General features: G+C 39.1%; 1 protein-coding gene across 2 annotated transcripts; it reads left to right on the top strand.

The window, feature by feature from the left end:
* Positions 1 to 1449: 1449 nt before the first annotated feature.
* On the top strand, positions 1450 to 182963 carry CCDC148 (coiled-coil domain containing 148). Of its 2 annotated transcripts, XM_036254893.1 has the most exons (14): positions 1450 to 1510; positions 7236 to 7357; positions 14518 to 14621; positions 17613 to 17695; positions 17901 to 18052; positions 19127 to 19222; positions 19302 to 19483; positions 42001 to 42139; positions 44867 to 45073; positions 104843 to 104983; positions 130808 to 130926; positions 176092 to 176209; positions 178643 to 178783; positions 182676 to 182963. In XM_036254893.1, exons 1-14 carry the CDS (start codon positions 1450 to 1452, stop codon positions 182820 to 182822), a joined length of 1812 nt encoding a protein of 603 aa, XP_036110786.1. In that variant the 3' UTR covers positions 182823 to 182963. The 2 variants fall into 2 exon arrangements, with proteins under 2 accessions (XP_036110786.1, XP_036110787.1); XM_036254894.1 differs by lacking the exons at positions 1450 to 1510; positions 7236 to 7357; positions 14518 to 14621; positions 17901 to 18052 and having other exon boundaries at positions 17648 to 17695.
* The last annotated feature ends 22089 nt before the right edge of the window (positions 182964 to 205052 follow it).

The following is a 205052-nucleotide window of genomic DNA, read 5'->3' as shown; positions in this document are numbered from 1 at the left end:
GGACAATCACCACGATTCTTGGTAACTTGGCAGGGTTTCCAAAAGTCAAGGACTTGTGCTGCTTTTCCTTCCACTTAAGAAGACTTAGGTTACTGCGAAGGCCACTAGACACGAGTAGTTCTGATACCACGCTTAGTTTTGGCTGCCTTCAAAAGACAGGTGCTGGTGCAAGGAAAGATGGATTATTCAAGTGCTGGCAGCCTGAGAAGATGGTGGATTCCCACCCCAAAGACCATCTTAACATCACAGTGTAGGAAGGGATTTTTATTAGGATGGAGAGGGAAAACAGAACAATCAAATTAGGGGGAAGAGGTTGAAAGTTCTCTACATGTGAGCCAGCACAGTCCATTCTGTTGATTATCTCAAAACTGGTCAAGCTGAGGTGTGGTTTTTACGGTTGAGAGTCAGCACGTCTCCCGGAACCAGAACGTCTGGTTGCTAGAGTCAGTCTCCTCCCCTGAAGCTAGTTCCTGGAACTCTCACACAAATATGCTGCTTATCCATGAGTTACATACCAGTTAACAATTCATCTTTGACAAAAAAAAAACACTTTTAACAGAAATAATATTAAAAGAATAGAGAGATGGGTTACAGTTCAACCTGGAACAAAAATTTGTGGAAAACTGGTAATGTTACTTAAAGAACCACTTGATTAATCTGATGCCCTAGAGGTGCTCAGTTTAATTTAGTAGGTTCTCAGGAAGGAGTTGCTGAGGCAGAATTTGGGGTTCTAGGTATTTATCCAGGGATCCATACCTGTGAAAGGAAGAAGGAGGAAGCAGAGTAGAAGAGATGAAAAAGTCCATTTCAATGCAGGTTCAACAAAGTCTGGGTCGACCCTGCAGGGAACTTTGGAACACATATTGCCCATCAGAGTGGCCTACATGGGGTCCAAACCCCTAGGTTTTTACATCCCTGTCTTGCTCCATCATTAGGTGTGGGCTGCCCCAGTAGTGGTATGCCTTTTGACTCTGCAGCTGAGCCCAATCCTGAAGGAGGTGACAGCTGGACATCAGGTGCTTTGTAGAGTGGATGGCGTATCCCCATGTCCACGACAAGTACAATATTGCATAATAGAAGTAAGGAGTAATTTGGCTGGCTGCGTTATTCTTTAATTTGTGTGGTTTCTTTCCTCCTAGGAACTCAAAGGAAAACATACATAATTTTTTAATCACAAAATATTTATTACTCACTGGCACAATCCAAGAGAGGGGAATTAAGAGGTTAGAGATTAGAGAGACCAAAAACAAAAAAGGCACAGAGGGAAAAAAAAAACACGAATGGAAGGAAGCTTCTAGGAGCGAGGAGAAGAAAATTTTAATAAAGCATCAAGAGTTATGGAACGCGGTCCTGGGCCTTGTTTTAAAAAACACTACACTTAATACATCCTTACACTCTTTTTAAAAATCACATTGTAAAATTTAGCTGTTTCTTGTTTCCTTGACAGATATGGAGAACGTAGATAAAAGAGACCGACCATTCACGCCAATTCAGAAAAACAGTAGCTCAGGTATTTTTTTTTACTTCTAAATATGTTTTATAATTTATTGTGGATTACATATGATATAAAATTGGAATGTTGATTTTTAAAATTTTAATCATGAAAAGCTTATTTTTGGGGTCAAGTTCCCTTACTGTGAGTGTTTAAAATTTTTTTGTTAACACTATTACAGATGTCCCCCATTTCCACCCCTCCACCCAACCTCTCCCCTACCCCAGGCCTTCACCACATTATTGTTTGTGTCCATGAGTTATGCATATATGCATGCATGTTCCTTGATTAATCTCTTCCGGTACTCCCTGCTCTCATCCCCTCTCAGATCTGTCAGTCTCTTCCATGTATCCATGCCTCTGGTCCTATTTTGTTCATCAGTTTATTTTGTTCATTAGATTCCACATATAAGTGAGATCATGTGATATTTTTCTTTGACTGGTTTATTTCACCTAGCATAATACTCTTCGGACCCCTCCATGTCATCTCAAAGGATAAGATCTTTCTATCTTACAGCTGCATAGTACTCCATTGTGTATATGTACCACCGCTTTTTTATCCATTCGTCTACTGATGGACACTTGGGCTGTTTCCAGATCTTAGCTATTGTAAATAGTGCTGTTATGAACACAGGGGTACATATATTCTTTCTGATTGGTGTTTTAGGCTTCTTAGGATATATCCTAGAAGTGGGATAACTGGGTCAAATGGCAGATTGATTTTTAATTTTTTGAGGAAACAACATAGTGTTTTCCATAGTGGCTGCACCAGTCTGCACTCCCACCAGCAGTGTACTAGAGTCCCCTTTTCTCCACACCCTCGCCAGCACTTGTTTGATGATTTGTTGATGACAGCCATTCTGACAGGTGTGAGGTGATATCTCATAGTCATTTTAATTTGAGCCTCTCTGATGAGTAGTGATGTTGAGCATTTCTTCATGTCCCTTGGCCATTTGTATATCCTGTCTGTAGAGGTGTCTATTTAGATCCTCTGCCCATTTTTTAATTGGGTTCTTTGTCTTCCTTTTGTTGAGTTGTATGAGTATTCTATATATTATGGAAATTAACCCCTTATCTGATGTATCTTTGGCAATTGGCAATTATGCTCTCCCATATAGTGGGCTTCCTTTCCATTTTGATGGTTGTTTCTTGTGCTGTGCAGAAACTTTTTAGTTTGGTGTAGTCCCATGTACTCAATTTTTTCTTTATTTCTCTTACCCTAGGCATTGTATCAGTGAAAATTTTGCTGCATGTGATGTCTGAAATTTTGTTGCCTACATTTTCTTCTTGGATTTTTATGGATCCCCAGGTCACATTTAAGTCTTTTATCCACTTTGAGTTTATTCTTATGTATAGTGTAAGTTGATGGTTTAGTTTCATTTTTTTGCATATAGCTGTCCAATTTTCCCAACACCATTTATTAAAGAGGCTGTCTTTACTCCATTGTATGCACTTGCCTCCTTTGTCAAATATTAATTGAACATAATGTCTTGGGTCCATTTCGGGGTTTTCTGTTCTGTTCCATTGGTCTATATGCCTGTTCTTGTGCCAGTACCAGGTAGTTTTGATTACAGTGGCTTTGTAGTATAACCTGAAATCTGGTATTGTAATCCCACATATTTCGTCATTCTTTTTCAAGATTGTTGTGGATATTTGGGGTCTTTTTTTGGTTCCATATAAACTTTTGGAGTATTTGTTCTAGTTCTGTGAAATATGTTGTTGGTATTTTAATGAGGATTGCATTGAATCTATAGATTACTTTGGATAGTATGGACATTTTAATGATGTTGATTCTTCCAATCCATGAACAAGGTATATGCTTCCACTTTTTTTATATCTTCCTTTATTTCTTTTTTCAATGTCCTGCAGTTTTCTGCAAACCGGCCCTTTACTTCTTTTTTCTTTATAGATTTTAGAGAGAGAGGATGGGAGAAAGAAAGAGAGAGAGAGATAGAAACATTGATAAGAGAAACATCGATTGGCCGCCTCCTGCATGCCCCCCACTGGGGATTTGACCTACAACCTGGGCTTGTGCCCTGACAGGAATTGAACTGGCGACCTCTTGGTGCATGGGTCGATGCTCAACCACTGAGTCACACCAGCCATGTGAATCGTCTGGGCCTGGGCTTTTGTTTTCTGGGATTTCTTGATTACATCTTCAATTTCCTTAGTTGTTTTTGATCTGTTCAAGTTTTCTATCTCTTCCTGGTTCAGTTTTGGGAGACTCTGTGTTTCTAGAAATCTGTCCATTTGCCTAGACTGTCCAGTTTGTTGGTGTATGATTGTTCATAGTATTCTTCAACGATCTTTGTATTTCTGTGGTGTTAGTTGTTACTGTACCCTCTATTGTTTCTGTTTTTGTTTATTTGGGTTCTCTCTGTTTCTTGGTGAGTCTGGATAAGGGTTCCATCAATCTTTTTATCTTTTCAAAGAACCAGCTTTTTGTTTCACTGATTTTTTGAATTTTTTTTTTTTTAGTCTCCATGTTGTTTATTTCTGCTCTGAACTTTACTATTTCTTTCTTTTTATTTGCTCTGGTTTTTTCTTTTTGTATACTTTCTAGTTCTTTAAGTTGTAGGGTTATATAGTAAATTAGAAATTTTTTTTTTCTTGAAATAGTCATGTAGTGCTATGAACTTAGTTTTCTCTCAGGATTGCTTTTACTGTGTCCCATAGATTTTCTATTGTTGTGTGTTCATTTTCATTGGTTTCCTGGAAGTTTTTAATTTCTTCCTTGATCTCCTTGGTAACCAATTCATTGTTTAATAACATGCTATGTATCCTCTATGGGTTTGAATGATTTTGAGTGTTTTTACTGTAATTGATTTCTAGTTTCACACCGTTGTGATCTGAGAAGACGCTTGATATGATTTCAATCTTCTTGAACTTGTAGAGAGTTTGTGTCCTAACATGTGGTCTATCTTTCAGAATGTACATTTGAGAAGAATGTGAATTCTGATGTTTTGGGGTGTAATTCTGTGTAGATATCTATTAAATCCACTTGATCTAGTGCATTAGTTAGCATCTCTGTTTCCTTGTTAAATTTTTGTCTAGAGGATCTATCCAGTGATGTCAGTGGGGTGTTGAAGGCTCCTGCTGTGATTTTATTGCTGTTGATTTCTCCTTTGAAGTCCTCCAGAAATTTTTAAATATATTTTGTTGCTCCTATATTGGGTGCATGTATGTTTACCAAGGTTATAGCCTCCTTTTGGATAGGTCCTTCCAAAATTATGTAGTGGCTTTCTTTGTCTCTAGTTATGGCCTTCATTTTGATTTTACTGGATATCAGTATTGCTACCCCAGCTTTTTTTTTCTTTCTGTTTGCCTGAAAGATTTTTTTTTATCCCTTCACTTTTAACCTATGTAATTCTTCTGTTGTGAGGTGGGTTGTACCACAGAATTTTTATCCACTCATCTACTAATGGGCACTTGGGCTGTTTCCAGATCTTAGCTATTATAAATAACACTGCTTTGAGCATAGATGTGCATATATTCTTTGTGACTGGTGTTTCAGGATTCTTAGGATACTTCCCAGAAGTGGGATCACTGGGTCAAAAGGCAATTCCATATTTATTTATTTATTTATTTATTTATTTATTTATTTATCCTCACCTGAGCATTCCTGCATTTATCTTCAGATAGAGTAGGAGAAAGAGAGGGGGAAGAGAGAGAGAGAAACATCGATGTGAGAGAGACACATCAACTGGTTGCCACCCACACAACCCCAACGGGGCCGGGGACGAACTGCAACCCAGGTATGTGCCCTTAGTGGGAACCCAACTCGGGCCTCTCTGGTCCACGGGCCGATGCTCTAACTGCTGAGCCAAACTGGCCAGGGCGGCAGTTCTATTTTTTAATTTTTTGAGGAAACTCCATACTGTTTTCCACAGTGGCTGTACCTGTCTTCATTTCCACTAGCAGTGTACTAGGGTTCCCTTTTCTCTATATCCTCACTAGCACTTGTGTGTTGATTTATTATTAATATTAATATTATTATTATTTAATCCTCACCCAAGGATATTTGTCTATTTATCTTCAGATAGAATGGGAGGGAGGGAGAGAGAGGGAGAAAGATCAATGTTAGAGGGACAAATGGACTGGTTGCCTCCCGCAGAATCCCTACCAGGGCCGGGACGAACTGCCACTGAGGTACATGCCCTTGATTGGAATTGAACACGCGACTCATTGGTCCGGGGGCAGACACTCTAACTGCTGAGCCAAATCAGCCTGGGCCTATGTTGTTTTATTGATGATAGCCATTCCTGTAGGTGTGAGGTGATACCTCATTATAGTTTTAATTTGAATCTCTCTTATAGTTAATGATGTTCAGCATTTTTTCATATGTCTATTAGCCCTCTGTATGTCCTCTTTGGAGAAGTGTCAATTTAGGCCCTTTGCCCATTTTTTAATTTAGATTTAGATTTAGATTGTCTTCCTGGTGTTGAGTTGTCTTAGTTCTTTATATATTTTGGAAATTAATCTCTTATCAGATTTATCATTGATGGGTATGTTTTCCCATACAGTAGGTTCCCTTTTCATTTTGTTGATGGTTTCTTTTGCTGAGCAGAAGCTTTCAAATTTGATGTAGTCCCATTTGTTAATTTTATTTCTTTGTTTTCCTTACCATAGGAGATATATCGGCAAAAATACTGCTACGTGAGATGTGTGAGATTTTAGTGTATCTTTTCTTCTAATATTTTTATGGTTTCGTGACTTACATTTAAGTCTTTTATCCATTTTGAGTTTACTCTTGTGTGTGGTATAAGTTAGTAGTCTAGTTTCTTTCTTTTTTTTTTTTTTCATGAACCTGTCCAATTTTCCCAACACTATTGAAGAGACCATCTTTATTCCATTGTATGCTCTTGCCTCCTTTGTCAAATAATAATTGAGTGTAATGATGTGGGTTGATTTCTGGGCTCTCTGTTCTGTTCCATTGACCCATATATCTGTTCTTGTGCCAGTACCAGGCTGTTTTGATACAACAGGTGTTTTGATAATTTTCAGCCATGCTTTCCTTCACTGTGCTTGTCCTGAAATTATCTAGAGCCTTCTTATAGTAACATGATTCATGATATACTTAACAAATCTTAATTACTTTACATGGCACATAATTCTTAAAATTGAGGCAAAAGTACATTTTTGCTTGAAATTATCAGGTTATTATTCTTTATGCTACTTAGCCTTAAAATGCCCCATATTTATGTTTCACTTTATCAAAATAGTAATATACTAAGCTAAGTATTTGGATGGAGAATGCCTGCCCAAACATTTCATATCATTTTTGTGTTATTTGCCCCATTACATTTTTTATTTTCAACCATTTAAAAAATTTAATTGAAATTTTTTTCTGTTTTTCTAAGAAATACAACTATGATTTTAAAAAATCTATTTACCTAATTCGATTTATAATAATGTGATACTTAAATATGTACAGTTGCTGTCTGACATATTTTTAAATTAAAAAATGGTCACACTTTGTATCTTGGCATTATACTTTTTAAAAAGTCTCAATATAGTAATTTAAATGAAAGTATTTCTTTTATGCCCTTTTAGAAGTAATTTTATGCAAAAAATATAGTGATAAGTATAAGTTCAAATACACTATGAATGTTATATTATTTCTTGTATTTACTTTAAAATGCTTAAAAATAAGACCTGTAGTCAGCATGCTGCTGTAACTATATGCTGATTTCAATAACATATTATTTCCTTGTCATTTTCATTTTTTTTAAAATGAAAAACAGATAATCTGGTATTCCGCATGAAAAATGAAATGAGAAGCATTAAGTATAAACCAGTAGACTATCAACAACTGCACGCATTAACTGAAGCAAAAAAATTAGCTGCTGCCTCTACAGAGCTAAAGGTTAGATGTTGTGTGTGTATGTTATAAAATTGAATTGCTATAAAGTAAAATATTTAAATGTAAATGTGAAAATAAATAACATTCTAAATAGTTTTTAGAATTTTCTAACTGTTAATAATAGTGAATAACAGCTAAAATTTATTGAATGCTCTCAGATACTGTGCTATGCAGTTTACATTCATTACTCAGTTAATGTTCAAAACAACTTAGGAGGTCTGAATTCAACTTTATTTTTAGAAAGATTGCTATTTCATTAGCTTTCAACAATTTCTAACTTAATCTGAAAAATAAAAATTGTGAGTAAATGGCAGTCATGGTTTATCATCTGATTTGAGGCTGCTTCTGCAACACCATTCAAATATGCCCTTGGGTGTTTCTGTTCTAGAATTCACTTTTTTGCCTGGATCTATGAAAAGATGAATCTGGATTAGATTTGAAAGGGGTTTATTGGCAAATGATTGTTCATGTATGGTTTAGGATTACCGTGCAATATGTTTTCCTCCTGTGTAAAATAACAGAGTACATCATAAATAGCATTACATTATAAATTGCTTGGTTGCATCAAAAATCTGGTTTGAAGCAACATATTAAGTAATTTACAAGTTTTCATTTGTAGTTAATATTTTTGTGTTACATTAGTTTTGCATGAGTTTTTATTGTTAAGATCATTTAAAAAGACAACTGTTATGAATCCAGAGCACAGTTCATACCCTATTCTAAAGCGATTTCCATCTATCCATGAGTTATATCCCCTCTAACTAAGAATATTACTTAAAAATAGAGCATTATTTGTTTGGTTCAGAAATAACTTTAAGATAATTTAATGACATCAGGACATTCAAAGAAATTTTATAGGAAAATCACCTATATAACAATTATCTTAATAAATCTATTTTCATATTTTTGATTTGTAATCCAACCCATTGTATATGTACAACATATACACATGCATACATACATAAACATATATACATATTTGATTTTTTCCATGATAAACGTAGAAACGAAACCCTGCATGGTTTTTCCTCTAACATTTTGCCACATAATCTTGATAATATTTAATTATTTTATAGTATTTATTTACCTAAGTAAATAAATATTTATTATGTGCCTCAAAGAAATAATGGTGAACCAAGTATAGCCCCTACTTTAATGGATTGTACTGTTTACAGGGAATTGTGTTTCTCAAATAAGCTCTGAAATAAAATTATATTAAGTATAAACTCCAATAAAACATACTATCTGATGTATAATAACAGGACTTGATCCCAATTGGGTGGGAAAGCTCTTCTGAGGAAGTGACAGTAGAATTGGGATATTAAGGCTAACAAAAGTAGAATTGATGAGTACTCCAAGTAGAAGAAGATGCATGTCTTATCCTATCTCAAATTTGGGATATTTTATTATATCAAATTATATGATATTAGAAATTATGCTTTAGTAAATGACTCCACGCATGGACACCTTTCACGTTTTAGAGTTTTCTACCCATAGAATAAATTCCTATGATTGGAGTATCTGAGCAAAAAAGTATGAATATTTTTTTAACTCTTTATCAAAATATTATTCTAATAAATAATATTATAATAATAATAATAATAAAACACCACAAATGTTTTCTCTATACCCTTGTCAGTATTGGAATATGTAAATGTGTACACACACGCACACTCCTAATATTGTCAATATATTTATTTTGTCCATTTTTTTTTAAAGAATAGTTTATTGATTTTTAGAGAGAGAGAGAAACATCGATGTGAGAGCGTAACATTGATCAGCTGCCTCCTGCACTGTGGATCAAGCCCGCAACCTGGGCATGTGCCCTGACTCGAAATTGAACCAGCAACCTTTCAGTGCATGGAATAATGCCTAACTTACTGAGCCACACTAACCAGGGCATTTTGTCCATTTTTTATATCTGTCTATCTATCCATCCATCCATCCATCCATCCACCCATCCACCCATCCATCCACACATCATGCACCAAAAAAATAACATTTTGTCTGCATGTGGAATGTTTGAATGTTAAAATCAGTATTTGAACAAACTGAATTTCACTTTGATAATAGAATTACTATCAAAGAATAAAAATATTTAAAAATTTTAATAGTTAATGAGGTTTTTAAAGTTTGACATTAAGTGCAGGGATAATAATTTATCCGCACTGTCAGCTGCTAGATCACCTCTCTCATCATTTTCAAACACTTTCTTTTTTACTTTACACAGTTTTCATTTTCTATTTTATCTGAATTAAGGAAGATGTATTGGGAATGTTGTTCTATATGCTTTGTGGAGTCTTCTCACTTAATTTAGAGATAGCAAGTTGACATTTTTCTTCTAATTTACTCTTGTAAGATATGGATAATTCTCAACTATGACTTTTTCTTGAAAGACTTGGGGTTTAAATGGAATTAGAGAACAGGAAATTAAATACAATTCTTAAAGTTTATTTTGTTTAATATTATTAATGCTACTGTGCCTAACAGTCTACATCATCTCTCTTATTCTTTCTTATATTATCATTTGAATTTTTATAAAATATATATTAGCTCAAGAAGACTATTTTATTCTTCCAAAAGTTGTACAGTAAACACATTCTTTTTTTCCTTTTTATTGAATTTATTGGGATGACACTGGCTAACAAAATTATACAGGTTTCAGGTGCACAATTCCACAATACATCATCTGTACACTGTATTGTGTGTTCACCACACCAAGTCAAATTTTCATCCATTACCATTTATCCCCCATACCTTCCTCCACCTCCCTCCACTCCCTCTCCCCAGCAAATATTTGCATTAACTATCAATCTATTTCTCCATTTTACTAATTAAATGTGCTTATTTTTCTGCACAAGGAATTAGCAGCTTTAACAATCATTGTTAATTATTACAGCACTTTACTCTGGCAATATTAAATGTAAACATACTTAAAAGTGAATAATAGGATGTAAACATTTAAGTAGAGTTTTGCTTCAAGTTACATCTAGAATACTTAACTATTTAAAAAATTAACAAAAATTATTATTAATTAATAATACATTCAGAAGACTTGCCTGAATTGTATTACTGGTACTATTATACTGCTTAGATGTGATGTCACCTATATAATCACTGTGTCTGTAATCATGCACAGGTTCTAGGATGCCAGATAAGACACTGATGTGGACATTGAGTGATCTAGTCTTTAAAGGCTGAGATTGAACCTGAAGCCAAATAGTAGATTCGAGCTGAAAACCGAGACCAAGTTTTAATACGTTACATGTTAACTGTTCATTCCCATATTAAGTATAAAAGAGGTCTTTACAATTATTTTTATTTGAATTGCTTTGCTTAGTAAGAATGAATATTTATTCTTGTCCAGCTCAAGTATACATTACTATTTCTTTTTAAAAGACGTTATGTTACATGAAATTGTAAGCATATGTAAATTAGAGTGAATGGTATCATTAATCTCCATGTAACTTATCCAGCTTCAACTATGATCAACTCTTTTTTTTTTTTTTTATCTTCACCCAAGGACATTTTTGCAGGTATCTTCAGATAGAGCCAGAGGGAGGAAGGGAGGAAGAGTGAGAGAGAAATATCTATGTGAGAGAGACACACCGAGTGGTTGCCATCCACACGACCCCAACTGGAGCCAGGGACAAACTGCAACCGAAGTATATGCCCCTTAGCGGGAACTGAACCTGGGACTCTCTGGTCCACGGGCTGACGCTCTAATTGCTGAGCCAAACCAGCCAGGGCAACTATCATAAACTCTTACCCATTGTTTCTTTGTTAATCTCAGCCACATTTTCTCCTTGTGACAGATTATTGTGAGGCAAATCTCAGATATCATACTATTTAACAACACATATTTTAGCATGTCTCTCTAAAAAATTAGGGGTCAGGGGACCAAATCCTCCAATAGCATTACCATTAAAAATGTTAAAAAATTTCTTAATAATTTCAAATATCCAGTCAATGTTAAATTTCCCTGATTTTCTCCATTTTTTTCTCAGTTTATTCAAATTAATATCTAAATAAGATCCATACATTACAATTTATTTTTTATTTTTTTCTCTTTTCTCCTCTTGTATTCTTGTAATTTATTTCTTGAAGAAATTTCATCGTTTGTTTTTTATAGTTTCTTACAGTCTGGATTACCTCCTGGTGGTGTCACTTAACATGTTTTTCTTGTATTTCCAGTAAATTGATAGTTATATCTAGAGACTTGATCAGATACAACTATCTGGTTTAATTTATTTTGGCAAGAATACTTATTGGTGGAATTTTTGTGCTCCAGTCTTTCGCTTACAAATAGTGCTTCAGTGAAGGAATAGCTTTGTTCATTTATCTTTATGCTTTTGCTAATACAGTTTTGAGATAGAGTTCTTTAAGTAAAGGTAAACCCATGTGAGATTTTGCTATACATCTCCAAATTCCCTTCTGGTGGTGGGGGTGGGGGCATATCATTTTGTATTTCTGTTAACAACTTAAGAGAGAGTATGTTTTCCCATAGCCTCAGAGAGTGTTTTGTTAAATATTTGCATTTTGGCCAACCTGATAGATGAGAAATTGCAACTCAGTGTATGTAGTTGGTTTTTTCTTTTGATTTATTTAACAGTTTCTATTGAGGTATAACTCACATATAATAAAGTGCACAGATCTTAAATGTACATCTCAATGAGTTTTGACAAATACATACATGTTACCAACACTTAAATAGTTCACTAGTTATTATTGTTGTTATATCTAAAGATGGACCATCTGGCTCAAAGGGCTTTCATGGCATTTCAAAGTACCTGTTCAAGTTTTATTCTCTTGGATCATCAAAATAAAGCACATAAGGAACCCTACTTTCTGATTCTTCTATGAATTTATTATTTTTGCTATTTTAAACTTATCAGCATTCTGCATAAATCATCATCCACCTTAAATATTGATTTTATGTGGCTCATTGCCCAGCGAAATGAATTGGAATAATGTAGAAATCTCTACAGTGATAAAGATACAACTTTAAAACTTTTTAGTTTTTTAAGACTTTGTCTTTTCTTCATTCTTTGCCCGAGGATAGTGGTGAAGTCAATGATGGAATTTACAAAAAAAAAAAAAAAAGAATGTTCTACAAAATATTGAAAGTATCTAGTAAAAATAGTAACTTTATTTAGACTTTTATAGTCTACTTAATTGGTCCTTCCCCAGGCCCAAAGGCAGCCGAATTGATTTTTTTAAGCTATAAAAACATGTCTACATATTTCACCAACGTGTTTTAATTTTTTTTGTACAACATGGACCAAATATGTCAAAGAAATCTAATTTTAAAACTTGTGTCTGCTGCAACAAATGTTAGAGACCATAGATCACAAACCACTGGAATGAATTTAGGTATACTTAACGCAAACACTAGAGTGTCAGGTTTTAGAAACACTGTGCACTTTATTGCTTTGGTAGATAAAATGGAGATTCTGAATGTGTTCTGGCAGTGTCCTGTTCTTACTCGAATGTACTTCTAAATTTCATGAGTGTAACACTCTTAAGACCATTTGAAGAAAAGATTTGACTTTGACTTTGTGGGTTTTTTTTTTAAGTAATGTTTGGCTTACTTTGTTTTTCCTACAGGCCTAATTTTAAATCAGTAACCAGAATAGCAGAAAGAGAAACTCAAGGTTAAAGTAATCAGCGAATGACAGCTAGAAATAGCATGCATTATAAAGTCTTTTTAGGACTTGTCTTCTGAAATTCTTATATCTTAAGTATTGATCTGTTAAAGCTTTCAGGCTACTAAGTATTCAAGCAGCAGAGAAAATATAAAATATGCCTATTTCATCAAGTTTCTAATTTGAGTAGCACTTTTGTAGATGTTTAAGAGTATTAATATGGAATACAGGGGTTCGTGTACACATGATTATCAGTAAGAGCCTAACTTGGAAATGGACACCACTTGAGGAGGTTTTTAATGAGTAGAGGGGTCTTTAATTCCGGGATTGGTTGCCAGGTGATAGAGCTGAGAAGCCAGACTGAAGCAATACAGTGATTAACACAGCAGGAAATCGTGCCATGCCTAAGTCGAAGGGACGTGTGAACCAGTCTCACCCCAAGAAATTCAATAATTATGAAGCAAGGCTGTACCACATCTCGTGAGCGGAGGTTACCCAGAGATAGTTGGAGCCATAGTAAAACTGTCAAGAGAAGATGGAGCAAATGGAGAAGATGTGGATGCTCCTAGAAGCCCCTGTGAGAGAAAAGAGGGCAGGAGTAATCCTTCGGCCTCTCCTTTCCTCCTTCCCGTCAGACTCCCACTGCCGATGTCCCCCTTTGGATGAACCCGGCAGGAAGCCCGGAGTGTTTGAGAAACACAGGCTGCTCTGTGATATGGGGCAGATCGGGGAGATGCCAGACTGGATCTTAGGGCAGGTGAGCCCGAGCCTCACGGAACTTGCCAACGGAAACCCCAAAGTGTTGATTGTATGCTACTTTTTAAAAGTCATAAAATTTGGGGGAAATTTTCAATTTACAAAACTTGGGTTTTATTGTACATCATTTTTACAGTTTAGTATCTTCAAATAAATATTTAAAAAAATATTTACAAAGTCACGGAGTTGAAAGATTAAATTGCATGTTCAAGGTCATACAGCCAGGTCGTCTATCAACTTATTTCATGACTTTTTCCCTGCTAGGTTGAAGGATCAGATAAAAACCAATTCATACACCAAGGTTCTTTGTGATTCTGATGTTTATGAGCTTTATGATCTTGACCAAGTCTTTTAACTTCTCTGAACATCAGTGTCTTTTTCTGACTAATGATGTTCAGGATGCCTGGCGGGGAAGATATGTTGAAAGGTGAGAAAATATATGAAAAAAATGTTCTGGGACTAGATGAATTAAGGTGTTATTTATTGTATGTATGGAAACTAGAATCGCTTCATCTTTCTATTTATTAATGCTTTAAAAACAGATCTTCAATTGGTCAGTTTTCCAAACCATTTTCTCTTTCACCTCCCTGCTTTTTGTTTAACATAGTACTTATTTTAAGGTGAATTGTGTTAGAAGATGCACTCAGAAGATTGAAAAAGAGTAAGTATTTCATTTAGAAAATATAGATGAAACATTTCCATTGTGGAAAACACATTTTAAGAAACATTGAAATGGCTCATCTTTTGTTCCTCTAAATCTAGATCAGAAAAGCGGCGCAGACTTCAAAGATATCCAAGGAACAAATGCTGGTCCGACAGCACAGACAGGTGTGGTGGCAGGAACACCAGCGGCTAGCTGAAGTCAGGTGAGGACGAGGGCCATCTCAGTAGTACACGGAGGAAGTACTAGGCCTCGCACTTATTGAGTTAGATGTTCTATAACTTTCCTGGTTAATTAAACTGTTATAATCAGAAGTGAAAGTTACAGTTTGAATTGAGTTAAATTAAAATAATTTCATTTCCTCAGTTTAATTTGGAATTCAGTGAATATATTAAAATGTGTTCCTTAGGGGAAAAAAAAGGTGATCTTTATCCACTAATCACTTACTCTTTTACACTCCCACTCATACTTGCAATTACTTACGTTATACTTCACACTTTGAATTATAATATTTTGTTTACCTGCTTGTCTTCCCTGTAAAGTGGTAAACAGGAAAAGCACCCCATCATATTCATCTATTTTTTTAAATGTTTTTATTGATTTTTTAAGAGAGATAGAAGCATTGATGTGAGAGAGAAACATCGATAGGCTGCCTCCTGCACGCCCCCTACTGGGTATGGAACCTGCTACCTGGGCATGTGCCCTGACCAGACCTCTTAGTCCATGGGACACCGCTCAATATGTGTTCAATAAAATTAAAATAATAATAATGATAATACTAGGGAAAGAAGGACAATTAGAATGTGGCTAGACTTGTGGAGAATTTAGGGACAACCAGAAAATTAGAAGTTTAAGCTCTATCAGGGTTTCTCAACCTTTAAAAATCTATACTCCATTTTAATTTTTTAAAAAAAGCAAAATATTCTTATGCATCATTATGAGAGACTTTATTTGAGAATCTTAGGCCTGCGGAATTACCTTGTGGACCTGCAACAACATCTAACTTTGGCGGGGGAGGGGGGGTAATAGTCTGTGATGGGTAATATGTTAAGTACTTTATTTCATTTACTCCTTACAATAACCCTGCAGAGTAGGTGTCGATGTTATCCTTATCTTACGGATGAGAATCCTGAGGTTTAGAGGATTAAAGTTATTTGCAGAAGGCAAGTCAGTTGGTTTATTTGAAGGTGGTATTAGAATATTTGCCTTGAACTCCTGTGCTCCATGTACTTAGAGTTGAGCAGCCTTTTCTTTTTTCCAACTCTGATTGGTCTAGCCTTGCTAGAAAATAAAGATTTTGCCTAACTTTAATTCTTTGAAATCTGTAGTAAGGATACTAGCCACATAAAATTTCTAAATATAGCCCTGGTTGGTTTGGCTCGGTTAGAGCATCGGCCCACGGACCAATGAGTCGAGGGTTTGATTCCAGTCAAGGGCACGTACCTCAGTTGCATGTGGGAGGCAGCCACTCAATGTGTTTCTTTCACACTGATGTTTCTCTCTCTCTCTCTCTCTCCCACTCTATCTGAACAAAAATGGAAAAATGTCCTTGGGTGAGGATAAAAAAAATTTTTTTTTCTAAATATGAAATTGTATTTTATATTATTTAATTTATAAAATTATATTTAATAATTAATGCTTTCTCAAATTGCCCTCTTGAAGACCTTGTTGTACTTTCCCAAGGTGCCTTGTGCTCTTGTTTTAGAATGACTGGCTTAGAGGTTTAGGAGGAAGTAATTTATGCTGGCCATGGGATAAAGAATTACAATTTTTATTTGAATAAGAATTATTGAATAATAAAGTTTGAAGTTTTATTTGCTCACCTTACTACTTTTACTATCATTGCTAGAAGGGATGTTTTTATAACCAAATATCTGTTAGAACTATATGTAGTCCCTTGCTCACAAGCTTAGTTTTAAAGCATCATTTTAAAATATCTCCTTAATACAGAACATATCATGGGGTTTTTACCAACAATTAAATGCTGTTTAGAAATGCATCTTTAGAGATGACACTGAGACTGATCACTATTCATACTGTGTGACTCAGGGCACCAGAGAGCTCTCTCTCGGCCCAGCTCCTGAGCTCAGCCGAGTTGTTTCTCAGCCGAGTTGTGAGACTTTCTTATCTGGCCTCTGTGAGCACTCACTTGGGACACTTTCAGGAGTGCGAAGGGGATCAAATAGCCGAGTCTAAGGTACCAAGCCGTCTGTGCTGCTGAGGTTCTTCCTTTTTGGAAGGTTAAAGCTTTGACCTTCAGCCTGCACTGGTGTCCTAATTTTCTGCAGATCTCCTGGCTGTTAGTTTCATTTATAGAACTTTCATATCCTTTCTTTCTCTGCGTTTCACAACCATGTCTATTTGCTTATTGTTTGCTTAAGTGGCTTCTGACTCTACCACTCTTTGACCCCATATTTCACTTGTTCTGCTCAAACTGGTAACTCAGTGGCTACCCTAGGAAACTCAGGAAGCTCTGGGTAATTTTTGATGTTTTGAGGAGACTGATTCCACACCTAGAACTTTGGCACCATCCTGGAAGGGCGAGGGCTTGTACTGAGATTAACTCCAGAGAGCACAAAGACACCCTTCACCAGGCGGGTTTATCTTGCAGGTGACTGCATTGCAAATGGGCATATCTAGGAAGTAGATTAATAGATCATGTAGGCAAATGGTCACACATAAACTCAAGAGGTTTTCTGTAGTCACTGGTGCCAGAGGAAAGGCCAAAGGGCACGAGGAGGCACTTACATCGGCAGATTTGAACACGAAAATTGCCTAACATTCCTTTGTCCTTCTTCAGATGTAGAGGAGGTCATATTCCCTGCAGAGTTGCAACTTGGTGACCACCTGAGACCTAGTCTGTCTCGTCAGTGATGAACACAGCAGGGTTCTCTTCTCTAGAGTTACCATTTTTAGTGTTCTTGTGTCCAACACAATTTTTATCTGTATTTCCTAATTCATATTTTGTAAAACAGAAATATTCTTCAAGATACTCTAGAGAATAGTAAATTGTGGACAGGACCAAATGTCCACTGATCATGTCTGGCAAGTACCCAAACCATGTTAGGAATTTAGTATATGGTCAGAATAAATAAACTGGTAACTAAAACCACATTAGAATTAATTTCTACTACTAGTTATTTTTTAAACTATATTTTTTTTATGGTTCTACAAATTGAGATAATGTCTATTTCAGGTGTAAAATGGAATCTGAGATAAAATCTTTTCTCAATGAAGAGAACATTGGAGATGAATGTCTTTCTGAGCTCATACAATTTGGTGAGAAAATTTTTTTTATTCTATTTGAATTTAAAGGGATGTTTTGAAGATGAAAGTGGGTCAATCACTTCATGTTCTTTTAATATCAACTGCAGTCTGTTTTTTTTCCTAAGGGATTCCAAAAATAAATCTTCACTTTAAGAATCTGTTCTTAAAAAAGACTTAAAATACTGTGTTACCTTGATTTAATTTTGTTTCACCATAGAACAAGAGTTATCAGAGCAATGGTGTCTGTATGTTAAAAATGTGATAAATCCTGTCCAGCAATTGAGAGCGGATCTGAAATACAGACAGCATGACATTACACAGTGTTCACGCTCTCCTACTGAGCTTAACTCAGTGAAAGTACTGGAAGAGGTCAGTATATCACCTTTACTTTCAATAATGTAATATTCCCGTTTGTCCCAACCACAACAGTTTGAGGTAAGGAACCAACATGGGTGTCTTGTGTACTTTAATAGGAGGTAGAGCAATTCTGTCTATTTAATATCTTAAACATCCTTGAACCTGTCCAAGCTTGTTCATTTCATCCCGGAATGTTACAGTGGCCCCTGCTTTCATTCTTGCCCCTCCCCCCAGTGCATTCTGAGATCTACCTTCAGTGCAGGGGGTCAAGTCACCCCCAGGCACATCCCCTCAGGGCTCCTTCCGGCCCGCATCAGGCCCCTCTCTGCTTCTTCAGCCTCGTCTCCTCCCTGACAGCCCTCTTCCTCCTGGACCTTGTCACGGGTCTGGACTTCTTTCTAGTCCTCCTTCCACCTGCGAGGCTCCTTCCTCCTCAAGGCCTTTGCGTAGGCCGTTTCCTCTCTCCCTCCTAGGACACTTTTTGTCCTTTATGTCTTCTCTTAAATGTCCTCTCCTCTGAGTGGCCTGTCCTGATCACCCACTTCCGATTGCCTCACCCTGTTTTTACGTGACTTGCCTCCTCCTGATACTTTCTTAGTTATTTCTCCATAGTTTATCGATGATCTCCCCTGCCTAGAGCGTAAACTCCACGATCATAGTTGCACTAGACGTAGGCTTTTAGATGATGTTTTAAATTCTCTTCTTCAGTTATCTGTAGTGTTATTATATTGCTTTCATAAATGATTTTTTAAAATATTAAAAATCCCTTGTCCATGGGGCATTAGCGGTAAGGATGCAAGGGAAGGAAAGGGTCATTGAAACAGAAAATCTAGTAAGCTCCCTGCCTTACCAGAAACAAGTCAAAGTGTGGGTGCAGAGTGGCTCAGACCTATGGTACTTCCCGGCCCAGCGTTGGTTGTGTGTCGATAAGCACACCTGGCTGTTCCATAGATCCTCAAAGCGACTTTCGCTCATCTAGTTTTTTCATCACTTATTGGCATTTGAGATTGATTCTTGTGAATTTAAATATACATATTGAATGAGTTGCAATAACTTGCATGTTACCTGTTCTACATGTTCCTGTAGGTTGACTTTGTGAAGAAACAATTAAGAGATATCTTTGAAAGACTGAGCCTAGAGCAACAGAAATTAGAAAATTATCTTTCAGGCTGGAATACTAGTGTAAGTGGGATACGGACAGTATTTGTTTATCAAGTTGTCATTTGTATCGAATAAAACAGTAATGTAATTTATTTTTCAGGTATTAGGTCATTATTCAGAAGAAAGAAGTAACCTGCTTAGTGTACTGCCCATGGAATTAGAAACTTTGGCGTGCCCATACCCTGACTTGAAATCTTCAATTTTTAATGAGTTCTATAACTTTACAGAGAAATATCAAAAGAAACTTCAAGATTTTGATCTGCAGTTAGAAGATATATACAGGTAATAAGATAAAAGTACTTGAATTATGTAGATTTTTTTCACTCAATTTTTATTTTTGTTGGAGATTGTTATACCTCTGATATATCATTTTCGTAGTTACTATGTGATTGGAATAGAGTCAATCAATAAATGTTTAGATTGACTATTTGGAAAGGATTTTTTCCCCTCCAAAATGATTTCCCTGGTTTTAAAGTTTTTTATAAGGTTGAATGAAACATGGTGAAAATACCCCTCATTGAGCTCTTTACAGGTAAGAAATAGTTTTTTCAGACATGGAATTTCAGAATCTATGAATGTTCATTTCAAGATATAAAGCTTCTCTTCAGTGGAAATTTGCAGATCAGTGGTAATTGGCTGCAATAGAAAATGTAGCAATGGAATTAGGTTATTTGTAATCCACGGTGGTTTTGTCTTATGGTGAACATAAAGTATATTTTGTAAATTTCAAAAAAACATGCTAAATTTTTTAGAAAGTGTACTTTTGGTTGTACCCTGGGAATGATAATCCTCTTCTGAATGACAAATATACTGTTAAGTGATTTAAAATTCAGTTTTGGCAGGGTCAAATTCTCCAGTGTAAATTTTATATTAGAATTCATTTCATGAACAAACTCAGAAATGCCATGTGGCTCAGATCAATAGTTTACCTCATGTAAAGTTTGGCATATAAAGTTTCTGGGGAATGTTTTGTATGGAAGTTTGCTTTTTATTCTATTTTACTGACCTCAAAATTTTCCCCAACAAACATATATTTAAAAAGAAAAAAAAAAGCTATTGAAAAGATACATTTATAATATCCTTTTACTAAGAGCTGCTGCTTTGAAATAGAAGAAAATAAATATGACAAATATTTATATTTTGTACATTTCTTAGTGAAGTGCCTGTAAGTGAAACAACTCTATATAAAATTGCTAGTGTTAAGAAATGAATAACAACAAGGAAAACCTTACATCCTACCAAGTAGAGTTCTTGCTTTAGTAGCTGCTCGGTACGAAGCCTCTAGTTACTGCTTCTGCTTGTCTCGGCTCACTCACCTGCGGCTCTCCTGACCTGAGCATCTCTTACATCTCTGTGGGGATGGTCCCATCAGATACCTTCTGGTCTCCTAAGAGCCTGACCTCTTCTGCTTCTCTTCCTTCCATTTCCCTTCCCACCTTGTAATGAAGCTGAGAAAAAAAATAATATATCATTTATATGTGTTGATCAATTAACAAATTAATTACACTTTAGTTGAAACTCACAGTAATGTATTAACTCAACCATTTAAGTCTCTAATTGTAAAATAAACTTATTTCCTCCCCCTCCCTATCCTAACCTTGTTAAGAGATTTTAGAGCTCACCAAGCAAGAGGGAGAGGGTTTATGTTTTGTTTGTGTGCTTTTTAAAAATTTTTATTTGGTGGGAGATGCATTATGCTTCTGGCTGTGAAGAGGTTAAATCTGACTCTGTCACTTTAAAGCAAGTTGGCTGCCCCATGACCTTTCTTTCCACATGGCATTTTGTCCCCTCAGCAAAAGTGGCTGAAATTGTGTGGTTTCTAGGTTAACAGCTCCTAAGGATGGAGGAGGGCCTCAGCAGCCTGCAATGCCTCCCTCCCCCTAAGAGCTACCCCCGCAGCCCACTCTCCTACCTTCCTTTTCATCGAACTCAATTTCTGCTCTTCCTTCATACAACCCTGTGTGCTCAGAAAAAAGATGAGATTCACAGCTCCATTGCTGTTACTGAAGATTAAGTAGAAAATAAGATGAATATACATCATATGCTAAGGGAAGAAGCAAGGATTAGAATAAGACAGAAAGCGGGTAGGGAGGACATTCTAAGAAGGGACTGGACTATAGACCTCTTGAACACAAAGTAACTTATGAACAACATTTGTATCCTTAGCACCTAGCATATCTGGGCACATAGTAGCTATTAAATAAGTGATTGTTCAACTGAGTCGGATTAAAGATGAAAACAATGAAGGTGAGAGTGGCAAGGCATGTTAGGGGGGCAGTAGGAGTCTACTTTGGAGGAATATAGGTTCATGAATCCTCATTTAATAGTGTGTTTGCCACATAAAAGTATACAAAATAAATTTTATAAAATTAATGATATTTTCACCCAGCCGATGTGGCTCAGTGGTTGAGCACTGACCCATGCACCAAGAGGTCACCAGTTCGATTCCCGGTCAGGGCACATGCCCAGGTTATAGGCCCAATCCCCAGTGGGGGGCATGCAGGAGACAGCCAATCTATGTTCTCTCTCACAGATGTTTCTATCTCTCTCTCCCTCTCCCTTCCTCTTTCTCTAGAAAATCAATAAAGAAAAAAAAATAGTGATGTTTTACTTGATGAATATTTATTGGCTAAACCTTAATATACAGTAATATCTGCTAAGCTCCTTTCAAGGGGGTTTAACAGACAGACTAAATATAATATGACTTTGCCTTTCAGAAGGCTTGGAATATTTAGAAGCGGTAACATATTCACATGTATCGTAATCAAATACATATTACATGCATACATCAACTAAGAGACTATTTTATAAATATGCTGTCAGTGAATGATGAAGCATCAAGAAATCTGAATGAGGTTTCAGGAGTAGCTTCACTGAGGAGAAAGAGAGTGAATGGGGTATTGTGAATAAATACAGAGGTGATGGACATCAGCAGTCTGGCTGGTGGGCAGTAAGGCGTGCAAATGCACTGTTCTAACCAGCACAATGAATTATATGTTCAACTATTATTTTAACAACTTCTGGTTTGCCCAGTATATGCCATTATTTTGATATGGCTATTTCCCCTTTTGGTTCCAGTTATTAGGCTTTGTAAGAATACACAAAGATTATCCACATGCATGTACACACCTGGATAACTGTGTACATATTTTAAACAGATGTATTGCTATGACATAAGAATGTTGAAATTTCAGGGGGGACACTTTTAAGTTATAAGTTTTCATTGGACAAAAGGCAATGGACACCATGGTTAATCCCAATATTAATTTTTATTCCCCAGTTTTGTAGCAGCTTACTGGTTTGGCTTGGAATGACTCCATCCCAGATTCAAATGTACCCCTGGTGGGATTGTGTACTACTAGTCAGTAACATTTCCCTAGGACACAGCTACTAGCTCATGGTGGTCCAAATCATGATGGTCTAAATTAGGACAAAACTCAGAACTTTTGTTAGGTACTCGTGAGGAATAATGCCTTTTCTCTTTTGTGGATGTACCAAGACAGTACATAATTGAGGTTGCTACTGGCAGCTGTTGTATGAATGAAGGAAAACACTACACAAGAGAGTCCAGAGCCCAAGTAATCAGGGGGAAACTGAGCTGGTACCGTTTGAACTGCGTGGGAAGCCAACCCTACGATGGGTTTTCAAGGGCAATTAGTTCATATTAATGGCTAAAGCCAGTGTGAGTAGGAATGTGACCAACTAAAATTTTATATAATGGTTGATTTGATTTCAACATATCCAAAACTCATGAAATAATCTATCAGTTTAATGCAATTGTGATTAAAGGCTTTTTAAAATGTACATATCCCAAAATTCATTAAGAAGATTTCGACTGTAAAATCAGCTGAAGTTTCAAAATGAAGAATAACTGAGGTTGGGGTTGGGGTTGAAAATTTCACAGCCAAATAAAAATAAATAAAATCAAAATAAATTAGAAAATTTTATATATCTGTGGACTATGTAGCCGATAAATTGAACAAAACAGAAACACAGAAAACAGAAAATATCTATAAAAATTTAATTTATTATAAAGGAAAAAATTTTAAATTTCAGGAAAGATTAGATTATTTATAAGAGCATTAAATAGCAGGAAATTGGAAAATGAGGTTAGATCTTTTTCTTATCCATGTGACTTAATAAACTCCAGGTTTATTAAAATATTAAGAAAAAAATCATAAAAGAATGAGATAAAATATAAACAAATTTTAAATAATCTTGGAGGGGGGAACTACCTTTTAAAATATGTTAGCTGTAGTGAAAATCATAAAGAAAAAGTTTAAATAAGTATGACAAACATTAAAAAAAAGAATCTAGGATGAAGGTTTCTGACAAGTTCTAAATCTTTATCAATTTTTTTAAATCCTCACCTGAGGATATTTTTCTATTTATCTTAAGATAGAGTGGGAAAGGAGGGAGAGAGAGAAAAACATCAAGGTGAGAGGGACACATTGACTGGTTGCCTCCCGTATGACCCCGACCAGGGCTGGGTACGAACCACAGCCAAGGTACGTTCCCTTGACTGGAATCAAAATTGCACCTCATTGGTCCACAGGCTGACGCTCTAACTGCTGAGCCAAACCAGCCAGGGCACAAGTTCTAAATCTTTAAAGAATTGATAGGGACTGCCAATTTCTAGTCCAGCAGAGAGGAGCTTAGAATTTGCCACTCTGCTCTAAAAATCTGAACAAGCTTAAAAATTACCAACTCTTCTTAGATATATCACAGAATAGGTCACAGGGCAAACTGCTGCCCCCCAAATTGGAGAGACAGGTCATACAGAGAATCACAATTTACCCGAGAAGAAATCCATGAGCAGAAACCTCCATGTGGGAAGATCTGATGTTTAGGTTTGGACATGATGTGTTTGAGATGCTATCACATTTCCAAGTATAGATTTTGTAAAGACAGTGAGTTATATGAGTTTGGAGTTCAGGAGAGAGATCTGAGCTGGAGATACATGTTTGTGAGTCATCAGCATGAAACTGGATGTGATCACCAAAATAGTGAGTGAAGAGATAAAGGAGAAGACTGATAACCTTGGGTCTGCCAGCATTACAATGTCAAGAAGAGGGGTAACCAGCAAAGGACACGGAGGAAAGATGTATGAGATACGTGCTGTCCCGGAAGGCAAGTGAAAAAGTGGTCAGCAGTGTGAGCTGAGTAGCGGTCATCCACTGAATAAATGTAGCTAAGTCAAATAAAATAGGGCTGATAATTGACTGTGACTCTAGGTGGTCAATGGTGACCTTTCCTATGAAGAACTGTGAACAAAGGAGTCAGATTTCAGTGAATTGGAGGAAAACCATGAGAATAGGCAACTCTTTTAAGAGAGCAAGAAAGGAGGGCCAGACTTTGTTGTTGTTGTTTTGTCTCTTGTTTTTCTTAAAATGGGACAAATACCAGTATGTTTGATGATGATGAGAAGAATGCAGCAGTGAGATTTAGTACGCAGTGGAGGAATAAGCACAGATGGTTCATCTACTGCAGTAGCTGTGGGGGCTGCAGATGCTGGGAGGTGAATAGGTGTCCTGGTGGCAGTCTCTGATCCTCTGGGTAGTAATTCTAAATACAGCTGATAAAGAAATTTATGAAAACCTCTCTACTTGTCAAAGTAGTGAAAAATTAAAAAATACTAAGATTGTTGCCCAGCCAGTGTGGCTCAGTGCATGAACGTCAACCCACGCACCAAGAGGGCATTGGTTTGATTTCTGGTCAGGCTGTGGGCCGAGTCCCCAGTGGGAGGTATGCAGGAGGCGGCCAATCAATGTTTTCTCTCGTTGATGTTTCTATCTCTCTCTCCCTTTCTCTTCCTCTCTCTCTAAAATCAATAAAGAAAAAAAAATATGCAGGTTGTTACCTATACAATGATAAAACATAAACAAAATTATTCAAGGTTAAAAATAAGGAAGAAATGGTCATTTAAAAAATATGATTGGTATATAAACTCTTTTGGAAGGCAATCTGACAATGTGTCCTAGAAAATCTTTACACATGTGAATAATCTTCATCTTTTTAGAAATAGTCTTAAAGGAAATAATTGTAGAAGTCAAGGAAATACTTGGCTTGAAGGGTTTTCAACATCATTTTCTTTCCTTCTTTAGTGATAGCAACATCTTCAAAATGCCTAGATAGCCAACAAAAAAGAAGGCTAGCTTCAACAATTATAATATATCCACACAATGAAATATTACACTGTCATTAACAATTATATCAACACATTTTAATGACACAGATCGTTGCAATAAGTTGCTATGCAATTAAAAGTCAGGTCACAAAATGGTTTGTATAACATTGATTCCCTTTTTTGCCTTTCCATCTATATGGCTACAGAAAAAAAGACTAGAAGCATATCCACCCAAATAAACAATAACAATAGGTATCTCCAGGTGATAAAATTATAAATAATTTTGGCATACATGCTTGTTCTATATTATAAAGCAAAAATACAAATTTTTAAATATCTGTTAAAGGGTGAAGAGGAAATCATTGATATTTAATTAATACCTATTACATGACATGCCAAGTACATGTGAATTTAACCCTCAATACACACCATTTAAAAAGCTCTATTTTACAGAGGAAGGAACTGCATCTCAGAGGAAGGTGAGCCATTCCCTCAAGGTTTCTGAGTTAGTAGGTAGGTGAGAAGGAATGAGTTTCTTCTACTCATCTGAATATAAAGCTTTCCCCTCACATCAAACCACTTCAAGCATGTGCATGTACCAGGATGTTGACTACTAGATCAGTGCTGTTTTAATAGAAGTATGATGTGAGTCATATATATCATTTACTTTTTAAGTAGCCAAATTGAAATATTTTTAAAGATATAGTGTATTTTAATATCTTTTATTTAACTCAGTACTTCCAAAATATTATAATTTCAACATATAATCAATATTTTAAAGTTATTAATGAGATATATTACTTTTTTTATACAAAGTCTATGAAAGCTGGTCTACACTTTAGACTTATAGCACATTTCAAGTGCTAAATATGTGGCTAGTGGCTACTATGTTGAACAGCACAGCTTTAAAGGATGTTGTGTCTTACTAAAACATATTTAAAACCAAATTTGGGCTACAGCTGAGCCTATTTCTGTATTCAGTATGTTTGTGAAACTTCAGATTCTCATAGGGTGTATTTCATTGAAGCATAAAGACAAGTTTTTTTTTTTTTTATCCTCACCTAAGGACATTTTCGCATTGATTTTCAGATACAGCAGAAGAAAGAGAGGGAGGAAGAGAGAAAGAAACATCGATGTGAGAGACACATTGACTGGCTGCCACCCACATGACCCCAACCAGGTCCGAGAACATACTGCAACTGAGGTACGCGCCTCTAGCACGGACCAAACCGGGGACTCTCTGGTCTGCAGGCCGACGCTCTAACCACTGAGCCAAACTAGCCAGGGCATAAAGACAAGTTTAATAGCTTGTTTTAGACTCAGATGAGATTATGGCTTTGATTTCCTAACATTTGGATAAATTAATCTTATAGATGAGCAGATGATATGATACTGTATATAGAGAACCCTAAAGATTCCACCAAAAAACTACTAGAACTGATAAATGAATTTGGTGAAGTAGCAGAATATAAAATAAATATCCAGAACTCAGTTGTGTTTTTATACACCAAAATGAAAACTAAGGAAAACTAAGAAAACAATCCTATTCACAACTGCTTCAACAATAAAAAAAATACCTAGGAATAAATTTAATTGAGGATGTGAAAGACCTGTACTCAGAATTATAAGACACTGAAGAAAGAAACTACAGAAGATACAAATAAGTGTAAGCATATACTGTGTTCATGGGTAGGAAAAATTAACATCTTTAAAATGTTTAAACTACTCAAAGCAATTTAAAGATTCAACACAATTCCTATCAAAATACCAACGGTGTATTTCACAAAACAAGAACAAATATTTCAAAAACTTATATGAAACCAAAAAGAACCCAAATAGCCACAGCAATCCTGAGAAAGAAGAACAAAGTTGGAGGAATCATACTACCTGATATCAAATACTACAAGGCTATAGTTATCAAAACATTATGGTACTGGCATAAAAACAGATCAATGTTTTGATCTATTTAGATCAGTAGAACAGAATAGAGAGCCCAGAAGTAAACCCACATCAATATGGTCAATTAATATTTGACAAAAGAGGCAAAAACATACAATGAGGTAAAGACCACCTATTCAATAAATGGTGTTGGGAAAATTGGATGGATACATGCAAAAAAAGGAAACTAGACCACATTCTTACACCATACACAAGAATAAACTCAAAATAGATTAAAGACTTAAATGTAAGATTCAATAACATAAAAATCCTAGAAGAAAACATAGTAAAATCTGACATTTTTCTTAGCAATATGTTTTCTGATATATCTCCTTGGTCAAGAAAAAAAATAAACAAATGAGACTACATCAAACTAAAAAGTTTTTTTTTCCAGCCAAGGAAATCATCAACAAAATGAAAATACAACCTACTGAATGGCAGAACATATTTGCCAATGATATATATATCTGATAAGGGTTTAATATCCAAAATTTATAAAGATATACAAAACTCAACATCAAAAATAAATAAATAAATAATCCAACTGAAAAATGGGCAAAGGACCTAAAGAAACACTTTTTGAAAGAGCACATACAGATGGCCAATAGACATGTGAAAAAATGCTCAATGTCACTAATCATCAGAGAAGTGCAAATTTCCACAATGAGATATCACCTCACCCCTGTCAGAATCGTTATCATCAATATATCAACAAACAACAAGCCTTGGCAAGGATGTGGAGAGAAGTGAACCCTTGTGTGCTGTTGGTGGGAATGCAGTTTGGTGCAGCCACTGTGTAAACAGTATGGAGTTAACCTTAAAAAATTAAAAATGGCCCCACGGGTGTGGCTCAGTGGTCGCGCATCAACCCATGCACCAAGAGGTCACCGGTTCGATTCCTGGTCAGGGCACATGCCCAGGTTGAGGGCCATATTCCCAGTGGTGGGCATGCAGAAGGCGGCCAATCGATGTTTTCTCTCATCCCTATTTCTCTCTCTCCCTCTCCTTTCCTCTCTCTCTAAAAAATCAATAAAGAAAAAAAATTTAAAATGGGACAGCCTTATGACCCAGCAATTCCACTTCTGGGAATATATCTAAAGAAACCCCAAACACTAATTTAAAAGAATATATGCACCCCTATGTTCATTGTAGTGTTATTTACAATATCCAAGATTTGGAAGCAGCCCAAGGGCCCATCAGTAGATGAGTGGATTAAAATACTGTGATACATTTACATGATGGAATACTACTCAGCCATAAGAAAGAAGGAACTCCTAACCTTTTGTAACAGCAGGGATGGACCTGGAGAGCATTATGCTAAGTCAAATAAGCCAATTAGAGGAAGACAAGTACCAGATGATTTCACTCATATGTGAAATCTAATGAACAAAATAAACTAATAAACAAAATAGCCTGATAGATACAAAGAACAGATTGACAGCCATCAGATTCGGGGCAGGTGGTGGTGGTGTGGTGGTTTGGAGGTCTGGGCAAAAAAGGTGAACAGATTAAGCAAAGGAAAAAGACCTCTTAGACATAGACAACAGTATGGTGATTACCAGAGGGAAAGAGGGTGGGGGAGGAAGAGGAGGGTAAAGGAGGAATAAATGGTGATGGAAGGAGACTTGAGTCTGGGTGGTGAACACACCATACAAAATACAGATGATGGATTACAGAATTGTACACCTGAAACCTATATAATTTTTTTTTTTTTCATCCTCACCCAAGGACACTTTTCCATTTTTTTGTTCAGATAGAGCGGGAGGGAGAGAGAGGAAGAGAGAGAGAGAGAGAAACCTCGATGTGAAGGGACACATCGAGTGGCTGCCACCTGCACGACCAACCAGGGCCGGGGACAAACTGCAACCGAGGTACATGCCCTTAGCGGGAACTGAACCCGGGTCTCTCTGTACCGCAGGCCGACGCTCCAACCACTGAGCCAAACTGGCCAGGGCTGAAACCTATATAATTTTCTTAACCACTGTCACCCCAATAAATTCAATAAAAAATTTAAAAAAATAAATAAAAGATTACTATAAAATGAAAAACAAATCAGCCTGGGCAGTGTGTCTCAGTGGATTGAACATCGTCCCGTGGACTGAAAGGTCCTGGTTTGATTCCTGGTCAGGGCACATGCCTGTGCTGCAGGCTCTGTCCTCAGTAGGGGGTGTGCAGGAGGCAGCCAATTGGTGTTTCTCTCTCACATAAATGTTTCTATCTCTCTCTCTCTCTAAAAAAATTTAATAAAAACATATTAAAAAAATTATATAGGTGTGACACGATTGTCTCATGCTCCATTTAGCTATGTTAGATCTGAAGCCCGTATGTAGCAAAAGCTATAGAGTGCTAACAAGGAATTTTTAAATTGTTTGATAGGCACATTAAATTTTATAATGTTGTTAATTCATGATTATTAGTCTATTATTTATTGCAACCTAAATCTGAATGCTATTTAAATTCCACAGTGATTTCAATAATTTTGTTATTCTGTATGTACATTGCCATAGCCCATAGTTTCATATTTTTTCAACTAAATTGTTTTCATTTATACACTACTTTTAGTAACTTTCAAGGTAACTATTTAATAGCCTATGGACTATTCTTTATATATGTTTTTTTTCTCTTAAAACAGAAATAATTATGTTTGTTAGAGAACATTTTTTAAAATCGAAGCAAGCAAAGAAAGTCAAGTTAATCTAGTTTTCCAACACTCAGAGATCTCGTCTGACAACATTGTATATAATTCAGACATATGCATATTGTTTATAAAAGTGAAAAAGTACTCTAGACATATCCATTATTTTTCTTCTTGATAAATCAGATCCAATATTCATTTTTTAAAAAAATATTTACTAACCTTCTATGTTTTACGTCATTGTATTAAATATTCTTTTTTAAAAAATAGGTTTTTATTGATTTTGTTGTTGTTGTTGTTGTAGAGAGAAAGGGAGAGAGAGATAGAAACATCGATGTGAGAAAGAAACATTGATCGGCCTCCTCCTATACACCTGCTACTGGGATCGAGCCTGCAACCTGGGCATGTGCCCTGACTGGGAATCAAACAGGGACCTCTCAGTCCATGGGATAATGCTCAATCCACTGAGCCACACCAGCCGGGCTTAAATATTCTTTTATAATATTTTTTATTACTTGTATGGTATTACAATATATGATTGTACCATAAAAATTCAATCCATTACCTGTTTTTTGTTTTTTTTTTTCATTACCTGGTTTTGCACAGGTATTTATCATATTTTTTATATTTGTTTAAAAACTTTGAAATGAATCACTTTGTCACTATATTTTGAGTAATCCATGATTATTCGTTGAAGATGAATTCCTAGAAATGGAATTAGTGAGTCAAAGGTATGAAAAATTCTAAAGCTTTTCAGAATGTTAAAAGTCATAAAGTAGTTATTTTCAATGATATATGTATTGAAATACAATGTACCAGTATTAAATGTTGGTGAAACCTACAAAAGTAGGGGGCCAAATACATGGCAGGGGAAGATGGATTGACTGTGGGTGGTGGGCATACAATACAATATACAGATCGTGTATCACAGAAATGCACACTTAAAACTTATATTATCTAATTAACCAATGTCACCCCAATAAATTTAATAATAAAAAAATTAAAAATAGTTTTAACTGTATTGCTTTCTAGGAAAGTAGAAACAATGTATACTTTCACCAACAGACTATCATTTGGTTCATCATTTAGGCATGTTGATGAGGGCATTGGATATTGCGCACTCATGTGTGAATAGCACCAGTGTCTTGTTCATATTCTCATTCTCTTTCTCAATATTTATCTACATAGCATAGCTGCGTGGCATCACTGTTCTTCTGTGGCATTTTTTGCCAACAGAATTGGCAAAAAATGATGAAATAGATAAAAGCCAGCATTAGAAGCCAGTACTCAAGAGGCAGTGAATGGCCTCATAATTTTATTTAAAAACATTTGATTAAACAAACACATGTTCAACTGTTGCTTGATGAATACAAGATAGACAAAAGAGGGAAAGGGGCATAATAAATAACTGACATTTTCTTTCTTTTTTTTTTTTCCTCACCCGAGGACATTTTTCCATTTTGTTGTTCAGGTAGAGTGGGGGGGGGGGGGGGGCGGGGAGAGGAACAGAGAGAGAGAGAGAGAAACATCGACGTGAAGGGACACATCGAGTGGCTGCCACCCACACAACCGACCAGGGCCGGGGACAAACTGCAACCGAGGTACGTGCCCATAGCAGGAACCGAACCCGGGTCTCTCCCGACCGCAGGCTGACGCTCTAACCGCTGAGCCAAACCGGCCAGGGCTGACATTTTCTTACTTGATGAACTCACAGGTTAAAACACTGGAGTCTTGATTTCCAGGTGTCATTTTTCTCTGAGAATATAGTCTTAGACTTTTGAAAGTTTCAGTCCCTGGGCATGTCCAGTCTCAGGTTCTACATTTCTGGTCTGGGCTGGTTGTATATCAAGGGTGGTTAATAAGGGGAGAAATGCTGAGAAATAGGAGCATTATTATTTGAACACTAATGTGTTCACTTTGTCACAGTGGTTAAATGACCCACTTAAGCAATATTCAGGGTCATTGAAACTCCCACTTTCTCTTGGCATATTCCAACAGGGTTGTCCAACCTGACCTTGGAATTTATATTTGTTGGGGTTGGGGGTAATAGTTGCAGACTATCATCTTATTTTTTGTCATGTACATTTAGTATCTTTCTCTTAAAATAAAATGCATCATTAAAAACAATTACTTTATGACTTTTGAACCAAAAGCCACATTTTGCGATGATTTAACCTACTTTGGTTTGTTGTTGGAATAAAATGTATTTTAAATTCTCTTGGCTGTGGTGGAATGCATTTTATCGAGGAAAAACTATGGGTCCGGTTTCTATAGGTTATACTACTCAAAATTGGTCTTAGAGTTTGCCTTTGCTTAATTAATAACTCAGTCTGTATATTATCTATATGTTATGCTTGTTTAAATGTACTTGTGAAAAGTATATATAAGAAGAGTGGCTATGAATTTGTAGGTCAAGTCTTTTCTGTGAGTATTACTGTAGCCTACTTTTGCCTTCTTGATATAATTGTTTCAGCAATTGTGTAATGATGCATGAGGCTACATTTCTGATACTTTGGGAGACTAAAACATCTGGGTTTTACAAAATGAAGGAGTGAGACTCATTTGTGAGAGGTTTCTGTTCTTCACTGGGTGTGAAATCAAATTAATCTTGATTAAATTAAATTGGAGAAAGTGGAAGCCTGGCAGCTTGACAGATCTGTGTCCAAGACAATGGTTATTTTTAACCTGGATAATACAAATAGAATTTGTTATTAAAATAATAAAATATGTGTAGCTATAAGCAAAGACAAAATTAAAATTTCTATGGACAGGATTGCCGATTGAGAGGAATTATAACCCGTATTTTATACTTCAAATGAATTGTTTATCACAAGTTTTTTCTACACCTTATACCTTGAAGTTCAACTGTGGGTAAATATAGCCCTTTTAAGAAACCCTATCTTTAGACTTCCGGTCAAGATGGCGGCGTAGGGAAACGCAGTATCGCGTTCTCCCACAACCACATCCAAGTTACAACAAAACTACAGAACAACCATCATCCAAAACTGCCTGAAATCAAGCTGAATGGAAGTCCTACAACTACGGAATTAAAAAAAAAAAAAAAAAAGCAGCTACATCCAGACCGGTAGGAGGGGCGGCAGCGCAAGGGGTGGCGGCTGCGGCGCGGTGGCGCATCGGGCTGGTCCCACACCCACATGTGGCAGATAAAAATCAGGAGGCTCCTGCGGCTGGGAAGGTCCTTCCTGAGGACTGAGGGGTCCCTGTCCCACACCAGGTGCCCCGCTCAGGTTTCCAGTGCCAGGAAGAGAAGTCCCCATAACTTCTGGCTGGAAAAACCAGCGGAAACTGAGGCTCAGGGAAGCTGACCTGGCTGGAGCCCCAGGCAGCTCCCTAAAGGGCTGGCCCACGGACTTATCGGACTCTCTCCCTCTAAGCTCGGAGGGGAGGCAGCTCAAGGGGCACCAGAGAAATACAGGGAAGAACCGAGCTGTTTGGCACTGGAACGAGGGCTGGAGAGGGGGCTTCCTCGGGGACAAACGTGCTGTCAGAGGCCTTTGTTCCTTTGGTGAGCCCTTCCCTGGGGCGGCAGACAGTGGCCATATCTGGGACTCCAGCAACCTGGCTCACAATGGTAGCCCCGCCCTGCTGACTCCCTGAGGCCCCGCCCCACCCAACTTTCAGGCCCACCCAAGCTGTTGCCACTTGCTTAACCATAGGATTGGCCTGTCTTGGATCCTGCTTCAGGTTTTTCCTAAATTCTTTCAAACAAGCAGCATCGGGACTCAGCGAGCCCCATACCTCTCGTTAAGTAATACACTAAAACAAACACAGGGAGGCAGCCAAAATGAGGATACAGAGAAACAGGTCCCAAATGAAAGAACAGAACAAAACCCCAAGAAAAGAACTAAGCGAAATGGAGATAAGCAACCTAACAGATGCTGAGTTCAAAATACTGCTTATAAGGATGCTCAATGAACTCAGTGAGGGCCTCAAGACCATAAAAAAGGACCAGTCAGAAATGATCGCTGCACAGTTAGAAACGAAGGAGGCTTTAACTGAAATAAAGAATAATTTACATAGCTTCAATAATAGAGTACGTAAATCCAAGGAGCAAACCATCGATTTGGAATATAAGGAAGCAAAAAACGCCCAATCAGAACAGCAAAAAGAAAAAAGAATCCAAAAAAATGAGGAAAGTGTAAGGAGCCTCTGGGACAACTTCAAGCGTGCCAACATTCGCATTTTGGGGGTGCCGGAAGGAGAAGAGAGAGAACAAGAAATCGAAAACCTGTTTGAAACAATAATGGCAGAAAACTTTCCTAACTTGGTGAAGGAAACAGACATACAAGTCCAGGAAGCACAGAGAGTCCCAAACAAGATGAACCCAAGAGGCACACACCAAGACACATCATCATCAAAATGCAAAAGGTTCAAGACAAAGAGAGAATATTAAAAGCAGCAAGAGAAAGGCAGCTAGTGACCTACAAGGGAGTTCCCATTAGGCTGTCAGCTGATTTCTCAAAAGAAACTTTGCAGGCCAGAAGGGAGTGGCAAGAAATATTCAGAGTGATGAAAACCAAGAACCTACAACCAAAATTACTCTATCCTGCAAAGCTGTCATTTAGAATCGATGGACATATAAAAACTTTCCCAGACAAGAAAAAGTTAAAGGAGTTCATCACTACCAAACCGTTATTATATGAAATGATGAAGGGTCTTTTTAAAGAAAAAGATAAAATGTATGAACAAACAAAATGGCAATGAATACATATCTATCAACAATGGAATCTACAAACAAAATGAACAGGCAGAACAGGAACATTCTCATAGATACAGAGAACATTTTGTTGGTTGCCAGTTGGGAAGGGGGGTGGGGGAATGGGTGAAAAAGGTGAAGGGATTAAGAAGCACAAATTCATTTCTAGACTAACAACCCTCAAAGGGAAAGGGGTTGGGGGGGGGGGTGGGAAGAAATAAACCAAAGAACTTATATGCATAACCAATGGACACAGACAATAGTTTGGGAAAAGGTGGGAGGGGGGCGGGAGTGGGGAGGAAGGGGTCAATGGGGGAAAAATGTGGAACATCTGTAATACATTTTACATCCAACAATAAAGATGTGGAAAAAAAATAAAATAAAATAAAATAAAAAAGAAACCCTATCTTTAAAACTGAGACTATGGAGAACTAATAATGTAAGAAATTATAATCACCATGCTCACAGATTTATGTGTATTTGCCATATTAGTGCCTATAAAAAAACATAAAATTGAACATTGTTACTATCTAAAAAAAAACAAATGGAGAAAAAGTACCATCACTCTTCTAATTCATTGTTATAATTTCTTAATGATTACTGGTAGGTTTGAGGTGATGGTATAGTGTTTTTATGTGGTAATTAAAATTTGAGAAGCATTCATGATGGTTAATTAAGTGTTTCCTTGTGCTATTCCAAAGAAGTAGAACAGTTTTATCATTCTTGCTTTGGAACCTGTCATAATGTCTATATAAAGTAACTTTATTCATTTCAACTTTATGGCAATTTAAAACGTTCTTACTCTCCAAAATTGAAAAATAAAATCGGGTAACATGGAGGCAGATTTTAGCTAAATAGAAAGATTTAAAAAGTAATTAGAGCAAATAATGTGTTTGTAGATGATCTTGTCTTTACTGATTCAGTTCATTTGAGTTTGAGTTATTTTTTAGTGTGTTTGTTTGTTTTTGTCCTAAAAATGGCCCTTGGTGTTGAACATCTATCTGTTTTCAATGAACTGAGGAGAGTTCCTGTAGATGCTGGTCTCTGTTCACATTGGGTCTGCATCTCTTTAATCTCTACAGTCTTCATTATACTCTCCTTCCAAAGCACTATTAGGATGCTACATTAAAAAAAAAAAAAAAATCACTTCTCTTTCTTTTGCTTAGCTATCAAATAGGTATCTTTAGCTGTAAGTAAGAGAATACCCAACTCAAGTGAAAGCAACTTAAACAATTCAGTGATTTCTTATCTTATTTCCCACGAAGTGCAGAGGTAGAGAAGTCCAAGTATAGTGAAGCCTGGCTTTCTGCATTCTCTTGCCCTATCTTCCTGCAGGTTAGATGGCTCCCTACCAGACAACTGTTGTTCCACACCACAATACTGAGAAGCAGAAAGAGACCCTTTCTTCCTTGTGACTTGTCTTAAGAGCTAGGAAACCATTTCCCCCAGAAGCCTTTCCACATATCATTGGCCAGAACTGGGTCTTTTGTCCATGCTTATCCCAAACACTGGCCAGAGGAACAGGAAGCTTGTGAATGAACATTTGTGAATAGCTTAAGATTAATCAAGATTCACTCCCGGGCTGGAGAAAGCGCCCCTCCCCTGAAGGGGGAGCCTACGGAGGAAAGTAGATCTTGAATAAAAGCAGGTTCTGGTGGACAAGAGAAGGAGTAGAGGCAGTATCTTCTACAGTTACCTTTCCTTGCACTTTTTATGATGAAGATAATTATTTAAAACCTAGCATATCGGGTAGTCGAGTCATTACTTTTTACTTTTAACAGGCTGTTTTAACTTGATCATGATATCTCAAAAATTCCACTAGGAATTATATTGCCTCTTAAAATTAGTGGTGGATGGTTATAGGAATAAAGAATGGTTTAGGAGTCTTGGCATCATCCCCAAAATATACATTCCACCTCCAGAAAATACACATTACAAGCAAAAATTGAACTTTCTAGGCAAACTATTCTTTTAAAAAAATTGTAAGTAAAAACAGCAAGCTTTCTATGAAAATAACAATTGCAGCTTCCAAAGAAATCACTTAGCCTTCTCTTCTGAAAGATTCTGATTCCTTAACCCTCCTGTAAGAAATTCTGGAGCCATCACTCTCAGAACCTGCCATATTTTCACTTTCCTGTCACTCCTCAGGAGCATGAGGTCCAAGGTCTGCTTTCACCCTATGGGCCACTTTGTTGTTGATTCTACAGTTCAGTGAATTATGACCATACTCCTGAGAGCTCACTGTCATCTGGCTGTCAAGTCCCACCTGCATAGCCAGACTGGGCAGAGCCTGGGGACCCTGGAGGTGAGAGCTGCTCAGTGGATATTGATCCTGTGGGAAGAAAATGTACACACCCAAACAAAACCCAAGGAGCAGATTCTGTTGGCTAGAAATGAGTCAAGCCAGGGAGCTCCCTGTAAACCAGGATGAAAATCAAAGATAGATTTATTTTTGGACAACAGACTGGGGATGGGTGATGGGTGGGTGGGAAGACAGTTTCAGGAACCAGACAGATTAGATCTGATATTTGGATGGGTCTGATCTGGAAAGACAACGATGAAAAGTAAAGTCAACATATATTTTCTAGAGGATCAGATATAATTTGCTAATTGCATCAGCTAGCTTCAGGAAGCACTAATTATCATTTGGCTGAAAAGCTCCCTTCACTCTGAGAATATGCAGAGCAACTTTCGGCCACTTTATAAACACAATGTTTGGTTTCATAGACTTGTTTTTGTTGTTAAAGTATCTGTTACCCTTATGTATTTTATTTGCCACCATGGGCTGTCACCCCCCACCCCCAAATATATCTTGATGTATGGAACCAGTCTCTAGGGAAATGGCTTAAACACGACTACTAAGAAAACTAGTAGCTACACCCTGGTTGGTTTGGCTCAGTGGTTGGAGCATCGGCCTGCAGACCAGAGTCCAGGGTCGATTTCCACTAGGGGCACGTACCAAAAAAAGAAAGAAAGAAAACTGGTAACTAAATGAACTGTAAGTCAGTTTTGAATTTTTGGAATGATTCAAATAGGTAGAAATAGGGAGACAATCAGCCTTGGTCTGGTTGAATTCTCACAGCCCAATAATCGTCCTTTTCTAAATTACCTGTTTCATCTCACATCCTGGGAAATCATGATGAAATGATGTCAGTGGACTTCAGCATTTTGAGGCAGGAGATGACGGCGGGTGGGGATTGAGTAGCAATTATCTCATACTTCTGCAGGCTGAAATTCCCTGGAGTGTTAGAAGTGCCCAATAAACCTGGAAACTGTAAAATCATAGTGTGCTATTTTAAAGATAAACATTTTACAAAACAATTTAAATTAGAAAGCTTGGATGGACAAAAGAGCGTAAATTGCAGAGATCTGCCAAAGACCATTTGTTTAAAGATACTTTAAAACTTGCAAAAGTTTAGGATAATTTTAAAGTCTCCTTTAAAATTTTCTTTAAAATGATAGTCATTTTTTTCCCAAATTCAGAAAGGAGATAAGTGATCAGAATATTTTTCAATCTGTGTAATTTAACTCATTCTTACATCATAACCACCAGCAAAGCAGTTAAGGAAGAACTTCATAAGGTAAATGCTAACCCTTGTTATTTTATATAGCTAAGCTATTTTGTATAGATTTTTCTGTATAATCGAAAGATAAAGGTTTGATTAGGAAAGATAAATGTCCAGATTTGAATTTAGAAATGCAGATATATTAAATCTGATTTTGTTTGAGAGGCTAAGTAAGAATGACTACTTTGTTATTGTGAAGAGGTTATTATGTTAGAATATTACAATCCAGAAGACTCAGTATTTATATCGTGGTGGGAGTTTTCTCCCTCACAAACAGCACCCTAATGGAGATGCATGACGGTGCCATTAGTATTGCTGATGTGAATATTTGCCTCAAGATTTAAGCCTGCGGCTGTGGAAACTGCTATAAAGACTCTAAAAATAATATTGTGAGTATTTATGTATGCTTTGTTTTAAGATGCTTTTTATTCCACATATACTGGAAAAATGACTTACAATTAATGCAATTGTGGTAATTGGAAAAAGCTGTTGAGATGAGGTTTCTGAAGTCAATAAGAAGAGCAAAATAGATGTGATCATTGTTCATGACATATTTGGTCTGAAATACTTGGTTTTAGTGTTATATTATCATTTCATACATTTAAGTGGTTTTAATGTTGTCACTAATGTGGCACCTAAATAATGCACGTAATATATAACAATGCAGTGAGTGCCACAAATTCTCCTGCTGCTATATTTATTTATAGCAACGTACACTGCTTAATGTGTGCTTTTATTTGAAAAGCATTTTTATAAATGTTTGGTATTTGCACTTTCTCTTTGAGAAAAATCTTGCACCACCATTCAGTATGAGAGATCGTCGAAGCAATTAGATTAGAAGCACTTCATTTACCAAAGGATTTAAACTATTTTTTAAAATTATGGGTAAGATTGCCTATAGATTATCTGACGTCCAGCTCAGTAGAAGCAACACTCAGACAGAGATTGTAACAAGTGATTTCTTGGGCAGTACTCTCCGAAGAAGGGTGGTAAGAGAAACAAACCAGGGGAGGGGAAATGTCTATGCAAAGAGGAGATCTCAGTGGGCAGGAGCTGCAATGTGCTCCCATAGTGCAACTCTGGAGCACAGATGGTATCACACAGGTGGTCCCATCTCAAGGTAAGTAGGCAGCCTTCTGTGCCCTCACATCAGATCATCAGTCATTGGTTGTGGATAGCCCTTGAAAGGGTGTAGGACAGTAGCCTCCTATGTGAGGTCGTTTCCAGTGGGTTCAGAGCAATTCTCCACGGAAGGAAGGTGTATCTTGGTAATGGGAATTCTAGCTAAGAAAGGTGATCTGTCATGGTTTCAACAGCATTCGTTATAGAGATGAATGACAATTTAAAAGAACAAAAAATTGTTGAACTTAGATTGTCACTTCCTGCTCCCCAGCACACATCCCCACACCCACCCTTTACTTAAAATCCCTTTGCTTATAGAAACAGTTTAAAAACATTAATGAGGACATGGACTTTAGGTCTATTCATTACTGTGACAATGGTGTGGTAATAGAGAATTTATGTGGCTAACTCTGCTATTAAAATGCATTTATGTTATCGTGAATGAAAATGAGTTCCTTGAGAGAGGATGAGAGATATTGCCCTTGAAGACCTGAAGGTGTTTTAAATGCCAAGTACACTCAGGCAAGCCTTTCTCCAGGTTCACTACCCCTATTTAAAATGCTTTATATGCGGAAGCCTTTGACTGTCTATACGTGCCTGACTGGTTCAGACAGAACAAGATGCTCAAGGGGTTCCATGAATGAACTCATTTCAAATTCTTTCTCTGCAACAGATTGTCATACTGAAGACCTATGGGGTATCCTTCTTCCTGGTTGAACACCTCTGATCCCCCATCCCCCATTGTCGAGCTGGTAGAGATTATCCTCTTTGAAAAAGAATTTGTTTTTCTTGCTGCTTACCAGAGTAATGAAATGCTTTACAGAAACTAGGTAGTCTGGGCAGTGTTGCTCAGTGGTTGAGTATCGACCCATGCACCAAGAGGTCACCGGTTTGATTCCTAGTCAGGACACATGCCCAGGTTGTGGGCTCGATCCTCAGTGGGGGGCATGCAGGAGGCGGCCATTCGATGTTCTCTCTCATCGATATTTCTCTCTCTCCCTCTCATTCTCTCTCTCTGTAAAACCAATAAAGGAAAAAAGAAAAGAAACTAGGTAAACTTGTGTGAAGACTGTGGAAATCCCATTAGTATCACTGGTTTAAAGAGGTTGTTATTGTTTTAAATTGTCAAATATTTTTCAAGGGCATAGAAGACATATGAAAAATTTTTTGAATTGTACAGATAACTTTAAAGTAGACCACCATTGACATAGTAGAAATAAACAATAGCAAATCTTCATCTTGGATCAAGGAAATATTTGTTGCTAATAATATTTCTTCTGATTGCATCTGTATTTAATTATTCCAATTTATTAAACAGGAATAATAATATGCAAATAATCTCAGAATAATAAAGAGACATTAATTCAGTTTAGAGTTCAAGCTGATATTGCAACCTTTTCACTCTGCATAGGGCTGTGCTAATAGAGTTGACTCTTGAAACAACAGGGCTTGGAACTGAGTGGGTCCACTTATATGAGGATTTTTTTTTAGTAAATACAGTCAGTACTTCCAGTCTGTGGTTTTGTATCTGCAAAATCAACCAGCCACAACTTTCCCAATTGCAGTTTCCTAACCGCAGATTCAAACAGTCAGATTAAAAATAGTGTTTTGGATCCTTGGTTGGTTGAATCTGCCAATGCAAAAAGCTGACTATGGAGTCAAAGCTATAGCTGGATTTTCAACTGTGCCAGGTAAGTGCCCTGTGTCATTCAAGGGGCAACTGTGCTTTACACAAAACACAAACCAGGTCCATGGCTAAGACTGTTTTGAAGTGAAAAGGGCATTTTGGAGCATGGTGGACATGCTATAGGTAAGATGACTTGATGAGATCCTTTTTACAAATGATTTCTCCAACGAGCCGAAATGTAATGCCATTGGTTCTTTTTACCACCAATGTCTACTCTTACCCCCAGAAAGTGAGACATTGAGAAGGTAAAGTGAAAGATAATTTTAGACGTACTTTTGAAGTCAAACCTTAAATGAAGTGCGTTCCTCAGGCCTTCATTTCCTTCATGTAGTTGCTCATTTAACTGTCTGTATTTGTATTTTCCTCCAGTCTAGAAATAGGAAATTGGTTAAATAAGCAAAATTTCTTTTTAATTTATATGTTTAATACTTTATTTCCCAGTGTTTCTAAATTTCATTTATTGGTCATTATTTTAAAAATATAGGCAAGATAGCCTGGCTAGTGTGGCTCAGTGGTTGAGCATCGACCCATGCACCAAGAGGTTGCCAGTTCAATTCCTGGTCAGGGCACATGCCCAGGTTGTGGGCCCAATCCCCAGAGTAGGGCATGTAGGAGGCGGCCAATCGATGTTCTCTCTCATCAATGTTTCTCTCTCTCTCTCTCCCTTCCTCTCTCTAAACCAATAAAGAAAAAAAAAATATATATATGTATAAGCAAGATAGAGTAAATATTTTAACAATACTATGTCTCATTGTAAAACTTCTTTGAATTATGCCTGCAACTTATGGAAAGACCAAATAAAAGATTAAAAGAACCAATTATATTAGAATTTAGAACCTTTTCAATAGCCAGCGTTTAATTTGGCTAATGTGTCAAAAAAAAAAAAAAGAATGAGAGAGACTTCATTTTATGTAATCATTATCACTTGCTAATAGCTTAAACAGTTTGAAGTCCCTCAAACCCCATGATTGCTTAACAAAATGTTGTGACACTTTTCTTGCTTCCAGAAACTTTCTACTAAGTGAAGAAGACCACTGGATTTACCAGGCTGTTTTGGGTCAGTATCCTGGAGATCTCTGTGGCAGAAGGACTCTGTGTCTAGACATGTTACAAAGATATTTCCCTCACAAATCCAGGCATGCTTTGGTGAGTCCTGGAAAGTTCAATTGTTTTCATGGTCCATCATTATTAAATAAAAAATATATATTAGCCCTGACTGGTTTGGCTCAGCAGTTAGAACGTCAGCCCACGGACCAGAGAGTCCCAGGTTTGGTTCTCACTAAGGGCACGTACTTCAGCTGCAGTTTGTCCCTGGTCCCAGTTGGGGTCGTGTGGGTGGTGACCCATCAATGTGTCTCTCTCTCACATCAAAGTTTCTCTCCCCCCTCACCCCACCACTTTATCTGAGGATAAATGCAAAAATGTCTTTAGGTGAGGATTAAAAACAAAATAAATAAAAATTTAAAATATGTATGTATACATATATTTTAAATGGTGCTCTAAAATTTAGTTTTTCCTAGATTCCAGAAAATTATAGGGTTATAGGTTGAAAGCCTCATATTTCGAGTCTGTATGGTCCTTAAGAAAGTGGGTGACCCCTCCGGCAACATTTCCTTTTCTGTGCTAACTTGCCCCAGAGATCACTGAGGCTCCCGGCGCCTCTGCTGGCATTCGAGCTCCGGGGTCTGCTTGTTCACCTGCCCAGCGCCACAGGCTCCCTCACCGCTGGCCTTGCCCAACAGTGGACCGCCGGCTCCTTCACCCAGGGCTCCACGCCTCAGTCCTTCTAGTCGTGGGCAAGCCAACGCTTGCCCTGTGGGCTGGTTCTTACCTGCACGGGCCCCATCACCACAATTCTGCTTGATCCCGCTGCAGGTGTCTGAAACACAGAGGCCTCAAATTCAGAGTCATGATTGAAATTTCCCTGAGCCTGAAAAATTATTGTTTTATTTTCTAGTTGACAAGACAAGAAAACAGAAGTTACCATGTCACTATTAGTTTTATAATAACTCACCTTAAAATATATACGTAAACAAATATGCATAGACGCTTAACTTTTAAATGGGCCATTGTTATACTTACTTTATAGATGAAGAAATTGAAGCAAAGGCCACACAGCCAGTATGACCATCATCTGTGCTCTCCCCCACCCTCCCCAAATTATTTGTTTTAATTTTGAGTTACAAAGAACAAATACATTATATATATATATATATATATATATATATATATATATATATATATTAGCTTTGGCCAGTGTGGCTCAGTTGGTTGGAGCATCGTCCTGTACACCGAAAGGTTGCAGGTTCAATTCCCAGTCAGGACATGTACCTAGGTTGTGGGTTCAGTCCCCGGTTGAGGTGCATACAAGAGGCAACCAATTAATGTTTCTCTTGCACATCAATGTTTCTCTTTCTCTGAAAAAATTTTTTAAAACATTATATAACAATTCACTTTAGAATTTTTAAAAGTCTTAATTTATTAAATTAGATCTTTCTTTTTATTCCTTGTTAAATCTAGTTGCTTCTGTGACCAGCTGTCATTTTTGTCCTTGTAGACTTTTATATTTGCCTACTATTTACATAATATTTTTACATTTACTTTTTACATAGGGTTGATTAGTATGCATTTTTGCATGGTGTATGCTTCCTTTCTTAATGTTTGACAGGTTTGAAGTATATTTTTGGGTTTTGGGAACAAAGCTAAAAAGCTTACAGAACAGATTTTGCAGCTGATGTTTGGTTTAAGTGAAGCCATAGCCTGTTTCATCATGTACCTAATTAACCATGCCTAAATTGTTATTTTAGGTTGAACCAACTTATTCCTGCTTGCTACCTTCTTTTTATTTTTTTAAGTATGTTTTTATTGATTTTTTTTGAGAGTGAGGAAGGGCGAGACGTAGAAACATTGATAGGAGAGAGAAACATGGATCAGCTGCCTCTTGCATGTCCCCTGTTGGGGATTAAACCTGAAACCCAGGCATGTGCCCTGAACAGGAATTGAACCGAGACCTCTCAGTCCATGAAACGACACTCAATCCACTGAGCCACACTGGCCAGGCATACGTTCTTTTTTTACACCATTTAGAGGTTAAATAATCTATCAGATTCAGAGGTATTGTCTATACTGGCAAAATAAAGAATTATTTACACCAGTGCTTCTCATTTCCAGGAGACACACCTTAATATAATAAGCATTTCAGAATCACCTACGGAGATTTCCCCAACTACTCAGGCTATCTCCATTCCTATTCCTCCCCTCAAGGCTGAGATCTCCCCTGGTTGGGGTTAAGGGCCAACAGGAACTTCTGGTATTGAAGTGAGAATGCCCTGTTTCTCAGGAGTGTGGCATGAGAAGGGCTAATGTCATTGCTACAGTTACTGCAAGTTCAATGATCTTCACAGCTGAATGTTTCAATAATCAAGGGCAAAGTGAGTTTTCACAATTATTGTAACAATTTTCTATGTTTATTAGCACATCAAACTGTAGCACTTAAACTAATTGTTAAAATACCAAAACTGACTTAAAGATGGAGTGTTTTTGAAAATATATAGAGAGGAAATAATATTTTCTGCTCATAGATCCAGTACCATGCAGAAGTGGAAGTTACTTTAGGGCCACCTGGTCTGGTTCCTTCCTATACAAGGAAACTATGGATGTTAAATGCCTGGTCCTCAGTCACCAGTTAGCCACAGGCTCAGCACTCTGGGACTGGAACCTGGTCCTAGTTGCTTTGTTCACTATTAAGATGTTTATCCCCAGTTTTTAAAAATCAGTTGTTATAATTCATTTTATTCTTTTTTGTAACAGTGACATAAAGCATAGAGTAACTTTTTGTATAAGTGTAATAATAACCATCCATCATCTTTTCAGGTCGAGCATGAGAAATATTGTGACCAATATCACTTTGCTAGGGAGCAGCGAAGGATCCTCATATCAAACTGGAATAAGAATAGGAGAGATTTTATACAGAAGGCTGTGCTGACACTTGCCGAGGCCTGCGCAGCTCATGAAACGGAGAGTGCACTGGCCAAGGACAGGAAACAGCAGCAGGAGTTGTGCGCGGATCTGAAAGCCAAGGTGAGATGCTTTGCAGAAGGTATTCCAGTATTTGCCTGGGTATTCATTTAAGAATCCACCTTTCCCTTTTGTTCAAAGCCAAATTAAAGTTCAAGTTCTCTAAAAAGCCTATGTTGAATAAAATTGTTAGTTCAAACCATCAACAATCAAGAGTTCCATGTGGTTCAACCTGGCGTTACTATAACAGGAGGTGCTATGGAAGTCTCGATGGGAAATGATAGCCAGCTCCGAACCAGAAACGCCGCGCAGCAGAGCGAGGTGCCACGTGAAAATGCACAGTGCAATCGCAAAGGGCATGTCTGATGCTGGTTCAGAGACGTAAGCCTCGCATTCACAATTCAGATGTTGCAGAAGGTCAACAGGAAAGAGAAACTGAAGACATGTTGGGAGAGCTGGATGGGCTGTGTGTGGGAGTGAAAGGGTGAGGAGATGGGGTTTCCTGCTTCCTCAGACCCGGCATGGGGCCTCAGGCACAGCTTGGAGAGTTTAGTGGGTTACCCCTGTGTTGGGAGCTTGAGGACTGGTGTCTGATGCTCACAGAGAAACACAGAGGAGCTGCCTCAGTAGCAGGACGGGACACAAGAGAGGCTGCTGTGTTGGGAGTGACTGGTCACCGGTGCCTGAGTGCTGGAGGCCCGTGTGGATGTGGCCTCTCTGGGAGTGTTGGCAGAGCCATTAAAACAAATCGCATTGAGGTGTAGCATGCATACAGTCAGGTGCACAAATCTTGACTGATTGATAAAGGGCATGGTGAGAGGATGGTGGCACAACAAGACATTTTATTCTCTCGATAGAAAAAAAATAAACCCTGGTAGACATTACACAGTAGCAATCAATAGCATATAAAAACAAACGTCTCTATTTTAAAACACTGGAGGAAAAATGCCTGCTCTGCATTTTTCTAAACAAAAAGATATATGTATTTTTTTGCCATTGCCTAAGCTTGGGACCTAAAAAGAATGGAAACTGCATCGAGTCTGATCTACCACAAGCTACAGAGCCAATGTATGCTTCTTTCTCCATCACGGGTGATAAGAAGCCCACACACAGGGGTCAGGGGCAAAGCATGTTCTTTTTATTTATCCTCACCCGAGGACATTTTTCCATTTTTTGTTCAGAGAGTGTGGGAAGGAGAGAGAGGAAGAGAGAGAGAGAGAGAAAAAAACCATCAACGGGAAAGGGACATGTCGAGTGGTTGCCACCCGCATGACCAACCAGGGCCGGGGACAAACCGCAACCAAGGTACGTGCCCTTAGCGGAAACTGAACCTTGGTCTCTCTGGACCGCAGGCTGACGCTCTAACCGCTGAGCAAAACCAGCCGGGCACAAGGCATGTTCTTATATACTCCTGTCCTGTTTATATTCATTGTGCACACATTATCATTAGACCTTGAGTTATATTGTAGGTGACATTTTCTTTTTATTGTATTGCATTGAGGTGAACGTACATGCAGTGAAGTACACAGAACATAAGTGTACTATTGAATGTTTTGTAAGTATATGTTACCCCATGAAAGTACCACTGAAATCAAGATACAGAACATTTCCGCCCTGGCCGGTTTGGCTCAGCGGTTAGAGCGTCGGCCTGCGGTCCGGAGAGATCCGGGTGTGGTTCCTGCTAAGGGCACGTACCTCGGTTGCAGTTTGTCCCCGGCCCTGGTTGGTCGTGCGGGTGGCAGCCGCTCGATGTGTCCCTTTCACATCGATGTTTCCCTCTCTCTCTCTTCCTCTCTCTCCCTCCCACTCTATCTGTACAAAAAATGGAAAAATGTCCTCGGGTGAGGATAAAAAAAAAAAGATACAGAACATTTCCTGTAGCTCACAAGGCTCCCATGAGTCTCTTTTTTAGTGTATACTAACCCCCACTCAACCACTATTCTAAATTCATCACCATAAGTTAGTTTTGCTTACTCATGAATTTCATATAAATCATATCATACAGTGTATACTCTTTTGTATTTCTTTTGCTCATCATATCGACAAGTTTTGTGTTTGTTTCATGTTGGAATTATTTGTTCTTCTTTATAACAGGGTAGTATTTCACTTTATTCATATACTACAATCTATATGTTCCCTTTTTAATGAAAACTTGAATTATTTCCAGGTTTTTCTATAATGGTAATGGTGTTACATACATTCTCAAACATGTCTTATGGTGGATATATGCACTCATTTCTTTTTTTAATTTAACTTTTTTTATTTTTCAATTAAATCTTAACATTCCATATTATTTTGTATTAGTTTCAGGTGTACAGCATAGAGGTTCGATAATTACATACTTTGCAACGTTTTCCCGATATTTCTAGTATCCTTTTAGCACCATACATTGTTATTACAATGTTATTGACTATATTCCTGATGCTGTGCTTTATATCCTTGTGGCTATTTTGTAACTACCAATTTGTACTTCTTAATCCCTTCATATTTTTACCCAGTCACCCAAGCCCCCTCCCTTCTGGCAACTATAAATCTTTTCTCTGTGTGTATGAGTCTGTTTCAATTTTGTATGTTCATTTATTTTGTTTTTTAGACTCTATAATAAATGAAATCATATGGTACTTGTCTTTTTCTGACTGACATATTCCACTTAGCATAACACTCTCCAGGTCCGTTCATGATGTCACAAAGGTAAGATTTTCTTCTTTTTTATGGCCGAGTAGTATTCCATTGTGTAAATGTACAACAGTTTTTTATCCACTCGTATATCAGTGAGCACTTGGGTCGCTTCCATAGCTAAATAATGCTGCAATGAACATAAAGGTGCATTGTTCTTTCAAATTAGTGTTTTGGGTTCCTTCTAATGTATACTGGAAGTGGGATTGTTGGGTCATAAGGCAGTTCTATTTAATTTTTTGAGGACCCTCTATACTGGTTTCCACAGTGGCTACACCAATCTGCATTCCCACCAACAGTGCATGAAGGTTCCATTTTCTCCACATCTTCGCCAATACTTGTTATTTGTTGATTTATTGATGATAGCCATTCTGACAGGTGTAAGGTGGTATCTCATTGTGATTTTAATTTACATTTCTCTGATAAGTGATCTTGAGCATATTTTCATATGTCCATTGGCTATCTGCTCTCTTTGGAGAAATGTCTATTCAGGTCCTTGACCCATTTTTTAATTGGAAATTGTGTGTGTGTGTGTGTGTGTGTGTGTTGAGTTATATAAGTTCTTTATAGTTTTGGATATTTACCCTTTATCAGATGTATCATTGGCAAATATGTTCTTCTAGTCAGTAAGTTGTCTTTTCATTTTGTTGATGGTTTTCTTTGCTGTGCAAAAGCCTTTTTAGTTTGAGGTACTCTCACTTGTTTATTTTTTCTTTTGTTTCCCTTGCCCAAGGAGAAATATTAGAAACATATTGCTAAGAGATGTTACTGCTTATGTTTTCTTCTAGGATTTTTATAGTATCAAGTCTTACATTTAAGTCTTTTATCTATTTTGAGTTTATTCTTGTATATGGTGTAAGAGGTGGTCTAGTTTCATTTTTTTGCATGTATCTGTCCAATTTTCTCAACACCATTTATTGAGTAGACTAAGTTTACCCCATTGTGTATTCTTGCCTCCTTTGTCAAATATTAATTGGCCATATAAATGTGGATTTATTTTGGGCTCTCTATTCTGTTCCATTGATCTAAAGATCTGTTTTTATGCCAATACCATTTGTGTTTTGATTACTATAGCCTTGTTGTAAAGTTTGATATCAGGTAGCATGATACCTCCAACTTTGTTCTTCTTTCTCAAAATTGTGAAGGCTATTCAGGGTCTTTTGTGATTCCATATACATTTTTGGAATATTTTTTCTAGTTTTGTGAAATATGCCATTGGTATTTTGATAGGAATTGTGTTGAATCTATAGATCGCTATGGGTAGCATAGACATTTTAATGATATTAATTCAACCTGTCTGTGCATGGTATATATGTCGTTTTATTTGTATTTTCTTTAGTTTCTTTCTGCGGTATCTTATAATTTTATGAGGACAGGTATTTTACATCTTGGTTAAGTTTATTCCTAGATATTTCTTTTTTTTTTTTTATGTAATTGTAAATGGGATTGTTTCCTTTTCTGATAGTTCATTATTGATATATAAAATACAATCTATTTCTGAATTTTTATTTTGTATCCTGCCACTTTACTGAGTTCATTGATTAGTTCTAGATGTTTCTGGTGGAATCTTTAGGGTTTTCTATAATACAGCATCCTGTCATCTGCAAATAATGACAGTTTTATTTCTTTGTTTCCAATTTGGGTGCTTTTTATTTCTTCTTCTTATCTGATTGCTGTGGCTAGGATTTCCATTACTATGTTGAATAAAAGTAGTAAAAGTGGACATCCCTGTCTTGTTCCAGATCTTAAGGTAAATGCTTTTAGATTTTCCCCATTGAGTATTATGTTGGCTGTGGGTTTGTCATATATGGCCTTTATTACATTGAGGTATGTTCCCTCTATTCACACTTTGCTGAGAGTTTGTCAAAAGCTTCCTCTGTATTTATTGATATAATAATATGATTTTTATTCTGCATCTTGTTTATGCGATGTATCACATTAATTGATTTGCGGATATTGTGGCAACCTTCTTCCCAGGAGTAAATCCCACTTGATCATGGAAAATAATATTTTTAATATATTACTGAATTCTGCGTGCTAATACTTTGTTGAGTATTTTTATATCTATGTTCATTAGGTGTATTGTCTTATAATTTTCTTTCTTTGTAGTATCTTTGTCTGGTTTTAGAATTAGGATAATTAGAATAATGCTGAATAATTTGTGAAATGAGCTTGTGAGTCTTCCCTTCTTTTGAATTTTTGGGAATAGTTTGAGAAGGATAAGTGTTAGTTCTTCTTTGAATGTTTGGTAAAATTCTCCTATGAAGCCATCTGGTCCAGGACTTTTGTTTGTTGGGAGTTTTTTCATTACTGCTTTGATTTCATTAGTTGTAATCAGTCTGTTTACAGATGTGAGATTTTCTGTTTCTTCTTGATTTAGCTTTGGAAGATTTTGCTTCTAGAAATTTAATTATTTGTTCCAGATTGTCCAATTTGTTGGCATGTAGTTGTTCATGATATTTTCTTATAATCCTTTATATTTCTGTGTTGTCAGTGGTTACTTCCCTTTCACTTCTGATTTTATTCATTTGGGTCCTTGTGCACTCATTTCTGTTGAATAAATTCTTAGGTGGAATTGCTGGATTATAAGACTCATGTGTGTTTATTTTTAGTCAATATTTCCAAATAGTCATTCAAAGTGCTTGCAGAAATTTGCAGCCAGTTTCAGTTGCTCCTCATCCTCACCTACATTGACATTGCTAATCTTTACTTTCAGCTGACCTGGTGGATATGTAGGAGTACCTTAGTATGGTTTCCATTTGCATTTGGAATAAAAATATTGAGTGGATTTTCATATGTATGCTGGCCATTTGGATATCCTCTTTTGTAAAATGCCGCTCAAGTCTTTTGCCCATTTTTTCTATTGGGATGTCTGTTTTGTTCTTATTCATTTGTATTCTCTTTATACTTTTTGCATGCAAGTTCTATTTCTTTTTATTTTCTCCCAGTCTGTGACTTGTTTCTTCTCTCTCTTAATGGTGTCTTTTGATGAACAGATCTTATTTTAATAAAAGTTTGTATACAATTTTTAAAATGTTTTTAAGATATGTTATATACAGTAATGTTATACTTTTAAGTGTACAGGTCTATGAGTTTTGAAAAGGGCTTGATGTCACCACCACCACAATCAAGATACAGAACTGCTCCATCACCCTTCAAAATCCTTCATGCGCCTTTGTAGTCAGCCTCTCACCTACATTCAACCCTTGGCAATGACTCTCTGTCCCCTATAGTTTTGATTATTCTAGAATGTCATATAAATGTAATCATACAGTATGTGGCTTTTCCTGAGTCTGGCTTTATTTCACTTGTCATAATGCATTTCAGATCTAGCAATGTTATTATATGTATTAATAATTTTAAAATTCCGAGGAATATTCCATGATATGGTTTGTCACCACTTAGTCATTCACAGGGTGTTTCCAGTTGTTGGCAACTAGTGTCACTTTGTTTATGGTGGGGCTAGGCCTTAGACTTTCCCTGTGAACCTGTGTCTCAGGGAGAGACTTGCCATTCCTGTTCCTTCTCTGCTGTAGAGTCTCAGTAAAGGTAATGTGCCTGGGGGAGGGAGAAGGAGCAGGGGAAAGGCACGGGGGTGCTCCCAGGAGGGAGAGTGCACAGGGTCCTCCTCCTAATGGCTTTTAAGGGTTGAGAATTTAAGGGAGGTCCCAGGGGAGGATCTCAATAGAATATTTATCAGCTTTCCAGGTGTGGCCTTTTAGGGTAGTGGTCTTCCCTGATTGGCTGGCACCTGGGCAGAGGGTCATTAGTCAATGCAGCTGGTCCTGATGTCAGTTATGGTGTTGCTTGTCTGGTTTTGCTGCTTTTCTGGGCCTGGAGCTGAAACACAACTGAGGAAAAATGTGTTTGATGCAGGTCAGAACCTTATTGCTTAATGTTTAAGGGCTGTTCTCCAGCCTCCTTGCTCATTCCCCCTTTAAAAGGGTCTAATCCGTAGGACTAGCAGCATGTCAAGGGAGAAAAGGTCAGGGGAGGGTTCGAACCACATGACCAGAGATGTGAAAGGTCAGCATGTCTAAACCAAATGACCAGCGATACGCTAGCGGGGAAAGGTAACCCTGGGGGTGAGGTCCTTGTTTTCCCAGTTTTGTTCACTACTGGGCACCTGGTTCGTTCTGCCCTGGTGACATACTATACCTGGCCCATCATCCTCACCTGCTCGTGTCTGTCTGACTGCTTACCACAAATGCACTGCGCACAGAGGTTTAGCTGCATCCTCTTCCCCACTTCTGTGGTGGCCTTGTCTTTCTCGGCCTCAGGGAGGCCAGTTCTCACATTGCCTCTCTTCTTGGAGCCATCTGTTTTCCTCTGAATCTCAGGCTCCTTGATTGCCCCATGGCCTCTGCTCTCTGATGAGTTCAAGAAAAGTTCTGATGTTACAGATTATTTCACTTTTTATTGTGGTTAATGTAGGTGCAACATTTTTCTACATCTTTAATGGAAGCTAGAATATCCTAATGAAATATTATCTATCAGTGTTTTATGTGCCCTATTTAATAACGTGCTGGCTAGTGGTATGGGGTCATTCTCAAAGGCATCCTGACTGAGATTTTTCTGTACAGCAGGGTTTCTGCCAGAGCTAAGGGGAACCCCAAAACAGTGCGGTCGAACTGCATTACATGGGAACCTGACAGGTGAAAGTGAAGGAGCCAGTCACAGGAGAATGTGTATGACCCACATCAGGGGAATTATTCCATGAACAGCTCAGCTCATAATCATGGCAACACAACTGTCAGGAGAGCGAGAGTCAGCATTAACTACCTACCAGGTTTGCTTGGGACAGTGTCAGTCACCAGGATGGTGAGGACTCTGCTGCCCTTTCCTAACCTCCCTGCTGTGGACTGATGGTCTAAGCATCTGGGGAATGAAAGGAGATCTCGTCTTCTGAACGAAGAGGGAAGAGTTCATTAATCTTGGAACTAGACCGTTTAATTTTGAATCGAGAGTGTATGTTTGTGACTTCAGGTGACTCTGGGATCCTCTGTAACCCAAGCGGGAGCCATGGGCTCTGTCACTAGTTCTCATTTGTGACAGAAACATCTGAAAACAATGCTGTGTTTTGGTTACTTCTGACACATTGTGCTGTTCAGTGTATTAGGCCTACTCTGCAGAGTGCCCCCTCCATCTCAGGCCTCCCAATAGATGCTTAATAGGTATTTTCTCACAGTGCCGTCAACGACAAATCTAAGTTGAGATGTGCAGGGGTTTCTGCAGCACACCCACCACTGAAATCAGGGGCTTGGATTCTGGAGACAATACTATATGGAGTCTCCTTGAGACCCACGGTCACAAGACAGTGAACACATCTCTGAATTTCTGGAGATGAAGCCTCCAAGGATTAAATGTGGGCAGAGAATGGAGAAATTGGAGCATAAATTAAACTGTGTTAAAATAGATTTTCTTTCCCATAGAGATGGTGTTATCGTTGGGTGTTGTGTTCCTGATAAAGGACTGAGGAGCAAGAACTTACAGCCAGGATCAAAAATCTATCCTAAAGGAAAAGAGCTAACCCTATCAATTCTAGTAGTAATTTAAAATATTAAATTATGCTCATGATTGTTTTTAACCTGGAAGAAAACCCGGAGATTTATCCCTCGCCTGCATTTTAAAAGTCTGCAAGCTGAGCGCTGAGAGATGAAGTGACTTGCCTGAGGTTCACGCCAGCTCATTTGACTTGAAATTCAATATTATCTCAGCCCTACAAAGCTTTGCATACAGGAATCTTACAGAATAATAGAAGATATTTATTATACCGTGGGCTCCAATGTGCCATAAAATAGACCCATAGAATGTGAAAAATATCACTTCATTGTATCATAAATCTGACCTTTCTAAAACTAACATGCTAGCTATAATAAACATTAATTAAACATTTAACCATAATTTTATTCTTGGTCTTGGAATTTAAAGGGGCTTGTGGGGGTTGATTTAGATTATTTGTGTCTTATGAATAGTGTTAGAAGAATTTTGAAATAATGACTTTCCTCTCTCCTTTTCCTCTCTTTCTGTTTTGGTGTTCTACCAGTTAGAGTTGCTGTAGCAAATAGAGGCTTTTAGGCTTCTCACCAGAGGTATAAGAGCAAAGTGGGGGAGTAGGACTTTCATTCTTCTCCCACAAAACCTGCTCTTTGGTCCCCTAAGCTTTCCCAGACTACCAGCACCTCCCCAGCATCCAGCCCAGACCACTTCGTTAGTTGCAGGCTTGCTTCCTTAGCAGTCATGTCCACGTATTACTGGGAACCTCATTCCAGGTCTGTCTCACAATGCCATCCTCTGCGTCCACGCTAAGTAGCCAGGTGCTGCTAAGGAAAAATCAGCTCCATCTGGACTCCCAATGCCACGTGAGAGGCCTTAGTACTCCCTGTAGTTTGCCGATTCTTCCCACTCCTCTTATGACGGTTTCAAAGGGTCACCAGTCCTTATAAAACCGTACCTAATGCCATGAACTGTTCTACCAAACCCCTAGGAGACACCCCAGCTCCTACTTTATCAATAAAAAGAAGTCATGGAGATGTGAAATCAACTCCTAATTCCTGCCTCCTCACTCTATGTCTTTCTGTCTCCTGCTCGTTTCCCACCTTCCTCCCAATGCAGGATTGATGCCTTCTACACGTTCCTGTCCAGTCCCTCCCCCTAATGTTTCAGATTCTGAACCATCTAAATACTTTAGAAACTTGGTTCTAATGATTATCCCCTTTCCTTATCTTTTTTGCCTTTTACTCTGTGGGGTATTTCTGCCCGCCTATAAACACTGTTGTTTTTCTTATCCAAATCAAATAGTCTCTTGACTCTAAGTCATCTTCTAGTTCCTAATCTCTACCCTTTTGCTTGAAATCAACCTATTGAAAGAATAATATATATTATTTTCTCCAGGATCTCTGACCCCTTTATGCTACCACAAACCCCCCTCCCAAGGTCACCATGACCTCCGTATTAACTAATTCAGTCTTTCACCCTGACCCTAGTGGATCTCTCTGCTTCATTTCTCACTTTTGATCACTCACTCTTGACATTCTTCACACTGTTAGCTTCCAAAGAATTATCCACCTACCATGTCTTGCAGTGATCATTAGTTTGCCTGGGTATTGGTCATTACTCCTAACCATAGTGTCTTCCAGGTTTCTGTCTCTGCTCTTCTCTCTCTACTTCATTAACTCTCAAACTGCCTTATGACTTTACCTACCCTTATATGATAATTACTCTGAGCTCTTTTTTCCTCTTCTCTGAACAGCTCTTTCTCTTGAACCTCATTTATCTGGCTACACACTGGTTATAATCAACTTAGAAGACTACAGATGCCTCAAACTCAGTGTCCAAAATAGAAATCTTTCTTTTCCCCTAGTAGATTTGTAATTTTTTTCTTGCAACTTACCTTAGCTTCCTTTTCTCTCTCACCCTCATAACCATGTACCAACTTTAGAACATTTTATCTCTTAACTATCTACTCCTTTCTTTCCGTCACTGGGCCCTGGAACATTGTTCCTGAGCGATTGCAACAGTTCTCTGATAGCTGTGCTCCACACCCTGCCCTTCTGAAATCTTTCCCTTAAACTGCAGGGAGAATGCTTTACCTGAAATGTGATTTGGGTTATCTCATCGCTTGATGACAGCTCCTCAGGGGCACTCTTTACTTGTAATAACGGCCGCACTTCCTGGCATGGCTTTCCAGGTCTCCAGTAGCATGGACCCCCAGCTCCCTTTCCAACCTCCTTTTTTCTTTTTTGGACACATCCCACCTCAGATTTTACAATTTGGAAATAATAAACTCATTATAATCTATTCTCCCTCTCCCTTTGTACAATATTTTCTTTCCCAACTCTGTGCCTTTGCTCCTGCTATTGTTGGTTTTGCCTAGAATACCTCTCCTTCCTTCCTTTGTCTGGCTAAGTCCCAAACATCTTTAAGATTGAGCTGAAGTACTACAAGGAGGAACCCCATCTTATACACCTTGGCATAACATACATCCCCTCCAACTCCAGTACGCCTTCACCCTCCTCTCCAAATGTCACAAATTTTTCAGTGCTTGGAACACAGTAGGTACTTAGTAGCTTTTGTTGAAATAAAGTGTATAATAAGTCTTAGGCATTCCCCTACTCTCCCCTTTTTATAATACCTCCTGATATAGTACTCTTTTCACTATCTTCTTCTTACCTTATTTATGAGGAAGCTTGCTGTAGAAACAGTATGTGGATGTGCCAAGTCATTAAGAAGTAATTTACAACAACAAAAAAGTAAATTACAAGTCCTAATTGTCAACACTGAATATGCTGAGATTTCAAATGTGGTTTTAAAAATAAAACCTGGTAACCTGAAAAGCTGAGATACATTTCAGGCACCAACAAAGTTACTAGGCACTTGTTTTCTCTTCCAGTTTATCTTGTTTTGTGCTTCTTATGCCCATCTCTAGTTGGTTGTGTGTCCTAATGAAGAAGCCACAGTAGTTAGAGAAGGTAGAAGGTACTTTTTTGAATTAATATTATCTGAACACCCTTTTTACATTTTGATAGTTTTTCATAGCATCAACTTCTTCCATAATCTCCCTTCTCCATAGATTTCACTCTCCTTGGGTGTTGGAGAATAGACTTAGACTTAGGTTTCACAAATCAGATGGAAAATTGTACTTTAATTCAAAATAGAGTTTTTTTCAGTTCAAAATCAAGTGATAATGAATAACTGATATCATGGTAAACAACTATAAAAACGGAACAAAATAATTTAAAAAATGTTTGCAGGCATTGGACAACCAGTGATGGATAATATTCTTGAAATAAGAAAAGCTTCAAAGGTGAGCCCTAATTCACTCTAGATTTCTTTCTGATATCATTTTTCCACATGAGGTGGAAATAAATATAACCCAGGCAAAAAAATTATAATCCTGATAGATGAAGAAAGCAAAGATTGGAGTTTGAGATGTAAAGGCAGCTAAGATTTGGGGTCAGGGTACCAGAGATAAAGAAACAGCAGATAAAGATCCTCTAAAATGCATAAAAAAAAATATCTGATGAGTCCTTTGAAACTTGTAAGCCCTGAATGCAAAGAGTGAGATACCAAAAGGCCAACAGAGGACAACTACTGGACTTAATTGAGATTTCAGAGGTCAGACATTTTGGGGAAGTGTAGGTATTGGTGTTCTAGCCAGCCAAGTGGGGAAATCTTGGGGAATACTCTAAACATTTAGTTGAAACTCCAGAATGGTCTTGCCTTATGGGCTGCACTAAAATAGTATGAACAAAACTGAAACAGACATAGCCTAAAAAAGTAAAAATAAAGCTTCAACGAGATCCAGAAGATTTTTTCCATCAATTTAATTGCTTTCTAAATGAAAGACTCAACACTGTTTAGAGAAAAATAATATGATCTAGAGCTCCTATGATGGATCCTTGACAATGTCCAACAGATAATAAAAGTCACCAAACATGGAAAGAAACAGGAAAAAGTGACTGATAATAAAAAAATAAAACAGATGCAGAATGATTTAGATAGTGTAGTTGAAAGACAAGAACTTAAAAATAATTATGGTTAATATATTCAAGAAAATGGAAGAAAAATGGATGAAAATAGTCAATATTTTGGTAGAGAATTACAATATATAAAAATAAATCAAATGGACATTTTAGAAATGCAAAATATAATACCTGAAATTAAGAACTCATTGGATGAGATTTAAAACCTGACTAGACATGGCAAAATACATTATTACTGAATTTGAAGACAGGTTAATAAACTGAAGCCCATGAAGAGAAAATTTTTTAAAAATGAAAAGTAGAATAGAGAACATAAGATATGAAGCATAGTAAAAAGATTGAATATGTATGTAATTAAAATCCCAGAAAGAAGTAAGAGAGAATGAGATACAGACAATATTGAAGAAATAACATCCAAGAACTTACCAAATATGATGAGCACCATCAATCTATATTTTCAAGGAGCTCAGCAAACCCCAAGATGTGTAAATACAAAGGCAGTGATACCAAGGCACGTGACTATCAAACTACTGAAACAGAAAGTAAAGAGCAGTGGAGCGATGTGAAGAGCCAGTGATGGCATAGGAATCTACTTTGCTGGTGTGGTCACGAGCAAAGGCAGCGTATTCTGGGATCAGTGGTGACGACAACAATTTCTTAATTGAGCAGAGGTAGTGTGATTTTTACCAGACCAGCTCTGAGATATGTAGTTCTGGATGTTATTCCTAGAAGTTTAATCTAAAGCTTATTTCTCTGACCCTTCCAAAGCCTTTGTGAACTTTCTAAAATCCTGTAATTAATACTTTTCTTCTTAAGCTAACTAGTGTGGGGATTATGTTGTGTGCAACTAATAGTTCTGACCCAGGTGATGCCTGGGTCCTGCCGTGCTATTCTAACATGACTGCTTGCTAACTGCAGGTTAGATGAGCAGGAGTCGGAACCAGCAATGACTCATCACTTAGCTGGTTTAAGCTAGAATCAATCCTATAAGCACACAAGACACTGTATAGGATCACCTCAAAGAAAGAAGTGACCATAAAAAGTGTACCCATCTGTCACATGACCTGAGTGACTAGATACAAGGGAAAGGATGCTTTTACCACATAACAATTTCTCAGTGTCCATAGTTGTAATTTACTTCTATTTATATTTTTGGCATCATCTCAGGTCTTTTATGTTTTTTTGTTGTTGTTTTTTTCTTGGTAATGGGAGATATAGCATGTTTCTTCTTGGACATTAATAATCCTCGGATTACATGCCTCCTTAATCAGAAAAGAAAAAAAACAACATAATTAAAAAAAACTTGGATGTCTAGTTTACCACAGAAATTGGCAAGGATTCAGTAGTTGCTGCCATTTTAGGATATTTGCTCATGAATGTCTTGCCGTTGTCAGCTGTGCCATGAGCCATCAGCATAATCGGTGATATCGAAGGATCCCTCGCATCACTGGCTTCCCTAAAGCCTCCGCAGTTGGGGACGTTGTAGAGAAGTTCTCTGTGGTTAACCATGGTTATAATATTGGCAGAATCAAGAGAGCTCTGAGGATCCATAGGCATTGATACTAGAGTGATTTTTAGTCACAGAAGCAGATGGTATTTCCTCTGTACGGCTATATTACGTTATCCATGGCTCTTGGCAGGTAGCTAATTGAAATTCCACAGGGCTTGGGGACTTGATGAATCTATCTATTAGTTCCAAGTAAAATACTGAAAATAGCCCTATTCTTTAAATGTCTGTCTTAAGAAGCATATTTGTCTGCGTTGGGGTCTATTTTATAAAGTCTAAAAAGAGGCTGTACTTTTTAATGTTCTTTATAATGAGAGCCTTATACTTCAGTGGCAAGTCATAACATTATCTCACAAGATGTTCTGAAATGAGGATACAAAGTATGGGATATATTGTATTGTATATTTATTTTATAGTGACTTTATGTGGTATAACTTCAGGCAAGCATAATTTCAAGGACTAGGTAATTTAAGAGAGGAAACCACAACTTGGAGGTGGGAAACCAGTATTTTAAAAAAATTCTTATTAAAAATAGAGACATGTTTACTAAAGTAAAAATTTTTAAGTGTGCTTCATTTAACAGAATAGAGAATCTAGAAATAGACCCATATGTCTATGGTCAGTGGATTTTCAACAAAGATACAAATTCAGTTCAATGGAGAAAGGGTAGTTTTATAAACAAATTGTGTGGGAACCATTGCATATCCAGATGCGAAAACAAATGAACTTTTCATACGTACCTTGTACCCTATATAAAAATTAACTCAAAATTGATCATTGACCTGAATGTAATACTGAAAACTAAAAACAAAAGGAAAGACAAACATAGGAAAAAATCTTTATAAACTTAGGTTGGACAAAGATTCTTAAACATGACACCAAATGCACTATCCCTAAAAGAAAGAAAATGTTAAATTGGGCTTGCTCAAAATTAAAGAATTTTTGCACATTGAAAGACACTGTGAAGACAATAAAAAGACAGGCCTTTGCAATATTTGCAAATCACATGTCTGATGAAGGACCTGTATCAGAATTTATAAAGAATTCTCAAAACTTAATAATAAGTAAACAAACAACCCAATAAAAAAAAAGAGCAAAATATTTTGACACTCACTTCATGAAAGAAAACATACGGCAAATGAGACATGAAAAGTTGCTACATATCATTAGTCATTAGAAAAATGCCAATTAAAACCACAATGGGATGTCAGTATATACCTTTAAAAAGTCAAAAAAGAAAAAAAAAATCTGGCCATGCCAAGTATTAACAAAGATGTGGGCAACTGGAATTCTCATACATTGTGGTGGGACTGCAGCATGACACAGTTACTTTGTGAAACACACAATTACACATACACTTGCCACATGACCCAGCAGTTTTACTCCTAGATATTTACTCGTTTACAATGAAGACCTATGTTTACACAAAAACCTGTAAATGAACATATATGGTGGCTTTATTATAATTGCTAAAACGGGAAGCAACCCAAATGCCCTCAACTGGGGAAGAGATAAACAAAGTATGATACTTCCATGTAATGGAATATTATTTGGCAATAAAAAGTAATGTACTACTGATACTTGTGACAACGTGGACAGATCTCAAAGGTATTATGCTAAATGAAAGATACCAGACACAAAAACCTACATACTATATGATTTCAGTTGCATGCTTTTCTTACAAAGACAAAACTGTAGGAACTGGGAAGAAGGGACTTCCTCAGCCATCAGGAAGACGTGAAGGAGAAAACCACCATTGCCCTTCAAGTTTATTTTGCAGAAATTGCACACATTTGTCCCATGTAACCTCTCGTGAACTAGCACTTACTCGTACCTTTTATACCTGGCTGCAAGCTGAACAGTGCGGTCTATTTTAGGTGGTTACTGTCCAGCCAAAATTAAGAGGTCATTTCTATGAATTAGTAAGAGGGGCAACTAAGCAGACTCTACGGCTGTGGGTTGCCAGCAAGGGATTTGGGGTACCTGCCTCCCAAGACCCTACCTCTGCTTCAGGTATTTTCACAAAGGGTTTCTGTGGCCTATTATCACTAAGGACAAACACAGGACTCTTTGAGTTCTATTGGAAGGCTGCATCTATAGTAATTTTTAGGAAAAACTTGAGGAAAAAAATGACTTGGAGGAGGTAACTATATTCCCTAGCATCGCTTAGTCCACATGGTGCCATCTACTCTTCCTCCTCTCCATTCCTCTTCTACCTGCACTCGCTTCGTGAGGACTAAGTATTGTAAAATAAATAAACAGAACTTTGCTGTTCTTATAGGTCAGAAATGGTTGCATATCAGCACTTTCATATGGTGTAACCTAGCATGTAGACAAGTAGGTGTGTTTGCTCCTTTTATATATTTATAATGGTGTATTATATTTCTCTAGAGATCTGATTTTACACATTCTGCATTAGGTAAATGTGCTCTTTCCCCCTACCGCACACTGTTCTCCCTGAGCTCACTTCTCATATTATGTTTCTTACATCTGATGTGAATGTTTGTATGTCTCCTGTTGGAGTATAAACATGTGAAGAGGAGGATATACCTGTTTTTTTCATCTTTGTATTGCTACTGCCTAACACCAGGTATGATCCATAATCCATAATAGGCACTCAGTAAGCACCAGTATTAATGTAATATACCCTTAAATAAGTCATATTTGTTTAAAACTGACTTTAATTTTTTTTAAGTGCCATAGGAAGAATCCTGTATACTCATTTATGTCCTCTGATAACCCACTCTTCTTTTAGATTGTTCACATCTGGCTCTGATAGTTTTCATAGCTTAAAAAGGGTTGTATTTTAAAATCAGTTCATGGTACAAACTCATTTAATTCTGTTCACGGCAGTCCTCATAGTTTTCACAACACCAGAGCTCATTCTGGTTCCTATATACACTTTTCTCCAGCTAGAATCTCAGAGGGCAGATCTATTTGTGTTTGGTCGTTTGCCCTTTGACCCTGGCATTGTTTGATTGGGGCACTTTAGGCAGTGAATAAGAGAATACTTGGGTAGAGACACTGATTCCTTGCTCTTAGCTCCAGATGGCACCGGAAATCTTTTGTCAAAAGAATCTCAAGTGTAGGATTGACAGGTTGTAAGTTGACGAATGAGATCATCTTTTTTTTATTTTTTATTTTGTATCCTCACCCAAGGACATTTTTGCATTTATCTTGACATAGAGCGAGAGGGAGAGAGGGAGGAAAAGAGAGAAAGAACCATCGACGTGAGAGAGACACATCGACTGGTTGCCACGCACATGACCCCACCAGGGCCGGGGACAAACTGCCCCTGGGGTACGTGCTCTTAGTGGGAACCAAACCCGGGTCTCTCTGGTCATGGGCCAACACTCTAACTGCTGAGCCAAACCAGCCAGGGTGAGGTCATCTTTTTAATGTGTCATGTATTTTCATAGAACCCTCTGGATGATAATGAAGAAATTAAATATATTTGTTATTGAAGGAAATCTCTGTTTTGATATCTATGGTATTTAAGTACATTTCTACCTAGTGAGCATTCAGTACTCTGCTTGGCACAGGCTGATTCTAACCCAGTGAATTCCCACGGGAGTCGTTTCACTGCGGACTACTTGAGAACATCCCCATTTTGTAAAAGTCTAAAACAATGTATGTCAAGTTTCTCCTATTTTTGTCTTCTTATAACAAATGTTACAGTTGGTTATGTTTTCTTGCTGGAAGTGCTTTGTTAGGGGTGAGAGAGGCAGTCTAGTGAAGGGATAAAGTTGAACAAAAAAATTAGAAAAATAATCTGTTGGTGCCTGAGGCATTTACAATAAAAAGAATCACATTTCCAGGCATGAAAGAACCATAAGAGACATGTTAAAAGTGATTCTTCTGGGCTCTGTGCCTATTTCTTTACTTTTACAAAAGATGGAATTTGTAAAAGATATGTGTTAATGGCTGAGTATGTAAAATTGGCACAAGTTGCTTGTTACTATTTACTTAGTGATTATTACAAAAATTATTTTCCTCTGTATATAGCATAACTTATTCATTTACTTAGTCACCAAGTATTTTTTTGCACCCCTGCCTAGTACCAGGCACTGTGATAGGCACTCAGAGATGGATACGATGCCAGCAGGGATCCAGATTCCAGCAGGAGACACAGGAATGCAAATATACTGTTGTTATGGAGGGCGGTCAGTGCCATGGGCGAGAGGTGTATGAAAATTATGGGAGCAGAGAAAGGTACATAGCCTACAGGAGGAGGCAGCAGTAATACGTACTGGAGAGGCAACCATTTGAACTAAATCCGAAAGGATGGTATTTGTTAGCTTAGTAAATTGAGAAGTGGGAGGACATTCCAGACCTGGGGACAGGTGAGCCAGCCTCCCACAGATCAGTGACCAACATGGCACAGTTCCAAAGCAGCTTATTGTTTCCTCTTCATAAGCTGTGGGCCAGAGAGTAACCAGAGGAGGGCTAGAGAGGCAGGTGTGTATCGGATTTGGCAGGGCCTGTGTGCAATGTTGAGGAGTTGGAGATTTAGTCAGTGTGTGGAATGAGGAGCCATTAAAGAGTTATAGTAGGAAACTGACAAGTTTTAAGATCAGTCTGATAGCTCGATAAAGATGGATTTTATGGGGACAGGGCTAGCGGGGGTTGGGGGCGTGGAGAGGGAAGTCAGGCATCTATTGCCATAGTCTGGATGAAAGATGACAGTGGTCTGAACTCGAGTTATGATAATAGAGATGGAGAGGAGGAAATAGAGGGATATTTAGAAAATTAAATAGAACGAGGTGAGGGAGAAGAAAAAGCCCAAGATGGCCAGGATTATAGCTTTCTTATAGAATGGATGGATTAATTCATGTGTTCTTTTGTTCATTCATTTATGTAATCATTCATTCATTCAACAAATATTTAGTGAGTACTGACTACATGCTGGCATTTTTCTAAATACTAGGGAGTCAAACGTAAAAAAACAAACCCTAAATCTCAATCTTTATGGTGCTTACATTCTAATGGAAGTTAGGATGATTAATAAAATAAATAAGTAAAATCTGTGATAAGTGACAAGAGAGTGATAAGTACTAGTGAGAAAAACACTGAGCAAAGAAAAGGTTACAGAGTGTGGGAGGTGCTATTGAAAATTTGGGGAAACCATGGGAGGCCTTAAGTAGAAGATGACAATTGAGTAACAACCGGAAAGAGAGGACAGAGCAAGCTGTGGATCTAGGGGAAAGGTAGCAGGCAAATCTAGGTACAGGAAACAGCAGTGCTTCAGAAACGGAAGTCAAAACAGTGTGGTTGGCCCTGGCCGGTTTGACTCAGAGGTTAGAGCGTGGGCTCGCGGACCAGAGAATTCTGGGTTCGGTTCCCTCTAAGGTTCCCGCTAAGGGCACGTACCTTGGTTGCAGTTAGTCCCCGGTCCTGGTTGGGGTCTTGTGGGTGGCAACCACTCGATGTGTCTCTCTCACATCGAGGTTTCTCTCCCCCACCCCCGCTCTATCTGATGATAAGTGCAAAAATGTCCTCGGGTGAGGATAAAACAAACAAACAAACAATAAAAGCAAAAAACCCCAGTGTGGTTGGAATGAGCAAAGAAGGACATGCTCTGACTTTGGTTTGAGAATAGACTAGAGGGGCAAGGGAAGAAGCTGACAGACCCATTCAGAGGCTTTTCCAGTTGACCGGGTGAGAGAGATGCTGTTAGGTGCTAATGCGTGGCAACCTGTGCTCCTCCCGGAGCACGCCCTGTGCAGCTCTTCCCAGCTGCCAGCTGCTTTCTTCCCCAGCTTGTTTCAGTGCCCAGCTCATCCTCCGCTCAGCTGTGCCCTGCCTCAGCTCCCTCTCCTCTGTGCCTCACCTCAGCCTCTACATTTGCATTCAAAGTCCCCCCAGATTGACCCCCCACAATGTAATCCTTCTTTGCTCCTCCTCCCCTAGACTTCTACCTCAGCTCAGCCCCCCCGCCATGTGCCTCCCTCAGCTCCTTTCAATCAGCCTGTACCCCAGGCTCTACCCCTTTCTCAGCCACTCGTTATAGCTCCACTGTACCCCCAACCCCTTACCCTCAGAATGGAATAACCAAAGTTTTGTGAGAATCATTTCTGAGGTTCTATCCCTGGATATGCATCCCTGGACAGTACACATTGATTTTGCCTGTATTTGAACTGTTGTAAATGGAATCGACTAGCACGTTATTGTATATGTGTAGCATCTTTTCCTCATGATTTCGTTGTTGTGTGCGACTGTAGGATACCACAGTTATGGATCCATTTTGTTATTGATGGACATTTGGTTTATTTGTACATCAGAGTTTTTAGGAATGTATTCCCTGGTACCATATTTTTGAGTGGCCTGTACCTATGAGTAGATTGTTGGGTCACAGAGCCTGTGTATTTACAGCTTTGCAAGGTACTACCATACTTTTTCTCAAAGAGGGTGTACCCGTTTAGAGTTACACCAGCTATGCATACAAGTTCCCATTGCTCTACATCCTTGCTAATGCTTGTGTTCTCAAATGTTTTCCTTTTAACCAATCTGATAGATGTGAACTGGTATTTAGCTGTGGTTTTCATTTGAAGTTCTCTGATTTCTAACAAAGTGGCGGGGCTTTTAGCATGTTAAAGGGCTATTTGAATTTCTTTGTAAAATTTCCTGTTCATATCTTTTGTCTAATTTTTCTATTGAATTGTCTGTCTCTTTCTGATCAATTAATTCATCCTTCTTCATTAAATGTTTTAGGTACAAGCTCCTTGTGGATTTGAAGTGTTTCAGATATGTTTTCCCTCTGCAGGTCTCATTTCCACTCTCTTGGTACCTTTTCATTAAAAAAGGTTTTTAATTTTTAAGTTATGGATTTATCAATTTTATTTTATGTTAGTTATTGCATTTGTATTTGTGTAAGAAATCTTTCCCTGCCCCACAAAGTCATAAATGTTTTTCTTTTAACTTTCTAAAAGCTTTATTATTTTACCTCTGATCTACCTGAAATTTTTTTTTTTTTAGTGCTATGAGATAAAGGTCCAGTTTCATTTTATTAAAAAAAATTTTTTTTTATCCTCACCTGAGGACATTTTTGCATTTATCTTCAGATAGAGTGGGAGAGAGAGAGGGGGGAAGAGAGAGAGAGAAACATCAATGTGAGAGAGACACATCAACCAGTTGCCACCCACACGGGGACAAACTGCAACTGAGGTGCATGCCCTTAGTGGGAACTGAACCCAGGACTCTCTGGTCCGCGGGCTGATGCTCCAACCGCTGAGCCAGAACAGCCAGGGCTACAATTTTATTTTTATCATAAGGATACTCTGTTGTTCCAGCATGGGCCAGTACTCTTCTGTCTTAGTTCCTACTGCTGTATAATGAAGTATTGATTTATGATAGAATAACTCCTCTTACTGTGTTCTTCATATATGTCTTAGTAATTCTTGGAATTTGCATTGCCATATACATTTTACTTTATTATTTTTTAAATACATCTGATAAGGGGTTAATTTCCAAGACATACACATTTTAAAACCAGTTTGCCAAGTTCTAAAAAAGAAATCTTCTTAAGGATTAAGATTGGCACAAATATATAGATACATTGTCAACAATGGGGAGCTCTACAAAATAAGAAATGTAGTGTATGTTTTAATTCATTTAATTCTTCTTTAATTTTACTTTTTGCTTATAAAGTTTTATAGTTTTTTCACAGAAATCCTATACATATTTTATTAGATTTAAGTATTGGTCTTTTTGATGCTACTAAAAATGATAATCTTTTAAAAAATTATGGCTAACATTTATTGCCTGAACATATAAAATATAATTTATATTGACTGTAAACAACTATGATATACTAATGTTACTATATTAAGTGTTATTAATTCTAATAATTTATTTCTATATTATATAGGTTATTCATGTATAGACTATTACTTTCTGTGAATGACAATTTTGATTCTTCCTTTCTGATGCTTATCTTCGTTACTTGTTTTTCTTGCCTTACTGCACTGGCTAGGACCACCAATACACCACGGAAAGAAGTGTTGATAAGGGCCATCTTTGTCTTGTTCCTGTCCTCAAAGAGAAAGTTTTCAGATTAAGGAAGTTCTCCTCTTTATCTCTATGAACATAATAAGGATAGGGTTTTACAGTCTGTTTCTGATGACTCTTGAAAAATTTATGATGCTTTTTTTCTGGTTTTAGCTCAAGCAGACTCCTGCTGGCACAGCCCTTCAAAATCCATGTTTCCTCCATGATCTTTCCAAAGTACTGCTCTCTCCCCCAGGGGGTGAATTCCCCAATGCTCACCTCTAAGTTTTTGAGAAAATTGGTGATTTTGAGTAGCTATCCAAATTCCCAAAAGAAAATACTCATTTGGTCCTTTAATTTTTTAACTATTCTGTTAGCTCTTTAAAAAGAGCTATTATTATTGCTATTTTTAAAAATCGTCTAGTTGCCTTTTAGTTGTTCAGCTGAAAGTTTGGTCTGAAATAACTAATTTGTCAAAATTGGTTTTATTTTCAAATACATTTAACTATGCTTATTTTTTTAATGAGTCAATTTAAAGAAAATATTAATTAAAATAGTAAATAAAATAAAAATTAATATTAATGTCCACAATTTATCTGTGGCTCTGGTTTATGAGGGGACACTCCAGTGATGGCAGTTTGTCAAACATTGGTGTGACGGATAGGAGCAGAGGTGCTAGTCAGATCAACCCAGTTCGTGTCTTCTCTACATCACTTATGAGCTGGTTAACCATGAACAAGCTACTTAACCCCACTGAGCCTTCATTTCCTCATTTATAAGAGGAAGTAAAATACCTGACTCACTGCATTGTAGTATGTATTAAATAAAGCCATACATACAAATCACATGACACAGTCCCTGGAATTTAGTAAACGTTTCATAAATGTTAGTTATTGTTTTCTGTATTTGTGAGTCAGAGAGAAAAATAGTAATGGCATTTTAGGTCAATTAGTCTCCTTAATTATGACAAAATATTAGCCTAATTTGGAACATTTCTTGGTAGGTGTGAACTGTTAAGTATCAAGAATGGTCATCCTTTCTTCAAAGAAGTGTAGGGTGCTTCAGAGTAGTTCTCAAATCCTGAAAAGGGCTTCTTGCCTGAAATAGTCACCCCTGCTGCAAACAGTCTTCGGGTTGTGTACTGCCCAACTCCAGTCTCTGCAATGGCTCCACCGCTTGAGTTGCGCTCTGTAGTCATTCTTTGCAGCTAATTGCAGTAGCTCTGGGAATACTCTTAATGCATTTGTAATATTAATTTGCAAATCATAATTGGACTTAATATGTCTGTTGCAATTAGTCCTAACAATTTTTGCCTTTTAAGAGAGTTTTTGCTTTCTAGTTCGTGCCCTGGCACTTTCTGTGTGGACCTGGACAAATCACTTAATGTTACCAGGCTACAGTTTCTTTGTGAGAGTTGAATTTTCAGTATTAGCTGGTCAGTTAGAAATTTGTATATAGGTTGATAATTAGCATGAAGCATCATTACCCCCCCCACCACCACCACCATTTGTCATGTTAACAAAACATACATATTCTAGAACAAATGTATGACTTTTAAAATAATGAGGCTTGCCCTGGCTGGTTTTGCTCAGTGGTTAGGGCGTCGACCCACGGACCGGAGAGACCCGGGTTCGGTTCCCGCTAAGGGCACGTACCTCGGTTGCAGTTTGTCCCCGGGCCCTGGCTGGGGTTGTGTGGGTGGCAGCCACTCGATGTGTCTCTCTCGTGTTGATGTTTCTCTCACTCTCTTCCTCCTTCTCTCCCTCCTGCTTTATCTGAAGATAAATGCAAAAATGTCCTCGGGTGAGGATAAAAAAAATAAAAATAAAATAAAATAATGAGGCTTTATCTGACCTAAGGGACCTTTTAAAAGTCTATTCCAGCACCATGATTATCTGTGTATAAATGTCCATATTGGATGCCTACTTAGTTCACAATATTTTGTATGGCTGAAAAAGTTCTCATCAGCGATCATGGAAATGCCATTTTTTGTGTGTCTGAATGGAGTGTCAGCTCACCTAATGTCATGCTTCACACTTAATCTTCAAGTTGGCTCAATGGTACAATTACGATGTTTTGAATTGAATCCCAGTAAACGTCCAGTACCTCATCCTGAGAAGACTCTTGAAAAACTTCAAGTCATATAAATCATTTATAACTAAATATCACAATTTTACATGTTATTCTTTTTATTGAACTAAATCAATTTACTTATTTGGAAAAGCTAGGCATTCTTAAAAAAAAAACACACACACACAAAAAGCTTGCCAAGAATCTATAGGTATCATGGTTATTCTTTGATTTGATTTGAAAGCAAACAGATGCTCAAGCCACACACCGCCTTGGGCGCTGACAAGTGCCTCCATGAAGAGCAGCGGGACTCCGCCTGGAGCCTTCCCTGGGAGAAACGCTCGCCATATAGGTCATCACGACTGCTGATGTGTTCCTAAAGCAATAGCAATTTCTCCAGAGATGTTTTTCAATTCAAAATTTCCCCATCAAGCCCTGGCCGGTTGGCTCAGCAGTCAGAGCGCAGACCCATGGACCAAAGGGTCTGTGCTCGATTCCAGTCAAGGTCTCTCACATTGATGTTTTTCTCTCTCTTTCTCCCCCTCCCTCCCTTCCACTCTATCTAAAACTCAATGGAAAATCATCCTTGGGTGAGGATTAACAAAGTAATAATGATCATAATAGTAATAATAATAATAATAATAAAATTTTTCCATCGAGAATCTTTTACAAAATACTTTGAATAAATAGAACCAATTGCAACTCTGACTTCCAGCTGTCACCCATGGTCTCCAAAGAATATACTTTGATTGTAAAACTAGATTGATAGGGATTTGAGAAAAAAAGTCTCCAAAAAGCCACGAAACTGTTAGGCCCCTTTGTTCACACAGGTTCCCTAGTATGAAGCCACAAAGAAATGTTAATATCAAAAAGTTCTTTCCTAATCTTTTTTGAGAAAGGAGAAACCTAATTACTACCTTAGAAGCGAATGGCGCGACTCCCACTTGTGCATACAGATGTTCTGAGTGGAAAGCGATTACACTGTCGAACTCTAAACAATGTAACAATTACAATTTCATTATCTTCCTTAATTTTTCAAAATGTGCTGACGTATATTTTTCTGTCATGAAAATTATCTCATGAGAGAGGACAAATTATGATCCCTAACTACGGATAAGGACATTGAGCCACAGGAAATTGGCCTGCCAGAGTGATGTGCATGGCATTTGATTTGGGACCAGAAGTCATTCTGCAGATTCTTAGCACGGCCCTTTCCTCAGGACTGCGGGACCACTGGCAGGGGCGGAAGAACAAAGGGAAAATGCAGCTCAGGGAAGCCAGGAAGCATTCTTTCTTCCTTCTCCTTTTCCAGGTTTCTTTCCCTCAACACTCATGCCAAAGCACAGTGAGGCGGCCTTGTTGTACCCAGCTTTGCAAGTGTTGTGTGGTTACCTAAGTACTAAGTTTATAATTCACATAAATTCATTTGACTCTGCCGGCTTGCCCCTTTCTCCTTGAACCCTTTCATCTTTGCTTCGGAGATTTCCCTCTCTCCGGTTTTTCTTCTGGTCTACGGCCACTCCTCAGACTCTCCTGGATTGCAGTAATAGTCTCCACGTGGATTCTTCCAACACTAGTCTTACAACCCCAACTCCATCGCCCAGACAGCCACCAGAAAGATCTACCTGAAACAAAACATCCTGCCCCATTACTTCCCTGTATAAAACTTGTGAATAGCTTTCCGTGGACCTTGGCAGTGGTAGTCAATGCCCTCAGACCCAATCCCTCCTATTTGCAACAAATATTCTATCGCATCTCATTTACCATCCCCAAATGAAATCCATTAAAAATACTATCAACCTAAACACGTAACTTGAAAATAAAGTCACTATCATACCCTAACAATACTGGAAAAGGGAAGTAAAATAAAATAATCTAGTATAATATGCATTCCCATGTGTAAATGTTTGGGGGTGATGCCCCCTGAAACCACAATGGTCAGATGCTGGCACCGACATGTAGAATCACAGTCTGTAATGGCTGCAGACGCAGAGGGATGCAGATGGATGCAGATGGATGCAGATGGATGCAGATGGATGCAGATGGATGCAGATGGATGTATTCATGACTTAAATCTACTAGCAGCGTTGCCATCAGTGACCTAATTTTCTAAAATAAAATTTAATGAGATAGTGTATAACTATTTCTTTATGTTTTAATGTAAACATGAATCCCCTGAAGATCTCCTTAAACTGTATGGTTAAGGCATTATGGAACTTCCTCTTCTCCTTATCTCTGTCAAAAATAAGAATTGCCAAAGAATTGGCAGTAGTTGTGCTCTTTTTCTATTTGACTTTAGTTCAAGGACACTTTCTTTCATTCATCCTTGAACTGTATTTCACCTTCCATAAATGAGAAGTGTAGAAATAGCCTTGGCTGGTTTGGCTCAGCGGTTAGAGCGTCAGCCTGCAGTCCAGAGAGACCCAGGTTCGGTTTCCGCCTAGGGCACGTACCTCGGTTGCAGTTTGTCTCTGGCCCTGGTTGGTCATGCGGGTGGCAGCCACTTGATGTGTCCCTTTTGCGTCGATGTTTCTCTCTCTCTCTCTCTCCCCCCGACTCTATCTGAACAAAAAATGGAAAAATGTCCTCGGGTGAGGATAAAAAAAAAAAGAAGTGTAGAAATGAACTACCAAATCCTTCTTCTCCATCAAGGAAACCAACCTGCATTCATGGTCCATGTATTTGCCTCTACCTCTGGCACATGTTCTGCTTGTCCCTGAGATAGTTCCAAGGCCGTTTGTAAGTCTGAAGTTGAGCTACAGCTCTTTGTTGCTTTCCACAGAAATTCCCTCTATAAGTCATCTTATGAAAATCTCGTAGAATGCTGTAATTAAACTTGTTAGGTAATTATAAACTCTGAGCTCACTTACAATTGGTCCTGATATTAACCAGCTGAGTCTCAGCCTAGACTTGTGGACTTGGATAGGAATGGGAATAGAAAAGAAGAATCAAATAAAACAAAGGGTGACTTGATATAAGTCAATTTACTGTAGGGAGGCAAAGAGGATATAAGAAGCCTGAAATGTTTAGGAGACTAGAGAAAGAAGAAGAGCAATTTACTTTTGTAACAAAATCACAAAATTTGTTTTTATTTATTTATTTATTTATTTTTAATTTTATTTTTGTTACAGATGTTTCTCCATTTTTACCCCACTGACACCCTCTTCCCCATACCCCCCTCTGTCCCCGGCTTTGTTGTCTATGTCCATCGGTTATGTGTACATGCATATAAGTTCTGTGGTTTATCTCTTCCCTCCCCCCATCACCCCCTCTTCTGAGGGTTGTCAGTCTTTGGGTCTACCCTATTCCACAGACTATGTTCATTATATTCCACAAATAAGTGAGATCATGTGATATTTGTCTTTCTCTACTTGGCTTGTTTCGCTTAGGATAATACTCTCCAGGTCCCTCCATGTCTTCTCAAAGGATAAGAGATCTTTCTTCTTTACAGCTGCATAGTACTCCATTGTGTATATGTACTACTGCTTTTTTATCCATTCGTCTACTGTTGGACACTTGGGCTGTTTCCAGATCTTAGCTATTGTAAATAGTGCTGCTATGAACACGAGGGTACATATATTCTTTCTGATTGGTGTTTCAGGCTTCTTAGGGTTTATTCCTAGAAGTGGGATCACTAGGTCAAATGGCAGTTCAATTTTTAACTTTTGAGGTAACACCATATTGTTTTCCATAGTGCCTACATTCCAACCAGCAGTGTATTAGAGTCCCTTTTTCTCCACACCCTTACCAACACTTGTTTGATGATTTGTTGATGGCGGCCATTCTGACAGGTGTGAGGTGATACCTCATCATTGTTTTAATTTGCATCTGTCTGATGATTAGTGATGCTGAGCATTTCTTCCTATGTCTCTTGGCCATTCATATGTCCTGTTTGGAGAGGTGTCTATTCAGCTCCTTTGCCCATTTTTTAATTGGGTTCTTTGTCTTCCTTTTGTTGAGTTGTATGAGTACTCTATATGTTTTGGAAATTAACCCCTTATCTGATATATCACTGGCAATTATGCTCTCCCATAGAGTGGGTGGCCTTTCCATTCTGATGGTTGCTTCCTTTGCTGTGCAGAAGCTTTTTGGTTTGATGTAGTCCCATGTGTTCATTTTTTCCTTTGTTTCTGTTGCCTTAGGTGAAAATTCTGCTGCATATGATGTTCGAAATTTTGTTGCCTACATTTTCTTCTATAATTTTTATGGATTCCCAGGTCACATTTAAGTCTTTCATCCATTTTGAATTTATTGTTGTGTATGGTGTAAGTTGATGGTCTAGTTTCATTTTTTTTGCATGTAGCTGTCCAATTTTCCCAACACCATTATTAAAGAGGCTGTCTTTATCCTTTGTCAAATATTAATTGAGCTTAATGTCTTGGGTCAATTTCTGGATTCTGTGCTCTGTTCCACTGGTCTATATGCCTGTTCTTGTGCCAGAACCAGACTGGTTTTTTTTTGTTGTTTGTTTGTTTGTTTTTATCCTCACCCGAGGATATTTTTTGATATTTTATTCAGATAGAGCGGGAGGGAGGGAGAGAGAGAGAGAGAAACATTGACGGGAAAGGGACACATCGAATGGTTGCCACCTGCACGACCCTGCCAGGGACGGGGACAAACTGCAACCGAGGTACGTGCCCTTAGTGGGAACTGAACCCGGGTCACTCCAGACCGCAGGCCAATGCTCTAATCGCTGAGCCAAACTGGCCAGGGTGAGACTGTTTTGATTACAGTAGCTTTGTGGTATAACCTGATATCTGATATTGTGATCCCACATGCTTTGTCCTTTTTCAAGATCGCTGTGGCTATTCGAGGTCTTTTTTCGGTTCCATATGAACTTTTGAAGTATTTGTTCTAGTTCTGTGAAATATATCATTGGTATTTTGATGGGGATTGCATCGAATCTATAGATTGCTTTGGGTAATATGGACTTTTAATGATGTTAATTCTTCCAACCCATGAACAAGGTATGTGCTTCCACTTTTGTATATTTTCCTCTATTTCTTTTTTCAATGTCCTGTAGTTTTCTGCAAATAGGTCCTTTACTTCTTGGTTAAGTTTATTTCTAGGTATCTTAATTTTTTTGCCACAATGGTAAATGGGATTGTTTTTACAGTTTCTCTTTCTGTGAGTTTATCATTGGTGTATAAGAATGCCATTGATTTCTTGATGATAATTTTGTATCCTATTACTTTGCCAAATTCATTTATTAAATCTAGTAGATTTTTGATGGAGTCTTTAGGGTTTCCTATGTATAATATCATCATCTGCACATAATGACAGTTGCACTTCCTCCTTTCCAATTTGGATCCCTTATTTTTTTCTTCATGTCTGATTGCAGTGGCTAATCTGCACAGTGACTTATGTGACTGGAAGTCACATAAGACTTCCAGTACTATGTGAAATAAGAGTGGCAAAAGTGGGCATCCCTGTCTTGTTCCTGTTCGTAAGGGAAATGCTTTTAGTGTGTGCCCATTGAGTATGATGTTGGCTGTAGGTCTTTCAGATATGGCCTTTATTATGTTAAGATATGATTCCTCTATTTCCACATTGCTGTGTGTTTTTTTCAGAAATGGATGCTGGATTTTGTCGAATGCTTTTCCAGCATCTATTGATATGATCATGTGGTTTTTATTCTTCATTTTGTTTATATGGTGTATCACATTTGCGAATATTGTACTAGCCTTGCATTCCTGGGATGAATCCCACTTGGTCATGGTGAATAATTTTTTTGATGTATTGCTGGATCTGATTTTCTAGTATTTTGTTCAGGATTTTGGCGTCTATGTTCATCAGGGATATTGGCCTGTAGTTTTCTTCCTTTGTAGTATCTTTTTCTGGTTTTGTCATTAGAATTATGCTGGCCTCATAAAATGAGTTTGGAAGTCTTCCTTCTTCTTGAATTTTCTGAAATAGTTTGAGGAGAATGGGTGTTAATTCTTTTTTGAATGTACGGTAAAACTCCCCCGTGAAGCCATCTGGGCCTGGGTCTTTGCTTGCTGGGAGAGTCTTGATTACCTCTTCAATTTCCTTAGTTGTTATAGGTCTGTTCAAGTTTTCTATCTCTTCCTGGTCCAGTTTTGGGAACTATGTGTTTCTAGAAATTTGTCCATTTTGCATAGATTGTCGAATTTGTTGCCATTTAATTGTTCATAGTAGTTGTTAACGATCATTTGTGTATCTGTGGTGTCAGTTGTTACGTCTCCTCTTTCATTTCTGATTTTGTGTATTTGGGTACTCTCTCTTTGTTTCTTGGTGAGTCTAGCTAAGGGTCTATTGATCTTGTTTATCTTTTCGAAAAACCAGCTCTTTGTTTCATCGATCCTTTAAATTGTTTTTTGGTCTCTCTGTCATTTATTTCTGCTCTGATCTTTACTATTTCCTTCCTCCTACTTGCTCTGGGGTTTTCTTTTTGTTTGATTTCTAATTCTTTATGTTGTGAGGTTAGATAGTCTATTTTCTTGTTTCTTGAGGTAGTCCTGTAGTGCTATGAACTTCCCTATCAGAACTGCTTTTGCTGCATCCCATAGATTTTGTTGTTGTATGTTCATTTTCATTGGATTCCAGAAAGTTTTTAATTTCTTTCTTGATTTCCTTGGTAACCCATTCATTGTTTAATAACATGCTATTTAGCCTCCCTGTGTTCAAATGTCTTTGCATGTTTTTGTTACAATTGATTTCTAGTTTCATGCCATTGTGATCTGAAAAGATTGTTGATATGATTTCAATCTTCTTGAACTTGTAGAGACTTAGTTTGTGTCCTATCATGTGGTCTATCTTTGAGAATGTCCCATGTGCACTTGAGAAGAATGTGAATTCTGTAGTTTTGGGGTGTAATTCTCTGTAGATATCTATTAAATCCATTTGGTCTAGTGCTTCATTTTGAGTCTCTGTTTCCTTGCTAATTTTTTGTCTAAATTATCTATCTAGTGAGGTCAGCAGGGTGTTGAAGTCCCCTGCTATGATTGTATTGTTGTCGATTTCTCCTTTGAAGTCCTCCAGAAGATTTTTAATATATTTTGGTGCTCCTATATTGGGTGCATATATGTTTATCAAGGTTATATCTTCCTGTTGGATAGATCCTTTCAATATTATGTAGTGGCCTTCTTTGTCTCTAGTTATGGCCTTCATTTTGAAATCTATTTTATCGAATATGAGTATTGCTACCTCAGCTTTTTTTCCCTTTCCATTTGCTTAGAAGATTTTTTTTCATCCCTTCACTTTCAACGTATGTGAGTCTTTTGTTGTGAGGTGGCTCTCTTGTAAACAACATATATATGAGTCATGCTTTCTTATCCAATCAGCTACTCTGTTTTTTTTTTTTTTATCAGAGCATTCAGTCCATTTACATTTAAGATGATTGTGATATGTACTTGTTTATTGCCATTTTTGTTTAGTGTTGTTATATTTTTCTTCCTATTTCTTCTACTCATTACAACAGTCCTTTTAACATTTCTTGCAGTGCTGGTTTGGTGCTAATATATTCCCTTAGCCTTTTTTTTTGTCTGGGAAGCTCTTTACTTGACCTTCTATTTTGAATGATAGCCTTGCTGGATAGGATAGTCTTGGATTCAGATCCTTGTTTTTCATGACCTTGATTACCTCATGCCATTCCTTTCTGGCCTGTAGTGTTTCTGTTGAGAAGTCAGCTGATAGCCATATGGGGGTTCCTTTGTAGATATCCTGTTGCTTATCTCTTGCTGCCTTCAGGATTCTCTCTGTCTTTAATTTTTGGCATTTTAATTATTACGTGTGTTGTTGTGGGCCTGTTTGGGTTCTTCTTACTTGGGGCTCTCTGTGCTTCTTGAACTTGAATGCCTTCTTCCTTCACCAAAAGGGAAGTTTTCTGTCACTATTTCTTCAAATATATTCTCTAACCCTTGCTCATTTTCTTCTTCTTCGGGGACTCCTACAATGTGAATGTTATTATGTTTCCAATTGTCCCACAGTTCTCTTAAACTGTCTTTCTGTTTTTTAATTGTTTTTCCTTTTGGTTTTCTGATTGGTTGTTGTTGTTTTTTCTACCCTGTCTTCTAATTCACTGATCAGGTCCTCAGCTTCCTCTACTCTGCTGTTCAGACCTTCTGATGTGTTCTTTGTTTCTGGTATGTCATTCTTGATTTCTTCTTGGTGGTTTTTAATTTCCAATTGGTTGATTTTAAACATTTCTGTCTTTACTCATGGTGTTGCTGTCCTTACTCATGCTGTTGAGCTTCCTCAAGATCATGGCTCTGAATTCTAGCTCTGTTAACTTGCTTAACTGCTCCACATTTATCTCATTTTTGGTAGAGGTCTCTTGTTCTTTCATTTGGCTTTTGTTTCTTTGGCTATCACAGTGGGCTTTGGAGCCTGCCCAATTTTCCCTGTGGGTGTTGGTGTCCTGCTGTTTGTGGCTCCCTCTCCTGGGTTTGGATGAGCGAGGGAGGACCCACGTTAAACACCACTGTTAAGTCTTACTTGTCTGGTTAGATTTGCCAGCCCAGGAATGTTTCAGTTATCCTCTATCATTTTTCCTGGAGGCTATCAGCAGTGGTTACTTAAAGAGCCTTGGGTTCTCAGTTGAATGAAAAACTCCCTCAGGCCTCACCATAAGGGATTTCCCGAGGTTGGGGCAGGTGCTGGTTGTTAATGAGCCTCAATTTGCATTTCAATGACCCACCTGGGCAGGGTTGAATCTCCAAGGGAGGTGCCGCCACCTCTCCCCTGTGCCCTGGGAAAGAGTAAGATGGCCACTGTCCTGCATGGCTGCAACTCAGCAAAAGCTCTGAGCGCCCTCCAAATCCCAAGTTTCCCCTATAGTTTCTGTCCAGTCTGCCCTCCCCTTGCTGGAGCACAAGGTGAGTGGCTGTGGCTATTTTAGCATCTGTCCCATCTCTGCACTGTGGAGCCACTTGGGACTTTAACCCTGAGGGTGTTGCTCACAGCTAAGGCCACTGCTATCTGTGGGCTCCCAGCCTCCCTCTCATGCCTGTGCAATCCTACCAGGATTGAGTCAGTGTCCCTGGTTTTATGATCCTCGCAAAGTGCTTTTCCCTGACAATTTGTCTTTATTTTAGTTGTAATTCCTGTTTGGTCTGTGTAGCTTCCATTCACTCCGCTGCCATTTTGGAAATCTCACCTAATTTGTTTTTAAGGTATATGGTTTATATGGTAGTTATACCCCTAAATAAAAATAGTTAGCAGCCAACATTTTATCTGATTCCAGTATAATGAAATAGATATATTTCAAGCTACTCATCGACTGGTAATTATTATCTGAGAGATTTAGAAGAGTAGATATAAACCCCCCCAAGTAGTTTATTAACTTAAAAAATCTGCATCATTAATTCCGTTCATTGGTGAAAGGGAAGGAGGTGATGATTATGCTGAAAACAGAGGAGAGATCAATTTCATGAACACAAGATGTGAATGCTTACGATGCTTGATTGTTGTAAACGCTCAGCAATTACATAATTTTCTCTTACATATTTTTATTTGTAACATTCAACTTAAGTTGCTCATTTTTTCCCCCAGGAGCTTTTTCTCCGGCATTAATCCACGAAGCGTGTAAACTGTGAACGAAATTCAGGAGCTATCCTCTAGTACACATTTGTGGCTTTTGTCTAGCAATATGTCCGCTTTTACCTTTTATGAAAATACTAAAAATGTTATTGCAATAAGAAAAGAACCCCGACACAAAGGTGCCATAGGTATAGTCAACACATATGTGTGAGGTATATATGCCAGAAAGATCTGTGCCTCAGTGAGTTGCATTATATTTGTATTTTCATAAAAAAAAAAAAAGAGTAATATGTCTCCTCCTGCTTGCAAACAAAAACAACTTTTGCATGGACAATCAGAAATATTGGTACGTGTTGTCAAAAGGGGTATTATACAAACCTTCACACGATTTCAAATTTACCTATGAGCTGTTCTCTGTCTGGACACTTCCCACTGGTAGGCTTTGTCTTAGCCATCTGAGTGTAGCTTCTGTGGGCAGAGTTGTCAGGATCAAGGCTTTACTCCTCATAAAATAAAGCAATCCTTTCCTTGGCTGTGTGCTTCTGTCCTAAGTAACACGAGGGTTGCTGTCACTCATCTTCTTTTCCTGCACTGGTGTGAGCCCTCGAACAGAGCACCACCCCCTTCTGTGAGATGCCTAGGGTAGCTCCTCAGTCGTTTTTCATATTACTCCCCCTGAGGCTCTGTCACAAAAGGTGCAAGTAAAATAAGACAATGCACATTTTCAAGTTACTCCAGTGAAGAATAAAAGTTAAATATTCATGTTCAGCAAGTTGACATTAGTATTTTGTTTTCAATAAGTTTAAAATACCTTCTTCACACACCTCCTTAAAATTCAAATTGAAGAGATGTATTTAAATATTGAAAATCCAACAGTTTAGTCACATAACTTGGCAGTCTTGCATTTCATGCTGGAAGACATGCCTAAAAAGCATACTCACCAAAGGGAAAAGGCTGTGCTTTGTGTCCCTGCCAGAGACGATCAGCGTAAGTTCTGTCTTGTTCTGTTCTTTACTTCCCCTTTAAGCTGAAGTTCCTTCCAAAGGTGCCTTCGCCTGGATTTCACCTAAAGCAGAGGCCCAGCTTGTGTGTAGATAATTTATTTTGGAAAGTGACCTCAAGGAAGAAAAGTAGGAGCTCTGAAAGTATCAAAAAGTAAGGAAGGAAAGCCGTTTCCGGGATCTTATTTTACTGACCCCTACTGCAGGCAACACAGTGTTCAGTCTTCCTTCTCACTGGGGATCCTGTGAGGAGCCAGACAGAAAATGCCATATTAATATTCCTCAAAGGGGAAGAGTACATGTTCACCAGCTTTCATTCATTGGTCAGGAGTTACCCACTAGGGTATAAGCTTGCCTGCGTTTCTAGTTTTACACATGCATCTGAACAAGAAGGCTTCTGCAAAGGTTTCACGTGTGGGGTGGGGACAGAGGAGTCGTGCTGCGGAAAGTGAGAGACACACGGTGCACTGGAGGCCCTTGCTTCCAGTCCTACCCAGGAGCAGCTGGCAGCCACAGCAGCTGCACTCAGAAGGTTGGCCAAGAGGGTGTGAGGTGGGACACAGGGATGTCTGATACATCAGCTATTAAAGGAGAGTGAAGACAAACAATCTCTGAGAGGCCAGGCAAATTGAAACCACCATGAGATACCACCACACTTCTGTTAGAATGGCTACAATCTCTCCTCCCCACCAAAACCAAGAAAAGCCAACTGTCTAAAAATCTGACAATATCAAGTGCTGGTGAGAGTTTCCAAAGCAACTGGAACTCTCATGCATTGCTGATGGAAATGCAGAATGGTACAGCTGCTTTGTGAAAATAGTTTGGGAATTTTTTGGAAAATTAAACATAATTTATCATACAGCTCACCAATCTTACTGGGTTTTTATCCAAGTGAAATAAAAACTTCAGTTTACACACACACACACAAAACCTGCCACAAATGTTTATAGCAGCTCAATTTTAATGGCCCCCAAGCTGGAAACAACCCAAATGTCCTGCAACTAGTGAGTGGATAAATAATCTGGTGCGGTGCATGCACATAGTAAAATACTCGCAGCCATACAAAGAAATTGACTTTCGATACATGCAACAATGTGGATGAACCCCGAGTGCATTGTGCTAAGTGAAAGAAGTCAAACTTAGAAGACTACATGCTTCATAATTCCTTTTATATAAAGTTCTGGAGAAGGCGAAACTCTAGGGTCTGAAAACAGGTCCAAAGCCCCTGCATAATGAGTTAGACGACTGGCCAGCCAGGAGAAGAGGCAGAGTACTAACATTTTTCAGTTAAGGCCAAAGTTGTTATATTTATATGAATGAGAAGTGAAATTATTTCAGACATCAATGAAGAACTGTAATCTATAGTGTTCCTATTGCAATACTTTGTTATAAAGTGAGGAAAATGGCATTTATCTCCTGTTTAGCTCTATTAGTGTGTATCTACTAATAGGCTATGGGTTCAGATGTAAAAAGCCAAATAAGTTCTTGCCCTAAAAAAGCTGTATTGTCTGATAGGGGAGGCAACTTTAAAATAACTAATTTCTATTTACTCCAATGAACTCTATAATAAGTGCATGCGCTAGTTATGGTGGTGACACCAAGGACAAAATAACCAGCCTACATTGGGTCCAGGAAGGATTTACAGAGGAGAAGACACTTGAGCTGAACCTGGAAAAGTGAATAACTATTTGATGTTAAAACAAGAGGTGTGCACGGGTAGCCAGGGTATTCCAAAGTAGGAAAGACTATTCAAAGCCCCGAGGGGCTCACACAGCACTGCGCGCTTGGAGACTGCATGTGGTTTGTTACAGGTGGAATGTGGTCTGGATGCAGGGAGGGTGAAGAAAGGAATATTTTTCTTCAGACAACGGGGGATGTGGGATGTGATGCTAAGAGTTGGAATTTTATGTCTAGATGAGAAGTTGAAAACTAATAGTCTGAATATTAAATCAGGGCTTCATATGTATTTTTTTTTTTAAGAATGTTTTGCAACAATAAAGTTTTGCAAAATGTGAATACAAATCCTGATTTCCTGCTTCTCTTAAAAAATTGGAACATCTGGTGACCTGGGGCCTACATTTCTGTGTGGCAACAGCTGGCTGGAGTCTAAAGCAACTGCCTCCCTTAGGTGTCTTTGGGTGGAGCGTGTGCCTATCCACCTGGGCACAACCACTGCCTGTTGTCTTACACTCAGCCCCCTTCACTCATTTCTGCTACTTGCCTGGCCCCAACAGGTGTTTGAATTTGTGCCTCTGCTGGAGACACTGGGGAGCCATTGAAAAGCTTGAGGCAGTGGAGTAAAATGATCAGATTTTTTAATCCTCTCCTGAGGTTATTATCCCATTGATTTTCAGATACAGTGGAAGGGAGGGAGGAAAAGAGGGGGGGGGGGAGAGAGAGAGAGAGAGAGAGAGAGAGAAACATCAATGTTAAAGAGACACATTGATTGTTTGCCTCCCACATGATCCCAACCAGGACTGGGGATCAAATCACAACCAAGGTACATGACCTTGACCAGAATCGAATCCGAAACTCTTTGGTCTGAGGGAAGATGCTTTAACCACTGAGCCAAAGTGGCCAGGGCAGAGTTTTCATTCTAAAAGGACAATGTGGAGTATGGACTGACATGGGATCAATCTGAGAGTGGGGAGCCCAGTCGAGAAATAGTTCTCACTCTAGGAAAGAGGTGATGAAAGTTTGACTGAACTTTGGAGCTTTGAGAGATGATGGAGTCTGAACATGTTAAGGAGGATCTAGTGGCAGAATGTGAAGGCTGACAGAGACAAAGTAGTCTAGAGGGGCTCTGGCTTGGGAAGCCGGGTGATCTACAACGCCATGAACCTAGATGGTGAATCCAGGTTTTCAGGGAAGAATTGCGATTCTGGGTTAGTTTTTGTTTTTTTCTATCTTGTTCCTTGTATTTTTATATTTCATGCATCTCAGCCTGATTTTTCTTTGTCTTTTTAAAAAATTTTAAATTGCGCCCTGGCCGGTTTGGCTCAGCGGTTGGAGCGTCGGCCTGCGGTCCTGAGAGACCCGGGTTCGGTTCCCGCTAAGGGCGCGTACCTCGGTTGCAGTTTGTCCCCGTTCCTTTCACGTCGATGTTTCTCTCTCTCTCTCTGATCCTCTCTCTCCCTCCCGCTCTACCTGAACAAAAAATGGAAAAATGCCCTCGGGTGAGGATAAAAAAATAAAAAAATTTTAAATTGCAATATACATTCAATATTTTAATGCTTTTAAAGGTTTGTGGGTTACCCAACAGGCAGTTGGATAGGTGGACCTGGAGCCATGGCTTTGGGGGCTGTGAGCACATTCATAGCACTGGAGGCCCAACAGGTTGAGTGAAAAGGAAAGAGCCGGAAAGAAGACCGTGGGAACACCAGAGAGCACCATCAGGAGGGGGATCCAGCCAGCCAACGAAGATGTGTAATTGGCGTTATTCATTCTGGCATCTTACTGGTTCTTTAAAATATGTTTTTATTCAATTATAAATTAGAGACATTTATCATTTTCACAGAGTATGTCTTCATTTAAATGCTAATGACAGTTTTATTCAAGGATCAGAGCCTCTCCCTATGTGACCCAGGGAATGTGCCTGACACGGAGAACCCCATGTGGAGAAGCCTGGAATGCCGACCTCCTCGGACTCCAGGGCAGACAGAGGAGGGTGAGATGTAAAATATCCCCAAGACATCTTCACACCATGATGTATAGAATTACTGGTCAGTTACTTTGTCTTCGTTATGACAGATACAATCTTTATTTTTCTAGCTGGAAGTAATTATTTGTAAGCACGAAACTTGCAATAGAACATAGGCTTGAAATATCTAATTCCAATTTCTAAATCTCCTAGCATAAGTGGCAATTAGATTCACACCATCTTGCTTTATATGTTCTATTTAATATGTTTTTATGGATTAGGACAGAGTTATCTCCTTGGCTGAACAGTATAAAATTTTCTGTAAAGGGTCATAGCTATTCCTTTGAGAAACATATGCAGAATAAATAAGAAGATGAGGAAGTTGGAAGAATGTATCAATGAGCTACAGTGGAGTTGTCATGTAGAGGTAAACTGGTTAAATTTTGAACATAAAACAAATGAATTCAAAATAGTACACATTGTTCTAGTGTTTATGTGCTCAGAACATGCATTTCAGAGGTTTACTAAGACTTTATAGAACAGAATAAGAGTTCTCATTTTCATGAACATATTGTTATATCAATACAGCATCCTGCCTCTCTCTTAGTATCTATTTGGAAGATGTTTAAAGTGATGGAATTACCATCTCATGTATGCTTAGGGAGTTGAAGTGTGTAGCTTCATTAGCATTTGTGAGGATAATCTGAGTGAGGCCCCTGTGCATGGATATAATGGTCCCTTGATTTTATGTTTTACCTTTTTTCTTCCCCTCAGCTCTTTTTTTCCATTGCTTTTAAAAAAAATTCTTACCTGAGGATATTTTTCTATTTTTCAGATAGAGTGGGAGGGAGAGAGAGGGAGAGAAAGGGAGAGAGAGGGAGAGAGAGGGAGAGAGAGGGAGAGAGAGCAGAACATTGAGGTGAGAGGGACACATCAACTGGTTGCCTCCTGCATGACCTTGACCGGGGCCGGGGACCAACTACAATGGAGGTACGTACCCTTGACTGGAATTGAACCCACAGCTCATTGGTCCACAGGCCAATACTTTACCACTGAGCCAAACTGGCCAGATCTGCTTTTTTTCCTTAAGAAGATATTGCTTCTTCTTTTTTTTTGTATATGTTCTGACTGTTTTTTCTGAAGGAAAGTATTCAGGCAAAATGTACATATCAAGGTGTACTATATCTAGTTTGAAACATTTATTGCCAAATAACACCCCAAATGAAGGGGGTTCTGTTGATAATAATGGAATTCACTTTTTTAAAAAAAAATAATTTCTCCCAGTTAATATTTTTGTGATCTCTGCTCAACTCCTCTTCCGGGTGCCCTATAGAGGTAAGATGTAGTGACTTTGGATGAAGAGATTCTGAAGTACTGCCAAGTTCTTTAAATGATCTGTTGTTAATTCTGTGCTTTATCTAGAAAGAACTGAGCTGATGGGGGGAAAAGCATTCTCATTGAAGGCTTCCTGTTTGGGTCCTATGAGTTAGGGAATCCATGAACTGTAATCGCTTTGATCACATTCTATAATCACTTTCCTTAATTTTTATTCTCAGCAGTGGTCTCCATTTCATGTCTCCAGAAGTATTTTATTCTCATTAGAAAATAAACTCTTCCAGTGGTTTCTGATCTATGAGCATTTCTCTTGCGTTTCTGTTCATTAAAATAATAAGTCTAAGGGAAATAGCAGAGCTTCGAGGTGGATGGTTACGCTAGCGTAAACTTGCGAGTTTAAGAATAGATTACTAATGCTTATTTAATACACACCTCCCACTCTCTCTCTCTACACGCCATAGCACCCTAAGTACAGCAAGGATTTTAGATCATTCTTCTTCTCTGTAATCCATTTCATTTGCATTAATTAGGCAAAAGCCTTGTTAGGCAAATGTGCTAGATATTTTATTTGCATTTTATTTTTAATCATAGTTCAAGATAAGAAGGCTCTGAATCGCAAAACCAAAAGTGGAGTAATTTCTGGGGTTAGTGAATTTATGGAAACTTCCTGATAGTAAACTTAAACTTAGGCTCCACAGAAATTTGTCTTAACTACCTGACAGGATGTTTTTAAGATCACAGTTATCTTTAATAATGAGTTTTATAGAGAGACTTCTATAAGTTTAACATTGTAGTGGGTTCTATAAGTTACAAACTTGCATAGATGACCTCAGACTGCAAGAAGCATACACTCTAATTGGGAAGTGAGATAAGCATGTGAAATGGTTAATAAACAAAACCTTTAAAACTTTTTTGAGATACAAGTGAAATATAACATTATGTTTGTTTTGGGTGGACAACATAATGATTTGTGCAAATACTTTGCAAAATGATAACCACAATAAGTTCAGTTAAAATCTATCACCACACATAAGTACTATTTTTTCTTGTGACAAAACTTTTAAGATTTACTCTTAGCAACTATTAGATATGCAATACAGTATTGTTGACCACAGTCACCATGCTGTATATTACATGCCCGGTTTATATCTTTTGACCCCCTTCATCCATTTCGTCCACCCTCGTCCCTTCACTTCTAGCAACCAACAATCTGCTCTTTGTATCTGAGTTCTTTTTTAAAATACTCAGCATATAGTAAAATCGTATAATATTTGGCATTTGTCCTTCTCTTGCTGACTTATTTCACTTAATCTAATGCCCTCAATGTCTATTTGTGTTGACTCAAATGGCAGGGTTTCCTTCCTTTATATATATATATATATATGGCACATCTTTATCCATTCATTCGTGGGCACTCAGATTATTTCCATGTCTTGGCTATTATAAATAATGCTGCATTGAACATGAGTTTTCAGGTAAGTCTTTTATAATATGGTAATTCAATTTTTAGTTTTTGGAGGAAACTCCATACTGTTTTCCATAGATGCTGCACCAATTTACATTCCCATCAACAGTTCGCAAGAGTTCCTTTTCTCTGCGTCCTCCCCAACACTTATTTCTTATCTTTTTGATGATAGCCGTTCTAACAGACATGAAATGAGATCTCACTGCGGTTTTGATTTGCATTTCCCTGATGGTTAGTGATGTTCAGCACCTTTTCTTTGTGTACTTGTTAGCCATTTGTATGTCTTCCTTGGAAAAAGTCTTTTCGGATTCTCTGGCCATTTTTAAATTAGATGGTTTATTTTTCTCTATTGAGTTGTATGAGCTCTTTACATATTTTGGATATTAACCCTTTATCAGATATGTAATTTGCAAATTTTTTTTTCCATTCGGTAGACTGACAATAATTTTGTCGATGGTTCTTTTTTTTTTAAATTTTTTTTAATCCTCACCCAAGGACATTTTCGCATTTATCTTTAGATAGAGCGGGAGGGAGAGAGAGAGGGAGGAAGAGAGAGAGAGAGAAAAGAAACATCAATGTAAGAGAGACACATCGACTGGTTGCCACCCATGTGACCCCACCTGGGGCCAGGACAGACTGCAACCAAGGTACATGCCCTTAGCGGGAACCAACCCCAGGACTCTGGTCTGCGGGCTGATGCTCTAACTGCTGAGCCAAAACGGCCAGGGCTGCTGATAGTTCTTTTTTGTTTGTTTGTTTTTGCTGTGCAGAATCTTTAGTTTGATGCAGTCCAACTTGTTTAATTTTGCTTTTGTTGCCTGTGCTTTTGTATCAAATCCAAAATATCATCACCAAGACTGATGTCAAGGAGCTCACTTTCTATGTTTTCTTCTAGTATTTTTATAAACAAAAGTTTTTAGATAAGATAATAAAGTCCTAAACATGTTTTAACACCCTTAGAAAACATTTTACTGTTTGCCAGGCACTAATTTCTATGGGAGATGAAAAGGAGAAAAATTCAATACTCTATCCATGGGGGGAAGATAGCTATACATATATGCAAGACTAACCTTTCCCAACAACTTCATTCATAGAGTATATACCCTAAAGCAGAGTCTTATTGCATTCTGACCTACTCTGCTGTCTTGCAGTCTAAAGCATCCTTCTTTCTTATGATGAGTTCAAAGCCGAGTTTAGGTCCTAGCAGTGGTGAAACCATGATGATTTTAGCCTATCATGTTGACAAAGGTCAGAGAGGAAGGGAGAAGAGCTAGACAGAAGGAAGTATGGTATGTATAAGGAATTATTCAGCCTAAAATTTCCTGTTGAAATTATGGAATCCCAGAGTGACATGCTGGGTGGTCGTCATCTGGACCCAAGATTTAGAGACTAAGCAAGTATATGCTTGATAATCTGAGGTTTAGACCCTTATTTATCCACCCAGAAAATATTCACTGAGCACTTTGGATGAGGCACTGTACTAGGAGGGGGGTTAGAACAATGAGTAAGGCCGTATCCCTGCTATTACAGAGCCTAAAGTCTAGTGAGAAACGTAGACAAGTCAGTTGATTAATACTATAATTTTTCTAGTATAATTAAGAAATAGACATAACATTACCCTATGTTTAAGGTATACAGCATGATGGTTTTATTTACATATATTATGAAATGTAAACAATAGGTTTAGTTAACATTTATCATCTCATATATGTACGATAAAAAGAAAAGAAAAAAATTCTCTTTGAAATAAGAACTCTTATGATAATAATAAAATAAATAGCCATAAAGGCACCTGAAGTGGTGACCACTTGAAAAAGTCATTACTGACAGAATCTTGAGCAGGGTGGCAACAATATTTAAATATTATTGTCATAGACAGATGTGTACAGAATGGGTTGAATCCAAGTGACACTGAAGTCAGGAAAGTCAGCTGAAAAACAATTGCAATGGTCCAGGAACATGGTTCACATTTGTGTAGCACTTATGCTTTCTTATCTCATTTATTTATCTTTTTAAAGATATTTGTTGAATATCTGTTAGGTGTCAGGTAGTGTGTAAAGCTCTGGAGATACAATCGTGAGCAAATCAAATATGGTCCCTGTCCTCACGGGGATCACCAGTCTACTGAGGAAACAGACACTGGCCCTGTAATCACCAGATTGAATGTCTAATTTCAAGTTATGATAATTACCTTGAAGGATAAGTTAACAATGTTATAGGAGGCAACTGGAGGGCTTTACCTCATGTAGGGGGAGTGGGTAAGACTTCTTCGATAGACTTTGGAGCTAAAATTTAGAAGTGAGTGTGGAGGAGTTGAAGAGCATCCCAAGAAAAGAAAATAGACGTTCAACAACTGTGTAGATCCTGTTCAGGGTCCCTAAGATGGCTAGTGCTCCTGGAGCACAGAGGGTGAGTCTGTAACTGGGATGGAGTTTTGAGCTAGGGCTGCAGACACAGGCAAGGTCCCCTGGGAGGTCCATCACTGGGCATTTAGACTTTACTCCAAGAGCAGTGGAAACCACTGACAGGACAGGCGGTGGGATGAGGACGAGGGAGAGGAGTGGAACAGAAGTGACGCAGGACGCGTCCTGAAACAGGATGGGGCCGCGAAGATGGGGAGAACTGAATGGGTCCAAGAGATAGCTGGGGAAACAGTCAACAGGACTTGGTAACGGATCATATGTGGAGTGTCAGGATGGTTCCTGAGTTCCCGGCTTGTGCAAATAATACTGTTTGAATAGCCACCGGTATGGTGCATGTCATTGTTACCCCATTTTACATTAATCTGAAGTTCTAGGTGGTTAAACAATGTACCTCTGGGAGCACCATTAATAAGTCTCAGAGGTGGGACTCAAGCTCTGTGTTATGACTGCAAATCCTGGGTTTTCTTTTCTATACCGTGCTTCTGGGTTGACTGCAGTGGAGTGCCAGCGGCATGATGATGGGAAGACCAGAGCTGTGGTCTGTGTGTCACAGAGCCACAGAATCTTATCATTGGAAAGGATTAGAGAGGACTTCCTCCTGTATTTTTCAAGCTTCTTTGACTGTGACCTACAGTGAGAAGTGTATTTTGCATCACAATCTCTCTCTCTCTCTCTCTCTCTCTCTCTCTCTCACACACACACACACACACACACACACACACACAAATTTCTTGAAAAATTTCTTGAAACAGCATTACTATAATGCTGATTAATGAGATGCACTCTGATATTTTCTCTTCTATAAAAAAACCCCACACACTGGTTCCCACACACAAAGTTGATTTCATTATCTGCTAATGAGCTGTGACCCCCTGTTTGACAAACTGATCTAGTCTTCTAATTTTTTTCAAAGAGGATTTGAGGACCAGAAATGTGAAATGACTTCCCTCGATCTCATCAGCAGCAGCAGGCAAATGATTTCCTAACTGTTAGCCCCATTTTATGACTCTATTATACAATTTGGCTTTGTCAACTTTATAAATAAATTTGATAGGTTTGTAAATTTTGTCCCTTGCAGGGGAAATATCTGTTGATAGTTTTCTGCTTCTTGGCATTTAGTTTGTTTCTCCCTCTACGAGTCTTATTTTACACTAAGGTTAAGACTCCCTAGGACCTAATTAAATGAAACTTTGCAAGATTGTATTTGAAAAGAGAAGGACATGAAAAAATCAAGATAATAGTGCAGAACCTTTAAGATCCTGAGAAAGATGAATAAAAAGCCACAGAAAATGGAAAGCAGTTATCAGAGAGAGGTGATAAAAACGCGCTTATGAAGTCACCCAAGAAACCAAAGGACAGTTGTGAAACCAAGAGGAAAAATCAAATCTTTCTGCGGAGCAAAAATGCCAAGGAGAGAATAGAAAGCTTTAATAATGTATGCGAAATCACAGGCACTGCATTTCACGAGTGAAGTTTAAACGTAAATGGAACACATAAGACACAAAAAGTTTCGTCAGGTAATATTGAAGAATGGTGGGACATTGGGAAAGAATTTAATGGACCTATAGACTATTGAAGATTTAATAAAATGAAAATTTGAAGTTTACTCAGCTGAACAGAAGTTAGAAGCTTATAGGAACACGTAGGGAGAAGACAGAGGTTTGCCGCCCACTTTTTTGCACATATTCTCTGACACTGCTGGAAATGTGAGTTCACTGTTGAAAACCCTGACAATGTCTTCTGTCCAGGCGTTTTCCCTGTCGGAGGAACGGACGGGGAGCGTGGGAACCACAGGAACGCCTAGACCTGGGGAAAGCGAGGACCGAGAGGCCTGTGGTGGCAGTCAGACCGTGGTGGCATTTGATTTCATGAGGGTACCTTTTCTTTTGAAAGACCAACCCAGCAGAGAGAAGGGGAAATAGTGTCACTCTAACTACCAAGCATGGCCCCAGGGTCTTATTTGTGCATCCACCACCAAATATTTTTTGAACCCTTACTAGGCACCAAGTACCATGCTGTCCTCTGGAGAGAGACTATGAAAAAGACAAATTTGGTCCCTGCTCTGAAAAAGTCTGTAGCCAAGTCCAGCCAGGTGGCTCAGTTGCTTGGAGCGTCGTCCCATACACCAAAAGGTTGCTGGTTTCATCCCACTTGGGCACATATGTGAGGCAACTGATCAATGGATCAATGTCTCTCTCTCTCTCTCTCTCCCCCCCCACCCTCCCTCTCTCTCTCCCACTTTTTCCTCTGTCTCTCTGTCTCTGTCTCTGTCTCTCTCCCATCCTCTCTCTGTAAAATCGATGAACATATCTTCTGGTGAAGATCTAAAAAAGAAAGCCCCGGGTGGTATGGCTCAGTGGTTGAGCATCGACACATGCACCAAGAGGTCACCGGTGTGATTCCTGGTCAGGGCACATGCCTAGGTTGTGGGCTTGATCCCCAGTGTGGGGCATGCAGAAGGCGGCCAGTTAATGTTTATTCTCATCGCTGTTTCTATCTCTCTCTCCCTCTCCTTTCCTCTCTCTCTAGAAGCCAATAAAGAAAAAAGAAAAAGAAAGTTTGTAGCCAAGGGAGAGGTATAGGCAAATCCAAATCCAAATGGTTTGATGCATGTGGTTAAGAGGGCTAAGGTGCCAGGGAAGGAGAGTAGAGACACCTGTCCTGGACATGGTGAAATGAAGGCTTCCTGGAGCAAATGACATCTAAACTTAGACTTGAGTAGAGTAAGCAGAAGTTGGCCAGAGGAAGTGTGAAGAAGATTACTTGTTTGTTTGAAGGATTACATCATACCATGTGTTGATGCCTTTAGAAAGCATAGGCCTGTCATACAATAAGCCCTCATAAATGGTGGTTTTTAATATTTTATTATTGTCAGTTATAGGCACTGGTCAGATGGTACTCTTTCTATATGAAACGACAAACATGACACAATGTTTCCATACATATGGCTGATAGAATTTAAAATTAATATTTAATTGTCTATTATTATTTAACAGGCCTATAAGATATGAATGTTGCATTTTGCTTGTAGAAGAAAACTTAAGAGCATGTCCTATATTGTGATTTCTCCATATAAGAAAAATACAAAATAAAATCAGAATAATGGAACTTAAAAACTATCGGGAGCCCAGCTGGTGTGGCTCAGCGGTTGAGCATCGACCCATGCACCAAGAGGTCGCTGGTTTGATTCCTGGTCAGGGCACATGCCCAGGTTGTGGGCCCAATCCCCAGTGGGGGGGCTTGTGGGGGGCAGCAGATCGATGTTCTCTCTCATTGATGTTTCTATCTCTCTTTCCCTCTTCCTTCTTCTCTCTCTAAAAATCAATAAAGGGGAAAAAATTAAAAAAAAACTATCGGGAACAAGGTGATGGGGAATATAGTCAATAACACTGTGATAAGTTTGCAGTGACAGATGATTAGGCTTAGTGTGGTGATCACACTGTAAGGTATAGAAATGTCAAATCACTATAGTGTATACCTCAAACTAATTAATACTGTCTACAAACTAAAAAAATATTAAATTAAATATTAAATTAAAAAAATATTTTTAAAGAATCTGTAGAAGTCACCTGACCCAGTCCTCTCCATTAATACATGAGAAAACTGTACAAAGTAACAATACTCTTGGTTAGTGGCAGAAAAAAGCAGGTGTACCGACTAAAGTCAATACAGTAGTCCCCCTTTTATCCTCAGTTTCACTTTCTGCAGCTTCAGTTACCTACAGTCAAGCGTAACCTGAAAATATTAAGTGGAAAATTCCAGAAGTAAACAAATGATGAGTTTTAAATTTTGTGTTGTTCTTAGTAGTGTGATGAAATCTTGCTCTGTCCTGCTTTGTCCTGCCTGGAACGTGAACCATTCCTTTGTCCGGCGTATTTATGCCTGTGTGCACTCTAGTAAGATATTTTGAGCCCTGGCCAGTTTGGCTCAGTGGTGAGAGCATCGGCCTGCGGACCAGAGAGTCCCGGGTTCGGTTCCTGCTAAGGGCATGTGCCTCGGTTACAGTTTGTCCCCGGCCCTGGTTGGGGTCGCGTGGGTGGCAATCAGTTGTGTTTCTCTCTCTCTCTTCCTCTGTCTCTCCCTCCTGCTCTATCTGAAGATAAATGCAAAAATGTCCTCGGGTGAGGATTAAAAAACACAACACAGATATTTTGAGAAAGAGAGACCACATTCACATTACTTCTCTTAATTGTTCTATTTTATTATTAGCTATTGTTAATCTCTCACTGTGCCTGATTTATAAATTAAACTTTATCATAGATGTGCATGTATAGGAGAAAACATAGTATGTAGAGTTTGGTACAATCTGTGGCTTCAGGCATCCACTGGGGGTCTTGGGCTGTATCTCCCACAGATGAAGGGAGACCACGACACTCCTTCCTTTATACCACATTGCCACTTACAACAGGATGTTTCCAAAGCCAACTTTGATGTAAAATTGTGTTAACATTATTACCTTGATGTTAAATTTTATTATTACCATTGATGTTTCTGTGAGTTTCATGTTTTTGTTTTTCTAGTATTTTATTCATTCTGAAAATATGTGTTTTTAATTTCACTTTTATTAAGAGAAAGGAACATATGTAATGCCACGAACCATTTTCATGTTAGACTCTTAATTTAATATTTGCAATAGATGAACATATTTTAACTTTTTTGTTCTTTGTTAGGCTAAGGTTTCATTCAAAGACTGTATCTCTGGCAGGAATATTAAAATATAAACTAAAGACCTGGTAAAATGTCCTGAAGTTAATAATCTAAATAATGTTTTCCTTATAATGCACTCCTGACTGCCGCTGTGGTAATGTTCTTTCGTGCTCATTATTGTTAAACAGTTCTGTTCACATGCTCTGTTTAAAGCTATATAATTAGCAAATGCTCTAAGATAAAATCACTAAAATGTTCTTTCAGGCTATTCTTCTTTTTTGCTGACTGTTTGCTCAGAAGTCGTCTGTGCTTTGGCCTATTGTGCTAATATTGATTTCTTCGCCCACCTGCCAGCTTTCTCATTCTAGCGCATCTCAAAAACACTGCAATCAGTTGTCATTCTCGCCACATGGGAGCCGTCCAAACCCCTTGGCTGCCTCTGTGGGCATCCATTGGTTAAGGGTATTTCAATGTGCCCCTTTTCCCACTGAATCCTTGACTGTCTCCTTTGTACATTCTGAAAACCCCATGTACCTTGCTGCCTGGATACCGATTGCTGAAGAGCCTGTTTCTCATCAAGATCCCACAACTCGAGCTACCTGGGACGTAATGCTAGCTTCAACAGCCTTTTCTCCTTCACTCTTCACGGTTTGGGGGAGTATGGTAATAGTTACAGATGATATTGTGAGTTATTGATTTCAGTCAAACCTCTAAGGGTCCCTAACCATTTTCATGATTCCAGTACTAAATGGAAGCAATTTAGTTTCTAAAGGCTGATGCTGACTTGCCTGAGGGTCCCCTGCTCCCCCCGGCATTTCATACATTGCTTGATAGCTACAACCCATTGGCTTGTGGTTGCTGAACTTGCATTTGTTTCATTTATGGTGTGTGTGTGCCCATTAAAAAAACACCATAATCTTATCTTTTCTGGAGATTAGGAGAAACATCTTTGGACTTGCAAAAGACGAGAAAGGGTAAGTTGGTGGATAAACTGGATTATCCTAGTTTTATTGGTTTGGTTATTTTCTTGCTGTACTTGCCATTGGAAACAGAAATCTTCTTTAGTTACAGATATTTACTTATGCTTTGGCTTCTTTAAATTATATGACATCACTTATGCAAAGGTCATTTAATTATAATTCCCATGTTAGTCTTAAATCAAAAGGTGAGAAGAGTAGTTCCAAAGCCCAAACTTCTTTCTATTGACATTTGCAGAAATAGTCTCCATACTCAGAAAGGCTGAATGGGAAATGTATGCTATTTTTTTTAACTCATCTTTTTTTTTTATTTTTTTTTATTTTTGTAACAGATGTTTCTCCTTTTCCCCCATTGACTCCCATCTCCCCCTCCCTCTTCGCCCCATCCCTAGCTTTGTTGTCCATGTCCATTGTTCATGCATACAAACATATAAGTTCTGTGGTTTATCTCTCCCCCTCCAACTCCCTCTTCTGGGGATTGTCAGTCTGTACCCCACTTCCACGTCTCTGGGACTACCCTGTTCTTCAGACTGTTATGTTCATTATATTCCACAAATAAGTGAGATCATATGATACTTGTCTTTCTCTGTTTGGCTTGCTTCATTTAGGATAATACTTTCCAGGTCCCTCCATGTCGTCTCAAACGATAAGAGATCTTTCTTTCTTACAGTTGCATACTACTCCATTGTGTATATGTACCACAGTTTTTTTTTTTCCATTCGTCTACTGATGGACATTTGGGCTGTTTCCAGATCTTAGCTATTGTAAATAGTGCTGAGAACATGGGGATACATATATTCTTTCTGATTGGTGTTTCAGTCTTCTTAGGGTATATTTCTAGAAGTGGGATCACTGAGTCAAATGGAAGTTCAATTTTTAATTTTTTGAGGTAACACCATAGTGTTTTCCATAGTGGCTGCACCAGTCTGCATTCTCACCAGCAGTGTACTAGAGTCCCCTTTTCTCCACACTCTCACTAACACTTATTCATCTTTATTGTTGAATGTATTACAGATGTCCCCCCCTTTTTTTTCCCCACTGACCCCCTCCTCCCTAATTCTTCCCCTCTTCTGACTTCCCCACACTATTGTCGGTGTCCATTGGTTATACATATATGCATAGAAGTTCTTTGGTTTATCTTATCCTGCCCTCCCTCCCCCCTTTCCTCTGAGTTTCATCAATCTAACAACTAATTTGTACTTCTTAATTCCTTCATCTTTTTCACCCATCCCTCCAGCCCCTGCCCATCTATCAAGCAACAAAAAATTCTCTGTTTCTATGAGTCTGTTTCTGTTCTGCTTGCTCATTTTGTTTGTAGATTCAATTGTTGATAGATATGTATTAATTCCCATTTTATTGTTCATATTTTTGTTCTTCTCTTTCGAGAAGACCCTTCAACATTTCATATAACACTGGTTTGGTGGTGATGAACTCCATTAGCTTTTTCTTGTCTGAGAAACTATTGATATGTCCATCTAAATGATAGCTTTGCAGAATAGAGTAATCTTAATCTTGGTTGTAGGTCATTGCTTTTCATCACCTTGAATATCTCTTGCCACTCCCTTCTGGCCTGCAAAGTTTCTTTTGAGAAATCAGCTGACAGTCTTATGGGAACTTCTTTGTAGGTAACAAACTGCTTTTCTCTTGCTGCTTTTAAGATTCTCTCTTTGTATTTAACCTTTGGCATTTTGATGATAATGTGTCTTGGCATGGACCTCTTTGGGTTCATCTTGTTTGGGACTCTCTGTGCTTCCTTGTAAATTATTCTTTATTTCAGTTAGTGTATCCTTCATTTCTGACTGGCCTTTTATATGTTGTTGATGTTCTCACTGAGTTCCATGGAGGTTGTCTTAAGTTCCTTGAATGTTTCACTAAGTTCCTTGAGTATCCTTATAACGAGTGTTTTGAATTCTGCATCTGATTGATTGCTTATCTTCATTCTGTTTAGTTCTTTTCCTGGAGTTTTGTTCTTTTCTTTCACTTGGGACATATTTCTTTGTCTCCTCATTTTGGCTGCTTACCTGTGATTGTTTCCATGTATTAAGTAGAGTTACTATGTCTCCTAGGCTTTGTAGGGTGGCCTGTTGTTGTAGGTGTCCTGTAGGGTCCAGTGGCACAGCCTCCCTGATTACCTCACCTGTGCACTTGAGGTGCACCCCTCGTGTGGACTTTATATCCTTCTGTTGTACTTGAGTCTTGATTGCTGTTGGCATGTCAATGGGAGGGATTGACTTAGGTTGATCAGCTGCAAGGACTGGCTGTGCCCACTGACCACTGGCCTCTGACTCCCTTGGAGGATCAGCTGTGTAGGGGCCCACCACACAGAGCAAGACTTACTTCAGCAGGGCTCTGGTACCCACTGAGTTTGCTCATTGAGTGTGTCACTTGTGGAGGTGGTTGGGTGGTGGTGTTTCGATGTGGTCTGAAGCTGTCCCCTGGGTGTGCTGGCTCTGGGGCAAGGTCAGTCACTGCCTGTGTTCTACCTGGGGCCACCAGGCATCAGCTCCAGAGTGATCTTCAGATGGCTGCTTCTTGTGCTGGGCTTGGAGGTGCCCAGGAAAAGCCAACTTGTGAACCAAGGCTGGCTGCTTCTAGTGCCAGGCCTGGGGCCACTTAACAAGAGGTATGGGGCCCACTGAGACAAGATGCTGCTTGTTTGAGAGATTTTAGGAAACTCTGAAGCAGGATCCAAGACAAGTCAATCCTATGGTATAGCCACTGAAAACAGCTTGGTGGCCCGAAAGTTGGGTGGGGCAGGGCCTTAGGGAATCACCAGGGCAGGGCAAACAGTGTGAGCCAGGTTGCTGGATATGGCACAGGTCTGCCACCCCAGGGAAGGGCTCACCAAAGGAACAAAGGCTCTGCCAGCACGTCTGTCTGAGAGAAAGCTGCCTCTCCAGCCCTTGTCCGGAGGTCAAACAGCTCAGTTCTTCCCTATATGTCTCTGGTGTCTTTCAAAATGCCTCTCTTCCGAGTGCAGGGCCTTTAAGGGGAGCTGCCTGGGGCTCCTGCAGCCGCAGCCTCCCTCAGCCTTAGTTCCCATTGGTTTTACAGCCAGAAGTGATGGGGACTTCTCTTCCTGGCACTGGAACCCTGAGCTGAGCACCTGGTGTGGGACAGGGACCCCCTTGCTCCTCAGGGAGGACCTTCCCAGCTGAGGTATCCTTCCTGATTTTTATCCACCACACCTGGGTGTAGGACCAGCCTGTCAGCCTCTACCCCTCCTACCTGTCTGGGTGTGGCTGCTTCTTTAATTTTGTAGCTTTAGGACTTCATTCAGCTCCATGTCAGGAGGTTCTGAATGATGGTTGTGCAGTAGTTTTGTTGTCATTTTGATGTGGTGTGCCAGGAGGCGAGTATAGCATTTACCTATGCCTTCATCTTGACTGGAAGTCTTTTTTTTTTTTTTTTTACAGAAATTTAATCAACTGAATGCTTTTAATTCATTAAGATCCTTCTTTGCCCTGAACTGTGTTCCACAAACTCAAAGACATGCTACAGAAAACACATATATTTAGTTTCTTCAGTCTTGGCTACATCTTACACAAAGGTGAAACCAAGTAACAATAAATTAACATCATCATTGTCTGCAATTGAAACGATGATATACAATATAAATGAACTATTCCAAAGTCAGATAATGTATACTAGTTTTTCTCTTTTACTTTTTTTATTATTTTTTATTAATTTATTTTTGATACAGATGTTTCTCCTTTTTTCCCCATTGACACCCTCCTACCCATCCCCGCACCCCATCCCCAGCTTTGTTGTCCATATCTATCGGTTATGCGTACATGCATATAAGTTCTGTGGTTTATCTCTTCCCTCCCGGCCTCCCTCCCTGTTCTGAGGGTTGTCAGTCTGTACCCTACTTCCATGTCTCTGGGTTTACCCTGTTCCTCACATTGTTATGTTCCTTATATTCCAAAAATAAGTGAGATCATGTGATATTTGCCTTTCTCAGCTTGGCTTGTTTCACTTAGGATAATACTCTCCAGGCCCCTCCATGTCGTCTCAAAGGATAAGAGCACTTACTTTCTTACAGCTGCATAGTACTCCATTGTATATGTGCCACAGCTTTTTTATCCATGCGTCTACTAATGGACATTCGGGCTGTTTCCAGATCTTAGCTATTGTAAATAGTGCTGCTATGAAAATGGGGGTACACATATTCTTTCTGACTCGTGTTTCAGGCTTCTTAGGGTATATTCCTAGAAGTGGGATCACTGAGTCAAGTGGAAATTCTATTTTTAACTTTTTGAGGTAACACTATAGTGTTTTCCGTAGTGGCTGCACCAGTCTGCATTCTCACCAGCAGTGTACTAGAGTCCCCTTTTCTCCACACCCTCGCCAATACTTGTTTGATGATTTGTTGATGGTGGCCATTCTGACAGGTGTGAGGTGATACCTCATCGTTGTTTTAATTTGCATCTCTCTGATGATTAGTGGTGCTGAGCATTTCTTCATATGTCTCTTGGCCATTTGTATGTCCTGTTTGGAGAGGTGTCTATTTAGTTCCTCTGCCCATTTTTTTTATTGTGTTCTTTGTCTTCCTTTTGTTGAGTTGTATGAGCACTCTATAATTTTGGAAATTAATTCCTTATCTGATGTATCATTGGCAATTATGCTCTCCCATACAGTGAGTTCTGTTTTCATTTTGATGGTTGTTTCTTTTGCTGTGCATAAGTTTTTAGTTTGATGTAGTCCCATGTGTTCATTTTATCCTTTGTTTCTGTTGCCTTAGATGATGTATCAGTGAAAATTCTGCTGTGTATGATGTCCAAAATTCTGTTGCCTACATTTTCTGCTAGGATTTTTATGGATTCACGGGTCACATTTAAGTCTTTTATCCATTTTGAGTCTATTCTTGTGTATGGTGTAAGTGGATGGTTTATTTTCATATTTTTGCATGTAGCTGTCCAATTTTCCCAACACCATTTATTAAAGAGACTGTCTTTACTCCATTGTATGCTCTTGCCACCTTTGTCAAATATTAATTGAGCATAATGTCTTGGGTCAATTTCTGGGTTCTCTGTTCTGTTCCACTCGTCTATATGCCTGTTCTTATGCCAGTACCAGGCTCATTTGAATACAGTCGCTTTGTAGTATAACCTGATATCATGTATTGTGATCCCATATACTTTGTCCTTCTTTTTCAAGATTGCTGTGGCTATTCGAGGTCTTTTTTCGGTTCCATATGAACTTTTGAAGTATTTGTTCTAGTTCTGTGAAATATATCATTGGTATTTTGATGGGGATTGCATTGAATCTATAGATTGCTTTGGGTAGTATGGACATTTTAATGATGTTAATTCTTCCAACCCATGAACAAGGTATGTGCTTCCACTTTTTTATATCTTTCTCTATTTCTTTTTTTAATGTCCTGTAGTTTTCTGCAAATAAGTCCTTTATTTCATTGGTTAAGTTTATTCCTAGGTATCTTAATTTTTTTGCCGTGATGGTAAATGGAATAGTTTTTTAGTTTGTTTTTTTTGTCTGTGAGTTCATCATTGGTGTAGAAGAATGCCATCAGTTTCTTGATGTTAATTTTGTATCCTGCTACTTTGCCAAATTCATTTATTAAGTCTAGTAGATTTTTGATGGATTCTTTAGGGTTTTCTATGTATAATATCATGTCATCTGCAAATAATGACAGTTTTACTTCCTCTTTTCCAATTTGGATCCCTTTTATTTTTTCTTCATGTCTGATTGCAGTGGCTAAGACTTCCAGTACTATGTTAAATAAGAATGACGAAAGTGGGCATCCCTGTCTTGTTCCTGTTTTTAAGGGAAATGCTTTTAGTTTTTGCCCATTGAGTATGATGTTGGCTGTAGGTCTTTCATATTATGTCGAGATATGATACCTCTATTCCAATATTGCTGAACGTTTTTATCAGAAATGGATGCTGGATTTTGTCAAATGCTTTTTCAACATCTATTGATATGATCATGTGGTTTTTATTCTTCATTTTGTTTATGTGGTGTATCACATTTACTGATCTGTGAATATTGTACCAGCCTTGCATCCCTGGGATGAATCCCACTTGGTCATGGTGAATGCTTTTTTTGATGTATTGCTGGATCTGATTTGCTAGTATTTTGTTCAGGATTTTGGCATCTATGTTCACCAGGGTTATTGGTCTGTAGTTTATTTTATTTCTTCTTCTGGTTTTGGAATTAGAATTATGCTGGCCTCATAAAATGAGTTTAGAAGTCCTCCTTCTTCTTGAATTTTTTGAAATAGTTAGAGGAGAATAAGTGTTAGTTCTTTAAATGTTTAGTAAAACTCCCCCATGAAGCTGTCTGGGCCTGGGCTTTTGTTTGCTGGGAGAGTCTTGATAACCTCTTCAATTTTCTTAGTTGCTATTGGTCTGTTCAAGTTTTCTATCTCTTTCTGGTCCAGTTTTGGGAGACTATGTGTTTCTAGAAATTTGTCCATTTTGCATAGATTGTCGAATTTGTTGCCATATAATTGTTCATAGTATTTGTTAACGATCCTTTGTATTTCTGTGGTATCAGTTGTTACTTCTCCTCTTTCATTCTGATTTTGTGTATTTGGGTTCTCTCTCTTTGTTTCCTGGTGAGTTTAACTAAGGGTCTATCTATCTTGTTTATCTTTTTGAAAAACCAGCTCTTTGTTTTATTGATCCTTTGAATTGTTGTTTGGTCTCTATGTCATTTATTTCTGCTCTGATCTTTACTATTTCCTTCCTTCTACTTGCTCTGGGGTTTTCTTTTAATTTGCTGTCTAGTTATTTAAGTTGTGAGGTTAGAAAGTGTATTAGAAATTTTTTTTTTGTTTCTTGAGATAGGCCCATAGTGCTATGAACTTCCCTATCAGAACTGCTTTTGCTGCATCCCATAGATTTTGTGTTGTTATGTGTTCATTTTCATTGGTTTCCAGGAAGTATTTAATTTCTTCCTTGATCTCCTCGGTAACCCATTTATTGTTAAATAACATGCTATTTAGCCTCCCTGTGTTCAAATGTCTTTGCATGTTCTTCTTGCAATTGATTTCTAGTTTCATGCCATTGTGATCTGAGAAGATGCTTGATATGATTTCAATCTTCTTGAACTTGTAGAGACTTAGTTTGTGTCCTAACATGTGGTCTATCTTTGAGAATGTCTCATGTGCACTTGAGAAGAGTATGAATTCTGTAGCTTTTGGGTGTAATTCTCTGTAGATATCTATTAAATCCATTTGGTCTAGTGCTTCATTTAGAGTCTTTGTCTCCTTGTTAATTTTTTGTCCAAAGGATCTATCCTGTGATGTCAGCAGGGTATTGAAGCCCCCTGCTATGATTGTATTACTGTCAATTTCTTCTTTGAAGTCCTCCAAAAGATTTATATATTTTGGTGCTCTTATATTGGGTGCATATATATTTACCAAGATTATATCTTCCTGTTGCCCCAATCCTTTCAGTATTATGTAGTGACTTTCTTTGTCTCTAGTTATGGCCTTCATTTTGAAATCTATTTTATCAGATATAATTATTACTACCCCAGCTTGTTTTTCTTTTTCATTCGCTTGGAAGATTTTTTTCTATCCCTTCACTTTCAACCTACGTGAGTGTTTTGTTGTGAGGTGGGTCTCTTGTAAACAACATATATATGAGTCATGCTTTCTTATTCAATCAGCTACTCTTCGTCTTTTTATTGGAGCATTAAATCCATTTACACTTAAGGTGATTATTGATATGTACTTATTTATTGCCATTTTTGTTTAGTGTTGTTATATTTTTCTTCCTATTTCTTCTACTCATTACAGCAGTCCTTTTAACATTTCTTGCAATTCTAGTTTGGTGCTAATGTATTCCCTTAGCCTTTTTTTGGTCTGGAAAGCTCTTCATTTAACCTTCTATTTTGAATGATAGCGTTGCTGGATAGTGTAGTCTTGGATTCAGACCCTTATTCTTCATGACTTTGATTACCTCATGCTATTCCCTTCTGGCCTGTAGTGTTTCTGTTGAGAAGTCAGCTGATAGCCTTATGGGGGTTTCTTTGTAGGTAACCTGTTGCTTCTCTCTTGCTGCCTTTAGGATTCTCTCTTTGTCTTTAGTTTTAGGCATTTTAATTACTATATGTCTTGGTGTGTACCTACTTGGGTTTCTTCTTACTTGGGGCTCTCTGTGCTTCTCGAACTTGAATGCCTTCTTCCTTCACCAAATTAGGGATGTTTTCTGTCACCATTTCTTCAAATATATTCTCTAACCCTTTCTCATTTTCTTCTTTGAGAACTCCTATGATGCAAATATTATTATGTTTCCAGTTGTCCCCCAGTTCTCTTAAGCTGTCTTCCTGTTTTTTAATTGTTTTTTCCTTTTGGTTTTCTGATTGGTTGATTTTTTTCTACCCTGTCTTCTAATTCACTTATCCGGTCCTCATTTTTCTCTAGTTTGCTGTTTAGTTCTTCCAATGTGTTTTTTATTTCTGCTATGTCATTCTTGATTTCTTCTTGGTGGTTTTTCACTTCCAACTGGTTGATTTTAAATGTTTCTATGTCTTTAGTCATGGTGTTGATGTCCTTACTCATGCTGCTGAGCTTCCTCAAATCATGGCTCTGAATTCTACCTCTGATAACTTGCTTAACTGCATTTCATTTATTGCATCTTCAGTAGAAGTTTCTTGTTCTTTTATTTGGGGTTTGGATGAGCATGGGAGGATCCCCGTTCAACACCACTGTCAAGTCTTACTTTCCTGGGTAGATTTGCAAGCCCTGGAATGTTTCAGTTATCCTTCAGCTTTTTCCTGGAGGCTATTAGTCTCAGTTACTTGAAGAGCCTTGGTTTCTCAGATGAATGAAAAACTCCCTCAGGTGTTCCGCATAAAAGGCTTTAAGCATTTGTTAGAATGGGATTGCAGACAAAAACGACAGAACTGATATTGTACATTTTAGAGTCAGATACACAGAAGTGATAGGTGAACTCATAGGAGAGAATGTGCACATTAAATAATGAGAAAGGACAGAAATAGAGTTGTGGATGTAGTGTGGGTACAAGAAGCAGGAAGAAGAGGAGGATCGTAGCCATTAGTGGAGAAGCAGGGGAGAATAATGCATGGCCTAAGACAGAAAGAGTTTTAAACATGGAGATGTGCTTAACAGGGTTAAGGACCACCAGGAGGTTCAGGAAAGGGGGTCTGAGGACAATCCTTTAGGTGTTCATGAGGGAGATCACTAGCAACACTTGACAGGACACTTGATTTTGATATAGCATGTTTCAAATGGAGCATGGGTTACAGGAAGGAATGGTTTGGAAGCAGGTCAGGATGGAAGTCATAGGTGATCCTATTCTAGGCATGGAGTTCCAAAGAAGGGAAATATGATGGCCAGGATAACAGCCAATAGAAAACCTAAGTGTGTTTGAAAACTAAGAGTCTGAATTTTTTTGGTTATTCTGATATACAGTGATACCTCGGTTCTCGAACGCCTCGGTTTTCGACCAAATGGAGATTCGAGAAACTTTTGTCTCGGAATCCGAACAAATATTTGGAACTCGAACTTCTGAGATGAGCCGAGTTGAGCCGAATGGCGTTCATTCGGCCCAGCGCGCCTTGCTTGCGTCATCAGTGTGAGTGCAGAGAGAGAGTCACGCTTTGTGGAGTCACGCTTTCCTATTGGTTTCATTGCTTCGGTTCTCGAACAATTCAGTTCTCGACCGTCCTCCTGGAACGAATTATGTTCGAGAACCGAGGTATCACTGTATAGGGTAAATATATTTTTTAGAAAACAAACTTTGAATAGTTAAAGTGCAAAAAAAAAAAAAAAAAAAAAGCTTGTTTATTTAGTCACTTTAATTCATCATATTTTAGGACATGTTATTTATTCAATTTTGATTTTATGTATTACCATAGTTAGTCATGCTTACATCAAATATGTAATATAAGGTATTTAATTGGGAATGTCCGTTTCTTCCTTTACTAAAAATAATTCCACACATCTCTATCTCCCTCCTCTCTGCTTCCTTAGCTACATGTGTACATGGAGCATGTAAGTATTTGTTTTTATTGTATTAGTTTGTTTGGTTTCTTGCTTACAAAGATAATATGTATTTATTGTAAAAATATCCTTCAGCACTTAAAGGCTTAAAGAGTAAAAATTTAAAATTCTAAGAAATGATGCTATTCACAGAGAGCCAATATAATATTTTGGCAAACCTCCTTCCAAATCTCTTTCTATGTGTAGATACACAAACGATATTTATTTTAATGGGATCATACTGTAAATGTGGTTTTGCATCGACTTTTTGCATCTAACAATGTGTTGTGGACATTTTCTATGTCAGTGAACATAGATAAAAAACATTCTTTTTCAACGGCAGTCATTGTATGAAGGTGCCATAATTAATGTAAGCTGTCTCCTACTGCCAGACACAGACTCTTTCTACTTTCTGTGTTTAAGCAGCACTGTAGTGAACATTCCTGTGGGTACATATTGTGTGCTTGTCTGATTGTCTTCTTTGAATAACTTCCTGAAAGTGGGCAAATATATTTTTCCCAAAGGCTATACATACATTATATTGTGATATATATTTACATATTGCCCAATAAGTGCTGTACCAGTTATAGTTTTACCAATTCACACCTATTAGTACCCACAAAGTTCTTTTAAATGTCTTGAAAAAAATTTTTCATCCTCATTTTGGCTCATTTTTCTCTTATAAAATAAGGAGAATGAAATAATCAGTAGTTATTAAACTTTTTAGGATCTTAGGCCCATTTTAGAATTTTTAAAAAGTGTTGAACAGAAACTGGAACTGTTGTTTCAGAAAAACACACATGTTCAAAAACAGAGAACTTTTTATCTACTATTTATGAGAATTCACAGATTCTTGGAAGTCAATTCACAGAGCCTTTAGGATTTTACTCCATGAATCCAAGTGAAGAATCTCTGAAAGAGATGATGTTAAAGAGTCTTTCTCCTTTTAACACTAAAGCACACGCGCGCACACACACACACCCCTTGCACACACATCGCACACATATAACACTCATGTGCACAGAGAATTATAATATATATTTGGAAAAACTTTGACATCTGCTTGTTACAGAACCTAGTCTCCTTGTGACCAGTAAAATCTCTTGAGTATGTTTAGTTATTGAAATGAACTATTTATTTCAGGTTCTTCAATGGCGAGCCCACCAAGAAGAGGTAGCAAGACTGGAAATGGAAATTTCTGCCAGAAGAAGAGAAAAGCAAAAGGAGAAAGAGAAATTGTGGAAGAAGAAGGAATTGTTACAAAGAGAAGAACAGAAAGAAAAAGTATAACATTCTCTGTTGCTGTGAATGTGTGAATGAATGTTTAATTGCCTGATTGAGCTTTGGTTAAACTTAGTGTTTGGCACGGACTTTTCATAGGCAGTTCTCAGGGAGATCTGTGGACATGGAGGAGAACCCACTTATTAACTTGCACAAGCTCAGGTACTTGTGATGAGAAGAGATTCTGTAGATAAAGAAGAGAAGGTTTTGTGGCTGTCGTTAAGTCTTGCACTAAGCAAGGACATGGCAGTGGCCAGGTAGGCTGGGGTGGCAATTTGGTTGTCTGCAGTGCAGTAAGTGACTGTAAAAAAAAAAAAGTGCAAGGAAAGGCACTTTGAAATATGGCAGAAAGACCTTTATCTGCCTGTTGATAAGCTGTAGAGACCAAAACAAAACAACTAAACAAACAGTAATAAAAGGAATAATTAAGCTCTAAGCCAAATTCACGGTCAACCTCTTGCAATTCTATAGGACCAAGGCATATGTTTTACTATATTTATGTTCTTTTATAAAAAATACTTCTTATATTTAGAAAGTATTTATTAAAGCATAGAGAATGATATAATACTCAGACGTACTCACCAGAGTTCTGGCTACCTTTATATATACTAAACAAAAGTCTAGATTCTGTTTATTTCAGTTAGTTTCTATGTTGGTGACACGTTTTAGTGCGTCGGTGTTTAACCCTAGCTTGGCAGAAAAGCCCCTCTAGGCAGTGCCCTTGACTTGAGACGGGTGCTCTGTTAGCTGGTGCTGTTTCCCCGCCTGGTCTTCACCTCTCACAGGAGAGCAGCCACAGAGAGGGAACCATGTGCAAACCTCACCTTAGGGTTTCCGAACAAGAGATAGCTTTGCCCTCAGTCTTCTCCCAGTGATTTGTCTTTCATGGGATAACACTGTCTTTTTGTTGGAATAACATTCTGATTTGTATCCACTGCCAAAGTTTACCCTGGTAGGTGCCCAGCTCCTTTCAAATCCGCCTTTACATTATTAGATCACCTTTGTGTGTGCTTTCAAACCCACGCTGAACATAATATTCACTCTCGTGGTTTTATCCAAGACTCCAGGTAAGTTTTGATTCATAAGCAGTTAGGTGATAATGGTAATATTTCAGAAACATCTCTCCACTTTTGAAATTATTGTCATGATAAAATCAAAAGATGGTGCCTTTCTACAGACGGTCCCTAGGAGCTATTGTCAGGAACAAAATTACTGTGCTAGATGAATCTTAAAACGCTCGGTATGTAACACTGGTGTCGGCATCATCTTTTCACGAGAAAAGGCGGCTCTTCGGGTGGCTTGAGTAACAAAGGTCGCTCTGCTTCACGGCGTTCAGGAGCTTGGCTGCTGGACTTGCATGGACTCCAAGGCCGGGAAATTTTCAGCCTTGCTCCCAAAATGGAGCTTTCAACCAAGGATCACATAAAAAAGAGACTTATCCCTTCCTTGCTCTAGCCTGTCCCAAGTCTCTCTCAATTTGAGCCAGCTCCTATTTCAGCATTGAAACCACCCACATTGTAGGAGTACAGGATGGGGTGCATTGCCAGGGCGGTCGGAAGAACGCCACAGCCATTGACCTTCAGCCTCACCTCAGAGACGCTTCTGGGGAGGAATCTATCATTCTGTGACCTTTAGCCTCAAGTGACATCACACCAGTGCCTCCCAAGAGACATAGGCCCAGTAGAAACTTGGCCCTTGGGGGCTCCCCCTTTCCTTTAGGTGACCTGGCAAATCCTCAGATAACCAGGCAAGAGAAGAGACAGTCGAAAACAACAGAGGGTAGACTACCATAAACAGAATGCAGGCCAGGCGGCTGGAACGGTGCTACTTCTCAGAAGATTCAAGAAGCTCTGTGCTTGGGAGAAGCCATAGCACCTTCCCAATTCAGATCAAAGCCATTCTCTCAGTGTGGGAATCTGTGGGTTCTTATGAGAGCAATTCATTATGAAATCATAAAGATCTCTTCTCCAGTGTTTCTTAATCTAATAATACACTCATCTAAAATGCAAAGAATGGGGGGGGGGGGATGTCAGCACAGAAGAATGATAAAAAACCAAATTCCCAGAGTTTAAACTCTGCTTCTTCAGGATTGTTGAGACATAAAGAGGCCAATGAACAACACCTGTGATAGGCAGACTTTGAAGGTGGGCCCCGAGATTTGCTGCTCCTGTGAGGTACATGCCCTGTATAATGGTCCATGGATAGGGTTATGTTAATATGGCACAGAGAACCATAAGTAAGGGGGGAGATTACCTGGGCAGGCTTGACCTAATCAGGAGCCCTTTAAAAGCAGTTGTCTCTTGCTGCTCACAGGAGGGGTAGTCAGAGATTTGAAACATGAGAAGAGCATGAGCCACCATTCTTGGCTTAAAGATTGAGGAGGTCACATGGCAAGGAATGTGGGTGGCTTCTGGGAGCGGAGAGTGTCCGTGGCTGACAGCCAGAAAGGAAGTGAGAACCTATCACCTGTAGTTCTAGAACTGTAAGGAACTGAATTCTGCCCAAAACAAGAATGAGCAGATTTTCTCTAAAGCATCCAGATGAAAGCTCAGCTTTGTCAACACCGTGGTGTCAGCCTTGTGACATCATGAGCAGAGGGGCAGCCACACCACAGTGGACTTACGACTTGTACGATTAATGAGCATTGTCCTAAGCTGCGGGACTGGGGTAGAGGAAGACAAAGGGAAGGAAAGGGGGACATCTGTAATACCCTCAACAATAAAAACAAATTTAAAAAAGAAGAGCTCTGGCCAGTTTTGCTCAGTGGTTAGAGTGTAGGCTCACGGACCAGAGAGTCCCAGCTTCGGTTCCCACTGAGGGCACATACCTCGGTTGCAGTTTGTTCCCGACCCTGTTTGGGGTTGTGTGGGTGGCAACCAGTCGATGTGTCGCTCTCACATCGATGTTTCTCTCTCTCTTCCTCCCCCTCTCCCTCCCGCTCTATCTGAAGATAAATGCAAAAATGTCCTCAGGTGAGGATTAAAAATAATAATACTAAAAATAAGAATAATAAAAGAAGAAATTTAATACAGGTTTTGGTATCTAGAAGTAAAATGCTACCAAAACAAATCCCTAAATATGGGGAAGTGGCTTTGGGATTGCAAACTGGGGAGAAGCTGGAAGGATTTGAGGAGCATGATCGAAGAAAGACTAGCATACCTTGAACAGGCTGTTAGTAAAAATATGGGTGTTAGAGATGTGGCTGGCAAGGGCCCAGAAGAAGTCAGTGAACATATTATTGGGAACTGGCAGGAGGAGGATCCCTGGTACGTGGTAGCAGAAAGCCGAGGGCAATTCTGTCCTGCAGTTAGGCGGACACATGCCCAAGCAGTGAACTTCATATGTGATGACTAAAACGGTTTCTTAAGTGTGTATACTTCCTAGGTGACCTCAGTCTATCGAATATGATTTATTAGTATGCTGACTAATACCAGTTAATAGCTCCAGTCTAGACTTCTCTCTTGAACTGCAAACTCACACTGCCTCAAATCTGATAGACCCAAATGTATTCTTGTTTTACCTTTCAAATCTACTCTAGAATTAAGAGATTACTGTAGGCAGCATGGAATGGAGAAAAGGTGAATGTGTTAATATGAAACTCTTTGTTACAACCTCAGAAAGGTGACAAAATCAGAGTATTCAGTCACATAAAAGACCCTTCCAGGAAATTAAGGCTGTTTGTCATAGATATTCTAAAACTAGAGGACCCTTAGGAAGTTTAAGGACAGTTCTTCTCAGCCATCTCAACAGAAGGCCGAGAGAGAGAAGGGATTGGATGTGACATTTGTCTAATGGAGTGAATCCCCATAAATCCACAGCAGCTCACTTGGTTCGTGGGAAATTTTTATTAGAAACACTGATTTCTGTTAAGACAAAAAAAATTTTTTTTTGGTCTGAAATATTGTTAGCTTGTACTGAAATGGATTGTGAAAGTATAAAACAAAAGGATGCTCATGGACTCCCCAAATTCTATTGGCAGGAAGCAGGCTGACCTTCCTGATACTTCCAGCCTTAACTGAAACCCAGCCGTCCAGGCTCAGTAAGATCTTCTCTTCACTCACCACCACGTTACACGTAGAATAGTTATGTTAGCTCCTAGTAAGACGTATTAACAGTAAGACTGTGTATAATCCCAGAGGGGTCACTAAAGGTCAAAATAAAATTCATTAATTCATTTAATCACTTATTCAATAAGTATGACTAAGTGCCTTTCATATGACACATAGCACACCCAGTCCTTCCTGCAATTGTAAGAGGTCACTCCATGCAAACAGAAATTGCTCTTTTTCTGGCATCTTTTTAAAGGGATGTGTTTGTCTGCTCTGCCACAAAGGTAACATGCAATTCTTGGTTAGGTCAGTAGACACTCTTACTATTAATACAGAAGGATTTCTTTTAGTTTCAAAAGAACAAAAGGGTTAATAGAAACAAACTAAAAATACAAAATGGATGGAACTATCTGGAGTTTTCAATTAGTTAAATTAAGCGTAACTACATAAATTACATATATCTGCACATAGACATAGTCTGTACAGATCTGTGTATCTGTGTGTGTACATTTATACACATAATTACTGTGTGACTCTCCTGTCCCTCTCAGTGGGGAGTGATGAAGGATTGAACTTGGGGGTGATTAGCATAGTACCTTTGCCCTCAGCCATTCATGCCTGGACCTCCTCTCTTATTTCCTGGCCTTGTACCATCTAACCATACTTTGGGCATCTGTACTCACACTGGTCCGTGCCTGCTGGCTTCCTAGTGTGACTGCTTTTATGCCAATACAGGTTATTCGTTTTGCCACATTGGATCAAAGTTTAGGCCTTAGAGTACACGCTTTTTGCACTGATTCCAATAAGGCTCAGCAACTCTCCTTTTACTCTTTTTTTTTTTTTTTTTCTTTTTGTTTGGGCCTTTAATTGCTTGTGTGTGTGTGTGTGTGTGTGTGTGTGTGTGTGCACGCCCATAGGAACTGCAGGATATGAGACTGTCCTTTGCAATTTGCTTCAAATCCCTGTGACTAATTGCCTTTCATTCCCAGTGAATGCCTTGCTGTTGCAGAGGGAGGGTGCAGAGATCTTGGGACTTAGGTAGTGGGAGGAAGGGCCTTTAAAACCAGAGCACTCCTGGAAAACACCCCCTGGCAGAAAGGCACCTCAGAAGTGACACCTTCCAGTCCAGATCCTGGTCTGTTTCTCCCAACCCCTTTTCCCTCTTGCTGCTCCTTCTCAACCTTGAGTAAAGGGGTGTGTGTGTGTGTGTGGAGAGAGAGAGAGAGAGAGAGAGAGAGAGAGAGAGAGAGAGAGAGAGAGAGAGAGAAATCTAACTGGATCTGAGGACCAACTGAATTGTGAACACAGACAGACAGAAACACGGTGGTAGTACTCAGTACTGCAGTGACATTCAGATGATCTTAAATTAGCTTATAGCACTTATTTTTTATTTTTTTTTTTACATTTTCAAAAATGGAGAGTGTGGAATATAAGAACTCTCATAGACTCCTCGGACCCTGAAAACATGTCTTTGAACCTCTCTGAACAATTTGACCTTTACACCAACATCCACCCACCCAAAAATCTCGCTGTAAGCTTCCTCGTTGAAAAGGAGCCACCTGCCACTGGAGTAGCCCCATCTGGCTGAGGACCAATCTGTTGAATTCCTTCCTACCCTGCGTTTTGTGGTTCTCTTGATTACTCACTCCTAGAAATGTGATCTTGCAGTCCAAATTTGATGAAGTGTTTTTCTTTTAATTATTGGTCTTTTAACTTGGGAATCTGGTGTAATACCCCAAACATGGGAGTTATAAAACCTAATAGGTAAATTAACTGCCAGAATTTTATAATGCTTCAGAGCACAAGATAAATGTATATTTTATGTGGAAATGATTCCAAAAACAAACTGGGGGTTCAGACTTTCTTTTCTGAATATTTAGTACCAGTCCTCTGAATAATATTGTACGAGTAAAGAAATTAATGTAGTATGGGAGGTTTAATTATCCAAAAGATCATATAATTTTTAAATATTCATAATGTTTCGTGGTTTGCTATTAAAATTTGGAAATGAACATTAACATAAGCTTATTAATTAACTGATTCTAACCTTCTAATATGAGACTGAACATAGAGTCAGCTCTCAATATATGAGTCCATAGGTGGCAGAAAGGCAGATGGTAGTTCAAGAAGCTCACTTTTCTGTTTCAACTGTCCTTTAAAAGTGAAATTTCCCCCCTGGCCTCTTTGGCCCAGCAGTAGAGCGTTGGCCGGTGGACCAATGAGTCGTGGGTCCAATTCCAGCCAAGGGCACATACCTCAGTTGCAGTTCGTCCCTGGCCCTGGTCGGGGTTGGGGAGGCAGCCAGCCGATGTGTCCTTCTCGCATCGATGTTTCTCTCTCTCCCTCATCCCACTCTAACCTGAAGATGAATGGAAAAATATCCTCGAGTGAGAATTAAAAAATAAATAAATAAAATAAAAGTGAAATTTCCATTAGAACTTCTTTTTTAAAAGCAGACAAACTGATGATGGACTATTTCTACTCTTTGTCAGGGCAGCTTTTTATTTTTTATTTAAAAAAAAATAAGTTAAAAGTCAGATGGAGGAAAAGAAAAGAAACAAAACGCCTGGATGATCAAGAGCCAGATATATTTCTTTTCCTATAAAATATTTTGCAATAGACAGTTTTAAAAGAAAAATCTTAAAAGCTAACTCCAGGTTTAGTTTGGGGCTCTATATTCTGACTACATCTTGATTATTTACGGCGATTTAATTTAACTGAGAGCTTGCAAGTCATTGCTCTGTGTTCATTTTATCTTCTTAACTACCCTAAGGGCTCTGTACAAACATACCTTCTAAATGAAGAAACGGAGATAGAAAGAGCATCCATGAATTCCCTAAAGTCATGTCGCCATTAAGAGGTGTGGTTAGGATCTGAACCCAGGAGGGCTAACTCCACAGTCCATGATTTTAAACACTGCTATGCTCCCCACCATTAGGACTACTGTTCATTTTATGATTAATCAATTTTGAGGCATCTCGGTTTCAAATGATTTGCTTTAGGGTCATTTTCATGGGTTTAGTCCTGTCTTTACTCAGGAATGTTAAATCGCTAGGTGATTGATCATTTTAATTCCTCAACAGTCTGCTTACTAGGAGTATTTCTTTTATGTTCTACAGGTGCACACAGTTTCACTGTTTGTCTCCTTACTCTTCATGTTCTCTCAGGATTTCTCTCCTTGGGTTAATGAGCTCCGATAACTAAACACTGCAAGAAACTGGATCGTTATGGTTTGATCACAACTGAAATGTCAATTATAAGGTGTGTGTTATGAATGGATTTTAAAAAACCACCTTAATTGCCTTCTTGGTGCTGTTCTTTTGTTAAGTAGACTGAAGGAAATATTAATGATTTTGACGTGATTTTTTAACCTATCAATATCTTACTTCATAAGAAACGAATTTCCATAGACTCCCAATATCACATCAGCCGCCCTATCAGAATCCACCCCTACCCCCAGCCCCTCCTTTTATCATGCGGGAACCAAGTGTCTGTGCTCCTGTCCCAGGCCAGTGCCTTTATTTACACTCTGCACCCTCTTCCCTCTCTCCTGTTCCAGGTCACCCAATCTCTCTCCCACCACCCTCTCCCCTTTTCTTCTAGATCTTGCCTACAAATATTGCCTACTAACCTAGAAATATACCATTATTAAAAAAAAATCTCCCTTGTCCCCACACGCCTCCCTTAGGAAAAGCGCCCCTTCTCCAGCGTATATATACTGTCTCCAACTTCTTTCTGCCCATTCTCTCTTGAGCCATTTTGTCCCTCCGCTCAGCAAAGCTGTGCTAGCCCAGGTCACCACTGACCTCCCTGTGCTGATTCCAGGGATCAGTTCTCAGTCCTTACCTTGCTTGAACATTAAGATAAAAAGTGATAACTGCCTCCTCCTTGGAAAACTTGATATTTGGCTTCTAGGAAGGCAATTCTTTGTGTTCTTTTGTCTCACTGGTTTCTTTTTTCAATAATCTTAGATGGATTCATTCTAACTTCTAAGTCTAGGGGTGCCCTGAGTGCTCAATCCTCTAACTATGTACACTTTGTAGGTGATCTCGATCAAACCAACATAATTTATATGCTATTATATGCTGACTAATACCAGTTAGTATCTCTGGTCTAGACTTCTCCCTTGAACATCAAACACACATCCCACTGCCTCAAATCGATTTCTGTTTTTCTCTTTAAAAATATTGTTCCTTCCCCAGTATTTCTTTTCTCAATAAATAAAAACCTATTCTCCCAGTGCTCAGGCCAAAAGCCTTGGTATTATCTTTGATTCTTATTCCCTGCCCCCCCCCCCCCCCAGCCCTGCAAATCCCATACACATGACTTTACCTACTGACCTGAATAGAAGGCTCTACCTTTCAAATCAGGACTATATAAATAACCTTTTAATCTTCAAGTTAATTTCTCTGCCTCCTCCTTTTCCATTCCCACCCTCCTCCTCCAGTGTATTTTCCACACAAAGTTACAGTGATGTTTTTAAAAGTCATGTCAGAGCCCTGGCCAGTTTGGCTCAGCAGTTACAGCATCAGCCCACAGACCAAAGAGTCATGGGTTCAATTCCCAGTCAAGGGCAGCACGTACCTGTTTGTGAGTTCATCTCTGCCTCTGTCAGGGTCGTGCAGGATGCACCTAATTGATGTACCTCTCTCCCATTGATGTCTCTCTCTCTCTCCCTCCCTTCTACTCTATCTAATAAATAAATAAATAAATAAGTGGGAAAATATCCTTGGGTGAGGATTTAAAAAAAAAAAGCACTTTAGATATGTCACTCCCTGCACTCCACTCCACGTCTCCTGGCCCTCACACCCTGCCACGTTTGCCCTCTCTCATCCTGCTCCAGCCCCCCCAGCTCCCCCCCCGAACACCCCAGCACATGTCTCCTCAGCCTTTCCCGCTGCTGTTCCCTCTGCCCGGAATTCTTCTCTCCCAGATCTGCATCACTCACTCTCTTCCCTCTCAGGGTGCCACTCGAATGCTCAACCTTGATTACCAAACTTAAATCAGCATCTTCCTCCTCTGTCACTCTGTCCTTTTACCCAACTTAATTTTTTTTTTTTTTAACATTTACCATTCCTCAGATATGTACATAACTATTGACTACTTTCTCTTCCTCTTCTAGAATATAGGGGTATATGTCTGTTTTTCTTTTCTTTTTTCTTTCCTGTTAATCCTCACCCAGGGTTATTTTTCCATTGATTTTTAGATAGAGTGAAAGGGGTAGGGGGGAGAGAGAGAGAAACATCAATGTGAGAGAGACACATCAACCAGTTGCCTCCTACATGACCCCAACAGTGGCTAGGGATTGAAACTGCAAACCAGGTATGTGCCCTTGACCGGGAATTGAATCCAGGACCCTTTGGTCCACAGGCCCCACAGAGCTAAACCGACCAGGGCTGTCTGTCGTCTTTATTGCTTTATCTCCAGTGCCTGGCACAAGGGCCCCGACAAATATTGGTTGAATAAATGAATTTAATGGAAAAGCAGTATGCAACTATTCTTTTGTGGAGGTGTAGAGGAAAATGTGAGGAGGCCCTAACAAGATGGATGACCTTGGGCAAGTTATGTAGGCTCTGTGAGATTTTTCCTCCTCAACTGTAAAATGAGGTATTTGGATTGAATGATGCTAAAATCACCGCAGCTCTAAGAAGTCATGATTGAATGACTCTGAGGTTTGATTACTTTTCACTTTTCACTCTCCCTGACATTTCAGGCTGTGAAATACAACATCCTCAGTATATATACTCCCTTCTTAATGAATAGTGAAAAGAGAGAAATTAAACAAGATTACAGACAAATTCATTTTAGCAATATCAACATGTGACATGCTCATTATGTAATATTTCAACGCCCCTGCTTAAAATAGACCTTATTCCTAAAGAAGACATCAGAGTTATTTTTTAATCCACCTAGCATTTCAATTAAGAGGAAGATAACTAATGTGTTTATCCCATTTTTTTTGGCTCGTCATGTTCTAAGGACCTAAGACTACATCACAGCAGAAAATAGTTATTACCCATTTGAGTAGGCAGCTCTGTTATGGAAAAATGCTCACACTAAGTGACCAAATTAAACACCACCTACAAGAGATTCATGTTATTTATTCATGCATGTAGACATCACCCACCTCCAAGTAATTTATAATAAAAGGCATTAGTACCATCATGTTGGACATCCTCCCCTTGGACTGTGTCTACTCTCCATTCTGCTCTGTGGTCAGAGTGGTTCCCTTACCCTCTCGCTTCTGGTTGGAGATGTGAATGAGGGAGGACAGTGAGGTTGGGAGAGTTGTTTCCACAACTCCTTGCCCTGCAGAGTTGTGCTGACCAGCGGTGTCCTCCACCCAAGGTCTCAGCTCCTATCAGGTGGCCTTTACCATATGGCCTTCTCTGACTCTAGTCTATGTTCTAGAGCAGCCAGGCTACTGAATGACCCCTTGAGATTGCCTTGCATTCCAACCCTCCCTTGGCAATCGTTCCCTTCTTGCATTTTTCTGGGTTTATCCTAATTTTCAGCAGCCCATCTGTTTCCTATTAGGAATCACTAAAACAGAAAATAAGAAAGAGAATGAGAGACAAAAAAAAATTAAGAGAATGGGAATATAGTTATGCCCGCAAACCAAGAATAAAAAGGGTGCTGTAATTGAACATGGCTAAAGTCAAAAGGAAGCATTTAGCTCTTGTTGGCTATTAATAGACAACATCTCAGCACCTTGGGAGCTGGCAGCATGTGTTATGGGGAGGGAGGCAAACCACCCAGTGGGTAGCATTTTCAGTAGAAATTTCATAGAAGAGTCTATATCAATCCTCATGATATTGCATCAACCTTTATAAGGCTTTTGGCATAAAGTTAAATAATAGTTTTGTGAAACTTTTCTATAGAAAGTGAAAGTAATGCCATGTACAAGGTGATAAAAAATGAAAATATTATGTACAAGGATATACAGTATTCTTGTCATCTGACTAGATACAGAAATAGAGTTTGGAAACTTCAGAAATGAATAATGGTCATGTTCTTTAGATGTTCCTTCTAAATACTGATTTTTATTGGCTAGACTGTTAAAAACCATACTTTTTAAATGATAAAGTATATTGTATTCATTGTAGATAGTTTGGAAAATGCAAACAAGCAAACAAAATTCAATAAAAATCACCCCAAATCCTAAACCACATCCTAAAGAAAATTGTTAACAATGTCCTTATATTCTTTTTTCTGTACACAGGGACTTTAACTTAACTAGAATCATACTGCATATATTATTTTAACCCAATTTTTCTCATTTATCAATATCTCTTATGTGTTTTACTACCATATAATTTTTAGTGTTTGTGTAGTGTTTCATTACGTGAAATATTACATTGAACCAATTTCTTGTTTTGGGATGTTATACTATTTCCAGTTTTGTACCATTTTAAGGCTGTCATGGACATACCTGTATATACATCTTTGCATATGTCTCTGCTGATTAACTCTCAAATTCTATTTCTTAATACTTTTGCTAGTTCTTTTCTTAATTTTTTTCAGCTACAGTAGACATACAATATTATATTAATTTTCAGTGTAAAATCTAGTGATTACAGGTTTATATAACTTATGAAGTAATCACCCTGATAGATCTAGTATCCATCTGACACCAGACTTAGTTATTACAATATTATTGACTATATTTTCTATGCTATACAAACATCCCCGTGACTGTTCTATAACTACCAATTTGTACTTCTTAATCCTGTCACCTTTTTCACCCATCCCCACAAGTCTCCTCTTATTTGGCAATGTCAAAATGTTCTCTGTATCTATAAGGCTGTTTCTATTCTGCTTGTTTTTTTTTGTTTTGCTTTTTAGATTCCACATATAAGTGAAATCATAGGGCATTTGTTTGTCTCTGTCTGACTTATTTCACTCAGCCCAGTACCCTCTAGGCCCATCCATGTTGTTGCAGATGGCAAGATTTCATTCCTTTTTATGGCTGAGTCATATTTCATTGTATATATGCACCACTTTTTCTTTATCCATTGCTCTACTGATGGATACTTGAGATGCTTTTATATCTTGGCTGTAAGTAATGCTGCAGTAAATATATGGATGCATATATCTGTTTGGTTTAGTGTTTTGTTTTCTGATAAGTATCCAGAAGTGGAATTGGTGGGTCCTTCTTTGTTTTTTGTGATAGCCCTTGTTTTAAAGTCTATTTTGTCTGGTATAAGTATTGCTTCTTTTTCATTTCCATTCTCATGAAATATATTTTCCCATCCATTTTAGTCTGTAAGTGTCTTTAGATCTGATGTGAGTCTCTTGTACACACCTAAGGGTCTTGTTTTCTTATCCATTCAGCCACCCTATGTCTTTTGCTTGGAGCACTTAATATACTTGCATTTAAAGTAATTGTTGATAGATATGTATTTATTGTCATTTTATAATTTTCAAATATTTTTTCTCATTCTTAAGAAGATCCTTTAACATTTCTTATAATACTGGTTTGGTGGTAATAAACTTCCTTCCTTTTTTCTTATCTGGAAAGCTCTTTATCTGTTCTTTGATTCTAAATGATAGCTTTGCTGGGTAGAATAATCTTGGTTGTAGGTCCTTGGTTTTCATCACTTTGACTATTTCTTGCCAATCTCTGAAATGTTTCTGTTGAGAAATGAGCTGACAGTCTTAGGAGAGCTCACTTGTAGGTAACTAACTGCTTTCCTCTTGCTGCTTTTAAGATTATTTGTCTTAAATTTTTGGTATTTTAATTATGTGTCTTGTTGTGGGCTTCTTTAGGTTCATCTTGTTTGGACTCTCTATGGTTCCTGGACTTGTATTTTTTTTTCCTTTACCAGATTAAGAAAGTTTTTAGTCATTCTTTCTTCAAATATATTCTTGATCCCCTGCTTTTTCTCTTCTCCTTCTGATACCCCTATGATACAGATGTTATGCTTGATCTTGTCCTACAATGTGACAATTTACTCTCTTACCAGTGGTGGATATGCTTTCTTTTTTAGTCAGGTTGGAGATTGGTGTCAAAAAATGTTCAAGTTTAAGATACTGATAAGCAGCTGAGATACAAATAGTCTGAATTGTGTACTGAAAGGAGACCTATTAAATTCAAATAACCAGGCAAGATGGTGGCAAAATTAACTTTCTACTTTGAAAATAAAAGACCTTGCTTTGATTTCTTTCTTTCTTTTTTTTTTAATCCTCACCTGAGGACATTTCTCTATTTTTGTTCAGACAGAGTGAAAGGGAGAGAGAGAAATATTGACAGGAAAGAGACACATCGAGTGGCTGCCTCTTGCACGACCCCAACCAGGGCTGGAGATGAATTGCAACCGAGGTACATGCCCTTGGCTGGAATCAAACCTGGGACTTGTTGATCCACATACGCCAACTCTCTAACCGCTGAGCCAAACCAGTCAGGGCTCTTTTTTAAAAAAAAAATTTTTCTTTATTGATTTTAGAGAGAGAGGAAGGGAGAGGGAGAGAGGGATAGAAACATCGATGAGAGAGAACATCAAATGGCCGCCTCCTGCATGCCCCACACTGGGAATTTTGTCCACAACCTGGGCATGTGCCCTGTCTGGGAATCAAACTGGTGACCTGTTGGTGCATGGGCCAATGTTCAACCACTGGCCCACACTGAGCTGTTTGACCTCTGGACAAGGGCTGGAGAGGCATCTTTCTCTCAGACAGATGTGCTGGCAGAGGCCTTTGTTCCTTTGGTGAGCCCTTTCCTGGGGTGGCAGACCTGTGCCATATCCAGCAACCTGGCTCACACTGTTTGCCCTGCCCTGGTGATTCCCTAAGGCTTGCTTTGATTTCTTACCGATGTAGAGAGTTTTTCCATCTTTGCTCTTAAAGAATGCCCTGTTTAGTAAGTCTTCCAAGACAAATTGTTATTCAGAAGCTTTAGGAGGTCCTGGACTGAAGCCCACAGAGATATCTAAACCATAAATTATAGAAAAGATAACATTGGGTCAACTGTTTTGAGGATGGAAGTGATATGTTCACTTTAGCACAATCTAGCTTCCATGGACAATTTGACTTAGAGAAGTACTATGTTCCAGTGCTCTGTTGGTACTAACTACACCTCCACACCCACATGACTAAGTAAATTGGCCCACTGATGGTCTATGCCCATATCGTTACTATCCTTATAGATGCTTTATTAATAAGTTTGGATTTATGTAAGTTGATATAAGAAAATTATTGTGTGAAATATTTTTTGGTATTGTTTTTTGCTAGATTTGTTTGTCAAATGTAAATCTTGCACCTCTCATCTACAAGGTTTGATACCAGATAAAAATAAATACTACAGTACAAGGCATATTTCTTACCTTCCAGAAGTTCACACAAATGTGTGAAAAATTATGTGGCAAAATATAGATGATTGTCAAATGACTGTATAGAAAGAAAAGTCATACTTCAATTGGTGATGATTTAATGTGATGTAAATGAAACAAATGGAAAAATTTAGAGTGAAAAAAGAATACTATTCTATTAAGAGGTCCTGTTATGTTTCTATATGTAACAACATCACTTTTTTTGTGACTGTATATATTCCAGGCCAAAAGTATAAAAGAGATCTTTAAGACATAAAAAAATTAGCCAGGTAAATTAGAATCCAGAAAAATAAATTGCTTTGTCTCGGTGGTTTATGAGGAAAGGAATGGGTTTTTTTAAACTTCATATTTAATATATTTTGTGTGTCTGGTTAAGAATTATGACCTTCTCCTGAATAAGTCATTAAAGTATTTGAAATAATAACCTGGGAGCAAGGTACAGAAGTCTATTTGTTCAAAGATTCAATATTATACAGATTGCCTGAAATCAGAGACCAGGCTGTCTTTCTAATAATGCTTTGGTACTAACTTTCTGCCTTCTTTTTGTAAATAAGAAATTCTTATTTCATTTTGAGTTATAATAATTCTTGGGCTAGAGGAGTAAAAAATATATATTATTTAATGGTTGTGTAATATTAGTCCAAGTTTTAAAAAATTAAACTCTGATGTACTCCTATGCCATAAACATCATCTTTTTAATGAGAAACAAATTGTTTGGAAGATTATAAAAGTAAGGTGACGTAAAATGATCTTAAACCCCTGAAAAGTTAGCCCAGCATTATTTGACTCATAAATCACTATAGGGAATAGTTTCTGTGATTTATTAACACTTTTACTGGCTTAACTTTACCAAAATGAACAAAATGTGGCTCTATGAAAGAGGAACATTCAGTACAAACCAGACGTAATAGGAGGAGATATGGAACAATGAGGGCCCATATTGGTTTTCAGAAAAGCAAGGTTTCTCTAGAAACCTCAGCTGGAAGTCAAGAGAGAAGCTTTAAATTCAACTCCTAGCACTTTCTAACTTGCTAACTTTCTAATCCCCCTACCAAGGATCACTCAAAAATTCTAAAAAGCGATGTCCTGGTCAGTTTGGCTCATCAGTTAGAGCGGCGGCCCGTGGACCAGAGAGTCCTGGGTTTGGTTCCCGCTCAGGGCACATACCTTGGTTGCAGTTTGTCCCTGACCCCAACTGGGGTCTTGTGGGTGGCCGCCACTCAATGTATGTCTCTCGCATCAATGTTTCTCTCTCTCTTCCTCCCTCTCTCCCTCCAGCTCTATCTGATGATAAAAAAAAAAAAAAAGTCCTCAAGTGAGGACAAAAAAAAAAAAAAAAAGAATTTTAAAAAGCAATGTGTTTAAAATATGTCTGAACAAATTTCCCAAAGGGCTAGTTAAATACTCTTAGTCTTAACTTTAGTTTGAGGCTTGTAAAGCCAATAATTCTTGACACATACTTCCTGTTTCTATTAATTGATGAAAAGTGAATGGAACTGTCCTTAGGGAAATGCTTAGTTCAGACTTTATCATCCTGCAAATAAAATTGCTGGCCTAGTTCCCATCCACAAGTTTGTTATTCTCGGACCAGAGACCAGAAGAAGCTTCCACTCAGCTAATGATGATCAATTAAGCCTTATTATGTTTCAGGCATGATACAAGGTACTAAGGATCAAAAAATGAATAATGCAGATCAATATGGAAAGTGCTATGCTAAGGATACATAAATAGTGACTTAGATGGTAAGTCTAGCTATGTCTGGAGGAGAGGGGGAGGGAGGAAGGCTGAGGAGGCAATGCTAAAATTGAGTCTTAGTTGGACAGGAAGGTTTTAGCAGACAAGACAAGGGAGAACTTGGTAGGCCTACAGAAAATGCCCAAATATATCCATAACAATCCAGTGGCAGAGCCTCATGAGAAACAATCAAGGAATACAAGATAAGACAAAGGAGATAGGGAAAATGGTGGCAGAGTGAATGGAAGCTACACAGACCATCTCCCAGGACCAAACTGGAATTACAACAAAAATAAAGACAAATTGTCAGGAAAAGGCAACCGAAAAGCAGCTTGGAGGACCACATAACCAGGGACACTGACTCAATCCTGGTAGGCTTGCGGAGATGTGAGAGGGGGCTGGGAGCCCATGATTGGCAGCGGCCTCGGTTGGGCGCTGCAGCCTCAGTTGGGAGTAGCAGCCTTGGCTGGGAGCAGTGGTCGTAGCTGGGAGCAGAGCCCTCAGGTTAAACTCCCAAGCAGCTCCACAGCGCAGAGCCGAGACAGAGGCTAAAATAGCAGCAGCCACTTACCTTGGGCTCCGGCAGTGGGAGGGCAGACGGGACTGGAACTGTGTGGGGTCACTAGGGATTTGGAGGGCACTCAGAGCTTTTGCTGAGTTGCAGGTGTGTAGGACTCTGGTCATCTTACTACTTCCCAGGGCTCTGGGGAGAGGCAGCGGCCCCTCCCTCAGAGATTCAACCAAACCCGATGGCCACTGAAATGCTAATTGAGGCCCATTAACAACCAGCATCTGCCCCACCCTCGGGAAATCCTCTTACACTGACCACCTGAGGGAGTTTTTCATTCACTTGAGCAGCCAAGGTTCTTCAGGTAACCACTACTGATAGCCTCCAGGCAAAAAGCTAGCAGATAACTGTACCATTCCCTGAGCTAGCAACTCTAACCAGGAAAATAAGACTTGACAGTAGTGTTTAACGTGGGTACTACCTGGCTCATCCAACCCAAGAGAGGGAACCCCAAACAGCAGAACACCAACACCCTCAGGGAAATTTGGCAGGCTCCAAGCCCACTGTGATAGCCAAAATGGTGAAACACAGAAACAAAAGCCAAATGAAAGAACAAGAGACCTCTACTAAAGAGGAGATAAATGAGGTGCAGTTAAGCAAGTTAACAGAAGTAGAATTCAGAGCCATGATCTTGAGGAAGCTCAACAGCATGTGTAAGGACATGAGCACCATGAGTGAAGACATAGAAATGTTGAAAATCAACCAGTTGGAAATTAAAAACCACCAAGAAGAAATGAAGAATGACATAGCAGAAATAAAGAACACATTGGAACGTCTAAATAGCAGAGTAGAGGAAGCTGAGGACCAGATCAGTGAATTAGAAGACAGGGTAGAAAAAAAACAACAACCAATCAGAAAACCAAAAGGAAAAACAATTAAAAAACAGGAAGACAGCTTAAGAGAACTGTGGGACAATTGGAAACATAATAACATTTGCATTGTAGGAGTCCACAAAGAAGAAGAAAATGAGCAAGGGTTAGGGAATATATTTGAAGAAATAGTGACAGAAAACTTCCCTTTTGGTGAAAAAATAAGGCATTCAAGTTCAAGAAGCACAGAGAGCACCAAGTAAGAAGAACCCAAAGAGGCCCACACCAAGACACATAATAATCAAAATGCCAAAAATTAAAGCAAAGAGAGAATTCTAAAAGCAACAAGAGATAAGCAACGGGTCACCTACAAAGGAATCCCCATAAGGCTCTCAGCTGACTTCTCAACAGAAACACTATAGGCCAGAAGGGAATGGCATGAGGTAATCAAGGTCATGAAAAATAAGGATCTGAATCCAAGACTAATCTACCCAGCAAGGCTATCATTCAAAATAGAAGGTCAAATAAAGAGCTTCCCAGACAAAAAAAAAAAAAAGGCTAAGGGAATATATTAGCACCAAACCAGCACTGCAAGATATATGAAAAGGACTGCTGTAATTAGCAGGAGAAATAGAAAGAAAAATATAACCACACTAAACAAAAATGGCAATAAATAAGTACATATCAATAATCACCTTAAATGTAAATGGATTGAATGCTCCGATAAAAAGACACAGAATATCTGATTGGATAAGAAAGCATAACCCATCTATATGTTGTTTATAAGAGACCCACCTCACAACAAAAGACTCATATAGGTTGAGAGTGAAGGGATAGAAAAAAATCTTCCAAGCAAACGGAAAGGGGAAAAAAGGCTGGGTTAGCAATACTCATATCCGATAAATTAGATTTCAAAATGAAGGCCATAGCTAGAGACAAAGAAGGCCACTACATAATATTGAAAGGATCTATCCAACAGGAAGATATAACCTTGATAAACATATATGCACCCAATATAGGAGCACCAAAATATATTAAAAATCTTCTGGAGGACTTCATAGGAGAAATTGACAGCAATACAATCATAGCAGAGGACTTCAACACCCCGCTGACATCACTGGATAGATCCTCTAGACAAAAAATTACCAAGGAAACAGAGACTCTAAATGAAGCACTAGACCAAATGGATTTAAGAGATATCTACAGAGAATTACACCTCAAAACTACAGAATACACATTCTTCTCAAGTGCACATGGGACATTCTCAAAGATAGACCACATGTTAGGACACAAACTAAGTCTCTACAAGTTCAAGAAGATTGAAATCATATCAAGCATCTTCTCAGATCACAATGGCATGAAACTAGAAATCAATTGCAACAAGAACATGCAAAGACATTTGAACACAGGGAGGCTAAATAGCATGTAATTAAACAATGAATAGGTTACCGAGGAGATCAAGGAAGAAATCGAAAACTTCCTGGAATCCAATGAAAATAAACACACAATAACACAAAACCTATGGGATACAGCGAAAGCAGTTCTGAGAGGGAAGTTCATAGCACTACAGGCCTACCTCAAGAAGCAAGAAAAATATCTAATAGACTACCTAACCTCACAACTTAAAGAACTAGAGAGCAAACAAAAAGAAAGCCCCAGAGCAAGTAGAAGGAAGGAAATAGTAAAGATCAGAGCAGAAATAAGCGACACAGAGTCAAAAAAAAAAAAAAAAAAAAAAAAATTCAAAGGACTAATGAAACAAAGAGCTGGTTTTTCGAAAAGATAAACAAGATTGATGGACCCTTAGCTAGACTCACCAAGAAACAAAGAGGGAGAACCCAAATACAGAATATCAGAAATGAAAGAGGAGAAATAACAACTGACACAACAGAAATACAAAAGATTGTTAACAACTACTATGAACAATTATATGCCAACAAATTTGACAAGCTAAGCAAAATGGACAAATTTCTAGAAACACATAGTCTCCCAATACTGGACTGTGAAGAGATAGAAAACTTGAACAGATCAATAACAACTAAAGAAATTGAAGATGTAATCAAGACTCTCCCAGCAAACAAAAGTCCTGGCCCGGATAGCTTCACAGGGGAGTTTTACCAAACATTCAAAAAAGAACTAACACCCATTCTCCTCAAACTATTTCAAAAATTGAAGCAGAAGGAAGACTTCCAAACTCATTTTATGAGGCCAGCATAATTCTAATTCCAAAATCAGAAAAAGATATTACAAAGAAAGAAAACTAAAGGCCAATATCCCTGATGAACATAGACGCCAAAATCTTGAACAAAATACTAGGATCCAGCAACATATCAACAAAATTATTCACCATGACCAAGTGGGATTCATCCCAGGGATGCAAGGCTGGTACAATATTCGCAAATCAATAAATGTGATATACCACATAAACAAAATGAAAGATTAAAACCACATGATCATATCAATAGATGTCGAAAAAGCATTCGACAAAATCCAGCATCCATTTCTGATAAAAACGCTCAGCAGTGTGGGAATAGAGGGATCATATCTAGACATAGTAAAGGCCATATATGAAAGAACTACAGCCAACATCATACTCAATGGGCAAAAACTAAAAGCATTTCCCTTAAGAACAGAAACAAGACAGGGATGCCAACTCTTGCCACTCTTACTTAACATAGTACTGGAATTCTTAGCCACAGCTATCAGGCAGGAAGAAAAAATAAAAGGGATCCAAATTGGAAAGGAGGAAGTGAAACTGTCATTATTCGCAGATGACATGATACTATACGTAGAAAACCCCAAAGACTCCATCAAAAACTTACTAGACTTAATAAATGAATTTGGTAAAGTAGCAGGATACAAAATTAACCTCAAGAAATGGATGGCATTCTTATACACCAATGATGAACTCACAGAAAGAGAAACTAAGAAAACAATTCTATTTACTATTGCAGCAATAAAATTAAGATACCTAGGAATAAACTTAACCGAAGAAATAAAGGACCTCTTCACAGAAAACTATAGGTCATTGAAAAAAGAAATAGAGGAAGATATAAAAATGTGGAAGCACATACCTTGTTCATGGGTTGGAAGAATTAACATCATTAAAATGTCCATACTACCCAAAGCAATCTATAGATTCAGTGCAATTCCCATCAAAATACCAATGATATATTTCACAGAACTAGAGCAAATACTTCAAAAGTTTATATGGAACCAAAAAAGACCTCGAATAGCCACAACAATCTTGAAGAACAAAGTAGGAGGGATCACATGATCAGATTTCAGGTTATACTACAAAGCCACTGTAATCAAAACTGCTTGGTACTGGCACAAGAACAGGCATATAGATCAGTGGAACAGAACAGAGAACCCGAAAATGGACCCAAGACAATATGCCCAACTAATACTTGACAAGATGGCAAGAGCATACAGTGGAGTAAAGACAGCCTCTTTAATAAATGGTGTTGGGAAAATTGGACAGCTACATGCAAAAAAATGAAACTAGACCATCAACTTACACCCTACACAAGAATAAACTCAAAATGGATAAAAGACTTAAATGTGACTCATGAATCCATAAAAATCCTAGAAGAAACTGTAGGCAACAAAATTTCAGACATCATACGTAGCAGAATTTTCACTGACACATTCCCTAAGGCAACAGAAACAAAGGAGAAAATGAACACATAGGACTACATCAAACTCAAAAGCTTCTATACAGCAAAAGATACAATCATGAAAATGGAAAAGCTACCCACTGTATGGGAGAGCATAATTGCCAATGATATATCAGATAAGGGGTTAATTTCCAATATATATAGAGTGGTCATACAACTCAACAAAAGGAAGACAAAGAACCCAATTAAAAAATGGGCAGAGGAACTAAATAGACACCTCTCCAAACAGGACGTACAAATGGCTAAGAGACATATGAAGAAATGCTCAACATCACTAATAATCAGAGAGTTGCAAATTAAAACAACAATGAGGTATCACCTCACACCTGTCAGAATGGCCGCCATCAACAAATCATCAAATAACAATTGTTGGTGAGGGTGTGGAGAAAAGGGGACTCTAGTACACTGCTGGTGGGAATGCAGACTGGTGCAGCCACTATGGGAAACAATATGGTGTTATCTCAAAAAATTAAAAATTGAACTTCCATTTGACCCAGTGATCCCACTTCTAGGAATATACTCTAAGAAGCCTGAAACACCAATCAGAAAGAATATATGTACCCCCATGTTCGTAGAAGCACTATTTATACTAGCTAAGATCTGGAAACAGCCCAAATGTCCATCAGTAGACAAATGGATAAAAAAGCGGTGGTACATATACACAATGGAGTACTATTCAGCTGTAAGAAAGAAAGATCTCTTATCCTTTGAGACGGCATGGAGGGATCTGGAAAGTGTCATCCTAAGTGAAACAAGCCAAACAGAGAAAGACAAGTATCATATGATCTCACTTATTTGTGGAATATAATGAACATAACACTCTGAGGAATGGGGTAGTCCCAGAGATGTGGAAGTGGGGTACAGACTAACTATCCCCAGAAGAGGGGGTAGGGGGGAGAGATAAATCACAGAACGTATCTGCATGTATGCATGAACAATGGATAAGGACAAAAAAGCTGGGGAGAGGGTGGGGAGGGAGGGGGAGTGGGGGAAATCAGTGGGGCAAAGGAGAAACATCTGTAACAAAAATAAATAAATTAATTTAAAAAAAGAATAAAAGTAACATAGTAACTAGGTGAACACCCTAGTTGAAACTCCAGTAACCAAAAGAACCTGAGCATTAATTTGTTATTTTTCTCAATAGCATAATATAGAAAATAAGGTAGAAATTGACTTTATTCTAGCTTATGAGAAGTTTCTCAATGAAGAGAGAAGACTATCATTCTCAAAGTTTATTGAAATAATGACCAATTCTTAATTGACAAAAAAAAAAGATAAGACAAAGAATGGAAAATAATAAACCTTAATCAAAGCTCATTGGTTTGTCCACCAAACTTATATGCATGTATGCGTTACCATGGACATAGACAGCAATGATAGGAATGGGGTGAGATGGGATTGGGAGGAGGGTATCAATGGGGGGGGAAAAGGAGAAACATCTGTAACAAAATTAAATCAGTAAAAAAAAAAAAAAAAAGAGAGAGAGAGAGAGAAAGGGTGCCAGAAGTTTATACTTGAATGAAGACAAGTGCCAACAGGGTGGAACCTGGAGACGAGAAAGTGGCCAGTGTCAGGCCTTGGCTACACAGACATGCATCACTCTTTAATTTCTGTAGCTCTTCATCGAGTTCATGTCAGAACAGGCAAAACTACTGAATGGCAAAATTGAAAATGTTAACACCTAAAAGACACTAAACTGATAGACTCTGCTGTGAGGAGCAAGCACACTGCAGTACAATATACAGATGATTATTGTAGAATTGTATACATAAAATTTACATAATAAAAAATAATTATTTAATTAATTTTTTAAAAAGGTCATTGGTTTGTCAAGGGTGGAGCCACCATTTTTACTGGAGGGTTCAGATGAAGATGCAAGGAGGAGATGGCCTTTGTTTTGGTCTTATAAGTAGAGTAAAATTGGCAAGTGGAGGAAGGAAAAATGTTATTCTAGCTGAGAAAAATATGCAAAAGGCAGATAAGCCTGCAAGTACATGACCACATTCTCTCTTCTATTTACATTCTCACCCTATAGACCTTACTCGGTCCTGTAGCATCAGACACCATGTTAAGTGGGTATCTATTTTATTTAGACCTCCAGCTCTGAATCCTCCTTGACCCACCCATCTGTTCCTCCAGGTGTTTATATGGAGTCTCCACTTAAAGGTCTTACAGTTATGTCAACTGTTTAATGTTCAAGACTGAGCTCCCGATTGTCTTTCTTTCCAAGCCAACTGTTAATTCTTCCTCTCTTCCATCTCAGAATTTGTACCATCATCCTCTACTGTCCATTCGTCACTCAATAGCCAGAGCTGTCTTTTACAAATGTCTGCCAGATCATGCCACTCCTTGCTTTAAACACTTCAATAGCTTCTCCTTGTTTCTAGAACTAAATGTTTGCCTAATATCTAGTTTCTCTCTAGCATGCCGATCTCACCTTTGGTCTTAACTCACACCACCTGCTCCAGCTGCATGGGCTTCTGCCCAGTTCTGACATGTGTGCAAGGTCCTTCCCACTTAGTGCAACTGCACCTAAAACTCCCACTTCCTGCAGGGGAAAATCTTCCTCCCTCTCTTCTCATGGTTCTCTCACTCATCATTCAAGTTTTGATCCAATTGTCATTAAAAAATATGCCTTCTAATAGTTCTACCCACATTTTCCAAATCATCACCATACTTACTTCCTTCTTAGAACTTAATATGTAATATTCTGTTTATTCATTTATCTCTCTTTCTAGAAAGTCCCAGCTCAATGAGATAGAGGCCTTATTAACCTTTAAACACCATATCTCAAGTACATAGCACAGTTATCTGGCTTAAAGCATGTGCTCAATAAATATTTGTTGAACAAATGAATGCCAAAGTCAGTAATGTCTTAAGACTACAGATAAGAGTTGATAGAAACAAATACATGAATACATTATGTAAAATAAGCATTGAAAAGGATCATTTGGTTTATCCTTTGGAAGTCACTGGTGAGAGTAGTGAATTTGGAGTGAAAGACAGATACCATGGGTGAGGAGTAAAATAGGAGATGTCAAATCGGAGAACAGTAAGTATCATAAACTACTTGACTGAAAACAGAACAATGAAGGTGTGTTGTTACAGTCTTGGGGATCTAAAGAAAGGTCTTTTAGATTTTTGTTAATGGGTGAGATTTATGTATATTTCCATATGAGGAAAGAGAAGCAGCTAAGACCAAACGGCTGAGGGTACGAGGGGCGGGGAGAGGTAGAGGATACGGTAAGATTATAAGGGAGATGGGATTGGGAATAGGATCTGGAGCCCAGGTGAGGGGTAAGTCTTGGACAGAAAGAAGGACACCTCTTCCTTGAGGGGCAGGACATCAAGGAAGGTTTCTTTTAGAGTCTTCCTTTTCTCTGATAAAAGTGAAGTAAAGGCTGATATAGAGCTTAACATAGTGAACAGGTTTTGAAATACCACCATGAGAAATTCAGAGGCATTGACCAGGAATTCATAAAAGGAATGCTGATTGTTAATGAAGATTCAGTTGAAACCATGACTATGGTACCGGTTTCTACGGTTATATAATTCATCCATCAATCAAATGTGTTTTAGGTATCTACTATGTTCTTTATGTGGCTTCTGTGGCTGCTGGGCTGCAGGCTCTGCTGGGGTCATGGCGCCTGTGGCCATGGTGCTCTGGGTCCTCTGTGGCCCTCCCCGGGGTCGGAAACCAGGTGCTAGGGAACATTTGAAAACCACTGAAGTTTTCCTAGTCACTTCTAAAATGAGAAAATGCCACATTGGGGGTGGGCTTAGCCATCATGTACAACAGACCCTCTGTGGAGTCACTACTATCATTTACCTGTGAAGTACTGGTTTTTTGTTTTTGTTTTTTTACCGGCAAGATCCAGGCTCTAGCCCCAGACACCACATGGCAGGCCAGGGTGGTGAATGAGCTGCTGTCAAACACACATCAGCTTCACTCGCCCCCTCAGTGGGAGAACCCTGGGGATGGTTTCGGCCGTGCGTAATTCTGGTTTTCTCGTTCTGCCTCCAGAGGAGCAAAGTAAAGTAGGCCTAGCAAGAACAATGCTTTCCACCGTTTTGAGCTTGATAGATTTGTCCTTTATTTTACCACGTAAGTCGTAACTACTATATATCACAACACTGCTGATTTTTTTTCTTCCTTCCTCCCATCTACCTCCTGCCACTTCCCCAGAAGCATCAAGCTTTCAACATCCTGCTGTCCATTAGCATAAATAAACTCATGCTTTTAAAGTAAAAATAGGTTTAATGCTATATTTGTTAAAGACTGAATTACCAGAAGAGGATAAAAATATTCTTGAGTCACAGGTAGATCATATAGTTTAGAGACAATAACATGCCTTTCTTGTGGTTCCCTGAAATTCAATTATTTTAACCGTAGATTAAAACCTTAGGTCTCAGCGCAAGTTACATTTCCACTTCAGATATTGTTTAACCGTATGGTTTCTCAGGACGTGACCCTTCATGTTTTAATTTACTTTTTCTGTTGCCAATGTATTGTGAGCAGGTCTAAAAAATGAAAAGGGTGAAATGCCATTTAAATTCAATCTTTGCTATATGAACCAATGGGTAATGTTGTTAGAACTTTCCTCCTTGCTCTTATATCTCTGTTGTTAATTTAAATTTTATGTAACATTTATACAATAGATAAGAAAATACTGGGCTAAAAAAGAACAGAATTGGCAAGAAATGGAAATGAGAGATCTTCGGCGTCTAGAAGAATTGAAGAAAACAATGGCTGAACAGTCGGTAAAAGACAGAGAAAGGTAAAAAAAAAATTTTTAATTGTGTGGTGATGGGTGTGGTGACTGGAATCTTCTATCGTGTATTAGAATAAGTGATTATCAGTGGCGGTGCTTTTTATACTTAATAAGTACTTACAGTATTTATAGTCACGAATGGATAATCTGATACTTATAATGTATATTTTTAAGATTTTTAAAAATTTTATTGATTTTTAGAGAGAGAGGAGAGAGAGATAGAAACATCCATGAGAGAGAAACATCAACCAGCTGCCCCTGCACGTCCCCACTAGGGATCGAGCCCACAACCCGGGCATGTGCCCTGACTGGGAATCAAACCAGCGACCTCTTGTGCATGGGACAACGTTCAACCACTGAGCCACACCGGCAAGACCTTATGATGTACTTTAAACTCTCATATTCATACATGAATCTCTAGTTTTTAATTTTTTCCTTAGATAGCTTCATAGATAAAATCCTCCCAGAAGATTTCAGAGTATTTGATTGCCCACTGTGTGCACGAAATGATACCGGCTGCTGCTGTGACTGAATATTTTGACCAGAAAGAGGAAGGCATTATTCAGACGAGAAGGGACCCGCATACTATGGCTGAGGCTGGGGAAGACAATATACAAGTATACTGTGCTGTATGGTATTCATGCTTAATTTTCCTATACTGATAGAGAGAAAAAAACTGAATTTCCTAGAATGTGTTTGTTAGAACTAGAAAGGACATGTGAGATCAACTAACCCAGTCTCCTCATTTTATGAATTAGTACACTGAGAAATTAAAACTATTTTTCCAGTGTTACTGTGTCAATCAGAGTCAGTGACAGAGACAGACAACTTAGTTAATTTGAACAGGAAAAGCTTAAAGTAAAGCATTATTTCTTCTAACAGAAAATCTGTTAGATAAAGGGATAAAGAGAACTTTAAAGAACACCCCAGGGATAAAGGAGGGTTCCCACAGAAGAAACAGAGTTGGAGGTTTGTTTTCCATCCCTCTCTGCGGTTGGGATTCAGACCTTATTATAGAAGGTAAGGCTGCGGCCCGCGGCACAGCGGAGAAATTCGTGGATGGCCTCAACAAGACCTGTGCACAGTCAGCAGGGAAGCAGGAAATGCCCTACTTGGGTGCAGAGTCCAAAGCTGGAAGTCAACCATTGGTGTGCTTGCAAGACTTTGTGGGAATCTGACCGTGGGAGAGCCTCTGACATCTGATGGGAAGCTGACTGCGAGGTGCCATTGGAACGCCATGGGCACAGCACCACTGGGTGTCTCTCACACGTGCTGCGGGCAGCCACAGGGTGGGAGCAAGAGGGGTAAACCCTGGAACCAGAAAGGAAAGCTGCTTCCTTCTTCAGCATCCCTCCAGCACCCTTTGCTGATAGAATATTGTGTCAGCTGCAAGGGAGAAATAATTATGGGGTTCAGCTCTGTTTTCATGAAGCAGACAATGGACCGAGGATTTGGAGTTCAGAAATAATACATTGGTAACTGGTGTAGTTATCCAGTTTTGCTAGTTCCCGAGGGGACTTTTACTAAGATAAATTAAAGATAGATCTTTCATTTCATAACATAAATCACAAATTTTCTTTATAGGTAGTCAATTTTGTAAAAATGCCTGGAATTCTGTATTTCCTGTTCAATTTTTCTGTGAACCTAAAACTGCTCTTAAAAAAAAAAGGCAGTTTTAAAAATTGCTCCTTAGACTTATAAATAACTTGGAGACCATAACCATTTAATATACGTGGCTCACTTGTGTCTAGGAAGCTCCCTTTGTGACCTGTGGGACAGTCTTTGCAAACTCCAGTCACAAGATTGCAGAGTGAATCTGGAGTTCCACATGGATGCCAGGAAAATTCCTAAGGATTTTCTGGATCAAATTCACATTGTCTTCCAGGTATCTCAGGAGTTTAGAGTTGAGTTTTATCTACTATAAAGGAAAGGGAGAGTCCTGGCCAGCTTAGCTCAGCGGTTAGAGCATTGGCCTGAGGTCCAGAGAGACCCAGGTTCGGTTCCCGCTAAGGGCATGTACCTCGGTTGCAGTTTGTCCCGGCCCTGGTTGGGTTGTGTGGGTGGCAGCCACTTAATGTGTTCCTTTCACATCAATGTTTCTCTATTTCTCTCTCTCTTCCTCTCTCTCTCCCTCCTGCTCTATCTGGAAGAATGTCCTCAGGTGAGGATAAAAAAAAGAAAAGAAATGGGAGAATATAGCAAAGTCTGAGCTCAAGGCTAGGAGGTAAAACAGCCCATGAGAAATCAATTAAACAAGCACAAACCAAGATATAAGTGGAAATCAGAAGACAGACCATGGGTCCGAGACAAAAACTCAACATCAGTGAAATATTGAAGGACAGGGCAAAGATGACAGTCAAAAGGCTGGCGGGGTAGTCTGAAACTATGCCCAGGAAACAAAAGGGAGCCACAGGAATAAAAGGGAGTGGAGAAAACAGAACAGGTGTGAGGTCCCAGCAGCTAAGGGACATGCTTCCCATAGAATCTCTCCTCGTAGCCAGGAGTGTCGTGTCTTTGATTACAGAGCCATTTTAGTCTTTTACTTCCTGACCCAATAATTATCAAGATTCGCTGACTCAGCACTCCATTTGAAAAGAAGAAAAGGAAAATCAGCTTAATCTGCATTATATAACAGGATAAGAATAGACACATTATAACATAGTAAAAAGGTTCCTAAGGACTAGTAAGGGACAAGTAGAAGATGAGGGTTTTAGTGTTAAATCTTTCTTTCTTTTTTTTATTTATTTTATTTTTTTTATTGATTAATTTTTGTTACAAATGATTCTCCTTTTTTCCCCCACTGATTCCCCCCTCCCCCTTCCCTCCCTGCCCCTTCCCCCGATTGTTGTCCATGTCCACTGTTCATGCATATAAGTTCTGTTGTTCATCCCTCTCTCACCTCCCCACTCCTTAGGGGATTGTCCTCAAACTGTTATGTTCATTATATTCCAGAAATCAGTGAGATCATATGAAACCTGGAAAATTTCTTTCTTTTTTTAATCCTCACTCGAGCACATTTTTCGATATTTTGTTCAGATAGAGTGGGAGGGAGAGAGAGAGAGAGAGACATTGACGTGAAAGGGACACATCGAGTGGCTGCCACCCACACAACCCAACCAGGGCCGGGGACAAACTGCAACCGAGGTACATCCCCTTAGCGGGAACTGAACCCCATTCTCTCTGGACTGCAGGCTAACGCTCTAACCTCTGAGCCAAACCGGCCAGGGATAAATCTTTCTTGAATAGTGTATGACCTAGCGAAAGGCATTCGTTTAACCTCCACAAGGCTCTGTTTTGTCCTTTGTAAATTTGAACCGATGACTTCTGATGGCTAAGTGAGCTATCAATTCAAGGATTATGATCTGTATGTTCAACTCATGTGAAATGTTGTAGATTAAGATGATTATGAATCCAATGTTTGCATGCCAATGAAAAATCAGTGAGAAAGGCCATTGAAATATCAGAATAACATATCAGAAAATAATTCTCTGAACATTTTGGGTGATGTTGTAGATAAAAGCATAGTCCTCATTCTATGATTTAGGGAAATAAAATTCAACATGTAAAAATTGCTGCTGGCTTTTGCTTCTGAACCAGAAGTTGTATTTTTTCATAATCATTGTGACTAAGAGAGTGGTTGATTGGTTTAAATGTTTCTCTCTACTGCTGAAATATAATTCACAAATCTCATATTTGATATTATAGTTGTAGGCAGATTTTTCTCATGTCAGAATAAGAAGTCTTATAACAGTTTCCAGGCCTGTTAAAAAAACACATAGCCTTGAGGGTTTGGAAATTTCTCTTCTTATTTACTTTTTTTCTTTTTTAATTCTAAGATAAAGTTTCTTAAAAGTAATATTCATAAATTAGCACATATATTAGTTTGAACCATATGTAAATTATATTTTGTGGGTCGAAAATGGTTAAGTAGTAACAATTTTATGTGGTTTGACATAATTTTTAAAAAATAGCAATTCATTTTATTTATTAATTATATTTTTCTGCTCAGTCTATTGTAAAACGTCTTTTGCCCTCATCTTTTTATTGAAATTGTTGTGAAAGTTTCTACTACCCTATAATTTCCTAATGTCTTATTTTCATTTCTCGGCATGCTGTAGAGGTTAAAAGGGAAGGCCCTAGTCTAGAGTCAGGTTCTCGACATTGAAACCTGGCTCTACCCTTCACAGTTGTATAAACTTGGCTGTCATTTAACTTCTCTGAACTTCAGTTTCTTCATCTGTACAATGAAGACATAAATAGTATCTACTTCATAGAATTGTTGCAAGGAATAGATGACATATTGAATTAATATACTACTACCTGGAACATAGTAAATATCTATTAAATATAACTATTTACTATCAATTGACTTTTAAAATGTGAGACACCTTCTAACGTAATTTTTTTCTCAAAAATATATAAGCATTTTAAATATTTTAAATACAACGTGCAATATGGGAACATTATTTTATTTTATTTTTATTTATATTTTTTTATCCTCACCCGAGGACATTTCCCATTTTTTTGTTCAGGTAGAGTGGGAGGGAGAGAGAGGAACTGAGAGAGAGAGAAAGAAACATCGACATGAAAGGGACACATCGAGTGGCTGCCACCCGCACGACCGACCATGGCCGGGGACAAACTGCAACCGAGGTACGTGCCCTTGGTGGGAACTGAACCCGGGTCTCTCAGGACCGCAGGTCGACGCTCTAACCGCTGAGCCAAACCGGCCAGGGCGGGAACATTCTTTTAAATAAAGCATTAAAGTTAAGTCAAAAGTAACCCTTGATCACTATCTCCAGAAATCATTTCTGTTATCAGTTGTTTAATACACACACACACACACACACACACACCCCACCTATACGTGCTTGCATAAAAATGAACTTAACAATAATAACAACAGCCTGGCCAGTGTGGCTCAGTGGGTTGAGCATCATCCAATGGACGGAGAGGTCCCAGTTTGATTCCTGGTCAGGGCACATGCCTGGGTTGCAGGCTCGATCCCCAGTGGAGGGCGTGCAGGAGGAACCCGATCATGTTTCTCTTTCATATCGATGTTCCTTTCTCTCTAAAAAATCAATTAAAAAAAAAAATGAATACTAACAGCAAACCAATATATTTTATAATAACGTACCACTATACTAGCTCTGGTTGTATGTACAAATTATATATTTACTATTAACCATTATTTATTGGTTGCTGCTGGCATATAAGATTTTTGAAAATTAGAAAAGGTACTTCCTTCTAGTGGCAAAGTGCATAGCACCCCTATTAGAAGTAGACAAATTAGAAAAAAGAAAAGATTCCCTTCTGAACCATGAGACACAGCTTAACAAGTAAGTGCAGGCAGAGCTGGACACCATTCCCCGTTTATACTCCTGGCTGGGCATCACTTTTGCAAAGTACAAACTTCAAAATTATACATGGTATCCTTGCAAATAGACCTACCCAATTCTTTTAAAATACTACATATTATCCATGTTTTTTATAAAACTTAGCCATCTAGAATTTATTTTCATGAATGACAGAAACTAAGTATCTGACTTTCATTTTTGGGTCAAAATTGATAGCCAGTTGTCTCAGTACCAGTTATTTGATGATTCATTCTTACTCACTGATTTGAAATGCCACCTTCATCATATATTCTACTTCTAATTATGCTTTTTGATCCATATGGACTATGGATTAGATGAAATAAAAACCGATCAACATTTATATTTTCACATGGACACCATGCTGTTTTAATTATTCTGTTTGCTATCTGATAGAACAAGTGTTCACTCATTGTTCTTTTAGAAAATATCTTAATTATTATGTGAAATTTCATTTAAAAATCCTGTTGATTTTCTTTTGCCCTGACATTTTGTTAAGGAAAGCTGATGCATGAACCAAATTTAATCTCTAATCCAGGATCATGCTTCCAGAACAGCTCTTCAGTCCAAGTCCTCTCTGAGGTCCTTCAGAACATTTCATAGCTTTTTAATTTTTCTCTGGCCAAGGCTTGGATATCATTTTGGAATAGTAGAAACCGGTGACCCAAGAAGCAGATTAAAAACGTTCTTTAGTAGCTATTGTCAGAAACAGTGTCTGACGTGCGTGGTGACAGTGGGGACGCAGAGGTTCATGGAGTATTTAGATAGGGGAAAATGCGGTGGCTCTCTTCCTTAGGGATGGAGGTGGAGGGAAGACAGAGAACAAAAGCATAATCTTGAACATTACTGAGCTATTTTGGTCCTTTAGGGTTGAAAGCTTTAGTTAGTTTGTTTTTAGTCTCTTTCATTTTCTAATAAATGTGTTGGACTATAGGTTTGTTTGTATTTTTTCTCTATATTTTGGCCATGTTATATAAGGTTTGAAATATGTTTTTATTATGCAATTACTAACTTTTTACATTTCACTTTTTATGTCCTAACAATAAATTGGTAGATGTTGGGGTGCTTGCCAGAGGCCAGGTTGCTGATAGTTTTCATTTTCTACAACTCTACTTCCCATGCTATTGCATAAAAACATGCAAAAATTCAACTTGCTTGTGGGAACTTACCAACACGGCTACCTTTAATGGTAAAAATCGTTTTATTGAAGAATAACTCATATCATACGTTTTCATTTTAAGTGTACAATAAATAATTTTTAGTAAATTTATATAGTTGTACAACCATCTCCATAGTCCAGTTTTAGATCATTTGCATCACCCCAAAAAGATTCCTTACCGCCATTTGCATTAATTTCCAGTATCACTCCCAGTCCCAGTGACCACGATCTATTTCTGTCTCACTTGATTTGCCTTTTCTGGACATTTTATGTAAATGGGATGCATCTGCGTTCCTTCCCTGAGCATTCAGTTTCTGAGGCTCGCCCATGTTGTGGCATGTATCATTCATTTTTCCTTTTTATTACAAAATACTATTCCACTTCAACTTGGCTTTAAAAATCTGTTTTACAAGGCAATATAGATTTTTTTTCTGTTGGGAGAGATGAATATTAATGTATGCAAGATGACAAAAAACAAGTTCCAAAGTTATATAAAGTACGTTATCAGTTCTATAAAAGACTTCCATTTGTACCAAGGTCAACTACTCACTCAAACTGGTCCCAAATGTGTGAAGAATTGTAACTGATCTCAGCTTCTTTATGAGCCCCGTTTCTTCAGAGTAATGAAGAAAGATGGAACTTTTTAATTAAAGTATCTCAAGCTCTTTCATTGGATTATCTCTATTTTATTGGGAGGTAAAGTACACACTCTCTCCTCATTCCCACAATTTCACCTCATCCCTGTACCTCCCCAGGGCACAAGGCAGTACTATCCAATAGAAATATTAGGTGAATCACATATGTAATTTTAAATGTTCTAGTAGCTACATTTAAAGATGTAAAAAGTGAATGTCAAAATTGACTTTAATAATGCATTTTTAACCCAATATATTTACAAACGTTATCATTTCAGTATGCTATCAGTATAAAACTATTGCAATATTTTGCATGCTTTTTTCATATGAAGTCTTTGAAATCTGCTGTACGTTTCACACTTTCAGCATGTTTCCTTTTGGAGTAGTCACACTTCTCGTGCAGAATCACCTGACATGGTTACTGGGCACCGCGCTGGTCAGTGGAGGCTCACAGGAAAGCTTAATAGCCTCCTGGCAGTGGGGGGTCGAGTGGCCGGTCCACCTAGATTCTGACTCCATTACAGAATTGAGATCACCTTTTATATCAATTCTGAACCCTGCTCTTCTTCGCATCTTGCATCTTTCAGGGTCTTCCCTGCCCTTCCAGGATGTCCTTGGGATCTCTTGTATTGGGAATGGCTTTGATCCTCATGTAATGAACTGGTGGCATAACTGGACCCACTTTGTCTTGGTGTGTGGGCCAGCATATGCTGCTGCTGCGCCTGCCGTTGCCTCTGGTCCTGAGGTCCCCTTCTCCAGGTCTCACCAGCCCTGGTTTCCCCAGTGTGTGTGTCCAATAAGACCTTGTGCAAGTTGTGAGAAACAAATGTTTTCTCATATAATTTCTTAACACCTCCCTCTGCTCCTGTTTCACGCTGGACAGGATACCGTATGGAATGCAGGGCTTTCCCAGGAGGCATTTTACACCAGGAAAGTGGGAACTAGCCCCCTGTTCTTGGATCCTCCCATAGCTATCTCAGGATTTCTGCTTAGCCCTCAACCATCACAGTTTGATTCACTGAGGCATAGGAAGTGAGGGCTGGTGTCTGAGAACGCACCTGTTTCTCTTCCACCCCAGGGGTGGCCAAAGGGAAGCATGACTTGCCGGGGAAATAAAATAGATGAAGTCAATGTTTTCAAAATATTCTTCCTGGGATATCTATATAAAGAAAAAGTCTAGAAAGAAATATACTCCTATGATAACAGTTTTTGTCTCCAGGTAATGAAATGAAGGGTAGTTTTGATTTTCTTCTTTATATTTCTGTATTTTCCAAAATTTGCACAATGACCATACATTTATGATAGTAAGAAAAACACATAGTAGTTTTAAAAATAATAAGTAAAAGATACTTTTTTATTTTCGGTGTGGCTTGAAACTCGTGGGCAAAATGGAAAGAAATGTACATTATATCAAAGTGAATATATTCATCCAAATATAAGGGTTTTAAACAGATGATACCCTTTCCAGGTAACAGAACTTATCTTCAAAATAGACATGAGAACATATCTTTTATTTTTATTTTTTACCATAATGTTTACACCTTGATTTATCTGATTTCTCTAATTCTACATTCCAGGTTCTTTCCTAGCCACCCCGCCTTGTCATTTGACGTCCTACTGGCTCTTTTCAAAGCCTCTTTTCCTACCCACAGCCGGAAGCTGAACGCTGTTCTTGTGTGTACAGCCCTTCCTTCCTTCCTTCCTTCCTTCCTTCCTTCCTTCCTTCCTTCCTTCCTTCCTTCCTTCTTTCTTTCTTTCTTTCTTTCTTTCTTTCTTTCTTTCTTTCTTTCTTTCTTTCTTTCTTTCTTTCTTTCCAGCAGGGCTCTGAGTACACCAGTTACGCCCAGTCTTCCACTGGGGCCTGTTGGCGCCAATGGCACAGCCCTAGTCACTGCAGAGGGTAGCCCTATAACCTGGGGTGGTTCTGTGATACATGTTTCTTTCGTTTGGGAGTAATTTAAAAAATATATACAGGGTGAGGAAAAAATAGGTTTACAGTTTTGAGTATGCAAAATGCAGAGTTTATATTTTTATTTATTAATTTGAATTTTTTTCTTTATTGATTTTAGAGAGAGAAGAAGGGAGAGAGAAAGAGACATAGAAACATTGATGAGAGAACATTGATTGGCTGCCTCCTACATCCCCCCCACTGGGGATTTGGCCCACAACCTGGGCTTGTGCCCTGACTGGGAATTGAACTGGTGACCTCTTGGCGCATGGATCGATGCTCAACCACTGAGCCACACTGGCTGGGCAGAGTTTATTCTTTTATTATTTATTAATTGTTGTATTATTTTCTATGCAACCAACCATAAACCTACTTTTGCCCCACACTGTATATATGTTTTCTTTACCGAGTATTTTTTATGTTAGATCCACACAGGGAGAAGTAGAAAACAAGAACACGTAATGGTCATATCTCATTTTTAAAAATTTTTCTTAGCATCATTGCTTCCCATTACCACTGAAAGTTGCAGAGTAAACAAGCAGAAATTAGAATACCCTTCTATACACCAAGGCCTCTCTCCTCTTGTTGTTACAACATTTTATAAACACTTGTTAAAATGTTCAACCTGCAACTTTTCTGAAGTTCAGCTCTCTTGCAGCTAACATGTACACACACTCCTTTCTCTGTACAATGATTGCTTTTACAGGAGTGGATATGATTGTGGTGTTTCAGTTCTATTCATTGCTATTCCTTGTAATTTAATAGTCCACCGCTTCCATTTACCTCCTTTGTAAAAATTTTAATGTATTTAAAAAATTTTAAACTATATACTCTGATAATTTTAAAGATTTCTAAAAGTAGGTTTACTTGGCCATGAAGTTCCTCTGGATATCGTTTTATAACTAGAAAACTGAGTGAAGTTGGGCATATCCCACTAAAGGAAGGTATGGGTTGCTAAGAACTTTATTGGTCAACATTAATGTAACACTAGAGCAGTGGTTCCATTCAATAGAATCACCTGGGGAGCTATCTAAAGTCCTGATGCCCAGATCAGGCCCCCAACCAAGTCTATCAGAATCTTTGGAAAGGGAGTTTTGGTAAAAGTTTTTGAAAATCTTCAGTGAAGTTCTTTGCATATTTTCTGAAGTATGGGCCCCTAACCACCCAGTAAATTCTTGAGAAGATGTCACTTTTTGTAGAAGTGCACCTATTTTCTCTTTTCTCAATGCTATACCCTCACTGAAATAGTTCAGGTAAATCATGTAGGTGAAATTTTACATTCATGGTAGAATTCTAGAAATCGTCTGCAAGGACAAACATTGGATGTTTCTCTCCAAGCAGAGGGGTGTGTGTGTGTGTGTGTGTGTGTGTGCATGCACAGTGCTCATTTGATGGAGAAAGCATTGTTTTCTGTAGTAACAAACACTCATTTTTAGTTATTTTTTCCAAAACAAGAGAGTTTTCTTATGTTGTAAGACAATTCACATTTGAAGTTTAAGATGGTGAAGCCCACTGGGGAAGGAAGGAACAGGAACCAGCTGCCTTCCTAACACCGAATTGGCTTTGGTGATCTAGTGTGTTTTGGGGTGCTTGCCAACAGCACGGAACTGACGGTTATTGCATTTTCTAAGTAGTAGAACCAGATGTTTCTCTCTATTTTCCATGTCTTTGCTTAACAATATGCAAAACTCAGCATGTTTTATTGGAAGAAATTAAGGACATTTAAAGTGGGTTCATAGTCTAACCTTTGGACTTTTAGAGAATATGTTTAGCAAAGTGACGTCAATGGAGACTTTAGGAACATTTGTTATGTTTTTGCCTCTCAGCATGAGTTTCCCCAAATGAGTGGGAACATTCTTGTTCATTAAACCTCATCAACCGCATCTCCGTTCCACGCGGGGGTGCCAAAGGAGGGCCACCAGGGGTCACTGTGAGGCATTCGACAGGTATAATTCTTAGTGCGGCTGTCTGTTTTGTCTTTTAAATGAAGTTAGGAATGTTTCACAAATTAACATTAATTTAAAAGACCCCACTGATAGCCAGCTTGCCACCTTCCAACCCGTAGAGGTGATTTTGTCAAATAATAATATTAACACTTAGAACCCGCTCATCAGCACAACATAACTACTTACTGCATGTGTGTGTGTCTGTGTGTGTGTGTTTTCATATGTGGAGGCATGAATACATGTTATTTGGACATAACTGTAGTGGTCCTTCAATGGATTGTAGCTAACAAGCATGGTCGGCAGAGGGAAGCTAAGAAATGTATGTACAGCAATATATAGTTATTGTAACGTGAACACAAACCAGCAAGCGTGTGCCAGGGGGCAGACGGAGCAGCAGCTGGGCAGACATGACTCAGCTGAGGGTCATTCTAGGGGTCTTGGGTGACAGTTTATCTCCTGAGGTATGCACGGCCAGCTTCAGATCTGGGGTCTTTTCCAAACCCCTGGCAATTAGAGGGCCTGTTGTCTGGTAATTTGGACTGCTTTACTTTACTGTTTACAACTTTGATGTTTGACTTTAGAAATCTTTGCTTGTTAAAAAAGCTACTGGATTTCTACTCTATGCCAAGTTGATCTGTCTGTTGCCGTTACTTATTTAGGATATATAGTGGAATGTCCTCACGTATGTGTTTGGTAGAGGGCAGACAATATTCAGAAACCCTTTATACAACATTTTTACCCAAAATGAGCATGGCTGAATCCTTTTAGTACCCACCATTATTTTTCTTTCAGATGTATATGTCAGTAAAGTGACCACAGATGCTATAATTATAAATGGAACAGCTAGATGCTCTGGTCTTTTCAAGAACCAATTATTTCATACCCCCCCCCCCCCCCGAAACACAGACTTTGATCTTGGCCCATAATTAGTGCTACAGATATATCGAAAGTTTCTTTTAGGGCAGCGGTTCTCAACCTGTGGGTCGCGACCCCTTTGGGGGTCGAACGACCCTTTCACAGGAGTTGCCTAAGACCATTGGAAAACACATATATCTGATGGTCTTAGGAACGGAGACACCGCTCCTCTATCCATCTCCAGGCGGGTCCGCCCACATGCAGATACACCCACATACAACGTGAGGAACTGTATTAAAGGGTGTGGCATTAGGAAGGTTGAGAACCACTGTTTCAGGGCATTGGTGTGTTTGAAACTGCATTCTCTTTCTCCAAGTCCACATGTATACTGATATGTAAAGGTGAATGATCTGCTGTTCCTCTTCAGCTGCGAAGGGATGCTGTGCTCCCAAAGACCACACCCAGCACGTGGGGATGAACTGGAGGCAACTGCTGTATATGTGTTGATGTATTTACCTCTAACCTCTTAATGAGGAAGTTTTACTAACCACTTTCAGGCAATGAAATATTGACCTTTTAGATAAACTCTAGGAAGAGTGTGTAAAGCTGCAGGGCTAGGTAGGCAGAAACTTAGCAGCCACAGCAACATGAAGGAAGTGTAAAGCCATGGATTGGGAGAAACATAATGGCATTTCTTTCATGAAGTGCCACCACCGTACTGGACACTACATCGCTTCAAGCACTCGATGTTTATCCTTTGCTCAGAACTACTGCAGAGCACACACACAGAGCAGCCAGGTAATATTACATAAACATTATTTCATTAGTGAAGGAAGCATGTTTATGATCTTGCTTTATATATTTTGCAGTCTTACTTTATATGTTTTAATAAGAGATTCATAGAATCATATGATTTTAAAGCTGGAAGGAATCTTGGAAAGCATCCAGTCTAGCCCCCTTGTAGTAACTAGGGTTCTGGTGTGCACACAACAGAAATAATTTTTAGTTGAATTTTATAGGGATAATATTCTATTGAAAGATATTTGGGTAGCTCACAGAATCATCTGCAGAACACAGCTTTGAAAATGCCTGGGAAGATAAGAAAGAGTCAAAACTGTACCCCAATTCCCTCCTCAGAACTATCCCAGTGAGTCCGACCGCTGACCTCTTCCCCTGCAGTCTTGGGACTCTGGACATCACTGTTGGCAATGCTGCCTTTGTTCATACTCCTGCCACGCCGCCCCTGCCCACGGCCTCAGCAGCTTCTCCACGGGCCCCGCTTCTTTGGATCACTGGCTTCCCAGTGAAGGATCTGCTGGGCTGAACTCAGCTCAGAGGCTCATGCGTTAGCTGCAAAGGAGGCTAGGAAAACAAGTATGTGACATCGAGTGACAGTGGGAGTTCTTTCAAACAGGAAGGAAGCTGGAGCTAGGAAAAAGAAAAAGTGTTTCCTACAGTTCACAACTTGACTTGGCCAAATTAACAAATGCCTTTCTATACTGAAACTACCAAAAACTTAACTTTCACCTAACTCTGTATAATTTTACCTTGCACAACTCAAAACATCTCACCACATTTCTAAAGGAAATCAACTCAAACTCTCATTTGTTATAGCAGCATCTAGCTCTAAATTCAAGATCTCTACTTGATTTTTCTTTTGCCCTATTATCCTCTAGTCCTGTTATGATCCATCTCAATATCTCATGACCTATGAACTATGTTTAAAGTTGACCACCAATAAACACACCTCATGTAAAATAGTAAGGAAAAAAAAGGTAAAAGAATTCGGCATAAAATTAGTGTGTATGTGTGTGTGTGTGCATGTGTGTGTGTGCGTGTGTGTGTGAATGTGGCACATCAAGGATGGACATCTTCCTTTGGTAAATGGTTAAGGTCACAATACAAATTTATAATTTCCTTTCTCTACTATGTGTCACATATGCCCTTTGCTTTCAGCCAGCATCTTGGCTGGGTGAGGTTCTTATTCAGTGGGTTAACTTCTACCTTAGTTTCTGAGGGACAGGCTTACACAGGGTGACTTCCACTGGGCATGTAATACCAGCTAGTATCTTGGGAGTTTCTTGGATTCCATGTATGTCTCCCTGCCTCTATTAAATAATAGCAGTCTGGTTTCCTTTTGATGCCAGCACTGTAATCTTCTTGTCTACCTATTTGCTTAGTAGTTTGATAAACCCCCAAAGGCAAGTACTTGAGTCAGCTCCTAATTCAGTGTAACCATTGTCCTTCTTGAGAAAGTATTAGAAGTTAAAACTGGCAGGGCCTAGAGTCTCAGGGATGGAAAACAAATTTTACAAATGGGCCTTTAGGGTTGGTTATGAAAAGCACAATTCTCACTGGTACTTATTGGTCCACCTATGAACATATTCTGTCCATGTTGAGAAATAGCATCATATATTGGTCACTGCTGCAGAGAAAAACCATTGCCTATAAAATAGCATATAACTTTGCAAATATTATGCCCCAGCTTATAATGCATCTAAGTCTTCAATAGACCATCCCTCCATTTTATAAGGACGGCAGCATACAGGTGATATAGTGAGTCCCTGAGCGTGGGCCTTTGTTGTCCTTCTTCTTCCTAAGAAAGAGCAATGTCCTGTGGGACACTGTGAGTGAACAGATGATGCAAACAGAGTGAATAGGAAAAGAAAATCCAAATTCTTTTTTTTTTTTTTTGCCTTTCCCATGATAGAACCGGTGAGATATAATGTTGTAACCAGCTAACACTGGCTAATTTCCCTGGTGTATCACACCCTATCATGAGCTCAGAGTGATAGTTAAGCAATGCATAGCTTCTGCTCCTACTTCTGGGAGCATTTTATCATGAGCCCAATGAGCAAGTAGCAAGTACCAGGCTGCCTTGGAAGAAGAGTCATACATGCATAAGAGATAATCTCTTCCACCCCAGTCTTTAAAATCAGCTCCATACAATATTCCTGCACTCTGGACCAATTCCAACAGGTCCATCCACATAGTCCCTCTGAGTCTTTCTGGCACGAACCCTCCAGTCTTATTCCTTCAATGTCCCTAACCAGTTGGCCAAGCCATTAAGTGCTGACAAAATATTATTAATGCATCATTTATTCATTTACTCAAAAAATATTTATTGAGTAGCTAACATGTAACAGTTACTAATCCTTTGCCTCAGGTAAAGTGGACATTGAGACATTCCTCTTGCAATTATACCCACATGGAAAGTGTCCCTTCATTACCTTTTAGGGACGTGGCAGAGCAGTCCACCATGGCAGTCTGCTTTGCCTGGGGCCAGTATATGTGTAGACCCAGCTGTAAAACTGGCCTTTTTTTTGATTCCTCACTCAGCTAGTCACTGAGAATGCCCCAGGGGCCACAGGTGTGGGTTCAGGGAGGAATGTCAGTGTGGGAGGAGCATGAGCCACCTGTTCACGCGAGTTGCCTGTGTCTTCAGGTGATGCTCAAGCCCAGACCACTTTCATTTATTAGTCTGAGCTCCCAGCTCTATGGCCAGGTAGCACTCAGCTCTTTTTGAGTAGCCAGTGTCTTACTGTCACCTGGTGTCTTAAAGGCAAAAGTCCCGTTGATACCAACCCTCATCTAGTTGTTGTGAGGGATAAGTTAGAACATGGACGCACTTACTATAATGCTTATCACATTGTATCTGCTTGACAAATGATAGCTACCATAATAATCACCAGGGTCCAATAGCAAGCCAAAGCTAGTTGTTAAAACTAAACTCATAACTTGCAAAGAAGGCCTGAGTGTGCTGCTGAACTCTGAGGGTCTCTGCCATAAAAGAACCTGTAATGTTTTCTGGCAGGCTCTACAGAAACTTCTGGTCCTCCAGAATACACGGTGTACCAGTGAATCCACTGCATCGTGGGGCCAAGTGGCATTGCTGTCCCACTGTGGCTTGGACCAGCTGGACAGCTTTCTCTTGGTCTGGCCCCTCTTCAAAAACTGTTAGCTTTTCAGGTCACCCATTAAAGTGACCAGAGAGACATTCCAAAATGCTGAATTTGCTGCCTTCAAAATCCAAGGAGTATCATTCTGCATTGTGATTTTGTTGTTGCTATTGTTAATCCTCACCCGAGGATATTTTTCCATTAATTTTTAGACAGAGTGGAAGGAAGGGAAGGGGGAGAGAGAGAAAGAGAGAGAAACATCAATGTGAGAGAGACACAACGATTGGTTGCCTCCTGCATTACCCAACCAGGGCCTGGGATCAACCTGCAACCCAGGTACATGTCCTTGACCAGGAATCCAACCTGAGCCCCTTCAGTCCACGGGCCGATGCTCTCACCACGGAACTAAACCGGCCAGGGCTGCATTGTGATTTTTTTTTTAAGTGGAAAAGAGTACCAATTGTCTTTCACTTTGAACATGGAAGGTCTATGTTAAAATTCCTACCCTACCACATCCTGTCTCTATGACTATACCTTTCTGAATACTCCCACCTGGTGGTTACCAGCATGAAGGGAAATGGCACCTATCAAGTACCTGGATTAAAATGCACACTGATACTAGTTTTTCTTCATATTCTCCTTTATCTGTGATGTTTAGCCAGCTGTGTCCTGGCACTGCAAATTCCCCATGTCCCAGACGGAGCTCTTTATCACCCTCTGCGGTCTGCTCCTTGATTAGTGTTTCCTTCCCAGTAAATGACACCACCACTCACCTCACTGCCCACGCAGAACCCAGGTGACGCCTTCCTTTTTCCCTCTCCATTCCCACAGGCAAGCACTTAGTAAATCCCTTGAGTTTACCTTTTAAATACTGATCGCCGTTGCTCCTGATCATCCCACTGTTATCTCTCTCCTACAACTTCTCCCTACTCCAGCTTTGCCTGCAAGGCAAACACATCCAATCACGTCACTCTGATACTGAAAACCCCGCAGTTGTTTATGTTCATGCTTCTGATAATGTTCAGATGCCTTAATCTTGCTTATGAGATGAGCCGTGGTCACTCTGCTTCATCCTTTATCTCTCACCTGACTCCTATCTACTCCATTCCTCTCCAGACTCTCTCTCAGTGCCTGAAGGGCCCCAGGATTTCTCTTGCCTCCACTGGCTCTTCAGACCAGCTGGTTTTTCTACCCAGACCACTCCTGTGGCTGACTTCTCCTTCATGTCTCTGCTCAAATGTAATTTCCTCAGAGAGGTCTTCTCTGGCCCCTAGACAAAGTTAGGTCTTCTTAGTACACGTTTTCATGGTGCCTGTTGTGATGAACTGTTGCTGCATTACTAATACCCATACTTATTGGCCTAAGACAGCAACAATGTTACTATTGTGCTGGTGGATTCACTGGGTTAGGAATTTGGACAGGGCACAGATAGTATGGTTTGCCTCTGCTGCATAATGTCTGGAATATCAGCCAGGAAGACTCAAATGGCTGAGAATGAGTGGTTGAAATGGTCTGACAGCTTCCTTCATTTGGACCGGGGTGACTAGAAAGCTAGGCGTAGCTGGGAACCGTCAACAGAGCTCTGCGTGGTCTCTGCGTGAAGCTCGACCTCGCTTCATCAAAGCATGAGGCAGGCTCAGAGCAGCTGGACTTCTGCAGGTTACCCAGGGGCTCCTTCAAACAAAGCAGAAGCTAATGACCTTGAAAATCACGTAGTGTTACTTCTATTTGATCTACTGGTCAAAGTAGTTATACACCCACCCAGATTCAAATGAAGGGAATTTAGACCCAAACTTCCAATAGTAGGAGTATCAAAGCCTTTGTTACTGTGTTTAAAAACCATCACAGTGCCCTATATCTGCACACTCTCAACTCCCATTTTTTAAAAAATTGAAATTACTTGTTAAATTTTTTCTTTCCCAATAAATTGTAAATTCTATGAGAGTGGAATCTGTATTTGTGTTCACCACAATACTCTCACATTTGGTACATTGCTAGTTGCTGAATCTCAATACATATTTATTATGTGGAGGAATGAATATGATTGGAATAAAGCACTACTAGGCAAATGGTAGGGCCTTGGTTAGTTTTAGGTAATTGAGCCACACTTGTCTTTGTTGTGGTTTAACTAGAAGAATAAGGAATTACCGCATTCTTTTGGTTATCTATGTTTGCCTTTTTATTCTTAACAAAGAAAATCATGCCACCCAAAACTGTCAAAACTAATCATTAAAGGCCATAAATCTTAAAAGTTATCTAGTTCAATTATTTCAATTTTTAAGTCTCTTCTACTGCCTCTCCACTAAGAGGTCATGCGTCCCAGATGCGTATAATCTCCTGATGCTAAACCTGCCATCTTCCGGGGCTATCCATTTCATCTTCGAACAGCTATTGGATTTTTTTCTTCCCTTCTTTTTCTTTCCTTATTTTTTGGTAGTAAGCCCAGATCCATCCCATTAGCTTCCACACATTAATCCTCCTCCTGTTGTTGAGACCATGTGGATGGAACAAGTCTGAACCTTCTTTCTCTTGACAACCATTTAAATATTGAGGGTTGTTATATATTTTTCTTCCCCCATACATATCTTCCTCCCTATAAGTCCTCTTTCATAAGCTCTTTTTGGAGGGGTATGTTTTCAATTCATTAGTCATTTACAGTGGAGAAGGGTTTGAGGGGAAACCCTCATCATGATTCACCACACATCACAGTTTAGGGTCACTATGGAAATAACTATTGTCAAAGGATATACATTATCGTAAATAAAGGTTATTCCATAGGTAGTTATTTGTATCGATAGCTAATATACATTTATTTAAATGAGACAAGTTCATTTCTAGAAGCAAAATAATTTTATTGCACAGAGGTATTAACATGAGATCCAACCGTCAAGGTAAAGGCCCCAGAGTGCACTGGCGTGGGGGAGGGGGCTTCACTTGCAGAAAGGAGAGAATGACACCCCTCCCTCTCCTTCCAGGTGGATCCTGGGTTGATAGTTATTATTACCTACATTATGGCTCCTCCCAATTACACTGATTACAAACTTGGAGCAAGCCTTTCTATTTAGAGCAGCTCATGAACTTTAATCTTGGAGGTCTGGGAGGAGACTGCTACTAGCTGCTTCAAAGCACAGAGCTGCTTAGACCTGTTACAGAATCCAAAGGAGCCCCTTTCCTTCATCAAAGCCAAGTGAGGCAGTTAAAAGGCAGCCAGACAAAGGTGCAGTGGTAAGTTGTTCCCTTTTGTTTTCTGGGTTGAACCATATCAATTCCTCTGCCCATTTTTTTGTATTACCTGCAAGCTAAGGATTTTTTTTTTTTTTTACATATTTAAATGGTTGGAAAAAATAAGAAGAAATCATGTTATGAAGGTAAAATTTCTATGTTCATAAGCAAAGTTTCATTGGAATATAACTATGCCCATTCATTTGTCTGTAGCTGCTTTTGTGTGTCACAATGTCACCTACAGGGACTGTGTGGTCCACAGGCCTGAAATATTTATTATCCAGCCCTTTACCGAAATGTTTGCTGATCCTAGGTCAGCATTAATGCTGTTGCTTAAAACACAAAATATTCTTTTTTTTATTGTTGATAGTATTACAGATGTCCCCCATTACCTTCCACTTTGCCCCCCTCCACCCAGCCCCTGCCCCACCCCAGGTCTTCCCCACACTATTGTCTGTGTCCATGGGTTATGCATATATGCAATATACAGTGATACCTCGGTTCTCGAACGCCTCGGATTTCGACCAAATCGGTATTCGACCAGGAGATTCGAGAAACTTTTGTCTCGGAATCCGAACAAATATTTGGAACTTGAACTTCCGAGATGAGCCGAGTTGAGCCGAATGGCGTTCATTCGGCCCAGCGCGCCTTGCTCGCGTCATCAGTGTGAGCGCAGAGAGAGAGTCACGCTTTGTGGAGAGAGTCACGCTTTACACTGAATTTAACCCTTAGACATACTGTACACTTTTATTTCTTGTTGAGACTTATGTTTTTCTACATATTATATACAAATTAGGCCAGTAAATAGGCATTTTCTGGGGCTTGGAACGAATTAATCCAGTTTCCATGATTTCCTATTGGGTTTCATTGCTTCGGTTCTCGAACAATTTGGTTCTCGACCGTCCTCCTGGAACGAATTATGTTTGAGAACCGAGGTATCACTGTATGTTCTTTGGTTTATCTCTTCCTGCCCCCCTGCCCCCTCTCCTCTGACATCTGTCAGTCTGTGCCCTACTTCCATGCCTCTGGGGGGATATATATATATATATATATATATGTATATAATATCTATTTGTTAGTTTATTTTGTTCATTAGATTTCACATATAAGTGAGATCATGTGATATATGGCATATTTCACCTAGTGTAATAATCTCCAGGACCATCTGTGCTGTTGCAAAGGGTAAGAGCTCTTTTTTTATAGCCACATACTATTCCATTTTGTATATGTACCACTCATCTACTGATGGACACTTGGGCTGTTTCTAGACTTTAGCTATTGTAAAAACAAAATCTTCTTATATGCTTGGTTTTTATTCTTAGCTAGCCTCTAGATACACTGAGCTGGAATGAAGGAAGTCTAGGAAAACTTGACATTCTATTCAACTTAATGTACCATTCTCTTCTCTGATTGTATTTCTTTTTGTCTGTTCCCTTTCACAGTAAAGCACTTAGAGCTCTAGGTATGGTCTGACCCTTCTGCTATACAGAACAGAATTAAAGGCTTCTTCTCCAAGATACACATGTTAATCAATTTTGCCCAAAGTGGCAAACCGTTGTGCTTGTGTACATGGATCACTTTTAAAAATCCATACTGAACTAATGATCACCTTCCTTTCTTTTTTTTTTTAATCCTCAACTGAGGACATTTTTCCATTTTTTGTTCAGATAGAGCGGGAGGGAGAGAGAGGAAGAGAGAGAGAGAGAAATATCGATGTGAAAGGGACACATCGAGTGGCTGCCACCCGCATGACCAACCAGGGCCGGGGACAAACTGCAACGGAGGTACGTGCCCTTAGCGGGAACCGAACCCGGGTCTCTCTGTACCGCAGGCCGACGCTCCAACCGCTGGGCCAAACCGGCCAGGGCTCACCTTCCTTTCTTTCTTCACCTCTTTATTTAATTTACTTTTTAAAATTGTTTTTATTAATTTATTTTTGTTACAGATGTTTCTCATTTTCCCCCCATTGACACCCTCCTCCCCATGTCCCCCGCCCCATCCCCAGCTTTGTTGTCTATGTCCATTGGTTATGCATATATGCATATAAGTTCTGTGGTTTATCTCTCCCCCTCTTCTGAGGGTTGTCAGTCTGTACCCTACCTCTCTGTCTCTGGGTCAATTTTGTTTATCAGTTTGTTTAGTTCATAATATTGCACAAATATGTGATATCATGTGGTATTTGTCTTTCTCTGCTTGACTTGTTTGCTTAGCATTATACTCTCCAGGTCCCTCCATGTCATCTCAAATGATAAGAGATTTTTATTTTTTACAGCTGCATAGTACTCCATTGTGTATATGTACCACTGCTTTTTTATCCACTCATCTATTGATGGACACTTGGGCTATTTCCAGATCTTAGCTAATATAAATAGTGCTGCTATGAAGATAGCATACACATATTCTTTCTGATTGGTGTTTCAGGCTTCTGAGGGTATATTCCTAGAAGTAGCATCACTGGGTCAAATAGAAGTTCAATTTTTAACTTTTTGAGGTAACACTATAGTGTTTTCCATAGTGGCTGCACCAGTCTGCATTCCCACCAGCAGTGTACTAGAGTGTTCTTTTCTCCACACCCTCGCCAACAGTTGTTTGATGATTTGTTGATGGTGTCCATTTTGACAGGTGTGAAGTGATACCTAATTGTTGTTTTAATTTGCATCTCTCTGATGATTAATGATGTTGAACATTTGCATCTCTCTGATGATTAGTGATGTTGGCCATTTGTATGTCCTGTTTGGTGAGGTGTGTATTTAGGTCCTCTGCCCATTTTTTAATTGGGTTCTTTGTCTTCCTTTTGTTGAGTTGTATGAGTACTCTATATATTTTGGAAATTCATCCCTTATGATGCATCATTGCCAATTATGGTCTCCCATATAGTGGGTTCCCTTTCCATTTTGATGATTGTATCTTTTGCTGTGCAGAAGCTTTTTAGTTGGATGTAGTCCCATGTGTTCATTTTTTTGTTTGTTTCTCTTGCCTTAGGTATTGTATCAGTGAAAATTCTGTTGCATATGATGTCTGAAATTTTGTTGCCTACATTTTCTTGTAGAATTTTTTGGATTCACAAGTTACGTTTAAGTCTTTTATCCATTTTGAGTTTATTCTTGTGTATGGTGTAAGTTGGTGGTCTAGCTTCATTTTTTTGCAAGTAGCTGTCCAATTTTCCCAACACTATTTGTTGAAGAGACTGTCTTGATTCCATTGTATGCTCTTGTCACCTTTGTCAAATATTAATTGAGCATATTGTCTTGGGTCAATTTCTGGGTTCTTTTTTCTGTTCCATTAATCTAGCTACCTGTTCTTATGCCAGTACCAGGCTGTTTTGATCACAGTGGCTTTGTAGTATAACTTGATATCTGGTAATTCTTTATTTAATTTTAAACTTGGACAAAATTTCAAGTCTAAAGAATAGTTGCATAGAATTTCTACTAGATACACTAAGTTTTAGTATTTTGACTTATTTGCTTCGTTTGCACTCTTCCCCCCTCCATATACACACACATGCACATACACACACATACTCACACACACACATACTAAGATGAACAATAATTTCATAGTATTACCTAACATTCAGTCTATATTCAAATATTCCTAATTATTTTTAGAATGTCTTTATAGCCTCCCCAACTAAGATAATATTACTACATAAAGTAAACATTTATTTCAAGTAGCCTTTGAAAACAGTACTCTGAACATCCTTATTTGGAAATATCCTAAGGGAAAAAGTACTAGAAAGAAATTTACTCAATAGGCTTTTTATTAGTGGTAGCAGTGATATTGTGACCTTGAAATGTTTTACATTTGTGTATAAATGAACATTTTATGTTAACAAAACTAGGACTTAATATACAAGGAAAGATACCAATATTAAATAAATTTTTTACAACTGTAATGTTATACAATGAAAATATCAATAAAAAACTTGTGTTATTTATTTTTATTTTTTTATATAATGTTTTCTCCCTCTGGAAAGGTCACTGAAAGGACCTAGAAACAACGACATTTCAGAGGCAATGAGCATTCCCAGCGTTGACTTCTCAACATCATCTTCACCTAAAGGAACCAGGCTAATTGTTTAAAAAAATTAAAAAAAAAGGCCGATCCCAGGTCTTAAGTAGAAAAATTGTAAGGTAAAGTTAGGCTATTATATGGTGTCAGCTCATACATGTTAAAGAAATGGTCATTTTGGAAAACCACATTTTTTCAATCCCTAATGTAATAATTCAGGCAAAAATCATCAATGAATAGTAAAACCTTTATATGAAAAATTTTTGAGAAATGGGATATTTACACAGAGCCAACGTATTACTCTATAATGTACTTACTAAATGAAAACAAAACGAAACAAAACAAAACGAACATGTACCTTTACAATTCTGAGCTCTGGCTCTCACCACCTGAACCAAGCATACTCATTCAGCGTCATTAGTAATAGGGCAGCCTGACAGTGTGCCTCATGAGGCGATGCGGTATGAAATGCATCACCTTTGTGCCAAAAACATTTTACCTCAATCTAATCAATTTTCTGGTCTAGGAATTGACAAATATTTTCTGATTAGAAAGAAACAGATTGTAATTATTTTAGGCTTTGTGGGCCATATGATCTCTATCACAACTGTTCAACTTGGCCCTTATATCAGGAAAGCATCCATAGACAATATGTAAACAAATTGTTGTGCCTGTTCCAATAAAACTTTATTTACAAATGTAAGGGGGTGGATTCAGTTTGGCCTGTTGGTTGTAGTTTGTCATCCCCCATTTGATACGTAATTAACTGTTTACAGAAAATCTAGGTGAAAGAAAATAGATACCAAGAGAACATAACCAGGCAAATCCAAAATAAGGAACATTCTATAATACAGCTTCTTTAAATGCTTCAAAAAGTCAGTGTCATGGAAAAAAGGTGATGAGACTATTCAGACTTATATATTGACTAGTGAGACATAAAAACCAGTTTCAATGTCTGAACCTAGATAACAACCATCTTTCCATACGTGGTGACATGAACGCTACCTCTCTCCCCTCTTGTGGAGGTAATAGTGGGTTTTGTTTTTCTTAAATATTTTTTTCAGTTTCAGTTGACATACAATATTATATTAGTTTCAGGTGTATAACAGTGATTAGACATTTATATAACTTAAGTGATTACCTGGTAAGTCTAGTACCCATCTGACACCATACATAGTTATTACAATATTATTGGCTATATTCCCCATGCTATACTTTATATTCCCATGACTATTTTTGCAACTTGAAATTTGCATATCTTAATCCTTTCACCTTTTCACTTAGTCCCCTCAACCCCCCTCCCATCTGACAACCATCAGTGTGTTTTCTGTATCTATGAGTCTGTTTCAGTTTTATTTGTTTATTGTTTTTAAGATTCCACATATAACTGAAATTCTGTAGTATGTGTCTTTCTCTGGCTGACTTATTTCACTTAGTATAATACACTCTAAGCTCATCCATGTTGTGACAAATGGAAATATTTCACTAGTTTTTATAGCTGAGTAATATCCCATTGCATATACCTATCACTTCTTCTTTCTATCTATGGATACTTAAGTTGCTTCCAGATCTTGGCTATTATAAATAATACTGCAATGAACATATGGATGCATATGTTTTTTCAAATTAGTGTTTTAGTTTTTTCAGATAAATATTTAGAAGTGGAATTGCTGGGCTGTATGGTAGATCTATTTTTAGTTTTTTGAGGCATCTCTGTTCTGCACAGAATCTTTATTATTGTCTTCCCTCCATCAGAATGATTTGTAATCACTACCAGGATGACTAGTTTGGGAGTGTTTTTTTGTTTTTGTTTTTTTATCCTCACCTGAGGATATTTTTCCATTTTTTGTACAGATAGAATGGAAGGGAGAGAGAGGAAGGGAGAGAGAGTGAGAAACATCGACATGAAGGGACACATTGAGTGGTTGCCACCCGCACGACCAACCAGGGCCGGGGACAAACTGCAACCGAAGTACATGCCCTTAGCGGGAACTGAACCCGGGTCTCTCCAGACCGCAGGCCGACGCTCTAACCGCTGAGCCAAACTGGCCAGGGCAGTTTGGGAGTGTTTTAACCTACTTGAGCTGCTTTTCAAAACTTCGTGAAATAAAATCAATACTATTTTTCTTAAAAACAGTAAGGAAGCACGTTTATGAAGAAAGGGAGAAAAAAATGGCTATGCTTTAATCAGCAGTCTTTAATGATCATCAGTCACAAGCAAGTGGCTTGTATTATTTGACACTTTTGTGCCCAAAGGAAAAATTTGCTTCTTCCTAATAACAATCCAAACAGATAACTATATTTTTGCTAAAAATTATAGTAAGGTGATCTTCTGTATTCATCTGTAATTTTCCTACAAGACAGAAGTTGGAGTTAAAAATCTCAATTTATTTCAAAAAATGTCATCTAGAAACACCTACGATCTGTTATAGAAAAATAATTTCAATTAACTTATAAGCTGAAAACTGGTTTTTAAGTTAATATCAACATTTCTTTATTGAAACTATTTATAAGAAAGTTATTTTTCAAACAAAGTATTATATGTTAGAGCAAACAAATAAAGCCAAGTAAGAGCTCTGATCGACCAAGACATTAAAAAAAAGTCACATCTCACTTCCATGATACTCTTCTGTTCTCCCTGGAAGGCCCACATACAACTGTAGAGCCGACTTCTTTATGCTCAAATAATCTTTAATTAGTCTGCTCATCCCTGCCTCTGTTTTTCCACTCTCATTTTGTCTCCTCCCTTAAGAACTCATCTTTGTGAGGACAAAGCTATTTCAAAATCAAGGTTTGTTTGATTTCCCTCATCCTGATGAAAGTTCCTCCAGCTTTTGTTCCTCAGGGGAGAAGATGTTCTTGAACTTTACAGTAGCTTTTCTGTTCTGTTGAACAAAGGGCTAAAGTTTGTGCTACCAGTAACGTACAAAATCAAACAAAGTACATTTAAACGCAGTTCACTGTTCTCCTTTTTTTAACCCTAGTTACATGATGACAGTTCTAAATGATCCTTTCTAACCCAAAAAAGAGATCCTGAGGCCACTATAAGTATTGTCTCAAGATAGCCAAAAAGTCCAATGACATGCTCGGCATCATTAGGAAAGAGAGCAAAGGTGGGAACTGGCATGTGTATAAAATCATCATACATTTGTGTTTGGAGGATTACACGATTCCTGCTGTGATTCAGAAAATGATGAATATAATAGCCATGAAATTGTCCCATTTGTAGAGGACAGAGTTGATGGACTCTGCCTCTAGTGTGGAAATTCAGTGTTGATATTATTTTAAATCTATTAATATTTATTTATAAATTAAATACTTATATTGAATGACTCTCTTGGCATAGAGGTATAAACAAAAAAGGCATAGTCCCTGTGTTCAAGGACCTGCCAGTCTGGTGGGGAATGCAGATATTCTCAGTGAGGGCAAGCACACAGTCCCATGGGAACATTGGTGCAGCCCTTAAACCAGGCAGCAGGAAGCAGGAAGTCTCCATGGTAAAAGGAAAGCATTTTCCAGACATGGGAAATGTCTTCCTGCCAGAAATCCATGGCAATTTTCAGGAACTGAGAATAATTTAGTATAGTCAAAGCATAAGATATGGAGTAAGTTGGGGAAAAGCTGTGGTAAGAGAAAACATTCAATGGATAAGTAGAAGCCCAATTACGGAAGTCCTTGGAAGACTTAAATCTTGTCGTGTTTGAGTAGGGTAAATTTTTACTGTTTTAATTAATTGGTTACAATTAATTGCATTAAACAATTCCTGAGTGAATTTAGTGCTTTGTACCCTTTGTATTTCCAAAAGAATTTTAATGCATGCCTAGAGATTCAACAAAATCCAGGACACTGGAAGAACCTTGTGTAGAAATCCTATCTGCCATTAGAATGGTAGTAAAAACTAGGGAAGGAATTGCCCTAGAACATTGCAAATATTAATACATAAATGGGTTCAAAATGGGGTTATACACACAAATGAACCTAGTGTATTATTAAGGAAAATTATTTATTGGAGCCCTCATAGGCTCTCCTTCAATAAGACCTCATTGACGTGATCAAAAACTGAGTTCCAAACAATGTTTTTTTGGTCTTATTCTGTATTATGTGTCTTAGGTATTCATACTCTTATCCCTTAATTATACATATCCATCGATGTGAGGTAGCCTTAGTAAATGTGATCTTCCATTAAGCTTAGCTCTTTAGAGAATATTTAGAAAGCGAACGTCCATATCTGTTTGTGGGGGAAATGCAGACATCTCTCTTCTACTGAGTGCATTTTTGTTTAACTTTTTAGTAATAAGACTCTCAACCTTCAAATTAAGTTTCTATGGGATCATTGATTAAAATGGCTGATTAAAAACAACTTTAGGGAGGAAAAAAACCTTAAGATAATTTTACTGAATTCTTTTAAAGTTCTTTCTATAAAGTGCTGTAAGTTGAATCCCTCTTGACTTATCCTGAGTGGAAATAGGGAACAATGATGCCTCTGTATTAAATTCTCAATCATTCTCCAAGATCACTTTCAGTTTCCCATTAGCTTTATCAGTGCCATATAAGGAGTCTCACTTTCTGTAGATTTTCCTGAGTCAGTTTCCTGATCCTTTAATAATATTTGCTGACCTCTTCCTGAATTCCCTCTTAAGAATTCAAATATTGATTCTAAGACATTTAATGATCTCCCTTTGTAGTGGATACTGAGCTGGGCTTAAACTGTAGCTATTTTAAGTTAAAGTTAGCCAATCAAAAGTAACTACACAGCTACTATACCGTGCATACAGATATGCATGCCCAACGCAAGCATGTGTGCAAACAGGGTCTAGGAGACAATGCAGGTAAAAGAATAGGGGTTTTGAGCAGAGAAAAACCAGATATAAAAGTTATGTAAAGGAACATCTGACTTCCTCTTAGAGAGGAGAACCAATAAGTAAATTGATAACTCAGTGTGAACACTATTCAGGTTCTTTGTTAGATATAGGTTATGTTCCCACAGGCCTTATCTTGGGAGATGTTAGACCACATTCAAAGGAAAGCAGGTTGGAAGAAATGCGAACATTTTAAGTAAAGTTGGGTGATTTCACATAACTATATTGTACCACTGTGTTTTTCCATCTACATACTAAGTGGGTTCATAGCAATTATATACTGGTAAGCATTTCACAACTGGCTGGAGGTGAGAGGAGGGGATGGGGTAAGCCCTGATGCTTAGCATTTGCTCATTTCTGTGGTGTAAATGCATCATGGCTTATTTCAAACTACCCACTTGATGTCACTAAACAGAATGGGAAGAAATGTACAGTTGTACATCATCATATATTTTTCTACCGTACAGATATTCTAGAACAGACGTAAATATCCTCAAGACCATAGATAATAGTAAAATAATTGGAAAGTGATAAGTTTTGAGTACTTGTTACCTTTGTTTTAAAATATAACCTATTTCATTTCAAGTTCATGTAATTTAATGTTTGTTTATGGCTGTGTTGAACAGCCAGCTTGCAAAGGTCCTCAAAGTTGAGCAATCAGCTCTGTGTAGCTGGTGGGAGGCAGTGCTGGCACTTGGCAGTGCTCACAGGCACCCCAGCAGCTGGGAGAAGTTATATGACTAAGTCCCATGAGGCGATAACTGGTTCCCTCCAGACTGCTATGGATTGGCGGGTGTGCAGACCCGCTGTGCCCCATCGGCTGTGCTGCCTCCTCTGTGAACTCCCCCAAAGTTCAGAAGTGAGGTCCTAAACCTCATGCTCCCACCAGACACTGCCCTTGTTCTGACTTGGTTGGATATTTGAAGCAAGGTGGAAGGTTTTCTGGAAACCCCAAGGCCTCGAGTAGAAGACTGGAGGTGATGTTGATACTAGGAGCTTTGGAAGTAAAATCCAACATACACATGTCTCAGGATGCGTTGCATATAATCTCGTAAAGATGGTTTCCAGAAATGGTGACCAGAAAGAGAGGCTCTGAGCTAGGAACCAAGGATCGTTCTCAAAGACGGAGAAAATAATTTTGACAAGAATCTTACCATCCTAAAAAGGGAGGGGGCAGGGTATTTTTCTAAATTTTTGTTTTGTTTTTGCAACTTGATTTTTTTTTTAATGTAAAAGTATTTTTTGAAAATTTTTGCATCACTACATATGAGCCTACCTCATTATTCTTATTTACTGCATGGATTTTAAAATTTAATTAAATTTAATTTTTTCCATCAGCATTTATCTCCTCTATGCCCTCTTCCATTTCCCCTCACCCCCCACAATCACTACACTGTCATCCATGTCCATGGGTGTTCTCTCTTTTTCTTTCTTTTTTGCTCAATCCCTCCACACACACCCCCAACACCCCCATTCCCACCAGAGCTGTCTAAGAGAAAAGACAAACATTTATAGAAAATAAGAGAGAAACTTGGGGGATCAATGAATGTTCAATGATGATGAGTCCCCAAGTATGTGACTAGACTGGTACTTACAGTGCAGAAAATAGGACCATCACCTTCAAAGTCAGGACGCTGGATGTACCTGCATGTGAAATTGGCCAACGTAGGGGGAAAATCCAAAGACAGTGGTATAAGCCAGTGAAATGTGGAGGTAAGTAGACAATAACAGGGGCAGTGACTGTGTCTAAGAGCATGTGGAGAGTAGGAAAAGCATAAGATATGTACCTCAGTTATAGAGAATAATTCAATAAAGCCCATGAATTGGAAATATGAATGAGCAGAAAATAGATTATTCCTCCAACCTGGGCCCACATCTGGGCATCGATGGCCAGAAGCTGGGGAGGGAGAGTTTCACGTGTTCCTGTGAACAGCAGTGGAGTAAACTGACCCCAAGTGGGACAACTAGAGGTCATCTCATGTGCAGAGCTATCAAAGTGAGCTTAGGAGTAACCAGCAAGTGATGGAACGTACACAGATATCAGGAGTCTGTGGATGAATAAAAAATGAAATTGATGACCATGAAGGCGATGGGGCACTGGAAGGAGAATAACATTCGTACAGTCAGAAGAGGCCAAACACGTAGGGCCATTCGAAGTCAAACACCAAGCGGGCAATGGACCAGGTGTTTGAAAGCTTCATGAGCCCAGGGCAGAAATAAGAAGGCATAGAGCAGTATTCAAGAGACTGACCACTAGGACAATTCTCTACCTTATTATTATTATTTTTTTATCCTCACCTAGAGACATTTTTGCATTTAATTTCAGACAGAGTGGGAGGGAGAAAGGGAGGAAGAGAAAGAGAGAGAAACATTGATGTGAGACAGACACATCGACTGGTTGCCACCCACACGACCCCAACCAGGGCTGGGGACAAACTGCAACTGAGGTACGTGCTCTTAGAGGGAACCGAACCCAGGACGCTCTAACCACTGAGCAAAACTGGCCAGGGCAATTCTCTACCTTCTTGATGCTGAGTTTCCTATTGTTCCCGTGCAACAGGCACCAATCCCAGAAAGCAGTGGTTTCCAAAGTCTAGAGAGCAAAAATATCACCTGGTGGGTGATGGCTATGTGAACACATGCATCCCAGAATCCTATCACCAGTGATCTTAGGTCAGGCCCAGAAATGTGCACTGTAAAAATAAACATCATGGAAAATCCCAGTGCAGTTGGTTTACCAACCACTTTCTGAGAAATGAAGCAGAACAATTAACCCACGGGCCCTGCTGGTGAGACGTGTCTGGAAACATAACTGTTCAACTGTCCCAGGGGTTCAGCACTCCACCTGGTGACTCCTTTGTGAGGGAAATTCATGGCCCAATTGTCACAACCTGTTATAGTTGCTTGGAAACTTCTACTTCTTTGGCTTCTTCTTTTTTAAAAAAAATCTTCTTTGATTTTGTGTGTGTGTGTGCTGAAACTCGAGAAATCTTTGATTTTTAATGTTGATGTTTTACCTTGGGTTTAATAATATGTATCATTTCAAATCTTGTTTGGAAGCAGGTGGGGTATAAATCCTAATTAAACAAAAAGTTTGATCGCTGATGCCTTCTCTCATATCATCAAGAGAAGTGGAGAAAGTGAGAGATACTGTTTAATTAGTTTAATAATAATGTTATTTTTTATACTAAATTTGTGTTGTTAATGTATATGGAAGTACCTTGAAAACTGTAAAGTTTTATACAAATATATGATCATTTATATATTATTATTTTATAAATACCAAATAAATATATGTGTTTATCTATTGTATATCTATAAAGTCTTTATATACTAAAATGTTCTTGTATTTATGACATTGTGGGGTATGGGGAAGGCCAAACATTTCCGCAAAATACACCCAAAGACAAGAATACATCACTTTGTCACAGTATTGTGGCTCTTTATTCTTTGTAGCTCTTCCAAATCCCACAAACAGAGAGGGGATTATCAGTACTATCTGAGTGTGTGTGGGCTTCAAAAGCTCTGAATGTGTCTAAAAGAGCAAGTCTTTTTGATGCCTTTTTTTTTTTTTTTTTTAATACTGGGAGATTTTGGTGCAGGTTAATCCTTATGATCCGTCAGACTCTTGCTCCACAAACCATACCGTCCTGGGCTTCCCTGCAGTGAATGTAACTGATACTATGTCGGACCAGGCTCAGGCAGGGTCTCCTGTGGCCCACGTGTGGCAATTGGCCCGTCTGCAGCACGGCTCGTCCATCTGCAGTTCTGCCAAGTTCTGAATGTGAATGTTTCCATCCACAGAAATGGAGCAGCCCAAGCAGGACTTTCTGCTTTAACTGAAGAGTACATGTAAGAGGGGAACGTTGTCTGTGCCTGGCTAAGGTGATAAAATTATTTTCAGAACCAGAGATCCAGGCAGAAGATAGATTTATTGATGTGACAATCTTCAGGGAAACCAGAGACATGATCTTAGAAAGATGTATATTCAAAAGGAGGCCCTAGGGAATATTCTTGTCTCCTGAAATAACAGGAAATCTGGCAAAGAGGAGTTGTGACATCTGGGAGAAGACAATAAAGATTAAAATTTAGAGTCACTTGGAGAGAAAATGTGAGTTGCTTTTCACATACGTGACGAGGTTGGCTGTATCGCTGGGATATTGGAATTGTATGGACGTTCAGCTTATAGCTTTTGGAGAGAACGAATTAGCCTTCTTTTGCTATCCAGGCCATTTGGTTGCCCAGCAGTTTGGGTTAGACTGAATAATCTACCTTCGAGGAGCAAGAGTAATGTCAGTTTAACATGGACTAAGTGGATTTTCCTGTGGGCTCCCTATTTGAGGGACCAGTTTGTTTTCTGAACTCCACTACTGTGATGTTCTCGTGACCAGAGAGAACTCTTCTTCCTAAGGGGCCTCTGAGACCACTGATTTACTGTGTGTGCAAAACGTGAACAAAGAGAGAAAACCCACCTCGTGGTGCCCTTTGTTAGATGTGAAAAGTACAAGACTAACACTTGGCCATTGTGACTTTTATTAAAATAAAATATCAGCCCGGCCCGTGTGGCTCAGAGGTTGAGCATCAACCTATGTACTAGGAGGTCACCCGTTTGATTGCCGGTCAGGGCACATGCCCAGGTTGTGGGCCCAGTCCCCAGTGATGGGCATGTAGAAGGCAGCCAATCGATGTTCTCTCTCATTGATATTTCTACCTCTGTCTCCCTCTCCCTTTCTCTCTCTCTAAAATCAATACAGGAAAAAAATTTAAAATAAAATTTCATAAAAATGAATTATCTATTTTGTAGATACCATGAATTGACTTAGGAAACTCTGTTCTCTTTCTCTTCCAGCCAATCCATTCTTTCCCCACTCGCTCCCCAAGTTTGCGATTTAATTATAATTCTGATATGCTGTTAAATTATACAAATGGTGCATTTTTGTAAGCCTGCTTTATTATACTTCTATGGCTCATAACCCTGTAGGAATTTCTTTATTTCCTTTGAAAGCCATCCAAAGACAGTCCCAAGGAATATGGGTGTGGACATCTTTCGTTTAATTTAGGAAAGGAAAATACAGGGTTTTTGGATATTTCTTTCTGCCCAAACCTAAATAGTGCTGTTGAGAAACCACATGCATCTTTTTAAAGGGGGACTGAGGACCAGTGACCTAGGTATGACTTGTAGATGCATCTGGATTTCTGGACAGTTTATTGTTTGATCTTGTCCAGTAGAGTTGTGTCTCTACTGCTCTAGTTGATAGTACTATTTTCTTTTCTTTTTTGGTACGTGCCCCTAGGGAGAACCAATCCTGGGACTCTCTGGGCCGCAGACTGGCACTCCAACCGCGGAGCCAAACCGGCCAGGGCGATAGTACTATTTTCAACTTGTGTGTCCGCTTCGGCTCTGGAGAAAGCCACGCATCCCTCTCTTGGCCTAAAGTCATAGCCTTTCCAGAACATGCATTCCAGCATCTCACCGGACGAAACGGCAGTATAGCAGCAGAGCTCGTCAAGCTGGCCCTGGAGGTGGGCCCTGTCCCCCGAGGTCCCACACCAGTGCTCACGCGGCAGAACGTGAGGGCTTTGAGGAGCTGACTGTCTCCAAAGGACAAAGGGACAGGGAAGGGTTCCAGAGCTCAGTCCTGAAGGCCAGTGGCGGCGGCAGGTAGGCTGCTAAGACAGGTGCCGCAGCGAGTCACTGGGGAGCGAGCTGGAACTCCAGGGCCGACACTCCGCGTGCGACAGGAGTCCATCAGTGTTTGAGGGAGCCCAGGGAAAGCACCAGGGCCGTCACACCTTAAGCGAAACATATTTTATCACTTGTTTGTTGTTGTTGTTGTTGTTGTTGTTAAGTACATTTAAATTACCTAACCAAAAAGTTTTGGTTAAAAAAAAGAAAAAAACAGCCCCGGCTGGTTTGGCTAAGCAGATAGAGTGTTGGCCTGTGGTCCAGAGAGACCCGGGTTCGGTTCCCACTAAGGGCACGTACCTCGGTTGCAGTTTGTCCCCGGCCCTGGTTGGGTTGTGTGGGTGGCAGCCACTCGATGTGTCCCTTTCACGTCAATGTTTCTATCCCCTCGCCCCCTTCCACTCTATCTGAACAAAATATGGAAAAATGTCCTCAGGTGAGGATAATAAAGAACAAACAACAAAAAGAAAAAAATTTTATGTATACACACACACACACACCTTTACATTTGTAGAGAGGTGATTAGAAGGGTTTCTTTTAAAAAAAGAAGAAAGAAAGAAAAAGAGAAAGAAAACCAAACCCCAAAGGTGTTTGTGAGAGTAACCTTTCTGTGACACTGACTTTTTTTTAAACCTCAAATGTGAAAGAGGTTATTTGTGAAGGTTCTTGGTTGATTATTTCCTAGGCTAACAGATAGTCAGGGTTTACTTCATTGCCGTGGTGGCTAAATCACTATGAAAATGTTTGGTCCTTTTGATGTTTGCAGTCTACAGAAGTTCTGAGAGACCTGGGGAGGAAGGAACAATGTAAGGGGGCTTTTCAAACAGTATCGGAGAAGGCAGGTCTCATTAAGCGTATCAAAGTCATTTGTCTGAGGGAGAGGACCGCAGCTTCTTGGGGCCCCAGTGCCATCCATGGCCACTCCTGAGGAACAAAAGCAGGTCCATCAGAATGACGCCGAGATCTGTCTCTAGGAAAGTGAGGACCAATTAAATTAGAAGCAAAAATAGATAAAACCAGACAGAAATATTATGATCTGATAACACAGTGGTATATTTTATTAATATGGCTTTTTAAAGTTTCATACTAAAGCAATGCGTCTTTCAGTATTTGTGATTCTGAAAACAGTCGTTGAATTTGGGGAATCAGAAATTATATGTATCCTATAAGAATTCTTTAGGAAAAAAAACTTCAATAAGTCTTACCTTTAAATCATTTATTTTTCTTTACAAACCAAAATGGAAGAAGACTTTAAAGAAAGCTTCTAATTTGTGAGGAAAAGCCTTAATGCATGTTTTTCTCTTACATCCAATAAAATAATTACATCATCTTAAGAATTTTTTAAACGCAATACATATTAATTATGAAGTCAAATTTTATCCACCATAAATCATTTGTGAATACAAGAGTCACGGTGCAAATGACCCAATTAGCATTGAACGGCAGATGGCTTTTCTTAGTGAACTCATGATGACAGGAGGTAAGCTCCTGTATGCATTAAAAAGTCCAGTTGTAGGCTCTGCTGTTGTCTACTTGATGGGTTTTTTTTTCAGTAGCTCTGGGCTTCTCTTATGTTATGCATAATGTGATTTTTACACATTTATATATATGGCACTTAATATAAATATATTGAATAAGTGAATGTATGGAGGCAATTCGGCAGATAAATGTTGATCTGCCTGGGTAGCCTTATGAATTTCTGTTTATAATAAATAATTTCCTAAAGCCGACATGTCATTCCTGCCTGCCCTTCCCTCCAAAATCAGTACTTGCACATCTCTGTCATGGATGTCATGTCTGATCTGCCTTTTAGCACCCATTATTTTATTTTATTTTAATTATTTAATCCTCACCAAGTACATTTTTCCATTTATCTTCAGATAGAGTGGGAGGGAGAGAGAGAGAAATATCGACGTGCGAGGGACACATCAACTGGTTGCCTCCTGCACAACCCCAACCAGGGCCGGGGACAAACTGCAACCGAGGTACGTGCCCTTGACTGGACTCAAACCTGAGACTCATTGGTCTGCAGGCCGACGCTCTAACCGCTGAGCAAAACTGGCCAGGACCACCCATGATTCTAAATGGTCCAAAGGAACTAGACACCTGATTTATTCTTTAGTGATTCAACTTCTCAAACGATTAAATATCTTATAAAGGAACATCTAATTAATAGAAAAGTATATATTGAATTTATTTGTAAATTTTTATTTTGTCAATTCCCGAGTCCTGTTATTTACCTACAACTTAAGAAATTCACTTGAATGCATTCCATAACTAAAAATTTGTTCATTATTTATTTTTTCCTGTATTGGTGCATGCCTTCTGTTTTAAGCACCAAGATAGTTGTTGGAGTCGCAAGGGCTATGAAGAGGAAAAAGAACTATAGAGAAGTATTCCTGAAGAAATAGGAAAACAAGATATTCCTTTTTGGAGTGAGATCCTGGAGACAGCTAAATGTATGGGATTAAGAGCCCAGGAGTAAGGAGCAAGTGATGAATGAAGATGAGTCTTGATAAGATTGGAAGTGGAAAGATCGTGCTGTGAAAATAGATGTTTAGTGGCCTTTTCAGTAATGTAGGAGGTGAGGTTTTCTGCTAAGAGGATAATTTAGCATGAGGTAGAAACATATGGAGAATGTCAAGCATCTAGGGGTAAATAAAGTGATACTGCAGGAGTGTTGAATATCTAATTAAGGTTTGACCTCATAAGTGTGTAGTAAATTCAACAAGGAATTAGGGTTGAGAATTGGCAGGGCAAGTGTGTAAAGAAAAGAAGACAGGATAAGCCTGGCCAGTGTGGCTCAGTGGTTGAGTATCGATCCATGCACCAAGAAGTCCCAGTTCGATTCCCGGTCAGGGAACATGCCCAGGTTGTGGGCCAAATCCCCAGTGGGGGGCATGCAGGAGACGGCCAGTAGATTTTCTCTCTCATCAATGTTTCTATCCCTCTCTCCCTCTCTCTTCCTCTCTCTCTGAAATCAATTAAGGAATAAAAAATAAAAATAAAAAGAAGACAAGATAATTAAAGGATATTGGTGTGATGCCTTTGAAGAGATAGACCCAGGGATCCAAAGCCGGGAGAGAGTGAAGTAGCCTCTGATTCTCGCTCCCAGCCTGGGAGAGAAGGAAGAGGTGGAATGGCAGTGGTGGAAGATCTAGCCCGGGGCCTGGCACAGAGTGCACAGTTAATAAATCTAGAACAGTGGTGAGCGTGGTGAGCTGACGCAGCAGGCTGAACAAGGCTGAGTGAGAACATGAGGAAGACGGGCGGTTGGCAGGCAGTCCATCCCAGAGTGGTGCCGTGCACAGCCTCCATCAAACCCCTGCAGAGACTCTGGAGGCTGGAGTCAGACGGAAGCCCCCAGTTTAAGATTTTAGCTGGGGAACAGCTCTAGGTGATGCCGAGCTCCAAGCGTGGTCTAAGGAGTGGGCTGGTAAGGCAGGGGAGGAGGGAGTGCCGTTGGGGACCAAGGGACTGTAAGGGCATAGTTTTGAAAAACCGTCAGAAATGTTGGGCAGTATGACGTGGGCAGCTAGTTGTCGATTCCAAGAACACTAATAGAATGAGGATGGTCTCATCCCAAAGTCAGACTCTTCTGGAATTGTCACTGGGGAGTCAGGAAAGTGCCAGCCTCCTCTCCTGACTGTTTGAAAGGGTAGCAATGGAAGTAGTGTCACCTGGGAGGCACTGGTTTTCAATGAAGGAAAACCTTTCACAGGATCAATGGTGAGAGGGTGACAGAGCGTGGTATGTCCCCGTGGGGGAAGTGTTATATCACCAACTTTGTTCAGACTTGCTGGTGCACGGTAATTAAAGAAACAAGACAGGCCCCTATTATTGTTCTTTATTCCTTCTAGACAATGTACCTCTTATTCTATACCCCACTTTTGAAATGCTATTGGAAAGAACTATTTTAGGAAATTTTTGAGGACATCTGAGGATATAAAAGAATTACTGAAAGCTAGATAGAAAGAATTAGGAATACTTCAAAAGGAGGAGGATACATAAATTGTGGCAGAAATGTCATTCTGCACTAATTTGGGGAGAGGGCTAACGTGGTATTTGCCCTCCTCACATCTTGTCCTGTGCTCAGATCTGAATTCCCCGGTTTGAGTCATTGTTTCGCAGCTGTTTATATCTTTGCACTTCCAACTCAAGTGAACTCAGACAGCTAGGTTGGGACTGATCCTAACCAACAAAAAAAAGTGTACTTCACTCTCATTTATGAGTTTTCACATCCAGCATAATAAAACATCCAGCCCCTTAGAGTTTCAAGGACTATTCCCAAAGGAAGTGCCTCACACCTTCTTTCTAAGGCTGAAATATGTTCAAGTTATTTCTTCCTTCTTTGATTTTACTGAATAGACCCTTTAAATATCAGCAGTAGCCTGAGGCTTTCAACTGCCATCAGGATATATCAGTGTTTGGTCCCTCGGAGGGAAAGAAAGAGGTTCAGTAACAGCCCCTGTTGCAGCCGCTCATCACTGACACTGACCCCTGCCTGAGAGGGCGTGGGGACCTGTCACCCAGGTGTTTGGGGGTGTGGAGGTGGGGTGAGGTTGAAAAATTCTGCTCTTGAATGTCGGAAGCACCAAAGCAGGGATTTCTAGTTTGGAACAACCCTGAGGCATCGAACTGTGATGTTTAGCACCAGCAATCAGAAATAAGCCCTGTCTAGGTAGTAATTTGTACCTGGTTTCATCTTGACAACTACAGTCAGGTAGAGTCCCTCTAATCTGAATTATTCCTCTATGCTGTAGTTCTCACACTGTGGTCCCCAGGTCGGCGTAATCAGCATCACCTGGACACTTGTTAGAAAGGCAGCTCTCTGAACCCTGCCTCACGACTGGATCAGAAACTCTGGAGGTGGGCCAGCAGCCTATGTTTTAACAAGGCCTCCCGGTGGTTCTGATGTTAGCTCGAGTTAGGGAACCGCTGGGCCAGGTGGTATTGGTTCTCAGCCCAGGCTCACATTAGTATCATCCGAGGCAACTATAAATTTTAAAAATACCAATGCTGGGCCCCACCACCAGATTCTGATTTAATTAGTTTGGCATGGTGCCTTGGCATTCGATTTTATAAGTTCCAATGATGCTAATGACCATCATAGTTGAGAACCGTTGTTATGTTATAATGTTAAAATGAGCTCCCTAATTTAGGGCTTTGTGATAAATTGAAAGAAAAAAAAGATGATGGAGAACAACTTTTCTCATTTTACTGGAATGTTAATTTAGATATGCTTATATAGAACAAACCACAAATAATGTATGACTTAAGAGGGTGGGAATCTTTCCTGTCTCATTTTGACTTTTCACTATTGTATCTTGAGCACCTAAGGTAGTGCTTGGTACACAGTAGGTGCTCAAATAACTATATGCTGACTAATTAAATCAATCCGTTAAAGAATGGGGTTCCCATAGGAACTTGCTGTCACACCTCACAAAGGCACCAGTAAGCGCTCTGAGCTGGAAGAATGGTCACTGTTCGGGGCTGGCGTGGGTTCATCTCCTTCTGGCTCTGGGAATTCTCTATGAATTCTCTTTGTTCTTGTCCCCTGCCCGTCTGTACCAGGATGTCACTGCCTTGTATGAGGATTCACATTATCTTGGCAGGAACTGTCCCCTGCTCTGCCCTCAGCCAGAACCACCACTGAGTCGGGCTTGTTGCCCATTTCATTAGACAGGATGCCTTCCGATGTGAGTGCCCGATTATGTAATTTTCCTTCTTTTCTCTGGGCTCATTTCACCTTCTTCTCCCCTCCTCCCTCACCCTTTGGGGGTGCTGCCATCTGCCCCACCAATTATCAAACAATGGTTTGATCTGAACATTCTTCTTTGTTGAAATGTCCTATAGCTAATCGAAGGATTCTCTCTGCTTGGTGGAAAGAACAACTTTCTGAGTGGGTTTGAGCTAAAAACGAATTTCCCAGCAGGCAAAGCACCTCTGGCGGGAGACTGTGGGCATGTGCCGATGAGAAGACTTCACGTTCAATGCTGAGTAAGCCATGTGGCCTAGACACTAAGTAGCAAGTTTGTTTATGAAACTGCCTTCCATTCGGTAGGGCAAATTACTTCTCTGAAACATTTTTTTGGTCGGGGAAGTTCAATACTGGTTAGAGTACTCTAATTAAGATGTGTCTTTATGTTGCTTTACTAACTGCTTAAAGCTTTTTTTAAATGTAGAACCTGCCACTATAAGCAATTTTTCAGAAGTCTTTCATTCCCCTCTTGGTTACCGTAGCTTCCTTTTAGACTGACGTTACCTGTGGTTCCAGGCAAAGAGGGGTCAAGATTCTGGGCTTAATATTTTGCCAAGTTCTTACTGAAGTTTCACTGAAGCCAAGGGAGGCTATTACTAAAATTCAAGGTGTTTCGAAACCATTTGCATTCGGTAGCTCATCTCTTACAGTGCAGCATGCACAGAAAAAAGTCTCCTAAATGATAGGTCAATTCTTCATTTCTACATGCAAGCTTCCTGTCCCTTCACCTACACTCAGGCCGGAGGGCTTAAACCAAATCCTTCTCAGATTATTGCTAATGTTGTGCCTGATTCTATAGCCCGATTCTACAGCAGCTGCTGCTGTCGGACAGTAGGATGCCCCCCCTCCCCCCAAGAGAAGTTGAAAATGCCTCTTTGGCAGCCCTTTCCACTTTGGGACTCAGGGAGCATCAAGACAGACTGGGGTACACACAGGACTCTGTTTGGGAATTCAGGGCACACTTCAAAACCATTGAGTTGAGCCACTTTTTGACATTGACTTTCATAGCGAAAGTTTAATTTGGAGAAAATCTGCTACTCCAAATGGCTAAAGGTATTTATGTGGAAAATTTTCCAAATGATTGACTTCACCGTGTTGCTATTTTCTTTCTCCATGAATATATGAGTATTTGGCATTCTTCCAGAAGTTTTCCGCATCACTTCATCACTTCTTTTTAGGCAAAGACATTTTTCTATTCAATCAGGGTGGAGAAGGAGGTACCAAGAATTCCCCCTTTAAAGTGAATTACTCTTTAAGTTTAAACCATGCCATCTGTGAAACGGAAGAATTTGCGTGTGTCTCCTGTTTCCCTTTCTTTTGGCAAATCTTGCAGGTAGAGTAATCTTGACCACTTTGGAGCCAGTGGTGGGCCCTCTTCAGCACTACCCTGTCCCCTGCATTTGCACCCGTCTCACTGAAGGAGTTGTCTCTACTCTCTCTAGTCTCCACTCCTCTCGTCCTTCCTCATCTCCCACTAATTCTTCAGCCTCCTCTCTGCTCATTGCTCTCGTCAAGATTACCAGTGGCTCCCTGATATTTAATCCAATGATTTCCTTGGATTGTAATTGATCTTTTCATAGCATCTGACATCACCAGTCCCATGTTACTTAGCTTCTTTGGCACTATTTCTCCTCATTCTTCTAGGGAGTTTTCTCTTCTTCTGTCCCTTTCTTAAATGTGTGTCCTTGGGAATCAATCGTAGGCAATGTTTCCTCTTACTCTATACAGGCCTACCTTGTGATATGGGGGTTCGGTTCCAGACCACCGCAATAAAGTGACCTGTAATCTTTTTGTCAGTGGCGGTCTTGATTTCAATTTGTAAAATACAGAACATCTACAAAGCATATGTAACATACTTCTACAATACGCCGAAGTATGCCTGCTCTATTGCTGATTGATGTCATCTGCCAATGGCCTCAAGTCCATACCATTCATAAGATTCCCCATCTTGCCCTGGCCGGTTTGGCTCAGCGGTTAGAGCGTCAGCCTGTGGTCCACAGAGACCTGGGTTCGGTTCCCACTAAGGGCACGTACCTTGGCTGCAGTTTGTCCCCGGCCCTGGTTGGGTCATGTGGGTAGCGGCTACTCGATGTGTCCCTTTCACATCGATGTTTCTCTCTCTTCCTCTCTCTCCTTCCCGCTCTATCTGAGTAAAAAATGGAAAAATGTCCTCGGGTGAGGATAAAAAAAAAAAAAAAAGATTCCCCATCTATTTCTTCTGTCCAGAAGGCAGGACTATGTCCAAATGGAACCTAATTCCTTCTCTGTTTCTCTAAGTTTCTATTTTTAGTGAGGGACTCCATTGTTCACTGTGCAAGATAGAAACCTGAACTTCTTCCTCTCTATCTCTCCCATAAAATAAACTAACAATTCCTATTCGTTCTATTTTCTACATAAATTTTAAATTCATGTCTTCTCCCTACCTCTTGCCAGTTCCCCACCCCAATTCAGGAAACCATCAAGTTGCGTCTTGACAACTCTCTCTGCTCTTGCCTCCTCATCAGTCCATCCTCCGTATAGCTGGAGAGTGTTTCTGATCACCGCATCTCCCTGATCAAAAGCCCTCATGCTTGCAAAGCCCCTACAGTCTGGCCCCTCCCACCTCTTCAGCTCCAGTTCTTGGGCCTCCCCACCTTACCTTGTTCATTTGGGGTCATACTGAATTTCTTTCAAATTTTCAATCATACCGTGCTTTCTCACCTCTGAGCATTCTTTCTCTTTCTCTTCTTGTTTTTTTTCTTTCCTGCCTGGCACATTCTCCTTTATTGTCTCTCCCTCTGGTGAATTCCTGCTTCATTTTTGGGTCTAAAATTTCTTTTGGATGCTCCCCTACATGTTCTAAGCCTGGAAAAGGTGCCTTTCTCATGGCCTCTGCCCCACTGACCCTGTATCATAATCGCCGGGTCTTTGTATCCCCATCGGATTGTGGCTTCTGTGCGCACAGGAGCATGTCTTTGGTGTTGAAATTGTATCTCCAGGGCCCCACGCAGTGATCAGTGCGGAGCAGGCCTTAATATATATCAGCTGAATGAATAAATGAGCCACCAAGCAAACCATGAACCAACCTTCCTTACGGCACAGGTTCAAAATGCCTCTTCTCATTTGCAATTTCTTCCTCACTAGTCCAGTTCCAAAAAAGCAAGCAAAACTTTGTTGTTGACAAAGCAACATATGCATCCCAAAGGAAGAGACACTTTCCAGAGGTCCTGAGAATTAGCATACGGTAATTGTCAAGTCCCAGGGTATCTGTTAATGGAGCCTGCACAGGGATTCACTTAGCTTGCACCCCGGGTTTAAATTGAGGAGACCCTCCTCAGGGAGGGCACGTCATGCCTTAGTGAGAAAGGAGAGCATGAGACATACAGCTTTCCATGACGTGGGGGCGCCGGGGAAAGGGGGCGATCCGGTCTGTGGGCTCTTTAATCTGTGTGTCTGACTGTACCAGCTCCCGGTATGGGAGATGATGGGAGGACAGCACAGCCCCAGGGTTGCCCAGGATTTTCCTTTTAAATCCCATTCTGAGCTCGGTACTCCACAAGGATTCGCGGCAGACCGCCCTCCTTGCTCGTCCCCGTGCTCCCTCGTCCACGCCAGCCTCAGGAGCAGCCCCGGTTCCGAGTTCACCGGCCCAGAAGCAGAGCTTCCCGGGGGAAGAACTGGCTCAGCCCGCCGACGCTGCCCTGGCCTGCCCTTGACCCATCACTGGCAATTCGCTCCCGCCGTTTAGCCACCCTGGGCTCTTCCCCTCTCAGGGCTGTGACTAGGTGGGGCAAGCCAGGCTCCAGGCACAGAATGCACGAGTCACTCACTCTCCAGTGCCAGCCCTGCACTGGCTGAGCCTGGGGCCCTCGAGTCACGCGCGGCACCCTGCGTGGAAGGCCTGCCCTCGGCCGCCACCCTGCTCGCCTCCCAGCTCTGTGCGGACAGAGCATGTCCTTGTGTTAGAATTGTATCTCCAGGACCCCACGCAGTGGTCAGTGCAGAGCAGGCACTCAGTGTATTACCAGCTGAATGAATAAATGAGCCACCAAGCAAACCGTGAACCAACCTGCCTTACAGCACAGGTTCAAAATGCCTTCTCTCATTTGCAATTTCTTCCTGACTAGTCCAGTTCCAAAAAAGCAAGAAAACTTTGTTGCTGACAAAGCAACATATACATCCCAAAGGAAGAGACTCTTTCCAGAGGTTCTGAGAATTAACATATGGTAATTCTCAAGTCCCAGGGAACCTGCACAAGGGTTCGCTTAGCTTGTACTCGGGGTTTAACCCCAGCCGCAGCTCAGGCGCCGCCGCCTCTGTGGAGATCTTGCTAAAGCCAGTAGTACTTCCACAACCCAGCATGAGTGGTCTCACCTTTCTCCAAATTCTCAATGGCCTCGTTTCTCCCTCCCTGAAGGCACTGTTTGCCTGCCTTAGTTCTTAGGCTTGCCTTTTATCTCCATGTTAAACTATAAACTTCTTGTTCTCAGTGTGCTCACATTATCCTGCACAGGGTTTGCAGTAGTGTAAGGGTTCGTGATTCAGGGAGGTGAGCGGAGCCATCAGAAGGAGAAGAGAAAAGAGCTTTCTGTATATTGTTATACAGTGGGGGTGGGGGTGAGGGTGGGGGTGGGAGTGGGGGCAGGGGCAGGGGCAGACTTGGGCCCTGAGGCCAGTCTACCTGGGTTTGATCTCTGGCTCTTGCCAGTTACTGGGTGTGAGAACTTGAACATGTTACATCACCTGTCTATGCTTCCATTTCTTTATCTTTAGAATGAGGTGGATAATGGTACCCCGACATAGGGCTGTTGTGAAGTCTAAATGAGATGAATCATGTAAAGGACATAGCACACCAGCCTTGTTGCACAGGGAGCACCTCAGTCAATACCAGGATTCAGAATAAAAAAGGGTGTAGTGAAGGTACATCCATGGAAAATGCAGGTGTACATGCTAAGGGCAAGGCACATTTGTGACTGTGTCACAGGTAAAGTTCAGTCTAAATCATCAAGGATGGAAGAGAGGCATTGACCTCATACTCCCTGGAGAACCCCAGTGACTTACTTTTTTTGTAAAGATAAATCTCATCTCCATAATTCAGTAGAAGAGTAGCTTGGGCAAGAAGATGGTCAGAGAGGCTGCCCAAGAAAGACCACAGAGGAGGGCCAGATAAATTTGGGGCCATTAAGGCAGGTGTTTCAATGTGCCCTGTTATAGTATCTGTGAATTTTAAGGAGGATGGAAGCATAATGCTAAGGCAAAGCCATGTTTTTGCTGCCACCTACAGTCAAAGTGCAATCTTTAAAGTTGCTTCATACACACACACACACACACACACACACACACACACACCCATAAATAACATTCTTGACAAAATGAGTAATGATACAGTTTGGTTTAAGTTCTAGTAATGGAGATAATTTGGGCATGTTATTATAGTATTTTATTTACTATTCTTCCCCAAAATATGTGTATTTATTCAATAATACAGCCTTTTAAAATCTCAGATTGTTCAAACTCACTAGAAGACCCGGAGGAGCTGCAGGTGCGGTGGCCAGCAGGCCGTTTGAGAGTTAGTACAGTGATTTCAGTGAATAAAGAGATGGATTGCATTTTACCCCATGTTTTCCTGCCCCATGACCTGCAGTTCCTCTGGTTGTTATTAGAATTTTTGTAAATTGCATTTTATACATTTTTTTTTATTGTTTGGCTATGAAAAATCAACCAAAAGCAAGTCAAAACAAAATCTGAGATACCTTCTTCTACTATGTTTTTATCCATATAATCTCCAAGATTATGGTGATGTTTTCCCAACTTCCCTGTGCATTCTTTTTTAAAGGGTTAACTACAGACAACAATTATTGGCAAAGCGTTTGATGGAGAAGAAAGAAGAGGCTCTCCAGGAAGCACACGGAGAAGAAGAAAGAGCGAGGCGGCTCGAAGCCCTTAGGAAACAGGTGTTTCTAATTTGAAATGTTCATGGGTGGTTTAAAAAAAAAATGTTTCTAAGTGCCCTTAATAACATTATTACTGAGGCTTAGTTTAGGAGTTCTGCTGTATAAAATGTAACTATTCCAAATTGAGACACTGATCTTCATTCCTGGGAGCAATTTGATTTATGTTGAATCATTTCCAGTTTCTTAGTATATTAAAAGAACTTTATCAGCACCTTTTGAAAAGCTCTCCCAAGATTTAAACACATCCACATCACCTCTAGCTTAAAAGCTGAATCGTATCCATTTGCATCAGTGAAACCAGCATCTAGCCGGAAGATTTTACTCTCCTCGAAAAGCCTGCTGGAGCTTGACCAAGATAATCCTGTCTGGGGTAGGAACCTCTGTGTGGAAATATCCCACAGTAAACAAAGATGTTAAAAATCACCTTTCAAAAATACTATTTGTGGAGAAATAAAAACCTCCCGTTGCTTGCCTGGTCAACGTTTTGAAAGTAGACAGTAGATGGTGAGATCAGAAATTTAAGAACTTGGGAAATGTGATAAAATAGTTTTCTTTGGTACATTTTCAGGGTTTTTTCTAACCTGGGAGTGATCAGCTCAACTCGAAGGCTCTGAAGTCTTCACTGGCACCATTTCCCAGGTGATAGGAAATGACCGGTTTCGGTTCAGGGCCAGTAGAGGCAACAGAGCATCTTGGATAAGAACGTGGCCTCTGGTGTCCTTTAAATCGGATACAACCCGGCTTGCTGCTTACTGGCATAAGAACCTTAGACCTTTTAACTAACCCCCCTATGCTTTATTTTCCCCTCTGAAAAATGGGAGTAATAATTTTAGTACCTGCCTAGTAGATTCATAGTAATGTCTGTTCACATTTTTTGAATATTTACCTAGTATGCAGTCATCTTCTAAACACACTTAGGTTTGACCTCATTTAATCTCTATAAAACGCTATGCAGGAGGTGTTGTTAATATTCCCATTTTATAGAAGGGAAAACTGAGGAGACACAGAGTTTCCCTGGAGTCACACAGCTAGTTTAGGTCAGACTGGATTCAAACACAGGAAGTCTATTTGATGAGGTGGTGTGGAGGAAGTGTAAACACATAGCATCTTCTTTGATAAAATAGATGAGAGAAATTCAAAGCATAGGAAAGTTAAGTCCTGGCCATACTAGATTCAACAAAATTTAAATTATCCAGTCATTAGCAAATAAGCACATACCATGGCTTTCTGGTGACAAAATTTAATGTCACTATTATTAAACACATTCTTGTTCAAAATACGACTTTGATAACTACAGAGTCCATACGATTAGAATTCTTTCCATCTGTGAACCTTTGGGAAGAGGAAATATCTGTGCCTCTTATCTGTAATCAGTGTTCAGAATGACAGTATAAGATTTTTACTAGGAAACCTATAATAAAGTATTTTCAATACCCAGTTATGTCATTACAGTTCCTAAATGCATTAAACTGCCATTTTAATGCTAATGCTTGACTTTAAGAGTGAATAGACAGGTGTTACTAATAGTGCATATAATTTACAACGTTAGTGTCTTCATTTCATTAGGACGCAGATTTGAATTTCAATGATAAAGAGCAAGGGCATTCGGGTTACAGTGCCGTGACTGCAGTTTTTCAGAAGTGGGAACGCTGGTTTGTAACAGTCCCTGGAAGTCTAGTTGCCTGGCACAGTGGAAATTCACTTGCCCTCTAATGCCAACACACTCAGCTTTTCCCATGAATAATGTGCTCTAGATTCAGCTTAATCAGATCAAACTTTTCTAAAAATTTTCAAGAGGTTGTCACTAGGGCCATAGATTGCTAGTGGTTAAAAATGACTGTTTTTTACTTTGGGTTACTTTTGAATATGTAGGTTTTCGATATGAGATTTTCTATGGCTTTGTATCAGAGAGACAGTTTTTTATCTATGTTTAATCATAAATGTAATTTCAGTCATCAGTGAACAATGACATATTGCAACCTTTTAAAAAAATATATATGTTTTTATTGATTTCTTAGGGAGAGAGGAAGGCAGTGAGAGAGAGAAACATTGATGTGAGAGAGAAACATTGATGTGAGAGAGAAACATTGATTGGCTGCCTCCTGCATGCCCCCTCCTGGGCACTGAGCCTGCAACCCGGGCATGAGCCCTGACCGGGAATCGAACCTAGACCTCTCAGTCCATGGGACGATGCTCAGTCCACTGAGCCACACCGGTCGGGCAGTATCACAACCTTTTAATACTATATTTTGTTTTTAAACTACTAACTCCTTTGTGGATTTTTAGGACTGGCCTGGTATAATATTCTTTCTACTCCTAGGTTTTATCTTTAGTAAAATGTCTTAACTTTAATGGACATTAAACATCAATAATATTGCCCAGAAGTATTTAGCCTGTGTCTTGTTCCAAGTTGATGTGCTGTCTGTTCTTTAGGTTGCTATTGTTGCCCAGTTTGATCCTGTTAGAATGATGTCAGACACAATGGCATCGAAAGCAAGGATGGGTATTGGAACCGAGGAAGAATTTATTCTTCAAAAGCCACTCTTCACGTTGAATACATACAATGAACAACAGGTAATTATGGGAATTCACATGATTGATACAAAAGCCATGATGATGATAAGAAGTATTGAAGTGTGTGTTTTGGGTTACAAATCATTTTCAATATTCACATTTGAATACTATACACATTGGCATAATTTTTACTTCTAAAAGATGGCACATAGTTACTGCACGACTCTCAATATTATAGAATAGTCGATAGGGGAGCCCAGAAAAAGTAGATTATCTGGAAATGTTACGAATCTGTCATAGAAAATTATGTTTCAAATTTAAAAATAGTTTTATAAAATTTGACTTCAAAGTTGTGTTAGTGTTGTATTTTGTAGGCGAATATTTCTCTATTATAGTCAGAATTTGTTTCCATTCATAGCATAAATCCTTTTGAAAAAAAAAACACCTGATGATGTTGATTAGACAAAGCAGAGGGAAGCTTTCAGAAAATAAAATGAACAGAAGATAATACATCAGAGCTAATGCTAAAACATTTTCTGTGGAAAAAGTATTAAGGGATTATTTAACCATTTCCAGGAAGGGAGGGAGGGAGGACAGATGAATGAATGAATGCGTGTCTCTGAAATTAAGGGAGAAAGTGGTTAGTTTTGCGAATCTAAGGAGAGCTGCTAAATGCTTATTTAATTATTTCAGAAGCAGGAAACTTCACCCACTCACCACAGACCAATAAATCAAGCGTACCTCTAGCATGCACTGCACACTTTGCTAGGGATTAAAAAGATGCACAATTCATTCATTAACTGGACGAATATTGATTGAACATATCGTATGTCTGGCTCTGTGTGAGGTGTCACCCTGAACGGCACAGACTTGTCCTGTGTGGAAGAAGCAGTGAGCAGGAGAGCTGGGTTGGAGGGAAAGCAACATGTGTGGGGACAATGCCACCAGGGTGAGAGTGGGGGTCTAAGGGCCGAAGCCGCCAGGGGAAGCGAACACACGTTAACCCTGGCGGGAAGTCAGAGAAAGTGTCCAACAGGACACTGAAGCTGTATCTTAGTTGAAGATACAGCAACAGAAACAGAATTCATTCCAGAGGATTTAAGCTAAAATAGAAATAAATAAATAAGGGGGAGGAATTGGGCATAGAGCCAGGGATACATCATAAAGATGCAAGGGTGTCCCCAAAGCCCAAGTGGGGAGGGGCTGGGACCTGCAAAGGACCGAAGGCAGAAGATGGAGAAGTCTCAGGTACCTGGGCTAAAGAAATAAGGTTTGCACCAGGTAGAGAGGGTGGAAAGAGGCCCCTGTGTGTGACTTCATTGTAAGGACTGGCCAAGGGTGGTGCTGGAGATGGGACTGAGAATGCAGGTTAGGGTTAGACCATAAAAAGTGCTGTCGTCGGTTTTGTTTGCTGAGACATTTCACCTTTATCCTGAGAGCAGAGGCGTGACTTTGAAGCAGCTGAATTTCATAACTGAATGTATGTTTTAGCCATGTGGCCTGAATGGACAATTGGTGATTCTGGGAGGAGGGGCTGGGATGCTGTGGGGTCAGATCCTCGAAGATGGAGCAGCCCTCACAGAGAGGGGGAGGGGCGAGAAGGGCTCTGGCCGAGAGGAGGGAGGAGGAGGACGGGGCAGTGAGGATAATTCTGAACTAGGCAGTTCCTTCCACTATTTGCCAGCTGTGTGAAGTTGTGTAAGCTATTTTACGTCTTCCTGTCTCGTTTTCTTCTTCTATAAAATAATAATTTGCAAGGTTCTTGTGAGGATTAAGATAGTAAATGTCAATTGCCTAGAATATTGCCTGGCACCTGGTAGTGATTCAGTAAATTATAACCATTATGTGTTGCCACCATTCACCACATAAGACTACGGAAGGAGGAACAGGCTTAGGGAGAGAGAATGCTCATTCAGGTCGTGTTTAGGTTGAAGATGTCTAGTACGCATCTACAAGAAACAAATTGGCGGCCTCTGGGGAGGGGAATTGGAGTGATGGAGGTCAGCATGTGAAGGAGATCTCCATTTCATTTTGTCTGTTCAAAAAATACAATAACAGCCCTGGCCGGTTTGGCTTGGCGGTTAGAGCCCACAGACCAGAGAGACCTGGGTTCGGTTCCCACTAAGGGCATGTACCTCGGTTGCAGTTTGTCCCCAGCCCCAGTTGGGGTCATGTGGGTGGCAGCCAGTCGATGTGTCTCTCTCACATGGATGTTTCTTTCTCTCTCTTTCTCCCTCGCTCCCTCCCACTCTATCTGAAGATAAATGCAAAAATGTCCTCGGGTGAGGATAAAATATTAAGTAGAATAACGAAAACAGTTTAAACCTCACACCTCCAGAGCTGGTTGTTGCTGAATGCTAGAGATCATTAGGGAGTGAACAGCACACAGGGGGAGCATGAACCACTGGGAGTAATGAGAGTTACCAGGGAGCCTGAATTACAGCAGAAGAGGAGAAACCTAGGCCTAAGGAGCAAATATGCTGGTGGTCTGACATAAATCTCTGTGTTAGTCTTGACTTACATGCATCATTGCTCCTACTCCCTGTATCTGATCAGTTGCCGAGTTCTATTCATTCTTCCCTTCACAGTGCTTCTGACAGTCATCTCGTCTTTGCAACCAGCCACGTGGAGGCATATTTATTACTTCATGTCTAGACCACCATAGACCCCTCACCGCTCTCCCTGCCTCCATCTCTTCCTTCCCCGCCACCTTCATTTATCCTGAATTACAATCAGATCCATCGTCTTCGGCAATGACAACGATTATATTCCTTCCATGCTAACAACAGAAACAAACGCAACCTGGGTAGCTCCCCAGACTCCTGGGCCTAGCCGTCAAGCCTTTAAAATTCCAATCCCAGTCTTAGGAGTGTCTTTTTCCAGTGTCCCCGATAGTACTTGAGCCGAAATGTTCTGATTCTAAACTGACTTATTTGACCTCTAGGTTGGCATGTGTCTTCCTTTCTTGCTCAGTCTCTCTTCCTCCCTCTCTCTGCTTTAGAGAAGAATAAGTGGGATGTTAGCTCAGGTGGTCCTCCTTACCTGAGATCCTTCTAGTCTCACCGGTACCAAGAGATGTGCCACTCGTTGGGTATCTATCACGTGTTGCCACAGACTGTAGTTATCTGTATATCATCTTCTTATCCCTATTAAAGAGCTCCTTGGAAGGGGGGCTGCTTTCAACTGCGCACTATCCAGTCCTCTAAGGGGACTTCAAGTCCATGTGAAATGCTTCATTAGCTGAAATCCATATGCGGCTACCTTCTTATCATTGCAAACACCACCGCTGACATTTAATATTCATAGAGGAGGAATAAAGTCCAATCAGCTCTAAGTGAAAACAGAAATTGAACTACTCGCATGTCTATTCCCACTTAGAATCAGATTGATGGAAGCATTTTCTAGTTCTGCTTGAAATAGAAATCCGGCCTGGGAAGAAAAGTTGTATTGATTTTCGTTTTTCAGGTAGCGGCCATGTGTTTGAACTTAATTTACATATCGCCAAATGATGGAGAAATTAAAATGTCTGTTTAAAGGCAGATGCAAAAGTTTGTGGTTCAGATTTATTTTATTTTAATCGATGACTGTCTACATTTGTATATTCCAGCTATTAATAAACAATGAATCAATGATAGTAGTGAAAGTAAGCTTCTTTCACCTCATCCTTTAATAATGTTAATGTGTTGTATTTTGGCTAATCTGCTATGCAGTAGTCTATACATCTTGTGTCGGGAACCACTGACCCACTGGGAAGTGGCAATGTCAAAAGGGCTTGGATGTTTTCAGTCCAAGTAACCAGGATATGGTCACTATATACACAAGATTTACTGTCATCTAGGCGTCTATCTAGCAAAAACAAAGTATGCAGCTTGGGGGAATGTGGAACTAAATGATAAAATTTACTTTAGTTCAATGAATTGCCATTTATTTACATTGTATTTTATTCCTGCAGATAATTTCTGACCCAAGACTTCGATTTGAGTTAGCACTTCGAGAAGCTGGACTTCATAAAACCTTTTATGCCAAAGAGATGTTACCAAAAATCAGTCCTCAAAAACCTCCAAGAAAAGACATGGAGTCTACTGTATTTAAAATCTAGAGTTCATCCTCGAACCCTATTAAATGTAAACAGATTTTTCTCTGAATCTATTTATATGGATAACAATAATTACTGCTTTCTAAAATTGTCAAAAATATCAGACATAGAAATCATAGCATCTATTAAAACAAACTTGCCTTTAAAAAAATGATTCTTAGAATTTTATGCACTATTTCCAATATCTTTGTTTCTTTAATCATACTAAATTCTCCAAGACTACGGAACTTAATTATGACACATGTGTACATGTATTAATATTTAGTAAACTGCAATTTGGAAGTTGCCTTTATCCCATGAAAAGAGATCAAAATAACCATTTGTGAGAATTGTAATAAATTATATTGCTGCTATCTGCTATCAATCATTTCTGCTTGCTGCTTTCAGAATTTAACTCTTTAATCATGGAAGTTACATTATTAATGCTTCCTTTGTTTCTTGGTTATTATAACAGAAGACTCAACCTTCCTCTAAATTTAGAAACCAATTTGGTATACCCTGTTTGCAGCAAACCAATCATCCAAGACAATTTCATTTTGCAAATTAGCCCATAAGAATAATTTAGAAATTAGGAATAGCATTTCAGACATGAGAATATCTGTTTTGACTTGGGGAAAAAATGTGCATGGTTGTTTAGAAGGAATATTTTTAAATTTATGATATTCAGAATGCTATCAAAAGTTACATAGTATTTATTAGATATCTAAATGATTTTATAGAAGGCCAAGTTTCAAATACAACTCAAGCATAACGTTTTACCACTTCTAAAGAACCACACACATACGAGCAGCTGGTGACGGGCAGCTGGCGACAGGCAGCTGGAGGTGGTACCGTGATTTTGAGAAACCCGGGCAGCGGATACTTGCAGTTATGCTGAAAACAGTTGAGGTCTGGGAGCAGCATGGCTGTTGGCTATGCCCGAACTCAGATCTTCTTAATTGTCTTTCTTCTTAAAAACCAGTATTAATAATAGTTACCATATGTTGAACACAAACTGTGCTCAGTGCCCTGTATATACTTTACATATAATGTCTTATTTGACCAGGATAATAACCTTATGAGATTTTTTTCAGATAAGGAGACAGGTTTAGAAAGGTAAGATAACATGCCCTCCATCAGTCGTTTTTCAACTGTGAGCCATTAAATCAATTTAGGGAGTCCTGACCAGCATTTAAAAAAATGAAACAAAATAAAATAAACCTGAAATCCAAATGGCTAACAAACACATGAAAAGGTGGACATGCCCATTAGAACTCCAATGAAATACCAATATGCATCCACTAGATTGGCAACAATACCAAGAACTCTAACAGTATCAGGTAATACAATACCGAACAATGGGAAGCACCCACTGCACTCGTGGTGAGAGTGTGAACTGGAAAAGTTTGGACTTATCTGGTGAAGCTATAACTGTTTGTATACTTTGAGCAATTCTGTTCCTAAATAGATGCCCTGGAGAAGCCCCTGCATTTGTGTATAAGGAGACATGGATGGATATTCCCAAATGAATACAAGCCAAATGTTCATCAACAATAGAATAGATATAAAAATTGTGGTACATTCATAGATGAAATGGCATATAGCAATGAAAATGAAAAACATCAACATGAGCATAATATTTAGTGAAAGGTCACAGATGCAAAAGTATAAGACTGTGCTGTATTTCATTTATCTAAAGTACAAAAACAGGCCACACTAACCCATATTGTTTCAGGATACATACATAGGCAGTGAAAACCGAAGAAAACAAGAAAATGATTAACACTAAAATCAAGGTAATAATTACCTCTTAGGGACAGGGAAGCTGATGGGTGGGGGCTTCCAAGTTACGGGTAGTAATTTCATGATGTTTCTATTTTTTAAAGTGTACTTACGTGTTTATATACTATTAGGCCAATGCTATAAATGCCTAATAAACTAAAAAAGGAACATTAAGAAAGCCAGTTATTAAAAGTATAATTTCTTAGTATATTAGTGCATTAGCAAGAGTCTTTTTAGCCAGTTTCTAATTAAGTACCTCTAATTTACAGAAATTTATGTGATAGCAAGGACAGTCTCTGCCTGGGAGTCATATTTACCCTGATGTAGGATAGTGTCCCTTTTTAAAAATATATATATTTTAAAATTAATTTTAGAGAGAGGAAGGGGAAGAGAGAAAGAGAGAGAGAAAAACATCAATAGATTGTTTCCCCTATGCACCCCGATCTGGAATCAAACCCTTAACCTGTGTATGTGCCCTGACTGGGAATCGAACCCACCAACTTTTGGTGTACAGGTCTATGCTGCAACCAACTGAGCCACCCAGCCAGGGCGGGATAGTGTCCCTTTTATTTTTCTCCCCAGTCCTTGTGCTCTGCTTCACTTAGACTCTTACCAGTCTAGTTTGTCAGGTGGGCATAAAAAAGAAAGCAGTACATACCCAATAGGAATCAGCATTGTGCCATGAAATTCAATTTCACCTATTCATGTGTGTGTATATAGTGGAACAAAACAAAAATGTATTTCTTAATGGTCCAAAGAAGTTAGAACCACTACCCTGAGTCCCATGGTTAATAAAGATACAGTCTGATCAACTCCACATCGTTGAGGATGATGGGCTTGTCTCAAACTGTATGGAAAGACTGCAATCAGTCCTTCTGCTAGGAAGTCCCTTAGGTCCCCACCACCAAATCTGCAAATACAGCCAAGTCTGCATTTTCTTTTTGCTTCCTCTGGCCATGGGAGCAACTCTGGGTCAAACATCAAACTTCCATGTGTGTTTTGGGTTTCATTACCTCTTTTTTTTTTTTAATTTTATTTTTTATTTTATTTTTGTTACAGATGTTTCTCCTTTTTTACCCCATTGACACCCTCCTCCCCATCCCCCCCACCCCGACCTGTCCCCGGCTTTGTTGTCCATGTCCATTGGTTATGCCTACATGCATATAAGTTCTGTGGTTTATCTCTTCCCTCCCCCCACAACCCCTCATCTGAGGGTTGTCAGTCTATACCCTACTTCCATGTTTCTGGGTCTACCCTATTTCTCAGACTGTTATGTTCATTATATTCCATAAATAAGTGACATCATGTGGTATTTATCTTTTTCTGCTTGGCTTGTTTCATTTAGGATAATACTTTCCAGGTTCCTCCATGTTGTCTCAAAGGATAAGAGATCTTTCTTTCTTACCGCTGCATAGTACTCCATTGTGTATATGTACCACACAATGGGTTTTCATTACCTTTTAACTCCATGAGAACTTCTCTTTTTTTGTTACGCTCTTTCTTTCCTACATCTTCCAGATCATGTAGTTTTTCTTTTTTCATTTTGTTAATGTGGTGTATTACATAGATTGATTTTCATATGTAGAATCATGCTTGCATTCTAAGAATAAATTCCACTGAATGATTTTAATATGCTGCTTAATTCAGTTTGCTAGTATTTTGTTGAGAATGACATCAACATTTTTGAAGAATATAATTTCATTTTTAAAAAACAGAAAATTAATTTTGGGTCTTTGTTTTAATTTTTAATTTCTTAGCCTTAATTTTTCTTAAGGCTTTGTCTGTTATATCTTTCATTCATTTGTGTGTGTGTGTTTTTTTAGTTGTCTCATTTATGAAATGTTTTTCTTTTATTTATCATTATTTCCTGAGATTATATCACCTACTTCTGAGTTTTCCTAATTCTGATGAACATTCTCTTATATCTTGTATCATTTTTGATTTTTAACTTTTCACTTATAATTTTAATCTATATTGTGATAATGCCTCTCTGGTGTTCATGCCTTATCTGTAGGGATGTTACTACGCTCCTTAGTCTGTTTTTTATATTAACATTGAGATCTGATCCTCTTCTTTGTTCATTTATACTTGAAATTAATTTGCTTAACTTTTAGACTTGTTTGTGGCTCAAGATAGTTCTTCTACCTTTACAGCTCTGGAGTTCTCTAGTTATATTTGTGCAGGGTTCAAAATGTTTTGGCAGCTTATTTTCTAGAGATATGCCCTTCTCCACTTTTTTCTGGACCTGCTCTTTTCTTTGACTCTGCAGTTCCTGTGCTGCTCCTTTGGATCCTCCTTGCAGCAGTTTCTTGTCACTGTGGGTCTTTGTCCTAGAATAAGTTTTGACTGGTTGGTGTTGGAATGCATGGGGCCCAGACTTCCCTGGCCCCTTCAGACTTTGCTGCAAACTCTTTGTACTCAATCATCATTAGAAAGCGTAAAACTCTCAGTTTCAGCTGAGATAGTTTCCTGTGAGTGCCTCTTGGCTCTCTTAGAGTTCTCAGGTCCATCTGATGCCCCTTGCTTCCCTCTGTCCTGCGAAGATGTTGTATAAGCAGGTCTTACATCTGTCAGTGGTTACTCTTGACCCATTCGTATTTGTTAGTGTATGGGAATACTTTGCCACCTTCCATTAAAGATGATCCCCGTGGGCTTTTGGTGGTGGTGTCCTGGGGTTTTGTTGTTGTTTGTTTCCTTTTATAGGCTGATATAAGGAGATTAGAAAACTGTCACTTCCCAGAATGCCTCCAAACTAAGCTCTTGATCTTGCCTTTTTTGTTTTTTGGTGGGGGGTACTAAACATGCTCTTCCCTCAAGCCCACCCCATCTCAGTAATGAAGCCATCATCCGCCACATTATGCAACCTGAAACCTGGGAGTGACTCAATATGCCCCCTTTTCTCACTTGTAACATCTATTCTATTAAGACCTATTGACATTGTCTTCTACACGGGAACCATACCGCCATTGGAGAATGGTAGAGTCGAGTGCTTCCCAGCCACACCATTCTATATTTGGAGAACATCCCACATTATGCATCCATCTCCCACATTAGAAGCTAGATACTCAATTTACCCAGTCTTCTGTGGTATAGTCTCCGCCAATCAAATGCACCCATTTGAGATTTCATTCATAAAAGCACTACGCGAGAAGGTAAGGATCCATTTTATGGCAATGATGGCAGTGCAGGCTACGGCTTTAGGGGAGAAAAGCTGCACACCTTTTAGTATCTAGCACCCAAGGTGGTGATCCGAGGAAAGGTGCCTGAGACCAGCAGAGCAGCAGCGGTTTTTAGTGAAGCAGTCTCTTGGCCACAGTTGAGCATCTTCCTAGTTTGATAGCCTCAAATATGGACCTTCTGGGCCTCCCAGAAATTCTAACTACTTAACATCCTTTAATAAATTGCTTTGCTTTGTAAACTAGCTTAAGTGGGTTTTGTTGTTTGCTACTGTGGATATAATGATACACTAGTCTCTCTTTAGTGCCTACAATGTACAAACCACAGCCTCATGCCCTCTGTAGATATCTCTCCATCTCTGTGATCTGCACTGTCCATTATCCCTTTTCCTCTCTTCAGAAAGTAGGAGGAAGAGAACATTTCATTTTATAAAACATCATCTTAATCGCTAAATACTAGTTTTTACAGCAATGATTTTCACTCTATGGAAGGGCCAACTAAAAATTACTTTCTGCTCAAAGAGTTCAGTCCACTCATCCATATTCAAAGTCCTATATAATATTTTTTAAAATTATGAAAATAGTAGGACTTTTTTCTTCTGGGATATATTTAGTTGTTTTTTATGGGACCCCCATTTTCTTGCATTTTATGTTGCTCTCGTTAAAATAGCTTTATTATTTTTTTAGCTGTGCTAGTTTTTAAGTCCAGGACACAGAGGTAAAATATGAAATCATTTTTATGGTAATAAATCGTTTTGAAGGAAACTTGGGGAAATTGAAGACTTAAAACTAACACTTTGCCTGGAAAACTCATGAGGAAAATCTAAGATACAGACATTTTACATTTATTTATTAATTTTTACAGAAAGAGAGAAAGGTGGAAAGAGAGCGAGAGAGAGAGAGAGAGAGAGAGAGTAACATCGATTTGCTGTTCCACTTATTTATGCATTTATTGGTTGTTTCTTGTATGTGCCCTGACCGGGGATCGAACCTGCAACCTTGGCATATGTAGACAATGCTCTAAGCAACTGATTTACCCGGCCAGGACTCTAAGATACAGATTAAGATCTCAATTAAATCCCAGAAATGAAGTTTGAGCTAACAAGAAAAAAGGATCTGAGTAGTCTACTGTTTCTGACATCTGATCAATGTGTTTTGCAAAAATAGTTGTATGCTTGCTGGTGCATTTGAGGACGAACACTTGAGAGATTACTGCCAAGTACTAGAGAGATCCTGAGGGAGAAAATGTTCAGGAATTAGACACTGAGTGTCTAGGAACAGCGAACATTTCACGTTGAAACTCAGTGCGGGACTGGATAACAATAATAATAGAATTCACGAGCTGCATGACCTTTTATGGAATAAAGTCTCAATCCTTAGAGAGGAAAGTGGTATCAAATTTGTTCTGTTTTTATCGCATTTTGTCAAATCTCTAGAAAGATGTTTTCCAACATCTGCAAGAATTTCTCTTTTTATACCAACAAGTGCCTGTGTTCTGTTTCTTTTCTCTTTTCAATAGTATTTGAGTCTAACGTTTTTTACTGCTTAAAACGGATTTCAGTTTGTTTTTAAGTTCATGTTTTTAAAGTCATTGCAGGCCTTACTAATTGTACCAAATACTGTTTTGTTCCCTCAGAGAATTTATTATTTTATATACGGAAATATAAGCGTGGGAAAGAGTAGTGGTATTTTCCTTCTATTTTGCACGTTTTCCTAGACATGTCAATATTACTTAGCACCACATATGCTTAAAACTCTTAATATTTATAAACACTTTCAAAATAATACAATTTGCTTACATTTCTTTAGACATTTTACAAATATTGTATTAATTTGAAATGCTTACCTTCACAGTGCATTTTAAACGAATGCTGCACGAGATGTCCTGTGAGTATGAAAATATTGTAAACTAACTTAGTTTGGGATGACTATTGAAAGGAATATTTATTTTTGAACTTACTAAAATGAAATAAAACTTTACTTGGGAGTGAAAAGTCTTGACTTGCTAAAGGAACTCCAGCACATGAATTCATGTCGACATGGATCAGGACCGTGCTAGCCAGAGAAAATCCTCCCAGGTGTGCGGAGAGAACACTGTCTCATCTATGTTGTCACAGCAACATGACACAGTTGCTTAAAACTGTCGTAAAAGTGGAAGCCTTAGTGCTTGTTTATTTTATTTTATTTTATTTTTTTTATTATTTTTTTTTTTATCCTCACCCGAGGATATTTTTCCATTTTTTTTGTACAGATAGAGTGGGAGGGAGAGAGAGAGAAAGAGAAACATCGATGTAAAAGGGACACATCGAGTGGCTGCCACCCGCACGATCAACCAGGGCCGGGGACAAACTGCAACCGAAGTACGTGCCCTTAGCGGGAACCGAACCCGGGTCTCTCCAGACCGCAGGCCGACGCTCTAACCGCTGAGCCAAACTGGCCAGGGCAGCGCTTGTTTATTTTAATGTTTCTGGACAATTTGCATTTTCTCCTACGGTTTAATGTGATTGATTCAACAAATATTTATTGAAATTATGGCTTAAGATAGAGTCTCTGCAACTGTTAGAAAGAATGAGGATTGTGGTGATGATTGTACAACTATGGGAGTATTCTAAAAACACTGAATTGTATACTTTAAGTGGGTACATTGTATGGTGTATGAATTATATCTCAATAAAGCTATTATAAACAACAACAAACGAGAGTTACATGGACTAATATGAGAAGAAAATCAAAATACCTTGTATAGGTGAGAGTCAGGGAGCAACAAGAGAGAGATGCATATGGAATGATTCTATTTATAAAAAAAAGGATGAAAATTTCTGAAAGGATATAAAGGAACTGAGCAACTGTTACTTTGGTGTCATTGGAATGGAATTTTGGTGGAATGGTGATCAGGGAACGTTTCCTTTTTCCTTTATACCCTTCTCTTGTCACAAATCTCCTTAATTCCACACCCTAATAGCTATGACCAGCCTCTAGCAATTTACAAGATTTATTGAAGACCTAGATTCTAAGAGGAGATTATGGTCTGAGAAATTAAGAACTAATATACTAGATGTGACCACAGGTCAGCTTCTCCGCAGGAAGCCTGCCACCAGCTACCAATCTCGTTGGCATCACTTGCCATGGTGTGGTGGTGGCCAGCCAGCCTGCATCCAGGAGAGAATCCATGTGCCTTTTCCACCCGAAAGCAAGGCTCCAACTCCCTCAGGCTCCAAGGGATGAAACTATTCCCTTCTCTTAGAGTCTTCCCAGGACTACTGATTGGGGCTGGGGAGGTGGTCCAGGGAAAAACGAAAGATCCATCCCTTCCTGATGGGGTTGACTTGCTCCCAAGTGCCACCAAAGTACCCATCAGAAGTTTGTAACCCCCAGAGAACTATTCTTTATTGAACAGTACTGTGGTGGGGATACCAAGAATTCACTGCCCTAAATCCAGTCTAATTTTTCCATCTCTTCTCCAGCATCACGTGATGGGGTCCAACCCCATACCCTCTTGTCATTACTCAGTCACTATCCCAAATTCCCTATAAGCAAATGCCTAGGCAAAATCATACAGAGCTCTCAGGACCAAGAACAGTTTTCAGGCAAAGAGCCCACTAAATATAGATTCAGAAAATAATTCTCAATGTAATCATTGTACTAAAAAATAAACCCAAACACAATTATTTCAATCCAAAGTATCTGAATTTAGGTGTTTCCACCGCATTCAGATCTTCCCAAAGGAACAATGGTGTGTGAGTATATAAAAAACCTGCACACCAGAAGATTGTGCATCAAAAGCGATAGAAAACAAAGCAAGCTGGGGTTAGGGACACATTACTTCAAACAGATGCAACTTTGTAACCAGAACATTCACATCAACAATAAGTTTCACCTAGGGTGTTGACTTGGACCACACAGGAGTCTACCACAGTGAATGAAACAATGCACAGAGACAACAGGGAGGAGATGCTGGCGATGCCCCATGTAGAGCACAGCTGGAAGGTGGTGAGAAATGCCCCCGTAAGTGCACTGGTGAGCCAGCGGCTGCTTTCAGGGTGGGCACTGTGAATCCAGGTAACGGCCGCCGAACTCAGAGTAACCTCATCCTCAGCAGGGTCCCAGGCCAACAGGTTTCCTCATCCGTGTCCTTTGCAGAGTCGGATTTCCCTTCGACCCATTCTTTTACCGAGAGCAGAGTCATTTCAAGTGTGCTGACTATTGGGGCGGGGCGGGGTCTCCATTTCATCTCACTGTGCACAGACCGAAGGCCTGGGCTTCTATTTCTGCATCTCACCCTATGCCTCTCCAGCAGCCAGTAACCCCCATAACTCTAGGCCCCTGGAGCAGGGGTCAGCAAACTTACTCTATAATGGGCTAGATTGTAAGGTTTTTCACCTTTGAGGGCCATAGGGTCTCTATCATAACTACTCAACTCGGCTGGTGTAGCACAAAAGGAGCCAGAGACAATATGTGAACATGGAGCTTGGCTGGTTCCAATCAAACTTGACGGAAGCAAGAGGCCAGGCTGGGTTTGGGTCCCAGGCTGCAGACTGCTGACCCCGATCTAGAACAGAAGCAGTTTCTGTGATTATGTCCATCCGCCTCTGGGCGGTGGGCTTCTTCTTTGCCTTTTCTGTCTCTTAAGGATGTCCCCTAATTTCTTATAAGCTTAATAATATCTTTTAAAATATCTTTACTTTAGTAAAGTGGTTTATCCAGATCTAGGTGTTTGGGGGCGGCAGAGGGATTTTTCTAACACCTAGTTTTCCATCCAACACATGTCCTGTTGGAAATGTGTCTGGTACATTTTTAAAAATCTATTTAATGTTAACTTCTGTGCCATTATGTTTTAGAAGTTCTCCCATAAACAGAGTATAGGTGTATTTTGTTTTATTTCTAATCTGATAGTCTCTGTCTTTTAACTGAGTTAAGTCAATTTGTACTTACTATAACTTTGGGTACATTTATATTTATTTCTGATATCTTATATTCTATTCTCTGTTTACCATGCTGTTTCTAATCTTTCTTGTTTTTCCTTTTTCTTCTTTCTACTACATTAATCAAGTTTTTCTTCATTTTATTTTTCCCCTCTAATTATTTGGACATTCAACATAAAATTTTAATTCTTTTACTGGTAGCCCATAATATTTTTTAAAATTATTTTTATTAATTTATTTTTGTTACAAATGTTTCTCCTTTTTTCCCTATTGACACCCTTGTCCCATCCCCCCACCCTGCCCCATCCCCAGCTTTGTTGTCTATGTCCAGTGGTTATACATACAGCATATAAGTTCTGTAGTTTTTCTCTTCCCTGCCCCCCAAGCCCCTCTTCTGAGGTTTGTCTATACCCTACTTCTATGTCTCTGTAAGCAATAATATTTTAATACAAGCTTAATAAAACTGGGGTTGGGGGAGGGCATTTATAAAAAGAAAAAATTTAATAGACAAATAACAAAGTCTAACAATATTCTAAACCTCCACTCGCCTCCCAATAATGGTGGGCCCTTAATTCCCTTCAATTGACCACACTTCAGTTTTCATTTTAATGTTATCTAACATTGAATTTTAATCTATCCAGTCTGTGTTTGCCTTTTTTTTTTTTTTTTTTTCAGTCTGTGTTTACCGATTTTTTGCTCACCGTTGCTTCTTGAATCCTAGGCATCCTTCTGAGTTCAACTTATTTTTCTTGAAGTACCTTCTTTCATTGTTCTTGTAGCTAGAATCTAACATGGGGAACTCTCTTCACCTTTGTTTTATTTATTTATTTTTTAATCCTTCCCCAAGGACATTTTTTTTTTTTTTTTTTTTTTGCATGCATCTTCAGATAGAGTGGGAGAAACAGAGCAGGAAAAAGAGAGAGAGAAACATCGATGTGAGAGAGACACATCAACTGGCTGCCACCCACACGACCTCAAGTGGGGCCACAGATAAACTGCAACCGAGGTACATGCCCTTAACGGGAACCGAAACCGGGACTCTCCAGTATAGGGTCCAATGCTCTAACCACTAAGTCAAAGCAGCCATGGCTCTTCACCTTTGTTTTAAAAACTGTTTTATGTTGTCCTCATAACTAAATGGTATTCTTCCTGGGTATAAAATTCTAGATTGACAATATTTTCCCTCAGAATTCTGAAGATATTATCTTTTAAATAATCTAGAATCTTCTAGATATCTATGACTGCTATTGAGAAGTGTGCTATTGATCTATTCATTTCTAGGGAATCCTTCTCTCTCCTTTTACCTTGCTTTTAACATTGTCTTAGATAGTTTCACTGCAATATTTTCATGTGTAATTTACCTTTATACTGTTTTCCTTAAATATTCACATCTTGTACCCATTCTGAAAATTTCTTAGTTATTACATTTTAAAATGTTGCCTCTTTATTGTTCTCTCTAGTCTCTTCTTCTGGAATTTTTAAAAGAAATATGTTGGATCTCCTCATTTTATTTTTTGTTTCTTACTCTCACTTTTATATTTTCATCTCTTTTTCTTTCAGTGCTGTCTTTTCAGATAGTTTTTAGTTCTATTTCATACTTCACTAATTCTTTCTTCAGCTATGCTTAATTTGCTATTCAGCTCATTGGCAATTACACATTTTTTCATGTTTATAACTTACAAATTTTGAAATTAGAAATTTTATTTGGAAGTAAAAGTTGGTTCTTTGGGTCAGTGTAGTAGTTAAGAACCCCGTATTCTGGTGCCATAGACTGAAAGTTTGTATCCTCTCAAAATCCATATGTTGAAATCCTAACCTTCAATTAGGACATGGGGCTTCTAGGAGGTGATTAGATCCTAAAGGTTGAGCCCAAATAGTATGGGATTAGCGCCCTTGTAAAAGAGACCACAGAGAACAACCTTGCCTCTTCTGCCCTGTGAGGTTACACTGAGGAGCTGGCTCTCCATAAACCTGGAAATGGGCCGTCCTCCCAGAGACCAAATCTATCAGCACCTTGATATTAGTTCTCCTAGCCTCCAGAACTGTGAATAGTAAATGCTTGTTGTTTAAGCCATCTAGTCCATGGTATTTTTGCTACAACAGTCTGAAAGGAGCTAAGACATTTGATAAAGAATGTCTATGCAGATTTCAGCTCCTTCACTTGTTAGATCTGTGACCTGGAACAAGTTAGTTAACCTCTCTGTGCCTCAGTTTTCTCATCTATAAAACGGAAAAATACTAATATCTCATACTATAATAATAATAGGGTTTTTGTGAGGATTAAATGAATTAACATTCACAAAGCACGTAGAAAAATATCTAGCAAGTGATCAGTGCTGTACTATTATTATTATCATCATCAACATCATTCAGAGTAACCTTGTCTTTTTTCATGTCTCTGTGCTTTAATTATTTCTGTTATAGTGCTACTCATTTTAAAGATCTTTTCTTTGTAGTCGTTTTCTAAGTCCCATTCTAGGAACACAAGTTTTTGTATTTAACCCTCTTGCACCTTGTGTCCACTGACTGTGACACACACACACACACACACACACACACACACACACACAAATGTTACTTATTCTGTGACTTCTTAACATGGGCACGCCCTCAGTGAGGCTGGTTATTTTGTGACAGTCCCTTGCCAATTAGGTGTGTCTGTGTTTCCCCAAATGATTTTGCATTTACTTATGCCAAGAGTGCCAGGAGCATCTCTGTTCCATAACAAAACTGTCTGTTTATATCTTGAAATGGGGTTTTCTGGAATGTAATTTTTAAAAAAATGTAAATGCCAAGTCTAAATAGGGATCAAGCATAGAGTTTGGGTTTCTCAGGGACTTCTATGCCCCCTCCATGCTGCAACTCCCTCCCACTGTTTGCCTAGACAGAGACAGATAAGATTCACTGGAGGCATCTTTAAATGACATTTTAAGCAAATAAAACTTTGCTTCATAATTAATGGCGTATAAGAAACTCTCTCCTTTTAAAAATAGCCATAGGGATCACTTCCAGTTCCAAAGAGAAATCATGAAGACCAAGTGGGCAGATTTTTTTTTCCTCTTGGGTCTTCATCTCAACAACTCATCTCACCAAAGTTGCGGTCTCGTGTCTCCCTGAGCTTTAAACTGAAGCCCCCAAGTTATCAGGTAGCTGCTCTACCTTTAAGCTTCCTCTTTTTTAAGAGCATGCTTTGATTCTCTTCCAGACATAGTGTGGAGCTTTGGATGATGCTGTCAGTGCTTTGGGGCATGCTAGTTCTCTCTCTTGCACAACTCCCAGTAGACTTGGTCCTTCTCATAACATTATTTCACAGCTGTGTTCCCTTCTTACTGGTCTCCATTCCCTCTCAATAGTTACTTTTGTTTTTTTCCTACTGTCTTCCTCCACTTCGTATCAGTTACTTTCCTTCTCTGGCAGCATATCTCAGTTCTACAGAGTTCCCTATGTGCTACATCAACCAGAAAAGAGAAATAGCTTCATTAAATGGTCTTCTATGTCATTGGGACACCCAAGCATTCATGCCAAGGGCAAGGCCTATCGGGCAGATGCAAGGAAATTTTATTTTAAAGTCCCAGACCTTAATCCTTTAGAACTATTCCCTGATGTCACTCTTCTCTGTTCTCCAGTGAATATTTTAGATTTAATCATCCTTTTTTTTTATAGCTTTGATGTGTTAGTCATATTTTCTCACTGCATTCCGGATTCTGATGAACTGTGCTTTGGAAACTAACCTTGGCTGGCTGCACCACCTGAAGTGCAGACTCGGGCCACCTTGGCAGGTGTATTCTTATCCTGAAGATAAGAACATTGGGCAAAACTGTCTCTCTCCTGGTAGCCATCACCGTACCTACCTCCTTTGCTCTGATCCCTCACTCTCTAAGCAACCTGCTTAGATCCGTTCACTCCTTCTGTAGAACAAAGAAGCCCTGTAGAAATGCCAACCAGCAGGCATGATTCTATCAGAGCACACTGTGTGAACTTGCTCTCTGAAAGTTCGTACATTAGAATTTGCTGTTATAAAACCGCAATACAGACTTCATTGAGCCTTTACTCTTTTTTATTGTAGTAAAATATACAAACAGCAGTTTTTACCATTTAAACATTTTTTGAGAGTATAGTTTAGTGGCATTAGGTATATTCACAATATTGTGTAACCGTCATCACTATCCATATCCTGAACATTTTTTTTTATCATCCCAGCTGAAATTCTGTACTCATTAAACACTAACTCTCCTTTTTTCCTTCCCTCAACCCCTGGTAACCTCTATTCGACTTTCTTTCTCAATGAGTGTGACTCTTCGAAGCACCTCATGTAGGTGGGATCCTTTAGCATTTGTCCTTTTGTGACTGGCTTATTTCTCTTAGCATAATGTCCTCAAGAATCATCCATGTGGTAGCATGTGTCAGAATTTCATTAAGCCTTTACTTTTTAATGTATTGAATTTTATACCCTTTGGAGAAGCTGGTTTTTGGTTAGTCACAAAGCCATAAAGCTTTTAATCTGCATAGAGACTGAGATCATCACTGACATCTCTCACTCATCGGCCCTTTAAATGCCATTGTCTCCCACAGCTACTGCTCTGGCTCTGTCATGTCTGAACTTTCCTTAGCCTTTAACAAAGGAGAGACTTTGGAAACACACCATCTTCACGAAGAAAGGAAAGCTTTATTTTGAAAGATGTAAGCCGCTTGACTTGTTAGGTGAAAATCTGAAGGCACTGACCTTCACAAGGAGGGGAGCTGATGGGTCTAACAAGCAAATGATGTCTTTGGTGGACTCGGCTTATCTTTAACCCATCTCTGCCTCCGCCCAACCTGGAACACGTGAGAGGTCAAGTCTTGGTCATCCACACCCAGGAACAGTTTCTTGTTACTGATACTTATCTCAACCTTCCTCCTCCTCCTCCCACTTAGTTCCAACAAACTTTTGATCAGCCCTGCTCCATGCCTTTCAACCACTTCCCTTTGTAGAGCAATAAAGTCCGATCTCCTTACCCTGACTTTTTGGGCTCCAAATAATACAACCCCAGATAACCTTTCCAGATCCAGCCAAACAGGATTCTTTACTATTCTAGTCATATGTCCTAAATTTTCCTTTTTTTGTCTTATTTCATGCTTTTTCCTTTGATGGGAACATCCTCTCTCAAGTCTTTTAAAATGATGATCCTTAAATATACTCTCAAATATCTACCTTGTCCAGAAAACATTTTTAAAATTTATTTATTTATATGTTTTTATTATTTTTTCAGAGAGAGAGGAAGGGAAAGAAAGATAGAAACATCAATGTCACAGAGAAATATCGATCATCTGCCTCTTGCACGCCCCCTACTGGGGATCAACTCACAACCCTGGCATGTGCTCTGACTGGGAATTGAACTGGGAACTGGGATGACGCTCAATTCACTGAGACACACTGGCCGGGCCCAAGAAAAAATTTTAAATCCTTCCCCTCTCCTATGATCACTCCTTCTACTAAGTCCTCAAAACACTTTTATTTCTATCTCTCTCTTGTTGGAGTCTTTCAGATTACTTCTTGAATTATAGTTAGCCATACATTCGTTGTAGTGCCTCAAACTTAGACGGCTAGAAACGGTTTCAAGGTAGTGACTGTGTCTTGCTTTCTCAGAATATTTAATGTTGTGACTTGCATAAGGTTCTTCATATCTTTTGCTTGTTTATTTAGAGTGAATCCATGGCATTGCAACCTCAAGTTAATCATGGAACCGGCTCTAACCGGCGAGACCTGCGGAGTCCCAGTGGAAGGAAGGCAGGGTGGATAGCAGATCTGAGCAGCAGGCTGGCGTTCGCTGCTGATCACTTACTCAAAGTAAGTGGGCATTCCGTGACATTTTGTTTGCTTTATTGTTTTTATTTTAGGGTTTCTGCTTGTTTTGGTTTTTGTTTGTTTTCCATTGTGGTGTCTGGAGGAGATATAAGTGCCAAGAACCTTAAACTTAAAAAATAAGGTGATGTGGAAATGAAGAAAAGAATCCGTATTTTTAATGATCTGTTTTTCCTTTTCTAACAAAGGATGGAACAAAATTGGATTATTCAGGTGGTTTCTCTGATACTGGGGTGCCCAGTGTTTCCCAATGTTAACGGTTAAGATACTGTAGGGAATAACATATTTTCCAGGAAATTTTAGAAATTTAGAAAAAAATGGACATAATCCTAAATTACTACCTTTTGGTGGGATAATTTGGACTAATTCTCTACAAAATATATGCTATTGGTTTCTAGGTTTTTTGCCTGATGGTTTTTTAAAACTATATTATATTTATAAAAAATAATATTTGTCATGTTTAATGTTTCAGAGGGAAACAAGTGGTTTAATGGTGGGCTTTTGTTCTCAAGTGAAAATTGCTATGCTCAGTTTTAGAAAAAAAAAAATGTTAAATTGATTCTATGTTGAATACCACCTATTTGAAAGGAGTACAAAAGCATCGCAGACATGGAAAACCGTTGAGAAAATAAATGACAAAGCAGGTTGCAAATTATAAGCATTTTCAGTTATTCATCTTAGGAGCCATTGGGCTATCGAACCGCAGGATATTGTTTTAGGATTCTTAGAAGATGGAGAAAGTCCTGGAGGACATAAGAAAAGTCCTGGTTCTTTTTTCTTTTTTTTTTTTTTTTTTAAGGGACGAAGCGAGAGCCTAAGAACAAAAGATTAGTTTATTTATCATTATTCCTGAAATGAAGGTTGTAGAGCAAATCCTCAAAAAACCTGCTTGCACGTGGGCATCCGGGGGCCCAGGGGATCCTGGGGAGGAGAGAACGGTGTGGCTGTCTGAACGAGGGGACACGTAGCTTGGCGGCAAGCCACAGAAGCCATTTATTTATCTGCCTTTTACTCAAGCTTTCAATCGTCTCATACAGGTGACACCCAGCTGTCAGTTAGGAAAATACGTCAAAAACCGTGTTTCTCGAGCTGCAAGCCCTGAAGCATTCCAGGAGAATTTTTAAATGCAAGAATACATCCTTGTATAGAGGATTATCTTTTAAAAAGCATTCTACCAATTAAAAAGAGAAACACTAACTTTTGTTTTGCAGTTAAAAAAAAATGGAAAGGAAAGATCTTCATATGGAATGGCTTCAGTTTCTTAAGTCGGTGTTTTTTAAAATGATTTTGAGTTCTCCGATGTATTCTGGTTCCCAGCAGAAACCCGACGGCACAATTAAACTGGGGAACTGACAGAACTTACTGATGGGACCACTTACAAAGGGCTGAGCAGGATTCAGTGAACAACCGAGGACGGTGAAGCTGGGAAGAGCTGCTTCCCGCCCTGAGCCGAGGGGGCTGGAGGACGAGTAATTGTAAGAACCTAGAGAAGGCAGGGGTGTGGCAGGGGCCACCCACAGGAACTGTGGTCTGTGACAGGGGACACAGGTATCTTGTCATGACCCAGCCTGAGGAAGGTGTGTGAACTCATGAAACTATATGCACATTCAGAAGTAGACATATGAATGTGTCCATAGATTATATCAACCTTCTGCAAAATAAGCCCCAAATGTCAAGAGCTCTATTTTTAAAAGAAAGATATAAAATTCCAACTGACTTTGAGATGTTATTGAAATTCATAGTCTATAGCCCTTATTAAGCACCTACAGGATACAAAGTACTAAATAACATTCTATAACTAGGTTAAAAATAAGCCAGGGAAGTTATTTAGTGTATTGTGGACCAAAAATCTATCATTAAACTTCAACTGTGTTGGTATTTGGGAGTGAAACATGGAATGGAAGAGCTGGTCATGGCTGTTAATGGGCTCACATAGCAAACGATATTGAATAACACACATATATTGCTCTGAACAGTTGGTCAATACTCACATTTGGATAAAAGTAACCTGCCAGGCAGTCAACTATTTTTTTGTGTGTGTGTGGTTTTGTTTGTTTTTGCTTATTTGGATATATATATACACATACATATATATCTTAGTCAACTTAGGCTGACATAACAAAATACCATAGACTGGGTGGCTTAAAAAACAGAAATTTATTTTCTCACGATCTGGAGGCTGAAATCCCAGATCAGGATTCTGCTAATTTGGTATCTGATGAGAGTTCTCTTCCTGGATTTCAGACAGCACCTTCTTGCTGTGTCCTCATGAGGACTTTGCTAGGTGCCTGTGTAAACACAGAGAGTGTGAGCTATTTGGTTCTCTGGTATCCTTCTTCTTCTTCTTTTTAAAATATGTTTTATTGATATTTTTAGAAAGAGAGAGGAAGGGAGAGAGAGATAGAAACATTGATGTGAGAGAGAAACATCGATTGGCTGCCTCCTGCACGCCCCCTACTGGGGATCAAGCCTGCGACCTGGGCATGTGCCTTGACCAGGAATCAGACCAGAAGCTCTGTCCATGGGATGATGCTCAATCCACTGAGCCACACCGGCCAGCCTGGTATCCCTTCTTATAAGGACATTATCCTATCAGAATAGGGTCCCATCCTATGACCTCATTTAACCTTAATTAAATTTTTATAGGCCTCATCTCCATTGTGTGTCTGATGAACACAAAATTGCAATCTGCTACAATATATAAATGAATTAGATATACTTATGTAATTACATATATATACATATATAAAATTACATATATAATTCACTTTTACTATGTGCCAAACACTGCAAGTTGCTGGTACTATAAAATTATTATTATTCTCTTTTTGGTCAGAACATTTAAGATCTACTCTCTTATTTAATTTCAAGTATACAGGGCAACACTAGTAACTACAGTCACCACGCTGTGCATTAGATCTTCAGAACTTACTCATCTTATAACAGAAGTTTGTACCCGTTGGGCCTTTTGACCAGTTTGACCAACATCTCTCCAATTCCCTCACCTTCCCCTGGCAATCATTATTCTGCTCTTTGTTTCTATAATTTGACTTATTCTATTTTTTAGATCCCACATATAAATAAAGCCATACAGTATTTTTCTTTCTCTGAATGGCCTGTTTTAGATAGCATAATGCCCTCCATGTTGTTACAAATTTTATTTTATTTATGGCTGAATAATATTCTATTATATATGTATGATACATGTATGATATTTTCTTTACCCATTTTTTTCATCAACAGATAATTAAGTTGTTTCATACCTTGGTTATTGAGAAAAAGGTAGCTATGTGAGGTGGTAGATGTGTCAATTAACTTGTTTGTGGTAATCATTTCACAATGTATATGAATATAAAATCATCACATTGTAACCTTTAAATATATACAATTTTATTTGTCAAGTATACCTCAATTATATCTATATCTATATCTATATCTATATCTATATCTATATCTATATCTATATCTATCTATCCATCCATCCATCTGCTGTTCCTGATGTCGAGGAGTAAGATTTAAGTAGAAGGGCTTGCTCTTTATGTAACTATTTCAGTGGAGAAACAGTCTAAAGACTTAGAAGTTCAGCTGGAGGCGTGTCAGCCGGATTCACAGATCATCCCTTCTTCTAAATCTGCGACTCTCGACCTAGGCTGCAAATCACTAGGGAACATTTTTCTGCAGGGTTTTCCAGGCCCACTGCCAGACTCTTATTTACAGTGGGTCTGAGGTGGGGGCCCAGCTGGTGTTTTCAGAGTCTTCCCTGATGATACCAGTGTCACTGGAGGAGAGAGTCACAGCCCGAGGAAACGCACTGCAGGGCACCCCCCCCCCCCATCCCTCCATATCCAGGCAGCAGGCCGCAGGCCCACGCTCATCACTAAACTACTATGTCGCCTCTTAGAATGAAGACTAGTTGTTCTCCTCCTGATCAGTACTTCACGTCTTATCTTAAAGGCACGGTACATTTTTTCTCTTTACGAAGCAACCACTAGCTAGCCTGAAGGCAATCCAGGACCTTCTCCCAGTGCACAGACGATCAGATACACCTGGGTAACGGCTTCAGGCTTTGTGCCCATGATGCCCCTTCCTTTTGCTTTTCCTTTTTCTTTCCCACTTATCCTTAATTATACTACCTTGTGCTTATATTTATCCTGGTCGACTGTTTCCAATTCTTTTGGAGAAGAAGGAAGGATATGTTTTTATAATGAATTAATGAACAAAGAAAAAAGCCACAAAAAATGCACCAAACACAGAAATAACCAGAAGAGAGATTTGCAAGCACATCTGCTTCCTGAGGGTGTTCAAGGAGAAGACTGGACAAGTGGAGACGGGGGTAGAGGTGAGGTGGGCGGGGGTGCCCAGCTTCGGGCAGGCGAGGTGAGCAGTCAGTGAATGCCCACAGAGGACACATTCAGTGACAGTCTCGGGGTGGAGAGGAGACTTGGGGCTCCCAAATAAAGACAAGCTGGGCAATGATAACCCAAGTACATGAAAAAGGACGCGTGTTCTCAATGCAACATATGAATGAGAACGAACTGATGTCTTCCTAGTGCAACCCGAGTTCTAAAGGACCAAGACGGGAAGGTCTGATGGGCTAAGAAGAAAATAAGCTTGGAGATTTTGGTGAAGGAGGTGAATTTGGGGATTGACTTCTTGATATTGCCACAGCTCTACACTGGTGGCACAGAGGACTTCTCCGCATAAAGTGAGCTGTAGAGGAAGGGACAGCAGGGGGGCTGTGCTGACAAGGGGCTGAGTAAGGAAGGGACGAGCCTTGCAAAGACTAGGGGCACTGCGGTGAGAGTTCATGAGGGAATGCTGTGAAGAGGGTTCATTCTTCATTTAACAAATATTTATGGAGCATCTGGTGTGTGACAGGCACTGTTTTGGATGCTTGGGATATAGCAGTAAATAAAACAGGTACAATCTTGGCCTTCATGAACCTCATAGTCTAGGCACTGCCCATGAATTAAGTGACCCCAATGGCGACCGAAGTGCAAGCTGGGATTAGTCCGTTAACGAGGCACTAGAGGGCACGGTGGGAGGCCATGACTGGCTGGGAGCAATCTTGTTTGAGGACCAGGAAGACTTCCTGACGATGAACAAATGAGGAAATATTTAGGATAATCAATTAATAGGTCTTGGCAAATGGATTGGAGCAGAAAAGGAGACAGTATCGTCAGAGAGGTCTCCCAGGTTTCTGGCTTGTGCAGCTGATACCATCTACAGAGACAGAGAGTACTAGTGGGGAAAACACACACACTTACAAACAAACGCAGATGCAATGCACAGGCACACACTCCCTGGCAGGAGTCGACAGGACGATTAACTGCAAGTATTTCATTCTTCTGTTGCTCCCATGGCCTCCTCTTCTCTCAATAAAACAGAAAACAAACAGATGATGTATTATAGAATTGTATGCCTGCAACCTATAAAATTTTATTAACCAATGCCACCCCAATAAATACAATTAAAAATAAAATAAAACAGAAAATATAGAAGATGTTCTAGGAGCAGATAAGAAAGAAGTTCAAACTTATGGGGTCTGAAAGCCTATGGCGAGCGTTCTGAGGTGATTCTCACCTGGTCTTAAAAGATATGCGACAAATGGATACCCCACTACCGATGCCAATGTTATTCTACTTTACTTTTTAGTTCTGATCTTTGGTCAGTTATTGGGGTACCTTAAAAATCGCCTTCTGAGCATATCTATTGCCAAAAGAAGTAGTCAAACTGATACATCTCTCAGGGGACTGTTCATTGTCATTGATTAAAAGGATGCAAATAATCTCCATCTGGTTGAAATTAAACTTTACTTTTGCAGCCATATACATATATGTACATAATGTGACTTACTATACAAGATTGCAAGCCCTCCTCCACCCACCTCCCACCTCCTAAGTGTGTCGGCATTAGAAGAACCCCCTGGGCAGCACCAACTCAGAGAGCATGGTGCTCCCTCAATGTGACACCGACACCGTGCCTCCCAGAGAGTCTAACTGAATAGAAGGGTGGGCAGGGTGTGGGCAAGTCCTCGTCAAAGTCACACAAAAGGATGACCTTGACATTCTGAACTCAAGTCTAAATTCCATGGTTACTAATTCCTCAGCTTCTTAGGTAAATATAAAAATAAAATAAAATATATAGCCTCCTCAAAATACATTTTCCTAAAAGAAAAAATAATTGCTAGATGGTGATCCAATGATTTGTGATTTCTGAAGAAAAATGAGAATCTCTCTTTGCATTACTGAGGGTTTTCCTTTGAAAATAAACATGTGATTATATTTCAAGATAAAATCCACAAACATAGGCAAACATAAGCCTCTCATCCTACTCTGTGGTGCACTGAGACCATGTAGGGGCAACAAAGAAGTATGATCATATTTCCCAAAGGGTTGCTTTTTAATATAGACCTATGTCACACTGACACTTTTTTCAGTAAATATTTTGAAAGCATATGATCAATTTCTGTCACTTGTCCAACACCTAAAGTGCCTGACACCATTCTAACATGAATTTCTGGACTGGTTTT

Source organism: Molossus molossus, unplaced genomic scaffold (assembly GCF_014108415.1).
Source record: "Molossus molossus isolate mMolMol1 unplaced genomic scaffold, mMolMol1.p scaffold_m16_p_11, whole genome shotgun sequence".
Taxonomy (NCBI): Eukaryota; Metazoa; Chordata; class Mammalia; order Chiroptera; family Molossidae; genus Molossus; species Molossus molossus.
Note: the sequence above shows the minus strand (reverse complement) of the source record. Positions and strands in the feature narration are given on the sequence as shown.

Coding starts and splice junctions, on each gene's coding strand:
- CCDC148 (XM_036254893.1), top strand. CDS start 1,450: ATGGAGAACGTAGATAAAAGAGACCGACCATTCACGCCAATTCAGAAA. Junction 42,140..44,866: donor ACAAATCCAGGCATGCTTTG/GTGAGTCCTGGA, acceptor TCATCTTTTCAG/GTCGAGCATGAGAAATATTG. Junction 104,984..130,807: donor GAGAAGAACAGAAAGAAAAA/GTATAACATTCT, acceptor TTTATACAATAG/ATAAGAAAATACTGGGCTAA.